The sequence below is a fragment of the Maylandia zebra genome, linkage group LG3 (genome assembly GCF_041146795.1).
Source record: "Maylandia zebra isolate NMK-2024a linkage group LG3, Mzebra_GT3a, whole genome shotgun sequence".
Taxonomy (NCBI): domain Eukaryota; kingdom Metazoa; phylum Chordata; class Actinopteri; order Cichliformes; family Cichlidae; genus Maylandia; species Maylandia zebra.
Genome location: NC_135169.1, coordinates 19,903,294 through 20,191,651, shown reverse-complemented (window position 1 = coordinate 20,191,651; position 288,358 = coordinate 19,903,294). Strand labels below are relative to the sequence as shown.

At 40.2% G+C, this 288,358-nt stretch overlaps 12 protein-coding genes, 4 long non-coding RNA genes and 1 pseudogene across 20 annotated transcripts; 8 read left to right on the top strand and 9 right to left on the bottom strand.

Annotated features, from left to right (window-relative positions):
* Positions 1–8,114: 8,114 nt before the first annotated feature.
* Positions 8,115–15,878, bottom strand: LOC101468569 (toll-like receptor 13; annotated as a pseudogene).
* A 3,828-nt stretch (positions 15,879–19,706) lies between these two features.
* On the top strand, positions 19,707–27,854 carry LOC143415380 (uncharacterized). Its single transcript, XM_076880819.1, has 3 exons — positions 19,707–19,839; positions 20,467–22,411; positions 24,747–27,854. The coding sequence occupies exons 2-3, from the start codon at positions 20,551–20,553 to the stop codon at positions 26,033–26,035; spliced, it is 3,150 nt and encodes a 1,049-aa protein (XP_076736934.1). The 5' UTR covers positions 19,707–19,839; positions 20,467–20,550; the 3' UTR covers positions 26,036–27,854.
* Positions 27,855–40,767: 12,913 nt separating this feature from the next.
* On the top strand, positions 40,768–51,617 carry ppm1ka (protein phosphatase, Mg2+/Mn2+ dependent 1Ka). Its single transcript, XM_004573927.3, has 8 exons — positions 40,768–40,904; positions 41,374–41,550; positions 42,052–42,224; positions 42,352–42,452; positions 48,335–48,500; positions 49,447–49,591; positions 50,608–50,742; positions 50,887–51,617. Exons 1-8 carry the CDS (start codon positions 40,794–40,796, stop codon positions 51,016–51,018), a joined length of 1,140 nt encoding a protein of 379 aa, XP_004573984.1. The 5' UTR covers positions 40,768–40,793; the 3' UTR covers positions 51,019–51,617.
* On the bottom strand, positions 40,818–41,898 carry LOC143415376 (uncharacterized). Its single transcript, XR_013096016.1, has 3 exons — positions 41,736–41,898; positions 41,349–41,617; positions 40,818–40,931 (listed from the first exon to the last, which is right to left on the bottom strand). It is a non-coding gene; the product is annotated as an uncharacterized LOC143415376 (long non-coding RNA).
* A 9,226-nt stretch (positions 51,618–60,843) lies between the features above and the next one.
* On the top strand, positions 60,844–80,218 carry abcg2a (ATP-binding cassette, sub-family G (WHITE), member 2a). Its single transcript, XM_024799572.2, has 18 exons — positions 60,844–61,010; positions 62,198–62,410; positions 68,587–68,646; positions 69,128–69,242; positions 69,524–69,676; positions 69,909–70,066; positions 70,968–71,070; positions 71,195–71,243; positions 71,332–71,430; positions 73,547–73,663; positions 74,038–74,183; positions 75,381–75,463; positions 75,563–75,652; positions 76,300–76,424; positions 76,759–76,913; positions 78,236–78,325; positions 79,128–79,198; positions 79,751–80,218. Exons 2-18 carry the CDS (start codon positions 62,229–62,231, stop codon positions 79,899–79,901), a joined length of 1,947 nt encoding a protein of 648 aa, XP_024655340.2. The 5' UTR covers positions 60,844–61,010; positions 62,198–62,228; the 3' UTR covers positions 79,902–80,218.
* Positions 80,219–83,879: 3,661 nt separating this feature from the next.
* Positions 83,880–85,841, top strand: LOC143415343 (uncharacterized). The gene is made up of 3 exons (XR_013095981.1): positions 83,880–84,054; positions 84,751–84,890; positions 84,996–85,841. It is a non-coding gene; the product is annotated as an uncharacterized LOC143415343 (long non-coding RNA).
* LOC101463725 (uncharacterized) lies at positions 85,812–92,346 on the bottom strand. Of its 2 annotated transcripts, none has more exons than XM_004573924.3 (11): positions 92,211–92,346; positions 90,811–90,984; positions 90,066–90,260; positions 89,673–89,857; positions 89,465–89,577; positions 89,248–89,387; positions 88,824–88,912; positions 86,958–88,670; positions 86,697–86,790; positions 86,520–86,625; positions 85,812–85,949 (listed from the first exon to the last, which is right to left on the bottom strand). In XM_004573924.3, exons 2-11 carry the CDS (start codon positions 90,976–90,978, stop codon positions 85,846–85,848), a joined length of 2,907 nt encoding a protein of 968 aa, XP_004573981.3. In that variant the 5' UTR covers positions 90,979–90,984; positions 92,211–92,346; the 3' UTR covers positions 85,812–85,845. The 2 variants fall into 2 exon arrangements, with proteins under 2 accessions (XP_004573981.3, XP_004573982.3); XM_004573925.3 differs by having other exon boundaries at positions 88,824–88,909.
* An 815-nt stretch (positions 92,347–93,161) lies between these two features.
* On the bottom strand, positions 93,162–109,017 carry txk (TXK tyrosine kinase). Of its 2 annotated transcripts, none has more exons than XM_004573923.3 (16): positions 108,531–109,017; positions 99,487–99,535; positions 98,928–99,009; positions 98,712–98,849; positions 98,568–98,632; positions 98,144–98,203; positions 97,976–98,030; positions 97,172–97,251; positions 96,916–97,040; positions 96,751–96,825; positions 95,312–95,483; positions 95,006–95,222; positions 94,270–94,334; positions 94,024–94,142; positions 93,475–93,632; positions 93,162–93,337 (listed from the first exon to the last, which is right to left on the bottom strand). In XM_004573923.3, the coding sequence occupies exons 1-16, from the start codon at positions 108,541–108,543 to the stop codon at positions 93,266–93,268; spliced, it is 1,545 nt and encodes a 514-aa protein (XP_004573980.1). In that variant the 5' UTR covers positions 108,544–109,017; the 3' UTR covers positions 93,162–93,265. The 2 variants fall into 2 exon arrangements, with proteins under 2 accessions (XP_004573980.1, XP_014267247.1); XM_014411761.3 differs by lacking the exon at positions 108,531–109,017 and adding an exon at positions 105,764–105,987.
* On the top strand, positions 108,293–144,402 carry tec (tec protein tyrosine kinase). Its single transcript, XM_014411760.4, has 20 exons — positions 108,293–108,501; positions 108,629–108,717; positions 116,253–116,638; positions 119,560–119,763; positions 122,687–122,791; positions 125,022–125,103; positions 127,856–127,984; positions 131,059–131,111; positions 131,245–131,444; positions 131,539–131,604; positions 133,088–133,142; positions 135,122–135,201; positions 135,291–135,424; positions 140,375–140,449; positions 140,670–140,841; positions 141,377–141,593; positions 141,719–141,783; positions 141,875–141,993; positions 142,086–142,243; positions 143,364–144,402. The coding sequence occupies exons 4-20, from the start codon at positions 119,626–119,628 to the stop codon at positions 143,445–143,447; spliced, it is 1,932 nt and encodes a 643-aa protein (XP_014267246.2). The 5' UTR covers positions 108,293–108,501; positions 108,629–108,717; positions 116,253–116,638; positions 119,560–119,625; the 3' UTR covers positions 143,448–144,402.
* Positions 144,403–145,650: 1,248 nt separating this feature from the next.
* LOC101487748 (endonuclease domain-containing 1 protein) lies at positions 145,651–155,611 on the top strand. Of its 3 annotated transcripts, XM_076880818.1 has the most exons (4): positions 145,651–146,037; positions 146,116–149,240; positions 150,567–150,917; positions 152,836–155,611. In XM_076880818.1, exons 3-4 carry the CDS (start codon positions 150,585–150,587, stop codon positions 153,559–153,561), a joined length of 1,059 nt encoding a protein of 352 aa, XP_076736933.1. In that variant the 5' UTR covers positions 145,651–146,037; positions 146,116–149,240; positions 150,567–150,584; the 3' UTR covers positions 153,562–155,611. The 3 variants fall into 3 exon arrangements, with proteins under 3 accessions (XP_076736933.1, XP_076736932.1, XP_024655339.2); XM_076880817.1 differs by lacking the exon at positions 146,116–149,240; XM_024799571.2 differs by having other exon boundaries at positions 145,651–146,290.
* Positions 155,612–163,699: 8,088 nt separating this feature from the next.
* LOC143416687 (protein-glutamine gamma-glutamyltransferase 5-like) lies at positions 163,700–165,717 on the top strand. The gene is made up of 4 exons (XM_076882153.1): positions 163,700–163,924; positions 164,150–164,304; positions 164,604–164,737; positions 165,693–165,717. The coding sequence occupies exons 1-4, from the start codon at positions 163,852–163,854 to the stop codon at positions 165,715–165,717; spliced, it is 387 nt and encodes a 128-aa protein (XP_076738268.1). The 5' UTR covers positions 163,700–163,851.
* A 976-nt stretch (positions 165,718–166,693) lies between these two features.
* Positions 166,694–183,627, bottom strand: LOC101487460 (protein-glutamine gamma-glutamyltransferase 2-like). The gene is made up of 15 exons (XM_076880816.1): positions 183,532–183,627; positions 181,273–181,440; positions 180,609–180,860; positions 180,291–180,409; positions 177,929–178,057; positions 177,580–177,757; positions 177,339–177,474; positions 177,004–177,113; positions 176,733–176,848; positions 173,678–173,804; positions 172,791–172,900; positions 169,303–169,477; positions 168,923–169,077; positions 168,490–168,623; positions 166,694–167,535 (listed from the first exon to the last, which is right to left on the bottom strand). The coding sequence occupies exons 1-15, from the start codon at positions 183,539–183,541 to the stop codon at positions 167,385–167,387; spliced, it is 2,070 nt and encodes a 689-aa protein (XP_076736931.1). The 5' UTR covers positions 183,542–183,627; the 3' UTR covers positions 166,694–167,384.
* Positions 183,628–193,977: 10,350 nt separating this feature from the next.
* LOC143415236 (uncharacterized) lies at positions 193,978–197,852 on the bottom strand. The gene is made up of 2 exons (XR_013095878.1): positions 197,548–197,852; positions 193,978–197,429 (listed from the first exon to the last, which is right to left on the bottom strand). It is a non-coding gene; the product is annotated as an uncharacterized LOC143415236 (long non-coding RNA).
* Positions 197,853–203,256: 5,404 nt separating this feature from the next.
* On the bottom strand, positions 203,257–212,662 carry LOC101486691 (acidic leucine-rich nuclear phosphoprotein 32 family member D). The gene is made up of 7 exons (XM_004573918.5): positions 212,237–212,662; positions 207,504–207,653; positions 206,941–207,063; positions 206,329–206,515; positions 206,156–206,250; positions 204,863–204,929; positions 203,257–204,701 (listed from the first exon to the last, which is right to left on the bottom strand). The coding sequence occupies exons 1-7, from the start codon at positions 212,288–212,290 to the stop codon at positions 204,622–204,624; spliced, it is 756 nt and encodes a 251-aa protein (XP_004573975.1). The 5' UTR covers positions 212,291–212,662; the 3' UTR covers positions 203,257–204,621.
* LOC143415226 (uncharacterized) lies at positions 211,386–213,406 on the top strand. Its single transcript, XR_013095868.1, has 2 exons — positions 211,386–211,479; positions 212,143–213,406. It is a non-coding gene; the product is annotated as an uncharacterized LOC143415226 (long non-coding RNA).
* A 223-nt stretch (positions 213,407–213,629) lies between these two features.
* Positions 213,630–276,422, bottom strand: LOC101486400 (endophilin-A1). Its single transcript, XM_014411758.4, has 9 exons — positions 276,116–276,422; positions 227,268–227,336; positions 226,126–226,198; positions 225,873–226,016; positions 225,571–225,704; positions 225,287–225,445; positions 224,727–224,830; positions 224,504–224,634; positions 213,630–223,033 (listed from the first exon to the last, which is right to left on the bottom strand). Exons 1-9 carry the CDS (start codon positions 276,158–276,160, stop codon positions 222,837–222,839), a joined length of 1,056 nt encoding a protein of 351 aa, XP_014267244.1. The 5' UTR covers positions 276,161–276,422; the 3' UTR covers positions 213,630–222,836.
* LOC143414079 (uncharacterized) lies at positions 230,881–243,706 on the bottom strand. The gene is made up of 3 exons (XM_076877730.1): positions 242,931–243,706; positions 241,666–242,585; positions 230,881–230,967 (listed from the first exon to the last, which is right to left on the bottom strand). The coding sequence occupies exons 1-3, from the start codon at positions 243,478–243,480 to the stop codon at positions 230,881–230,883; spliced, it is 1,557 nt and encodes a 518-aa protein (XP_076733845.1). The 5' UTR covers positions 243,481–243,706.
* Positions 276,423–288,358: the final 11,936 nt, after the last annotated feature.

The following is a 288,358-nucleotide window of genomic DNA, read 5'->3' as shown; positions in this document are numbered from 1 at the left end:
ACAAATATACATTTCTGACATTCAAAAACAAAACAAAAACAAATCAGCGACCAATATAGCCACCTTTCTTTGCAAGGACACTCAAAAGCCTGCCATCCATGGATTCTGTCAGTGTTTTGATCTGTTCACCATCAACATTGCGTGCAGCAGCAACCACAGCCTCCCAGACACTGTTCAGAGAGGTGTACTGTTGTCCCTCCTTGTAAATCTCACATTTGATGATGGACCACAGGTTCTCAATGGGGTTCAGATCAGGTGAACAAGGTGGCCATGTCATTAGTTTTTCTTCTTTTATACCCTTTCTTGCCAGCCACGCTGTGGAGTACTTGGACGCGTGTGATGGAGCATTGTCCTGCATGAAAATCATGTTTTTCTTGAAGGATACAGACTTCTTCCTGTACCACTGCTTGAAGAAGGTGTCTTCCAGAAACTGGCAGTAGGACTGGGAGTTGAGCTTGACTCCATCCTCAACCCGAAAAGGCCCCACAAGCTCATCTTTGATGATACCAGCCCAAACCAGTACTCCACCTCCACCTTGCTGGCGTCTGAGTCGGACTGGAGCTCTCTGCCCTTTACCAATCCAGCCACGGGCCCATCCATCTGGCCCATCAAGACTCACTCTCATTTCATCAGTCCATAAAACCTTAGAAAAACCAGTCTTGAGATATTTCTTGGCCCAGTCTTGACGTTTCAGCTTGTGTGTCTTGTTCAGTGGTGGTCGTCTTTCAGCCTCTCTTTCCTTGGCCATGTGTCTGAGTACTGCACACCTTGTGCTTTTGGGCACTCCAGTGATGTTGCAGCTCTGCAATATGGCCAAACTGGTGGCAAGTGGCATCTTGGCAGCTGCACGCTTGACTTTTCTCAGTTCATGGGCAGTTATTTTGCGCCTTGGTTTTTCCACACGCTTCTTGCGACCCTGTTGACTATTTTGAATGAAACGCTTGATTGTTCGATGATCACGCTTCAGAAGCTTTGCAATCTTGAGACTGCTGCATCCCTCTGCAAGATATCTCACTGTTTTTGACTTTTCTGAGCCTGTCAAGTCCTTCTTTTGACCCATTTTGCCAAAGGAAAGGACGTTGCCTAATAATTATTTTGCAGGTGCTGCTAATTTACTTCAAGAAGTGGCAGCTTTTAAAAGTTTTTGAAAACATTAAAACATAAAAACAGGAGGCAGGAGATGGAAAAGAAGGGGAGGAGAAGGAAAGGTAGGTGGCAGAACAGAAATGCAGTAAGTGACGTAAGATGTCAGAGACTTGAAGGAAAAAACAAAACAAAACTGAATAGTCACCTAGAATTAAACATTTATTTTTATACCAATCAATTAACAAATACCTAAATGATATGATAACACACTCAGCGTCAGCACATCCACTACTGACTCACAGCGCACAAAGACATATTGGACACAGGTGCACAACCCCCCCCCCCCCAGCATTAACTGTAATCAGTAGCGGTTTTTGATACGGGCGACACGGGCGGTTGCCCGGAGCGGCATCGTGGTGGGGGCGGCATAACGGGCATCGGCAAACAAAAATTGCTTGTACTCATGCTGCCATGACATCATGTCAGCGCATATTGAGAATGTCATAGGCACCGATCGGTTTTCTATCGCCCATTTGCTGGGAGTAAGGGCGCCCTCCGTTTGTGAGGTGCGCCTGCTGCTTGCGGCACAGGGAGGAGAGGGCGGAGCGGCGGGGGATTCTCTGGCTGGCTGAAGCAGCATCTAATAACCAACTCGCAAAATAAAATCAAAATAACAAACACAAAAACACCAGACATCATGATACAGACTTGTAATTTGCGCCGATGTTTTTTCGAAATTCTATACGCGAAAAGTGAGCGCGAGAGCCCTCGGTGCACCTGCTCGCTGCTGATGTCAAAGTAAAACTTTATTGTCAACTCCGCTACATACAGTCTAGTATATAGAGAGACGAGACGACGAGGCTCCAGTTACAGCAGTGCAAGTAAACAAAAAAAATATAAGAAAATATAAGAAGAGTAAGAAAATAAATATACACTTTAGGACTCGGGGTATATAATTTACAGTTTGATGATTTAAAGTCTCACACAACCCGTCGAAAGGGGAGGGGGGCCGGCTGCTTCCAAATAGAGCACATTTCATTCATAATGTTGTAAATCCAAGCCCATTATGTATTCATGATTTGAATCCTGGGTTGTGTGAAATCCCTGAAATAAACCCTAAAGTGAATCTGTGAACTAAGGTGTAGGTCTGTTAGGTTATGTTGTGGTGATCCTCGAGTTGGTGGATTTGTGTTCATACTGGAGTGCAAAATTAAAACCAATGGAAGATGGACAAGAAAAGTTCAAAGCCATCAGGTGCTCAGTTTAGAAAAAATAGAAAAGAAGAGGAGGAGAAACGAGCAAAAGATGCAGGTAAGCAGATGTGTGGTTGGATAATGGCAGGTCATCCTGAAACAATCAGAATACTTTATTAATCCCTAAGGAAATTATGTGCGTTACAGTTGCTCCAAGAAGAAATGGTAAAAACAGTAACAGTAACAGACTAAACTTCAAACAATACATTATGTTACAGATTTTAATATTAATTAGTCATTGTCAATTGTTATTCTTCCTGTTCTCATTGTATGATGAATTATGATGGCTGTTTCATAGCCGTTTGCATACAATGCATACTCTCTCTCTCTTCATATGTGTGTGTTTCTCTGGCGAAATTCAGTATGGTTCCGACAACAGTTTTATCTTAATGTATAATCCTTAATATGTTTTATGTGTGTGTGTGTGTGGGGGGGGGGGAGTGTTCGCCCGGGGCGCCAAACAGGCTAGGACCGCCACTGACTGTAATAACCACTCTCTCTGAGGTTATTACGGTAATTACTCCTTCCAGAATTCTTCTACTCCATTTCAATCTGGAAATATTAATGTTGTTCCTAGGCTTGCAGAATTAACTAAATAAAATCACATCCCACTTTTAAGGGAAGCTAAAGACAATTTGGCTATATGGAAGACTCTACCCATATCAGTCCTTGGAAAGGTTGTTTTAATAAAAATGATGGTTTTGCCAAGAATCAATTATTTATTCTTGATGATCCCAAGCAAACCATCACCAGACTGGTTTAGATTTCTGGAATTGTCTATTTGTTCATTCCTTTAGAATGAACCCCCTTGTATTAGCTTGAAAACACTACATAGGAACAAGGATAAAGGAGGACTACATCTGCCTAACTTTCAACACTTCTTCTTATTCAACAGGCAACAATTAATCTCAGATTGGTTAAAACACACCCTCTTAGTTGGGGCCTGGCTAGACATAGAACAGCAGGGGGAGGCAACCTTTCTGATGAGGAGTGCCATTTAAAATTTCCTCAGAAGTCAGTGTGCCATGTGATTGCATTAGCAATAAATTTAATAACGCTCTATATTAATGGTTACACACTATATAGAACAACTTTATAGAATTATATTTGTTCGCAGATGTTGGCAGCTATCAGCGAATAGTTATCAGCTATTTTGAAACAAAAAAAGACACTTTTTATCCATAACAAGTACTCCATAACAGCAATTGAACTGTACAACAGAAAATGCAAATGCTATTTATGGTCTCCTCACAACAATGATAAGAAAAATAAACTGGGCCAATATGGCATGTTTGTCAATACACTCTGATCTCTGGTCTCCCACTCAGAGACACAAGTGTCCAGCATTCAGACGGCTACCTGAGGACACTCATGTGAGAGAAAACCTGCTCACACAGATATGTAGAGCCAAATACTGTCAATAAGGCCTCTGCAATGTTCTGAAGACAGTTAAACTTGTCAGGTAGTGATGTCCAGCAGGTGAAAATGCAGCTCCATGAACACACACAGCTGTGGATTCCAGCTGCTTCTTTGTTATATGTATGATTTCTATACATTTTACGTCAGATAAAAACTTTGGTTGTAAGCTTCAGATAATTATTTAATAAAAGCTGGACATTTTAAAAGAGAATAAGAAAGTATTTCTTTGTGCCATTACCAGCTGTCAGCTACCTAAAAAAGGATCCTGGTGTTATTTGTCTCTCAGAAACAGTTCATAACTTCCCTTCAATTCATTCATGTCACCTAAAAGGTAATCCTGTTTCTCCATCACCTGTTCAGCTAATGATGATCCAGTAAGGACATCTCCTGGTTTCATCTTCATGTTTCCCTCTCACCAGATAACCAAATCATATCATGACCAGCAGCTTTACAGCTGTGGCTCCAGCCAACATCAGCTGATACTAGAAATTAATATTAAATACATTCTAACAACAGCTGATCAAGCTTAAACGTGCTGCTGTTGTCTAGCGTGACATCCGCCGGTTTCCTCTTTCTGGCGCAAAGTGGGCGATAAACAAGCAAGAGAGAAAAGCCGATCAGCTGATCATTGATCAGTTTCATGATTGAAGAAGAAACAGTAGAGGGAGGGGGAAGAATGAGAGAAGAAGCTGTGCAGCATAACGACAGAATAACTCCAGCTTTGTGTCTTTTTCCATCCTAGCTGAAGTACGGGACAAACTGTTCCTTTTCACCTCAATGCGAAACGCGTAATATTTTCCCTCAATGCGGGGCGATTCCATTGGCATTTCTACTTATGAATTAAGTAAAGTTCAACATCAGTAACAAGCACCGACCCAGCTGTATAGAAACTCCGTCATGCTAGCAGGTACCCAGTACGAGTTATTGTAACTGACTGTAAAAAGTCAGCACAACGAAAATAAACTCCACCTAAACTTGGTTTATATCTGACCCAGATAGACTGCAGGTCATAACTTCTTACCTGAAGTTCAGTTCACCTGACATTCGGACCGGCGGCTGCCTCAGGTCTCTCCTCCTGCCTCCCCTTTCTCTCATCCACCTGCTGGCCTCCAACACTTGCTAATTTTACTGAATCTGAGGAAGCTCCCATAGCCACCACCAAACAACTGCGTTATTTTTACACACCGACCAGCATCTGGCCAATCCACCACCTTTCATTGTTTATACCGTTATAAAGAAAAAAAGAGTCACCGGGCCACCGAGCAAATGCCCAGTATGCCGGATGACCAGTCCAGCTATGGTCGTGTGTTAGGGGTGAACAGTTATCAAACACTCAGGTGAAGAAATGACACTCAGACAGTTCAACAGTTAACGTGCACGGGTGAGCTCAGAGAGAGTCACACACCCCACACTTGTCTTGCATCTTTATATATACACTCAGTATAGTGATGTCACATGGCAAAGCAAAGATAAAACAGGAACTTAGCTGCACGCTCTTCACTCGTGGGGAGAGAACATGCAGTTTCTGGAACTTAATCTAACAATAACAGCTTGTTTTCACAACTCGTTGTGGTGTTGTGATGTGACTGTTCAGAGAGTTCATGATAGAAAGACGTTTCCATAAGCAGAAATATTAAACACTTATCAGTATATCACTCAGTTGCATTTCATGACAATAAAACTTAAAAATCCTCTAACATCGTGCCATCAGTTAACTCTTCAACCCAGTCAACCCTAGGCACGCGTGCCACAGTTGGCACGCATGCCTAGGTTGCCAACCCCTGCAATAGAGATTTCAAACCTACCATTCATTAGCTAAAACAAACAATGTGTATGCTTTAAAAGCATCAATATCAGCTCCTCTCTCACAGCATGGTGAGAGTTTCTAAAAAATTATGTAGTCTTCATTAATCCCATTCAAATGTACATCCATCTGGAATAAACCTGACATAATACAGAACAATAACATGATTAACTTCCTTGATTGGAGCTGTAAAGGAATTAGATTCTTGGAACATCTATTCAAAAGAACAGACTTTATTCTATTTGACAGATTTGCTAAAAAAAACATGGAATTAAAAAGAATAGATTTTTAGAATATCAACAAATTAAATCTATAGTAAAAAAGACATTTAAGCCTAATCAAGTCAAATTACAAACACCAACAAATGTGGTACAATTCCTTGGTCTCAAAATCCTAAAATTACTCTCTAAAATATACAGAACACTCTCCAAAATAGATGAATCAATATCCCTTCCTATTGCCAAATGTGAGACGGAGCTATCAGTCAGCTTGCACAACAACTCCTGCTCTAAGATATTTTTAAAAAATCTTGAAATTGATTAGAAATCCCAGTCTACAATTAATACAATACAAAATACTATACCGGGGACTGAGGTCCATACTGCTGCAGGACTGGGGGGTGGTCTGCTTGTCTCTACCCCAGAGTAAAGGGGACCATTTCCTGCATCTGGGGGCGATTATCAACCATATAAAACTGTAGTGAATTACTTTTTCTAAGTGTGATGCAAGGACTTTGCTTATAATTTTAATGTCTGTATTTACCAGAACAAGTGCTCCATAACTAATTGCCTGCGTGGGATCTTTATCTGGTTTTAACAACAGGTTAATCATTGCAGTTTTCATGGTAGGAGAAATTCTAGACCTAATCACAAATTCTTCAACCATTCTTATGAATAGCAAGGACAGGGTTGGCCATAAATGTTCGTAGAACTCAGCAGGGACGCCATCTGGGCTAGATGCCTTGTTACAGAGTATTTGATTAAGAATAGTTCTTCTAGAGCTATAGTTTATCCAACATCGTACCTTGATCTTGTGTTAAAATAGACAGATCTATAGCACTCAGAAATTTGTGAATGTTTTCCATATTTGGGTCATGGTCAGAAGTGTATAGATGCATGTAAAACGCCCTAACAACATTATTTATATCTGGAAGATAATGAAAAGGTTTCCCTGCTGAGTCTTTAATAACTGTACTTGTTTTTTTTATTTTGCTTAAGTAGGTTTGCCATATATTTATCTGATGTATTTATTATTGTATTTAGATTTCTCATGTGTCAACCGCTGTATAAGAAACTGTGATTTTGTGTTTAACAAAACATTTAAATCAAGTCTGTGTTTTCTTAAATCACACACTAGCTTTTCAGAAGGGTTGGTTGTCCAATTTCTTTTCAACATTTTAATTTTTTCTTCCAAATTGTGTCTTTTTCCTTTTTATAGGATGAGTATGAGATAATCCTGCCCCTTAAAACAGCTATGCCAGTTTCCTATAATAAAGTTAATAAATGTTGGGAGAATCATTTATATCCAAAAAGGATGTCCATTCTCTTTAAAATATTATTAAGTCCTACTTTTTTAGCAAAGATGTGTTCAAGCACCATCAGGTGGTCGATTTTTGTTGCCATTTTTTATTGAGTTTCAAAGAGACAGGTTTATGATCGCTTTGGATGACGGGAATTACTAGCTGGGGGAAAAATATATTCTCGATGATGAATGATGGACTTGGAAAAGTAAGTGAATTCTTGATCATCAGGGTGGTTTAAACTCCAGCTCTCACAAAGGCCATAATCTTCCATGTATGGTTTAAAAATGACAGTCGATTGATATGTTCCATTATTAGGACTTATTGATTAGTAGTTAAATATAACAATATAAAAAATATGTACAACCCTAACCCCATTTTTATATTTATATTTGCACCTCTAAACACAACTATGCTTGTTTTTTACATAAACTGTATATGAAAGATGGATGGAGCCACCACAGCATTATCCACCAGCTGGAGAAGTCCCATTATGAAGCCTCAAGTTGAGCATGTCTGCAATCTTCATTTTGGTATTTTGAACGTAAGGGGGTGAATCTGACATGGATACCAAAGGATATCCTCGGCCATCTGACCTCAGCAAATCACATGATAGGGTGGGGCTAGGTTTCACAATGAGCTCACCCAAAACCTTGGCTGATTGTGACCTACACCCATTTTCACACCTTGGCTTGTGTGATTAGGTAGAGGATCATTAGGGGGTCCATTGTCCCTCTCGGAGGGACACTCCCACAGGGCTTAAATCTGTGACTCTCCACCATTTGACCCTAGAACTTAAGAAGCTTCTCAGATGAGAGGTGAAACATCTTCAAGCAACTTGAAGTCCAGACGCTTTCTTTCCCAAGCTCCTTCGAATACAAAAGGATAAGAAGAGCAACTTGTCAGTCTCACTGTAAAGCATACCCTGATTTATTCTCATTTGCAATAACTATATATGCTTTTTACAAACAAACAATGATTTTTCCACCTCAGGTAAACTTCAGTTGATGACTATGGGCTGTCCAGTGCGGAGTCACGTGTGCTCAGCGGGGTTTTCTTCTCTCTCGAGAGCTTGTTGTATTTTCTGCCAGAAGACTCCAGTGTGTTGACCAGCCTGTGGCCAGCTCAAGTAAGAGCTCCTCTTCACCAGACTCCTTATTTGGTAGTACGGAGACAGCTGGTTGGCTGGTATGTCCTCCAGAGACACCATGATCAGCACATCCTTGTGCTCATCGAACAGACGGTAGCTAAAGACACCACACACAGATTAATCAGTGTAGAAGCTGGCGATGTCATTACATGTAAGGACAAAGAGTTGGTAACCATACCTGGCCATCTGGATTTCTTTGGAGCACCACTCACTCTGCAGGTAATTTGGGCTGATCACACAGATAGTCTTTCTGCTGCTATAGATGGCCTCTGTAATGTTTTCTACAATGGGCTTACCTGTAAAAACAGAAATCTGAGACATTAACCCTTTACAGCCGATCGGAGCGGGCACGCTCTGTTTTGCGTAACTATTTTTAAATCCCGGTAGCTCTGCAACCAAGTAAGCTAGCGCAATAATTTTTTTTGCATATGAAACCGGAGGAGTTGTACTTACATCTTATGCCATCAGCTTGTCCTAGGTCACAGTTTCCTTCCACATATAGCTTTGCAAAAACTGCATAAAAATCACTTGCAGCAACAAAAACATGATATTCCAGAAACACGCTTCGCCGATCCATCAGCTGTTTGTAACACTTCCTACGTCCATCAGCGCGAACTATCACATGACCGCATGACCTGCCCGAAACCGGAAGTGACGTCATTTTGCGGAAATGTAGTTTTTTTACGATCGGGGCCTTATGAGTTTGTGTTTTACTTGTTATGTGTTTTAAAAAGTTATGTTTGACTTTATGACTTTCTGTGTCGTTTCTGGGATGCTTAAGACTCATATTGCACTGCTGGAAATAGTTTATTTTGATGCATATGCTGTTATTTTGCAAATTTGCACTATAATATTTATTTTTGTTTTTCCTGCAGTATATAAAAATTGGTGTATTTCAAAAATAAAACTATGAAGACACTCAAAATAAATTTCCTGTGGTGGGAAACTAGTTTGTGTAACTTTTTTGTATTTACAGTTTTGAGGGATAAGCCTCTTAAATTTCTCTAACTAGAAATATATGTTAAAAAAACAAAAACGATTTTCAATTTTTTTGTAGTTTATTGCACTTTTTTGCAATTTATGTAATTACTATGCACCTAATGCAGACATATTATTAAAGTTTGGGCTATAATGGTTGTATTGATGTATAGCAACTTGAAATGCTCCCAAAAATGGCTCCACAGCATGTAAAAATATAATATAAGCTCTGGCGAACTTGGTTCTATGGTAGGTCTTAAAGGGTTAAACAAAAATCTCACACATCAAACATGTCAACATTTTTCAAGTTTTAACATTTTCTAGTTAAAACAGCTCTGGTGAATAACATAATGTGTAGCCTTTTCTATAAGTTAAAACATTCTCACTTTTGAGAATAGCAGGATCTACAGTAGTGTCTAAATTCCAGTCACAGCCTTTGGAGAACAAAGAACAATTCAATAAGCTTCTCGAGTAATAACTGGTGGTCTTAACTTTAATTTTTATAGTTTCTGGAATCCAAGGCTTACAAAAACATCGGGAGTACAAAAACAGCTGTCTTTCTATTTTCTTTTATGCAAAACACAACTTCATGATTTCCTTTTCCTACATGTAGGATGCTTTGACAGTTGAGCAGCACATCTAAAGTTTAATTTTAGAGGTTTAAAGATCAATTTGTAGCTCTTGTCCAGATAGTCAGTCTAGCATTCAAACTTTGTTTTGTGGGTCATGTGTGATTGGCATTCTTGTTTGACATCATATCAACCATTTGTGTTTGCGTAAACGTAGTGTAGTAAAATTTTGAACAAAACAAAACAAAAAACGGTGGTGTGAAACCCTGATCTTTGTCATTACAAGTTTAGAGTGGCAACAATAGTGTTTAAAGGAAAGATGAGACAGAGTTTGTGTGGTAGCTCCATTAAATATTGATCTAAAAATAGAAAAATAGAAAAAAAGAGGCTAATGATAATCATATATACCTGGTTCAAAGTCTCTGTGGTGCAGACAGAGTTTCCAGCCCTGTTGACCCTCCAGCTCTGGAAGCAACTCTCCACAGACCCAAGCTTCATCATGAACATTGTAGGAGACAAAGGCATCGTAGCTGTGAGGAATACCTTTCTTCCTCCTCTTATTATCATAGAGAAAGGCCAGGAAGAGGTAATAGGCATATGTGAGGTGTGACCTCAGGAAGTGATAGATGAAGGATGCGAGGAGAGTAAGCACAACTAGACTAGAGCTAAAAAGGAAGCAGAGCAATGCAGCATCTATCCGATAGGAGTCAAAACCAAAGTCAAGGAATTTTTTTCCCCGTTGGCTGACAGGAAACGCACAAGTGTACTGATGTGCATTAGCAACCTGTGTCTGTTTGCTGCCTTGAATCCACTGGATAAGACCGTAATTAGAACATTCACATGTTAAAAGGTTAGCAGATAGATCCAGATATGTCAAGCCTGGAAGGGATTGGATAACTGTTTCACTGATTACAAACAATTCATTGTCACTGACGTTTAGCCACCTGAGTGCCGACAGTTTGGCCTCTGCTAGAAAATCCAAAGACCTGAGTTTATTGTTGGAGAGGTCGAGTATTATCAGGTTTGGAATTGGCAAGAACACGTCAGATGTTAAAACTGAAAGCTCGCTGTAAGATATCCTCAGATGTTTCAGTTGCGGTGTGTATTTAAATGTGTCTGGGTACAAAGATCCCATGAAACATGCCTCTGTTATTAAGTACTCTAAAGAAGTCAAACCACTGAGAACATCTTTTGAAATATCGTAATATCCTCTATGAACTTTTATAACAAGTTCCTTCAATCTTTTTAAATTTGAGAAAGGCCTATCCCTTTGTTCAGAGCTGTTGTGGGTTCGGCTTTCAACAACATTTAAGATCAGAGTGCTTAAGTTTGACAGTCCACTGAAATGGTCGTAAAAATAATTATCACCTAACAGATAAAGAATCTGGAGGTTATCAAGTCCTTCGAACCCTCCTTCATCAACACTGTCACACTCGTCTAAGTCTATATACCAGAGGTGGGACCAAGTCATTGTTTTGCAAGTCTCAAGTAAGTCTCAAGTCTTTATCCTCAAGTCTCAAGTCAAGTCTCAAGTAATGTCAGGCAAGTCAGAGTCGAGTCTCAAGTCACTGGTGTAAAAGTCCGAGTAAAGTCACAAGTCTGAAACTTTGAATTTCAAGTCCTTTCGAGTCTTTAAAAAAAAAACGAAAAAAAGCATGTTGCAGTTATGCTAAATGTAAATATTAGACCATGTAATTTTTTAATCTGTGTTTTTCTCAACACATGACAAAATAGTGAACTTAGAAAATATACACAAATTGTGAAATTGCACCTCTTTAAAATGCAGCTCAATTAAACCTAGCTCCAAGAATAATTTTCACCGACAGTTCTGAGATAAGCTGCATGTTATTCTTGGATGCGGTTGTAGGACCGGCTTTGAAATCGCATGACAAAAATATCATACATAAATAAATGATATATTTTTTTTAAATATCATTTAAAAAAAAAACTGCATCACCAACGTAGCCTGGACAACATTTGCTAGTTAGATGAAGTCAGCTATCTCATCGTAGCATATTTATATGCATATTTATAATTATACGGTTCTTGGAGTGAGTGCATACACTCGTGAAGTTTAGTAACTTCCGGTCACTGCAACAAGCCCAGGTACAGTTTACCGACGGATGGGTGCAGGACCTTGAAATGCACCGTGTAGAACGAAAGACCATCGTACGTATCATAAGTTTAACAGTCTCACAAATCGTCGTCATAAATACACATTCGTTAACCGTTTATTAATAGGACCTTTGAGCTCAACGGTAATTAATTAGTAGTGGAAATAATTTCTGGTAGCATCACAGAAATGTAGCAGTGACAATAATACTGTATGCTGTAATCGTACTGGGCAATTAGTGATACAAAAAACCTGTTTTATCCTGTGAATAAAAGTATATGTTTTTGTCAATGTACCATAATAACAGAAGCGAAACGCAATATTGTGTCAGGACAATTCACTATTTATGCACAATAAACAAAGGAGCATAGCGCGACAATTTCTGTTCAGCGCCAGACTTGCTTGTAACCTATATCACCAATTATGTTATGAAAATGACGTATTAACTACAACAGCAGACTGACCTTCGTGTAAATGCTTGGAGCAGACTAACCTGTGAGCTGGAGGGTTCTGGGACATTATATTTGATCTTTGAATGGCTGCAATCCAGGCCACCCGTCGCGTCTTTGTCACTTCGGAAACATGGCTCGAACAATTTCTCTTCAACGACGTAATCCGATAACAACCGATCTCTTTACCCGTCGGCTTCCCGTGGCTGTCATGCGACCGGCTATTGCGGCTATTGCAGTTAATAATACAACAGCTTCTTGACATTTTTGTGTTTCTTTTTATCGCTGTGTGACTGATTTTAATTGAAAGCCTGCGTGCGCTAGTACCGCTTGCCACGAGTTCCCAGAATCCTTTGCGGTTCTACCCGTGAATGACGTCACATTTTCAATCTCTATATAATATGCATGTTAAATTTTATATTTGGGGTAAAATATCAAGTCTTTTCAAGTAAACCGGTTCAAGTCCAATTCAAGTCCCAAGTCATTGGTGTAAAAGTCCAAGTCAAGTCACAAGTCTTACAACATTTTTTCAAGTCAAGTCTAAAGTCATAAAATTAATGACTCGAGTCTGACTCGAGTCCACACCTCTGGTCAGCTGTGCTCCCCGTGTGCTCCCACTTCCCTCGTTAACCCTCTGTGTATTTATGTGCATGTCTCCCTCAGGTCAGTGTCGCGTTGTCAATGTCTCCTCCCTGAACCTGTGTGTCTTTCGGTGTTCCCTCGGTCTTCTGTTAGTATTCCCAGTTTAGTTCTGTTTCGTTTTTAGGCCTGCAATAAAGCAGTGATAAAATTAATGACTCGAGTCTGACTCGAGTCCAAGTCATGTGACTCGAGTCCACACCTCTGCTATATACAAGTATTGAAGGGAAGACAGACTATGAAAATCTCCATGAATGAAATTCATGATATCAATATTTCTCAAATTTAAAAACTACAGTGTCTGTAATTTATCTTTGAATGTATCTATAAATGACATAATCTTGTTGTTTTCAAGATTTAAGATTTTCAAATTGTTTAAATTTTGAAAAACACAGTCAAAGATATAGGATATTTGATTGTGGCTCAGATCGAGTATTGTTAGGCTTGTTAAATTCCAGAAGTAAGGACAGTAAAGTTCACTGATGTCATTGGAACTAAGGTCATAGACTTCCAATGTGGTGAGTCCTTGGACGGCCACTGACAGTTCGGACAGTTCATTATTTTGTAATATCAGGCTTCTGAGCTGTGTCATTGACGGGAGTGCATTATCAGCCATGCTTTTTATATTGTTAAATGATAAGTTGAGCTCAATAAGGTTAGAGCAAGACTGCAGCATGTGCTCTTTTATGGTGTGAATTTCACTATTTCTCACATCAACTGTTCTTAGAGAAGGAATTTGGCAGGCAACGTCAATGAGACCATCATCTATCCACTTTTGTATGTTATCCATCTGAAACTCTTGAAGAGAGTAAGCAGTCTGCAGAATCACTCTGTACACATCAAAGCTAAGAGAAGTTTCACTCATGTGCAGTCTCGTTAGGCTCCTCAAAAAGGTCTTGTTTGACACTTCCCACTCGATGTCCTTGGACCAGCCTCGCAAGTCCAGAGACTGCAGATGAGTACATCCTCTGCTGGGCTTTCTTGATGACGGAGGTGATGGTGGGCTCCCACTTCAGGTCCTGGGTGATGGTGGTACCCAGGAAGCGGAATGAGTCCACAGAGGTGATGGGGGTGTCAGTCAGGATGATGGGGGGGAGTGGGGCTGTGTGCTTCCTGAAGTCCACAATAATCTCCACTGTCTTCTGGGCATTCAGCACCAGGTTGTTGTGGCTGCACCAGGACACCAGACGTTCAACCTCCCTCCTGTAGGCAGACTCATCCCCGTCAGAGATGAGCCCAATAACGGTGGTGTCATCTGCAAACTTGATTAGCTTGACAGACTGGTGGGTGGAGGTGCAGCAGTTGGTGTACATGGAGAAGAGCAGAGGAGAAAGAACACAGCCCTGAGGGGAGCCGGTGCTGATGGTCCGGGAGTCCGAGACATTCTTTCCCAGCCTCACATGCTGCTTCCTGTCCGTCAGGAAGTCAGTGATCCACCGGCAGATGGGATCAGGCACATTCATCTGGGAAAGCTTGTCTCTGAGATGGTCTGGAAGGATGGTGTTGAAGGCAGAGCTGAAGTCCACAAACAGGATCCTGGCGTAGGTTCCTGGGGAGTCCAGATGCTGCAGGATGAAGTGTAGGGCCATGTTGATGGTGTCGTCTACAGACCTGTTGGCTCTATATGCAAACTGCAGGGGGTCCAGGAGGGGGGCCGTGAGGTTCCTGAGATGGGAGAGAACTAGGCGCTCAAAAGACTTCATGACCACAGATGTCAGAGCCACGGGTCTGTAGTCATTTAGTCCAGTGATCCTAGGTTTCTTGGGGACAGGGATTATGGTAGAGGACTTGAAGCAGGCAGGCACATGACATGCCTGCAGTGAGGAGTTGAAAATGCCAGAAAACACTGGGGCCAGCTCGTTTGCACAGTGTCTGAGGGTGGCAGGAGACACACCGTCTGGGCCGGGAGCTTTCCGAGCATTCAGGTTCTTAAACTGCTTCCTCACATCTGCTTCATGAATATGAAGAGTTGTGGTGGGAGGAGGTGGTGTGAAATCCTCTTTTGTGTGGGGTGAGGAGGGGGGTGTTGTAGGTGAACAGTTTGAAGGTGGTGATGGCTCTATGGAGGGGGGAGAGGTGGGGGAATTAGTGTCCAAAGTGCCTCTATTGTTGGGGTCGTTGGAGGTGTGAAGGCTGCCTGATGGCTCGTCAAAACGGCAGTAGAAGTCGTTAAGGGTGTTGGCTAAGAGCAAGTCATCAGTGGAGTGGGGGGTTTTAGGCTTGTAGTTTGTGATATTCCTAAAACCTTTCCACACAGAGGCCGAGTCATTCTCTGAGATCTGCTGCTGCATCTTCTCAGAGTGCTGATGTTTAACAATGTCCACTTCTTTAGTGAACCTGTACTTGGCCTCTCTGTAGCAGTCCCTGTCTCCGCTTCTGAACGCCTTTCTCTTTTCCAGCCACAGCTTTTTGAGTTTAGGAGTAAACCAGGGTTTGTCATTGTTATAACTCACCCTGGTGCGTGATGGCACAATGCTGTCCTCACAGAAGTGGATATAGGAGGTGACGGTGTCCGTAAACTCGTCCAAGCTGTTAGAAGCAGCCTTCATAGCGCTTTTCTAGTCCCTAAGGACCCCAAAGCGCTTTACACAACCAGTCATCCACCCATTCACACACTGGTGATGGCAAGCTACATTGTAGCCACAGCTGCCTTGGGGCGCACTGACAGAGGCGAGGCTGCCAGACACTGGCACCACTGGGCCCTCTGACCACCACCAGTAGGCAACAGGTGAAGTGTCTTGCCCAGTGACACAATGACCGAGACTGTCCAAGCCGGGGCTCAAACCGGCAACCTTTCGATTACAAGGCGAACTACCAACTCTTGAGCCACGATCGCCACATACACGTATCGTCCTTCACAACCAAAGATAAACAAGGCGTAATTTCTCTGAAACGACATCACTGCCTCATTATGTGACTCTAGTTGCTGAAAAGATGCAGGGATTTGTATGTATGTGTGTAGTTAATCTGATGTGATTTTCATGATCATCACAAGCTTGCAAGAAGAACATTATGGAACTACCAAAAAGGTGAAATATATCAGCAGTTGGGGAGCATTTTGACACGATATTTCCCAATAACAGCTTTCGTCTTCTCAAATCAATTAGAGAGGATGGTCAGTTAGAGGCGTGTGTATATGTGTGTGCATTTAATACAGGACCTCAAAACAGGAAGTATGAGATGGATCTATTGTTTGCCAACACAAAGCAGGCTTACAGTGCATCACCCCTCCCCCCGCTTGGCCACTCAGACCACAACCTGGTCCCTCTCCACCCCACCTACATTCCTATGGTGAAGAGGAACGTCCCCCCCCCCCCCCCCCCCCCCCCCCCCCCCACAAAGAAGGTGATAAGGGTGTGGTCTGAGGAATGCACTGAGGCCCTAAGAGACTGTTTTGAATGCACAGACTGGTAGGAACTCTACAAGCCTCACGGTGAGGACATCGACGCCCTCACCCACTGCATCACGGACTACATTAATTTCAGTGTTGAGAACACTGTGCCTACCCAGAAGATACAGTGTTTCTCAAACAATAAACCGTGGGTCACCCCAGAACTGAAGGCCCTGCTGAACAAGAAGAAGAGTGCTTTCTGGTCGGGACACAAGGAGGAACTTAAAGTCCAAAAGGATCTTAAATACAAGATCCGAGAAGGCAAGGAGTGCTTCAGGAGGAAGATGGAAAACCAACTCCAACAGAAAAACATCAGAGAAGTCTGGAGCAACATGGAAAAAATTTCTGGACACTTCCAGGACAATTGAGGAGCCACAGTGTCTGCCAGCTGGGGTTGGGCTAACGACTTGAATCTGTTTTTTAACAGATTTGACAATGGCCCACTTATCACCTCTCCCACCCCCCAGGTTCCATTAACCCCCCTCCAGTTGCCCCCCCCCCCCAGGTGCAATGCCATTGTCACCTGAGCTCTCCTCTCACCACAACCCTGCTTCACCCCTATCCACACATCTACCCGCAACAAAGCCAGGCCTACCCCCCACTCCAGCCCAGCCTCACATCTACTTCACAGCTGATCAGGTGAGAAATCAGCTAAAGAGGATGAAGGCAAGGAAGGCAGCAGGTCTGGATGGAATCTGCTCCAGACTGCTCAGGGACTGTGCAGACCAGCTCTGTCAGGTGGCCCTGTACATCTTCAACCTGAGCCTGAGCCTGCAGAGGGTTCCTGAACTGTGGAAGACTTCCTGTGTGGTTCCGGTGCCAAAAATTGCACACCCCAGGGAGCCCAACCACTTCAGGCCTGTTGCCTTGGCTTCTCATCTGATGAAGACCATGGAAAGGCTCATCCTGCACCACCTTCGGCCACTGGTGGACTCAGTGATGGACCCCCTGCTGTTCGCCTACCATTCTGGAATTGGGGTGGATGACGCTGTCATCTACCTGGTACACCGATCCCTCTCTCACTTAGAGCAGGCGGGGAGCACTGTGAGGATCATGTTTTTTGACTTCTCCAGTGCTTTCAACACCATCCAACGCGCACTACTGAGAGGGAAGCTGGAGGGAGCCGGAGTAGGCAAACAGCTGACTGCATGGACCATCGACTACCTTACCAACAGACCACAGTATGTGAGGCTCCATGACTGTGTGTCCGAGGTGGTAATCTGCAGCACGGGGGCAGCACGGGGCACGGTTCTCTCACCTTTCCTGTTCAGCCTTTACACTTCAGACTTCTGTTATAATTCGGACGATTGCCATCTACAGAAGTTCTCAGATGATACAGCCATCATTGGATGCGTATCAGACGGGAATGATCGGGAATACAGGGGGGTCATCAGTGACTTTGTTGGCTGGTGTGAGACCAACGTACTCCAAATCAACGCCGGAAAGACAAAGGAGATGATCATAGACTTCAGGAGGAAGTCACCCCCTACGACACCGGCGAACATCCAAGGGAAAGACATTGAGATAGTGGACTCTTATAAGTACCTGGGTGTTCACCTCAACAATAAACTGGACTGGACTACAAATACAGACGTCCTGTATAAGAAGGGCCAGAGTCGACTCCACCTGCTGAGGAGACTGAGGTCCTTCGGAGTCTGCAGGACTCTGTTAAGGACACTCTATGACACTGTGGTAGCATCTGCCCTTTTCTATGCAGTGGCCTGCTGGGGGAATGGATGCACGGACAGGGACAGGAGCAGGATTGACAAACTGGTGCGGAGGTCTAGCTCCGTGTTGGGATGTCCCCTGGAGTCTGTGGAGGTGGTTGGTGAGAGGAGGATGTTAGTAAAGCTGACATCCATCATGAACAACCCACATCACCCACTGCATGAGTATGTGAGTGGGCTGAGCAGCTCTTTTAGTCAGAGACTGAAACACCCTCGCTGCAGGAAGGAGCGCTTTCGCAGATCGTTCATCCCAACAGCAGTTAGACTCTATAACTCCTCAATCACGATGTCATAAGTCACTGGACACTGTGAACATCCACGGTCACCACTTCATGCATAATGGACCTTCCATGTGTATGGACATGTGCAGGTATATATGTATGTATATGTATACATATGTGTATCTTATCTTATCTTATCTTATCTTATCTTATCTTATCTTATCTTATCTTATCTTATCTTATCTGCTACTACTGCACATTCACCCAATGTATATACTACATATATATATATATATATATATATATATATATATATATATATATATATATATATATATATATGTTTTTCCTCTACACCCCCCCCCCCCCAATTTTTTTTTGCACATGTCGAGGAGCGTGTCAGGCTACATTTCACTGTGTGTTATACTGGTATAACTATGCATGTGACAAATAAAGAACCTTGAACCTTATCTTATCTTATCTTATCTTATCTTATCTTATCTTATCTTATCTTATCTTATTAGGGCAGGGATAGCTCAGTAGGTAGAGTGGTTGCCCCATGATCGGAAGGTCGGGGGTTCGATTCCCCTTAACAGCTACCCTGAGGTACCCCTGAGCAAGGTACCGTCCCTACACACTGCTCCCCGGGCGCCCAATGGCTGCCCACTGCTTCACTGAGTGAATGGGTTAAATGCAGAGAGCAATTTCCCCACGGGGCTCAATAAAGTACAATAATGTACACACTTTCTTCTTATCTTATCTTATCTTATCTTATCTTATCTTATCTTATCTTATCTTATCTTATCTTATCTTATATACAGAGAGCCAGACACCTAAAGACTAGATAACAAGACTAAGAACAGAAAATGCAAATACTGAGCATAGCAACATGACAACTATAAGAAACTATAAAAGCCTGAAACCCATACCTGACCTTAATATCATCACAAAAACCTTAATGACAGTGATACAAAATACAAAACTATAACATAAGGGTAACAAACAAGAAAACTCCTAAACATTCCCAAAACTCAAAAACCTGGGTCACAGACCCAGGACCATGACAAGTACAGGCTTAGACTTCCTTTTTTTGCCTTTAACACCGCATTACGTTTTCATGGCATAGATTGCGCTCAAAATATTGGGTGGTTGACAGGAAAAACAGACAAGGAAAACCTAAAATAAAAGAAGAGGGGATTACAAATTGAGGAGGAGGTCTTAACCATAGAATCAAATGGTGGAGTACATCTGAAGACAAATCCATGACAGAAGAAAAATGGGATAAGGGGAGTGTGATAATGTTTTTCTTTTTTTTCTCAGCCCCTGCGTTCTCCTCTCTACTTCCTCGCTCCCTCCTCTTGTAATTTATTCATTGGTGCCTCCTCTGGTAGAGCATTGAGGAGAAAGAAGCGGGGAACCAGATGAAGACTTTTTCTCCACTTTGGGAGTCTGCAGCGGTGGACCGTCGAACATTTACCATGCCTTTGTCAACCAACAGTGATGTATGTGGATCCTAAACAGGTATGAAGGAAATATATTACAAGCCTGCAGTAATATTCCAGTGACAGCTTTCTGTAATACCCGTGAGTGACTTTAAAATGCTTAAATTATTGCTTGCTCTTTTAATTATATTTCTATTTATATCAAGACTTGCCTGATATTTTTGTAATACATTAGTAGTTCTATTTATAACCAGGCTGTAAAATGTCAACTTAAGTGTAATTGTAATGTTATAAATATGTGACTCCTTTCAGTTTTGTCTCAGTTAGTTTCATTATATGTACAGAACTTTTTTTGAAACAGCAGGTCGCTTGTATTTCCTTTTTAAAATCTAGTCATGACTATGGATGCCTGTATCAAGCACAGTAGGGAAAATGCAAACGTGAGTGAAACTGGGTCTCGTGAGAATTCATGTGTTTGGCAGAAAATAGCTGCCAGACAGGGCTGAACTACCAATCTTAAGTCTTTACTCCTATGTGTGAGGGGGCATTTTTTCTTGTTGTGTGTCACTTTTTCATAATATTATGTCAATAACTTTTGAATACTTTTGCCTAGTGAGACCGCTATCTTTCAATCAAACATGCATCATCTATAGCCTCTGCTTGGCTTATTGTTTTTAATCATCTCTTTATCCATCTGTCTCGTCAGGTTCTCAGTATCAACTGAAAAATATCATAGAAATTGGTCCTTTTTTCTACTGGATACACAGTAACCATCATCATCATTATTATCATGGAAACCTCAAAAAATATTTTAAAACGACAGAGAGATATCATCCAATCAGAAGGTCCAGTTACAAGGGAGGATGGGCTTGAAGACAATCTCTGCAACATAGATGCTAATACAAAACTTGAACTGGAACCTAACTTTAACCTTAACCTCAATATTACCTCACCAAGCAATCCCCGCGCATTCATCGAGTCCTCAAAGCTGCATGGGGGACAGAAAAAGGATAATGTGACCAAAGGAGGTGAAAAACCTGGGGTGAAAGTAGCAGTAAGTATGTCAGCAAGCATCCTTACACCCACTGTGACATCACCAGGAGAGAGAGATGACCCATCACGGCAAAAAAGCAAAATCCCAGCTTTGTCTCGTTCACCAACAGCTAAGCCAACGGTTAGATGCAGAGATGAGCAACTGCTGAAATCAGCAAATATCAAACATGCCCCAGGACTTAGCACCAAGATGCACACAAGTCTAAAACCACAGCAGATGGAGCAAACAACAATGGCTAGCATCCCCAAAAGTACTGAAAGAATAAAAATACAGAGCCTGAACACTACAAAATCTCTGACAGGTGGACTAACCACAAAGACTACAAATAAAATAACAGTCAGTCTAAGTATGCAGTCAAACCAAAAAGAGGATGGGGGGAAAGTGATCAAGACACCTTCGCCACAAACTTTACACCTACCTGCAAGCCCCCAAATTCCTAACCAGAAAGCAGAGGCAAAGGCTATCATCTCAAAACTGGCAAATCAAATACCAGTAGTGGAAGTCAACCAAAATCCAGCAAGCATAACCAGCAAGTCAAATCCAAAAACTGGGCATGACTCAAGAACTCATAGTTCTGAAACATCCTCTACAGCTACAAAATCACCAAGTCAGAGGGGAGAATCAGCACTTCCGAGTAACAAGAGCACCCTATTGACGTCTGTAAGTCCCAAGCCATTCACACAGAGAACAGCCACCGGACCTATAAACAGTAATACAACGAAACCAAAGGAGAACCTTGAGAGTAAAGATTCAAGTGCTGGTTTTGGATGCAAAACCAGTTCTAAATTCATTTCAAACTCTAAGGGAACCACAGTGTCCAAGGACAGTCTGGTTTCTAAAACTGGCACTGATTCCAAAGCCAGTCACAATTCTAAAGCACAGATTGGGTCAAGAAACAGTTTAGATTCCAAAAGTGGTTCGGCTTCCAAAACAAGTTCAGACTCTAGGGATAGTTTAGATCTTAAAAATGACTTCACGTCCAAAGCCACTCCCAACTTTAAGTCAGGGATGAGCTCCAGAGATAGCATTGACTCTAGAAATATGTCAGATATTAAACCAAACAAAACTACTCAAGAGTCTAAGACAGCTGGGGCCTCTAGAACCAGCATGGCAAGGTCAAAAGATGACCAAGATCCCAAATCTCTGCCAAATTCAAAAATCAATCTTCAAACTAGCCCAACTGCTAAATGTGGGACTGCTTCTAGTTCTGATGCCTCTTCCAATTATAAAGCTGAGCCAACACGGTCAACTTCTATGTCTACTTTAACAAACTCTAGCTCTAAAATAGACCTTGTCAGATCTGTTTCCCCATCATCCATTAGAACCAGTCTGTCTGGGTCCAAAGATGACAGCCTCAAGACTTCAGCATCCAGTACCAAACAAGGTACGGACCCTAAAGCTGGATCAAACATTTCCAAGTCTGGACCAGTTCACTCTACTTCACAACTAGCTTTGAGGGATTTGCCCTCTTCCTTGACACTGTCTCCAAGACCAGGCTCAGCAAGTAGGAGACCTGGATCTTGTGCTGGGAAAACTCTTGATTCAAATCCTGTTGGACCACACAGAGATGCCCAGATAAGCCCTGGCTCTGCTCCAGGTAACTACTGCCACAATTTAATTTTATGTAGACATTTTGCAAAGCCGACATCTTATGATCATCAGTTTGTAATGTAAAAATCAGTTTGACAAAATAAGCTTCAGTCAGGGTTCAATGTGGTACAACCTCCACCTCCAATACTCTAGTGTGGTATTCTATAAAAACTTTCATGTCAGGTAGCTTTTAATACAGTAATCGAGATTTGGGTATTCATGATTGTAATAACAAAAATCCATTATTGTTTTTATTAAAACAAGTGGTACTAAGGAAAAACCTGACAAAAATCCAAAACAATGGACAATTAACCAAGCATCAAGCATCTTTTTTCTGTAAAAAAACAACAACATATGTATGCATTGTAGAAGGTTTTTCATTGGGAAGTTTCTTTTGTTTTTAGTTATATTAGTTTATATTTGACAGCAATGTTTCATTTCAGTGTAATGATCAAAGCAAAAGAAAAAGAGAAGAAACAATTAACCCTTTAAGACCTACCATAGAACCAAGTCCGCCAGAACTTATATTATATTTTTACATGCTGTGGAGCCATTTTTGGGAGAATTTCAAGTTGCTATACATCAGTGCAACCATGATAGCCCAAATTTTAATAATGTGTCTGCATTAAGTGCATAGCAATTACATAAATTGCAAAAAAGCGCAATAAACTACAGAAAATTTGAAAATCGTTTTTGTTTTTTTAACATATATTTCTAGTTACAGAAATTTAAGGGGCTTATCCCTCAAAACTGTAAATACAAAAAAGCAGCACAAAATAGTTTCCCACCACAGAAAATTTATTTAGTGTCTTCATAGTTTTATTTTTGAAATACACCAATTTTTATATACTGCAGGAAAAATCCCAGAAACGACACAGAAAGTCATAAAGTCAAAGATAACTTTTAAAAACACCAGTATAGGCTCATGAGGCCCTGATGGTAAAAAAAAAAAAAAACTACATTTCCGCGAAAATGACGTCACTTCCGGTCTCGAGCAGGTAATGGCGGACATGTGATAGTTCGCGCTGACGTCTATTCCAACGTAGGAAGTGTTACAAACAGCTGATCGGATCAGCAAGGCATGTTTCTGGAATATTATGTTTTTGTTGCTGCAAGCGCTTTTTATGCAGTTTTTTGCAAAGCTATATGTGGAAGGAAACCGTGACCTAGGACAAGCTGATGGTATAAGATGTAAGCGGACACGCTCCGTTTTGCGTAACTATTTTTAAATCCCAGTAGCACTGCAACCACGTAAGCTAGCGCAATAATTTTTTTTGCATATGAAACCGGAGGAGTTGTACTTACATCTTATGCCATCAGCTTGTCCTAGGTCACAGTTTCCTTCCACATAAAGCTTTGCAAAAACTGCATAAAAAGCACTTGCAGCAACAAAAACATAATACTCCAGAAACACGCTTTGTCGATCCGATCAGCTGTTTGTAACACTTCCTACGTCCATCAGCGTGAACTATCACATGACCGCATGACCTGCCCGAAACCGGAAGTGACGTCATTTTGCGGAAATGTAGTTTTTTACCATTGTGGCCTTATGAGCCTATACTTGTGTTTTTAAAAGTTATGTTTGACTTTATGACTTTCTGTGTCGTTTCTGGGATGCTGAGGACTCATATTACACTGCTGGAAATATTTTATTTTGATGCATATGCTGTTATTTTGCAAATTTGCACTATAATATATTTTTTCGTTTTTCCTGCAGTATATGAAAATTGGTGTATCTCAAAAATAAAACTATGAAGACACTTAAAATAAATTTCCTTTGGTGGGAAACTAGTTCGTGCAACTTTTTTGTATTTACAGTTTTGAGGGATAAGCCTCTTAAATTTCTCTAACTAGAAATATATGTTAAAAAGTCAAAAACGATTTTCAATTTTTTTGTAGTTTATTGCACTTTTTTGCAATTTATGTAATTACTATGCACTTAATGCAGACATATTATTAAAAATTGGGCTATAATGGTTTTATTGATGTATAGCAACTTGAAATGCTCCAAAAAATGGCTCCACAGCATGTAAAAATATATTACAAGCTCTGGCGGACTTGGTTCTATGGTAGGTCTTAAAGGGTTAAAGGGTTAAGTCACATCCCAAAACTACAATTACAACAATAATGCTGAAAGGTCACAAAATCAGCACTGAGATGAATTTACTTTTAAATATCCAAGTGGTTATTGGAAAAATATATAAGAAAAAATTGGGCATAATAATAATAATAATAATAATAATAATAATAATAATAATAATAATAATAATAATAATAATAATAATTTATGCTTTTTATGCAATTCACATTTAAATGAGCTAATATTTATTTCTTAATTTCAGGTGTTTCTGCGATTTCAGGCCCACTGGCTACTTCCAGCCCCAAAACCAGAACCACCACTCCCTTGACTACAATGGGAGGAACCATAAATGAACTTGCAGCGTGTGTAACTGTGGAAACAAATCCCAGCAGTGTATCTCATAATACCTTTCTGACTCGGGGTCTCACTTTTGACTCTATCACTAAGACACAAGCAAAAATGGGTGCTGACGTCAAAGAAAAGCATTTAAAAGTGCCTGAGAGAAAAGCAGCAGCTGTAGGAGGAACATCAGAATCCCAGGGGGCTGTGACTGACAATGCAGCACGGTCAACAGGAGGTGCTGCGAGAATACCAGAGGGTCTGCTGAGTAAAACTGGCCACCTGGGAGAGCCAAATGCCACAATTGCTGGTAGCAACACTTCTTCATCGAGGATAGAGAGTGTGGAGAGAAAAATCACAGAGAAAAAAAAACAAGAGAGGGGGAGACAGAGACTGGATCAGGGTAGTTCTTTTTATCCTGTTTCCACCATTACAGCAAACCACAAGAAGGTCAGAGATATGGCGACCATGACTAACCCAAGGGAGAGCCTTTATCCATTGGCAGGAGGGCAAAGAGAAGTTGCTGTCCAAGTGGAGGTGGAGGTTGTGGAACGGTCAGCATCCACCAGTCCCAGCTTCTACCAGGGAGGTATCACCTCCTCTCTCATTGGCTCACCTAGCTGTAAGTCAGGTAGTTTGATTTTGCCAACAGTTCCATCCCTTTGCTGTATCCCAGCTACTCAGAAACCTGTCCAGCATATCTGCAAGATTGACATTGAGTTGCGTAGCCAGTCATTACTTCCGTCAGCTGTGACAAACAAGGCAAACTCCCTGCCTGCCTGTTTGCGTACATACAGCTTTCAGAAAAGCCCTTCTCTCATGTCGGGGCAACAACTAGGACAAAACCAAGACAGAGATGTTAGCACTGATAGCATGTGGAAATATGGGGAGCAGGAGGAGACAAAGATGGTGCAGAAGGTGGTGGAAGAAAATGGGGATAAGGAGGAGACAGAAAAGCCACAGGACGTAGCATGGGATGAGCAAGGGATGACATGGGAGGTGTATGGCGCCTCTGTGGACTTGGAATCTCTGGGCACAGCAATCCAGTCCCACTTGGAGTCAAAGATTCAGGAGCAGGAAAAACACATCAGGAGTCTGAGGAAGTCCATCTGCTCTGACAGTAGCCTCAAAGGGTTAAAGATGAAGAAGCGGAAGAAGAGGACAGGAAGGATGCTGAGTTGCTGCAGAAAGGCATCCGCTGTGGCAGACTGAGAGCAGTCTAGAAACATCAAACCCCTCTGAGATATGACTCTAAAACAGAAATGCTCTTAAATGGAGAAGTCTGCAATGTATGCACAGCACATGTGTTTACTGCACTTTCCTATTCATGTCATCTTACACCTTGTGCAGCTATCACTCAGAATAACCCGATCAGATCTTCTGTTCTTCCCATCACAGTCATCTTCTTGTGCACCTCTGAATCACTTTGACAACAGCTACTGTATTTAGATTGTTCTACAGAAGTCCTACTCTGACCACTCTCCAAGGACAAATGTTGAAACTTCATCAGAGCTAGAAGAGCTCCAGAGATACACAAGGAGCTAACCTTGAAGCACCCAATGATTAAATGTATATCAAGTAAGGGTCTTGCTTTTTGTGAGTGTTAAAAATAGGGATCTTGTACCTGGAGCAAGACCAAAATGGAGAGTAAATGCACAGTTAATGGATACCTCAACTAAACGCGAATCTGTCATTCGATCATCATTTACAAAGCTGAAAGCTGACCAGCTTAGCATAATGATTAAAAACAGTAGGAAACTCCTGGAGGTGAAAGGTAACATTATATTAGCTACTAAAATCACTTGCATGTACACTAACATTGCTACATGTAATTCTTACTGCTGCTCACTCTCACCTCGTACTTCTACCGTTTTGCTATGACTTTTACCACTCCCACTGCTACTTTTCCAACAATATCAGTACAGGTTTAAAAATTTATTACAGTTTCATTAAACAGCAGTAAGAGCAGGAGTCAGTGGTGCTCCATTTTGTGTGCTTCTTCCAGTGTTTCATATTCAAACAGCCAGTGGTTATTGATGTGGAGCAGAGAGGACAGCAGCTCTGCTGCTGCTGAATATTTCATCCACTTTCTTTTTGACAAAGCACTCAGGCAGCCGGGATCCCAGACTGCCTCGAGTGAGCCACTAAATTGTTTCCGGCAGATTGTTGTATCTTTTCCTTACTCCTTTCCGTTTTAAATAATCCGGGCTTCCCCCTTTCCTTTCCTTTCCTTTCCTTTCCTTTCCTTTCCTTTCCTTTCCTTTCCTTTCCTTTCCTTTCCTTTCCTTTCCTTTCTGATTACATGCACTTTCTTTTCCCCTTGTTTCTCTTTTCTCATTTGCCTTCTATGGTTATAATTTTGGTTATGTCCTCTTTTTTTGCTTTCACGTCATCCTTTACCTTTCTTTTGCCGTTATTTTCTTTTTTCTTTTCTTTTCTGGATGTGCGTTCCTTTCCTCTCATTTTACCTTTTTATTTTATTTTATTTCTCTGTATTTGTGCTTTCTTGTTCTGTTTTTTATTTTCATTTTGCCTTCTGATCCTTTTCTACTTGTTTTTTGTTTTATTTATAATTTTACGTTCCTGCTTTCTTTTTCTTTTGTTACTTTCATTTCATTTCATTTCATTTCTTTTTATTTGTCTTTTTCTCTCTTTTCTTCTCTTCCTTGCCTTTCCTTCCTCTTTTTCCAGGTCGCTGCACTTTTGACAGTCCTTTTTTATTGCAGTAGCTGGTCTGTACTGATAGGGGGCGAAACAGCATGTGCTTGTTTAGTCTCCGTTATTAAAATAATATTTTGTTGTATTTCATGTTAATTCTCTTTTCCTTTTCTGTTCTGGCATCTCAGGGATGTTGTCCTTTTGGGAGCCAAATCTTTCTCATCCCTTTTTTCTTCTGTTACATTTCCATCTGCCTCTTTCATAACTCCTCCTCCTGCGATGGAGTAATGTTGTTGACAGAGCACTGGATTGCTTCTTTGAATTATTCAGAAACATTAAAGTCACCCTCATCTTAACAAGAGTGTCTCCACCATGATTTATTCAGCTGGTACGTAGGAAACACTGAGCAGACATGGTTTGTTAAAGTATCCTCAGAAATCTACAAAAATTTCAGGAATACAGACATAATATCATAAACATCGTGCTATTATGCTATTTATGATTTATTTCTAAATATTATATCGAGCAGTTACTAATAATATTAAATAACAGGTTTTGGTTCTGAAAGGTTAAAAAATTCATATTAATTATAAATCACCACTGTTTCACAGGTTTCTTAAGACCTCGTTTATATTTTTTTAGTATTATTGAGAATAAAAATTATTATTATAAATAATATAATTATCTCACTACATTAGTCAAACCATTAAAAAATGTGGTGTTCATTAATCTTCTGAGCATTAATAATTATAGAATAGAATAGAATTCAACTTTATTGTCATTGCGTATGTCACAGGTACAGGGCAACAAAAGTTTGCATCCATCCAGAAGTGCTTTAGCCATGATATAGATATATTACAATATAAATGTTAGCAATAATATAGATATGTGAGTATATTACAGAAATGGGTCTATTATGGTATGTAATATGTACACGGTATGAAGTATGTTATGAATATTCTATAAGTATGTACAGGCTGTAGTGAGTACAAGCTATGAACAGGATATAAATATGAAAAAGAAAAACTATACAGAAATCTGGGATATACAGCTATACAGAAATGGGAACTATGCAAGTTATAAACAGTTGTAGGATTAAAAATTATCGAATGTACAGAATGATTATTTACACAGAGCTATACAGTAGTGCAGTTAAGATAAGTGAGATATGTGGATAATTTCTACAGAGGCTATATAAAGTGCTAGTGGTTGTGAGTGGTGGTTCAGTCCATGTTATTATTGTGTGTCTGAGGGTACAGTTGTCCATTGTGTGTGTGTGTGTGTGTGTGTGTGTGTGTGTGTGTGTGTGTGTGTGTGTGTGTGTGTGTGTGTGTGTGTGTGTGTTAACGTGGGTCAACGTGGGTCAGATGTCAGGAGGCAGTGTTCAGGAGTCTGACAGCTGTGGGGAAGAAGCTGTTCCGGTACCTGGTCGTCTTAGCTCCTGTAGCGCCTCCCAGTGGGCAGGAGGGTGAAGAGTCCATGTGACTCTTCACCCTCCTGCCCAGGGTGACTGGGGTCTTTGATGATTTTCCCAGCCCTTTTCAGACACCGCTTCCTGTAGATGTCCTTTATGGCAGGAAGTGGTGCTCCGGCGATGCGCTGGGCAGTTTTCACGACCCTCTGCCACGCCTTCTGGTCCGAGGCAGAGCAGTTCCCGTACCAGACTGTTATACAGTTGGTCAGGATGCTCTCGATGGTGCAGTGATAGAAGTTCACCAGGATGTCTGAGGACAGTAGTGATGGGATTCTCTTTTTCGGGTGGCTGTAGCTCAGGTGGCAGAGCAGGTCAGCCACTAATCAGAAAGTCGGTGGTTCGATCCCAGGCTGCCTCCTGGCTGCATGCCAAATATCCTTGGGCAAGATACTAACCCCGTGTTTGCCTACTGGTGGTGGTCAGAGGGCCCGGTGGCGCCAGTGTCCGGCAGCCTCGCCTCTGTCAGTGCGCCCCAGGGCAGCTGTGGCTACAATGTAGCTTGCCATCGCCAGTGTGTGAATGTGTGTGTGAATGGGTGAAGGACTGAATGTAGTGTGAAGCGCTTTGGGGTCCTTAGGGACTAGAAAAGCGCTATACAAATGCAGGCCATTTATCATTTTTAGAGAGCCGGCTCTTTCGGATCCGAACCAGCTCTTCAGGTTGTTTTGTTGATTTAATTAATTTACTATTAAGAATAATATAAAATGATGCACAAAAGGAATTACTAATGTAAAAAAAAAGTGGTTTTATTTATATATGTTTATATATAAACATATATGGCCCCTAGAGACAAAGCACGTACAAATTCCAAAACACCTTTCTAGCGTTAACTGAACCTCTAAAACAGAGCTACCTAGATCAGTTAAATTACACAATTGAAAGCATATGTGTTTTGTTTGTGTATTTATACACAAGCACTCATATATATTCAAATTATTTAAAAAAAAAAAATTCATTTACCTGTTACTACCACACACCAAATCCGGTCGTTGGTACTTGCTGGCTTGTGTAGCCACTCGGTAACAAAAGCTCAACACTGGAGCACTTCTGTTGTGTTTTGTACGTGTTTTGAGTTTTTATGTGCTTAAGAGTTCGTACGTGTTTGTACGTCCTTTGTCTGTAGGGGCCACCGTAAATATACTTTTATTTATGCACTCCACATAAAATGCAATAAATAAATCATAATACAAAAACCAACTATATACATTTAAACTTTTAACCATTTAAATTTTCAGCTTTTTCCTTTTAAACAAATTTAAAGTGAAACAACACAAAACACTGCAAAGCACAACACAATTAAATATAAATTAAAATATGAAAACAAAAAGATGCATATATTCTGTCATATGGACCTGCATGAATAAACTTTCTGAATCCTTTATCATATGCAACTGAAAATAGTTGTGGATGATTACTATACCTTTATAATGTGACGTTGTTGTCCCTGGCTCTCTTTCTCTGTCTCTCCCTCCCGCTCTGTTCCTGTGCTACTGCGAGTGTAACTACCCCCCCCCCCCCCCCGCCCCCCTCTTCCCAGCGCAAAACACAAGGCTCGCGTGCAGAGTGAAGTGAAAAAAAAAGTACGAGAGAGAGGGAGAGAGAAAGAAAAAAACCCCCACGGCTTGCGATAAGGAGTCGGCTCGCGTCGTTCACGTCCGGCTCTAAGAGCCATTTCGTTCGTGACCGAAACATCACTAGAGGACAGGTGGTTCTTCCTCAGAGTCCTCAAGAAGAAGAGGCGCTGGTGAGCCTTCTTGACCAGCTTGGAGCAGTTGGTCGTCCAGGTGAGATCCTCGGAGATGTGGACTCCCAGGAACTTGAAGCTGCTCACACGCTCCACAGCCGTCCCCTTAATGTGGATGGGTGGATGTGGGCCAGCATTCCTCCTGTAGTCCACGATGAGCTCCTTGGTCTTCTCGGTGTTAAGCAGCAGGTTGTTTGTGTCGCACCACTCAGCCAGACGATCCACCTTCTCCCTGTAGGCGGCCTCATCGTTGTCACTGATGAGGCCAATCACCGTGGTGTCATCTGCAAACTTAATGATGGTGTTGGAACCATCAGCAGGTCTGCAGTTGTGGGTGAAGAGGGAGTAGAGGAAAGGGCTCATCACACAGCCTTGTGGTACACCGGTGTTCATTGTGATTGTAGATGAGCAGTGGTTATCCAGCCGGACATGTTGGGGGCGGTTGGTCAGGAAGTCCAGTAACCATTTGCAGATGAGGGAACTGATGCCCAGGTCTGTCAGTTTCCTGATGAGTTGTGAGGGGTGGATTGTATTGAATGCTGAACTGAAGTCTATAAACAGCATTCTGGCGTAGGTGTTGTTGTTGTCCAGATGTGAGAGGACAGAGTGCAGTGCGATGGAGACTGCATCCTCTGTGCTCCTGTTCTGGCGGTATGCAAATTGGTGGGGGTCCAGGGTGGGTGGGTGGGTGGGTGGGGGGGGGGGGGCAGGATTTGAAGTGTACTAGGACCAGCTGCTCTAAGCACTTAGTGATGATGGGGGTGAGTGCTACTGGGTGGTAGTCATTGAGGCAAGATGGGTTGGAGTTTTTGGGTATCGGGACGATGGAGGTGGATTTGAAGCAGGCCGGTACCACAGCGTGGGCCAAGGACAGATTGAATATGTCTGTGAGCACTCCTGCAAGCTCCCCAGAACATGCTCTGAGAACACGCCCGGGGATGCCATCAGGACCTGCAGCCTTGTGGACATTGATCCTGCTCAGCACCGCTCCTACATTGGTGGGGGAGAGAGTCAGAGTTTGGTGGTCTGGCGTCATGTCTGCTTTGGTTGTTATTGTGGGGTTCAAAACGAGCAAACGAGCGTTGTTGAGCTTGTTGAGGAAGGAGACATCAGAGGATGCGGGGGAGGCTTTGGTGGTCCTGTAGTCTGTAATGGTCTGGAGTCCTTGCCACATGCGTCGGGGGTTGGAGTTGGAGAAGTGTTCTTCTACCTTCTTTTTGTAATGGTGTTTGGCTTTTTTGATGCCCTTCTTTAGATTAGCCCTGGCTGTGCTGTAGGCGTGTGCATCTCCTGACCTAAAGGCGGTGTTGCGGGCCTTCAGGAGGAGACGAACATCCAGGTCTGTGTGAGTGAACATTCCAGTCTGTGTTTTTAAATCTGTCCTGGAGAACTGCGTCTGTCCCCTCTGGCCACACTTTAATTGTCCTCACAGCAGGTTTCACACATTGGATGAGTGGAGAATACCGAGGTGTGAGGAACAGGGAGAGATGGTCCGATTGTCCAATGTGGGGGAGGGGTGTGGCTTTGTAAGCTCCAGCCAAGTTGGGATAAACATGGTCTAAAGTCTTGTCTCCTCTGGTGTGGCAGGAGACATTATTGGAAAGTCAGTGAATATGAAGAGAAAATCAGAGGTTAGAAGCTGGCGACTGGACTGATTTATGATGCCATTATAGCACCATGGCTTTTTCCTTTCTTCTTGTTTTCAGATGGAGCTGTGAAGACATGAAGGTTAATAAAACTCAACTGCTGTTTTACTTCTTTCTCTCCTATGTGTTTTCTAATACCTTTAACAATAATACAAATTGGTCACTGCTTTCAGAGTAACAGTGCTTTTGATGGCAGGTTTAGATACACGTAGGGTTTGTGTACTTTTTCAAATCTCAGAAAACTTCAGAACATAAAGCTAAACTTTTATAACCCTTGTAGACCCTGGTGTCAAAGTTGGAGCTGGTTTCTTTGGCAGGCTGGTTTTTGGATAAGCAGCGACAAGGGCCAAAACACTTTACAGTGATAAACACATAGTGCAGTCTGCAATTATAAAGTTTCAGATTTACCCTTGAAATACTAAAACCTTAACACAAAAAATACTAAAACCAATTATGCCTTTTTGAACATCATTACAAAGATGTAACAAACATGCAGACTTCTGATCACATTTCTAGTAAATTACTTTCCATGTGTCCACATAAATTTGTATATAAATACAGTTTTGTACAACTAGAAATGGTGTGGAGAATATAAGTCATCTAAAGGTGTTTGTTATCGTAAGATAAAGATCCATTTGATTGGGACAATCTGTGGTGTGTCCTGTGTTCATGTCCAACCTGTCACCACAGAATGGAAGTGAAGCTGGACCTTGAGACTTTTCTTCTTTTTTCATTCAACTAAAGAGTTTACATGCTAGCTAAGCAAGCCACAGTACCAATTGTTTCCTCTGTTGTCTTTCTATGTATTTATTCATGGCCTGCTGCAACATAGCTACTTGATAGATTATGGTGACCTTAGCAGCCTCCTTATTTTCCACTGACTCTTGATTGCCAGACAGCTGGCAGCCAACAGTAACTATCTTTACATAGAACAAGCTGACCCTGAGCAAGTTTGTGGTCATTGTAGAGACAGGTCTCTGTGACCATAATGTGATGAATAAACAATTAAAGTCTTTAGTGTTTAACTTCCAAACAGTTGTGTCATGACATTTCTAAAATGTTTGAATATTTCCTAGAGTTCAGGAACACCAGAATATATTTACAAAAGCTATTATTTAAATGCAGCTCTTTATTTTACTGCTTTTATGTCTTCAGTGCCAATAAGCTTGCTCTTTATTGGAAAAATAAAAATACAGTTAATTTTACTAACAGACCAGTTTGGTCAATAAAACTGTGTTTTATGCGTTTCATACTTGGCACTCATTATGTTAATGTATTTGGTTAATGTATTTGGCTGCACTGGTTACTGGTTTACCAAGCTGGCTAGTGTTAGCTCCAAAAACACTCAGAAAACATGCAAATTATGCACTGACAACCAAATTGTTGACATGGCATTCAAGAAACACTCTTGGGTTGTTAATATCTTATGAATTGCAGTTGAAGTCTTCCGTTATCATTGAGATGTGATTGTCTTTAGTTCGTTGTGTGCATGAAAAGAAAATGTTAGTTTTACCTGTGTATGATTAAACAGTCTCAACTCAAATTCCCTTACAGTTTAGAAGTATTGAAGAGCACTGTCGCTTCATTACCCCCTGCTGGTGAAATATATGTTAATCACTTGTGAAGTGGATTTTTTAGTGTGTGCTCCCCACCCCCACTTAAAATTCTGCATTATTGGGATTTTTAGTGTTGGTCCCTTTAAAAAAATGCTCAAACTGATCCCACTGGTGCATTTTGCAATGAGTACTACATCCTCTCAGTAAAGAGGACATCAGTGCTTCTGTAATGTTGACTTTGGAGCTACTTATTGATGGAGTACTCCTGATTATCTCATCTATTGACTTATTGTTCAAAGTGTTGTAGTTTTAGCCTTGAAAGCCCCTTTAAAATGCTGACGTAAAAGAAATATTTAATATTTTGAAAAGTAAAATCCATCTAAAATGATTTTGCATTGTGCATTACATATGCTACCGGGTACATTTACACTATATATGTATGTATGATTGATTGATTGATAATTTATTTCAACATGTGAACAATATACAAGTACATTTAGAAAAGAAAATAAGAGAGAAAAAAATACTATACAAATTACATACAAAAAAAACATTCGGATTAATTTACACGTTGAAAGGGAGTGGGAAGAAGTATACACTTATTTAATCCCACCCCTTTGCCATTTTAAATAGAGACATTCACTTAATTTAAATATTTTCCTTTTCTTTATAGTTCAAGAAGATCATATTTTTATAACTCTTTTTGAACAGTTTTATGTTTGGACATTGCTTTAATTCCATATTCAGACTGTTCTAAAGTTCCACTCCATGAACAGAAACACAAAAGCCTTTTCTTGTAGTACGTACCTTCATTGTTTTGGAGATGGACTGGGTGTGACCTCAGGTTTTGATTCTCTGGGGAGGCAGCTGAATATTGAGAAGTGCCAGAACAGCAATGTTACCATATCCACTATTACATGTTTAAACCAGGTTAAGTTGTCTGGGAAAGTGAAATGTTTTCCTTTGGGGATTTGCTGCGAGGCAAATACCAGACATAAGAAATAAAGTAGAGTAAAAATTACTGTGCAGTTTGACTTTCCTACAAGGCAGGCGCATCAGCATAAGGGTCTCTCACACACTCACACACACACACAATATTTGTTGCCACTGCCCATCAGCAAGCAGTTGACTTGATGGCATCATGCTTTCATCACTCCCTTTAAGACTCATTTTCAGGTTGAGCTGTGAATTCTGCCGTGTCAGTGGGATTGCACCAGTGTGCTTTTCAGTACTTTTAACAGTAATCCAGAGGTCATTAGTCCGTCCTGCTATTGGGTGGTGGCACATGTAGAATCCTTGATCAGTCTTGGTCACAGCTTTCAGTGTCACGCTGCCCTCTGACTCAGAGCTTCCACTGGGATACACAAAAGGTGTTAATTTGCAGAAACCTCAGCACATTAAATAGCTTTGTAGAGCCCTTGTAGAAGCTGGTGTCAAAGTTGGAGGTATCTCTTTTTGGTTTCTATTGGTGTTGCTTTAGAGAAAGACAAGGCAGTCTGAAATCACATTTAGCATCAACATTTGGTCATTTTATTTAATCAGGTCTCATTCAGTGATGAAATATGTTAAGACTGCATCTTGTTCAGGCCAAAGTTTAAAAATTTAAAGTGAATTAGCTGGAATTTGAATGTTTCCAGAGGTTAGGGTTCACGAGTGGAGCATGAGTCCGATTACTGCAGCATCTCTAGTGACAAGTATGCTGTACTGGTCTGTCTGTGTGAAGAGAACAGAGTTAAAGTAAAGCTGACAGTTTTTCCACTGAATAACGTTCAAAAATGAAATGACACCATCCCCATTTCTTATATTGTAATTACACTGCAGAGGTGCACTGTTACATTGTAACGGCATATTATTTTGTAGGCTCATATGGTTAAGTGATTATTATGCTTGCAGGTGAAAGTGGAGCCTCAGCATGTCATGTCTTTCACATTAACTGCAAGGGAAGCAAATATTTGTTTCATAATGAATTGTAGCCCATTTGATTGTTCATTGTTCTTTAATGACAAATATCCTTAAGGTAATCATTACATTTCACATACTACATAATTTTTAAAGCTGTGGATTGCAAATAAATTGAGTATTATTATGAACTGCCGTTTTAAGTTATGAATTACTTTGTGAATGTTGTCAAATAAATCACAAGCTTTATTACGAAGGGCTACAATAGTAAATAAAATCATTGCTAACCAGTAACCCAGATGAAATGGTTCACAGCTGCAACATCAGCATTAGGCACGCTGCCACCTTCCATACAGCTATACTGCCATGTGCTCATGAGTAATGGGACCCAGTACATATGAAATGCCAAGACCTCTAAGAGGAAAGGCATGAGAACTGTGTGTCCTGAAGAAAATTTGTCTAATTGATGAGATGGATTTTATTTAGATTAATGCCAACAAACTCTTGACACTAGCTTCTTTTCCCCACTAGATAGAGCCATTTAGCCTTTAGTCATGTTGAAGCATACTTTAACTTTATCTTTGTCTCTTCCTTCCCTCACTGGCCCCAACATCTGCTTGAGTAAGAAACAAGTGTACCAAACAGTGGACATGCAAACATAAAATAACTTAATATATTAGTTTTAGATAATAGATTTGAGTGTTGCAGTTTAAAAATGATTATAAGATTCCTTCTTTATAATTATTTATAATAAATTATGTATTAAAAAGGGACAAACTGTGCCTGGGGTCTCAAACTCCAGTCCTTGAGGGCTGCCACTTCAGCATACAGTCAAGTTCCATAGAGAATCTTTGTTTCTGTAATGTGAAGAGCAAATGACATAAATTATGCAGACTTTTCTATTCAAAATACATTCATGGCAAAGAATTACAACTATTGTGTCATACTGAAATAGAAAAAGATTAAAAACAAAAAACAACTCTACTACTATAGCCTCAGAGAGACTAAGATTTAACATCTCAGGTTTTTATAGTTGAAACTGTAAAACCAATTTTGATGGATCACTATGTGATTGTGATCCATCGATGCTTACTGCGTTTCCAGGGTAAAAGTGGACAGACAGCACTATATTAAATAGAGTCTAAAAGAGACATTTAAGTTTCCACAGTCATCCGAACTCTTTTGAAAGAAGCAGAAAAACGCAACTTGCAGAGCAACACACAGATGATGTGCCTCATGTTGTCATCCTGAGGTGTAAATTTAAGCTCATCTCCACCAGCTTTATTTCCAAGGGACCCCCCAAAACAAAACAAAACAAAACAAAAACAGTCAAGAGCTCAGTAGCACTGGAGACTCCCGACTGGCTGGCTAGTTGAAACTGGTTGAGTTCAAGCTTTAGGGTTAAAATTGCATACTAACAGTTAAACAAATAGAGTCCAGAAACAACTGCCACAAAACATGACCACTTGTCAAATATTATGTTGATCCCCTTGCTGCCAGAACCGCCCTCACCTGTCAATTCACCTACTCCACTAGACCCCTGAAGGTGTGCTGTGGCATCTGGTATCAAGGTGGTAGCAACTGATCCTGCAAGTTGCGAATTGGAGCCTCCATGGATCAGACTCACTTGTCTAGTACATCCTACAGATAGATTCAGATCTGGGGAATTTGGAAACCTAGTCAAAACCTCAAACTTCTTGTTGTGCTCTAACCTGAGCCATTTCCGTTATGTGGCAGAGTGCATTATCCTGCTGTATGAGAGCCATCAGGGAATACCATTTCCATTAAGGGATGTACATGGTCTGCAACAATGCTTATTTTGCAGGCATACATGGATGGTAGGCCTCAAGGATTTGCAGACCAAAGTGCATCCTGGTGCCAGGTGTTCCCAGATCAGTATTATTCAGTTGACCTGCCATAGCATTATGCCTGATCAATGTACATTACCATATCTAGTCAATTTCACCATACCCTCTTCAACTGTCTTTAAGATGTTGATTACCAAACAGCAGCTGGAGTTGTCATTTTGCTCTCTGGGGCCCTGTATGGGCTTTTGTGGGAAACTTGCAGTGGTCTTTCCCACAAAAAGGCCATATAGGGCCATGAAAGCCATCCCATGTGGGCACTTTAAAAACTGATAAAGCAAAAAGCATATAACAATAAATATATCGTTGAAATGGCAAAGTTCAGCTTTATGGTTTTTTCCTAATGCAGTTGGCGATATTAATTTTTCACTATTTCTCCTTTAAAGCCACAAAATGCTATCAAGAGTTCCTACTGACGCAAAGGTCAGAATGGTCCAAGACAAATGAGAGCATCAGTTTCAGGGCAACAAGAAAACCCTTCTTGACCCACACTCACAACCCAGTCAAACCCATTACTCACCTGGTTTGCAACTGTGCAACAAAAAGAGAAGTCTTTAAAAGTTCTGTTGGTGAGCAGGTTTGCAGGAGGTAAGCATGAACCCAGGGAGAACAGCCACATCAGCGAAAACCCATTAACAGGCCTGACTGACACACCAACAGGTAAGCTGAAGCAGGAGGGGAAAAAAAGATATTAGGGTAAGTAGTAAGACAAAGTACTACAGTGCTAAAGTAGCACTTACATGCTTTATCACTAGGAAAATGAAATGTCAATTGGGTGAACAGACTGTCTTCTTATCATAGATGAATGACAAGTGAATGAGAAGCAGGTGTGTGAGTAAGGAGCCAGCAGGAGCTTAACCCTCTGGAGGACGTCCCACAGTTGGTGACAATCTGCCACATTCACACCAGAGTAGGATAAAAGGCAGAGCAAAAGAGGAAATAAAGGAGGAAAAGCTGACGTATGTGTGGCTCCAAGTGATTGTGTTTGTAGTTTTATTATATTATTTCTTACATCCATCCAAAAAATGTCTTTATTTAGCAACAAATTACAACAGCATATACTGTAAATGCAAAAAAGTTACAAATGCACCATTTTAAGCTGTTAATTGATAGATGCTAGGCAACATGATGATGTCACAATATCTAATATAGATGAGAACCTTCATAGCAACCCATCATGTACACATCTGCAGAGTTTGGTTCTTCTTCTTCTTGTTACTCATATTGTTGTTGTTGTTAGTGTTATTAATTTTACACCTGCTTTATTTTTTGTGTTCTCTAAATCATTTTGAATTGCTCTAACTTTTAGGACTGGAGCTGTAGTTGTTGTTGTTGTTGTTGTTTTTTAACTATTTGTAAAAACAAGCATACAAAGACCTGCCTAACACACAGTGTTTCAACTGGCTTGGCGCCCAAAATAGTCACAACCTCCACATGTGATTCAACTGTGACGTCAGGACATCTCACGTTTTCATTGGATGGGTGCGGCTCAGTTTAAATACCTTCCAGCCGAGCCCCTGAGCTTTGACAGCAACAGCGCAAGAGCGGCTGAAGGCTCCAGGCAGCTGCTGGGACTCTGGACACCTGCTGCTACAGAGGCGGCACAAGGTGGGAAGATCAATAACAGAAGTACAAGAAACAGGAAGAAGGTGGTTTTGTGCAGCTGCAGTTCAGTTTTTGCTTTACTTTTAAAGTTGCTAGTCCTGCATAGTTATGTCATATTCATTTAAACATGCTATACTCTTTTAGGTTATGTTCTGTGATATGTCAAGACGTGTGATGTATTTGCAAAAATATTTTTAGCATATAGAATAACTTAAAATTATATTTCTGTAATTTTTGTCTATTAAATTTTCCTCATTAAATTTTTTTATATGCTATTTTTTCATCTCATAAATAAAATGCTCGGTTTTGAATAAATTCAGGTCGAAATTCTAATAACTGACCTACAACTGTTACTTTTATGTGTGTCAGTGCATGTGACCTCTGAATTTACTCATCTGTGAAGCAGGCATCGCCGTGTTTTGTCAACAATATGTGTTTATTTGTGCCCACACTGTTTTGAAGTGCAGAGTTAAGGCAGCTTTACTTAAGCACGCCCCAGAGCTGCAGAGTGAAATTTAATCCAAAGATATTGACAGGTTCATACTGACTACTGGCAAGATGTAAATTATGTCAAAGGTAAATAGGGGAAAGGTTGCAACTTCAGTAGTCTACCTGTCTCTCCGATTATTTAAATTATAGCTAATATAGGCTACTTATCTTTAAAAAAGTGTCTCTTTGGAAGGAAACTCCTTTCCAAAGAAGTAACACTCTCTGTACTTTCAGAGCTCATGCCCATGCCATACTTGTAATAGATAGGGGATCATGTGCTAAGAAAACACAGCAGGAGGCGTGAGGCTATTTGTGGACATACTCATATATAGAGAGATGATGAGGGATGGAAAAGTAGAGAGAGAGAATGAGAAACATAATCCTTGTTAATGTCATTTACATACAATTGAAAGATTAAACTCCAACTGGAGCCAACATCTGACCACTTCTCAGTCTAATAAGGTCTCATCCTAGAAACTACCCCAACAAACTCAAAACTGATTCTCAGAAAGTATAATGTGCATTTATCTGATATGATTATACCTGATTTATGTTCTTCTTGTCACATTGTTGTGAATCACATCCTGCAAACTTATAGGAATATAGGTTTTATTAACATCTGGACAACTGGATGGAAAAACCAGTAATGTTATATATTTTTTTTTAAAAAGTATGCTATACTTTTTTCTGCACAACTTTTCTAATTACAAAAAGTTGTTACCATAAGAAAAATTAAGAAATCAAATCACAAAAAAAAAATTACAAGAATCCAAATCGTAACTCAACAAAACCACAAGCATGATCGTAACACTGGGTTTGAAGGTTAACATTAACAATTCCACAAGTTTCTAAGAAAGAAAATTGTGCATATACTGTTCACTTAGAAACATGAGGATGGAAGAATGTGAATTTATTTACTGCACCAAGTCTCAGCCTTGTTAACATGATTTTTCTTCTTTCTTTTTAGAAGTCCATCACCTGGCGAGGTCGTTCCTCCTTTGTAAAATCTCCACAGCTGTTAAAGGCAATCAGTCATGTCATCTGCAGTGCTGTTCAATATGCTGCGTTGTGGTCGCTCCACAATCTCCAGACAAACCTTCCTCTCCATACGATCCTCACCAGAAACCTCCACGGCCTCTGGACAGGTGAATCTGAGACTTACATGTGATGTTCTGTTTCAAAATTATAAAATCATGTAATCCTACTTTCAGAAAATTGGAACAGAATTTAATTATTTGTTCAGATTGGGTTTGTTTGTTTTTTGCATGATTACAAATCCAGAGTTTTCTATTTACTATTAACACTTCAATCTCATTTGAAGCACCAGGAATGTGATTTATTTATTTTAGACATAGTGTGACGTGAAAAGACAGATTGCTTAAATATTTTGTCAATAGTGTTAACAAAAAGATCATTTTTTTGTCATTAGACATAAATTTTATGACTATTTTGGAAAATGGATTAGTTGCTGGTGAGTAAAGTAACCATGTAACGTCTTCTTTGAAACAACACAATTCTCACGATCTTATGATAAGAAAAATAAATCCCTGATCAGATTTTACACAAACAAGCTACAACAGTAGTCTAACCTTGTCCTGGATGATCGTCCTGTAGGTGGGCGGGGCATTGTTTGGGATGGTGGGCGTGCGGCAGGGAAGTGGATCAGTCGGATTGGACGGTGACATCAGCGTCCGTCCAGTGACCTGGGACTCATTTGGTATTTGGGACAACAGGATAGAAGAACCAATACTACTGCCCTCCAGTATCAGATATGGAAGACCCATCCCACAGGTAGGAAAGAGCAGTGGATGGATAAAAGAATAATAAATACACTCACCTGCCACTTTATCAGGTACAGCTGCAAATGCAAGTATCTATCAGTCAGTCACATGGCAGCCTAAAGGCTTTAGGCTAAAGTTCAAACTGATGCTAACATGTCAGTATGAACCAAAATCTCTGAGAAATATTTCCAGCACCTTGTTTAATCTAAGCCATGAAGACCTGAAGTACTTCTGCAGGCGAACTTGAGTTTAGTTGGGTACTGGCACCGTGTACCTATTAAAGTAAAGTAAAGAGCATAGGTTGAATAGATATATTCAGAAATGCACAAATAGTTAAGTATTGAAGTATACAATGACTGTTTTCAGTGGCTATTTTAAGGGCATGGTCACAGGTTCAAAAAGATTTTAACCTAACATGTTACATATCCCCCCATGGTTGGGACACATGAATGAAATGGCTAATCAGTCAGTTCAGTTTATCAACCAAAGGTTGTCTTCCTCCACCTCTCAGGTCAGTCTGTCTCGGGTCGGCAGTACGTCTGTTCTCGGTCTTAGGAATCAGAACGAGGACCGTCTCCGCATCGGCCGTATTCATGACAACCTACTGTACTTCGCTGTGTTCGACGGCCATGGTGGCCCGCATGCTGCAGACTACTGCTACACCTTCATGGAGAAATTTATCAGGTTGAGCATACTGCCTTTAAATATGAGAACATAAACAACTGAATACTGGACAAGCTGTGTAGTCATTAATGACTGCACTTCACAAAAACAGACAAACAAAAAACCTAAACTCATTTTTTTGGTGCAGAGATGCTTTGGAACAGGATGATGATCTGGAGAAAGTTTTAAAGAAAGCCTTTTTAGATGCTGACAAGGCTCTACACACACATCTCAGCTACTTCAACAATGGTGAGACACAAGTCATTTCTCTGAAGCCGTAAAGATTAAAGTGCTGGAAGCCAACATGGTAAAAAGTGATTCACGTTTCGAGTTTGTCAGGTCTTATCAGCAGGCACAATGTGACTTGTTGTATTTGTGAAATCTTTAAGATACCTAAAGGAAGTTACACAATATGTTAACACCAACTATGTCTTGTAGTTTCTAAGACATAAAACAAAAAACTAAATAGAGAACTGTGACTTTGCTGATAAAGAGTGAATCAAAGTGATTTAAAAAAGGGTTAGTATTGGACAACTGAATTTTAATTGTGATGCTCTGAAAGTAAATAGTAATAAAGAGTTCATTATGGTTATTCAGTGAGAGTAATGGACTTTTCAATGAAAAGTTGAAGTTAGCATAGTGGATAAATCTGGAGGTGACATGGTGCAGCTGTAAAGTGACTTAGCCAACAAATAAACCTAAACCCATAACTGGTTTAAATTTGGATCCCACCTTCAAGGTCATCTTCTTCTCTGACCAGGAACATGTCCCTCATTTTTATATTTCCTGGCTTCTGTACTGTGAACTTGTGCACCTCCAAGGGTGAAGCCCAAACCACATATAAACAGATTTAGCGACTGATGGTTGGTCACTAGTGGACTTTCCAGGCTCCAGTTGCATAGGTAACCATATCTTTGCCATCTTCTCATATGCAGTGTTGGGAAGGTTACTTTTAAAATGTATTCCATTACAGAATACAGAATACGTGCCCCAAAATGTATTCTGTAACGTATTCCGTTACGTTACTCAATGACAGTAACGTATTCTGAATACTTTGGATTACTTAATATATTATCATGCTTTTTACAACAACGTGAATGTACTGTTGCTGTGTGATTTATTACTATTACTGAAGGTCCGCGACTCCGAACTGTAGTAAGGGGACCTCTGACTAATACGGCGGGGTCCCTGTCGGCTCGTAGCCGAAAAATAGCTTTACTTTGTTGTGTGGGTCAACTTTTCTTGTGAGAGACAGAGAGAGGCGTTGAAAGGCTGCTCCAACGGAACTTATTGTTTCGGAGGAAAACACGAACACGGTGTACAGTCGAGTCTTAATAGCTTACTTACAACTGGGCTCGTCAGGCACTCTTCTTGGCTGAAGTGGTTATTATATTTACATGCTTCCAGCTCCCGTTTTTGCTCGATGACAACTCGTACCTTTCCACTCCCCTTTTTCTCCCTCCTCTTGCTCACAGACACATAACGTGTATGGCAGTCCATTCTCCCTGCAACACGGACTACACTGCCCATGATGCTACATTCTTTAGAGCTATGCTTGTAGCATTCTGCCTGTTAGCTTAGCACAACAACAACAACAAGGAAAAGGCGCTCTCTCACCCAGGAAACACACAGTCGCAGAGAGAGAGAGCGTCGCCCTGTAACCATGGCAACTGTAACGCTGCCGCCTGGAACAACAGAACGTAGCTGTCAAACAAAACCAAACAGTCCTGACCCGCGACAATATGAAACAGGAAAGTACCGCAGTGTAATCCATTTATTTCAACAAAGTAACTGTATTCTGAATACCACCTTTTTAAACGGTAACTGTAACGGAATACAGTTACTCATATTTTGTATTTTAAATACGTAACGGCGGTACATGTATTCCGTTACTCCCCAACACTGCTCATATGTCATGTGTTTATCAGCAGCATCCATTACTCTCATTGGTAGCTGCTTTAATTGAATAACAATGTCTCGAGTTTTACACATTGTCGCTACAAATCCCTGACATGCTAGTCATGCTAGTCTTTGCCTGTGTGGAAACACTTAGGGAATGATATTCAGAGTAAAACATATGAAAGCTAGAGTGTGCTGGAATGCGTTGACTCACAGTGTACTAAATACACTTTTTGAGCCCCAACACAATGTTCACTCACCACTTACCTTATTTGCCAGTTTTGTCTCCATTTAGTTGTAAGATGCTGTGACACAGTCCACCATTGCAAGTAATCAGTAGCTGAAAACAGTCCAGAGGTGGACAAGAAGATAATCTAGAAGTGTATTTTTAATTTTTAATGTTTTGATCACAACTTTTATCTTAAATGAATAGAAAAGCATTTTAATCTTTATAGTTTTGACACTTGTGTAGATAATAACGCAATGCGTTGGTTTAAAATCACATCAAACTAACATATACAGTGGGGCAAAAAAGTATTTAGTCAGCCACCGATTGTGCAAGTTCCCCCACTTAAAATGATGACAGAGGTCAGTAATTTGCACCAGAGGTACACTTCAACTGTGAGAGACAGAATGTGAAAAAAAAAATCCATGAATCCACATGGTAGGATTTGTAAAGAATTTATTCGTAAATTAGGGTGGAAAATAAGTATTTGGTCACCTCAAACATGGAAAATCTCTGGCTCTCACAGACCTGTAACGTCTTCTGTAAGAAGCTTTTCTGTCCCCCACTCGTTACCTGTATGAATGGCACCTGTTTGAACTCATCATCTGTATAAAAGACACCTGTCCACAGCCTCAAACAGTCAGACTCCAAACGCCGCCATGGCCAAGACCAAAGAGCTTTCGAAGGACACCAGGAAAAGTATTGTAGACCTGCACCAGACTGGGAAGAGTGAATCTACAATAGGCAAGCAGCTTGGTGTGAAAAAATCAACTGTGGGAGCAATCATCAGAAAATGGAAGACATACAAGACCACTGATAATCTCCCTCAATCTGGGGCTCCACGCAAGATCTCATCCCGTGGGGTCAAAATGATCATGAGAACGGTGAGCAAAGATCCCAGAACCACACGGGGGGACCTGGTGAATGACCTGCAGACAGTGTTGGGGAGTAACGGAATACATGTACCGCCGTTACGTATTTAGAATACAAAATATGAGTAACTGTATTCCGTTACAGTTACCGTTTAAAAAGGTGGTATTCAGAATACAGTTACTTTGTTGAAATAAATGGAATACACTGGGGTACTTTCCTGTTTCATTTTGTCGCGGGTCAGGACTGTTTGGGTTTTGTTTGACAGCTACGCTCTTTTGTTCCAGGCGGCAGCGTTACGGTTGCCATGGTTACAGGGCGACGCTCTCTCTCTCTGCGACTGTGTGTCGCAGAGAGAGATTCGTTGTTATTTCGTTGTTGTTGTTGTTGTGCTAAGCTAACAGGCAGAATGCTACAAGCATAGCTCTAAAGAATGTAGCATCATGTTCAGTGTAGTCCGTGCTGCTGGGAGAATGGACTGCCATACACGTTATGTGTCTGTGAGCGCTAGGAGGGAGAAAAAGGGGAGTGGAAAGGTACGAGCAGTCATCGAGCAAAAACGGGAGCTGGAAGCATGTAAATATAATAATAACCACTGCAGCCAAGAAGAGTGCCTGACGAGCCCAGTTGTAAGTAAGCTATTAAGACTCGACTGTTCACTGTGTTCGTGTTTTCCTCCGAAAACAACAAGTTCCGTTGGAGCAGCTTTTCAACGCCTCTCTCTGTCTGTCGCAAGAAAAGTTGACCCACACAACAAAGTAGAGCTATTTTTCGGCTACCAGCCGACAGGGACCCCGCCGTATTATGCTGGGCTTACACTGTGTGATTTTTTTTCAGTCGCGCGATTCACTGTACGATTGACTCGCAGGGGTTAGAAGTTCATAGGTCACGATGCAGGGTCTCACACTATACTGCTGATGCTCTGATGCGACCTGAGTGCTCACACTGTGCGTCCATAAAAATGAAGGTTATAACAGAAATTCTGTCGCTCGCTCTCCCTCTCCGTCTTTCACTCACACAGACACACCACCACCATCAACTTTGCTAAATTGCTAATGAAAAACATTGGTCAGGCAGCTGTGATTGAGCAGCAGTGTCGATCCAACTATTTTCACGGTTGTTGTGGTCGTGATAATTTTGTGAGGCCACATCGAAAGGGCTCGGATGGTTCTACAGGTTGTGCCTCCATCGCTTGTGTCCAGATCACACGCTGCACTGCCGTGCTACGCCGTCTTTTTCGCTGACATTTGTGTTTGCGCGTGCGCAGTGTGGCAAACTGCGGTGACACCCTCACGACCAAGCGATTGATGATCGGGAGCTGGTCGTGAGGTGTCAATCGCTTCTCGTTACCCCACGTATACTACACGATGCACGACGCACGATGAAGGCCAAAATCGGGCCGATCGCCAAAACGATCGCACGACTCAAAAATCGGCTCAAAATGGGCCAAAAATCGCACAGTGTGAGCCCAGCATTAGTCAGAGGTCCCTTTACTACAGTTCGGAGTCGCGGACCTTCAGTAATAGTAATAAATCACACAGCAATAGTACATTCACGTTGTTGTAAAAAGCATGATAATATTGTAGTGGGTCAGGGCTGTTCGGGGTTCTGCTTGTACAGTTATGTTTTGTGTATGTTGCCATGGTGACGGGTGACGCCCTCTCGCTGCGACGGTGTGTCCTTCCGGGGCCAGAGGGCGCCCTATGTGTGTTGTGGTTGCCGCGCTGAGCAGTTAGCTAGTGGCAGTGTGTTCTTCTGCAAATGTAATAAACGGCTGTGCTCCCTGGCTAGCTCACGGGAAGCAAGACCAAACGATACCTCCGTCTCCTCCTTGTCTGAACTCGCCACAATATATTAAGTAATCCAAAGTATTCAGAATACGTTACTGTCATTGAGTAACATAACGGAATAGGTTACAGAATACATTTTGGGGCATGTATTCTGTATTCTGTATTCTGTAATGGAATACATTTTAAAAGTAACCTTCCCAACACTGCCTGCAGAGAGCTGGGACCAAAGTAACAAAGGTCACCATCAGTAACACACTACAACAGCAGGGAATCAAATCCCGCAGTGCCAGACGTGTTCCGCTGCTGAAGCCAGTGCATGTCCAGGCCCGTCTGAAGTTTGCCAGAGAGCACATGGATGATACAGCAGAGGATTGGGAGAATGTCATGTGGTCAGATGAAACTAAAGTAGAACTTTTTGGTATAAACTCAACTCGTCGTGTTTGGAGGACGAAGAATACTGAGTTGCATCCCAAGAACACCATACCTACTGTGAAGCATGGGGGTGGAAACATCATGCTATGGGGCTGTTTTTCTGCCAAGGGGACAGGACGACTGATCCGTGTTAAGGACAGAATGAATGGGGCCATGTATCGTGAGATTTTGAGCCAAAACCTCCTTCCATCAGTGAGAACTTTGAAGATGAAACGAGGCTGGGTCTTCCAACATGACAATGATCCAAAACACACCGCCCGGGCAACAAAGGAGTGGCTCCGTAAGAAGCATTTGAAAGTCCTGGAGTGGCCTAGCCAGTCTCCAGACCTCAACCCCATAGAAAATCTGTGGCGGGAGTTGAAAGTCCGTGTTGCTCGGCGACAGCCCCAAAACATCACTGCTCTCGAGAAGATCTGCATGGAGGAATGGGCCAAAATACCAGCTACTGTGTGTGCAAACCTGGTAAAGACCTATAGTAAACGTTTGACCTCTGTTATTGCCAACAAAGGTTATGTTACAAAGTATTGAGTTGTATTTTTGTTATTGACCAAATACTTATTTTCCACCCTGATTTACGAATAAATTCTTTACAAATCCTACCATGTGGATTCATGGATTTTTTTTTTCACATTCTGTCTCTCACAGTTGAAGTGTACCTCTGGTGCAAATTACTGACCTCTGTCATCATTTTAGGTGGGGGAACTTGCACAATCGGTGGCTGACTAAATACTTTTTTGCCCCACTGTACAGGGAATAAAGTTTGGAGTTATTGAAGGGCTATTGTACTGTCTATATATGTCTAAATAACCAATACAAAAAGTGCTTAAAGAAAAACTCAAGCTTAGAACTTTCTGTAAAGCATTTTGGACTTTATAATATAACAATCAAAAATTTCTGCATCTCGTCCTCTCCAGCCTCTTTCCTGACAGCTGGCACCACTGCAACGGTTGCTTTACTACGTGACGGCGTAGAGCTGGTGGTCGGTAGTGTTGGTGACAGTCGGGCAATGTTGTGCAGGAATGGAAAAGCCAACAAGCTCACCACAGACCACACACCTGACTGCGAGGACGAGAGACACCGGTACATGGTCCCCACTACCACAATAAATGTTAGCCCCTCTGGTTAATGAAACTTTCTCTACATCCACCAGTACAGTACTGCTATTACAATTACTATGGGCACTATTAGCGGCAATCAAATGACTGTGTTCTTGCTACCTTAAAATTATAGTATGAATCAACACAAAAAAGAAATTAATAATTAAAGTAATATTGACCTGTTGAATATTATAATTAGATTTTAATAAGATGCAGGAATATTTGAAGGGGATTCAGTCAAAACCACTTATAGTCCAAAGAGATTTGTACAGATAAAAGAGTTCAGAAGGGTTCAGGTTTCCCAAAAGCAGCTGGTCAAATCATTGTGTATAAATACACCCTGCAGCATGTTGGAGAGCCTACAGCTGGCACAGAGTTGGGGCTCCAGGACATCCCTGCAGAAATTAGATCTGGTTCATCCAGTACTCGAAATGAGATGTGCAGGGACGGACGTTTGGATTTACCTTTAGCTATAAGCTGCTAGAATTATGTAACAGCAGACCAAGTCTTGTTTCACTTGAACTTAATCCAAAGCTAGTTAACGCTTTGGTGTCTGGTTTCTCATTCTGCAGAATGCAAAAACATAAACTTATTAAAGACCTTAATTGTTCCAACTGTTACTACTTTGGAGCCACTTGGGTCAGTTCTTCATGGTTCCCAATTGACATAACTTAAATAAAGCAGGCTGAACCACAAAAATAGCTATCACTGTAAATGTTTACTATACACCTTGTGGCTAGTAGCTGTAAATAATATGTAAAAATAAAAATCTTGTGCAACTCAGTGTTTAACTAACTGTGAAACTAGTAATTACTAAAAACGTAGGAAAGAGCAACAGCCTTACAAAGTTGCACACAGCTGATCCTGGTCTTTGAGCGCCCAGACTTTCAGAATAGAGACGGTAATCCTGGGTGTGCATTTTTGTTCAGGATCCAGAGGTTTGGAGGTTACGTGACATGGAACAGCGTGGGTCAGGCTAATGTTAACGGGAGGCTGGCCATGACACGAAGCATTGGAGACTTCCACCTGAAAGCTAGCGGTGTCATCGCAGAGCCAGATACCCAACGACACACCGTAAGTTTTCCTACTGTTTCCTCAGTCCTCTGACTTTCAAGTGAGTTTAATATTTATTTAAAATTATATACTTTTACTTGCACTGGAGGAGTTATACCACACAATTAAAAAAGAAAAACATGGATGTGGCTTCAAGGTCTAAAAAGTGAGGTTAACACGGAAGTGTCTTTTTACCCAAATCCTTCCCAATGACTATGGCTGGGCCACATCGTATAGTTCACGGTAATATCGGTATAATGTTAGCCAATGATAAGAAAATAAAATATCGCGATAAAATATAGGTAAAACATGCATGCGCAGTGCCTTCATTTTCATATGCACATGACGGAAAAGCATGGCGGCAACGGAGAATGAGAAGGGCGAAAGCGGATTGTTGAATGAAACGGACGAACCAGAATTGCTGCAGCTTCAGTGGTGTGGAACTGGTTTGGCTTTCGTCCATCAGATACACACCAAATATAAACTCCTTTTAAGTTTGTGGATATTATTAAGTTTTGTGGTTATATTGAGGATATGTCAGCCCAAAATGCCTTTTGGTTAAACTGTCAGCAAGGAATTTGCATTTGCACTGTTAAATTTTTATATAACTTTAATGCACATAAAAAAAACAGCTGCTTGTTTAAGTGAAAATACATTGATGGGGTTTGTTTTTTTTTTTTTTGCACTAATATAGTTGTGGAGTTGTAAAGTATTTTGTCTCGCGTCAACCATATCGTCAGTTATAGCGCTATCCCAAATTTTCAATAATATATCATGATAAATATTGTTGGCCATATTGCCCTGCCCTACCAATGGCTACACAACTTCAGGTCATAAAGTCTGTGGGAAAACAGCCCTGAGTCTATGGTGACCTTGGCTTTAGAGTCACAGCCATGTCCATGTCAAGTTTACACTTCATAACGGGACTGGTGATGTCACATCCATATTTTACACGGTATTTCACATGGTTTATACACAAGTGTAACGGTACTTTCTACGGCTGAAATGTCAGAAAGCTCACCTGTCTTTTCCTGCAGGTCCAACATGCCAACGACTCGTTCCTGGCTTTGACCACAGACGGTATCAACTTCCTCCTTAGTGATCAGGAGATCTGTGACAGCATCAACCAATGCCAAGACCCCACTGAGGCTGCTGATGTCATCGCTCAGCAGGTTTTTCATTATTATTTCATCCACTTTTTATAAATTAGACAAAGAAAATGAGTAAAAATGTGTTTCATTGAATTGATATGGCTTTTCAGATTCAAATAGTCACCAAGTCTGCCGACATAAATAATGTGATTCATATTTTTCTAGGCGTTGCAGTACGGCTCAGAGGACAATGCTACAATCATCATCATCCCATTCGGAGCCTGGGGGAGACATCAGAGCTCCACCACAGTGTACAGCATGAGCAGGAACTTCATTTCAAGTGGGAGATGGGCATAGACGGCACAAAGACACAATAACTTCACAAAGCTCTGGAATTAAGTTGAAGATGACTTTAAGGATACAAAAATCTTTTTTTATACTAAAAATGATCCATAACCCCTATCAAATTTATTTGAAAACATTATGTTAGCATCAACTTTCCTTTGTTAGCGCTAACAAAAGAAAGTCCGTATTTATACAGTGTATAATGATAGATATATATATCTTGTACATACAGAGATTTGCTGTAGTGTTTGTATGTACATCATGTTTGTAAAAAGTTTGATTTGTGTTTGGAAAAGACGTTTTAAAATATAAGTGAGAAATCCAATACAAAATATCTCTAGCTGGGTCACATATCTCACTTCAGTGTTGATGAGACAAATCCTCACCCAGCTCCACATTCTCACCTCTGACCTTTGACCCACTGACACAGGGAAGAAGAAAGTTTGATATTTTAAACTGAAACATCATTTTGTTTCTGTTTTATTATCAGTGTCACTTTCTTACACAGACTTGTGTCAGTTTCGTTCACAGGTTAGTGCTCATAATTGAATTTGACTGTTGGCTAAATTGTTTATTACAATGAATTGGAAAATAAAGATATTTGAAAACAACTTCATGTTTTGTATTTATTTTACTTTGTTGTTTTTATACTTTCCCCCCTGAATTTTTATTTGCATTTTCTTTCCTTTTTAAATACATTTTTGTTTTATTATGAAAATGGGGGTTATTCAAAGTGTGTTATGAGGGCATCTATTAATGACTGAGGTCTGACTCGGGGGGGTTGAGTTTACAAGCTAAAGCAGTAAATCTCCTTGGTCTATGGGTCCTGCTTTGCCTTCCACACAGCTGGACTTCACAAAAAAACTGTCAAATGTCATATTTTATGGTTGCCTGCTGTTGTATGTATATTATTACAAAAAACAACGGAAGAAAAATTCCAAATTCAACTGAATGCATGCAGACAAACAGAAACCATAATATACACAATGAATTGAAATGCTTTTTTTTGTTGTACATTTTGTTTTCAGTGTCATGTAAGTAAGTAAGTAAAGTTTATTTGTTAAGCGCTACCATAGACAGGTAGTCACAAAGCGCTGCACACAGAGATTAAAATAAACAGTACAATAAATAGCAAAATGCACAGTATACACAATATAGAGTTCAAATGTAAATTAAAAATATAAAATGTAAAAAGCATTGGTCAACAGAAAGCTTGTTTAAACAGTAACGTTTTTAACTGTTTTTTAAAGGATTCCACAGAGTCAACCAAAGTAGTTGTAGAGGCAGACTGTTCCACAGCCTTGGTGCCACAGACTGAAAGGCTCTGTCCCCTTTCGTCTTCAGACGTGTTCTGGGAGCAACTAACAAACTCTGAGTCTGTGAGCGGAGACGGCGAGCATTCTCTAAATCTAAAATCTATTGGGAGCCAATGTAAAGAACATAAAATAGGAGTGATGTGAGCTCGCTTGCTAGAGCGAGTTATTAGTCTGGCTGCTGCGTTTTTTATAGCTTGGAGGCGAGAAAGAGATGATTTATCCAAGCTGGTAAACAGGGAATTACAATAATCTAAACGCGATGACACAAATGCATGTAGGATCAGTGCAGCTAATAACTGAAACTTAGCTGCTCTCTTGCCACAGTTTTTTAGGATAGTTTTTTTTCCAAAACATTTTTACAACTTTCCTGATTCTGCACATATTTTATTTTCTCAAGCAAACATAATCTATAACTACATATGTATAAGTAAACAATTCTGCGATTTTAAATTCTACTTTACAAGTAATTGAGATTTACAAGAAATACTTTAAAAAATAAGGAAAATAGTAGCTAAAAATAATTAAATAATTAAGAGGGCAAAGGTTTGGTCTGTTAGTGACATATATGATCTGATGGTGTGCTGGTTAATCTTGTTTGCATTTGTTTCTGTTAACACAAGCCTGAATACACACAGCTGGCCTTTCTGACTATATTCATGTAGCATTGTGATTTCCCAACACACAATGCTGTCATAGAAAGTTTCTCCGGGGTGGATTTTCCTCTCAGAATAGCAGCAGGAATCTCCTGCCACCTTGTGGGTAATGAGGTGTTCCGGTGCCAGTGTGTAAATATAGAAACCATTGAGATTCCTTAAATTTCTTCACATGGCCTCAACTTGACACTGACATTGCAACGGCACACTCACACACAGAGAGAGTATCTTAATGTATAATGTGTGTCAGTGACACTAAATACCCACAAAAAACAGTGACACACACACACACAAGAACTTGACCCAGAAAGCCTTGTGATGGACGGCGTGTTTGCTGACCTTCAGAAAATGTTGTAATGTTAGCACCTCTGTGAGGGAGTGCATGTGTGTGTTTATACTCATGTGAGAGGGCCAGTTAGAGATTTAGAAACCTGGCAGACCTTTAAAGTTTAAAGGTTGGTTTGAACTTTGATTTGACACTCGTGTTAGAATCAGAGACTTACAAATGTGGAGTTCAGAACCAACAGATAACAAATTGTAATGCACAATTATGTATATTTATGGCAGGAAATATCTATATATTCGCAACAAGAGCCACCTGGCACTTTGCTGTCTTCTGTCATGTGATTGGAAAAGGACGACTGAAAAGGAAGTAGGTGCATGTTTCCTTTGTGGGAAATTCTGGAGACCATTAGCACACTCTGGTCTGAGTGGGTATGATTTGGGGTAAGACATTTGTTTGGTTTTTAGCATTGTAGGTGGTCATTATTAGTGTGTGTTTTGGATTTTTTTTTTTTTTTGCTGTGGCCACAAGTTTTTATGGTCAAGTCCATCAAGACCTAGATGTACTCTGTAAACCAGTGTGACACAGCACTAATTCTAAACAGTGCTGAGACCCGACTTGTTTGCAGCACTTGGTAAATGGCCTGCAAATGGCCTGCATTTGTATAGCGCTTTTCTAGTCCCTAAGGACCCCAAAGCGCTTTACACTACATTCAGTCATTCACACACACATTCACACACTGGCGATAGCAGGCTACATTGTAGCCACAGCTGCCCTGGGGCGCACTGACAGAGGCGAGACTGCCGGACACTGGCGCCACCGGGCCCTCTGACCACCACCAGTAGGCAAACATGGGGTTAACAGGTGAATTGATTGCAGTGTTTCTCAAATAGGCTGTGGCAATTTGCAATGCAGTAACATTTGTTTTCACTTTTTGGTTTGATAGGTTGCAAGTTACAGCTTAGATATTTGTAGATTTTATGACTGAAGCTGTCTGGGAATTAATGGGGAATTTTACGTGATTTATGAAATAAATAAATATTACTTATTGATTTATTTTGGGTATTTCATCTTGGTGGTCTCTACTACATATTATTTACAATTTGTGGGACTCTCAATCCTAAAGCTCACCTAACCCTCCACCCTGTTACTTCCCCTACAATGTTAAAATTGAGGTGTGTTGCGTCCAGTAGGGGAAGCTGCTGTAGTGCAACGCAGAGGAAAAACACACACAGAAGAACTAAGCAGCTTAGAAAGAAAAGTGTCTGGACTTTAAGTTTCTTGAAGATGTTTCACCTCTCATCTGAGAAGCTTCTTCAGCTCTAAGACCAACTGGTCTTCAAGAAACTGAGAAGTCCACTCAGTTTTCTTTCCAAGCTCCTTGGATTACCATGACCTAGGTGACTGAGAACCTACACAGACAGGCACACAAGAGTTCAAATTTCCTTTAAAAGTTAGACTTTTAAAGAGAATTTACTCCAACATAATGCAGTTGTTACTATTAGTGTCACAGGAAATCAGAATATGTGATCAGAAATAAGTCCAGTGTGGAAAACACTGGGTATCAGTATTAGGCTCAAGTGCAGCCCTGCTCTCTTATACAGATGCTGTAATGATTATTTAGGTAAAACAGGTAAAACAAGTCTCTGTACTTTTTAGACTATTTAGAGTCAAATTCTATCCATTATCATAATACACGTATTCATGTATACATTAATGTTGCAACTAGTTTGTTTAGTAATAGAGATGGCACGATACCACTTTTTTATGTCCGATACCGATACCGATATCATAAATTTGGATATCTGCCGATACCGATATGAATCCGATATAGTGTTTTTTAATCAACAAAACTGTTTTTTAAATATCTTGCTGCATTTTGTATAAGTTCATACTCAAGTTTAAAACAACAACTACACTAAAGCTATTCTGTTATACCTGTATGCAAAAAAAAATATTTCATAGTTCAGCAATACTGATCAATCTAATAAACTTAAACCTACACCATCCTCCCTATTCTGGTATTTTAAAGAGTACTTAGCATAAATATTAAGCAACCTAACTAATAGGGTTCCAACTCCCAGCAACAACAAAAATAAATAAATAAAAAATAGGGAACCACCCCTCACGCTCCACCTCATGATGCTTAATCGACGTAATCAACCTTAATTTGATGCAGTGTGGAAAAAAAATGCACAGAAATCAATTATTTTTCAAGAAATATTAAATAGATTCAACATCTTTCTTCAACAGAATTGCAGACTGCACAGATGGTACCTTCCCAAAGGAAAAAGTACTATAGCTTACAAGGGTATATTAGACTTAACAGTTACTATATACAGTAATTGACTTCTATTCATTTTACATCAAATTAAAACTTTGGGTGTCAGATAATTATTTATTAAAAGCTAGACATTTTAAATGAGAATAAGAAAGAAAAGTATGTCTTTGTGCCCCCTTTTCCCTGTTAATGCCCTATCGCCCCCCCTGGCTAAACTTTGCTAGATCCGCCCCTGCACAGTTACCAGCGTCAGCTACGTAGAAAAAGATCCTGGTGTAGAAAGTAATTACATTTTTTTATTTTTCTCCGATATCCGATCCAGTAATTTAGGTCAGTATCGGACCGATACCGATACGTAATATCGGATCGGTCCATCTCTATTTAGTAATAGCCATAGTACCACTCAACAGTAAAATAAGTAAGAATTTAAAAGTTGCTGTAAAACAGTGTTGTTTTACAGCAACTTTGATGTTAAAAAAAAAAAAGCTTCAGAGTTTTCGCCTTTTCTCCCTCCATGTAATGTTGCTGTGTGGGCATATGTACACCTAAGCTCTATTTGTCAGTAACTTTCTGTTTAATTGTAGGTGTCTTTCATCCAATCTCACTTCTGCTCTGTAATTATCCTTATTGGTTTCACCTGGATCTTACTACACTCCTATTATACCAGTTCCTAAAAGACCGGACACCTCTGCCCTGAATGACTTCAGACCAGTGGCACTGAAACCAGTCGCTATGAAGTGTCCAGAAAAAATGGTTTTCACACACATCAATCACATGGTCCTGGACACCACAAACCCCCTCCAGTTTGCATACCGTCCCAATCGATCAGTGGATGATGCAACAGCAATAGCCCTGCACCACACTCTGCAACACCAGGAAAGCAGCAAAACATATGTCAGGACGCTTTTCCTGGACTACAGCTCTGCTTTCAACACCATCCGCCCGGGTAAGCTGATCGAGAAGCTGACAGACCTTAGCATCCTGACTCCCACTTGAAACTGGATACTGGACTTTTTGACAGACAGACCACAGGTGGTGAGAATGGGAGGATGTGTGTCTGCTGAGCTCACCGTCAGCACTCGATCTCCACAGGGCTGCTGCCTCTCACAGGACTCTAGTAGACAATGTTCTTGTCTATAGTGTGGAAAATATGTCTGTGAAGGTTCTTAGTCATCCAGGTCTTTGTAGTCAAAGGAGCTTGCAAAGAAAAGCGTCTGGACTTCTTTAAGTTGCTAGAAGACGTTTCACCTCTCATCCGAGAAGCTTCTTCAGTTCCTGAAGTTCCAGACGCTTTTCTTTGCAAGCTCCTTTGACTATAGTGAGGAAAACGACCTCATCCTCAACACAGACAAAACCAAGGAATTAATACTGGACTTCAGGAAGAAACCCCTCTCCCTGCAGCCTCTCATCGTCAAAGTGACAGAGGTGGAGAGGGCCAACAGGCACACATTCCTGGGACTGCAGGTTAAATCACACCTGAGCTGGACTCTCAACACCACAGCAACAGTGAAAAAAGCCCAGCAAAGGCTTTATATCATTCGGCTGCTCAAGAAGGCGGCATGAACCACTGCCCTCTCACCCAGGCCTGATAGGATTGATAGAGAGCATCCTCACTGCAGGCATCACTATCTGATATGGGAACACTACACAGACAGAGAGAAAAACTCTGCAAAGAGTCATAAAGTCTGCAGAGAGGATCACAGGAACAAAACTTCCTTCCATGGACTTTTTGTACACACAACGCTGCCCAAAAAGAGCAGAGAGAATTATTAGGGACTCACACCATCCAGCTCACTCTCTGCTCAGACACAAAAACTGTACATACAGTCTGAGACACACCAGAGCGGACAGCATCATCACACACACAACAAGGTTTTTCAACAGCTTCTTCCCTACAACTGTCAGACTGATGGCAAAACAAAAAACACTGAACACTTTAAATAACAGCACTACCTCACCTTACTTTAATACTAGGAAGTGTATTACAACCCTCTCTGTACAGTGTTTTTATATATAGTAAATACTATGATTGGGGCAGCACGGCAGTTAGCACTGTTGCTTCACAGCAAACACGTCCAGAGTTCAATTCCACCATCAGGTCGGGGTCTTTCTCTGTGGAGTGTGTATGTTCTCCCTGGGTACTCTGGCTTCCTCCCACAGTGCAATGACATGCAGTTGGTGGGGATAGGTTAATTGATTGATCTAAATTGCCCATAGGTGTGAATTCAGGAGTGAATGTGAGCACGAATGGTTGTCTGTCTCGGTGTGTTAGCCCTGCAACAGACTGGCAACCTGTCCAGGGTGTACCCCGCCTCTCGCCCTATCACAGCTGGGATAGGCTCCAGCGCCCCCTGCTGGATGGATAAATACTATGATTGCTCCATTCTTTACTTTATTTCCATTTTACTTTTTTATTTGTTTTGTCTTTATCTTGTAAAAAGTGTGACTTGACCTAGAGAGCTCTGCACAAGACTTCCAGTGTGCATGGACTGTTGGTCCTGTGCGCAAATAGCAAATGAAAATCTTGAATCTTGAATGTCGAATTCACCTGATTCACCTGTGCTATTGTGTCCTGTCTTTCACTCAGTATCTGTGCTTTTGCTTTTCTGTAGTTTTCAAGTAACATCAGAGCTGGGACACACCGACCTGGAGGCCAAAACTATATGTTCTCCCTTGCCCTCTGCCCATCCTTTGAATATCTTGGATTGTAACGTCGCCAAAATGTCAGATAGCTACTGTGCTTTATCAGATACACTAATCCACAGGTGTCCAACTCTAGGCCTTGAGGGACGGTGGTCCTGCAGGTTTTACATGTGTCCTTGATCCAACACGGCTGATTTAAATGGCCAAATTACCTCCTCAACATGTCTTGAAGTTCTCCAGAGGCCTGGTAATGAACCAGTCATTTTATTCAGGTGTGTTGACCCAGGGTGAGATCTAAAACCTGCAGCACACCAGCCCTCGAGGCCTGGAGTTCGACAGCCCTGCTTAATCAATGTTTGGTAGCACCGGGAGTGACCTTGAACTAAAAACGTGCCTTTTATTTATAGGCATATCAAACACTAACAAAAGCACAGGAAGATGGTGACTAAACTGACACAACCTAAACGCAGAGTGAAACCTGGTGAAAGAAGAAGAAGGGCTTAAAAGCTGGCTCCCAGCTGTGATTACTCCCACATCTGGGAGTGTTCACATCTGGGAGTAATCACACACATAACGAGACCGGGAGACCGAGAGACCGAGATGTGAAATACGGGGAGACATAGAAACAAAACCTAAATCCTTGAAACTACAAAAAATAACTAAGAAACAAGAAATACAAATACTATAACATGAATAACACTAAATAAAAGAATATAAATTAATCAACAAACACAAAACACTGTGTTTCAGACCCACTACTGTGACATGTGCATTTCTGGCTGCCAGAACGGCAGCGTATTTTAGCACACCTTTCTCAACCCTGCCTTACATGCCAACTCAAACAAATCCCTGCTTCTCTCAAGCTGTTAGTGGTGGGTAATTTAAAATGTAGGAAAGATTTACCTGACATCAGAAAAATAGGCAATCAACTTCATCATACCACATAAATATAACTAATACTACTGGAACTTTTCTTATGTTATGTTGTATAAGTCCGAGTCAGCAAAACGTAAGATTTACATGTGATCATTTATTTAACCTGTGTAGCATTTACCTTTGTTTAATGATAAACGATTTCTTGATCTTCACCTCTCACACAGTGGTTTTAATGGCCGGGATCAAATGGATCATAAATGCATAAAATTCTGGTTTTTGTTTATATCCTTGTTGGGAAAGTGTTTAGATACCAAGACATTGATGTTTTCCTTTGGACTTCTATACAGGTTTTGCGGACAAGTGATCACTAGCCGCGTGCCAGACATTTCAGACACGTGACAATCATGGCACAAGTGCAGGATCAAGTGAAAAAATCCTTAGTTGCACAGACCCAGAGACCAGTCCATGACAATCAGCCATTTGGTGAACATCGGTCATGAGGGAAAAATGTGTAATCCCCAACAGATTACAGATAGTAGACTTTGTCTACTATGTCAAGCAAAATATGGAAGCCAGTATAATTTAACTTTCATCTACTTGTATAGAGTCGGCATGATCCCTGACAGTTTTACCAGGTACTAAAAGAAAGTACCGGAATGGAAAGTGGCTTATGTTTGTGGTATTCTCCAACTGTCTTTTTTTTTTAAATTAACATTTCTGAAAAGGGTGAAACTTATTTTTCATAAATGGAGGGCCATTTATATGGATACACCGTAATAACATGGGAATGGTTGGTGATATTAAAGTCCTGTTTGTGGCACATTAGTATATGTGAGGGGGCAAACTCCCCAAGATGGGTGGTGACCATGGTGGCCATTTAGAAGTCGGCCATCTTGGATACAACTTTTGTTTTTTCAATAGGAAGAGGGCCATGTGACACATCAAACTTATTGGTAATGTCACAAGAAAAACAATGGTGTGCTTGGTTTCAACGTAACTTTATTCTTTGTTATGTTATTACGGTGTATCCATATAAATGGCCCACCCTGTACATCTTATTCCCCCTGAGGTTTTGGTAGGTTTTCTCCCGCTTCCTGTTTTTTCTGTCACCCTAAAGTGCTTACAGCTGTGGTGACATAACGGTGATTTCCAAATTCTAAACTCGTCGATGCTGAATCACTTTAAATGACATTAAAGTGACTCAGCAATAGACATTCAATAGGCATTTTATTTATTTCTATGTATATATTTTTTTTTTTACATAGCATGGCATTTGGAATTTTGCTTGGTTTGCTGCTTTTTAAGGTGTATTTTTTATTTCTTTACTTTATATAATTTTCACCCTATTGACCTACTTTGTTATGTCATTCTCTAGATCATTGAGACACTTTAGGCTATGATTTAATTTTTTTATAGCTTCTGTTTGATATTTCGGCTGCTGTAACACAAATGTATTACATTTGGGTTAAATAAAGTTATTTTATATTATTTAAATTGTCTTTTTTTCAGAAAATCTCTTCAAGTCACAAGTTTTATAATGAAAGTGCAGGTAAATGACCTTTGAAACAAACACACACCCGCCCCTCAGGGTCACCAATAAAGTTCAAAGCCCTGCCCTTGTCAAGTGAAAAATGATGTAAACAAAAATCTCAAGTGCAAATTTTAACAGCAGTGCTGCTTACCCAGGAACTCATATGTCACAATAAAGCAATAACAGGACCTCACCATTGTAGGACACAGAGAGAGAGACAGTAGTGCCCTCCTCCCTACTTCTCTTATCACGCCTTTCAGACATAAAACCGGGCTGAGCACATGTACTAAACAAACCTCTCTAGCTCTGCTAAGCACGCGTTTAGCTCTGCAGTCTGAGTCACTGCAGTTTCCTGGTAAGCCTGCTGCGGTTTGGATATCTGTCCGTAGCTGTTTTCATTGGCGCTTTCCGACTAAAGCAGGTGAGAGATAGTGTCTTTGTTTTGAGTTTTGGTTGCCACGTGTATCTTTTTCTCTATTTTTAAAATCTAAAATCAGCTCTCGCTGAGATGGAAGAGTCTAGAACATGTTTTTATTAACGTGGTATGAAGCAGACATTAAGATTAAACGGTGTTGCTTCTGAGTATATCAGATTAGACTAGAGATGCCCGATAATCAGCACTGCAGGAAGCGTCTACTGCAGAGGCCGGATGCCACAAGCAATTTACATATGAACTTTTGACCTTTACGGTATTTTCAACAAACCAAGCTTCAGTTTACACATCTTGTGAACTTGTACGGTTGGGTAATGAGTCTTAAAAAACCGAATCCAGTAACAATAATCTAAAAATGTAAATGGTTTTAGAAAAGTTGACATTCCAGATTCCAGAAATATTCCAAACATTAATTGGGAAAATGACAGGAAACCACCCGCTTCATTCATTTACAGTTCTAGATAATTGTAGATAGTTGTTCTCGGGACTTATTGATGTTGGCTTAAAAGTCAAACAGTGTTTAGGAAAGAGATTTGGGCAAACACAATTAAAAGCCGTATACAGTGTTTTTTCTTTTTCAGTGGGTCTGACTCACTTAAAGAAATATCCGAACTTGGTGCTGGGTTTAAGAGTAAGTGAACTGTGTTGCTGCATGTGTTTTAAATTTCTTCAGTTATCTAAACATCTGGTCTTTGTTTTAGCTCTAACATATAGTAATAGTTGAAATACATACTTGATTTTAACTACATAGACATTAAAGCATAGACATTGTTCATATGGCTTTGCTTTGTTGTAGATTCCCAAAATTTAACAGAATACATTCTGAGACAGCAGCACTGAGGAGACGAGAGTAAATGACCTGTCTGCAGCTTTCATTTCAAGTTCAACTTTAGCAGCAATGAACGTAATATCATAAAGTCACACAAAAGTGCAGCAACAGGATTGTAATATGATTTTTTAAAATCTACTATTGTTAATGTTGATGTAGAATAGGCATTTTATATGGAAATCCAAAAAATAAGGATTTGTAACAAACCAAATTGCTTCAAATTTGGTTTTAAAAAATGACAAGATATGGTGATATTTGTTATGTAAAAACAAAACCGTTGCCTCAAGAGATGTAAAAGATTAGATTTTTATTAAGAAATGGTATTTACAGCAAAAATGTTCTTCAGTGTTGGGTATACAGGTGGAGACAACTGAAGGATGTCAGACAACGAAGATACGATCGAAATGGGGATAAACGGAGCCCCTAAAGGGTCCCGTTCAAGACAACAGTTGCACGGCGCAACAGTCAGTTTCCACAATATTCACTACAAGGTGAAACAGGGAGGTGGATGTTTTTGCCGAAAGAAGGCCACGACCAAAGACATCCTCATCGACCTCAAGTGAGTAGACTGGTGCATTTAAACTTCGAGGACAACAGACGTTTTATTTTTAAGCTAACAAACAACAGGCTACTTGTCATTTTAAACACACTTCTAAAAAATGAGGGCAAAGCTTAGCTGCAATATCTCATCTTCATGCAGCCTAAAAGTACAACATTAGATTAAGCGGTCAAAAGTTTGGCTGTACTTCACAGCAAAATATGCAAACTCAGCAGCCTGCAACAAGTGCTTTAAGCTGATACTGTGCAAAGAAGGTAACTCCTCGAATCTGATGAAACACCCGGCGACACATAGCGGGGTATTTTTAAAGCCGAGAAATGCACCGTACCTACTGCGGGTGTGGTGCCTGTTATCGGACCCGGAGTTAGCAACATCCCCCAAGAACCCGAAGAGCAGAGTCCTGGCCCCTAGCCCTGCCAGTGTAGCAGAAATGATGAGGATGATGATGGCAGCAGCAGCCATTCTTCTCTGCGTGAGTAGCTTAATGTTGTTCGTGTGTAATTTACGTTGAGTAGGCTAACCACGTTATTACATTAATGCATGTAAGGTGAACTAGCAAACACCATCGTGGATACATTACATGCGGCTGTCTTCTTGTTTGATGGCAGATACTCCCTTCACCCTGGCCAAGAAGGCTAAAATGACCAAAGAAAAATTGGAAAACAGCTAAACATGAGAGGTTTTTGGACAAAGTTTGTGTTATCCATTGTTTAAGCACCGGTTCGAGCACCGGCACGGTTGCAAAAGTACCGGTTTGGCACTGGTATCAGATAAAACCTAAACGATACCCATCCCTAAATGTAACAAAGGCAAATGAAGTCTGGGATTTTGATTTTTCCATGTATATCCCACAAATGGCTAATTATCTATTGGTTTTCAGAACTTTAAGCTTAATTTTGAAAGTTGTGTGGCTGAGGAATGTTTTAATAAAAGGGACGTTGTTCACACATTCATCTTAAAAAAATATTCATCTTTTTTACTGAGGACCTTTGAACACTCACAGGTGTGTTTTTCCCAAATTTTGGTTAATGGTATAACTTGGTTATGAATTGTCCTTGTGTGATGCTCAGTGGGCTATGATGTTACAACATCAGTGAAAGGCTATTGTTTCATCACGGTAAAGGCAAACAAACAAAAATTCCTAGAATACAGACTTCTTTTTTTAGAAAGATTCCGAGGGACGTCCAGTGGATGTTCATAAAAGACACTGAGCAGGTGATGAGGACACATCATTAATGTTCGCAGAATTTTAGTTTCGGTGCAGGCAATGTGTTTTTTTTTTTTAAAAGCTGAACAAAGAAGCCCAAGTGAAAGATGCCGCTTACCTTCCTTTTTTCAAAATTGTGAGACAACAAATTTCGTAACTTTCCAATCCTGTGTAGTTATTCAGCCATCATAAAAAAAATTAACAATGTATTTTAATTAATTTCTAAGTTCACTGCAGTTTTCACACTTTGCAAACCAATCCATTGTGTTCAGTTAGACGATTTTGCAGGCCCATGTTGGACCACGTCTCTACTAAAAGAAACATGCAGTCAGGTATTTTAAAGATAAGATAAGATCAGCTTGGGTAATGCATTATTGTTAGAGCACATGTAACCTTGTCTTACATCACACGCTCTAACAATCAGCAGAGTAACATGCAGCATGAATAAAAATCGGCAAAATGAGCACGCCCTTTACCCAAGGATATACCACGCAGTCACGTGGTATATATGTGTAGAGGGTGGAAATGCTCAGGTTTTGTCAGGACTTGTGATAATGAAACAGCTTCAAGGAAAAACTGTGGATTTACAACTTGACTAACAGCCTTTTAAGTCATATCTTGTCACCTCACTGTTTCTGTAGTGATGCACTTTGCCTCTTAAAGTTTACCAACCAAACTGCAATAAGCTGGCTTGGATTTACTTTGTCTTACAAGAAATTCCTGTGATGCTACAATGCATGCTTTAGCCCTCAGGTGACTGTAAGCATGAGCCCATACTGTGGTAAACTGGTAATGCACAGTCTGCATGTGCAGCTACTGTGTGTTTATTTGTCTACGTGCTGCCAGGAGCCCACCTGGGATGCAAACGTGACACGATCAAGGTTTGCTTGGTTCAAACACTCCCACATGTTGGGAGGCAAAGGAAGGAAGTTTGCTTTGTCGGGAGACTCAGGTTCCTAAGTTTGCCTCTGTGAAACACATACACATACTGTACATACAAAAGCCTGTGAGAAGACAATGACTCTGGGCTTAAACCAACAAACAGGCACGGGTACAGGATGCTGTACTGCCTCAGTTTGTTTGAAACTTTACTTGGCAAGAACGTTGAGGGTGTAAAGGTTACTGAATCAAAGATGCTAAGTATTAACACTTTATAACAGCCAGGATTAATAAATTTAAACTGACAGTTACTTTAGCACTGAAGCAATGATTAGTAAGAAAGTTCTCCAGGTTGTTGACAGTTAAGCTTCTTCAGGTCCTTAAAACAATGCCAGATGAGCCGTGCAGATGATGTTGGAGTTAAAGCTAATAAATGCCAAATAATGTAATAATAATAATTATAATAGTCAAATAATAGTTTCATTAAACTTCTGAGGTCTGAGTCTTTGAGTTTTTGAGAACAACTGAACTTCAGCGGTGTAAGGCCCTATTCACAAAACCTAGAGACCAGTTGCCTATTCCCCTGGTAACCTTTGGTCACTAGAAAAAAATGTTTATTCTCTGACCAATTGGTGAGTGGTTCCTGTCAGTCACTAGGTGAAATCTATCACAAATAGGTGCAGGGTTCTGACAGAAAACCACATCATGATTTGTATTCTAACAAACATAAATGTAGAAGAACTCCAAAAATAAATGAAAGTTGAATCAACGTTGCTGATATTTTCTCAGTGTCTGTTCAACTTTCATTTTGAAACCATTTTTTAGTCATAACTAGACACTGTGAAAATCCTGGCCGCCAAAAGTTATTCAACATTGAAATGTTTGTTAGCTTCGGTCGCTAACCATGCCACAGTCTCATGTTGACGATCGACAAAGATGTCACCTTGTTTGCAAATTGCGATTTGCTTATAGTGAAACTGTGAAAAGTGCAACCTGGAAAGACCATAATTGCTATTCACATTTTTTTTTTACAAATAGTTGGTTTTTTATCTTTGTAGGGTCAGGGTAAATGTAGGGTAATGGTAGAGTTAAATCTACTACACCAACACGTATCTGCAGACAAAGCCATGGATTATACTCTGTTATAAAAAAGATCAATGTGTTATTATATATGTAAGTTATGAAAGCTTTAATGGGTCAAAGTGTAGCAGGTGTGTTTGTGTGCGTGTGTGCAGATTTTAATGACTTGTACCTGTGGGATTTTATTGGACATGTGTAATCATTGACAAAGTTGAAGGTCTGTGCTTTCGTTTAACCTGTTTGCATGAGAATAAGGGCTGTATCCTGCTGTGACAGCTCATACTGGAGCGCATTAAAACTGACTTTACCATCATTTATGATTGTGCATTTATAATCAGGCCAGAAACTGACCTGTCTGGGTGTAATGGAAGCTAAATCATCAGCAACGCCATTGTCACGCGGAGAATACACGCAAGGGATTCTGAATTGTGATAAGATGTGGAAAGGAAAACCTAATAAACAAAGGACGAGAGGAAGATATAGAAAGAAGGTAAAGTTAACAAAGCAGGATTTCATCCACCTTTTGTAGTGGAGTCACTTGGATGAGAGATAATAATATTTATAACATTTATAAAGCGCTTTTCGAGACCCTCAAAGCGCTTTTACAATTCCACTATTCATCCACTCTCACATTCACACACTGGTGAGGCAGCTACAGTTGTAGCCACAGCTGCCCTGGGGCAGACTGACAGAAGCAAGGCTGCCATATCACGCCATCGGCCCCTCTGGCCATCACCAGTAGGCGACGTGTCATTGGATTGATTAGCTAACAAGTCACCTTCTTCTTCAAGCTAATCCATCCATTCACTGTGTCCATTAGAGCAGCTCGGTAGAGCAGTGAACTTACTCTATCTGTGCATTTAATCTCAGACATACGTCAGTATGTGATAAAGAAGTGGAGTTTCAACAGTACGCCCTCAGTTTTCTTTTCATTACTAGAATGTTTTTTTTACCCTACACCTAGTGTGTAAAAAAATAAGTCATTTGCAAAGTAGATAGTGAAAGAAAAAAAAGCAAGAATTTTTTTTTGATCAATAAAAATTGATCAAATTACTCTGGTGTAGCATGAGATGCTGTGAGCGAGGTCCTTCACAATTTTGAAAAGACACCCATTGGGCCGTGAGTGAGGCAGAAAGTATGTTTGCATGGGAAAGGATACTAATGCTAAAAAGCAGTGAGACTTTTTGTAAGTTAAACAAATAGACACAAGAATGCAGATTACATGTGAAGGACAAATATACTGTATTTAATTTTTCCCTTTACATTGCATTACATTTTTTGTTTTTGTTTTAATGTTCTTATGTGTTTTGAGTTACTAATGCTACGTTCACACTGCAGGCGAAAGCGCATTTATTTTTTTGATCCTATGCGACCCATATCCGATCATGGTATGACAGTGTGAACAGCACAAATCCAATATTTTCAAATCCGACCTGGGGTGCGGGCCACTTTGAGGGCTCACACTATAGCGTGTTTGCTGTCACATTTTATTTCTAGTGTGAACAAGCAGACAAAAAAATTGGATTTGATCAAAAAATTGGAATTAAGAGTGGCAAGTTTCTCATTTGCAGGAATCTAAACAACGCTGCAGAGTCATGTTTTCTGCTGAATGAATGACAGGACAGATTCTGAGCAGGAGGAAGTCACCTCCCTGTGTTTCTCAGACTCACTTAAATGACTGAGTGACTAAAAATGAATTTTACTTTTCCAAAACAGTAAATTGCTGACTAATGCCCTGGCAGACACTTTACAGTGTGCCCATGTGGTTTTGGGTTTCAGATGCATGTGGTAAATTTCAATCCCCTTCACTATACTATAGCGATACCAGCAAGAGCAAAAAAAATAAACCTGCATTAGCCTGAAAGGCATGAAGGAGAGAAAGGCGACTATAAGACAGATACATATAAAACTGCTGTGTCATAGTTACAGTGTGAGATTTGCTTAGTGGCAGTTTAAAAAAAAAGAGGAAGTCTTCATCCCTGTACATGTCAGGGAAAATGCAGAATAAGAATCACAGTGTTACGAAACATCCTCAACCAAACGGCCACTAAACTTGTAACTTTGCTGGAAAAAGCCATTTCAGTTCCTCAGAAATACAGCAGCATGACTTCTGTAGTATCACAAAAGTCACTCTAGAGAAAAGCAGAACTCAAACTGCTTCATCATTTCAGAAAAAAAAACCCTGTGAAAACTTCCACGGAAAAGTAACCCTGGAAGTTACTTTTTAGAGCCTAACCTGTCACTGGGGTCAGACAGGTGTTTTGCAAACCTTTTGAACTGTTTGTTTCATTGAAGGAATTCCAGTGCTTTCCGAAAACAGCGACTCTGAGCCTTAAAGTGATATTGGGGTCATTACTGTAATCCTAGGCTAAGCAGCACTGCGAAGATGAAGGTTGGTAGAGAGAAGAGAGGGTGAGTGAGTGGGATGGAGGTCTACAGAAAGTAAATATTTTATTGGGCGATTGGGTTCTTTTTTTATTGTTTTGTTTTTGCTGTTTGCTGTGTTCTTTTTCCTCTTATTTCCCTGGGATTTAGCTGTGGCATACTGCCTGGGATGACTACAATGACCCTGATATCACTGAAGAGCACAGAGGTTTTGCTTTCAGGAGTTTTTGGTTGCCCCAATTCAGAAGAAGATTTTATTATTCCTACACAGTAAAAAATATGATCAACATTTAATCTTTATTAGTGATCCATTAAACTTTAGGAATGCAAATTTTCAAGAGCTGTATGCTTCATGCAAATGAAGCTTATTATTTTTATTGCTGATTAATTTCACAGTTACCACAGTGACTTCATTCAACCAAGAGTTCAAATTTAAAAAATAGCGAAAAATAAACAGAATAAAGAAAAAAACTGGAAATTTTAAAATTTAAGAAGCTGAAACCCTTGAATGTGTCCAAACGTTTCCCGGCTGCTGTTTATGAAATGAATTATTAAAACATTTTTCATGTGAAACTCACATCTACAGATTCACCGCTGATAATATTTTTGTCGCTCTCTCCCTCAGTGGGATCATGAAGCCAGGTCTCAACGCCATTATGGGAGCGACAGGAAGCGGGAAGTCATCGTGAGTGCTGCAAATGTGTTTGTGCAGGGAGAAATCGGGATGTTTTCCATTCATGTTTAGCAAAAATCTGAAGAAAACGTCTTTGTTTGTTAAGAGATGAACAACTGGTGGTCGACGCATCAGTGTAGAGGAAGTATTGTACACATTAACTGCTGGAAACCTAAATGTTTGTGTCTTTGCTGTACACAGAAAGATAAGGTCTTCTTCTATCCAGTACAGTTTGAATATATAAACAATTTTCCTGCCACATGGAAAAGACATTACAGGAAATAAAACAAGAACGTTTTGCTATTTTTCCGTTCAAACTTCCCGTCTATATTTGTGCCAGCTGATTAGCAAAGACTGCCTATTCTTGCCTTTGCTAATTCAGATGGTGTGTAACAGGAAAGCAACCATCCTTATAGATGGTGTGAGCTGATGTCTGCATAAAGCCTCCTGACTGGGACTCAATTTGTGATTGAATGTTGCCTTTTTGTTTTAGGTTTCTTGATGTTCTGGCAGCTAGAAAGGACCCTGCAGGTCTGTCAGGAGAGGTCCTGATTGACGGAGCCCCTCAGCCCCCAAACTTTAAGTGTCTGTCTGGCTATGTGGTTCAGGTGGGTGAAGCAGGCAGGAAGTTCTACAGGATTTAGCAGAGTTTCCTGGACAGGGCAGGAAGAGATTTCCTGCAACAATAAAACTGGCTTCTTAGGCCAAGTCTGTTTGAGTTGCATAAAGTTAATTGTTTTAGAAATACTGAGGTCATAAGTCACATCTGTGGAAATTAAACTGAGTTAAAAAGATGTCCTTGAAACAAAAACGCATCTGGCAGCAGTAAATGTTTGGTCACTTTTAATGTGTTAGATTTTTTTTCTAAACAGTAGCTTCCTGTCTGCAGGATGATGTGGTGATGGGGACTCTGACGGTCAGAGAAAACTTCACCTTCTCTGCAGCCCTGCGTCTCCCATCAAGCATCAGCCATAAGGAGAAGAAGCAGAAAGTTGACAGACTGATCAAGGAGCTTGGACTGGGCCGAGTGGCCGACTCCAAGGTGAGACGAAAGAAACTTCAATAAAAAAAATAAAACATTTAGTCAAGAAGTGGTACAAAAGAATAATAGAATACATAAAAAATGATTCTAAAATATAGGAAGGATGAAAGTATCCAAAAGATTAAATAGTGCAAAGAAATGAGAAAAAAAACAAAACAAAGAAGCATGAGAAGAACTGGAAGACAGATTGAAAGGAAAAAGCCTGAAGTCTGATTGTAGTGTGCTTGTGCAGGTGGGCACTCAGCTGATTCGTGGGATTTCTGGTGGCGAGAGGAAGAGGACAAACATTGGGATGGAGCTGATTATTGACCCGCCTGTCCTCTTCCTGGATGAACCCACCACAGGCCTCGACGCCAGCACGGCCAACTCTGTGCTGCTGCTGCTCAAGAGGTGAAAACGCACATATTTTTAGTGCTGATGCCATGAAGATGCCCATCTATATCATGCGGCCACACCTTGAACGTTAACACTGAGTCTGAAGTTATGTCCTTAAATCTATGAAGTCACTGGGCAAGCTAGCTCACAAACATCACTACTGTAAATAGTGATGATTTTGCAGGATACTGATTTTTAAAAATGGCCATTTTTCCAGATCTGCATCAGGAGTTTGGATGAACTGGGCGATGTTATCTATAACTGTATTTTCCAGTGTAAAATGTTTTATTAGGGATTAAGTAAGAAGCAAGAAGGACTGATGTAATCATTGCATAGCTGAATTCTGGTTCAATTAGACAACATTCGCTGGGTGAAACATGGAGTCTGTGTTTTTCTGGAGACTGCTAGCTAGCGCTGATTACTGTTTATTCTAGGAGCAGAGCAGAAGCAACTAGAAAAAGCATTTCCTAGCAAAAATGAAAACTGAAAATTTGAAGATTTTGCCTGAAATGCTTAAAAATGTTAAAAATCTTCAAACCTTAACTTGTTGAATGAGCTTAATTGCATTAGGTTTTCAATTAGGTTGCCAGGTTGCCATCCTAAGTGTAAAAAACAACAGTACCAAAACTGAAAATGCTCTAGATAAAACCAAAAGTACAGTGAAAGGTTAGGGTAACCCTAACCAAAAACATGAGTGAGAGGACCAAAGGCTGACCTAACATGGAAAGAAAGGCAGGCCAAAGGTAACTTCAGTTAGCAAATTGTCAATGTAGGGTGAAAGCCACAAGCTGCAGCCCTCTGCATCATATGGTAGTAGTAATAGTAGTATCACTAAATGAATAACTATAATAAATGAAAAAAAAAAAATCCATTGAATAAGTTTAACCTAAATAACAGTTTTTTACTGTTATTCCAGGATGGCAAACAATGGTCGTACCATAATCCTCTCCATCCACCAGCCTCGATACACCATCTACCGCCTCTTCGACAGCCTCACCCTGCTAGTCAACGGTCATCAGGTCCCCTTTAAATACTGCTTATTGAAAGACTTAAACATTTTCACTGAGCTAACTTCAAGCTACCTGTGGAGGAAACTGTGACTGACATGTTAATTCTTCTTCTCTCTGTTGTAAAACATGTCAGGTTTATCACGGCCCAGCACGGAGTGCACTGGAGTACTTCTCTGACATTGGTAAGCACGCCTGATTAACTTTAACCCAACAAGATGCAACACGACAGAAAGGCAATGTTTGTGACTATGCTTTAAAACTGTTTCCTAGGATACATCTGTGAGCCCCACAACAACCCTGCTGACTTCTTCCTGGATGTCATCAACGGAGACTCGACCGCCGTTGTCCTCAACAGTGGGAAAACAGAAGGTGTGTAAGTTTGTTCTGGACAAAAAGACAGCAGTGGGGAAAAAAAGATCCTCTGAGGTGTAAGCCATCGTGGTTATAACCTGACCTTGTTTGGAAAATCTCTTAATAATAATAATAATAATAATAATAATGATAATAACTAGAAACATTTGCATTTCCTGCAAAAATGCTGTGTGAATGCCTTGTAGTGGAATCGGAAAACAGCAGAAGAAGGAGAACAATCTTCTGAAAAGAGCTGAAGAAGCTAAAAATTGTGCTGAAAACAGCTAAAAAATCTGGAATTTGTGCTGAAAAGAGGTGAAAGACAAAAATTGTGCTAAAAAGGGGTGAAGAAGCTGAAATTTGTACTGAAAAGATGTGAAAAAGTTAAACTATCACCTGAAAGGAAATGTTGCTACAAGCTGGGCTTGAACCCAGGCCGCCTTGTCGCAAGGCAGTTAATCATCTTGCTGAGCCAAACCAGTTCTCAGTATACTGAGACGATATGGAGAAACTGAATAATCTGCTTAAATGAGCAGAAGAGGCTGTAATTTGTGATGAAAAGAGGTGAAAAAGCTTTTTCTGCTGAAAAGCTGCGAATCAGCAGAATTTCTGTTGAAAACAGCCAAAGAAACCGGAAACGTGGCTGAAAAGGGCTGAAACAACTCAAAATTCTGCTGAAAAGTGGTGAAGAAGTTGAAATTTGTGTTGAAAAAAATTAAAAATGTTTAACCATTAATCGAAAAAAATGTTGCCATAAGCGGGATTTGAACCCGGGCCTGCTGCTCTGAGAACGGCTGCTCATCTCACTGAGCTAAAACACAGCTACCCCGGCAAGCAAAATCAGTGACCACACTAATAATGTGGTCCCATTCAGCAAAATGGGCCTAAAATGGCATAAAAACCTTAATATCTCAAAAAGTATAGACGTTATGAGCACCGAAGCCGGCATTAGCAGAAACAGCAGAATAGTTTAAAATTTGAACAATGAAAATTGCACAAAAACTGTGGAAGTAGTTTCATGGCGAAGAACCACGGAGCAACTAGAATAAAGTATAAAGAATAAAAAGAAACAGGCATTCACACAATAATAACAACCATCACATGCAGTTTTTGCAGTTGAGTGTGGACAAATTGGGGGGAAAAAATTCAGAGAAAGAAGCTTTTAGAAGTTGTGTCAAGTCTTCCCTTTTCATCTCAACAAACACCATCCAGTATCAGTAAACAGCTGTTCTACACTAACGCTGATACCCAGTTGCTGCACCATCATTTTATGTTAAAACACCAAATGGACACATTTCTGTATCACTGTGTCCAGTGTCCAACTCTGCCACTATCAGCTCACAGTGGGAGCTATAACTTTGCCCTCTATAATATTCGTAGGGCTTTCCGCTGTTAGTTTTTTGAGAATTCATCCTGTGAAACTTTAGTTGGTTCAAACATAAAATCATTAAAGTCTGAACAATAACTTTTGTTCAGCAGACTGCGTTTAACTCACGATATCAGCTGCATCATAGTCATGATGATTAGGTTACAGAAGAGAAACAACAACATCCATAGAAGACAAATATTCCTGAAACTTTTTGAGCACTGAGAAATTTACACTTCTTTCATGTGGAAACCAAAACATACGTTTTAACCAGCTGTCCAGCATACAGTGGTTAGGTGAAAGTGGTTGACTTTATTCCCTTTTTTGTTCTCCAAAAAGGTATTACTAATGACTGAAAATACTTACAGAAATGTTTACTATAACTAAAAGTACATTGATTTTAAAAGGTTATGAACTCAAATTATGGACAAGCTGCTAGCAGGATGAAGGTGCCCTCTTCTGTCCTACATACATTTTTAGATTCACTGGTCAACCAGGTGTGAAAGTGCTGCAGAAAGATGTGCAAAATCAAAATTCCCTCAAGTGAACCTGTAACACATGCTGCATTCAGGCACTGTAGGACACATGACATTATTTAGACTTGATTTGACGTTAGTTTGAATTTGTTTGGGTTAAAATATTTAGTTCTAATTGTAATTGTAAAGCGATTTATCCTGATTCTGTGACATATGCCAGTGATTATATGATTAGAAGTAATAATATAAAACCCTATTTTTTGTAGACCTGACAAGACCTCTCTTTGTCCAGATCCAGATCAAGAGCTGGATTCAGAATCGATGTCGAAGTCCCGAAGAGGGATTGGGGAGAAACTGGTGGAGGAGTACAGAAACTGTCAACACTTCAAAGAGACCAAAGCAGAGCTGGGTGGGTACCAAAAGAAGGCTTCAGTATTTATTGATTTTTAATGTTTGTATCTGAAACTGTTACAAAAATATGTTGGGTGACGATAAACAAAGCTAGATGGCTACAAAAAAGGGGTATAGTGAGTACAAATTGGTCAAAAATTCTCCAAATAATTGAATCCCAATGTAAATGAACCACAAAGAGATAACGAATGACTACATTGTCTCAAATTGATGTTGTCTTTATTTTGGTTTTACTGTGAAACTTTGCTGTCCTGTCTTCACAGGACATGTTAATGACTTTAAATGTGAACAAAACACATTAGTTCATACAGACATGAGCATTTGTTTAAATGTAAATTAATTCAAACCGTTGCCACCTTCTGTCTGTCTCAGAGAGGATCGTCCAGGGAAAGAAGGTGGTCACTACTACTCCCTTCAGAACCATCACCTACACCACTGGCTTCTTCACGCAGTTCAGATGGGTTCTCAAGAGGACATTTCGCAACCTCATACTCAACCCGCAGACCTCCATCGCCCAGGTAAGTCTGTGTAATGTCCACTTTATTTATTCACTTATTTAAAACAAGAACTGTCCAGTTTGGAGAATGTGTATCTTTACTGTCTAAGAGGGAATTTATTCAGTTCATTGGATTTTGCAGGTATTTATTTACTTATAAGGTAACACAAGGGAGGACAACCAGTACTACTTGAACAAATACAAACATTAACTGAGGGATGCCAGGGAACACAACTGAACAAGACAAACAAGACAGGATGAAAAACTGAGCACAAGGCATGTGAGACAAAGACTATGACAAAAAAATTAAGTAAAACCAACAGAATGAAATATGACAAAACACGGGGAACACAGGGGAAGGCTGGTAACTGAAACCTGAAATTAGATATAAAAAACTCAAGATCAATCCCAGATAACCATGATATTAAGAACAAATGGTAAAATACATATTATCACTACAAGAGAAAGTCTTTATACTTGAGTATAAAATAAACAATTCAAAAAGTCCAAACATAAGACGCTTCCAGGGCGAGGCAAGATTTAGCTATAGGATAGATGGCCACACATTTGACACTACAGTACTTTGGTATGGCTGTCAGTCCTGTGGCTGTGAAGACAAAAAGCAGCCCTCAGTTGTCTTTTTCAATTCACTTTTACTTTTATAGTGTCAAATCACCTAGAATAATGCAGAGACATCAATTCATCACCCCTCTACCACCATCACTGCACAGTCTGGGACTGACACTGTTGTGAATACTGTGGCATTGTGTTAATGCATATCTGACGTCTCCAGAACAGACAACATATATAACAAGACTTCTGATCAAGTGCATTTGATTAGCAGCTTGTGGGTGATGTTTGTCCTCTTAGTCCTACGGAAGCAGTAAGGGGGCACTTAGTCTTTTACATGACTACATATTTATCTGAAAGTTTTCTTTTTTTCTCTTCACTGTTATTTTGCCTGCTGTTGAATTTACTGTGGGCTTTTCTGTGGTCACTGCATCACCGCTCATCTCTTCCTGTGTGCACGTGTCATCAGTCAGTGGGAGTTTAGCAGGAGCAGCACCTGGTGTCAATAACTGAAACTGCATCATCAGATCATTTTAAGGGGTTTGGGAAACACACTACCTCCCTGCCTCAAACTCAAGGAATAATGAACTTGCATTGATAACTGTGATAAGTGGTTATAAGTGTCTTTTTAAAAAAAAAATCTGTTTAGGTAGCAGTGACAATCTTCCTCGCTCTGGTTGTTGGAGCCCTTTTCTTCAATGTCCAGAATGATTCGAGTGGAATTCAGAACAGGTATTTACTGTAGTACTTTTGTCTTTGTCACATTTGAAAGACAAATGATAAAAATGAATCTGGGATGTGAGATTATTGATGGTGTGGTTGTGTGTCCAGGACTGGTGCGCTGTTCTTCATCATCGTGAATCAGTGTTTCAGCTCCATGTCGGCTGCTGAACTCTTCATCGCAGAGAGGAAAATCTTCATGTGGGTCTCACACTCAAGGAACTTTTTTAATTCACTTTGGGGTGAAAGGTTTTCATTATATGAGGGTAAAATTCACTCATTCATTCATGTTGAGGAGTTTGCATCTTTGCTTTCTTTAAAGATGTGTTCATGAAGTGAAATTGTTGGGACTTGCTTATCATCCAGGGACCCGAGTCGGTATTCTTTGCAGGAAATGCACATCTTTACTTTCTGTTTTAGTCAGATCAATATGTTCTCCTCTCATTGCCTTCTTCTTTCACAAAATGTATTATTTTAGGTTTAGCCAAAAAAAAGAGAAATCGTAATACACACATTCTTGCAGTGCCTTTTTATATCATAATGACAACTATCATCTACTTATTAAAAACACATTATATTTAATGTTTTTTTTTCAATTAATAAGGATCAGTAGGATTATTAAGAAGCATTTTAAAAATGGAAAGTTTATGCATTTCCAATCATTTTGTTTTTTTGACATTTTACATTTTTATGCTGATTTTCTTTCTTGCTAATTCAGATTAAATGCTTCTGACAGCTTTATTAGTTAAAGGTCTGCAGCAATGGCACTCACCTCTATTTATCATTATGTTTTCACAGATGCCGTTTTTAACACAACGTTTCCTGTATGTCTTCCTCTCTCTCTGCAGTCATGAGTATATCAGCGGTTACTACAGGGTATCGGTCTACTTCCTGTGTAAGATCCTGTCTGACATCATCACGCTGAGGACCATCCCCGCTATCGTCTTCACCTGTGTGGCATACTTCATGGTTGGTAGGTGGAAGACAAGCTGTGCTATCCTGGTGTTTATTCTTTAATTGTATGCAGAGTAGAGCAGATGTGATTGGTAAACCGATGTGTCAGTGTTTCTAATGGTCTGTGTTATGAATATTGATCTTGATCTGTTTATCCTTTGCATATGTGAAGGAAAAACTGTTAGACTCTGAGATTTTTATATCACAGAAATCAAGGCAAAAAAACATATAAAGACAAGGTTGTTTTACACATCAGAGGTTTGTTAGGATTTGTATCATGTGCCGTTTGTGCATCTTTGTTACTATTTATAACCCTGGCGCTCTGATTTGTGATTTCGTCTGTGTATGTACAGGTCTGAAGCCGACAGCTGGGGCTTTCTTCTTCTACATGCTCACCGTCGCTCTGTGTGCCTACACCGCCACCTCCATGGCTTTCGCCATCTCAGCTGACCAGACAGTGGTGGCCATCGCTAACATCTTTATGACGATCTCCTGCGTCTTCATGATGGTGATGCACACACATCAGCATACACCTGTGCAAACATTAGTGCATACACACCCAGAGCCTGCATATATGAAGATGGCTGCAGCTTCTGGCTCTGAAAAGATAAGCCAATGTGAAGGTCTCCTAGACCTGCATTTTTTTCTAATGGACAGCAGGGGGCGACGACTCTGTCTGATTGTACAGAAGGTTATGGAAAAGTGACCCTACTTTTGACTTAATTCATGACCCGATAGGTTTGTTTATTGTTTCATGTGAGTCACAAGTGTCCTTCGGCTTCACAGGCTGACTAGCAACATACTTGTTTATTTTTTATTTAAGCTTTATTTGACCCGAAAGTCCCTTTAAATAAAAAAACAAAACAAAAAACCCCAACTCTTTTTACAGCAGGCGAGGAAGAGCGGGCAAAGAAGGCACACTATTACAAAATTACAAATGTAACATAAAATCAAATACAAAATGAATACACACAACTCCATAAGACTCCAAAAGTAAAGAGGAAAGCATAAAAGTGGTCAGCTCAAGGCTTTACTAATCAGTTGAAGACATAATAAATGAATCACGTATTAAATAATAATGGCTTAGTCAATAAGTCCATCAAAAAGTGCAGAATGCAAACTGTGTTTATAACACAGGTAATGGTAATCTCCATCAAAATCCTGCAAACACTCACAAAACCATGATGGGACTGTGCTTGCAAGCATGCACCGGGGTATATTTTCCCTTTTCTGGTTCCACCTTAACATCAGGCTGCGATTCTGACACACGTTTACAGCAAACTGAATTAAAGCAAATCTCATAATGTTCAGTCATTTGATTATAAAAATATGAATTTACATCAATTTATGAGGAACTCGCTTAGAAAAAACTGACAGTGAGAAGTTAAATATCAGCTTTAGAGAAGTTATAACTAACACCTTTAATCTTCATGATGGTCAGACAGGTAATGCTAATGTTATTGAAGTTAGACAGAATTTCATAAAGGAATGTATTCCTGTGACATGTAAGACTGACTTAGTTTTATTTCTGGCAAAGGTAAAAGTCTGGGAGCAAGAAAAGAACAGCTATAAAAACACAAATCAATATTTCAACAAATTTTATGAAAGGTCAACAAGTTCAAGGCCTATGTGCTCTGTTTGATCTGTAAAAGGCTGAGAGATCAATACCATGGTTTTGAAATTGGTACTCATCAGGGAAGCGAAAAACCTCTGTAGATGTGGGATCTTCTATGCATACAGGCAGAAAGAAATGAAAACTCAAGGCTAAACCTGAAGTTACCACACAAAGCCTCGCCACTCGCCTCATCTGCTATGTTTCCTTTTCTCCAGATCTTTGCAGGACTGCTAGTGAACATCCCCTCCATCGCCAGCTGGCTCGCGTGGTTAAAGTACTTAAGTATACCCAGATATGGCCTCAGTGTAAGTACAAACACTGGCAATTACATCTATTTTTAACAGTTTTATTATATCTGCAGCAATTTTATAATCACTTAGAAATCTTCCCTTCCCTTAAGTTAGGCCTGTACCCGACTAAACTGTTAAACTTACTTTAGTTACTTACACCATATTTGAGCTCAGTTGGGCTACACCATGATGCACAACATTGCAACATTGTTTTATTAACTAATCATACTTTTTATTCTATTTTATAATGTTTCTCTCTTTTTAGGATCTTTTATCTGGCCGTCTTTATTTACATAAAGTTTTACTGCTTATTTATTTTTTTCCCTGTTGGTTCTTCTCCTGTGGTGCTTACAAGCTATTTTTTTTCTCTTTGACATTTTGTTATTACTTTCAAAATGCATCATTGCTTTTAGTTTGTATTGCATTTGGCTCTACCTTTCCTAAAACAACCCCAAAGAGGATTTGTGTCTCCAGCTGAAAGGGCGCTATATAGATAAAGTTTGATTGATTGATGTGCTGATTATCAGTTATAAGGTAAGATCAGCTTTTAGAAATAAACCATGATAGTATATGAAGGCATTTGCAAAGATTTAGAAAACCTTTTAACTTGCTGTAGATTTTCACTCCTGTGCAATAATGCTAGCATCACCTTACCTGGAAGAACATTTTGTTTTAAAAAAAGCAGTTCTTCAGTAGTTTTTACATTTTACACATGCATACTGTGAGCAGGGTTGGTACTCTGGGTTTAAAAGAACTTTTTCTTCAGATGAAACTCTTGTTGAGTGATGTTTGTTGATTTGTCTGTGAATCTCTCCAGGCTCTGCAGGCTAATGAGTTCACCGGGCTGACATTCTGTGATAAAATGAATACCACTCTCGACCAACAATAGTAAGCAGCACTGAGACACATGCAAGTTAACATGAAGTGATGAGGTTCACTGTGGGTTCCTAAATGAGATAGAAACAGGCTCATCTGTGAGCACAAAGCCCATAACTACCAAAATAATGCAAAATGTTTAAAAAACAAATTTGTGCTGCAATCAAAATTCAAAATATAAATTTAGAGATTAAAAAGGGATTAAAGTTATTAACACAATAGATACATCTAACATTAAGCCTTAACACAATTCAAGTCCCTTAAAGATGTTGTTTAAACAGCTTTTGTATCAGGCTGTAAACATGTTTATTTCTGCAATGAAGTTGGACATTTTTACATCAGTCTGTGGGGACTGACTCGTTTATAAAGCCAGTCTCAAGTGGTCATTAGAGGAACTGCAGTTCTGGTGTACCATGAGCAAATTTCTGCTGTAAAGTTGGGAGTCTCTGGGGAATGACTCACCTCTAGTGATATCAGAGCAACTGCAGCTTTTGGTATCTCAGCATATCTCACATATCTCAGCATTTATTTTGTTTTTGAGGAACTTTTGTGCTCTGTTTCCAGCTGTTACTCTGGGGAGAAGGTTCTGGAGGAGCAGGGCGTCGAATACTCCCTCTGGGGCATGTGGCAGAACCACTTGGCCTTGTTTATCATGACGATCTGCTTCCTCATCATAACTTACCTGAAACTGCGCTTCATCAGGAAGTTCACCTAAACACCGCTGACTCCTGGCTGTTGGTCGTGGATGTTTTTGTGTTATTTGTTCTTCTCAAGTTCAGGTCTAGTTTTCAAGTCATTTATTCAGGTTATTCAGTTTATAAATACAGATCTATAATATTGATTTTTTTTCCTTTCTTTTTTCTTTTTGTAAATTTTTTATAAAGATTGTTATAAAAACTGATTGTTTGATCACCCCTTACTAACAATGTCATTGCCTCATCAGCTGTATCATAATTTTTGCACTTTAAAGTTCAGCATCACAAATACAAGAATTTCATATTTATAAACTTTGAATTTACATTACGTGTCTGTTTTGCTCATTTTTAAATTTTCATGATCGTTTTAGGACATACAGTGTCAGCAGCAACATTTAGCTGTAAATGTTTGCCTGTAAAAAAAATCATACATGAGCTTTGAACCAATTCCTCCTACTGTACCTTCAAAGTTCTTATAATTCATTCTGATGGACTCATGAAACAAGTGATAAACCAGTCAGCTGTAGCAAAAACATTTCAGTCAAAACCCATTGATGGTGGTGCTGGGGGAATTAAGCAACAGGCAGGGACACGAGCCATTTTATTAGGTGCAGTCATACAGCTGCTCAGTTCAAGATTCTTCAAACTGAGCATCAGAATGGAAATAAATAGGATTTAAGTGACATTGAAAGTGGTGTAGTTGTTTATGCCAGACGGACTGGTCTGATTATTTTAGGAACTGCTGATCTGGGATTTCCCCACGCAAGTATTTACAAGTCTTACTACGAATCCCCGCAAGGGACATGGGAGAAAAAAAATTACGATGAACTTTTGCGAGATCAAGAAAACCAACTCGGGATCTTGCAAAAGTTGAATCCCAACAATGGCGGCAGCTACTTGTAATATTACTCTTTCTGGGTCACAAAATAAACTTTTAAGATATTTTGAGGCGTGAATGTAGTTGTGTAAACGTCAAATATCTGCTCGGTTTGCAAGACATCACATATTTGCAAAAGTGCTCTGATGTTGTTGGAGATCTGACACCCACCATCTCGAAGCTAACGGGAGGTCGAGACCTACTACAGCCATGGAACACCGCTCTCCCAGCACATCGTGCCTCGACCTCCCGGTCGGCTTCGAGCTGGCGGCCTCCGAAGAATGCGGCTAAAACTTTTGCGAGATCCCGAGTTTGTTTTGCGAGATCTCTCAAAAGTCCGTCTTAATTTTATTTTTCTCCCATGTCCCTTGCGGGGCTCCGTATCTTACAGAGAATTGTCCAAAAACAGAGAAAATATCCAGACATCTTCTGATGACTGCTTCCAGTCACGCCATGTCACAAAGTTTAAATCATCTTAAATTGGTTTCTTGAACATGACAGTGAGTTCACTGTTCTCTACAGTCAGCAGATCTCAATTCAATAGAGCTCTGGTGGCATGTGGTGGAATGAGAGATTCAAATCCTGGAGGTGCAGCCGACTAATCTGCGGCATCTGTGCAATGCTATCATTATAATGTGGACCAAACAGCCCTGAGGAATGTTTCCAACACTTTATTGGATCTCTGCCATGAAAAAAGCGTGACTCAAAAAGCAATCTGCCTTTTGTTTGCACGTGATGAGATAATGGGAGAGGATCATGAGGGTAGAGCACGTGTACACAAACCCAGAAACATCAAAGGGCTACAGTAGGTGTGTGCCGGTAAACAGACACTAGCTCCCATAGAAACCACTGCTATGTTTATGGTGTTGTGTGAAGTTGGGAAATCTCATTTAACATGAGTAACGGCAGTAATGACATATAGGTAGAGAACAGCTTTGTGTTGCTGTAGGAAAACCTCTGTGTGGTAAGTGGATGATTAACTGTTTCCATAAACCGTTTAATGAGCCCTTTAGCAAAACATCAAACCAACAGCTGAGATTATAAAGAGAAGCAAATTAGAGCAAATGATGGGGATTTTGTTCTCGAAGGAGTCTGATAGATTTGTGAATGTAAATAAGACAGGGGCATAGACAAACATTATCCTTCTTTATGGTGTGTGGAGATGTTTTATACGGAGCCCCGCAAGGGACATGGGAGAAAAATAAAATTAAGACGGATTTTTGCGAGATCTCGCAAAACAAACTCGGGATCTCGCAAAAGTTTTGCGAAAAGTTCATTGTAATGTTTTTTTCTCCCCTGTCCCTTGCGGGGCTCCGTAGTTTTGTTTGAAGTCCCAAGGTGACAAAAAGTATTGTGAAGCTATCTGTGCTGATGTACAAGTAAAAGTAACAAAGTGTTCCCTGCTAACAGAGTTTTTCTTTAAACCAAATGTATTTGTGGGTTTCTCGTGTTAGATCAGAAAAGTCAAGATTCATTTTTCTTTCTTACTCTATATCTCGCCCAAAGTATTTGCTCAACTGCCTTCACACATATGAACTCGAGTCACATCCCGTTCTGGATTCATAAGGTGTAATATGATGTCAGCCCACGCTTTACAGCTATAACAGCTTCAACTCTTTTATGAAGGCTTCCCACAAGGTTTAAAGGTGTTTATGGGAATTTTTGACCATTGTTCTAGAAGCACATTTGTGAGGTCAGACACTGATGTTGGATGAGAACGCCTGGCTCGCACCGCAGTCTCTACTCTAATTCTTCCCAAAGATGTTCTGTGCAGGCCAGTCAGGTTCTTCCACATCAAATTTGTTCATTCATGTCTTCATGGAACTTGTTTTGTGCACTGGTATTCAGCCATGTTGGAACAGGGAGGGGTTATCCCCAAAACTGAATTTTACAGTTGTAATTTGTGTGATACTTTTGTGGTACAATTGTAAAAACTAAGCAAAGTTTTTAAGGAAAATGTATCTCTTTTTGTGTGGAAGCAAGTTTAAATAGGTAATGACATTTCTTAAGATGTATGAATTACCTTGTGAAATCATCACTGGGAACTTGTTCCTATTTTTGATGTGACTGTGTAAACAGAAAATTTGCATTTTTGTTATTTTATTGGTATTTCATTGTTTTTAATGTTGTAATTTTAATGTTTATCAGAAACAGGTGTGAATGAGGCATTGAGTTCCAGTCGGACTACTTGTATAACTAAAGGATAAATTGAAAAAAAAAACTTAACCCATTAGTTTTTTTATATAGCTCTTGACTGCCCCCTGGTGTGCCCACAACGGAACTACAGCAAACTTCTGCGCAGTAGGACTGAAAGGAAGTCATCTCTGGTTTGAGTGAAAGCTCCTTGCACTAGGAGCTTGGTAGTTTCCTAATTGTAGCTTAGGTCGCAGGTTTATTCTGTCTAAGAAACAAAACAAACAACAACAACAACAACAACAAAAAAAAAAAAAACCAAAATGTGCAAAATGTTTATAAAAAAAAAAAAGCACCTAAATAAATATTTTTCTTGGTTTTGAAATATACTAAATCCTTCTTGCAGAATTAGTTTTGAATATTGAATGCTTGTTTCTTATCATCTGATGTAGCTCTAAAATATAAGGTGTAACGCATTCAAACAAATGCAATACAGTAGGCCAGCAGGTATCATCATGCTAATTTTAGCACAATATCTTTACAGTATTTCACCAAGCTTTGCCTTAATTTTGTAATCTCTGAATGATGAAGGTAGTCTGGGTGACTGTGCAGGTTCTTCAATCCCTAAATAACAGTCAGGCTAAAGTTATGGCAACATTTAACTTAAAAATCTTTTATATCCAGGCCTTACAGTTTGGATATAAAAGCGATTTGAGGAGGAGTTTTACTATATATAAATAATATGAAAACAGTTTTTATATGACCAGTTTAGAAAAGTCTAGAAAAGATGACAAAATCTGGGAAAAAGTTCCCAGTAATGGAGAACACATATTGACATTGCTCCATAAACCTTAAATGAATAAAGTTTAAAAAAGCAGCAAGGATTAGTGGCTTTTACTCTGTTGCAAAACAGAACCACAAATCTGTCAGTCCTGCTCTGACTAATATTTACAGTCTAGACATTGTACATGTCTTCCCTTTCTTTCTCCTCCCTCCTTTCAGCCTCTTTTATTCAACACCTTGCTCTCCTAAGTCACTCTGCTCTCTGTCTTCTTTCTGTCTACCTTCTTTTCTGTTCCTTGCATCGGTGGTCATGTCTTGGAGTTCACCCTTCATTTTCCTGCTCTTCCTCCTCAAAGTTCAGAGTGTGGACTTAATTAATGGTGAGTACAAGTAAACTAATTTTAATCTGAAGAACTTAAGCCATAGGATGCAAATGATTATGATTAAACAACATATACTATAAATACAAATTTGGTAAATGGATCTATTTTTAGTATGCTATCTTCATGGCGGCTTTGCAACAAACCAAAGACAAAAGAAAACACACCTCAGTCCTGTCATCATGAAATATGCAGCACACTGACAGATCAAATAGCGGCACACACACCTTGATACAAAACAGAGCTGTTGACCTTGGTGTAGATAAGATAGAGGTTCACCACTGACTACTGAATCTGGCCTTAAATTGTAAATATGTCTGCATTTGCAGGCTGAATGAGTTTGTGGAGCTGTAATTTAAAACTTAACCCTCTGAATTTCAACTCATAGTAATTATGTTACTCAAATCCTGAATCCTATGTTTTGGATAAAAGCAGACAAAGAATTTTTTCACAAAAGAAAGTGTAAATAGTGCTTTCCCAGGAAGAAGAAAAATGCATTTACCATGTATTCAGTATTTCTCCACCTGTGACGACTTAAGAGACTCTTGGAAACATGCAAAGTGCAATAAATGTACTTCCAGTTAAAATGTAATACTTTCAAAGTTGTGCTACATTATCATAGAAAAACAAATCAAAAAAGATGTTTCTGTTAACGTCAAAGTTAAGAAATTGACAAATAAGCCTCCCCTCTGTTAGATCGGTCCATCTCCTATCTGACGGGTTTTGCGGTTCCAGAGATCGACGGTTCAGCTGTGGATGCAACCTGCAGGATTTTCTTTGATTATACACCTGACACTCCCACTGAGATAACCACAACCTCCCCCATCACCAGGAAGGTGATGTATTAGATATATTAAGAAGTAGCACCTTGACAGATTAGCTGTAGCCTAGTTTAACCATTTTGTTACAGGCAAACTTAATCTCTTATCTTTGTATTACAGCAGCAGGTAGCCACTACAACTAAAAAGCCATCTGTCAAGCCGCCACTTAAGAAACCACAGACCAAAGATGCTGGAGTACCAGTCAGGATACAGCCAGCTGCTGTGATACCAATCCCTAACAGCCAATCCAACGCTGCCCTCAGAATCCTTTACTACTTACTGGCCAATAGACAAAGACAAATAGGACGTTCACAGATGGCATCACGCAGTGCCAAGTCATCAGCAACCTGGAAAGCAGGTTCATTCTCTTCTGAGGACTCAAGTGATGAATCTTAAAATCATACCATGACCATGTTTTGAACCTGATTTTCTGTTACAGATTTGTGAATGTTTTTCTTTTATTAGTGTATTTTAAACTCTACCACATCGAGCAGCTAGAACAGTAGTTGTTGTACCTGGCTGTTATAACAGGATTGTTTTGGGGATGTTTCAGTGACTGTATGATACTGTTCTTAGCTTAGGTTTAGTTAGCAAATCACAACCCATCCCTTATTTTATCCTTAAAGGCTCTTTTACTTTGATCTCATAAAAAATAAAACAACAACACTAATGTAATGAATTCGTTTAAGCGGTGATTGAAAATGTATTTACAAACTATTTATTTGCCACTTTAAAAGGTTTATCGTAATTAAACAGAAAAACAAGTTACAATGATTTACATTGTCAATCTCTTTGAAAAAATGTTCAAAGTTCACTGTTTTGATCCTGTGTTTTTAACAGTTTTTGGTTATTTGACAAATCACTCAATCTAAATCTGGTTACAGAAGCAAAATCCAGATAAATAAACCTTTATAATGGACAAAAGGATAAACATTTGTGTCCATAAATAAAAGTAAATTTCATGTTTGTTTTAGTGTGTTTCAGTGCTGTTGTGTCCACGCTGCTGTGGTTCTGATGGTAGATGGGATGGTTGTTTGACTTTTCGCTGGTTTGTGGCAGCTCCTTTTTGCTTTCCTGAGAACACAGGACATGACTCATTTGATTCTGACTCATTTGACAATAATGGCCAGAATAACATATACCACAATAAAATATATACCAACAAAATGGAATGTGCAGATGAGTGCGCAAGTGATTAGGTGAGAGTGCTGGGCATCCCTACATAGAGATCCCCAAAGTTGTTAGCTAAGTATCCAGTTGAGGTCGATAATCTCTGGAACTGGTTGAAAAATAAGTGATTATTGAAAATCTTGCTCTTTTTACCCCTACACATATTGTTTGGTGTCCACTGAAACTTTACAAAGGAGGTGGAGAGTGCAAGTTAGCATGTCCCATAGATGTACCACAGACTTACAAAGTGGTAAAACATCAGGTTGAAACAAAGCAAACTACTCTCTTTATGTGTTTTTCATGTCAAATCTCAAATGTAACTGGTCTTTTTAAACCCCAGTTAGTCCAAAAGGGGGCTATTGCTCACACTTATCATATAGCTTGGAAACTGGACTACTGGGTCAAATTGAGCTGCCATCATCACCATTAGCGCGCCAAAAACTGTTACCATGTGTGAATACCTTCTCTACATACCTAAATCTGGGAAATGTATGTGTGAATTATTTTTGGAAACATCGCTGCTATTCTGGAGACGGTCAGATACAAAGGAGTGTTCACAGATTAGACTCCTCTCTGGCTCCTGAAAGGACAAAGACGTTATTTTCAAATATTTTTTTAATCTTCTGATTATGCTGTAAAGAAAGCTGTTACCTGGAAGGTAAGTAATTCTTTAACATGACTTGATGGAAACTGTTGGGATTTTTGGGTATAAATGCCACCGTGATGTCTTAACTTATCTAAAGTCCTGTAAAAACAAAGATAAAAACCTTGTACCAAACCATGCAAGATAAGCAGGACTCAAAACACCTGACAGGCCTGACCAATTTAGGGGAAGCTCAGTCTAATAACGAAGACACTGACACATAACCATATCAGTATTTTACAAAACACAGTAGTATTTGGTTATGATACCTCAGGGTGGGGGTTCTTGGATGGGAACTTGCCCCTAGGATATAATGATCACTGATGGCTGGGCCATGGGTTTTGATGACTAAGGAGTTGACAAGAGTTGTGGAGGATGAAGGGATGAGGGCAGGAGTGGAGGATGGTGGATGAGGGGGTGGAGAAGAACAAGAGACACTCAGATCAAGCTCAGCAAAGTCTGCATTATCCTCGTTGTGAAGGACAGAGCTTCTGGTCAAAGCTTTGTGGTGTGGAGTTTCTGTAGATGTGACTGAAGTCACATCTGGGACACTGGATATACTGGCTTTGTCTTTTCTTTCTGGGTTGTCATTCATCTTTCTTGTGGATCTCATGTGGTCTCTGAAAGATCCAGACTTTGTTTTAGATTCTCCAACCAAATATTTGGAGTGAGGAACTTTCCAGCCTTTTATGTCAGATTCAAAGTCACTGCTGTTGTTCTGTTTGTCATTACCTGAAGACACATTTGAGGTTTGAGTTACTGATGAGTTGGCTGTTGCACTAATGGGCACAGTGAGAACTATATCTTCTTGGTTCTCTTTATTCAAGACATTCAGTGTTGTCCTAAGACCAGCCCCTATTATTGTGTTTTCATTTGAAATTGTTGTGACTTCTGTGGAGGTCTTAGGTTTGGTGCTCTGCTGATGTAGGCAGCAAGGTTCAGAAGATTCAGGATGTACCTTGTAGTCTCCATCAGAAGAATGAGATACGTGCATGCCCAGCTTGGTTTCTTTATCTTCTCTACAGTTAATGTGCTGTGGAAGCAGCTTTGAAGATGAGTTGTTCATTTTTGAGGTAGACACAGATGGCTTGAGGTTTAATGATAGTACTTCAGTACTTCTGGATGTCTTTCTTTCTTCTGAATCAGCTGTTTGGTCAGTATGACTATTGGTCTCACACTGTTTGGTGATACACAGTGTGGTATGGACCTCAATGTGATGATTGATTCCCAGTTTAGGGGATTTTATTGGCAAGTCTGTTTTGGACCAATGAGTGGCTGATTCCACAGAAGGTTTTGGAGACGAGCAGAAATTTAGATGGTCAGTAGTTGATTGTTTCAACAACTGGGAACCTTTTTTGATTGTTTTATGCATTTTTTGTTCAAAATCCTGGCTTGATTCAAACTGATACAGTCTTGAGCTCTCTGGGGTATTTTTTTCAGTCCTACCTGACACTGTATTGTCAGAGCTGTACATGTCTTTTATAATTCTCATAGGGTCTTCCCTTATATCTGAGGATAGCGCTCGCTCATGTTTTGGTTTTGCTACTGTGCTGTTTGCGACATCCAGGTTTGCTACAGTCTTGATGGTCTCTGATGAGTCAAAAGTAAGGGTTCTGGTTATCTTTGGAATCTCTGATTCTTTCTTCAAATCTACACCAGCAGCTTTGCCTGCTTTACTTTTCAAAGCCATAGGAGATTGAGCTGCATTGTGGATAACCTTGCTGCCTCCTTTGGATTGTTTAGTGGAGATTAAAGGTTCTGACTGACGAGGGGTTTTAGACAACTTCAAAGGCTGTTTCCCCTTTACTTTCTCCATCTTTTCCTTGTTGACTTTGTCATCCGTGTCCTCAGGTTGTTTCTTGTCCTTGCCATTACAGTTTTTCTCATCCCTTTCATCCTTTCTTGGGTTTTTGGTTATTTTGGGAAATGTAGAGTTTTCTCTGTGGTCTTTTTGGATCTTTGAATTTAGCTCGTCCAAAAATCTAAATGCACAGAGAAAGGCAGGATAGTAATTCTAATTTAGTGGCTACTCACCAGCCCAAATGTTAATTTTCAAATCACGCTATCGGTGCTGTTCTTGCTCACATGTATTTCAAGGTGTACCAGCATCAAGAGTATCTAAAACAAAGTGGTACCTGATGTGGAAGGAGTCTTGTGTAAAGAGTGGATGCTCTAACAGCTCTGAACACTGAGCCCGTCTTTCTGGATCTACGTGTAGACACTTCTGAGAAGAAGAGAAAAAAAAGAAACCAAACATATTACTGATATGTTCAACCCTGAAACTGACACAAAAATACATAAATACTTTCAGAACTCCAACAGTTATCAAGCAAGAAATAAAGATGCATGTGAAGGCCACAGATGCTGGCATTCACATGTCTCCAAGTTTTTCTAAATCTAAATATTTTTCTTTTCCTGTAAACCCACACACAGCCTTTTAGTTGTCACATTCCATTAACTGATACATCCACAATATGCTACAGCTACTGAAAAGACCACATGAACAAAATTTTAAAAAAGAAAGTATTTTTTATATACTGAGATTAAAATAAACTGTACCTGGGCCAGATCCAGGCTAATAGGTGTGATTGTAGGGAAACGCTGCTGGAGAGTGAGTCTGTCAGAACTTTCAGGCAGTGTAACTCCAGAAAATACAGGATTTCTGTAGAACAGCTCCTGGTGATGAGTTTTAAGGTTACCTATAGCAGAGAAAAGAGAGTGCAGTTAGCATGGGGAAGAGGAAAGACAATGTGCTAACGCTGTGTGAAGAGCTTACCAAAGCACCGGATGATCTGATATATTTGATCAAGGTCCGAGTCTCCAGGAAACAGAGGCTGACCTGTTAACATCTCTAATAATACACACCCCAAAGCCCACACATCTACAGGTCTACACACACAAACACACAAATATGTTAAAATTTCTAATCAACAAACACCCTATAGCACAGGTAATTTCAGCAAGGTTAGTACACAGATACTTACTTGCCATACTTAATGTCTCCCACCAGCAGTTCGGGGGCTCTGTACCATCGAGTGGCCACATAGTCAGTGAGGACGCTGCCCTCACTGATCGATGCAACAGTGCGGGCAAAGCCAAAATCACACAGCTTAACCACACTGTCCTGAGAGATGAGGATGTTCTCTGGTTTGATGTCACGGTGGATGATCTGGAAATGAAAAGAACGAACCAGCATCATGTGGTATATTGCTCATTGAAAGCCTGCTAGGAGTAACCCTTCAAGCTTTTTTGTGATTGTTTTTTCTCATGTTTCAGGACTGCTTATAGAACAAAATGGCTGGCTTGGCATCAGAAGTTAGTGTGGGTGTTCTCTTACTATACAGCTAACTTATGAATAATTAATCATACGTCCTCACATTTTGCTGATGGCAGAAGGCAGCAGCCCTTAGGATCTGGTACAGGTACTGTCGGCATGTGTTTATCTCCAGTCCGCTTGGGTTTTGCTCCAGATCATCCAGAAGTGTCCGTTCCACAAACTCAAATACCAGATACCAGCGGCGGCGGCGCTTCCACACTTCTAGGAGGTTCACCAGGTTTTCGTGTCGCAGTTGCTTGAAGTTTATAAAGATAAGGGTGGTTACTCTGTGAATGCATACAGTACTGAGTCTATCATTGATGGTATCAGTGCTTTTGGGTCACTGAAGCTGCACAGGCCCAGCAAATCAAGGACCTTGACTTTTTCATGATATTCAAATGTTTTGAGATACACTTGTTGACAAAAAAACTTTTAGAAATAAGGACTGATTCATTTCCTTTCACTGTGACTTGCTTAAAGTATACAACAACCCTCTTATCCACCATAGGTGTTGTATACTAATTTATATAACCTGTAAGTCCGATGTCAGATTACTGTAAAGTTATTGAACTATTCATGGTCAAGTCAACACTAATATTTAGTGGATAGATTCAAATTTTCCCTTTAGATTACAATAATCTGTTGGGTTCCTCTCACACATCATCTCATAGTGACTTTTAAACTTAAGGTAAGAAACTGATACAGTTATTTTAGCGTTGTTTGTCTCTTGTTATTGTAAATGTCTTCATTCAGGTTTTACTTAATGACTGAATGAGTGGTAGGCTGATGGATTAATTGACAGGTACCCTGAGTAGCTTGATCTCCCTGTGGGCGATCTTCTTCACAGTCTTGTCATCATCAGAGTCCATGAATTTCTTGATGGCGACAATGCGACCAGTATCACGATGACGGCACTTAAGCACGGTGCCGTAACTGCCCTCTCCGACTGGACCCAGAGATTCATAACGTTCCATCGAATTCTTGTTCCAGAGGGAAAGAGGAATAAGTTGGATTTTAAAACCGATTCCTGTTTGGTGTTCATCAGTGTAATTGAAAATGTATTTTAAAACACCATTAATGTTTTCAAATTCATATTTAAATGGCCTGCATTTGTATAGCACTTTACTTAGTCCATAAGGACCCCAAAGCACTTTACACTACATTCAGTAATTCACACATTGGTGATGGCATGCTATGTTGCAGCCACAGCCACCCTGGGGCGCACTGACAGAGGCGAGCCTGCCGGACACTGGCGCCACCGGGCCCTCTGACCACTACCAGGTAACGGGTGAAGTGTCTTGCTTAACACACAACGACCGAGACTGTCGGAGGCGAGGCTCGAACCGGCAACCTTCCGAGTACAAGGCAAACTACCAACTCTTGAGCCACGATCGCCCCCATTTGCTTACAATTACTACCCAAACAAGCAATGCCTGTAGAAAACAAAGCCATATCAAACTACAGAAAGGCCATTAAAATATGAAAGAAACAAAAAAAGAAAATATAAAATTTATCCTAAAATATTACTCAGAACAAAATAATTACATTACTTTAACATGAGAAAAAAAAATCAGCTGCCGTTTTGTTATATAAAAAAGTACCTGTCAAATAATGACAGAGTAGCCTACAGACAGTAGTAAAATATTATCGCAGTCAGAGTCGTGAATGTCTTCATTAAACCTGCACACTTTTGAACTTAATGGACGACTTCATAATTTTTAAGTTCTTTCAATTAAGCAAATTATCTATATAACCTATCCAAGTGAGAGTACCTCACGTCGGAAAAAGTCCACTCTTGTACTTTCATGCACAAGTACATGATTTATTATTATTATCACTCGTGTATTAACGTAATATATTTTCACTAGGGCTAAATGTCTCACCAGTTATTAACATGTTTTATTTGATGTTTTATTTGCTGTATATTTTTTTTTATCATTTCGTTCATACAAGTTTAGATATGATATTAAACCTGTGAAATAATATAAATTTAATGTAAAATATGGAATGGGTTTTGCTGACTTAATTGCGCCGTTAGATTATTAATATTCTGGATGCATAAAACAGCCTCATTATCACTGAACATCGTGAATAAATCGTGATTAAATAGACACATTAAAAAACAAAACAGAAGTACGACGAGCGCATGACACAGACAACAAACAGCGACAGTTATATTAGACACACACTCAAACCACAAGCTGACCTTATACGGATCTCCTTTGATCGCTTTGATATGCGCACTGAGCTCCTGCACTCACAGTAAACACCGTTTCTCTGATGTGCGTAACGTGTTGCGGTCACAAGAGAAGACAACTTGACTCCGTGTCCGTGTGTTTGTCACCATGGTAACGCCACCTGTCGCTTGTCAGTGCTGAAGTTTCCCCACCACCATGTAAATTAGCTTAATGTCTCTTTAAGCATGTATTTATTTCACATTTTAGGGATTTAAGTAAGCCGAATTCACCATTAAACTTTATTTGGGGTATGTATTGCTTCATGTTATGATAAGCGTCACTAAAGTCCTTGTAAACTGTAGAAACCTTAAAAACACATGAATTCTTGGGCAAGTTCTGTCTTTTTTCTATGATTTCTAACCTGTAGTGTATTTAGAGATATTAGTGATGAAGCTCTTGATACATTTATGTAATGCTTATACAGAGTTTCAAGAAGATTAGTCCACTCGTCTATGATGATGAACGAACTGTCAAATCTACAAATATAAACATGATTGTGGGATTTGTATAAAATATTTATAAAAGCCATAGGCCTGTGGAAGTTGACACAGTGTCCTCTGAAATAATTATGCCATGCTTTGTGAAGATTAGTCCACTGGTCTAGGGAGATAGGAAACATGTAAACATGTGCTAACATTTTTATGACACCAATTTGTTGTTGTTGTTGTTGTTCCGTTTCAAATTTTCAATGAATGATGCATTCTCTTATTCATTTGGTCACTCAATCCTAATGTACACAACTGCATACTCATACTATTAATATATTTGTGCTACTATCACTTTCATGTGTGTTTCATGTGCACAGTAAGTTCCTTCAAATTCAAAGCAAACAAGGAACAGCATTGATCACTTCATTGTTCGTATGTATCCACAGCTGATGTGCATTAAGTAAAATATATAACAAGAGCATTAAAGCAAGGCCTTATAAAAATATTTATTTACAAAGACAGAATAAAATATATTTACATTCATGACAACAATAAACAAACAGTTTGGAGTCCAGCGATATAGTAATATGTGTGTGCTAGTCTTGATTTTCTGCCAGTTTTCTGATTTCCTCCAGCAGTTCAGAGAAAGATGGCCGACCATCAGGCTTCTGCACCACCACCAAAGAAGAAAAGGAGACGTAATAGTAGATGAAAAGAAGAAGAGGAGAAAGATGTCATGCATTTCTTTATAGAAGGTGCAGAAACATGGTACAGTCAAAATATTAAAATACAAAATGTTTAATACCTCATGCCAGCAGCGGTACATGATGGCGTACAGTGGTTGTGAAGCACGTTGTGGTCGGTACAGCCGGATCCCCCTGGTGATGTCAGTAACTACGTCCACATTTGATCGGTTTTCAAATGGAGTCCGACCCTCAGAGAATATTTCCCACATTACCACACCTGGAGAAAAATAGCCACATATATGTAATACTAGACACATATTACACACACACACACACACACACACACACACACACATATATATATATATATACACATATATATGTATGTGTGTGTATATATATATATATATATATATATATATATATATATATATATATATATATATATATATATATATATATATATATATATATATATATATATATATATATATATAAACATATAAACACACACACACACACACACACACACACACACACACACACACACACACAAACACACACGTAGAGAGAGAGAGATTGGGAAGACAAAGAGAAGCTGCAATCTATTTTAAGCTACAACTACTCAGGAGCTATACACTTGGTATATTTGGCCTGTGTGTCCTCACCATAGGACCAGATGTCAGACTTGCTGCTGTATTTACTGTAGTGGAGAACTTCAGGAGGAGACCACTTCACTGGGAACTTGGCACCAATTGAACTGGTGTACTGATTGTCTAGAACGTATCTGGCAAACATAGTTGAAGAATTTAAATATAACCAGAGAACAGGTGGCAGGAGTAGTTATTCACCATGCTTTAGATTCTATAGGTAGTCTGCATAACAAATGTGGTTAAAATAAAAAAAGAACATACCTGGTCATTCCAAAGTCGCTGACTTTCACCACATTGTGCTCACTAACCAGACAATTCCTGGCTGCCTGGATATGGAAAAGAAACATTATAAACCAAATATTCAGCTAGAACAGATCTCATGTGTACACCACTTTGTGTTGGTCTTTCAAGTGGAATTCCAATAAAATTGATTCATGTTTGTGGCTGTAATGTGACAAAATGTGGAAAAGTTCAAGGGGGCCGAATACTTTTGCAAGCCACTGTATGTTTGAGCATTTTAGTTATTTTAATCTTTGGGTTGAGCAGCACAAGTTTTGAAATTTATTTTTTGAATCTTGTCCTTCTTCTGTTTTAAGATAAGATAAGATAGAACTTTATTAATCCCTCGGGTGGGTTCCTCTGGGAAATTCGGTTAGCCGACCAAATCACATATTTTAGTATTTTATATTTTATTTTACCTAAATGTAGTTATTATTTATTTATAATTTCTAGTTAATCTCTCTTGAAGATATATATATATATTTATATTCTTAAATATTATACTCTTATAAATGCACCATGGGATCTTGGGATATTTTGGTACACTGAATACTGTGTATATTGTTATATTGACAATAAAGACCTTGAATCTGAAGATGTCAAAGATGCATTATACAGGAGTCTGTACAAACTCTGTACAGGTTCAAACCTTACAAAAAATATACCATGATTTCATAGACTGTTACTCATGTTATACAGAATTACTGTGTTGGCTCACCAGGTCTCTGTGGATGAAACTATGTCCCTCCAGGTAATCCATCCCTTCACACACATCCTGGCACATAGACAAAAGCCACGACTCCGGTAGAGTTCTGCTCCTTTGCCGCAGGAAGTTCAGCAGGCAGCCATTCTCCATGAACTCAGCTACGATCAGCAGGGGGCGCTGCTGCAAACAAACGCCATACAGCTGTACAAGCTTCGGGTGGCACAACCTCCTAAAAGAGAGATCAGTCACAAAATGTTTTTAAGGAGCTCTTTAATTGCTCTTCCTTTTCCCACATCCGGATTATCCCGACATCCTTACATCATGACTTTGGCCTCCTCGATAAAGTCCTCTTCATACATGGCTCCCTCCCTGATGGCCTTGATGGCCACTCTTTGCTGTCCCCTCCACTTGCCAAACCTCACCACGCCAAACTGACCACTACCCAGCTCCTTCATGAAGGTCAGCTCACTGGGATTGATCTCCCACTTTTCTAGAAGAAAAAAACACAAGAACAAGATAAAGTGAGTAAAGACAAGAGTGAGGTCATCTCAAAACCTCTTGCTCTATGAGACCTAAAAACCAACCAGTATATAAGAAACAGAATAAATACAAGTTGGGAATTTCATGTGCTTTTCATGAAAACTGCTAATTCTTAAAAACAAAAAACAAAAAAAAACTTTAGTTATATTATTTAGTTAAATACTTAGATGCTTTTTAATTTTTCTAACTTTGGATTCACTTTCCTATTCCTTATAATGATTACACTTATTCAAAAATAATTCAAAAATAAAGAACACACCCACATTTAGTCTATGATAATAATATAATTGCAATATGCCACAGGAAATGTTAAGATGAGATAACCTTTATTAGTCGCATGCGTGGGAAATGAAAGAGGAACAAATTCTGATATAAAATAACACATCATCTACAAACAGACATTATATTCTAATCTGTATCTTTTTTTCAAATCAGGCTACAAAAATGAAAGATACTTTCAGCTATTTTCAAAATGAAAGATATTTTCATTTTTGTGTTCACTCATTTACTTTGCTATATATTAGATGTAGCTCTGGTCATATCTGCTTGCTTCTCATTCCTGTCCTTGTTAAGGATGCATTTGCATACATTTATACAACCAGTTTCTGAATGACCTAATTCTGTCCACATTTTAAAACTTGACTGCTAGCCAGTGAAGTAATTTGATAGAAAGAAGTTTGCGTTTAAGCTGCTAATTACAGCTGTTTTATATTTCCACTGTTATGTGGAAATATATTACTTTACAGAGGTTGAAGATCCAATTTCAGCAAGCTGTCAAAGTTCATCATATTCTTTTAGTAAGAAGAACAACTTTATTCATTGACTGATCATTCCACTTTAACCTTAGCTTTCATCAGGGCGATGAAGGCTACAGGCCAAGCACTAAAGGTTACAAGGGCAAAATGTGTTAAAGCCCCCAAAATTGTTGAAATTCTGTTGGCGCTTCAGTATCTTTAGACATTTGATCTTCTACATGACTAAAGAGCCAATATAGATAGAAACATAGATATAAATATAAGTATCTTAACTGCAAATCATGCAAAGCTACTCTAGCCCAGTCCCAGAATAAAAAATGTGTGAGTTAGGAAATGAGTATAACAGAAAACCGTTTCAATGGCTCAGTAAGAACTATAGCTGACGTGTTTCTCCATCTCTAAATTTAGCAGGTATTTTTGACTAATACTAGAGAGGATCTGTAAGTGTTTATATACACATACCTGAGCTGAATCCTGCCGTGGCAGGGACACACCTTCCCATTGGTCCGACTGGATATCGCAACCTGGCCACTAGACCTGCACAAAACATGCAAACAAACATATCAACTGCAGTAATGAATGGAAAACTGACAGTGTTGTTTTTACAAATACCATGTGCTTAATTACCTGCTGCATTGTGTTCATGGTAGTGTATGACCTCAGGTATGGAGCTGAAAATGTGTTTTTCAGCTAAGTAGTATTGCTCATTGTCAGTTATTTTAATCTGGTAATGCCTGACATCTCCGCTGGAACTAAAGACAAAGAAACAGAAGAATTGATCAGTTTGTAGGTTAAGATGTGCTTTGTTTGTGATTTTAATTCAGTGTATTTTTTGTCTTTGTCAGACAGGCTAAGATTTAACCCTTCAGGTTACATGAATCACCTTATTGTTTTGGTGTAAACAGAGACGGTGTAGACTCCCTTTCGACTAGACTCCCGGACCACAAATCCCCCCTCTTTGTCCTGGAAGAAAACAAGAAATAAACATTATTTATTTGAGTAATCGTTAATCATTTTTTTAAATAACATAATGTGTCTCAATTTGGATTCTTCTTTTAGTTCACTTTTTGTGCTGTGAAAAAACAACATTTGTAATGTTAAACTATTTAACATTGAATTATCCAGTAATTACTGCGGTACAGACAGCTCAGGATATTTTTGCCACAGTTTTAAAGAGCAACGTTTTAGTTTTGTTTTATCAGGCTGGTACTTGTCTTGCACAGGTTATCACATGTACGTATCTTCGAAGACAGTTTACTAACCAAACTTGCCATCATTAGCTGATAATCTTATGCTCCGCCCTCTTGACCAAATATGGTCATGGTTATCTCCAACACTCTAAAGATTACATTTCAAAACTTCGCTAATATAATACTGAGTGTGTCCATAAAAGCATCCACTTTGAGTCTGGTCTAAAATAATCAGTCAGATACAGCTTTTCACATTTGATAAGCTAAAAACAAAACAAACAAACAAAAAATTTTTTTCCAGGAAACAACAATTATCTAAGTAGTAGTATTTTTAAACACTGCTCAAAAACACTGACTAGAGAGGGGTAAAAACTTCAGTGCATGGTTGATGTACCTCATATTCATTGATTCGGGCCATGTCAGCATACATGAACGCTTTACTGCTAAACCATTGTTTTTGCTTGGCTTAGAGCACATTTAAATAGGTGCATAAATACCTCTTGTCTTAGCAGCTGCTCTGCTTCTGTCCTAGTGATGTTCTTGCAATACCACCTACAGGATGGACAATGAGAATTTAAAGGATTGTTTTTGTGATTCTAAAATGACTAAAAACAAAAGCAAAAAGAAAAAAAGAAGGCAAAAGTCAAAAATATGGTAAAACTTACGGGTTTGCCTCGATTTTGTTTTTCTCTGTCACATAGTTACTGGGGATGAAGCCTTTATTTCTGATAGAAACAGAGTAGGAAGAAAAAACACTGATAATCTAGAATCTTTAAGATGTTTAAGAATTAAATTTAAAAAATAGTTCTAGATTGAAAAATTTATTTACATTTCAAAATGAAAATTTGTAGGGTGTATTTCATACACTATGAAATATTTTTATCTATACTATATGTTATTAAAAATAAACAAACATATTTTTGTGTCTAGAAAACTTCACATTCCTATAACAAAGCAATATTTATTTGTTTTACTGATCAAGCACAATCCCACCAATAATTGCTCTATGATATCTTATATGAGCAGTAATATTGCTCAAAATACTCTTGCTGTAACAAACACAAACACTGAAATTTAAATTGAAAGTACCCATGCTTGTCCTGCGCCCGCCACCACAGCTGGTCTTGCTTGTGCAGTATGATGTACTCCTCCCCCTGTGGTCACAACACAAAAGATTAACAAATCTCTGCAGTTTATTTTTGTGTTTCTATTTGTTTGCATGTGTGTGTATACCTGTTTGAGTGTGAGGTCAGTGTCTTCCTTGGCGGTGAAGTCGTACATGGCCACGACACTCAAGAGGCCCTCACCTTCACCGTCCTCACCCTCAGGAGGGGGGAGGGGGAGCTTTCTCCTTGACCTCTCGACCTGTAACTGAGACAAAAAGTAAAGATTAATTCATAGAAATGAATGAAACATTGAAACACACAGAAGCAAACCCATTTGACCTACCCGGGTGGGTTGTCCTGAATACCGCCGGTTTGGGAAACAAAGGGAGGTTCTGCTCTCCAGCTCCACACGAGTGCTGAACTCCCTGGAATCAACCAATCAATCAGTGAGTCTATATGCCACATATGTTTTTTTGTTTTTACCCAAACTGATTCAGTTCACTTCGGTTTCATTTATATAGCATAAAATCAAAACAATAGTTGCCATGTGGTGCTTTATATTTTAAGGCAAGGACCCTGCAATAAAACCAGCAGATTCGCCTCCTGGTGACCATTTTAAAAATTCAGGTTTGAGGCAGCCTTTATTTCACATGCCTTGGTCTGTGTGTCAGTCTGTGCTAGCACTGTTTTATTTTGAAAGTCTTGAGTCTCATGTGCTTGGGTTTAATTCTACTTCCCCTGCCTTGTTATTCTGTTTTTGGTGCCAGCTGCACTCCCACCTCCTGTTCTTCCCATCATTTTTTTTTAAAATCAGTTTTAACTTAATGTTTTGATCAGTATCTATAAAATGAACGAGCTCCTTGTTTTTTTTAATGTTTGTTTTGGACTCTTTAAATGCCCACCTGGTCTGAACAGCACAGCAGCAGCAGATGATCGACCGGATAGAGTGATCTGAAGAAAGGAACAAACAAGAACAGAGTTGAATTAGTGAAAAAAGTTTCCCAGGGCTCTATTCTTGGCACACTTTTATGTTCAAATATACCTCTTCCTCTTTTAATCTAGATTAATCAAAGACATAACATTTTTTCACCACTGCAGGTTAATATGGCCACCTGCTATCAAACAGTTCCAGTAGCTTTGATCTGCCACGAAGCTTTCTAAACTAATGAATCTAACGGATTAGTTCATCTTCTTCTTTTGACTGCTCTCTTTAGGGAATGCAAATCCCCAGCATCGTCCAATGTCACACAACCCTCTGCATGTCCTTATTCGTCACTGTATATCCTTGTAGCTCCTCTGTGGTCTTCCTCTTTTCCTCCTACCTACTAGCTCCATCTTCACCATCCTTTCTCTAATATATCCACTATGCCTCAAATCATCTCAACTCTATCTCTCCAACTTAGCTTGACGTATTAGTTATTCCTCAAAATAAAAATCTATGGTCTTGGGCTACATTAAGCTAGGTTCACTGACTAGGCCTTTGATTAGCCTCTTAAGATCAGAATAATTTCCATAATTATATCACTCTTATCTGCTACAACACATTTATTCTTCCCGGCTTTGACTACTAGACTACTACCGGCTTTTACCTCTCACATCCAGAGTCAAGTTGGATTCACTTTTATGTATGAGACAACAACAGTTGACTTGACTTAGGAATCCTAAGTCAAAACAAAACCATATTCCTCTAAAAATAGTAGGGTGGAAAAAGAATGGGAAAAGCAGCCAAAGAAAATCTCTGAGAGACCTTCAGAAAGTCTAGAGAGCTATTGCCTGAGTCCACTTAAAAATAAAATGACAACACAGGTTTACATTCACATTTGCTGATTGACTTTCAATGTAATTTTCCATTTCTGTTCACTCACGACTAAGACACGCACAACGAGATTTAGAGATATCTCATATTTCATGCGGTTTAAAGACTGAGTCGCCAACGCTGACAGGCTTTTAGGGGTGTTTGGATGACGTTTGAGGCCCAGTTACATAAAATACACTGATCTCTGTGTTGATGAGGAGAGGTCTATGACATACTTATCAGTCTAAGTGATATTGGAGCACTTCAGACTGTCTGTCACAGATATGGTGTAGACATGCTAATTACATCAACTTTATTTTTGTTGCTTAAACTTGAGAGTTGAATGACTTTGAAAAGGTTTTATTGCTAGCAGAAGCTTTAGTCAAAAACACTGCTCATCTTAGCGTGTCGTCTGCATGCAGACATCCGTAAAAGCAGCGACGGAAATTGTGGCCAATGGCTTTCATTTGATGGCCGTGATGCTCTCAGTGCAATACGTTGCATGAAGGTGATTGTAAGAGTAAGTGCAGGATGTGATCACACTGTCAGTTCGCACGGTCAGACAATCAAAGAAGAGAGAGAGAAGATGTTATGGCAGGGCTCTCTTTACAAAGAAGAGTGCATTAGTGAGAGTGTTGCTAAAAACCACAGAGCCAGAGTTAGTGGAAAAAGAACAGTGTGGTCAGATGAGTCATCTTTCACCAAAATTTGCAGTAAGTGAACAAGCGCACATGAGGGGAACACATTAAAGGGCCGAATGCTGGACCCCTGGATTTTGCACCCCTATGTGTGGTGTCCACACATAGGGGTGCACATAGAGTTCAGATTATAACACAAGTTGATGCATCAATGTATGGTCTCAATGGTTTCTATTACTCTCTGCAGTTTAAAAGAACCAGAAACATTGATTGATGAATGGATGACTCTCCTTCCACCTCAACCTGAATTAAGTACAACACTGAAATGCTTCTTTATTTTATTTATTTTTAATTTGTGGTCATATACTAAATATACTGTTACAAATATATACTGCTACTCAGTTTCTGGCGGTCCACTCTGCGCTCTGTATGATGTCACACAGAGTAAATATCCCTAATATGGCTGTGGTGGTTGCAAGAGGCAACCAATCAGAATAAAGCTTTATTGAAGGGGAAGGAGCTAAAAAGCTTGTTTCACACACAGGGTGACCTGAGAGGAGTCACCAAGGCCCAGTTTAAGATAAATAAGGATAATTTAGAATTTTTAATGATGCAAAGTTACTGTAGTGCAGTGGTGTCAAACTCCATGCCTCAACGGCCGGTGTCCTGCAAGTTTTAGATGTGTGCTTGATCCAACACAGCTGATTTAAATGGTTAGATTACCTCTTCAACGTGTCTTAAGGTTCTCCAGAGACCTAATCACTTGATTCAGGTGTGTTTACCCAGGGTGATATCTAAAACCTGCAGGACACTGACACTTGATGCCTGGAGTTGGACACTCCTGCTCTAGTGGAATCCAGTATTGCAAATCCAGAGTTCAAAGCAACCACAATGGTCAATTTTTATAAATATACTAATACAATAAGAAACTTCGATGGGGCTCCTTCGGGATCAGGACTTTCGGACCTTTGGTTTTCCATTCCAGGTGAGTGTTTCATCTCTCGACCGCTGGTTCATTCGTGCTGCCAGATGCTCCTGATGTGCAGTCAGTTTCTTCAGCCAGTGGGTGTGAATCATGTCAGGGCCTGGTGCTGTCCAACTCTCTTTCCTGGGTGCCTGCCACGGTGATGGTTACTAGATCCTGTTCAGGAAGGTTGTTCTCATATTCTTCCCCTGCCACTGAGAGTACACCTCGGATGGTTCAGTGGAGAACTGCTGATTTATTGGCCTGCCTCTACCTTTACAATTAGGTGAATTCTTTGCTTGGAGGTTTCCAAAGCCTCAGGCACGGACAGGTTGCTGTACTTCTTAGGCGCCCCTTTCGTCATCAGACTTCTGCAGGTACAAAAACTGGCTTGATATTTTTGCTTCTAGTGTCCTTTAAGGTGGGTACTGCTCCTTGTGACTGTTTGTCGTATAGCCAAGCAGTGACGGTCACAGTAGAGAGTGTCCATAATGAGGCATTCACATCTTCTACTAGACTTTCATAGGGTATTTCACATAGTCTTTAGAGTTAACCACAGAGGGTCGACGTTCCCATCTCTCTCTCTCTCTCTCTCTCTCTCTCTCTCTCTCTATCTGTACTAAAATCAAATAAAACTAAAGGTTAATTAAATAATTAGAATTTTTATTTCAAACAGAACAGATTAGACTTTTGCCTCCAGACGCAGCTTCCTCTGTAGCTTTGGTCATCTCTTGATATTAAGTTCAAATACATGTTAATTTTCTCTCTGTGGTTTTGTGTAGGAGGTCTTTGTCAGGAAGTGCAGTTTCCTGTGAGCCTGTGTGCGCATGCCTGCATGTGTGTGTGTGTTTATGTGGGCCAGCAGACAGGTGTGTCTGTGTGTGATGGCTGCATTCCTTCCTGTGCAACTTTATGAGTTTGAGAGAACAAAAAAAACACTCAAAGGCAAAATGCTCAAAGTGTCACATGATTTTAACTGTAACTGCCAAATGCATCTATGGCATGTCCCATCATGCTTTGCATGTGCCCTCCCTGTTGTAGAAGTTAAGCCATGGGAATTATGAACTCTTCTGTTGGTTTTTGGTGAACCAACACCCTAATAACAACCAGTCTCCGAGGTTTCTATCAGCTGGGGCCCTAAAAACCTCAACTTTTGGATAAATAAAAGTTACATTTTATTAACTGATTTGTGTTTATATGTATTTATTCTGAAACTTTTTTTTACTTTAAATTTTTCCTCCCACAATGTCATAATTACAAAGTACAGTTTTAAATCCTAAATCCTGTTTACTTTTTTGTAGGTTGTTATGTTTTAAAGGATGATCAGGCTACTGGGAGTGGATGAAGGATCTGCCCAGCCCAGCAGCCACCGCCAGTCTAAATCTCATTGGACTGGCAGTCAAATCTAATTTAGGATGTGGTCCCAGCTGGTGAATATTTATTTAAAAGTTTACCTGTAAAGAAAAAGTAGGATGTGGGACAGCTTTAGACGAAGGCTGCAGTCAAATAGCCCAAAAAAATGACCTCTTCTATATCTGATCAGCCAATGGAAAATGTCACAAGGTCGAGGAAAGGTGTGAAGGAGAATCAGGAGTTAGGAAAAGAGAAGCTCGGTGATCAGAGAAACAGACAGCTTTTAAACGCAACTCCTCAACAGTGTGATCATTTATGTAGCTGACATATTTCTTCAGGATCATAAAATGCTTATCTCGGACTATTTATCGGTGAAATCATGTCACTTCCTTACCAACATTGTAATGATAGATAAACAGGAATAAATGGGCTGTAAGGTGAAAGGAAGTGTTTGCCTATCCTGTCATATTTTCACTTCCTACTGGAGAGGTGATCCAGTGTAACCTCTACCTATTCAGGCAATACAGCAGCTGTTAAACTGTGGACTCAGCTCAGAGGTCATCCAAATGACTGTGGCTGTGAACAATTAACGGATCCAAACAGTTCTCTGCTCCACTAACTGGACGTTCAGCTGAAAACCTTCTGTTTCAGGTTACAGAGAATCCACCTGCTGGTACCACAGGACCTGCATTCATTTTATATTTTTGCTTACTGCATCATAGTAGATACAGCTGTCAGACTCCTGAACTCTGCCTCCTGACATCTGACCCACGTTAAACTCATGGACTGAACATACACACACCCACAATGGACAACTGTACCCTCAAACACAATAATAACATGGACTGAACCACCACTCACAACCACTAGCACTTTATATAGCCTCTGTAGAAACTATCTACACCCTCACTTATCTTAACTGCACTACTGTATAGCTCTGTGTAAATAATCATTCTGTACATTCGATAATCTTTAATCCTACAACTGTTTACAACTTGCATAGTTCCCATTTCTGTATAGCTGTATATCCCAGATTCTGTAAAGTTATTTATTTCATATTCTGTAGTTTTTCATATTTATATCCTGTTCATATCCTGTACATAGCTTGTACTCACTACAGCCTGTACATACTTATAGTTATAGAATATTCACAACATACTTCATACCGTGTACATTATAACATACCATAATAGACCCATTTCTGTAATATACTCACATATCTATATTATTGCTAATATATATTGTAATATATCTATATCACTAAAGCACTTCTGGATGGATGCAAACTGCATTTCGTTGCCCTGTACCTGTGCATGTGCAATGACAATAAAGTTGAATTCTATTCTATTCTATTCTATTCTATTCTATATTAACCGAATGTTTTCTAATTGTTTATCATTATGACTCATGGGATGAAATCATCTCTTTTCTTTTCATAAGAAATGTTTCAGTGTTTCCTCTAAGCTATTCACCTTTCCTGAGTATTTAAAGAGATGAAACAGCTCTTAATATGGCCATCATGCAGATACTTCTGTTTCAAGTCGCTTAGTTAGGAAGTTCCCTAAAGCAAACTGACTCTTTGACTATAGCCTCTGTGTCAACCTGGTTAGTAAGTCATCCGTTGAGGTTATTAGCTTTCATTAGATGAAAGCAGTCATCAGATGCGTCCTTGTGTTTGCTTTGGCCGCTAGCAGATTGCTAAAGTCATCCATTGACTGCACAAAAAAGGCAACTTGTCAGCAAACACCTGCCAACCTCTTGCAAATCAGTAAAAGCAAAACTCTAAAAGGTTTACAAAGTGTTACAATATGAAACTCTGTTATGAGTTATCATTGCAATCAACACATTTCAAGTGTTTCTATGAAGGCAAACAATGTCCAGTTTGTCTCAGATTGTGTTGAGTTTCACTACTGCTTGGTAATTTGTTGAAGAGTGTTTCCAGACAAACTGGCATCTTACTTGCAAACTAAGGATGACCACAGCAACCTGCTAGCAACCACAATACATGTATGGACAGTGTTGGGAAGGTTACTTTTAAAATGTATTCCATTACAGAATACAGAATACATGCCCCAAAATGTATTCTGTAACGTATTCCGTTACGTTACTCAATGACAGTAACGTATTCTGAATACTTTGGATTACTTAATATATTATCATGCTTTTTACAACAACGTGAATGTACTATTGCTGTGTGATTTATTACTGTTACTGAAGGTCCGCGACTCCGAACTGTAGTAAAGGGACCTCTGACTAATACGGCGGGGTCCCTGTCGGCTCGTAGCCGAAAAATAGCTTTACTTTGTTGTGTGGGTCAATTTTTCTTGCGAGAGACAGAGAGAGGCGTTGAAAGACTGCTCCAACGGAACTTATTGTTTCGGAGGAAAACACGAACACGGTGTACAGTCGAGTCTTAATAGCTTACTTACAACTGGGCTCGTCAGGCACTCTTCTTGGCTGCAGTGGTTATTATTATATTTACATGCTTCCAGCTCCCGTTTTTCCTCGATGACTGCTCGTACCTTTCCACTCCCCTTTTTCTCCCTCCTCGCGCTCACAGACCCATAACGTGTATGGCAGTCCATTCTCCCTGCAACACGGACTACACTGCCCATGATGCTACATTCTTTAGAGCTATGCTTGTAGCATTCTGCCTATTAGCTTAGCACAACAACAACAGCAACGAAAAGGCGCTCTCTCACCCAGGAAACACACAGTCGCAGAGAGAGAGAGAGAGAGCGTCACCCTGTAACCATGGCAACCGTAACGCTGCCGCCTGGAACAACAGAACGTAGCTGTCAAACAAACCCAAACAGTCCTGACCCGCGACAATATGAAACAGGAAAGTACCGCAGTGTAATCCATTTATTTCAACAAAGTAACTGTATTCTGAATACCACCTTTTTAAACGGTAACTGTAACGGAATACAGTTACTCATATTTTGTATTTTAAATACGTAACGGCGGTACATGTATTCCGTTACTCCCCAACACTGTGTATGGATGACCTTGGTGTAGTAAACCTCTTTGCAGCCAGTTTCACCTAGAGACTTGCAGCAACTTCCCGTAGCTGGTCAGGGAACACACAGTTTTATTGAGGTATCTGTTATTGCCAGGGGGTCTAAGAGGGGTGTAATCGGCAGAAAAAAACACAGAAGCCATATCCGTGAATTCTCAGATTTCTAAGATTTGTATAACTGATGCTAAATGCATTGTGCATTGCCAGGATTATATTTTTAAATGGGCTGGCATGGGTCATACACTCAGGTACTGCATTCTTTTTCTTTCTTTACTGCTTTACCAAGTGGTAAAATAAGCACTTAGATTCTAAATAAAAGTCATAATTGTCCTTTAAAAGTAACAGTTAAAGGTTTCAGAGTGTATGTAGAGTACCTGAAGTGAAAGCTGTGGATTTTAGTTGACACTTTTTGGGCTTCTGATTCCTGTTTTCTGTGGTTAGCCTGAGGATATTAACTGTAATATTTCCTTTGGGGTGAAAAATGAAGCCAACACTGAAGTTGGCGTCATAAGGCTGGTTGCAGACTTCTATTTTAGAATGCTGAAAAGAAACACGTTCATGGCCTGCTACGAAGTAAGTCCCTCTTTTCATAACAGCTTTTCGTTTTTGTAACTCATCTTGGAGTTTTACTGGTAAGGCCCAAAATTATTCTTTAACAGAGATGCTGTTGGTTGCTTAGCATGCGGACACAGGCAGCTGTAGCTGCTAGCTCTCCGCTAGGCCTCTCCTCTGCTAAACTGGAATTGCAAACTTGTTCTGAAGTGAAAGTCTAATCAGTCTCAGCTGCAAAACAGTGCATAAAGCAAATATTAGCAAATAAATATGCTAACACAATTTATTAAGATGGTGAGCATGGTAAACGTTAATTGACAGCAAATTAGCATTACTTTTGTCAACATGAGACTAACATATAGGAGAAACCTGAACTAGCTCTACTTGGGTTCTGCTCAGATTTAAAGGCCAGTATGAGTGTACCTTCCTGTCTGGGTAACTGCACCTTTGTGCCATGTGAGAAACAGAACTGAAACTTTACATTAGCAAGCAAAACACTCCTTTCTGCTCAGCAAACCAGAGGTGTTAGTTTGCATACAGGTGTCTCTGCCTCTGCTTAGCTTTCGGTCGACATTTTCACATTGTCCTTAGCTCAAGGGTTTATGCATAATAAATGTGGAAAAAGTTTCAAGCCAAAAACATGGTTTAACGGTTTAACAGCAGATGCTTCAAGCTAAAAAATACACTTTTTCGGATGTGCATACAGATTTTCTCTTCTTTTATTTTTAAACACGTAAACTAAGCCACACTGTTTTCATGTTGTTGTGTTTGTTTGGTTTTTTGGGGGGGTCAAATCAGTGGCTCTCAGGTAAAAGTGCAGGTAAAAGCTAAACTAAGTTAAATTAATTTAAATTATGGAGGGAAATTACTTCATGTGGTTAAAACTCAAGCTTTACTGTTAAGGACTACAAAAAAACTGTCAGGTAGGCTGAAGAAGAGGGAAACCAGAAACAGTCAGAAAACTAAGACAACTAAGCAACAAATGAGAACAAGACCTGAAAATCATCCCAGCTCGGACTTTTTTGAGATTCTAATTTTTTAAAGAAGGAACATTCAAGTGAGTCACTTCAGACGGTACGAACGTGAGCTACATAACTGTGGCGTTGTGCCATTAGCAAGAATTAAAGTAAAACTCGTGTAAAGCTAGTCTAGTGCAGCCTAAGAAGAAAACTTTGGAGCGGACACCCCTGAACATGGCATTGAAAGATTATAAAGAGCCAAAGTTGAGTCTTTGTTGTGTTTTGTCATGTGATGAAGTGACATTTCAAGCCAAACTGCCATTTTGGTGTCCCCTTTAACTGCCTGACTGCCACAGCTTCAGAGATCAAGAAACATCAAAAACTTTCAGAAGACGTTCATAACCTTGAAGTTACTTCAGGTACAAAGTGACGGGAACCTATGGTGGTATTAAGCCCGGCCGTTTGTTAGATGACGTTTTAATGGTCTCGGGCTCATTTCACGCTGCATACTAACGCCGCACATTTTACTCACATTTTCTCCTTTAACGCTGAGTAACTCATTCTTATCAGTGCAAATGTTGGCTTTTTTGTTAGTTTGCTGCAACCTGCTCTAATGTCAAAAGAAGAAATAAGCAAGGTTTGTACGTATGTTCGTAAATTACTTACTTGAGTGAATCATGACTGTCTGTTTCTTTTGTCTTCCACCTCTGCTTTTTTGTCTCCCTCCTTCTCCTGCTTTGACTCTTCTTCTATCTCCTCATCAGCGCCACTTATTCTTCTTCAGTTCTTTTTAGGTCAGCTCGGTTCAATCTCTTTCTGCAACCATCGGTGGGGAGCTGATAGGACGCCACAGGTGGGAAACCATCGAATAATTGAGCGACAAGGGTGCAGAGACAGATTGAGGTAGAAAGAAAGACGGAGACACAGGCAGGCAGGTGGGTGGAGGAAGTAGAGTAGGTGAAGAAGAGAAGGCAAAAGAAAGCAGATATGGGCACAAAAAAGAAGAGGAGGATAGTTGCCTTGCTGCTGTTGACTATTTTTTGAGTCAGCTTTTAGACACATGAATCAAGATTTAAATGTCTGAATGCAGAGCATTTATATTTACAGTGTTTACAGAGAGAGAGCGGGCGAAAGAGAGTGGGAGAAAGATGAAGACAAAGATACAGAAAGGAAGTGAAAGAATGACGTGAATGAAACCACAAAGCATCCGTCTATGTGAATATCTCCATAGACACACACACACACACACACACACACACACACACACACACACACACACACACACACACACACACACTGAGGCTCATAATGCAAAAACAGGGCTCATATTTTATCCTCCGCTTAGCTGCTATGACCGTCAGAGCCAGTTCAAAATCTGGTCCTTTGACTCCAGCTGCTCTTTTTATTTTTGTTATTCATTTTTGTTATTTCTTTAGCAAAGGTTTTTTTAAAGGAATGTTTTAACAGAAATGTTTGACCATGTGTTACTCACACAGGTTTTCTATTTGCCCCTGATTGACCTCATTCAGGCTTCAGCTCAGCCACAGCTCCACCCTTTTTTCATAATTGTTGGCCACATCTGGTCCACAGAAGATTCACCTGTCCTGTAAATGAACTGTACCAGAGGTAGCGTAATTGTGAGCTATCCAAATGCTGTCTAGGGAGCTCAGAGTACAAGGTCACTGTATGTGATTAGAGGATCATAAAGTCATAAATTCTTTCTGTGACTTGAAAGTGTCCCATCCAGTCATTCCTTTAGTGTAAAATAAAAGCATATAAAAATATTTCATGGGGTACAGGTTGATCCAGTGTAAAGTAGTTAACTGTAAGAGTTTTGTTTCAGACTGAATAGTTTTAGCACCGGGGTAATATCGTCCAAAACTGTAATTTCCTCCTCAGAAAGGTCAGATGCCTTGTTAGAGTACTTTCACCTTTTCTTTTACCTGGTCTATAAAGGTTAGGGCCACATCCCGTATCTTCTTCATAATTCCTGTTTCTAGCCTCCGTGTGATTGGCTGAGTGAGATAGATCAAAGATATAGCAGAGCTGCTAAAATTAGTTCAGCAAACTCAGAACGATGAGGTACACACACAGCTGACCAACACCTACATATTGTGGTCACTCCTTAATCTTATTCACAACTGAGGATAGCTGCAGCAGGACTGTATGGGTCATGATAAAAGGAGTAGAGTGTCAAAGCAAAACTCTCAATTTACTGCTCGATCTACGTCTCTACCCTCACCTACAGTCACGAGCTCTCGTAATGACCAAAAGAAAGAGGCTGTGAATATGAGCAGCAGTGACTAGGAAGCCTCCTGGATTAAGTTTTTTGGGCACGTCATACATGAAGAAGGCCCTGGGGCAGATGGGAGACATTTTTTCTCAGTAATTCAGGACTTTAAGGTCTTGAGTGTGTTACGTCCCTCTGCAGCCCCTAATCTCCTCAATGTTTTCAGCCGGTGCTAATTGATAAAAGCATACCTGAGGCAAGCTTCCCGGAAGCTCACTAGTCTTTGCCTCGGTGGCACCAGCCATTTTAGCCAACCTGCTATGCCATTTTAAGATAAAACCTCTTCTCACTACCACTCTGGTATTCGTCTCCTTTTTTATGTTGCGGCTTTTGAGCTGGGCCGTAACAGGGTGTATGAAAAAAACTGAGCTAGACTGGTCTAGATTCATGAAAATATTTCCCCCCTCATCCAAGAGAATTAGTCACTTCTAAAACTCCAGGTATTTAAACCTCTACGTGGTGGTGCTGATGATCACTGACCTTTTATTAATGATGTGTTTCATCATATCAGCCAAAGTATAAACAAAACAAAACCAAAAAAAAGGTGTGATCATTGCCACTGTGCGTAAAACCACTGTGAGAACCATCGTGTGACCAGGTTAGGTCACCTGATGCTAAATGAAAGCAGAGGTTGAAACACCTGGTAAGACAACCCAAGACAGCTTTGTACTACAGATGGTTGATAGCTGGTGACATAATCCACCACCTCTGTTCAACGTTCATCTGAACGTAACATTTGCAGTGGGAGAAACATCTCGTCACTCATATAAGGGACTTCTTCTGTCTCAGCTGACTGTTTGTGTTCTTGGTCCAAAATGTGAAGACTGGCCTCGTCAAAGAGGAGAAAGGGCACTCTTGATTGCCACTCTCACCTTGCCTGGGGTGACCTGAAGAGTTTCACATGGGAACACAACGGTTTTCCTGAGGGCCCACAATTCATTAACAACAGGGAGCACCCCCAACACAGCCTGTCCATACCTTGTACTCAGGTAGGCGCTACAGGAGTCTGAAAGTCTGACATTTTTAAATAAAAGCAGGCTTTCATCTGCAGAAAGCAAACATTAGGAAGAGGTTCATTGAAATAACCAGATGGTGGCTCTTATTCTCCAGTCTACTACTGAAGCATGACAGAAGAAGAAGAAGATGATACGATTTAAAGAGTTCCAGTCAAGGCTCAAGTGATGGGAAACCCCCTGTTTTTTTCTCTTTCGTGAAGGCTTGAGTCATGTTTAAGTGACACGTTTCACGCATATCATCATTTTTCTGAAGTATGTTAGTTTATGTTGAACCCAGTCAAGTGTAAAACCTTATTTTTCATATTTCTGCTTTTATTCAACTGCAGTTTAAAAATATGTAATATAGTAGTTCACTGTTAGACTGATCATTAAATGGTTAAACAGTGGTAACTTGCACACTGACACGTTCCCATTACTTTTTTTTTTCTTTTTGCCTGTCCTGTTCGGTACTTTAGCATCAGAATTGTTGTCTGAAGGCCAGGAAAGATGCAAGTGGAGAAAATATGCCAATGCCAAATTTTTTCACTTGATAAATCTATATTATCATTGTTTATTTATTTTATTTTATTTTATTTTATTTTAAGAAATTAGAAGACACTGAGAAAAAAAAGGAGAAAACAAACGAGAGAACAACACAATATAGAGACAACAACCTAGATACGTGTAAGTAAAAGTAAATACTAAATATTGAATGTTATTGAGCAGCACACAGGTCCGACAGTGTACAATATGCTTTAATGTAGCAGCCAAGGAAGATATAGTTTGTGTCTGTAAGCACTCACGTGTACACCTGTGTGCGTGAGCGCTTAAGTTCAAAAGGTTTCTTATGCAACGATCTCCTTTGTTATTTTCTTTTTCAGCAAATCTGTGGTAGCAATCACTGTCCAGCTTTATCCAAGATTTAACAACTGGACAAATGGCCTCGTGTTCATCTTTGGAATATTTTGGGTATAAAGAGAAATTCATGGTCGACATCATGCCTGCAACCTGTCCATTCCTGTAAAACAAAGCCCAAATAGTCATTCTTCCACCATCATTTGATATGCTGTGTTTGGTTTTCTCCAACACACTGCTGTGCATTACAGCCAAACTTTTTAATAAGAAGCTTTCTCCCGGTAACCTTTCCTATCAGTGTACTTGGACTGTAGAGTCTTCAGTATATATATCTTACAATCAGAGATGGGCTTACTGTAATCCGATTACTTTTTTCAAGTAACGAGTAAAGTAAGGGATTACTATTGCAAAAACGGTAATTAGATTACCGTTACTTTCCCGTAGGAACGCTGCATTACTAAAACCGCGAATTTTTTTGCGAGAATGTCTCATGACAGTGACGTAAGCGAGTGCGACGTTCGTGACAACAGCTGTGTGCAGATCAACAATGGATCATATATCGAGTGCGGGAGAGAGTATGAGCGTGCAGCGTTTAAAGCGTGGAAGCACTGACCTTACTTTGAGTTTGAGTCCATAAAAAGTGACAAAAACATTAGTGTCCGTTGTGCGTGGGAAGAAAACTTCTTTTTACAGTGAAAACTCCCTAAACTTCCAAGCAAGCTCCGAGTGCGCTACCACGTAATGGGAAATTCACAGTAATTAGTTACTGATTACTTGACCAACACTGCTTACAATAACATCACCTTCAGTGCATCCTGTGTTGGACATGTGCCATTTTAGCTCTTTATGAGACTCTTGTGGTCACAGCAAACGCTGGTTTCCTGAGATGACCATATTAGGGAAATCACCTCCCTCTGATCTCAGACAGAGCAAAGAGCAGAAAAGAAACTATGTTTAATGGCATTTTACAGCATTTGGCATCATTTGGCAGCATTTGTTTAATATGAGCATCCGCAGTATGTGTAATAACAGAAAATGAGCAAAAGCGGAGAAAGTCAACTTGGCAATTTTCCAAAATATTTGCCCTTATAAATGCTTCCACCTTCAAAGGTGGTCTAACTTTTGAAAATGTCTTTTCAAAAGTGAGTTTTAGAAAATATATTCACAGAGAGCTGTTGTCACTCTTTACAGGATCCAAAGACTTTCCAAAACCAACCCTCCAACACAGCAGCACAAGCAGCATTAAATATTTTCCACTCAGCTATCAGTCGTGTGGTGTGACACCTCTCCCACAGTTTGAAAGGAAGTCACAGCCCACTCTAACTGATAACAGCAAAACATGTAAGGGTTATCCTTTTAATCACCTGAGCTTACATGGCACTGTGCAGATTTCTCTTTTCCTTTTAAACAAACAACCTTTATTTGTCACATACACAATCATACAGACTACAACATGTAGTGAAATGGTTGGTGTCCGAGCTGCAGACAGGCTGCAGACGTAGCCGTGCCATGGAGACGTTTCCTCTCCACCACAAGACATTTGTCATGTGTGGTCTTCCTCCTTGTCAAAAATGTTCAGTTTGAAGAAAGACCATATTTTAAAAAGAACAAAAAATTAAAAATACACAAGAATATCTAGTAAAATAATCCAGATTTTGTTTATCCATCTGTCCATCCCAAACTCCTCCAAGCTCTGCCTTTGAGACACTGTAGGTGACTTATATTCCTATTTTAAATTGACCTAGAGGACATTTCTGGGGCATTTGCTGAAACTGAAGGTCTTTTGGAAAACCTAACTTTGTTTTGCTGATTATGAGCAACACTTTTCACTTTTAACAGTTTTCCCAAATATGACTCCGATCTCTGGTACAATATGTTGACAGAGATTCAAATCTAAACAAGAAACAAAAAAGAACATTATGCGTCTGATGTTTGATTATCAATCATCAGGTGTTGAGTGGCACAACAACACTGAAAAGACCTGTGATCCATAGCAATCCTTTCTCTGTTCTCAGTCATTTGCTGCTGCTTCTACTTTTTTTTAGTAAAGATAACAATGGCTCAAAGTGCCTGCCATGAAGAGTATACCCACAGGAAGTGTTGTGCCTCCACAGTCTAATAAAAGAAATGAAACCAGCAGCATGAAAAAAGTAAAAGCGTGAAATGTGTTAGAAAGTTTACGTCAACAATGAAATAAAGTAAGACAGGTCATTAGTCTGAAAAAACTCAAGGCTCAATCCTGCACTCCTGCCAGCTGTTCATGAGCGAACTCGATTAAAGCTTAAAGTACTTATGAGAACCTGAGCCTTAAAAATTATGCATTAATCTTAAACACAGGCTTAAAAACTCTGCGATAGGCCCTGGGAAGATGATTTATGCGTGTGTGTGTGTCCTTATCACCGTGTTGGATGCAACACATAAGTATAAATCCCTTGTGAAGTTTGGCTAATTTACCTAGTGTATATCAAGCCAAATGTTATAGTTTAATATAAGATATCTATCCACTCTAGTCAGTTCATCATGGCAGGGTAAACCGTTCATATGTGCGTATAAAAAAAGTTTAATCTGATTCAATTTCCTCTATATACACACACACACCTACGCATATCTATTTTTGTGTTTTTATTTTGGACTTTACTGGGGTAGTTCAAAATCATTGTTATTTATCGTATACTCGACCTTGGTGCAGCCTGTCAAATTCACCCACATCTGCATCAAACATCTGTTTCAGTTCCTCTTTCCTTAAGATAATATCTTCATGATTGGCTGCCCTTTACAAACAGAAGGTTTGATAAGCAGGTGGGTGGAGCTCCTCTTACAGAGTTATCATGTTTCTCAAGAAGCACAAACCAATCAGCCAAGGAGCAGCCGTTGGCTTGCGATGTAAACTACATAAGAGGCTGATGCCATTGCTAGCATTCGTGACTGAGCATGGGTTTAATTGCATTGTGGTTGTGTCCTAGTGTTTCATGTGGTGCCAGTGACAATAGAAACAAGTACAATTATGAGACTTTTTCTCTTTATTCACTGCTCTGCTTATCTGGCAGCTGTGCGTCCTTATATTAAAGCTATGGCTGGCGATGTGTCACCATAGACGGTACTGATTGATGGTGCTGAGCAGGCTAGTTGCCGAGTGCAGCGTGAAATTTCCATGGAGATGCATCGCAGGTTAAGCTGCAGGTTTTGTCACAGCATTTCAAAAGGGGTGTGTGTTTAGGTATAGGGTTTGTGGAAGGTTTAACACAGAAGAATAAACCCCCTGTAAGTTTGTGCCCATCAAAGAGAAAGAGGTCAGCAATGTGTGAGAACATTTGACCAGTCAAATAAGTCTGACAACACACTAGGAAATATTTAATAGTTGATGGTGCTCGTTAATCTGAAAACTCCTCTCTGCCCACTGCTTTTATGGAAAGTTGCACACAAATTTTAAAACGTGTAATGTCTGATAGGACAGCCAAGCTAACACTAAATGACTTTGAAGGTAGGAAGGGTCCAGTGAAAATCATTTTTCAAGGTGCATTTTCTTTACATTTCACCTGACACTCAAAATTCTAGTGTTATAGTAACGTTACTATAACACTAGAATTTTGATTAAAACATGATTTAAATGATTAAATCATGATATGCCATATACATTTTCCTTATGAGATGAATTGTCAGTGCAAACTCTCCACTCACACTCCACTGACTAAAACAGTCACTTTATCAGAAATGTTTTGGTAGCAGAGGAGCATGCTGGGAAATGTATCACTTATACTTCCGCACCTTGTTCCTTGTCAATTTGTGCAAAATGTCTGCAACCCCACACACCTCAACTATGTTCCTCTTATGGAGAGGTTATCCGGTAGTGCTGCATTTTAATTGTGTTTAGCAAGCAAAGCAAAAATGTGCCTGTCAAAAGAGGAAGGAAAGAAGAGAGCAGGGTGAGGACAGCACCAGGACGTGAGATCTGAGCAGTGCTAGGCCTGAACGATGAAGCTCAGACGGCTGCATAGCAATGAACCATTGTTACCACTTACATGTTAAACACGTGCTCTCAAACTGCAACATGAGTGTGTGCATGTAGCAGCTGCTCCAGTGGAAACGATCACTGAGTAAGGAATTTTCTAAATGAGAGTACTTGTTGTATGCTGACTCATCATGTCAGTTTGTGTTTTATTATGACTATATGCTGCTAGTTTTTGATTTATAGAGTGTGTGTGTGTGTGTGTGTGTGTGTGTGTGTGTGTGTGTGTGTGTGTGTGAAAGATACGTTCAGGTGTAACAGGGCTCATCACAGATGGAAGTGAGAAAACAAACCCTGAGTAACCCAACAGGAATGGGACCCGTGATGGAAGAAAATCCCGGCATCTCATTTGCTTCTTCTGCATTAAACACGAGGTAACAGCACGTACATGCGTGAAAGCTGGAGACGGGGACGGTCACCCACTGGTGACGCAGCCACCCCAGAGGTCTAAATCAGTCGTAGCTCACTCAGCGATCACCGTGCAGCAGCGCAATACGAGGAAGTGCGCGTGCCCGTGAGCCGGTGCGTTTCTCTTCATTTCCTGAATCCCGCTCCCGAGATTCGCAACGACATGGGAGGCCCACGGACTCCAACCAAGTGAGGAGAAACTGGGAAATGAGGCGCGGAGGTAAGGGATCCTTTTTTCCACAGACACCCAGCGAAGTTCCTGTAAACTTTTTGCCTTTTGTGTTCTGCTGTCCGCAAACGAAACCGCGGACCTGCGAGTTTAGAAGTGCCGCTGCTAAACTCTGTGAGTTTAAAAACGCTGTGAGTTTAAAACAGAGGATACGATGCAAAAACGCTCAATAACGTTGAAACTTTCATTTTGTGGGGGTGATGCTGCAGCGTATAAACAACACCAGTGGACCTGCTTTCAGCTGCTGCTTTGTAAAATATCCATATTAGTATTTAATCGGACAGTATAGATTAAAAAAAATATAGTATACATATAGTATGGTATATGTAGTAGGACCGTGTAGTATCACCTGAGAACAGGTGTACAACCCGCGATACGCTTCAAATCACCGGCGTGCGCTACCTTCCCTCTGCTGCATTTAAGTGCGGTTGGAAAAACTTAACGGACACTACTGTGAAGAATCTCGGCCTTGTTTCACATCCAAACTGTACCCAAGCAGTAAAGGGTTTATGCTTTATGGGCGAATGTACTGATTATATGTATTCTGTGGGGACTATTCATAGTCAAAGGATGCTTTACCGCTTGCTGAAATGAAAATAAAGAAGGTAGAAGGTGAAGACGGGGAACAACTTGACCTTTGACTAAGGAGCCACAGTGCACCAGTAACAAATGTGCTTCATTGTGCAATGCCAGTAAGACAGGTGTTGCCTTTGTCACCCTTCGGGCATGAAAACTGTTAACATGTTTATCCCATACATACAGTTATATAAAGGAAACCGTTGACATGTCTCTGCAGACACATGCATGAAGGCAACCTGCCAGGATTTTGTATGTTTATATTTTGATAAGTTGGCACGGAGATCCAGACGACACTACTGTAACACTGTTGTATTGATGGCGTTATATCAAGTAATCTTATCAGATGTTATTCGCAGTGTTATTCTGCATGTGTTTAAGGTTTTAGATTAGCGTTATGCATTTTGACGCATTAAACAGTCACATGAGACCAAAATAAGTTACCTCTTCTGCTCTGCCTCAACCCAGCTTTGTTTTTTTTGACTCGTTTTTGGTTCGAGCAGCAGTAACACGTGTCTGACGCACATCGAATGCCACCAGGAAGTCACCAGCTGGTTTTTGGACTCTGGCAGTTTGAAGGGCTCTATGAATGCTTGCTCAGATGCATCACACAGACACATACCTGCTGGTTCATGCTAAGTGACAGACTCTGAAATCCTGAAGCATATTATTTGTCTGCTAATTCAATAAGGAGCCAATGTTGTGAACCCACTCAATGGGACGCTTGGCTAATGCAGCCTCACAAACAGGCCTCAGAAAAATTCAAACGAATGGCTTGGGTGAATTTTCACACCATGAACTTCTTAGAAACAGCTTTTTTTCCACCTTTTTTTTTTTTTTTTATTTAAGCAAAAATGTGACTTCCACAGCTGAATTTGAGAATCATAAAATTAGGAGTCCGTGGGTATTTATGCACTTTTGGTGACAGTTTAAGGTGGCCCCTGTGGGAAATGTGTTGGTACTTGAGCATTGGCATGTATTTTTAACCTCAGATGTTGCTGCTTGGTCACGCCCAACCCCATCTGCCTCCTGATGTTGAACGCTCACATTACTTGTTTCACACAGCAGAAACAAAAGGCTTCTGTGTAGTGCAGCTAACCATTTGCCTTGCGTCTGATAGATTTGCACGGAATTACTTATTACTTACCAACCAAATTTGTAAATCACCTGATAAGTTCAAACTGAGAGAAGAGCTTTGGCGGACACAGATAAGAGCACATCCTGCATCAGCTCGAGACAAAACACCTCTTTTACTTTGACATTATCGATTGACTCAGTGTTTTACTGGATGATTAACCACCACAAAAGATGTACTGACTATCGGATGTGGTTTGTAAGCTTAATATGCTACTCACCTACCCATAAATGCTAGTGACTATGGTCATTTCTAGTCGATGAATTACATGCCCACATGTTTTTATTAATCACACTCAGTAGTTTGTGCTGATTGAACTTGGGACATTGAATCAATCACAGCAAATGAACTGATAATCAGCAAGAGAGCTATGTGATCACTGCATAATGAGCTGACAGTGAATGAATAGCTTGTGAAGCCACTGAGTGCAAAGGTCATTAGAGTTCATTACTTTGTTAAAGCGACATATGTGGTGTTTTTATGGTGTTACACGGAGCAGCTTCAACTTAGAAAAAGAAGAAACCAAACTGAAATCATGTTATTCACTCTTAAAAGTAAAAAGAGATCTGTGAGCCCTTCTTAAATCTTATCCTGGATGAATCACATCTTTCTAGAAGAAAATAAACAACAAAGGCTGAGGTGTAATGAGTTGACACAAGTGAAACTAAACTGTGTTATTATAAAGATAACTGAGCGTTGCCGGTGAAATAAAGGAAATCAGTGTGCGTCGCATGTAAACAGAGACGCTGCTTATGAGCCTTGTGGCTCTAAAGACAAAAAAAAGCAGAATCAGACAGACAGAAATAAGTCATAATGAAAGCTCGGTATAGATGGCTGCACTTCCTCAGAGTACGGGTGGATGTAATGACCAAAAATAAATTCCTGCTAAATAAGGCTTCCACAGAAAGTGCAATAAAACCCCTCAGAGCTGCTCGCTGTGTCCAGCTTCCCAAAAAGCTCCGTACCACCAGAAATGTAGGAGACAGCATTTATTAAAGATAAAGTTCTACTGTGGTAGAAGAACAATGTGGTCACAGACAAAGGAGGACTTCCTGTTTGTGGCCATATTGATGATACAGACCTGGTTCTAATTTGTTTCATCTCAGGAAATGTATTAACTTTTTTGGAACAACAAATCTAAAGGTGTGTTTATCTGGAAGGAGGAATGAGTTATATCTGAGAATTTGGTCATCTCTCTTAGATCAGTTCCATACCTTTGCGGTCTGACGTCTTCCACCAATGGGCTGAGGCCGTCGGCGGGGCCAGGATGAGTGCGGACCTGCTGATGGAGGAGCTGCTAATCAAGCGTTCGCAGCAGAAGAAGAGGACGTCGCCGCTGAACTACAAGGAGAGGCTGTTCGTCCTCACCAAGAGCCGGCTGACATATTACGATGGAAGAGCTGAGGTCGCTTTCAGTTTCTGTTCATTTGTTGTATTTTTACATTTTATACAGGAGGAACAATGCGGTTTTTGTCCTGGTCGCGGAACACTGGACCAGCTCTTTATCCTCTCCAGGATACTTGAGGGTGCATGGGAGTTTGCCCAACCAGTCTACATGTGTTTTGTGGACTTGGAGAAGGCATTCGACCGTGTCCCTCGGGGTGTCCTGTGGGAGGTGTTGCGGGAATATGGGGTGTCTGGCCCATTGCTACGGGCCATTCGATCCCTATACAACCGTTGCAAGAGCTTGGTTCGCATTGCCGGCAATAAGTTGGACTCGTTCCAGGTGGGTGATGGGCTCCGCCAGGGCTGCCCTTTGTCTCCGGTTCTGTTCATAATTTTTATGGACGCAGCCAAGTGGCGGAGGGCTTTCGCTTTGGTGGCCTCAGAATCTCATCTCTGATTTTTGCAGATGATGTGGTTCTGTTGGCTTCATCGGGTGAGGGCCTCCAGCTCGCACTGGAACGGTTCGCAGCCGAGTGTGAAGCAGCGGGAATGAGGATCAGCACCTCCAAATCTGAGGCCATGGTTCTCAGCCGGAAAAGGGTGGAGTGCCCACTCCGGGTCAGGGATGAGTTCCTGCCCCAAGTGGAGGAGTTCAAGTATCTCGGGGTCTTGTTCGCGAGTGATGGGAGAAGGGAGCCGGAGATCGACAGACGGATTGGGGCTGCAGCTGCAGTAATGTGGACGCTGCACCGGTCCGTCGTGGTGAAGAGGGAGCTGAGTGTAAAAGCGAAGCTCTCAATTTACCGGTCGATCTACGTCCCTACCCTCACCTATGGCCACGAGCTGTGAGTAGTGACTGAAAGAACGAGATTGCGGATACAAGCGGCAGAAATGAGCTTCCTCCGAAGGGTGGCTGGCCTCTCCCTTAGAGATAGGGTGAGAAGTTCGGCCATCCGGGAGGGGCTCAGAGTAGAGCAGCTGCTGCTCCACATCGAAAGGAGCCAACTGAGGTGGTTCGGGCATCTGACAAGGATGCCCCCTGGGCGCCTCCTAGGTGAGGTGTTCCAGGCATGTCCCACCGGGAGGAGGCCCCGGGGCAGACCCAGGACATGCTGGAGAGATTATATCTCTCGGCTGGCCTGGGAACGCCTTGGTATTCCCCCGGATAAGCTGGAGGAGGTGGCTGGGGAGAGTGAGGTCTGGGCCTCTTTGCTTAGGCTGCTGCCCCCGCGACCCGGCCCCGGATAAAGCGGATGAAGATGGATGGATGGATGTTGTATTTTTATTTTTAGCTCCTTTAGTACTGATGAGATTATGTGATGGTGAAGCGTTCATCTTCCACTCCTACAGTACTGGTTAGACTTTAGTGAAACAACATTGATTTGTACATGATGTGACTGTAAGTCTCCCTGACATCTCAGTGGATTTTAGGGATTTTAGTTCTCAGACATTATAACAACCTGTGAATTGTGATGGATCATGAGGAAGACAAGCACTGACAATCTGATCATTTTTGCTTTTTCTTAAAGCCGACTTATTCTGCTCATGTCCAGCTCTGTAACTTTATTCTTGAACTTTATTGGAGTAATTTTGCATGATTAAAATACAAAAACAACTCTTATTTATTTTTTTACAGTCTCTCCTACAACCTGATTTAACCCCCTTCAGTTAAGGCCACCCTTACTTTAACAGAGCTTCTTCTGACTGGCTGCCTCTCATAGAAATAAACGATTGTGGGTTTTAATGACCATATTAGGGATATCCCCTCTCTATGACATCATACAGATCCAAAACCAAAATTGGGGGAAAAAAGGACAGAAAAGGAGAGCTCGCAACAGTCAACAACGTGAGTTTTGGCTCACATACATGTAGTGACTTCATTTTGAAACTTTGGCCATGTTTTATAGGAACAAGACACAAATAACAGACAATAAGGAGAAGCACTGGTTCAGAGTTCATGCTTACCTGGTTCTATACTATAATCCTATAGCATAGTCTGGGAATTAGATGTTTGAACTTGCCAGTGAAACATGTTTAGTATCCAGTCAGCTTACTTGAAGATGAAAACTGGAAACAGCAAGCTGGGCTCCTGTTCAGCAGTTATTTTAGAGACATTATTAAAGAGAGAGACGCGGTTTTCAAAGAATGCTGAAGTGAAAGCTTTCGGAGAATTCAACAACAGCAGAGATGATGCAGAAGTCTAACTTCCAGGGAAGAAAAGCATCTTTTCTTATACCAAGTTTTTTTGGCATTTGGTCATTTTATACCAGTTTTTCATGCATGATACTTTGGATCAAAATATTGCCTTTTAAAAAATGACTTTTCTTCTCTTTTTGGTACATATTGTAATTTTGCTTTTGTGGTACCTTTTTTTTCTCCTGACTTTTAACCTTTGTAATGGTGATTTTTAACCTTTTGTTTAAGTAAATAGCAGCTACATGTGGGTGTTTCATCAAAAAACATTAAAGTCATTTGAGTCAGCAGTAGCTCTGTAATGTTACACTGAGCCAGAATAGTCATTTATCTCTTTTTATATTAAGTTAAGCTAATGGTTCTGGTTCATTTGTACTGCACAGGTGTGAAAGTGTCATCAATCTACATTGTTTTAATATGATTTATGCCCTTCAACTGTGAAACTGAAAATGTCTGTTTAAACATCTCGTTGGTTCAGGTAGCAACACCCTGTTTTAAGCTGAGTGTTCACTTTCAGTTTTTCCAGGAATGCCCACACAGCTGCATACAGGGCTCTTATCCCAGTTTAAATCAAAAATTCTGCTGAAGGAAATGAGTTACATGTCAAATTAGTTCAACAATCATTTGAATACTGCTAATGTGCAAATATGCTATGTCAGCACAAAATGTCAAAGTGTCTAAGACTGCAAGTTGGATAATATTACAAAGACAGCAAACATTAAAAAATGACATGATGTTTGCATCAACAGAAGAAGTTCAAGAGGGGCTCCATCGAAGTGAGTCGCATCAGATGTGTGGAGATTGTCAAGAATGGAGGAGGGGTCATCCCCTGCCAGAACAAATACCCCTTTCAGGTACAAACACACTACCACACTCTCACCTGCAACCAGAGAGACCTCTTTCTTTATATGCATACTGTCGAGTTAATGAGTAGTAATGCAAATACAGGGAGTGCAGAATTATTAGGCAAATGAGTATTTTGTCCACATCATCCTCTTCATGCATGTTGTCTTACTCCAAGCTGTATAGGCTCGAAAGCCTACTACCAATTAAGCATATTAGGTGATGTGCATCTCTGTAATGAGAAGGGGTGTGGTCTAATGACATCAACACCCTATATCAGGTGTGCATAATTATTAGGCAACGTCCTTTCCTTTGGCAAAATGGGTCAAAAGAAGGACTGGACAGGCTCAGAAAAGTCAAAAATAGTGAGATATCTTGCAGAGGGATGCAGCAGTCTCAAAATTGCAAAGCTTCTGAAGTGTGATCATCGAACAATCAAGCGTTTCATTCAAAATAGTCAACAGGGTCGCAAGAAGCGTGTGGAAAAACCAAGGCGCAAAATAACTGCCCATGAACTGAGAAAAGTCAAGCGTGCAGCTGCCAAGATGCCACTTGCCACCAGTTTGGCCATATTTCAGAGCTGCAACATCACTGGAGTGCCCAAAAGCACAAGGTGTGCAATACTCAGAGACATGGCCAAGGTAAGAAAGGCTGAAAGACGACCATCACTGAACAAGACACACAAGCTGAAACGTCAAGACTGGGCCAAGAAATATCTCAAGACTGGTTTTTCTAAGGTTTTATGGACTGATGAAATGAGAGTGAGTCTTGATGGGCCAGATGGATGGGCCCGTGGCTGGATTGGTAAAGGCAGAGAGCTCCAGTCCGACTCAGACGCCAGCAAGGTGGAGGTGGAGTACTGGTTTGGGCTTGTATCATCAAAGATGAGCTTGTGGGGCCTTTTTGGGTTGAGGATGGAGTCAAGCTCAACTCCCAGTCCTACTGCCAGTTTCTGGAAGACACCTTCTTCAAGCAGTGGTACAGGAAGAAGTCTGCATCCTTCAAGAAAAACATGATTTTCATGCAGGACAATGCTCCATCACACGCGTCCAAGTACTCCACAGCGTGGCTGGCAAGAAAGGGTATAAAAGAAGAAAAACTAATGACATGGCCACCTTGTTCACCTGATCTGAACCCCATTGAGAACCTGTGGTCCATCATCAAATGTGAGATTTACAAGGAGGGAAAACAGTACACCTCTCTGAACAGTGTCTGGGAGGCTGTGGTTGCTGCTGCACGCAACGTTGATGGTGAACAGATCAAAACACTGACAGAATCCATGGATGGCAGGCTTTTGAGTGTCCTTGCAAAGAAAGGTGGCTATATTGGTCGCTGATTTGTTTTTGTTTTGTTTTTGAATGTCAGAAATGTATATTTGTGAATGTGGAGATGTTATATTGGTTTCACTGGTAAAAATAAATAATTGAAATGGGTATATATTTGTTTTTTGTTAAGTTGCCTAATAATTATGCACAGTAATAGTCACCTGCACACACACAGATATCCCCCTAAAATAGCTAAAACTAAAAACAAACTAAAAACTACTTCCAAAAACATTCAGCTTTGATATTAATGAGTTTTTTGGGTTCATTGAGAACATGGTTGTTGTTCAATAATAAAATTATTCCTCAAAAATACAACTTGCCTAATAATTCTGCACTCCCTGTAGACACAAATGCAGTACCATTCTTGAGTTGATCAATAGTGGGTCAACGTCCCTTTTATGGGACAACTCGGCCTTTCCACCATTTGGTTTGAGAACTGAAGAAGCTTCTCAGATGAGAGGTGAAACGTCTTCAAGAAACTTAAAGAAGTCCAGTCACTTTCTTGCTAAGCCCCTTATACAAATTAAAATATTACATCGTTTTGGACCTCTGACCTGTTCTTGAAGGCAGAATAAGCTCAAACTTGCTTAAATGCTTACATTTTACTCTGTTTGTATCAGGAACATTTAGGAAATGACACTGGTATATCTGGTTTATGGGGATTTTAAATATCACATTATAGTTTACATCCAATTATTATGCCAAATTTAACCTGTAACCACACTTTTACATTTCACATCTGCCTTTTTTTCAAGTTGAGTCTAAAGTGTATTATTCTTGTTGCATTATGAATCTCCTAAGTATGTTTAGGCTTTCAGACTGCTTCTTGTTTTGTTGTAAGATTAAACTATGCCTATGCAGCTTTGAAATCTACATAAAACTGTGTTAGCAGACAGATCTGTGTGTTTGTGTCCAGGTGGTGTACGATACCAACACCCTCTATGTATTTGCTCCAAGTCATGAAAGCAGAAGTCGATGGGTCCAGAGCCTCAAAGAAGGTCAGTCCCTGTTTTGTTCTGTGAAAAACTAGCAAATGCACATATATACAGGGGTAGGGTATGAAAGCTCACACTGGGAGTTTAGACATCTGAAGTACTGCAGAGATGTTTTTTCACACTTTGAACCACAAAGCACAAACTGGTTTTCACACATGCAAATACCTTCCAGCACCCCTGCACTGTTTCCATTGTTCTTGTTGTTCCTGTCATGAGAAATTTAGCATTTATTTTACTCAACAGAAGCGCTGTGTACTGCTTAGTAATTTGACCTGATTTCTCAAACCTCAGAAGTGCAATGGTTAGTTCACTTTTCTGTCTTATAGTTTGAACTGTGTATCATTACTGATGTTCTTCTAGAGGTCACAATGGTCTTTTTATTTTGTTGATCTTTTTATTCTAAATAATTTAATTCTCTTTATTTAAACAATGCAAGTATCAGTCATTAGGATTATAAATGGGTGCATCTCAAAGTCTTTCATAGGAAATAGATATCAATGAGTATAAATACAAACAGTATCATTATAGGTTAGGTGGCTGGTTGCAGTATAGATCAAAAACACGGGGATACTCTACATATTTCAGCTTCAACTGTGAATGACAACCCTCCTGTTGTCAAAGGAGCTTGCAAAGAAAAGCGTCTGGACTTCTTTAAGTTGCTTGAAGACATTTCACCTCTCATCCGAGAAGCTTCTTCAGTTCTAAGGTCAAATGGTGGAGAGTCCCAGATATAAACCTAGTGGGAGTAACCCCCCACAGAGGGACAAAAGGACCCCCTGATGATCCTCTAATCGCCTGAGCAAAGGTGTGAAACTGGGCGTGGGTCCCAATCAGCCAGAGTTTCGGGTGAGTTCATTGTGAAACCTGGCCCCACCTTATCATGCGAATTCCTGAGGTCAGATGGCCCAGGATGTGAGTGGGCGTTAAGGCGTCTGGGAAGGGATCTCAAAACTGGATTATAGATGGCAGACACCAACTCTCTGCCATCTATAATCCAGTCCAGGGGGTCCTGGATTATAGTCCAGGGGGTCCTGGATTATAGTCCTGGACCCCCTGATGATTAGAGGATCATCAGGGGGTCCTTTTGTCCCTCTGTGGTGGGATACTCCCACTAGGTTTATATCTGGGACTCTGCACCATTTGACCTTAGAACTGAAGAAGCTTCTCGGATGAGAGGTGAAACGTCTTCAAGCAACTTAAAGAAGTCCAGACGCTTTTCTTTGCAATGCAAGCTCCTTTGACTACGATGACCTGGATGACTGAGAACCTTCACAGACAACCCTCCTGTTGTGTTCACCCCCACCCTTACTTTAGAGCTCCGGTCACAATTGGCCAGTCTGTTTTAACAGCTCTTAAATTAACATAAGAAACATTTTTCACCACCAAATTCAGTTCAGTGGGTGGGTCAATGGGTCGTAAAGTGGGTCTTTCATTTTGCTTTATTCAGTTTGAAATTGAAATCGCTCAAACTTTCTTTAATTTGAGCATCTTCATGAACAAGTTGAATGAAATCTTTAATAATTACACGTTTTTAAATGTAGCCTCACTTTCGCATGGACTGGAAGCAAGTGGACAGTCGATAAAAAATTGTGTCATGGACTGGTGTTACTTTTCTTTCATTATTTATACTGAAATTATGGAAAAGGTAAAGGTCTGGAGTTGATTCAAAAAGATGTTTTTACATTTGAAAGCCACAGTCCAAATGAAACAGACAATCCTAAAGCTGCCAAAATAAATTAATCAGAGATCGGTAACCTTAGAAATGACCACATCAACATCAATCTGGTGCATATTGAGAATTTAAAAAAAAAAAAGATAACATAAAAACACCCAGACGGTCACACGAGACTACACTGGTAGAGGATCACAGGATCCTTAGCATGATAAAGACAAACTCTTAAGAACATTCAACCTAATAAAGAGCACCCTCCAAGTGGTAGATATTTTATTTTCCAGAGAAAACTTGGTAAGAGAAAATACTGAATGCAAGATTTATGAACCATGAATCATCCTTAAGAACGGAAATGCCAAATTAAAGTAGTAAAAAAAAATCTGGACCAGCCAAACCTGGACAGAATTGCTTTTTTTGAGCAGGTGACATTAAAATGAACTCGTACCAGAAATATGGGGGGGAAAAAAGTAAGAACAGGGCTTGGAATGATTTATGATCTGGAGTATACAACAGCACCTGAAAACATGTGGCTTACAGTGGCAATAGGTCACTTGCATTTAGTAACGATGTGGGGAAGGAGCTAGATGAAGGGATTCAGTCAACTGCTGCAAAGTTGACTTCATGCCGCTTGGAAGCACAGATAGACAACAACCCAAAACCTCCAGTTAAAGAAAACCAAATGTTTTTAAGGTAAAGGAGTGGAATATTCTGCACTGACTGAGGCAGGAAGGCCCACAAACGAACAACTGAAAACAGCTGCATTAAACGTCTGGCAAGGGATGACAAAAGAGGAAACCCATCCTTTTGTGACAGTCATGAGTTCCTCACTTCAAGCTGTCACTACAACTGTAGCTGCAGTTTAAACATTTCACAAAGTGCTTTTGTTCATCTCTAAATTAAAGCTAAAGTTCTGTACTTCAGCTGCAGCTTTAGTGATGGCGGATGCAGTTTATCAACCTAACTTTATATACAGCTTATCAAGGAAAACCAGTCTCAGATAATCTAGACATAAAAATTCAAAGAGAAGCAGCAGGAAAGACCTGGTTTTGTTGAACTTTTGTGTGTTTGTGTGTGTGTATCCAGAGATCAAAGACAACGCAGAGGTCTTGGTGAAGTTTCACCCTCAGTTCTGGCAGGATGGGTTGTGGCTCTGCTGCCGCCAGGCAGAAAAACAAGCACTGGGGTGCGAGCAGTACAACCCGTTAGAAGACAGTAAGTGCCTGACGCTCATGTTTGCTTTCTGTGCTCCATCTAGACTTCCTGTCTCTTGACTTTGTTATTAACTTTATGGTTAATAACAACCTGTGGAAAAATAATTATCCTTCAAATGGAGCTTGTAACGAAGGCGGGCTGTCCAGAATGTCTACAAAGAAGCTGCAAAGCACACACTGCTTCAACCAGCCCCCCTCCAATGAAAATGATGCCTTTTATCCATGTTTAACAGTCACGATTTCATAAAGAACAAACCAGTCTCATAAACCTGTGGGGTGACACTTTGACCCAGATCTGAAGCAAGGTTTAGCTTACATTAGCCACACATCTTAGCTGTTTGCTAAGCTGATGTCCTTGCGCTGCACTCATTTTATGTCAGCTCAGTGTGAGCTAGCACCAACCACATCACATCAGTTGCATAATACTGGAAACTAACTAACTCCAAAATTCTACCTCAGTGTGTTAACATTAAATGCTACAGACCTTTATAGTGTCTTTTTGGCTCACAGTTTTGGCCCCCGAGCTTCACATAGAATCCACAAAATGTGTGTAAATACCAGTTTTCATATTTGCTGAATAATTTGTGTATTAAAAATTCATTCTGTGCATTGTATGCTGGAATAGAATAAAACAGAAAGCCTTTTTTTGACATTGTATTTATGATACAATGAGCTTTCATGTCCCAGAGTAACAGTTGCATGTTACATTTTTAGATCATGATATCAGCTACACCACAAAGCCACGTGCACATAATGTGAACGAGGTAGCTGTGCTATAAAGTGTCCGAGTCCACATTGAATGCGCAAATCATTATTGTCATGTGACATAAAAATAAATAAATACGCTATTGCCAAACGTAATTGCTCATCTGCCTTGAGTAACATTATTGATCCAAAGGGTTCAATATGATGTCAGCCCACCCTTTGCAGCTATAAGAGCTTCCACATCATCCACACATAACTCATCCATGTCTTTATGGAGCTTGCTTTGTGCACTGGTGCACAGTCATATTTGAACAGGAGGGTGCCACAAACAAACTGTTCCCACACAGGTAGGAGCATGAAGTAAACGTCTGTGAAATGGGACGGTCTAGCCTTCAGATTAGCGTCACCGCTGTCTTGGTGGAGTTTAATAAACTCAGCCGTCTGCTCCTTGCTATCTAAAATATAACAGGACACTGGCGTAAATTCTCGACCGCCTCACACTTCTGTTTCATCAGTTTCCTGTTTGTTTTCACATTCAGCTATCTAATCTAATCTAATAACTTTTATCTCAGCCAAACCGATTTAGTCCTGAACAAATAAAACACTGAAAAAAACCAAACTAGGTTGTCTAAGTGACTTATATATTGCGTTTAACCTGAGTAGCGAAAGACCGTGGTGATCTGAAAATGATGTGTGCCGTTCTCTGCGGCTCTAGTGACCCTCGAGCTCCCGGCGAGCTCTCGAGCTAGTGAATAACAGACGTCTCTGAAAACGTCGGAGGACTTTTGCAATTATATGATATCTTAATTAGCCAAGCAGATATTTGAAGTTTACACAGCTACATTCTCACCTGAAAATTTGCTAAAAGTCATAAGAGTAGAAAGAGTAATAAGAGTAATATTAAAACTTAATAGTGGCAGTTTTATTAAAACTTAAAACTGGAATTGGCTGGGCCATGCTCTGAATTCTGGGATATGGTGGGCCACAAAGGATACACCTGACCCATCCTTCAAATTTGGGGAAAAGGAGGACACATTTGTTGGCTGCATTTGGAGGAGTCTACAAATTTGGACAGCCTTCATTGTGTCGCTGTGACGTAATCGGTCTACAAATGCGGCCTCAGGAGGATGCAGCCCATGAATTTGGACACCCCCAAAGTTTGGAGGTCAGCAGTGACTGACTCTGCAGAAAGTTGGCGACCTCTGTGTTCTGTCGTCTCTGATCGCTTCCACTTTGTGATAATACCACTAACAGCTGACTGTGGAATATTTAGTAGCGAGAAAATGTTATTACTGGACCCCTGAGAGCGACCCATTATTTCACAAATGTTTGTAACAGCAGCCTGCATGCCTATGTGCCTAGGAGACTACAATAATTTTGGCAATATATAAAAAAATAAACATAAAAACATATAGTGAGAATGTAATTCCAACAGTGTTTGAATGCAGCACACCTGCTTTTTGTAAGAGAGTGGTAATGGCCTTATAGAAGAAACCGTTCATGGTCTATTAGTCCTAGTTCTCAGTGTCTGAGCCAGTGACATGAGGACAGATGTTACAGGTCCCTGGTGGCCAGAGTGGCCGCAGTCTCAGGCAATGTTTTGGCCTCTGGCGAGGTAACAATATCTAGGAGAGAGAAGGATGACAGCCAATAATTTTGTGGCCTGTGCTAATGACCATTTGTAGCCTTTTTACACTCTTCGACAGCTGCTGGGCAACCAGCTTACCACACTGTGAGTCAGTATGTTAAAATACTCCCTCGTGGAGCGGTAAGAGGCCACCGGCAGCTGAGTTGTACTTGAATAGCATTTAAGTGCCCCAGATAAAGCCTAATAGTTTTGTATAGTCACACACACAGTTGAAGCTACAGTGCTTCAATAAACCAACTATTTCTTTAAATGTAAACCTTTGAGTTTGCAAAGTGACTCCAGTCATCAGTGAAATGTAGCGATAACTACATTAATACACTTTGGTAGAGTACCTCAAACTCGTTCGCACAGTAAGTAGAATACATTTGTAAAAGTCGGTGAACCTTTCACAGTAAAGGTTTTCAGATAAAACTGAGTTGCTCCGTTGTCATGGTTATTTTATTACATTTTGAAACCCTTGATTCACCAAGTGAGAAGACAAAAACAGGAAATTGCATTTATAGCTTAAAAGCTGAGGCGTTGACTAGTGCACTACGCCGCAGTGATGTGGCTGATCAACAGCTGTTGATCAGCCACATCACTGGTGACCAGAAGCAGAAGGGTCAAGAGGTCAGTGTGAACTGAAAGCAGAGATGATGGTGAAGATGAAACTGAATGCGAAAATGTAAAAACTTCATGCTTGACTCGCTGTTTCTGTTCCTTTTTTTTTTTTTTTTTTTTAGTTTCCAGAAAACCTCTACCCCCGATTCCTGGAGAGAAGTGTAAAAAAGAGAGGGTAACCACACGTACACACACACGTGCACACACACACACACATGTGCACACGCACACACGTACACACACGTACTACCAATATATCAGTATAAGCCAGGAGCTGCAAGCCTGTAGTCACTCCTACTCCTCCTCAGCGTCGGACTCCTCCTCCTGCCCCCCCGACCCCCGAAGATGATGAGGAAGACGATGAGGAGGCTGAGGAAGAGGAGGTGGTCGTGGCTATGTATGACTTCCCCGGCATGGAGCCTCATGATCTGAGTCTGGTGAAAGGGGAAGAGTATGTCATCGTGGATAAGTGTGACGTCAACTGGTACAGGGCACGCAACAAGTATAAGTGAGTTCACGCTGTATTTCTGTGTTTTACCACCTAGTTTCTCATGTCTTTGTGTGTTGTGGTGATGTGGTAGTTTGTTTGTGTTTTTTCACAGTGAGGAAGGATACATTCCAAGTAACTATGTAACTGAGAAAAAATCCGGAAACTTGGTCCAATATGTGTGAGTGTGTTAATCATTTCCCAGTTACAGTTTGAGTTTAATGGCTGGCTGAATCCTAATGTCTGGACCTTGTTAATACAGGGTTTTTGAAATTTGGCATTTACTGAGTCTACACAAGCACACTTTCTATGGACTGAAAGCATGGCCAACCACCAAGCAGTTAAACACATGTTGGGAAAAGTAGTCTTGGGCAACGCCACATTTGAATTGAGTTTGATATGTGGTTATTTGCTTAAGTTAACTGTGTTTACTTAATTACATCTTACAGGTTATACAGGTTTCCAAAGTTAAAGTGTAGATTTCTGATCAAAGCTGTGATAGTTATATATTTAATAGTTAGACCTTTATGATAAAACCAGCATCTGTATGAGTAGAGGTCACACACTTGCATTGTGTTGTATTATTGTCCTATAGACAACTTCTTAAATCTTACAATTTGATCTACAAAATTAACCCTTTAAAGCCGAACGGAGCAGCACGCTCCGTTTTGCGTAACAGTTTTTAAATTTTTTACCTTCAGGGCCTTATAAGCCTATACTGGTGTTTTTCAAATTCATGTTAGACTTTATGCTTTTCTGTGTCGTTTCTGGGATGCTTAGAACTCATATTGCACTGCTGGAAATAGTTTATTTTGATGCACATGCTGGGTTTTTTTTTTTTTTTTTTTGCAAATTTGCATCATAATATTTATTTTCGTTTTTCCTGCAGTATATACAAATTGGTGTATCTCAAAAATAAAATTATAAAGACACTCAAAATAAATTTCCTGTTGTTTGAAACAATTTTGTGCAACTTTTTTGTATTTACAGTTTTGAGGGATAAACCTCTTAAATTTCTCTAACTAGAAATATATGTATAAAAAACAGAAAAACAAAAACAATTTTCAATTGTTTTGCAGTTTTTTGCAATTTATGTAATTACTATGCACTTAATGCATACACATTATTAAAATTTTGGCTACAATGGTTGTATTGATGTATAGCAACTTGAAATGCTCCCAAAAATGGCACTACAGCATGTAAAAATGTAAAGATAAGCTCTGGCGAACTTGGTTCTATGGTAAGTTAGGTCTATGGTAGGTCCCAGGGTTAATTAAAATTAAACGAATCTTGAACATTTATTAACGAAAAATGCTAAAAACACTATAAATGAAGTCAAACTAAACCAAAATTGAAACTCTCATGGTTGACTTTCAGCTTTCCTGAGACACCATCACAATGTCATTGGTGAAATAGCAAATCTAGGTTTTGCCACTGTAAGTTGATCAAAAACTGTAGAAGAGATATTTCGATCATTTGGAGGCTGATGTTGTACTCTTGAAGTAAATGTATTTGCAGTTGAATCGTAAAGTTCACTGTGAGTCATGCTATCTTCCAGTAAACGCTTATTTCACTCTTGATGTTTGGATTCAGCCAGCTGATAGTGCTTCACAAAGCAGGCAGAGCACTAGAGTCTCATGTTGTGTTTTCTTTGTTTGTTCCAGCTGGTACAATAAAAATGTCAACAGGAATAAAGCTGAGGAGCTGCTGAGGAAGGAGGTTAGGCTCTCTTTCCTTCCTTTGGTTCTTTGTCTTTATTCCCTCCCTGTTTATACGTACTTCTATGATTTAGAGACGGTGATATTAGTGATAGCATGTTGCTGAACGAAATCTGTTCTTAAGAAAACACAAATTTAGATATTTTCAGCCCTTCCAGTTTTCTGGATTCTTTGACTAAGGTGACTGAGATAACAGAAATTACTGTTGTGTGGATTAGAAAAGTCTTGAATTTTAAACTTGTGGAATCCGTCAACCTCTTAATAGCCGCCAGGCAAACTGTTTAATGTTAAAATGGGTTCTACTTAGCTATATGGTGTCCACAAACTAGAAAATGTTAGATTTCAGTCTAGTCTCATGCATTTTGGCCTTTCAGTTTTTCTTTTCAAAGTATTTACATTTAAGAGTTCCACACAGGTTAGCATTTTATTGTAAAAGAGGTGGATGTTAATCAAATATAAGGCCTAATCATAGATGGTTTGTCAGTGACATGTTCTGGTAACTGTTTTACTGGTGAAACTACAAAGTTTAGTCTGCAAAGTTTCAGGCATGTTTGCTCTTTGCTTTCTATGATGTCAGAAAGAAGGGATATCTCTAATATGGTAATTACAGGCACACTTTCACAGCTGAGCAGCTGGTGTGTTTAATGAACGGACCCAAAAGCAGACACGGGAGAACTGAACTGAAGTTAAACAAAAAGCGAGCCTTTATTGGGGCTGATACACAATAAACAGAAAAACAAGCCGAGATTAAACTTGGGCGAAACTAAACTAAACCTAAACTGGGAAAACTAAATAACTCTGACAAATTGTGAAGAGGCTGAGGAACTATGAATCAACTATGACAGCAATGATAACTATGACAAGAGGTATATGAACACACCACCGAACAGAGGCAGCAATATAACATAGCTAACATTAACCGTGCAGTGAATCCTGCTTGTGCCGTGATATTCAGGACTGCAAACCGAGCAGCATCACTGACTTTCAGTTTGTTGTGTTTGTGGATATATGACTGACTGAATATAAAACGTAAAGGCTTTAAAACCAAGTTAACGCTGCAAGTACAAACCTCACTAATGTCACATAACTTTGCCGACATGTGGCCAACAGTAATGTTTTAATGTTCTTCTTTATTAAACATTCATACGGAGCCCCGCAGGGGACATGGGAGAAAAAAAAATTAAGACGGACTTTTGCGAGATCTCGCAAAACTAACTCGGGATCTCGCAAAACTTTTGCGAGATCTCGCAAAACTAACCCCATTTCAGCCATCTGCCGTTTTTTTCCAAAGAAAATATCCACACCCACCACCGCGCTATGAATTGTGGGATATATGGGACCACAAAGTCTACACCGGACTCACCCCTCAAATTGGAGAACACTTCGAATTGGGACAGCCGTCATCGTGTCGCTGTGGCGTAATCGGTCTCCAAATGCGCACTACGGAGCGTGCGGTCGCTGGATTGGGACACAGCCAGAGACACCACAGGGGAAGTAAAACAAAACGCATAGAACGTGAAGACACTTGACTCTTCAAAAGGGGAAACAGAGATGTAGACATGACAACACAGGCTTGACAGCATGAAACATGCAGACAAGAAATACATAAAACCTACTGTGAACAGCTGAACAGAAACCCACCTGCTCAGCTCTTCTATATACAAATCAGTAGAAGGTTGGCTTATAAGGGGCTGAGCTAAAATGAATTATATCAAACTAAGGTTGAATGGAGTGTTGTTTTTTTTTATCTTTTAACAAGCCCTATGTAGCCGAGCCATCTGGGGTTAGTTAGTTTTTGCCTGTTTGGAAGGCTCAAATGGAAAATCCTGAAAGAGGAAAAACTGCAAGGTCAAAACTTTATTTTGTGGCTGAAACAACCCTAGCCCAAAATCTAGTCTGTTGGTGCCCTGGTGTATGTTGAGAGGTTAAACAAAAATCTTATTTAGTTTTCAGCCTTTGTCTCTGTGCCATGCCCTCCAGGATAAAGAAGGAGCCTTCATTATTAGAAACTCCAGCACCCCAGGAACCTACACTGTTTCGCTCTACACCAAGTCTTCAGGGTAATTCTGCACATGTGTGGTAGTTATAAGTTTTATGTAATAAAAGCTGGTACAACTTGATTTACACTGTGGTTATGTTGTATTTGTAGGGATGGAGGTGCAGCTATTAAACATTACCACATCAAGGAGACACAAACCCTACCAAAACACTTCTACCTGGCTGAGAAACATCTCTTCAGCTCCATCCCAGACCTGATCGAATACCACAAACATAATGCAGCAGGTAACCAACACACAATTTGTGTAGACTATTAAACAGTGACTTAAGCTAAATGCATTACGGTGCTTTTCTGACCCTCTGAGGCCTAAAACATCAATGGTGACAGTGACGTGCCCCAGACCCACCCCCTAACACTAACCCTGTGTTACAGAGATGGGACGAAGTACTGTTCTGGTAAAAATATAAATGATATTTTATGCATATCAGCTGATTATTTATTTTGATCCCTGCTTTTCAAAACTCAGGAGACTTACTTTGGTCGCCCTGTCCGCATTGGGTGGCAAATCCCCGCCAGCGTACTCGATCAGCTGCGGCTGGCCTCATCCCATGCAATGTCTAAGGCACGTAAATCATCAATGAAAGTCCTCCACCTTTTTGTATGGGCGTGGCCTGGTTTGCGTCTTCCATGGGGAGGGTTCCACGTGATGGCAATCTTGGGCAGTCTTTGCGGGAATTGACATAGAATGTGACCTCCAAAGTGCACTGTCCGCTAAGTCACAATGCCATGGAGGGGACGTGTTGCAGTCCGATGGTTGCTCTCCGACACACAACATCATTCATGGTCAGCATCTCTGTTACTTGCAAGGATGCTGCCCAGGTAGGTGAATTGATTCACCTCCTCCAGCGGTTGCAGTGCTACCATAATGGGGTCCTGTGTTGTCATGTAACCAATCCTCATGGCCTTGGTCTTGTTCCCACTGATCCACAAGCCCACTTTGGCTCTTGCTCCAAGTTTGATGTCATGGTTTTCATGTTCTTCTGGATGTCAGCCATCAGCGATGTCATCCATGAAGCCGAGGTCCTTCAGACGTGTTGGTGGATGCCAAGGTATCCCAAAGCCATCCATGGCCATGGCAGTCCGCAAAACAAAGTTGATGTTGAGAAGGAAGAGTAGGGGAGAGAGAATGCACTGGTTCAGGGTCTCTTTGAAGTGTTCCAGAGGGCGTCTTCTTCCTGTTTGGGTCAGCAGCAGGTTGACATTTTTTTCTTTGACAGGTACTCGCTGCCCACTCTTTGCACCAGTGAGTTCATGGACAATGTGATTGAGGGTCTTCGTGTCAAACTCAGGAGAACAAAACCTCAGCAGGGAAAACATTGTTGGGGTTTTCTCTGTTGTAATCGCTGTAAATCAGCTGATTATACTTTGCACTTTTTCAGTGCAACATCTGCTGATGGCTTAGATGAGCCTTGTCCAAATGGCTATTTTCATGTAGTCAATGCTTTTCAAGCTAATTTAGTGAACTTACAATGTTTTTCCTGAATACTATCGTTATGTTTACTGCAGGAAGAAACTCTAAAACTTTGTAAGGAGTGACAGCGACGAGAGTGAGAGAAAGAGAGAAAGAGTTTTGAGACGTAAGAGATATGTGACTTTTAGCGTGTTTGGAGTCTAAAGTTAGTTTGTTGCGTTGTGTTGTGTAGTGTAATCGATAGTTTTGTTTTGTGTGTCAGAACAATAGTGCAACTGCTGAATATCACAGTTGCTGCCAAAACAGCCACCAAAGACAGATTGCAGTGTAAATGCTGTCTCCAGGTGGAAAACAGGAGGAGTGATACACCTCCTGCTGTCAGGCCTACAGGTATCAGACTTGTGATGTTCTTCTTTATCTTACAGTGGATAGAAATGATGTTTTGGACTTGCACAAATAATTTGAGTGCCATCTTATTTGATGCAGAACACCTGATTGTTTTGTAAATACTGAAGTGTTAAACCAAAGCTTTTTAAAGCTTTGGTTGCATTTTTAGGTAAATAGCTGCATGTAACCTTTGTTGTTTGCAAAACCTTCGTTTTTAAAATTTACAGTTTATATTTGCATTTCAAGTTATAAAAATCATTCAGTAAACATGTTTGTGTTTTTTACAGTGTAAAATATCACTTTTTTCTACTCAGATTTTAAGCCTTTAGTCTGATTTCAGATCAATTGTGTTAATACAATATGTCAAAATGAAAAAATAATTATAAATTCAGACACGTGAGGTTGTGCTGAAAAGAATGTTACTAAAGAAGGAAAGGTAAATATTTTTTAAAGGTAAAATGTAGAAGTAAAACGTAGTCGAAAACGGCCAATTGTACCCTGGACCTGGTTAAACTTTTTTTTTTTTTAAGTATCACAATAGTTACTTTTCTTAGTAATCAGTTACTTTTATAAAATTGGGACTCAGTTACATTTTGAAGAAGTAACTACTAACTATAACTTTTTTTTCTCCTTTTTTTTTTTTTTTTGCCTGTCCCGTTTGGCTCTTTTGCCATCAGAATTGTTGTCTAAAGGCAAAGAAAGATGCCCAACGGATTTACTTTACCAAACTGACCATCCCAGCCTTGCCGTAATGGTCCATTTGATTCACCTTTTATTGTTTATTTTATTTTCACTTGCTGAATACGGGACAGACTTGACTGGGGGAAAGAAGGGGAGAAAGAAAGAGGGAAAGAGAAACAGCTGAGAAGAGGGACGGGGGAGAAGGGCAAAAACCAAAAACCAACAGAACGGGCAGAAAAAAAAAAGAAAAAAAATGCATATATCGATCACCTGGATCACCTGCTGAGAAAGAAAAAAGAAAACAAGCAGAAGAGAACAAGAGTGATAGAATAAACAACATCACAATGATATATGGGAATATGACAGTAAATACTAAATATTAAACATTATTGTGCAGCACATAAGATCAACAGAACACAGTGTGCTTTGAGGTAGGAGCCAAAAAGGGTGTAGTTTGTGGGTGTGATCACCCGTGTGTACACCTGTGAGCATGGACGCGCTTGTTTTTTGTTTTGTTAAAAGGTTCCTTCATGTAATGATCTGCTAGAGGGTGTGGGGGGGCCACAGCCCCGTCCTCCAGGGCATGAAGCAGGTATGGAGGAGATCAAAACTCCAGACATCCAGAGGCCCCCAGAACACAAGAGACCATGGAAGACCAACAGAGGGGCAGCTGCGCCACTGTCCCAGAAAGAGCTGAGGAGAGTCCCAGATGAGGGCTCACTCAGCAGCCGCGGAGCAGAAGCCAGGGGGAGTTGCAGTGACGCGTCCGTGAGCTCCGCCGGCAGCCAGCCGTGCCTGAGTGACCGAGCCCCAGGCCGAGAGGCCGGGGGCACCCCACCTCCGAAGTGGCCCGAGCGAGCCCCAGGCTCCAGGCCCCGATAAGCGGCCGCCAAGGAGTGAGCCGGTGTGTAACTGGACGCCCATCCCCGGACACAAAGAACCACCAACGCACCGATGTCTGAGGGAGTCCGCCACTGGCAGGGAAGTGGTGGTAGGGGGAGATAGGTCTCCAAACCTTGGAGGGCCTGAGATGTCCCCAGAGAGGTGGCGTCTGATACCCAACCTGACATATAGACACAGACATACAGGCACACACAGACACAAACATCCATTCCCACCCTCATGCTCTCATATGCACTTACTCCACACTCAACCAACGTGGAGACAGACATAAAGAGACGCTGTACACACAATCACACTCCCCAAGCGTACTCTACGAACCGGGTCTAGGTACCCTTGCCCCTGGAGGGGGGAACTGCACCCAGACCCAGGTGGTGTTACCCTTTTCCCTGCGGTGGGGGGAGGCAGACCGCCCCGACTCCGCAGCAGCAGGGAGGCCCCACACTCCAGACCGCAGTCGGACGGCCAACTCCTCCTCCTAGCCCCCCTGCTCCAGCAGGTCGCAGAGAACGGGGGTGAGAGAAGACTCCAAACCTCCCTCCACCCGCTCATTGTAGTGTTGATGCATGTGTGTTCTAAGGTGCATTTAAAACCCAGGAGGGCATGGAGCTACCTGCCAGAGAGCAGCAGGTAAGCGCATGGTCCCTCCTGCTAGCCCTCAATGTCTACGTGTATTTAAAATTGAGAGGTGGGCAACGACGCCAGGGGTGAGGTATACACCCTGATGGTACTTTGGAATCCGTGTATCGTGCCCACCCCCGAGATCCTATATGTATGTGTTATGAGAGTGTGACTAATGTGAATGTCTAAGTTGTGAGATAAAATTGAGGCAGAGGCAGCCAGAAGGGGACAGAGGGGGGGGGGGTGGTAGCCTCCTCTGCACCCTGGTGACATACCCCTACTCCAAGGCCCTGCATGTGTGGGTGGTTGTGGTGGAGCGGGAAGAGGTTTCCTAACTATAACTAATTACTTTTTCAAAGTAATTTGCCCAACACTTTGCAATAAATACTATAATATGATATGATGTATAACGGTATTAATGTAGAAAGAAATTGTTTTCTGACAACATTAGATTTGGCTGGAATTGAGAATTATTCTTGCAACTTATTGAAAGTTGTGTCCATCCATCCATTCATCATCTTCCACTTATCCAGTCAAGGGTACTGTATCCCAACTGCAAATCTGTAACAGGGGTTAAATTGTGTACAGTTTAAAAAGAAGTTCTTTAGGTTCTTTGTACTTACCATTTTCAGTTTTAAAGAAAATTAATATTACACAGTACTTAGACTTAATTTGAGCAGTTTTATCTCACTACTGAAAGTAGTATGTATAGTAGTAGGATATTGCAGGGTCTTCACCTTACAACATAAAGTGCCTTGAGGCAACTGCTGTTGTCGCCCCAAGGCAGGTCTGCCATCGCGCTTGCTTTTTCTAGTCACAGGTCAAAAGAAGTTCAGTTCATAGAGTGATGCAATCGTGCATCTGAGAAACGGTAGAAAGTTCGAGCTCGTTTGCACAGTTTTCTGAAAAGAACAATTTGTGAACTTATGAATTTGTGCTTATTTGTGTCGACTGCTGCCATCATGATAACTGTTCAACTCTGACAGCTGAGAATAAAGGCAAAGCTTTGAAGTATCATTTAAGCCTCACCTATACCGACCTAGATAATGACTCAAAAATGTTGAATGTGGATAAATGTGACGGAAAGCTTCCTTTTCTGGGCTCCCCTCTTAGCCTATCATGAAGGGCTCTCTGGTAAAGTTTACATTTATATCTCTCTACATGTCTCTCTTAGGTCTTGTAGCCAGGTTGAGATATCCTGTTGGAAAACAAGACAAATCAGCTCCATCCACTGCTGGCTTCAGCTATGGTGAGTCTTTACGATGAACTGTGTATCTTTAAACAAATAATGCTCTTTCTTTTTTACCCTTTTTGCTCTTTATTGAACTAACATTAAAAATTAACCATTGCTTGATTGATGCTAGCTTGAGTACAGACTAGAGTTTACTCAAGAACGACAAATATCACGAACAATGTCTTGGTAGGAGTTATCGTGTGCTCTTGTAATGTTTGACATTTTTTCCTTTCAGAAAAGTGGGAGATTGACCCCAATGAACTAACCTTCATGAAGGAGCTGGGCTGCGGTCAGTTTGGAGTAGTGAGGCTCGGCAAGTGGAGAGCTCAACACAAAGTGGCCATCAAGGCGTTAAAGGAGGGAGCCATGTATGAGGAAGACTTCATTGAGGAGGCCAAGGTTATGATGTAAGTAAGGAAAAGGCCAAAGTCATACTGGATGAGGAAATGGTGTGAGAAAGAGGGATTTTTGCAGGTCTATTCAAAAACAGCACAGATGAAGTCGTCCTTCACCTGTTCTACCACCTGGTGGAGTTTAAAAAGTCCTACAGCAATATTTCACCTACACCTTATCTATGTGCCTCCATAGTTTATAGTGGTTTACAAATTCACCTCATAAGTGAAAGATTCCAGCTTTGTCCTGGGAGACGACACATCCTTTCACTGTGTGAAAATCTGCCACATCAAACATGTGGAGCTACCTAGTGTGGTGACCGCTTGCGAAAAAGGGAGCAGCCAAAAGGAGCTTTCCTTATCTTTTCTCTGTCAAGTAGAAGGTTGTCTCAGAACAAGTAGAGAAATGATGAAGCAATCAAATATGACAAAGGAGGAACTGAAATCTGTAACCGACTCTTCACATTTGAGCCTCTTTGACCAATAAATATTTGAAACTGCTGCTTGGAAAATGTCATTTCCATTTAACAAAACCAACTCCCCTCTCCAGGAAACTGTCCCACCCCAAACTGGTACAGTTGTATGGGGTGTGCAGCCAGCAGCGGCCAATCTACATTGTCACGGAGTTCATGGAGCAGGGCTGCCTGTTGAACTACCTCAGGCAGCGGCGGGGCAGCTTTAACCAGGGGTGCTTGCTGAGTATCTGTTTGGATGTCTGCGAGGGCATGGCACACCTGGAAGCCAACGGCTTCATCCACAGAGACTTGGTAACTTCAAGCTTGGCTTATCGTTGGGAAACTGTTAAATCCATCACTAAGTAAATTGAGCTGCTAAGTACTTTTAGTCATATGTTTTGATTCCATCCTCTTCTGTTGTTCTTCGTTTTCTAAAGGCAGCCAGAAACTGTCTGGTAAACGACTCTCTAGTGGTGAAAGTGTCTGACTTTGGCATGACCAGGTACAAGTTTCCCTCCAGTTATAAATGACTCGCATCAAGTCAGCAGATAGAAAATAAAAGCGTCTGATATCACTAAATGGTTTAAATGCAGATACGTGTTAGATGATCAGTACACCAGCTCATCGGGCGCCAAGTTTCCTGTGAAGTGGTCACCTCCTGAAGTCTTTAACTTTTGCAAATACAGCAGCAAGTCGGACGTCTGGTCATACGGTGAGCTGGAACATTTTTCCACTTAGTTTAACAGACAGAAATTTTCTCAGCGCTCATAAAAAAAAATCGCCTCTCTGTGTTTGGGTCTCCAGGTGTGTTGATGTGGGAGGTCTTCACAGAGGGTCGGATGCCATTTGAGCAAAGCCCCAACCATGAGGTGGTGACATTAGTTACACAGGGTCATCGCCTGTACAGGCCCAAAATGGCCAAGCCTGCCATCTATGACACCATGCAGATGTGTTGGTATGAGGTGAGTAAAAAATGGGAAGTAAATTCTTCATATGAGGCTCGTTTCTTATAATTTTTTATTTTTTAAATGTATTTTTTAGCTGTTATTTTTATATTGATAGGATTTTATATTATTTTACTTACTCAATCTGAAAAATGTTACAAAAGTATTCAAATTAATATGGTCTAGTACACCGTATGCCCCCCTTTAGACTCACCGCTGTTCACTTCCATGTAAAATAGGATGGCTGTCATCAGCCTTCAGCAAGCTGTATAATTTAAACATGATATCAGACCATGTTAAAGGTTCTTCTGCATATTTTTATACAACATCTGAAAGCTTACTGCAGATTTTTCTCTTCGTAAAACAAACGGCGGTGGATGGAGTAACGGCTCCGCCTTTTTGCACTTCCGGTGTGTAAACAGACTCCGGCTCCACGTTAAACTGTGGCAGTGTCATCATCGCTGCTGTTGTGTTATGAGTGTTAATGTTTAAAGCTGGAGGCTGTGTGGGCTTAATGTTGTCAAACTTTTTATTCACACATTGCTCTGAAATACGTTTGTATTGCAGGTCTGTTTTTAGTCACGAATGTGGGTGAAACACTCACGTTTCCATGGTGACAATGGCGTGCTACCAAGCCTTGCCCTAAACGAAGCATCAAAACAAAGATTTAGTGCTTAGAATTTTTTATAATCATCTTACTCTGTGAATAGTTGCAGTTCTAGATTACAATAACACTTTACCTTGGAACACATTGCATGAAACACAAAAATCATAATGCGATAATTTGTTTTGTTTTGCTTTTTGACCTCTATTGACCTCTTTAGCTCAGCTGATTCTAACAGTGGTTTACTAATGGAGAAGTGAGAGCGCCTCGTTGCCCTGGGATTATGTGTCAATCATTGTTATTAAAATATACAACAACACAAACATGAATGACTAGAACAAGAAAAACTCCCAAATTTTTTTTAATTGAGTTTTTTGGTACATGCACAAAAGCTGAACATTGACTCATTTAAAAATGCTTTTTCATATGGATAATTGGAAATGTCTCGTGATACGAGAACCCATCCTCTTACATGATATAAACATGTAAAAGTCCTGTATTCAAATATCTTTTGTCTTTTCTCTCTCTCTGCAGAGGACAGAGGACCGTCCCTCATTCGCCAATCTTTGCGTAATGATCTCCGAAGCTCTGGAGGACGACGAGGCAACTCCAAACTGACCAATCAGCTGCTCACACCCTCCATGGCTGCCATTCAGGAGCCACATCTAAAATGCCATGCAATGGTGCTTTATTGTGATTGGAATGGACCGATGAACTAAATGGGGAGGAAGGACCAATCGCACCAGTTCTAAACTCATTCTCCGCTCACTAAATCACATCAGCTCACAGCCATGAACACCTGCACCAGCAGTACTAAAGACAAAAGTTCACATCACATGTTGGTGGTATTTCAAGATGACTCACAGGGATGAACTGACAGCAACAATGAAGACACATAACAACAGGCTCTGCATGTACGATGCATTATTTGCTGACATGTTTCCTCCCACTCAGACACGAACAGGAAGCCGTTTGGTCAGAGACCTGTCAGCAAGAAAAAGCCACTGAAAGTATTTTTTTTTTTCAAGCTCAAGTTTCCATTAACTTTATACTCATTTGTGTTGCTCTGAAATCCATCAGGTCTACAGCAACCCATCTAGTGTCAATGTTGGGTTTATTCTGACCCATGCTAAATAAACAAACTTTTCAAATAGTGAATCTCATTATATTTGTTCTGGTAAAAGCTTTTCTATTGTTTCCTAAATAAAATAGTGGATTCTAATGAAACCCTGACCCTAACAGTAGAGGGGTCACCATTAAACTAACCTTTTAAAGTCAAAATATGGAACGTTTGCTTTATAAAAACTGCTCTCCCAAGTCTTTGAAATTCAAATCATAGGATTGTGTTTCGTGTTGGGGCTCAGGTTGAGGTCGTCACTGATGACCTAGACCTCACAGAGTTAAGGGAGTTACCCGTGTGTGCTCTTTATGTTGTGTACTTCCCCATCACCTCCCACACATAATATGTATAATGCAATGCATAATATTAGAGTACTGTAGAAAATAAATAAATAAATAAATAATTGTGTTACTTTTACAACTAAAAAATATAATAAAAGTTATACCATGTCAACATGCTGCAAGGCCAGTTTTCATTCTGTGATAACAAACATTGTATTTAGACATTTAGACTTTGACACAAGTTTGACATCAACGTCTTCAGAATAACATTGATGACAAATTGCTGACAGTGCATACTCTTCTCATAATAAAACTGCTGAACTACTCCATATTATTCGTATTTACACAACCGAGGAAGCGTTCCCAGTTTCCACAGCCATTTTCACGTGACAGGAGTTTCAGTGATAATCTTGAGAGTGGTAAGTTAAGTCTTCTTGCTGATTATTCAGTGTATTTGTCCTTTTTTAATATTGTGTGTGTATTACATTTAAAATGTAATCTTTAATCCTCTTGAATTTTCGCAGCTTTTTATATTTATGTGGACAAAGAATGAAATCATTCACCAATGCTAGAGAATTATATTTCAAAGCATTTACAAACTTTTGTGACGGCATTTTAGCTCATTGTCATGGTCGCCGAAGAATGAATGAGAAATGCAAAATCAGAACAAAGTATTTTATGGGTATAAATATTTAACTATTAAATATATAAAAATTTAACTTAAGGTAAATCATATACATGTAATGTTAAAATGCATATATACTTCAAATTATCATTCAAATGAAAATGTATTAAATTGAACACTGATGAAGTTGGTCTGAACAAAGAATTTACCTAATTAGAATATGTTGAACAGGAACAGATTATTAGTGTTTTGAAAACAACACATTCGGATGACAGATGAATATTTAATATTTATGAAGAAACATGAACTGACTTGAGGTGGTGTTTGTAGGCTGTATGCTCGCTATGTGACTTCCACCTAAATACTAAGAAAGTAACTGAGCATTGAGCGTCTCCATTAGTTACAGTTGCTATGCTTGTCAACATTTGAATCGTAGACTATTTATATATACTATTTATATAGTGCTTTTAAACACAGACATTCAACTTTCATGAAAAAGAAACTAGCCCATTTTGAAAGTGATGGCAGAAACACTTTGTAAAAATGTTGGGACAGGAGCAAAAATAAATCCTGGAAAAGTAAGTGGAAAATGAAACCGTAGCAGAAGCGTTTTGCAAATAATAAGATTAACTGGCAGCAAGTCAGTAACATGTTCGGGTATAAAAACATAAGCTTAGAGAGGCAGTGCTTCAGAGTAGTTCACCAATCTACAAAAAAGTAACTCTACAAAGTGCGGACAGTTTTCCTCATCTGAACATTGCCAAGACTTTAAATACCTCATCATGTATAGGGATGGGTATCGAAAACCGGTTCTTGTTGAGAACCGGTTCCCACTGTTTCAATTCCTTGGAATCGTTTGCCATTTTTGCAAACGATTCCCTTATCGATTCCAGTCGCCCCGAATGACGTCACCACGTTGCGGAGCGTCATTTACCTGGCAGGAAACATGGCGCCTAAGCGGCTCAAACGCTCAAAAGTTTGATTATACTTTATGAGAACCGATGACAACAGGGCAACTTGCAAAGTAGATATTTCATTTAAGGGAGGAAACACTACGAATATGCAAAAGCATTTGCTCACAAAACACGCGATGACACGCGTTTTTAATTCCGCTCCGGACTCGTGACTCTCAACCCAGCAGCAGCGCTAACGTTTGCACGTCCTCTCCCGTTAATGCGGCAGGTAAATAATCAACTAACAGTGCATATTATGTTAGCGCAATCTGCCTTATTACAAGACCTGCCATTACTGTACATGTAGGTGACCATGATGAGAGAGACAGACTGAGTCTGGCTGGCGCTCGCTGGTAGTTCTCGCTGCAGTCTACCGGTAGCGTCTCCTTTCAGGCCAGGATAGACGAATGTCACCGAGCAGTGTCTAAGTTTGTGGTCAAAGGCTTGCACCCATTTGCCACAGCAGATGCCCCCGATTTTTGGTAAGTGAATGTGTTTAATTGTGGGCAGGGACATTACTGGATATTCTTGTGTAATTGCCACAGAACAATTTATGTTATACTTTGTTATTGCTACAGAAGAATGTTGCAGCTTTAAGGCAGGGATGACTCCTGGAGTTGCTTTCTCACTGCATATGCTTTATTTCACAATCAGATCGATTCGATAACAAAAACATACAGCAGCTCCTCTCCTACTCCTAGCCCTTCGCTGCGGTGGAAAAAAGAACGACTTCAATCCCCTTCAAGGAACATACGTACAAAATAGTTTTCCTGATACACCAATGGGGCGTTCAATGCCATCTTGTAAATATGAGTACTCTGGCAGAGTAACAGTTCAAATGAAAAATACACCAGAACAAACAAGCAAACAAAAAAAGAAGTGTGGGGTACCTTTGAACCAATGAACAAAGTATAACAATTTATACTTTTTAACATAACCCGACCCCGTCAATATGTGATATGTCTCACAAGAATATTTATTTTATTATTTTACATTTACAATTTTTTTTCCTGGGGACCCTGTGACACCCCATTGAAGAGCCGTAGGCTGGATCTCTCAAGATCTCACTGTTGGGTTTGTAAGGCCATGTTACTCCTAAATTTCTATCTTGTTCAAAGAGAAGATATAAAACAAAGCTCTGAGCTAATCGACCTTAGTGTTCTCCTTTTTAAAAAAAAAAAAAAAAGAATCGATAAGAGAATCGATAGAGAATCGAATCGTTAAACAGAATCGAAAATGGAATCGGAATCGTTAAAATCTTATCAATACCCATCCCTAATCATGTATAGTGCAAAATATCAAAAGATTCAGAGAATCTGAAGAAATCTCTCTGCAGAAGGGAGAAGGCTGAAAATCAGTACTGGATGCCTGTGAGCATCGTGCCCTCAGGCGGCACCGCATTAAAGAACAGGCATGAATGTGGCATAGAAATAACATTTTCACAAATCATTTTCTGGTAACACAGGTCAGTGTGCCATCCATAAATGCAAGTCTCCTTCATTCAAATATAAACCATATATGAATTAAAAAAAAAAAAGCCACCATCTTCTCATCTAAAAGGGTCTGAAGCAAAGTGGAAAACTGTTCTGTGGGGACAATGAATTGAAACTCTATATATAATTTGAAAAACACTGACCCTGTAACCTCTAAAGAGCAGAGAGACCATTCGCCTTGCTATCAGACAGTTCCAAAGCCTACAGCTCTGATGGATACCAATTGGTATCCAGTGATGTATTAGTGCCTATGGAATTGGCAGCTTGCACATCTGGAAAGGCATCAACAATGGTGAAAGATATATACAGGTCAGATAAATATCCACTCCCATTCAGATGTCTTTTTTAGGGAAGGTCTTGCATATTTCAGCAAAAAGGCACAATACATCTATTACAACAGCATGGCTTCACAGTAGAAGAGTCTGGGTGCTGAATTGGCCTGCCTGCAGTCCAGACCAGTGGCGGCTGGCCCATAGGGGGCGCTCGGGCTCCACCCCCCCAAATGTGGAGGAGTAAAAATATATATTTTTAAAAAATTCATCAATGATAGTTTTACTATGTGTGTGCCCATATACAGCCAGGCGTATTTTAACATTTTCACCAGCTGACTCATTAAAGTTCAACCAACAAACGGTGTTTTTCTTCTTCTGGGGCGCTCGTCAAAGCGCCCTTGATATGCAGCGAAATAGCCTATCATTAAATGGTTGCCAGGGGAAAATAATAAATATTTGACCTATCAGCGTCGCTGAATTAAATGGTTTGGGGGCGCTTAAAATTGCGCCCCTGCAGAAAACGCGCGAAGATTTGCTGTTCTAGAATTTTACCTCAGTCAGTAGCCTAAGTGAGCTATAAGGTCAGAGAGAGACGATGGCAGCGGTATTGTTAACGGTTGAGGCACAGCCTCCCCCAAATTCGGTTAGATCGCTTCTAACCTACCCTTTTGCCAGAAGGACAATGGCAGAAAAACTGCAAGTTAAAGAGTTGGGACCTGACAAGCCCGAAATTCAACTAACCCAGGCAACGAAGGAGAAGTCAAAAGCATACAACAGGACTTTTTGTCGGAGTTGGTTCCAGCGCAAGTCGTGGCTGACAGGCTGTGGAACAGCTAATGCACTTTTTTGTTTCCCGTGCATACTGTTCAAAAGTGACAAGTGTGATTTGACGTGGACACAATCTGGACAAACCGACTTAAAGCACCTCTCCGAACGAATCAAGAAACATGAAAGCTCACGAGTTCATATGGACAACAGTGTAAAGCTAGCTGTGCTAGGGAAAACTAGCATAGCGGCGCAGCTAGATGATGGACATCGGATTGCTTTAAGAAGGCACAACGAAGAGGTAGATAAAAACCGTCATATTTTATCTAAAATCATCGATTGTATTAAGTTTTGTGGTGCTTTTGAGCTAGCAATGCGGGGACATGATGAAAGTGATTCCTCAGACAATCCAGGGATTTTTAGAGGTTTAGTCGACTTGATGGCATCAATTGATCACGACTTGAGGCCATATTTACTCTCTTTCTCCATCCCTCTCTCTTTCTCTCTTTAGCCCACCCCCCCAATCAGTTTACAGTTGTTGTTTTCAATAGTTATTTTTCATTCATTCAAAAAAAAAAAAAAAAAAAATCTGTTCATGTTCATTTTTACAAATCTATACAAATGGCCAGAATATGGTTGTTCATTTTTACAAATCTATACAAATGGCCAGAATATGGTTGTTCATTTTAAATTTAAATTAAAATTGTGTTGTTTGATGTACTCATTAAATGGGTCATTTTAGTCGATATCATAAAAATTGCCCCCCCTGAGATTTTTTTCAGGAGCCGCCACTGGTCCAGACCTTCTGGGAACTGAAAAGATTTGGAGTATCATAAAATGAAAAATGCGGCAAAGAAGACCCTGGACTGCTGAGCAGCTAAAATCCAACATCAGACAAGACAGTGAGATAACATTACTCTCCCCAAATTCCAATAATTGTTGTCCTCAGTTCGCAGAATTGACAGGGAAGTAAATAAAAGTTTTTTGAAACATGCTGCTGCCATCAAATTCAAAATGAGTTAATATTTTTTTAATTGTGATTTTCTTTCCCTCTTTAAACATTTGATATGTTTCTATGTTATATTTAGAATAAATACAAATTCAAATTTTATTTTATTTGTCACGTACACAGTCATACACAGTACGATATGTAGTGAAATGCTTGGACAACTGCTCGTGACCTAAAGAAAACAAAAAAGGAAAAGGCTATGAATAAGATAGGAAATAAATATGAAAAATTAAAAAGGGTAAATTTAACTAGGAAGGAATAAAATATAAATTAAGGTTAAAAATGAAATAACTGTACAACACAAATTAGAATGAAGGGTAAATTTAACTGGGAAGAATAAGATAAAGATAAATATATAAATTAAAGTTGAAAATAAAATAACTGTACAACAAAATACACAATACACAATATAGAACTATATAAGAATGTATGAAGAAATCTAAATATAAATAAATATATACACAATAACAGCAGCTGTACAAGTATTAACCGGAAATGAAGAATATAGTGACCAGTGTTGTGCAAAAAAAAAAAAAATCACCAAGTCACTTCGCCAGTTTAGGAATGAAATGAGGTAGGACCTTCAAACTGATACCACAGGTGTATCTATTAAAAATCTCGGACGAGTTTGAATCTCATTGACCTTGATGTCACAGTATCAGAGGTGAGAGTAAGTTTTCTGAAACTCTTGTGAAAGTGATAAGGTGACAAAAGATGTTGAAATTGTTACCACAGGTGTGTCTACTGGTGCTCTATAAGCCACCTGTAACCACATATTAAAACAGTACCTTATTCTATGCAAGTAAGCAGTATACTTTAGAATGTTTTCTGCCAGCAATGAATGACTTAATATCCGTCATCATAACTGTTTATTTCACTTGCTTACACCACCCTTCAACTTCTTTTTAAGCCAAAGCACACTCTCTGAGAAAGACCTACTTTGTACTTACAGGCCTTCCAAGAAAGGAAGGCCTGTAAGTACACAGTCTGCAAATGCAGAGAAGTAGAATCACAATGGCTCATTAAATGCAAGATCACTGCAGCTTGATGTTATCGTTTCCACTTATGCAACCCTGGTACATATCTGTTGTAGAATCGAGACCTCCTGTTGTCATTATGTGTAGGCTAGCATTACTCCTCTACACAGGTTGTTCAGTCTTGTCCAAAAATTTTAAGGTGTATTGCTGATGAGTTTTTTTGTTTTTTCATCTGACCACAGGACACATCTCAGTTGAGGATGTCATCAATACAAACCTGTTTCCTGTCCATCCCTGCCCTGCTCTTCCTAGTCCTTCCAATAGATCCCACTTTAGCTGAAGTGGTCACATCAGTATCAATCTGTAAACAATTTCTTCTTGAGGAAACTCCCCCTCAGGTCCCTGGTGTCTTGGAAAGTGGAAATATCCTGAACCAGAACCAGTACAAGCCTATATGCCAGACTTATAAGAACAAGAGAAGGTTTTTAACTCTCTATGACATCAAGAACAAGATTCCAGTATTTTCTGCATACAAGTACATTGGAGACGTAGAAATAAAGCGACCCCGCAGTCATTGGCAGATAGAGCCACAGGTAGGTCTCACAGACTGTAAATCAAACTTTTATTTATATCTTACAATGTGCTACTGTACAGGGTGGGCCATTTATATGGATACACCATAATAACATGGGAATGGTTGGTGATATTAAAGTCCTGTTTGTGGCACATTAGTATATGTGAGGGGGCAAACTCCTCAAGATGGGTGGTGACCATGGTGGCCATTTAGAAGTCGGCCATCTTGGATACAACTTCTGTTTTTTCAATAATAATAATAATAATGGATACTTTATTGATCCCCATGGGGAAATTACTTGTTTTTCTCTGCATTTGACCCATTCACTCAGTGAAGCAGTGGGCAGCCCACTAAGCAGGCGCCCGGGGAGCAGTGTGTAGGGACGGTACCTTGCTCAGGGGTACCTCAGGGTAGCCGTTAAGTGGATTCGAACCGCCGACCTTCCGATCATGGGGCGACCACTTTACCTACTGAGCTATCCCTGCCCCATAGGAATAGGAAATGTCACAAGAAAAACAATGGTGTGCTTGGTTTCAACGTAACTTTATTCTTTCATGAGTTATTTACAAGTTTCTGACCACTTATAAAATGTGTTCAATGTGCTGCCCATTGTGTTGGATTGTCAATGCAACCCTCTTCTCCCACTCTTCACACACTGATAGCCATCCAGTATCCGTAGTTTCAGGTGCTGCACATCTCGTATCTTCACACCATAGACAATTGCCTGTAGATGAACCCAAAGATAAAAGTCTAAGGGGGTCAGATCGGGAGACCTTGGGGGCCATTCAACTGGCCCACAATGACCAATCCACTTTCCAGGAAACTGTTCATCTAGGAATGCTCGGACCTGGCACCCATAATGTGGTGGTGCACCATCTTGCTGGAAAAACTCAGGGAACGTGCCAGCTTCAGTGCATAAAGAGGGAAACACATCATCATGTAGCAATTTCAAATATCCAGTGGCCTTGAGGTTTCCATTGATGAAGAATGGACCCACTATCATTGTATCCCATATACCACACCAAACCATCACTTTTGTTGGTCCAACAGTCTTGGAGGGATCCATCCAATGTGGGTTAGTGTCAGACTAATAGCCGTGGTTTTGTTTGTTAACTTCACCGTTCACATAAAAGTTTGCCTCATCACTGAACAAAATCTTCTGCGTGAACTGAGGGTCCTGTTCCAATTTTTGTTTTGCCCATTCTGCAAATTATGTGCGCCAATCTGGGTCATCCTCGTTGAGATGCTGCAGTAGCTGGAGTTTGAAAGGGTGCCATTTGTGAGTAGCTAATATCCGCTGAAGGGATGTTCGACTAATGCCACTCTCCAGTGACATGCGGCGAGTGCTACGCTGTGGGCTCTTGCTGAATGACGCTAGAACAGCCACTGATGTTTCTTCATTAGTGACAGTTTTCTTGCGTCCACATTTTGGCAAATCCAACACTGAACCAGTTTCACGAAACTTAGCAAGCAGTTTGCTAACTGTAGCATGGGAGATGGGTGGTCTTGCAGGGTGTCTTGCCTTGAAATCTGCTGCAATGACCCGGTTACTGCGTTCACCAGATATCAACACAATTTCGATCCGCTCCTCACGGACATGTCAATGGCTGTGAACAAAGAGAAACTTGTAAATAACTCATGAAATAATAAAGTTACGTTGAAACCAAGCACACCGTTGTTTTTCTTGTGACGTTACCAATAAGTTTGATGTGTCACATGGCCCTCTTCCTATTGAAAAAACAAAAGTTGTATCCAAGATGGCCGACTTCTAAATGTCCACCATGGTCACCACCCATCTTGAGGAGTTTGCCCCCTCACATATACTAATGTGCCACAAACAGGACTTTAATATCACCAACCATTCCCATTTTATTACGGTGTATCCATATAAATGGCCCACCCTGTATATTCATAACTAACTGTAAGCCTCTTTGCAGCTTGAGAATGAAAATGACAGCAATAACATGAGGAGAAAAGACAAAGAGAAGATCTACAATCACCAGGCTGTAGACACTGATTTCAAATCCAATGGAACATATGACAAAGGTCACATATTTCCAAGCTCTCATGCATTCACTAAAGATGACAAAATGGCTACTTTCACCCTGACCAACATTGTTCCACAAGCAAGAACTTTCAACCAGGGAAGCTGGAACAAAATGGAGAGGTGCATCAAATGTGTTATGGACAAATACTGCAAAAATAGCAGTGGTGTCACTGAAGTTTTTGTGGTAACTGGAGCACAACCCAGCTCTAACAACATCCTCAACAACAAGATTAACATTCCCTCCATGCTCTGGTCGGCATTCTGCTGCTACAGCTCCAACATGGACATGTGGATCGCTAGCGCACACTGGGGCGAAAATGTTCCAGATGAATCTAAACACAAATATCTACAGACCAAGACTCTGTCAGAACTGCACAACAAACTGAGGACAGCAGACTCTGAGTTTAACATGTTTCCTGGAACACAGTGTCCTCTACACAAGACTGTCTCACAGTTTTACCCAGATATCAAAAACTGCTTCTGCCCCTCATCCATATCAACCACTTCTGCCCCTAGCAATTTAACAACTCCCACTCCACCTTCTGGTTCAACCACATTACAACTGACCCCCACGCTTCAAATTCTACTCCTAACACATCTGTTTCTCTACTTTTAACACCTTCTATTAGCTCTATGTCAGATTGGTGACCTGACCTGGGTGTTCCCCACCTCTCGCCCTATGGTAGCTGGGATAGGCTCCAGTGCAACCATTGACCCTATTTAACATAAGAAGAAGAGAATGGATGGATAGATGGATGAATTCCCATGATGCACTTCATCGTGTTTCTTCTTCAGTCACCATTTTCACTTGCTATGGGATTATTCACCTCTCTCCCTTCACCCCCACTGCAGATGCCTCCATGCTGCTACATCGTCAAAAACCGGCTCTCCCATTTGAACATCTGCCTTGCTTACTATGATCTGGCTCTCCAGTTACTACATCTACTCCTCTTACTATGATGGGCTTTTATCTACAACATCATTCAACATCAGAATTTTAACTCAATATCTGACCTTGTGATTGTGACATTTGAAACATCAGGCTCAGTTTTCTCTCTGAACTTTGCCCCTAGAGGGACTAATACTGTGCAGACCAAGGATAGATAGAGCTGATTACAATAAACAATGCAAATATTTTCATTAATCTCTAGAACTGATTTCGGGAAACTTGAGATTCAGTATCTTGCCCAATGAAGAATGACAATAGCAATGCAAACAGAACTAGTAAATATGAACAATTAGTGATAAATTCAGACAGATTTATCAAGGTAACACAAGAACATTCACTGCCTGGACTAGCATATGGATGCTATGCACCACGGGGAATGCAAAGATACAGTTAGAAACAACTCCCCTCAACAAAAATGCACAGGTCTTGCAATAAACTGATAGCAACAAAGGTTGCGACAGCTAATAAACGTATTAATACTCTCAGCTGCTTCATAAACGCACAGAAGGAAATGCCCACTGCATGGTAAGCCTCACAATGACTAGTTAAATTGGTTACCCTTCTCGCTACAGCAGCCAGTCATGAGATGGTGATTAGGTTTTTCACCACAAGGTGTCACTGCTATTTAAAAATTATTCTGTGAAAAGTGATCATTGTTTTTCCAGCTAACTTCATTATTGGCCCATTTATTCACCTGATTCTTCCTGCTCTTGTTCAAACTTGTACAATGTTTTAAATCTGCACCACTGATTCATCCTCTTTAAAGACAGCTTGCTGTCTTTAACAGTCTCATTATTTACTTGACTTGTTTATATGCGGATTTCTCCAAAACATGTGTTGATCACAGTTATTGACAGAATGGTATGATAAGTATTGTTTTGACTTGTGCAGGACTCGTATGTGTCACTTTTTCACAGAACATCATCTTCAAGATCTGGCGATAAACCAAATTGGCCAGCAGGTGTCACACAAAGCACCGTGTGGATCTTTTCTTTGGTGTTAGATCAATAAAACCAACTGTCAAGAAAAATATAATTGCTTTTTCCTAATTATGATTACATTCACAGATTTTCATTTTTATATGTATTTATATTCTCTATGTTTTATACAAGTAGTTTTTGCCAGGCCTGCAGCGCCTGTTTTGATCTATTTGATCAAAACTATTTGATTATTGTGTGCATGCAGTTTGTTTCAGTTTCAGTTGCTTCTCTTTTTTTCCCTTATTTTAATCTTTTGTCTTTTACTTTTTTGTCTTTTACTTATTATTGTAGGTGGTTATTTGTTTTAGTTTTCTCTTTGATCATTGTCTCTAGGATTCTAAAAATGTGATATTTGAGTTTAACAAATTTATTACATGAAATTCCAGTCATGTCAACGCAAATGCTTCACTGACTATTCACAGAACAACACAACAATTTACGGTATATGTCACATGTCATATAATTTTATGTAAAGGTAAAGGTAACAGTGGTCGCCATGGTAATCAGAGTAAGCTGGGCGAGTGGCTCCAGCAGATGCCAGGACCAAGATCCAAGATCTCTGTCCAGAGGAGCGCAGTCCTAGGAACAGCAAAGGTACTCCACTGTTAGAGGACCCGACCTTAAAGGATAAAGACCATATTTTAAGTATTTCATTAATCATTTTCCTATTTGATTTATTTTCCCTTTAATTCAACTGGACATCACTTTAAATACTTCTAAATTTGAAATGTCCTATTAAAGAATCTCTGATAACAATGAATTAAAATTCCAGTTTTAGTGGCATTCGAAGGATGTCTCGCTGTTCTCACCTCACTGTACCCTCACCTGCTAAAACTTTATACAAGCTGCTATGAAATTAAACAACCTAGAAGATAACATAAAATAGCATGTGTTTTCTGACATAACTGAAATCTAATCTTTACGAAAAATCGGATAGTGTTACACACATAACTATGTGTTATCTGAAAATGCACAGGTGTGCACTTATGCAGAAACATTTCAGAGACACACCCAATGAGATAAAGAACAAAAAGGTTTGCAAAACAAAAAGTATCACCTGATGCAGAGTTAAGACGACCCAGCTCCAATAATAGATCATATTTAAGCAAAGCAGCAGCTTGTTGTGCATTTAAATATTATCAGCTGTGTTATAACCATTGTGACAAAATGGTAAATTGAGAGCTAATTTACCTTTGCCACATCAATAGCAATCATGAAAGTGGGGTTTTGTTATGGGAATTTTGGCATTACAGTTTTTCTGGTTTAAGATTTTTCATTGAGGTTATTTGTTGTTAACAATGAAAACTGTAATTAACAACTGCCAACTGTTAACACTAGATTGCTTTTAGAGTCAGCTGTGTACTGCTTGGTACAGAGACACCAGTTCCAATATTCTATTCTATTCTATTTTGGGGCCATGAAAGGCTTTAAAAGTATAATCCTAAAATCAGTTCTTAAACAAATGGGCAGTTGGTGCAGAGTCATTAAAACCGGTGTAATATCCCCACATTTCTTGGGCAATTACAGCGACTGAGAATAAAAGGATCATTAATCATATGAGTGTCAGCAAAACTCACAGTATTAGGCTAATAATAATAATAATAATAAAAAATAAAAATAATAATTTTAGTTATAGTTTTTGTAACATTTTAAAACACGTAAAACTCTTCTGAATCTGGATTTAAAAAACACAAAATAAATGTACTGTATGGATCCCAACAGGGGATCAAATAATTATTTAATAATAATAATTGTGGTTTGTAGTCTAAAGTGCTTTGGGTGATCGGTGATGCTAGAAAAGCTCAAGTTAAAAATTTGTTTGCTGTTTTTAACCCTGTTTGGTTTGGTGGTTTTGGTTTCCGGCAGATTGAAATGGTTGCCTGTATTTCATATGGAAAATGGCAGCTGAAGACTTGCTTGCAGCTTGCACAATTTCATAGTGATTGGTGGTTGCCAGAGGGTTACTGGTCTCTGGACCTGTCCGACTGGCTCATTTGCACAGTGAATGCTAGTTGTGCTCTTTACTCATCTATGAGTTTGATGGCATCTGCAGCAAAAAGAATTCATGTGATATAATCAGCTACATAATGCCAACTGTTGGAGACTAAAGCAGTCCCTTTCCCTTTTCTGAGCTGGTATCTAAAAAATGTTATCTAATTCTAATCAGTCTCACTTGGTTGGCAGTTTTAAATGATCTGCCTTTCAAAGAAATGTCCCAAAAACCTGTTTCAGCAGGAATTGTATCTCTTTAAGTATGCCAGGCTCTTTAAAAGGCAGGAACCTATAGTGTTTGCTACTCTGTTTTCAGAGCTGAGCTGTTGCTTTCCAAACCTGCGATCGTTGTGATCCCTCCAGTAACTGGCATGATGGCAAACAGTGAGTATAAATGGCCTGTATTTATATAGCGCTTTACTAGTCCCTAAGGACCCCAAAGCGCTTTACATATCCAGTCATCCACCCATTCACGCACACATTCACACACTGGTGATGGCAAGCTACATTGTAGCCACAGCCACCCTGGGGCGCACTGACAGAGGCGAGGCTGCCCGACACTGGCGCCACCGGGCCCTCTGACCACCACCAGTAGGGAACGGGTGAAGTGTCTTGCCCAAGGACACAACGACCGAGACTGTCCAAGCCGGGGCTCGAACCGGCAACCTTCCGATTACAAGGCGAACGCCCAACTCTTGAGCCACGATCACCCCATACATTTTATTTTTTTAATTATAAATATATATAAATGACCTGACAACTAGAAAAAGGTTGAACAAGAATCATTTGTCTGAAATTACAAAAAAAAAAAAAAAATTAAAAGAAATTAAAAATTTGAAAATTCTGGTTCAAATTTTTGACAATATATATAAAGGACCTCATGAGAGCCGTACAACAGTGAGTCTCTACAGCCATCTGTAAAACATGGTGAACGCTCTGACCTGATTCAGGGCTGCACTTTAGCCAGTGATGTTGGAGATCTTGCTAAAATTGATTGGAATTATGAGTTATGCTCAATCAGATTTTGATCCACCATGCAATATCTGTCTGTAAATTTCTGGAAAAGTTCCTTTTTTAGAATGACGATGATCCCTAACACACTACCAATGTAGTGTGTTGACAAGGAACAGAATAGAAGGCAGCCGACATTCAAAAAAGATGTTTGAATGACTGAAGAGAGCAGGCAGTTTTGAAGAATAAAGTTGGTCACACCAGCTACAACTTAGAGTTGTACAAACTCTGTTTTTGCCTTATATCCTATATTTCCATGTGCTTGTACACAATTTAATAAATTGCTACATTTATTTACCATTTTCCTAGTAAAATATTAAAAAAACAAAACAAGAGGTGGGTAGAGACTTTCACACTGTACTGTAATAATAGTCCAGCAACAGATAATAAATCCATTGCTGATATGTTTATTAACACCTGTTTATCTTCAGGACATCAATGTGTGGTGTCGAGTAACTTTGCACTTTTTTCAGATATTTTTCAGTTCTATTTCATTACATTCAGTTTGATTTATATATTTTATTTATTTGCACAGGGTAAAAATATTTCCACACAAATGCTTGTAAATAAGGCCCAATTATTCCAATCACATTACCGTACACTTCAATGCACATATTTCCCTTCTTCCTAGCTAAACATAAAGAAATCACAGGTAGCTCAATGCTTTCACACAGTACTACTGTTATTAGTCCACCAAGAGAAAAAAGATACATTGATAAGAAAAATTAAATTGAAGCCTTTTGTGCTTGGCTTTCATCATCATTTTCACTTTTTCAGAGAGTTTTCCCGACAGTTAAAGTTTGCAGTCAGACATGAATCCAGATGAGTTTGATATTCTGTGAATGAATACCAGACGACAAACAACCATATCACCAAACCAGCCGTACACCAACTAGTTCGACTTAAACAAATAAACTTTATTTTCAGTTATTATCAAACTGTCAGTGTGATGAGTTTATACAAATCAATTGAATTGAATTTTATTAAATTTTATTTCCATATTGCCAAATCACATTGATACTCATCTCAAGGCACTTTATTCTTTGCACACTTTATATTGAAAGGTAAAAAGCCTAAAAAAACACTGAGAGGAAAAACACCCCAATAAGCAGACAACCCCCTATGAGCAAGCACTAGTTGACAGTAGGAAGAAGAACTCCCTTTTAACAGAAAGTAGTAAGTAGGTCAGATCCTGTAATTACAAAAAAAAGGGATATAAAGGGAAACAAAATGCTATCACTTAGGGAAAGCACAGGGGACGTATCGACCAGTAAATCAACAGCTTTACACTGAGCTCTGTCTTCACCACAACAGACCGGTGCGACATCTGCATCACTGCAGCTGTGACCATGAAGCATTTGTCAACTGAAACATATTCCATGATCTCTTGTCTTATCTTGTCTCTCATTTCACCCCTTTCTTTGCTTCACCTGGAAATAAACGTGTTGCTATACAGAGAAATTGCTGTGGGGCAGTATACAGATTCAACAAGGCTGTTGGTTCCAAACAATTCAAATTTACTGACCTACGCACGGTGCTGAGAGCAAAATAGGTTTGTACACATTTCATAAATCTGACAGTATTTTTATATGGTGGCATATTTTTATTTTTTGCACAGGGTAAGAACGTTCCCACACAAATGTTAGTAAATGAGGCCCAATTTTTCCTAACACACCAGTGCTGTGCACAGACGTTTAAAGGGGCGGGTGTTCAAAGTTAAAAAGTGGCACAGAGAACCAGGCTGAATATGAAAGACCCACATTCATCAAGAATCTAATATGGAATTACATTATGCTATATCGCTGTCATTAGGTGGGGACAATGCAAAGCAAATGTAGCCTATGTGTTACCTGATGGGTACAATGTTGCTGCTGCTCCTGCTGCTGATAGTGCTGGAGGGCAGGGCTGTGCTGATCTGAGACTGTAGACATTAAAAAGTCCACAGGAGAAATGGTAGCTGATTAAACAAGTGTTATGAGATAATAATAAAATGCAAAGATTGGTGACAGTGCTTGGAACCATAAGGCAACAGATTTAAAAAACTGTGGGAAATGAACTGAAACTGGAATATTACTAGGGAAAAACAAATGGGTGGTCATGGTAGGGTAACAATGTAGCAAAAAAAATCTATACACATAAAACATGCACACATACACACGTGTGCATACAGTGACATTTTGGTGTCACTTTGATGGACAGAGCTACAGAGCCATGACACCCTTATCCAGTTAGCTAGCGGCTAATGACCACCACTACTTGTGCAGTTAATAAAAGTACGGCTAATGTTTTGTTGCACTGTTGCACACACAGTGTGCTCATTTGTTTCAATTCGTCAGTTGCCACAAGAAAACTTAACAACGTGTACACAAAAAATGTGCATACTCTTTGCGAGCTCGTTCCCGGCTCGTAACCAGCGCCCTCTGCCATCAAGGGTGAGCATTGGTTTATGGTCATCATGTGACTGATGCAAGCCAGATCCTTTTATTTAGTAAAATGTAAATGTTACTGTTGATGGGTACAGGCAGGGGAAGGTGCTCAAATCCCTGCTTCCCTTTTGATGCCTTATATCATCTATTTCATCGATTTGTACGTTTTCACACAATTCAATGCACATATTTCCCTTTTTCCTAGCTAAACATAAAGAAACTACAGGTAGCTCAATGCTTTTACACAGTACTACTGTATTATTAGTCCACCAAGAGAAAAAAATATATACATTGATAAAAAATAAAAAATGATTAAAGGCTTTTGTGCTTGTAAAATGGTCTGTATTTGTATAGCGCTTTACTTGGTCCTAAGGACCCCAAAGCGCTTTACACTATACACAATCATTCACACACTGGTGATGGCAAGCTACAGTGTAGCCACAGCACTATCAGAGGCAAGGCTGCCGGACACTGGTGCCACCGGGCCCTCTGGTGGCGCTGGTGGTGCCTACTCTGACCACCACCAGTAGGCAACGAGTGAAGTGTCTTGCCCAAGGACACAACGACCGAGACTGTCGGAGCCGGGGCTCGAACCGACAACCTTCCGATTACAAGACGAACGCCCAACTCTTGAGCCACGATCGCCCCATCAATTGGCTTTCATCAGCAGGTGTTTATCTGGAGGGCATCAGGCTTAAAGCCATAGGCGTGGTGTGTGGTACATTTTCACTTTTTCAGAGATTTTTCCTGATAGTTAAAATATGCAGTCAGAAATGAATCCAGATGAGTTTGATACTCTAAGAATGAATACCAGATGACAAACAACCATATCACCAAACCAGCTCAGCTACTTCTACTTAAACAGATAAACTTCAATTTTAATTACTGTCCAACTGTCAATGAAATGAATTAAAATTTAATAAAATTCAGTTCAACTGAATTTTATTAAATTTAATTCAGTTCTGTTTGTATTTATTTCTATATTGCCAAATCATAACAACTGTCATCTTAAGGTCAAACCACCAGTAGCACCAGGATCAGGGAGGGACAGCTATGTGCTCCGACCAGTTGGTGGTGACGGGAGAAATGAAAGTTCACCGGGGTTGATTTAAAAGTGGAATTTAGTAATTTGTGAATATTGATTGCTAATTGTTGATTCTCTAAAAAAAAAAAAAAAAAATCATCTTGTTCTCACAGATGTTTGAAAATAGTTGAAAATTATTAACTATTTTATATTTTTTCACAGTTTTCAAAAGCCCACAATATGTGAAAGTGGCACTAACAGGAAGTAAATAACAACTTAAAAAAAGGTCATTGCAGAGGAATTTATGATCAAAACTGAGATATTTTTGAGATAATTTGAATATTTTTGAATCCTAGAAGAGTTAAAAACAGTAAGATAAGAAACCTGTGACTCAAATGTCATCACTACCATTTCTGAATTATAACTTCCTGTAAAACTTCAAGCTTGCCAGTTAACAAAGGCTTTTCATGTCATACTTATAGTTGCTTTTGTGGCTCTCTAAGATAATTACATTTGTACTCATGTTGTGTTTTTTGTTGCAGGAATTAACAAGGTGAATTTTCACTGCGTGACTAACAACACTGCTCATCGCACCATTGAAATTACAAGAAAGCAGCTGATTGTTAGGCGTGGCCAGCCCTTCCTGCTGACCCTGGAAATGGTGCAGCCTTTCAGTGTCAGACAGTGTCCGTCAGCTCATCCAGATGCTGAGATGCAGCTTCGAAAACAGTCCAATCAGTGCAGTCAAAACAGTCCTACAGTTCCTGCTTTGCTGCGTTAGTCCACTTCTTCACAGTTTTTAATACAGGCTTGGCATGTTTGAGTTGTTGCCTTTAAACTGCAATAAGATGGACCAGGCAGTGATCAGAATATCCCAAGGCTGCCTGGGGGACAGAGCGAAATCTGCCGGGCTTACAACTTCATCGGGTGGACCGTGAAGCGGAGCTCTCAGGGAAAACAAAGGGTGGTGGAGTCTGCTTCTACATCAACGAAGGTTGGTGTACTGATGTCGCAGTGTTACAGAAATACTGCTGCTCAAACCTGGAAACTTTTTTCATCAACTGCAAACCATTTTATTCACTGCAGGAGTTTTGTTCCTTCATGCTGGTTGGAGTTTGCATCCCTCCTCAGGCCAATGCAAACAACGCACTGGCTGACCAGATTACCACCCTTGAAAGAAAATTCCTGGATTCCTTCACAATTGTCCTTGGGGATTCTAACAGAGCAAATCTAAACCATGAACTTTCTAAATATAGACAGCATATAGACTGCCCCACCAGGTACAACATTATATTGGAGCACTGTTACCCAGATACTGTCTTAAAGTAGTGACTCTAAGACAGTATCTGGGATTCGCTGGGAAGAGAGCGGAGAGCGGAGATTCAGGAGGTGAATGGAGGGGAGTGTTGTGCGGAATCTCGGCTGATGTTACACCCCTGAAAACAGGGGGAAAGAATCACAAGAGTGATTATGACTTGCGTCTCTCGTGCAGTCGTTTATTGCAGTGAAAATGAACAGAAATGTTTCACATTCTGTACTGCTAAATGTCACATGATGGAAGACAAACACTAAATAATAAACCAAAATACTAAAGTGCTTACTATATATGCCAGAACATGTTTCCTCAAAAATAGTTCACAATAGCGGCGGTTTTAGCTCCTGCCGTTATCTTAATTTCCATTATAAAGTACAAAACTGAGGCTCAAAACCGCCATGTATATGTGCACAAAACTGTAATATATGCTTCTAAAGCTTACAAAACAATGAAGGGTTACCTCTTAGATACCTTAACAGTGTACAAATTGAAAATATGTCAACCTTTAAGCACTTTTACCTGAAAACACGGGGAAAAGAATCACGAGAGTTATTATGACTTGCGTCTCTCATGCAGTGAGGAGAATGCTACAAAAGCCCCCTAGTGGAGATTAGAGACACTACAAATCGATCCCAGAAAAGGCTTACTAGCCGATCAGTGATGTATAGATTGCAGTTCTCTTAAGTAACATGAAAGCCATTAATATAACATGAAAAATAACCTCTTAACCATTTTCTTACCATATTTACATTATTTGTCCTTATATGAACTGATATGAATTAGTATTAACTGAACAGTTTTATATGCAGTAGTCCTTCAACCTGTCACACTGATGTACAGGGTGGGCCATTTATATGGATACACCGTGGGAATGGTTGGTGATATTAAAGTCCTGTTTGTGGCACATTAGTATATGTGAGGGGACAAACTCCTCAAGATGGGTGGTGACCATGGTGGCCAATTAGATGTCGGCCATCTTGGATACAACTTTTGTTTTTTTTCAATAGGAAGAGGGTCATGTGACACATCAAATTTATTGGTAATGTCACAAGAAAAACACTGGTGTGCTTGGTTTCAACATAACTTTCAATGTAACTTCAACACCAGGAGACCAAGGCGATAAATGGCCAGGACATTAAACTGAGGCTCAAGCTGAGCAGTAAGGATCACACCAATAAGGTGTTGTCTGTCCGTGTCAACGCTCAGGCCATGAGGTACAACGGCAATCCAGCGGACAACATCCTGAACAAAGTGCAGCACGTGACACTTCTGTCTGGACAAGGTCTGCAGTTCTTATCTTACAATTTTGGTCAGCATTGTAATTTATTTGAAAAGAAAAAAAAGAAATGATATAGATTTCTATGATTTGAGGCTGCTACTTCAAACTCCACCCCAAGTCTCAGAAATGAAAGAAATTAGAAAGAAACAAGAAATTAAAGTTTCCTGATGATACCATGAATCTCTGGATCAGTTCTCACATTCCTGCCTCTCACTGTATGTCCTACAGATGTGGCCATACCTATCCAGATCCCCTTTGCAGATTACAGTAAATATATGGTGAACTACGACAGCATAAAGGTTTCAGCAGTGGCCAGTGACAGTGATGAATACTACCAGACTGAGACCAACATCACCCTAGAGCAACCAGTCATCTCCATGAAGGTCATTAAAATCCAAATTTTGTGTGTAATATAAGGAAGTGCGTGATTTTATTACACAGGAAGTGAAAGCAGATTCAAACTAATGTCATTACTTGGTAACAAAGTATGTGTTCATGGTATACGGTAGACTGGCTGTGTGGCATGGCCTTACAACGATAACTGCTGATTGGTTATTTGACAGTCAAAAAAGCGTCACCTGAACTCAGTTGATGAACAGGTTCTATGAGATTCTGAAAATTCTGGACTTTGTTCTATAATTTGCTGCACATTAATGCTGTACTATATCTGTGCTTCTTTTAGGTTTTGTATCCAGTCCATGTGAACCATGAAATGACATTGGAGGTGGAATTTAAAAACCCGCTCAATGAGAGGCTGAGGAACTGCTCCCTGACAGTCATTGGATGTGGCCTTTTTAAATCAGACTATATACAAAGGTCAGTACTGAGACTTAACATACAATCTAACTCATTACAATCACAGGGTATAAGGAACAATGTGATTGTCTGGAGTTAATGATAATATTTCCCATCTTCAACCAGATGCTTTTTGTGAAACAGTAATTTGCTTTTTATGTGAGAGTTACAAAAACAAATATTGATTCTAGTCAGATTTCATTTCATCATCTCAGCGGTTCAATAATACTGGTTAAAAAAAACTCTTTATTTTCCTTGTACTCTGCCAGTTCACTCATTTTCATTTGGTTTAATATTGATGTTAATGCAGTAACCTCATTATGTAAAATATCTTTAAAACAACACTTTTAAACCATAAACTATTGATGCTTGTGTAAAGATGAAACAAATTCATGGAAATTTTCTTGTAACTTTAACTTATTTAATTCAAGCCATCGTTTGTCTGCCACGTGTCTGATATGTTGCCACAGAAAAAGAATTAAAAATCTTCAAAAAGGAAATAACGAGAGAAATAATCCATTAACTACTCATTTTTGTATACGTAGCCTTTTGTTTTGATTAAAGTTGTGTTTTTTCAAAGAATTGAAGTGGCCACAAAAGACTTTCAGATTTTGATTCATGCTGCATATTTTAGTGCTCCAAACAAATCTAAATTTTCTTTTTTTTCTCCAGTCTTCAAAAGAAAAGAAACATTTCTAACTTACAGTGCTATGTTGTTGGTAGTGCCACCAAGTGTTGTTCACCAATAAATAGTTCCAGCTCACAATTCCATTTTGCATAAAGATAAAAATAAAAAGAAACAGTATGCTAATCCTAATTACTGCTTACAGACTGCTTTTGTAAAGAGTTTAGCTAAAGCTAGGCAACCGTTTTCCTTTATTCCCCCCCCCAAGCTAAGTTGGCTTAACTAGCCTAGGTTCTCATCCAAACAGGGCTTGAAGTAAAATAAAAAATAATAATGTTTTTCTATTTACAGTGACCTGGGTGAGGTAGGTAGGTAGTTTATTGCCAACATTTGGCAATAAACCCCTTTCTGATTCTGATTCTAATGTCCATTCTTATATTTCAGTACATAACTGAAACCGATTTAGTCGGGGAGGGTAAGAACTGAAAATATGAAATAAACACACGTAAGCTAAGACTCTAAAAAAAATAGCATTTGTTCGGTTTTTCATTTCGCCATTTGTTGATTCACTTGAAGAGCAAGTAACGTAATATGGGTCAAGTGATCAGTTTGATATCAATCTTTTGTGATACACCGTCATATTTACATTATTTGTACAGTACGAATGATTTTCTTTGGTACCTGCTCAAACTTAAGCTCTCCTTAGTATGGCTGGCTCCGTTTCCCCAACAGCGCACTCACAGGCAGCAGCTGCCCCGCCCCCTCGCTCAGTCGCTTAGTGCCTGAGCTCGGATCATACCAATATCAGGGGGGATTCACGCACAGTCGCAAATTCCCACAGTGTGCACTATGTGCTACGAATATTGTGTGTACTTTTTGTTTTATACAGTTGTCAGCCAAGCATCTAACTATGAAAAAAATTACACTCCAAAAGACCCCGGGCTTCTGACAAAACAACCCGGGCTTAAGCCCAGTAAGCCACCCCCACGCTCCGCCCCTGGTTTACTCCCCGTTTATGAATCCTGCTTTTGGGTCCTACCTCCTGCCTGCCACTCTGCAAACCATGACAAAGACAAAAATATATTTTATTTTAATTGGTTACCAACAGATAAATTGTTGTACTAGCCTTAAAGAAAAAAAAACTTGCGTTTGAGTGAAACGTCATCACAGTTTGTTAATTTTTAATTAAACTATGGAAAAAGTGATGTTCCCAGAACAGGCCATGAATGTATCCTGGGAATTAGGAATGTATATAAGACAATAAAGAGAAACACTGTTTTTATTTGTTGTTACCTTTAATATATCCCATTACATTGTTTTTGAGTATTTGATTACACACAGAGGTCTTTGAATTTAAATATGCTTTTTTTTTTTTTTTTTTTTTTTAAATGGTAACTACAGATATGATATTTGCATTCAAAGGACAATAATTTGTTATTAGCACTGGACTGTCCATAAACAGCACTGGGATCAAATTGTTGCTCACCAGAATATTTCCATAATATTTTTTTATTCTGCTAATGTGGATCATTTCCCTCTCAAGCTTTTAGTTGTATAATCTGGAGTGAAATTTCCAGCCTAAAATGTTGTTTCGGTTCATCACCGTTATATTCAAATTTGTTACAGAGATGAGATAAATGTTTATAACATGTTACAAAATACAGCTTCATAATTTTCCCACAATCATTTAAACCCAATAATAATTAATGCACAAACAGAGAAAAGCTACAAAGCAATATCAGGAAATCGGTTTTCTCCCTCTTCTTTTATTAAAATGATTACATTACTCATTAATTATTAATTATGGTAACTGTTAGTCCCAAAGCATATCCCCGAAAATGTTGGGCAGTTTGCATCTTTGAAATAAAAAATCTACTTGATTATATCTCAGCCAGTGGGAAAAAAAACAAACAAAACCTTGACTATGGATAGTAACGTTACTGTGGATGATAGTTATAACAAGGTGTAGTAGATTAATCTATCCCAGTTTAAACTAAATAAAGAAACAGAAACACAGAGGGAGCTGTAAATGAAACCAGAGCTTCATGGTTTAACGTCAACGATGCAGGAGCTCTTTATGTCTCTGAAGCTGCTGCAGTCGAAGTCAGCAACCACGGTCTTCAGTCCAGCTCTGTAGGGAGTCGTGGTAATCTTGAGCTTCAGTGTGGCCTTTGGCTCTACCTCACCCAGGTCACTGTAAATAGAAAAACATTATTATTTTTTATTTTACTTCAAGCCCTGTTTGGATGAGAACCTAGGCTAGTTAAGCCAACTTAGCTTGGGGGGGGAATAAAGGAAAACGGTTGCCTAGCTTTAGCTAAACTCTTTACAAAAGCAGTCTGTAAGCAGTAATTAGGATTAGCATACTGTTTCTTTTTATTTTTATCTTTATGCAAAATGGAATTGTGAGCTGGAACTATTTATTGGTGAACAACACTTGGTGGCACTACCAACAACATAGCACTGTAAGTTAGAAATGTTTCTTTTCTTTTGAAGACTGGAGAAAAAAAAGAAAATTTAGATTTGTTTGGAGCACTAAAATATGCAGCATGAATCAAAATCTGAAAGTCTTTTGTGGCCACTTCAATTCTTTGAAAAAACACAACTTTAATCAAAACAAAAGGCTACGTATACAAAAATGAGTAGTTAATGGATTATTTCTCTCGTTATTTCCTTTTTGAAGATTTTTAATTCTTTTTCTGTGGCAACATATCAGACACGTGGCAGACAAACGATGGCTTGAATTAAATAAGTTAAAGTTACGAGAAAATTTCCATGAATTTGTTTCATCTTTACACAAGCATCAATAGTTTATGGTTTAAAAGTGTTGTTTTAAAGATATTTTACATAATGAGGTTACTGCATTAACATCAATATTAAACCAAATGAAAATGAGTGAACTGGCAGAGTACAAGGAAAATAAAGAGTTTTTTTTAACCAGTATTATTGAACCGCTGAGATGATGAAATGAAATCTGACTAGAATCAATATTTGTTTTTGTAACTCTCACATAAAAAGCAAATTACTGTTTCACAAAAAGCATCTGGTTGAAGATGGGAAATATTATCATTAACTCCAGACAATCACATTGTTCCTTATACCCTGTGATTGTAATGAGTTAGATTGTATGTTAAGTCTCAGTACTGACCTTTGTATATAGTCTGATTTAAAAAGGCCACATCCAATGACTGTCAGGGAGCAGTTCCTCAGCCTCTCATTGAGCGGGTTTTTAAATTCCACCTCCAATGTCATTTCATGGTTCACATGGACTGGATACAAAACCTAAAAGAAGCACAGATATAGTACAGCATTAATGTGCAGCAAATTATAGAACAAAGTCCAGAATTTTCAGAATCTCATAGAACCTGTTCATCAACTGAGTTCAGGTGACGCTTTTTTGACTGTCAAATAACCAATCAGCAGTTATCGTTGTAAGGCCATGCCACACAGCCAGTCTACCGTATACCATGAACACATACTTTGTTACCAAGTAATGACATTAGTTTGAATCTGCTTTCACTTCCTGTGTTATAAAATCACGCACTTCCTTATATTACACACAAAATTTGGATTTTAATGACCTTCATGGAGATGACTGGTTGCTCTAGGGTGATGTTGGTCTCAGTCTGGTAGTATTCATCACTGTCACTGGCCACTGCTGAAACCTTTATGCTGTCGCAGTTCACCATATATTTACTGTAATCTGCAAAGGGGATCTGGATAGGTATGGCCACATCTGTAGGACATACAGTGAGAGGCAGGAATGTGAGAACTGATCCAGAGATTCATGGTATCATCAGGAAACTTTAATTTCTTGTTTCTTTCTAATTTCTTTCATTTCTGAGACTTGGGGTGGAGTTTGAAGTAGCAGCCTCAAATCATAGAAATCTATATCATTTCTTTTTTTTCTTTTCAAATAAATTACAATGCTGACCAAAATTGTAAGATAAGAACTGCAGACCTTGTCCAGACAGAAGTGTCACGTGCTGCACTTTGTTCAGGATGTTGTCCGCTGGATTGCCGTTGTACCTCATGGCCTGAGCGTTGACACGGACAGACAACACCTTATTGGTGTGATCCTTACTGCTCAGCTTGAGCCTCAGTTTAATGTCCTGGCCATTTATCGCCTTGGTCTCCTGGTGTTGAAGTTACATTGAAAGTTATGTTGAAACCAAGCACACCAGTGTTTTTCTTGTGACATTACCAATAAGTTTGATGTGTCACATGACCCTCTTCCTATTGAAAAAAAACAAAAGTTGTATCCAAGATGGCCGACATCTAATTGGCCACCATGGTCACCACCCATCTTGAGGAGTTTGTCCCCTCACATATACTAATGTGCCACAAACAGGACTTTAATATCACCAACCATTCCCACGGTGTATCCATATAAATGGCCCACCCTGTACATCAGTGTGACAGGTTGAAGGACTACTGCATATAAAACTGTTCAGTTAATACTAATTCATATCAGTTCATATAAGGACAAATAATGTAAATATGGTAAGAAAATGGTTAAGAGGTTATTTTTCATGTTATATTAATGGCTTTCATGTTACTTAAGAGAACTGCAATCTATACATCACTGATCGGCTAGTAAGCCTTTTCTGGGATCGATTTGTAGTGTCTCTAATCTCCACTAGGGGGCTTTTGTAGCATTCTCCTCACTGCATGAGAGACGCAAGTCATAATAACTCTCGTGATTCTTTTCCCCGTGTTTTCAGGTAAAAGTGCTTAAAGGTTGACATATTTTCAATTTGTACACTGTTAAGGTATCTAAGAGGTAACCCTTCATTGTTTTGTAAGCTTTAGAAGCATATATTACAGTTTTGTGCACATATACATGGCGGTTTTGAGCCTCAGTTTTGTACTTTATAATGGAAATTAAGATAACGGCAGGAGCTAAAACCGCCGCTATTGTGAACTATTTTTGAGGAAACATGTTCTGGCATATATAGTAAGCACTTTAGTATTTTGGTTTATTATTTAGTGTTTGTCTTCCATCATGTGACATTTAGCAGTACAGAATGTGAAACATTTCTGTTCATTTTCACTGCAATAAACGACTGCACGAGAGACGCAAGTCATAATCACTCTTGTGATTCTTTCCCCCTGTTTTCAGGGGTGTAACATCAGCCGAGATTCCGCACAACACTCCCCTCCATTCACCTCCTGAATCTCCGCTCTCCGCTCTCTTCCCAGCGAATCCCAGATACTGTCTTAGAGTCACTACTTTAAGACAGTATCTGGGTAACAGTGCTCCAATATAATGTTGTACCTGGTGGGGCAGTCTATATGCTGTCTATATTTAGAAAGTTCATGGTTTAGATTTGCTCTGTTAGAATCCCCAAGGACAATTGTGAAGGAATCCAGGAATTTTCTTTCAAGGGTGGTAATCTGGTCAGCCAGTGCGTTGTTTGCATTGGCCTGAGGAGGGATGCAAACTCCAACCAGCATGAAGGAACAAAACTCCTGCAGTGAATAAAATGGTTTGCAGTTGATGAAAAAAGTTTCCAGGTTTGAGCAGCAGTATTTCTGTAACACTGCGACATCAGTACACCAACCTTCGTTGATGTAGAAGCAGACTCCACCACCCTTTGTTTTCCCTGAGAGCTCCGCTTCACGGTCCACCCGATGAAGTTGTAAGCCCGGCAGATTTCGCTCTGTCCCCCAGGCAGCCTTGGGATATTCTGATCACTGCCTGGTCCATCTTATTGCAGTTTAAAGGCAACAACTCAAACATGCCAAGCCTGTATTAAAAACTGTGAAGAAGTGGACTAACGCAGCAAAGCAGGAACTGTAGGACTGTTTTGACTGCACTGATTGGACTGTTTTCGAAGCTGCATCTCAGCATCTGGATGAGCTGACGGACACTGTGACATCATACATCAGTTTTTGTGAAGATGTGTGTGTGTGTGTGTGTGTGTGTGTGTGTGTGTGTGTGTGTGTGTGTGTGTGTGTGTGTGTGTGTGTGTGTGTGTGTGCCAACTAAGACCTTTTGCACATACAACAATAAACCATGGTTCACTCCTAAACTCCAACATCTTCGTAAGGCCAAGAAGGACTCCTACAGAAGTGGTGACAGGGCCCTGTACAAGCAGGCCAGGAACACACTGACCAGGGAGATCAAAGCAGCCAAAAGGATCTACTCCCAGAAGCTGAAAGAATGGCTCTCAGCCAACAACCCTGCGTCAGTGTAGAGGGGCCTGCAGGAAATCACCGACTACAGACACTCCCCACCCCCTGTGGAAGCAAACAAAGACCTGGCAGATGGGCTGATGGCCATCCGTCGGCTCTTTGTTACTTCGGAAACATGGCTTGAACAATTTCTCTTCAATGACGTAATCCGATATCAACTGATCTCTTTACCTGTCGGCTTCCCGTGGCTGACATGCGACCGGCTATTGCAGATAATAATACAACAGCTTCTTGCTATTTTTTGCTTCTTTTTATCGCTGTGTAACCGATTTCAATTGAAAACCTGCGTGCGCTAGTACCTCTTCCCACGACTTCCCACAATCCTTTGCGGTTTTACCCCAGAATGACGTCACATTTCCAATCTCTATAGAGATTGAAAATGTGACGTCATTCAGGGGTAAAACCGCAAAGGATTGTGGGTACGAGTGGCACACAGGCCGTTTCAATCCTTTGATTTTTTTTTCTCCTCATACTTTTTGTTGCCTTTTCGTCAAGTCTGTCTTTGTACAGAACTGTTTTTGGGGCAAATAAAATGCAAGTAGGGATTAAAACCGCAGAATTAATGATTACCGGTGCTGGAAATACTAGCGTTTGATGCAGTGTTTTGATTTTATTGCCACTGGTACCTGCAATGCGCGACACTGTTTCAGACATTGACCCCCAAGTCCATGAAAGCCCCTGTACCAGACGGAGTTTCACCCTCCTTGCCTCAAACATCCTGCAACATCTCGACCGCCCAGGAACTTATGCCAGGGTCCTGTTTGTTTACTTTAGTTCGGCTTTTAATACCATTGTGCTTGAATTTCTCTCCTCCAAACTCTCCCAGCTCAGCATGTCACCAGCTACCTGTCAGTGGATCACCAGCTTCCTGACAGACAGGAAGCAGCAAGTGAGGCTGGGGGAGATCACCTCTGAAACTCGGTCCTCTCACCACTATTGCTCCTGCTGTACATCAATGACTGCGCCTCCAAGAACTCGGCTGTTAAACTCCTAAAATTTGCAGATGATATCACCGTCATTGGCCTCATTCAGGATGGTGATGAGTCTGCAGCTTTCCAGGCTTCTAGTTGCTATTCTTAGATAATTCTTAGATAATTTCCTTAAAGGCCCCATCCCATTTCACACTGTTTCAACTGTTTGTTTGTTTTTACTTGTCGTGCATTATGAATTTTGACCAAATCAACACATTCTTGTATTTATATCATGTTGTAATGATACAAAGTTTTCCCAGTCTTGTATTTTGAGTTTTACCTCTTTGATTTTCATCTCAACATACTGGGGTGCCTCTTCTATGTCACCTTGACCTTCTTTTGAGTTCATTCTGACTGCACGTTTGAAGATGGCTCTCTCCTCTGCGCTGCCTGTAGGGAAATATGGCATGTGCTGTGTGAAGCGGGCATGATTGGGGGACCCAAAATGCAGACTCTTGGAGGCAAAACTAAACTCAAAAAGCAGCTTTACTGATTAACTATAGAATGTACAAAACTGAACTGGGAGTTACTGGAAACTAGACAAGCAGGCAGAACACACAGCTGAAGAATGAGGGAGATCACCGACGGGGGGATGGAGGGATTTGGGACAGAGAGAAGACACATGGTGAACACGACTGAACACAATCCACCAATGAGACAGGTAAAGCACAGCTGAACATTGAACACACATGATAAGAGAGTGACAAACTGAAACAGGAAGTAGGAGAAACATACACTCTGAGATGCAGACAGATGAAACCCAGGGAACAGAGGGAGGAGAGAGAGGGGCAGAGAGCCAGGGACAAGAGACAGAGTGCCACACAGAGACATGCCACAGAAGAAGAGACTGACCTAACTGGGGAAACAGGGAAGGACAGAGAGACACAAGACAAAATGGCATATATATGCCATAGAAACAAGACAAAAACATGAACAGGATCAAATAAAAACCAAGAAAACCTAAACTAGAAATACTGATAAACTCAAGATCGTAAGCAAACTGAGCTAGGAAACATAAGAAACTTGTTTGTGTTGTCTGGGATCATTTGAACTGAAACTGCCTTTAGCAGTTCTACTAGAATGTTACCAAACAGTTATCCAAATAATAAAGCTATTGATGTCCAGTTGACACGAGCAATGCAAATGAGCATTGTATGTTTGTTTTACCTTCCCTGTGCTTGTAGCTGTCAGTGATATCAACCCTTTTCCAGGAGTCAACAGCCTTGGTAGAGATGCTCTGACCCACTGACATGGAGTCAGTGTACATTTTCTTCTTTGAACCGTTAGTACTGATCTGAGAAAAGTAACATCAAAACAGAAAATTGTCAATACTTTGTGCAGGACTGCATAATTTAATAAGCTAAAGCCACTGGTAAATCTGCACTTATGTTTGTCAGTCAGAATAACTTTTGTGTTGAAGTTATCGCCATTAAATTGTAGACGATGTAAGTGTGATCTCTGTTTGCATTTGGGATGTTGAATGAGTTTGAAGTGGTAGCCAAGAGAAATATAGAGTGAACATTGGGCTCCTTAATGGTCTTACATCTTGTCAATTAACAACAACATCCATCCATTTTCGCAGGGGGCAGCAACCTAACCCGCTGCTTAACACTTGGCTGCGAACCACTCCAGTGTGAGCTGGAGGCAACCACCTGATGAAGCCAACAGAACCACATCATCCTCAAAAAACAGAGATTAAATTTTGAGTCTGCCCAAGTGGAAGCCTTCTGCCACTTCGCTAAGCCTAGAAATTCTGTGCATAAAAATTATGAACAGAATTGGTGACAAAGGGCAACACTGGCTGTCCAACACCCAATGGGAACGAGACAGGGTAAAGAGCTGCTCTAGTGTTCCGTGACAGGGATGAACCTTGTGAGATGCTTTGGGTGGCGCTGTCACTTGGTGTTCGCGCTCTCTGCAGTAGAGTATTGTGTTGTGTTCAAACACACAGTGGTGTTTTTGTGTAGTTTATCTGCGTAGCAATTTAATCAAAGAAATCTTATTTCATAGTGCAATCTTCACATGCTTCATTCGAAGCAATTTAGAGTCCAAGTATTCACTCGCTGTGTCTTTAGGGTTTCACTTGCTTAGCTTGTAGCCGAGTCGCTAGCAGCATGGCCTCTTCACCTGTTCCTCCTGCACTTTCCTGCTCATTGTGTCAGATGTTTAGTTACTGCTTGGCAGTAATGATACTTGTAACAAATGTAGCCAATTTGCAGGTCTGGAGGCCAGGATCACTGAACACCACCAAGCTGTTCATGTGTCTACCTGCTTTTCCCGATTCAGCGACACACCCACAGGTGGTCAAACTCTGGTAATTGGTGATTCTGTTCTGAGGCATGAAGCTAGAGACACCGGCAACCATAGTCATTTTTCTTCCAGGTGCCAGAGCAGGAGACATTGGAGGAAATTTAAAACTGCTGGCTAAGAGTAAACGTAAATTCAGTAAAATTATAATTCACGTCGGCAGTAATGACACCCGGTTACGCCAATCAGAGGTCACTAAAACCAATATTGAACCAATATTGTAGTTTTCTCTGGTCCCCTCCCCAATCAGACCAGGAGTGACATATTTAGCCGCATGTTCTCCTTAAATTGCTGGCTGTCTGAGTGGTGTCTCAGAAACGATGTGGGCTTCATAGATAATTGGCAAACCTTCCAGAGGAAACCTGGTCTTGTTAGTAGAGATGGCATCCATCCCACTTTGGATGGAGCAGCTCTCATTTCTAGAAATATGGACAAATTTATTAAACCCTTCAAAATATGACTATCCAGAGTTGGGACCAGGAAGCAGAGTTGCAGTCTTACACGCCTCTCTGCAGCTTCTCTCCTCCATCTCCATAGAGACTGTGTCAGCTCCCAAACAGACAAAAAACAAACTAAAAACCAGCAACAAACGACTTAAACATAAACAGTCACAAAGAAAGAACAATACAGTATCCACATCTGAACCAAAGAGTAAAACAGTGAAATGTGGATTATTAAATATTAGGTCTCTCTCCTCCAAGTCTCTGTTAGTACATGACTTAATAATTGAACTGAATAAATGAATTGAATAAATGAATCAACACCCCGAGTCATTCTAACTTCCGGATATCTCAAAGAACAGGCCGAGGGGGCGGTGTGGCAGCAATTTTTCACACCAGCCTATTAATCAACGAAAAACCAAGACAGACTTTTAATTCATTTGAAAGCCTGATGCTTAACATTGTCCACCCCAGCTGTAAAACTCAGAAACCAGTCTTACTTGTTATCATCTATCGTCCACCTGGGCCTTACACAGAGTTTCTCTCTGATTTCTCAGAGTTTTTATCTAAATTAGTTCTGAGCTCAGATAAAATAATTATTGTGGGTGATTTTAACATCCATGTAGATGCTAAAAATGACAGCCTCAACATGGCATTTAATCTGTTATTAGACTCAATTGGTTTCTCTCAAAATGTAAAAGAACCCACCCACCACTTTAATCACACTCTAGATCTTGTTTTAACATATGGCATAAAAACTGAACATTTAACAGTGTTTCCTGAACACTGTTTAAATTTACAATAATTGATTACACAGCAGTGGGGAGTAGACTTCATCACAGTAGATGTCTTTCTGAAAGTGCTGTAACTAAACTTGCTGTATAAATTGAATTGAATTGAATGAAAAACATATTTTTCCTTCTGTATCCGAGATTCAACTAACGGACAGACACTCCTTTCCAGCACCTTGGCATAGACTTTCTAGCAGAGGCTGAGGAGTGTGATCCTTCTACAGTTGTAGCACACCCTCTGCTCCCCTTCTTGATGATGGGAACCACCACACCAGTCTGTTAATCCAGAAGTACTCTGATCTCTATTGTTGAGGCGTGTTGACCAAAACAGCCCTACAACATCCAGAACCTTCGGGAACTCAGGGTGAACCTCATCCACCCCAGGGACCCTGCCACCAGGTTGTTGTTTAACTGCCTCAGTGACCTTACTCCCGGTGATGAACAGGTCATTTCCATCATCCCCTGATTCTGCTTCCTCTGTGGAAGACGTGTCAATAACAATAACATATAATAGGGAAACTTGATAAAAATGGTAGGTACCAGATCTTTTAAGGTTAGGATTAAGGTTAAAACTGAGTTTAAAAGAGCTGAAAGAGTTAATTCTTCAGATAAAAGGTAGAAATACAGATTGTATAGACAGACTGTATAGTATACAGCTGGTTATTTTATAACACTGGTACAGACCATCCATTTGACAATGTCAGCGTTGACCTCAGCGTAGACAAATGGTACATCATACTTGACGTCTGTGTCACCACGTAGGATAGCGTTGACTGGGGCTGGACCACAGCAGAATACACCTGGAGCAGCAAAAGCAAAGCTGGACTTTTACAAATTTAACAAAAACTTTTTTAAAGAACCAACAAAATAATTGTTTGTACTTCTCATTGGAATCATTCATTTGTGCATCTGTCTCAGTGCATTCATTTCTAAATAAAAACTAAATAGTTTTTACCTTCACTTTTTTCCTGTGGAGTGGGATCCAAGACCTGCCAGCCATCATAGATACCACCTTTCATGAGGTCTGGTCGTTTCATCCATCCTTCCACCCACACATGGAAGTTCCTGCACAAGAAAGGTGAGCTTTCCAGTTTATATCTCTGAGGTTTTTAAATTGCATAATATAATAGCTCTGTCTGTGTGAAAATATGTCATTAGTATTATCAATATGTAACTTTAACAGACGTTCGTGTTCCTTTTCAAGTCAGGCCTCAAAACTCAAACAGCAAGAAAACAATAATAAAGTTTTCATTTTACTTGCACATCTGACTGACTGTCTGAATGTCTTACCAGACACTTTCAGAGGCCTCCTTGCTACGGACTCCATAGTCATCATAATATTCATCAATAGTGAGGCTATTGTTTGAGTCATGAGCAGATTGAAAGTTGGTGACGACACGGCATGGAATACCAAAGAATCGCATCACTGAAATCACAGACAACAAAATGATCAAGTCAAATGACGTCTCGGTCTTGCTTAAAGTTCATGGCAATACTCTGCCACACAAAAACAACACAGTAACCACAGTACCTGTACACATTACAGCAGCGAACACCCAGCACTGTCCGTACTTGACAGGATAGCAGCGGTTTTGAAACCAGCGCTGAAGGATGCTAACACTACTAGTCCAGCAGGTGGGGCTGCATCCATCATTATAGTTTCCATCCCAGCGTCCCACTAGTACACCTTTATCATCATTGGAATTGACCTGCAAATCAGACAAATGCTCCATTCTTGCTCATCCATTGGTTGCACAAGAGTAAATTTGGTTTATATTATTATTATTATTGTTACAACAGGTAGCATTAAAAACTTAACTTGTAAGTTTTTAAATGAAGTGTTAAATGTAAATTGTAATGCACGTGAATTTAGGTCCTACCATGGCACTGATCACACGGCTAACATAGACGGGGTTACAACGAGCAGAGGTGTCACCAGCTGGGTCTTTTCTGTGTTTGAGGTTGGCATCCAATATCTTGAGACAAATGTCAACCATTTCCTCCTCGAACTGGGTAAGAAGCACAAGTTAGAGCTACAATACCAATTGCAGGAAAGAATGTATTATTAATCTGGCTGTAAGCTTAGGGATCTTTGTCATGAATTTGTGACCAGTCAAAAGCTCAAAGGCCACTTTTGTCATGACACGGTGTATCAAATATTCTTCAAATTAAACAGCACACTTTAACGTTCTTAATTCTCTTGTAGAAAAATAAAAGTAATGTGGATTTCTAACAGAATATGCTACTGGTGCGTATTGCTGTATAATTACTATTTTGGACCAACATCAATAATTTTAACTTTTACATCGAAAATTATTGACAATTGCCTTCCAGTGACTGCATCATGGAAACATCAATATTGTTAGTCTGATAAAAGAAGTCACCTGTAATCAGCAGAAAAGTCACAACATCATGTTAGAGTCAAATTATTAAATGTTGTCATTGTGTTATTTAAATTTGTAAGTCTTAGTTCAAACTGTATGATCAAAGACATTCCTTTGTCTCTGACCACCTCTCCAGCCTGTTAAATGGTGGGTGAGGCTGTAGTGTTTTATTATAGGGACATCTATGTGAGGGTTTTGTTTTCTTGGTTAGTAAGCTTCCTGCTTTTATTACCCTTTTGATAAGCAGGAGGTCACACAAACGCACCCCCAAACACAAACACACACACTCACATGCATACACACACATACACACACGTGCTTACACGTGCACACACATAGTGCCTTATCTTTTAGAACCATAGGGGGCTTTTACAATGGGTGGTGCTTGTGTGTACTGTAACTGTTTTCAATGAAAGGCAGCAAGGAAGGCTGTTTATTTGATGCTGGCTAGGAGACAGGTGAGGAGCGTTTAGCTCCAAGAGCCTGGTTCCAACAGCCTCCCTTGCTAGCATGTAAAACCCGGTTCCGTCATTGTCTTGCTTTCTTCATGAGGAATAAGTCTCTAAACCAGCGGGGGCCTGTGGAAGCGCAGACCAGGTTTTTTAGTGTATTTATGTCATATTCAAATTCAAATCAAGTCTTAAAAAATCTAGCGTCAAATCATAACAAAAACTGTCTCAAAGCCCTTTAAATAGGAAGATAAAGAGCCTAAAATGATTTTAAAAAGTGAAAAAACACAAAACAATCAAATTCAAATATTCTACTGATTGTGGCGATTGTGGCTCAAGAGTTGGGAGTTCGCCTTGTAATCGGAAGGTTGCCGGTTTGAGCCCCGGCTTGGACAGTCTCGGTCGTTGTGTCCTTGGGCAAGACACTTCACCCGTAGCCTACTGGTGGTGGTCAGAGGGCCCGGTGGCGCCAGTGTCCGGCAGCCTCGCCTCTGTCAGTGCGCCCCAGGGTGGCTGTGGCTACAATGTAGCTTGCCATCACCAGTGTGTGAATGTGTGTGTGAATGGGTGGATGACTGGATATGTAAAGCGCTTTGGGGTCCTTAGGGACTAGTAAAGCGCTATATAAATACAGGCCATTTACCATTTACTTTCTTCTGGTTTTAATGATTTTGGTTTCTCTAAATAATTATCTGGTTATATTCTTATAACTTTATGTTGCTGAAAATTCACCCTAAGATCAGACCATCCAATACTCAGGATACCTGGAAAAATCCCAGAGGTATTCTACAGGCCTCAGTTAGCATGTTACATCTTGATGTTCTCTACAGTACAATTAGAAAAAGAGTGAACAAGTCTGAGCTGCCAGGAGAAAGCCTCTTTTCTCTCAAAACAACATCGCAGTGCAGCTCAACAAATCACAAGACTTCTGGAAGAAGAAGACAGATGATACCAAAGTGCAAATGTTTGGCCAGAACGATCTTTGGAGAAAAACCAAACAGAACATATTAGCACAAAAACCTCATATCAACTGTCAGTACAGTGGGTTAAGAAAGTCATAAAGCCATGCAGAAAACAAAACTCTGTGTATTGCTGTTAAAGTAGGTTCTAGAAGCTGTCAAATCATTGGATTTACTTAAGTTTTTCATTATGCTGTATACAGTCCTTTGAAGTTTTCACATGACTATGTGCTTCAGCTAATTTCCAAATATATTTTCAGCTTTCTTGCTTCACTCATATTACTAATTGTTACAGGTTTAGGGAAAGTACAAAACTGACAGATAATTGACTAGCTAATCTTCCTGTTTCTCATATAAATCACTTTGTTGTAACTAACATTCAATTTTGCGTAACCTTCAGAATACTGGCCAAATATGGCAGCATAAGCATGGCAGCACTCTGGTGCTGACCTGTCCAAAGATCCAGGGCTGTGAACCTATGTAGTGTGATGTTCCTGTGTAGACGGTTCCCTCTTCATTCATCACATATTCTTGTCTTTCTCTGTCATCGGGAAGATACACCCAGTCATCTGCAGACACATGCAAATATAATGCAAGCAACCTTAGCAAATTTATTAGCAGAATGACTCAGCTTTTATGGTAAGTTCATATATCAAAAACACAACAAAAACCTCTATCTATAGATAATAACTTCTATTAGTTACAGATTGTCTGTCTTTTTTCTTTTTCTTTTGTTTTACTTATCAGGACTAAAACTTTGCTTCTTACCAGAGCACCAGGGGTTGAAGAGCACCACCAAAGTTCCCAGATTTCTTGTTTCACCATGTGTCATTGCAGACAGGGAGTATTTCCCCACAGGAGCGTCAGTTGGTGGGGTCACAGAGAGAGCCACAATGCCCCTCTCCAGGACAGCACTCCTGTCAATCTCATACTTCCATATTGCCTTGGCATCACTGGTATATTTGGCAGACGGGTTACCAAACTGAGAACGTGTTCCATGTCTTTCTGATGGAGCAGAACCTGAAGTAAGGAAGAAGTGGGGAAGAGCACTTGTTACATTTCAGGGATCAATCAGTTTTATTTTGTTGTTTTCTTCAAAAAACTCTACTTAACCTCTTTACTTCCACCAGGTCACTGAGGACTATGATTAGGCAATGGTTGTTAACCAGAGCCTAACCATAATAGACTGCCAATAAGCTGGAGGACATCAACAGGTGATTTTGTAGAGTTACAAATGTGTTATGTTAATTGTTGAGTTCAAATATAATGTTATTTAACTCCTGTATGGACACTTTACCATATTAAGAACTTTTAAACATTATATTGTAAATAGTTATTTATCAGTGGACTATTTTAATGTTTTGAAGCATGTGATGTGATGACAAACAGCGTGGCAGAAAAATTGGCTTTTAAAACCAGTTCAAGTGGCTACCTGTCTCCACAGTGAGCAGGAGTGTGTCTCTGACACTGAAAGGCTGCACCATTTCCAGGGTCAGCAGGAAGGGCTGGCCACGCCTAACAATCAGCTGCTTTCTTGTAATTTCAATGGTGCGATGAGCAGTGTTGTTAGTCACGCAGTGAAAATTCACCTTGTTAATTCCTGCAACAAAAAACACAACATGAGTACAAATGTAATTATCTTAGAGAGCCACAAAAGCAACTATAAGTATGACATGAAAAGCCTTTGTTAACTGGCAAGCTTGAAGTTTTACAGGAAGTTATAATTCAGAAATGGTAGTGATGACATTTGAGTCACAGGTTTCCTATCTTACTGTTTTTAACTCTTCTAGGATTCAAAAATATTCAAATTATCTCAAATATCTCAGTTTTGATCATAAATTCCTCTGCAATGACCTCTTTTTAAGTTGTTTTTTAGTTCCTGTTAGTGCCCCTTTCACATATTGTGGGCTTTTGAAAACTGTGAAAAAATGAAAGTTTATAAAAGAGTTAATAATTTTCAACTATTTTCAAACATCTGTGAGAACAAGATGTTTTTTTTTTTTTAGAGAATCAATGATTAGCAATCAATATTCACTAATTACTAAATTCCACTTTTAAATCAACCCCGGTGAACTTTCATTTCTCCCGTCACCACCAACTGGTCGGAGCACATAGCTGTCCCTCCCTGATCCTGGTGCTACTGGTGGTTTGACCTTAAGTAGTTGGTGTACGGCTGGTTTGGTGATATGGTTGTTTGTTGTCTGGTATTCATTCACAGAATATCAAACTCATCTGGATTCTTGTCTGACTGCAAACTTTAACTATCGGGAAAAATCTCTGAAAAAGTGAAAATGAAGCAGACACCACACCTATGGCTTTAAGCCTGATGCCCTCCAGATAAACACCTGCTGATGAAAACCAAGCACAAAAGGCTTCAATCAATTTTTTTTTTTTATCAATGCATCTTTTTCTCTTGGTGGACTAATAATACAGTAGTACTGTGTGAAAGCATTGAGCTACCTGTAGTTTCTTTATGTTTAGCTAGGAAAAAGGGAAATATGTGCATTGAATTGTGTGCAAACGTACATGGAAATAGACGATATACTGCAAAAAGAGTTTGCACAACTGTAATGACCTTGAACATCAACACAGCCTGCAATCTTTTTTATAATGTCTCCAAATAGTGTTCAGGAATATCTCTTCGAGCTTCTTGAAAGACAAGCTCATTTTTGTATGCTGGCTGCCTTTTGTCCTGTTCTTTGTCATCACACTGCATTGGTAGTGCATTATGAATAATTGGGCCTCATTTGCTAACATTCTTACCCTGTGCAAAAAATGAAAATAAATATAAAAAATCCCAGCACACAAAAATACTATCAGATTTATGAAACATGCGTACCCATATATTTTGTTCTCAGCACAGTGCATATGTCAGTAAATTTAAATTGCTTGGAACCAATAGCTTTGTTACATATGTACACTGCCCCACCCCAATTTCTAAACTAAAAATAGGCCACGACATAAAAATACTGTCAGATTTATGAAATTTTTGTTTTCACCCTCGTGTGTATGTCAATAAATCAGAATTGTTTGGAACCAACAGCCTTGTTGAGATAAGATAAGAGATCATGGAATATGTTTCAATTGACAAATGTTTCATGGTCATAGCTGCAGTGATGCAGATGTGACCATGTGACCATGTGCTGGTCTGTTGTGGTGAAGAGAGAGCTCAGTGTAAAAGTAAAGCTGTTGATTTACTGGTCGATCTGACCAGTGGTCACCAGCTTTGCGTAGCGGCTGAAATAAGTCCTCCAAAGGGTGGCTGTGCTTTCTCTAAGTGATAATATTTTGTTTTCTTTATGCTTTTTATTGTAATTCTGAGCATTTTATGGTTTATAGTGTTTTGGCAATAACAACAATAACTGTAGTTAATATTGTTATTATTATTAAAAATAGTAGTAGTACTTAATTTTAGAGACTCGTGTTTAAATTCCTGAGGCAGCCAGGCTGCCATTTGTTTGTTTTTCATAATTCCAAAAATGCTAACATCAGTGGCTAAAATGCAGCCTCAGACCATGACAGAACCCCCAAGATCTCTCCTCTGTACTGATGAACATTTTAACCAAAAATGTAAAATCTGGACTTTATGTCCACCTTTTATGTAATTTCAGACAAACTGTATCTGTTCTAAATGTACTGTCATTTATATATATTGATAATTCAAACATATAAATATATATTTTATACTCACTGTTCGCCATCGTCTCAGTTATTGGAGGAATCACAGCAGTTGCAGGTTTGGAAAGCAACAGCTCGGCTCTGAAAACAGAGTAGAGAATTCTGTAGCCTCCTGCCTTTTAAAGACCCAAAGATACAGACTCTGACCTACTTAATGAGAAAAAAATTCTGGTGAAACAGGTTTTTGAAAAGACATCCTTCTTTCAAAAATGTGGTCCAACAATCTGTTTCAGAAGGAATGTTTTCTACAGTTTGTTGGGCAAGTTTTTTTCAAAGAGAGACATTTTCCACTTTCTTTGCTTCACCTGGAGGTGTTGTTTTTTATTTTGCACAGGGTAGGAACATTTCCATGCAAATGTTAGCAAATGAGGCCCAATTATTCCTAAAGAACAAGACAAAAGGCAGCCAGCATACAAAAAACTGCTTTGAAAACTAGACATTATAAGAAAAATTGCAGGCTGCGTTTGCACACAATTCAATGCACATATTTCCCTTTTTCCTAGCTAAACATAAAGAAACTACAGGTAGCTCAATGCTTTCACATAGTACTACTGTATTATTAGTCCACCAAGAGGAAAAAAAGATACATTGATTTAAAAAAAACTGAATTGAAGCCTTTTGTGCTTGGCTTTCATCAGCAGGTGTTTATCTGGAGGGCATCAGGCTTAAAGCCATAGGTGTGGTGTCTGCTTCATTTTCACTTTTTCAGAGATTTTTCCCGATAGTTAAAGTATGCAGTCAGACATGAATCCAGATGATTTTGATACTCTAAGAATGAATACTAGACGACAAACAACCATATCACCAAACCAGCTCAGCTAGTTCTACTTAAACAGAAAAACTTTAGTTTTAGTTATTAACAAACTGTCAGTGTGATGAGTTGAGAGTTAATACAAATCAATTGAATTCAATTTTTAAAAATTTTATTTCATTTTATTTCCATATTGCCAAAAATAACCTTTTAAGGCACTTTATACTTTACACGCTTTATATTGAAAGGTAAAGAGCCTATAAAACAGAGTGGAGAAAAAACAACAACAAGCAGACAACCCCTATGAGCAAGCACTTGGTGACAGTAGTAAGTAGGTCAGATCCTGTAATTATATATTTTAAAAAGGCATATAAAGGAAAACAAAATACTATCACTTAGGGAAAGCACAGGGGATGTATCGACCAGTAAATCAACAGCTTTACTTTTACACTGAGCTCTGTCTTCACCACAACAGACCGGTGCGACATCTGCATCACTGCAGCTGTGACCATGAAGCATTTGTCAATTGAAACATATTCCATGATCTCTTGTCTTATCTTGTCTCTCATTTCACCCCTTTCTTTGCTTCACCTGGAAATAAACGTGTCGGTATACAGAGAAATTGCTGTGGGGCAGTATACAGATTCAACAAGGCTGTTGGTTCCAAACAATTCTGATTTATTGACATACGCACGAGGGTGAAAACAAAAATTTCATAAATCTGACAGTATTTTTATGTCGTGGCCTATTTTTAGTTTTACTCCTTGCACAGGATAAGAACGTTCCCACGCAATTGTTACCAAATGTGGCCCAATTATTCCTAACACACTACCAATGCAGTGTGATGACAAAGAACAGGACAAAAGGCAAAAAAAGAGATTTGAATGTCTTTCAAGAAGCTTGAAGAGATATTCCTGAACACTACTTGGAGACATTTATATTGCAGGCTGTGTTGATGTTCAAGAGCATTAGAGTTGTGCAAACTCTTTTTGCAGTATATCGTCTATTTCCATGTACGTTTGCACACAATTCAATGCACATATTTCCCTTTTTCCTAGCTAAACATAAAGAAACTACAGGTAGCTCAATGCTTTCACACAGTACTACTGTATTATTAGTCCACCAAGAGAAAAAGATGCATTGATAAAAAAAATTGATTGAAGCCTTTTGTGCTTGGCTTTCATCAGCAGGTGTTTATCTGGAGGGCATCAGGCTTAAAGCCATAGGTGTGGTGTCTGCTACATTTTCACTTTTTCAGAGATTTTTCCCGATAGTTAAAGTTTGCAGTCATACAAGAATCCAGGTGAGTTTGATATTCTGAGAATGAATACCAGACGACAAACAACCATATCACCAAACCAGCTCAGCTAGTTCTACTTAAACAGACAAACTTTAGTTTTAATTGCTGTCCAACTGTCAATGAAATGAACTGAGAATTAATACAAATTAAGTACAACTGAATTTTATTAAATTTAACAATTTTTAGTTCAGTTTGTATCTATTTCTATATTGCCAATCATAACAACTGTCATCTTAAGGTCAAACCACCAGTAGAACCAGGATCGGGGAGGGGCAGCTATGTGCTCCGACCAGTTGGTGGTGACGGGAGAAATGAAAGTTCACCGGGGTTGATTTAAAAGTGGAATTTAGTAATTTGTGAATATTGATTGCTCAGCAGTGATTGACTTTCCAGACACCTCATTTACCGCTTAGTCTCACTTGCAAGTATGAGATTATCCTCATCTAGAAAGAAAATAAAGCAGAAGTTGCTTTAAGGTGGGTCTAACTTGTGAAGTCACCATGACCGTACACCGTTTTTAGGTCTTGCATTCATTATGTTTCAAAAAGTAAGGCAATGACAGTCAAAATGCTCAGGGGCATAAAAGGGGTTAATGTGTGTTTGATAAGGGAGTGCTTTACACCACTATCACTTTCCCATGCTGTCAAACTCAGTACTGACATCATTACTCTAGTCCAGGGGTCAGCAACCTTTAACACCCAAAGAGCCACTTGGACCCGGTTTCCACGCAAAAGAAAACACTGGGAGCCGCAAATACTTTTTGACATTTAAAATGCAGATAACGCTGTATATATTGTTTTTTTTACCTTTATGCTTTGTATGAACAACTAAAGTAAGTAAAGTTTATTTATTAAGCGCTTTTCACAGACAGGCAGTCACAAAGCGCTGTACACAAATATTAAAATAAACAATACAATCAATAGACATTATACACAATGTAAAAGATCAAATGTAAAGAATGTAAAGAATATAAAATACGTAGATCAACAAAAGGCTTGTTTGAACAGAAAAGTTTTTAACTGCTTTTTAAAAGAATCCACAGAGCAACTAAGGTGTGTTGCTTATGAAATCCATGAAGTGCTACAGAGAAAATTACATTTTATTTATGTAATTAACACATTTTGAACTCTTAAAGAAATATAACAAAAGGAAAGACACCCAGCTGAACTAAAACTATGCTGCTAAAAAAGAAAAATAGATATTTGCAAAATTCTGCCTAAATATGTATTTTACCTGATAAATGTGTGTGGCGGGGCGTGGTCTGCAGCACCGCTGCAGGGGATGCGGACGCACCTGAGCGGCACCTGCAATCACGCCTCACCGGCTTAACGTCTGTGCTATCTGTGCTGTTGTGTTGGTGTGTGTCGAGCTGTGAGCTGCAAAGCTACAGCCGGCTGTATGCGTACAGCAACCATGTGTGAAAAGTGGTCAATAAAGAGATGTATATTTTTATATTTCAATATCACAATAATCTAACAATTTAGAACTACACGTTAAAAAAGAACTAACATAAATAAAATACACTTCAGCTAAATACTTCTAATTTATTTTCCCAAACCACGCCGAGCCGCACTATAAGGACTAAAGAGCCGCAGGTTGCCGACCCCTGCTCTAGTCCAATCATCTTCTCGCCCATCTGCTTTGAGAATCAGCCTTCACTTTGCATGCTTTAAATATCAATGCTCTTTGTCATGCTCCCTTTCAGATTCTTATTCATGCAACCCACCTCTAATTATCAAATAGATTAATTAATTTCTCTACCTCAAGAAATCATGTTGAATACTGATGTCTATCAAAAGCATCTGATGTGCACCATCCAGATGCTTTGTACTTTTGACCTCCTATGGATGGAAAAGCCCCCCCAACAATACTTGCTTTTTAAAGATGTATGCTGCACAATCATTCCTCCCTGGAAAAATAACATTTCAAATAAACCTTTAGTATCCCCAAATTCAGGCCCTTGATAAGTGGATGTAAATGGGCTCACCTGTCTGGCCTCCACTCTGTGCCCTTCCCACACACAACAGTCTTTCACCTACAAATACTCATACCCAGTAAATCAAAAAAGTTGAAACATGGAAATAAACAAACACCTATACAAACACACAGCCACATTTAGCTCTACTTTAAAATCAACAGACAAAAATGAGCATTGCCACACCTCCACTGGATATCATTAGTCTCCTTTATGTTTCCCCCCAATGAACGACAGCTCTTCCTGATTTTTGTGAAGCTCTAATTTAAGCTGGTGTTTTCTTTTTAATACTTGAAATGACTGCTTAATTATTTACTGATTAATAGCTATCCAAAAATACAAGAATATGGACAAGCAAACAACAAAGCCTTTAATATTTTTTGTCATTTCTACATTCCTTTGTTCTATCATAAAGAAATTAAAATTATCCTTTTCATCGATCAAAGACATAACTTCTTAGCCAGGCCTCTTTCTATAAATCTCTACTTAAATAGAAGGTTTGCTAATTTAGGTTATAGATGTTCTGGTCAACAGGGTAAGTGCTGATGTAATAATGTTATCAGGCTCTCAAAGCTTTGCTGTTGCAGAATGGAAAGATTTATAAGCAGAGATAAAAATCGTTCAGTAGTGCTTAATAAAATCACATACAATGTGATTAATGACAACATTTTTATACCATGTAATTACTCAGGAACTATTAATGGTTCATGATATCATTAAGAAAATAAGTAAATAAGTGACTAACAACATATTTAGATGCAAATTTATACATATAATTCATTGAGATATGAGATAATTTAATGTGGGCATGTTGTTTAAGGTTTTATAAATTTATATATATATATATATATATATATATATATATATATATATATATATATATATATATATATATATATATATATATATATATATATTATATACACACACACATAAAGGATTTTAAGATAATCTGAATGTTGGAAGCTACATCATGAGGTCACCATTACCATCACTTTCCAGTCGTCTTTGTGTCATCTCTTCTCTGTAAAAACACAAAAGAATAGAAGGAATACAGCTTTTAAACGGCATCAGCACACTTTAAATACTTCCCTGGGTGAGGGCCAATAGTGTCCTTGAGAGTTCACTGTAGAGGCAGGGCCAGATGTATAAAGCATCTCTGCCCTCGTCAATATCTTGTTTTGTAGTTAGCGTTCATTAACTTGAAACAATGTTTTTGTTTGTTTGTTTTTATTTTTATGCTAAAATAATCTTATGTAGTTGTTACAACTAGTTTTTGTCATAGTTAAAATGAAGTTACCTAATGTAAATAAGTAGTTCTTTTAGATTTAATTACTTATGTAGTTCTAAATTACATTTCAGAGATTTCACAGAGTTTTTATGAAACTGAAAAACAGATGGAACGCTCTAGTCTATAACCTATTGCTGCCTCCCTGTGGAGACTCTTTAGGAGATTATTCTCTTTTTCAGAATTAATAAAATTGGTCTGTGGCTGCTGTACAAAAAGAAAAACTTTTATCAGTATAATAGTTCATATTAATATGATATGAACTATTGAAGTGATAGATGAAACCAGGTGTCATTGTAGGAGAAGCAAATGTGGTAACTGAAGAGACAGATGTTGACTTGAGTCAGCCTGTTGCAGAAAGAGAACCTGATGTTAAACTAATGGATAAAGGTGTGGGAAAGCCAGATGGTTATTAAATTTTGGGAAATTCATGTTTATATTAAGTTGCTATGTGTTTTTAGCACAATGACTGAATGTTTGTTAATCCAGCATTAATAAAATAACTAAATACAATACCTTTTGAGCACCAAGCTAGAAAAATACACCATTGCTAAAATTAATGGCTGATTTGATCTGCTTTTTTTGCTGAAAGGATATTTGAAGTTATTGTTGCTGACCATGTCCATGTCTTTATGAAGTGTATCCATCTTCTGATGGTTGCTCCCACACACATCATAAAGCTCAAATAATCTCAAACTGATTTCATGAACATGAAAATGAGTTCCCTGTACTCAAATTACCTCCATATTTAATGTCTTCTTCATCCAATACAGCACCTATGGGATGTGGTGAAACAGGAGATGTTTACACTCAGCCTTGGAGACAGGAGAAGAAGGTCGCCGAGAAGGGGCTTGGAGTAGAGCCACTACTCCTCCACATCAAAATGAGCCAGTTGAGGTGGTTCATCTGACCATGATCCCTCCTGGATGCCTCCAAGAGGAGGTATTTGGGACATGTTCTACTGCAGAGGTTATATTTTTCAGCTGGCTTTGTAGTCCCTCCAGAAGAGTTAGAGGTCGTCACCAGGGACAGGGTCTTGATGTCTGCTGAGACAGCTGTACCCAAGACCTGGACTTGGATAAGTGGAAGGAGACTATGGATGGATGGATGTTGGATGTAGGGGTGATCTACCCCAGCATTTAACATAATGCAAATGACTACAAATTAGAACAGGAGTGTCTTAATCATAACTATAGTCATAAGAAATTCGAATGGTATTTGTTAGGCTCACCAAGTTCTAAGGTAAAATATATTTTTTACACCGTCCCAACTCTCCAGTAGATTTGAAATATGTTATTGTCTTAGCTCTTGGAGCTGCATTAGAATGTGAGTGCGTGCAACTACGCTGGTCGTATCGGATTGTAGAGGTGTGTTTGTGTGTGTGCAGCCGTGCATAAACAGCTTGGCTAATACGGGAGCAGAGGCTAGACGTCATGGATCAGGAGTGAACCCACACACGGAAACACACAGAGAGGTGGATGCAGATCAGCTCAGCTGTAGACACGGAGGGAGCAGGTTTAAAAAAACTTATTTGTATCACAGTTATAGTACCTCTAATAAAAGGTATTGCAGAAGAAGTGGAAGTCACAAAACTGGTAGCAGTGTTATTAATAATAACAGTTTATGTTTTTAGCAGAAAGAGATCCCAGTGATTCCTAAGTAACTGAATTCAAGGTAAGACCATATTCATTCATTCAAATGATATTTTTCAGGGAAGATTGTATGCCTTTCTTAAAAGATCATTCGTGAAAGGCTATCAAGCATTATTTGTTTTACCTTAATCTTATTTTTAGTCTAACCTTAAATGAACATTTTCGAAAACCTTAACTGAAACTGAATCTAATCTTTCCTAACCTCAGGATGAACCTAAACTTTACCTAACCTTATCTGAACAATCCATACGCTTAATCAAACCTAAACATAATCTTTCCTAATGTTAAGCTGAACCTAATTTTGACCTGTCTTCATTTTAGGATTAATTGAACCTCATCCCAGCCTTCATGGCCTTGATTAAACCCAAGCTCTCTCTCTCCTGTGATAAGAATAAACCAATTTTAGATTTATCTTACTCTTACTAGATTTAATTTACTCTTAATTTAAATTAAGCCACATTTTTGCATACCATTTATGCAAAACTTTTATTGGAATTATTAAAAGACATAAAATCTTGACTTTCATCCAGGATCCAGGGTCCCAGTCCCCTGTAGGACTGTTACTTTGGGACTTTTGTTTTGCTTTGTTTTGGGCTTTTCATTTTCAGTAGCTGTTGTATTTAGCCTTGCTCCAACATGAGGTGCCAGTTGAGTGGTTTCCAGCCTGAGAGTTGGGCATACCAAAGAGTCATCATTCTTCTGAAGTGTTGTTCGCTCAAACCAATAAAAACTACACAACCTCATAATTTTACAATTTTATACAAGGCTATAAAAGTTCTAACTAAGAAACCACTGTGATTTCATCATTGTTATATATTCTTTTTTAATATATGTATGAAAATCAGTGATCGTATGACAATCAGATTCCTGTTTCTAGCTGACAGGAGTGACACCTGGTGTGGTCTTCTATCGCTTTAGCCCATCTGCCTCATGGTTCAAAGTGTTGTGCATTCAGAGATGCTCTTCTGCATACCTTGGTTGTAGCAAGAGGTTGTTTTAGTTACTGCTGCCTTCCTATCAGCTCAAAACAGTCTAACCTCAACTGACCTTTGACATCAACAAGGTATTTTCACTCAGCGAACAGCCATCCAGTGGATATTTTCTCTTTGTCAGACCATTCTCTGTAAACACTGAAGATGGTTGTGTGGTAAAATCCCAGATCAGCCTACAGTGGGGCAAAAAAGTATTTAGTCAGCCACCGATTGTGCAAGTTCCCCCACTTAAAATGATGACAGAGGTCAGTAATTTGCACCAGAGGTACACTTCAACTGTGAGAGACAGAATGTGAAAAAAAAATCCATGAATCCACATGGTAGGATTTGTTAAGAATTTATTCGTAAATCAGGGTGGAAAATAAGTATTTGGTCAATAACAAAAATACAACTCAATACTTTGTAACATAACCTTTGTTGGCAATAACAGAGGTCAAACGTTTACTATAGGTCTTTACCAGGTTTGCACACACAGTAGCTGGTATTTTGGCCCATTCCTCCATGCAGATCTTCTCGAGAGCAGTGATGTTTTGGGGCTGTCGCCGAGCAACACGGACTTTCAACTCCCGCCACAGATTTTCTATGGGGTTGAGGTCTGGAGACTGGCTAGGCCACTCCAGGACTTTCAAATGCTTCTTACGGAGCCACTCCTTTGTTGCCCGGGCGGTGTGTTTTGGATCATTGTCATGTTGGAAGACCCAGCCTCGTTTCATCTTCAAAGTTCTCACTGATGGAAGGAGGTTTTGGCTCAAAATCTCACGATACATGGCCCCATTCATTCTGTCCTTAACACGGATCAGTCGTCCTGTCCCCTTGGCAGAAAAACAGCCCCATAGCATGATGTTTCCACCCCCATGCTTCACAGTAGGTATGGTGTTCTTGGGATGCAACTCAGTATTCTTCTTCCTCCAAACACGACGAGTTGAGTTTATACCAAAAAGTTCTACTTTGGTTTCATCTGACCACATGACATTCTCCCAATCCTCTGCTGTATCATCCATGTGCTCTCTGGCAAACTTCAGACGGGCCTGGACATGCACTGGCTTCAGCAGCGGAACACGTCTGGCACTGCGGGATTTGATTCCCTGCCGTTGTAGTGTGTTACTGATGGTGACCTTTGTTACTTTGGTCCCAGCTCTCTGCAGGTCATTCACCAGGTCCCCCCGTGTGGTTCTGGGATCTTTGCTCACCGTTCTCATGATCATTTTGACCCCACGGGATGAGATCTTGCGTGGAGCCCCAGATCGAGGGAGATTATCAGTGGTCTTGTATGTCTTCCATTTTCTGATGATTGCTCCCACAGTTGATTTTTTCACACCAAGCTGCTTGCCTATTGTAGATTCACTCTTCCCAGTCTGGTGCAGGTCTACAATACTTTTCCTGGTGTCCTTCGAAAGCTCTTTGGTCTTGGCCATGGCGGAGTTTGGAGTCTGACTGTTTGAGGCTGTGGACAGGTGTCTTTTATACAGATGATGAGTTCAAACAGGTGCCATTCATACAGGTAACGAGTGGGGGACAGAAAAGCTTCTTACAGAAGACGTTACAGGTCTGTGAGAGCCAGAGATTTTCCTTGTTTGAGGTGACCAAATACTTATTTTCCACCCAGATTTAAGAATAAATTCTTTACAAATCCTACCATGTGAATTCATGGATTTTTTTTTCACATTCTGTCTCTCACAGTTGAAGTGTACCTCTGGTGCAAATTACTGACCTCTGTCATCATTTTAAGTGGGGGAACTTGCACAATCGGTGGCTGACTAAATACTTTTTTGCCCCACTGTATCTGGCACCAACAAGTATGGCACGTAAAAAAAGTAGAGTTCAAATTAGTACAAGTAGATTTAAAGTATTTAAATCACATTCTGCCACTGATAATGTACAATGTTTATTACAGGTACACTTAGTCGAATTGAAATAAAAAAAACAAAACACTTAAACTGTGCTTTGATTTCATTTATTGTAAATTTTATTTTTTTTAAATTCCCCTTTGATTATCATCTTCTTTTTCCTTTACTATTTCTTTCCTTCTCCTCACTCGACAGTAAGGTGATCTGTCTCAGCCACAGTAAAGGTCAAAGGTCAGGTTAGGGGAGTTTGTAACAACAGGAAGTGTGTGTGTGTAGCCAATAAATATTTAATAGAGACAAATAAGCTGTCTTGGAGGATGGATATATCACTCTGTGTGTGTGTGTGTGTGTGTGTGTGTGTGTGTGTGTGTGTGTGTGTGTGTGTGTGTGTGAGTAAATGATTAGGATCATTTATTGAAGAAACTGATTTATTATTGATAAGATTATGAAAGCCATTAATAACAGCAAATTGCATTATTGATTAGAGCCAATAATGCAGCTGCTGAGGTTCTGAAGCTCTTTCCAAAACAAACACATGCAGTCGTTTCTCCATTGCTTCAGAAGACATTACAACTGTCTGAAAATGAACAATAGGCTGCTCAATGTTTTTTACCTGAAAGGCTTCATATTGTGAGGTTATTATCTTACACTCAGTTAGCTTATCTTCTTATTTATTAGTCCTTTATTTATCCAGGTAAAACATCTCATTGAGATTAAAAATATCATTTCCAAGAGAGACCTGGCATCATGGCAACAAAAGTCAAAATACACATACCGCATAAGTATATAACATTTAAAACAAATACAATATCCCATACCAACATGTGAAAAATATACAATAACATATCAAATTAAGAGTGACATTAAAAACAATCACACTGAGTAAAAGAGTTATTCTCTCGTTCCTTTAAGACAGACTTAAACTCTTCCAAACCAATTCTGATAATTTCAGTTCCTTCTGCAGATTATTCCAGGAAGCAGGGACAGCGTATTTAAAAGCATTTTTCCCCAATTCTGTTCTGAGTTTTGGGACAATCAATTGTATGATATTGTGAGAACGAAGGCTGTATTGGTTGTGGTTTTTACACATATAAACATATAAATAAGATGGAACCAGCCCAAGGAGAGATTTATAGATAAAGATCAATCAATGGGAGAGTCTGCGAATATGCAAAGAACAATGATGTACACGATTTCCACAGCCAGTAACAAAACGTAAAGCACAATGGTACACAGTATCCAACCTCTTTAGGTAGTGGGCAGGTGCATTCATAAAAAGCAGGTCACCATAATCCAATAAAGGTAAAAAAGTTGCATGAATCAAGTGTTTTCTCACTTGGAGGGAGAAACAGGATTGATTTCTAAAAAAGTAACCTAGTTTTAACTTCGACACAAGCCTTTGAATGTGAGTCTTAAATGACAAATTCTGATCTATAATGATCCCTAGATACTTGCAAGATGTGACCATTTCAATTTCAGTTCCTTGAATTGTTTTAATCTTAGGAGACGTAGCTAACAACTTTTTGCCATTTGATAATAACATGAACTTGGATTTCTCTGGATTTAACACCAACTTAAGTTGAGTTAAATGGGACTGAACATGATCAAAGGCAGACTGCAGAAATTGCAGGGTTTGTGCTACTTAAGGGGATGAACAATAAATAATTGTATCATCTGCATAAAGATGGAAGGCTGCATTTGACAAATTATCACAAAGGTTGTTTATGTAAAGAGAAAATAGCAATGGCTCTAATATGGAGCCCTGCGGAACTCCTTTGGATACTGAGAGAAAAGAGGAAGAAGACCCAGCAGCATGGACACACTGTTTTCTTGCTGACAAGTAATTTGAAAACCAGCTTAGAGCATTTACAGATAGACCAATATTGTTTAGTCTATTTAATAAAATAGCATGCTTAACTGTATCAAAAGCCTTTGACAAGTCAAGAAAAAGAGCAGCACAGTAATTTACACTTACTCTGATCTTCACATGGCCTAAAACTAATCTCACTCTAAGTTTTTTGTATCCAAACAATTCCTTCCTTTCAATCTGATTTTAACCTTAATTTATTAGGGTACATCTTTATCCTAATCTTAAATCAAAGCTTTGGTTAAAGCCAAGATTAATACGAACATTAAATTAAACCTAACTTGAACCACAACTTAGTGTCATGGCTACTGGACGGACTCACGCGCAGTCAGTTCTTTCTATGAGAACAAAAGGAGATTATTTATTTACAACAGGGATCACCTCAGTGCTATATATGTACAGTGAGTTGGGAGGGGGGGTCCAGGGCTCCAGGGAGAGAAGGGAGGGGGGGGGATCCACACACACACGCTTCCTCTTCAATGTTAGTTGAACGTTCTTCAACAGAATTCAACGTTAGTTCCACAACAAAATACACACAGTGGATTCTTTTGAAAATGGCGAGAGCACAAACTCAGGAGGTTCAACATTCCAGTGGTGAGCTGCTCTGTGCCACTGCCTTAAATAGCAGCTGGGGAAATCAGCCACATCAGCAGCAGGTGGAGACAATCACACAGGTGCGTGGGCCAATAGCGAGAGCCCGTAACGAGCTCCACCCAGGCAGAGAGGAAGAGGAGAGACAAAGAAAACAAAAACAAAAAAGAACAACAACAACAAAACCTGTAGCCAGTGTGAGCCAACCAGAGACACGGGGACCTTCGCTTAGGTTCATCTTAAGTATTCGCTTGACCCAAAATTAGCCTGTATTTATCCTAACCTTAAACATTATCCTAACTTCCCCTAACTTTAATCTAGTCAAGGATTAATCCTTCAATGATTAACATTAATCTAACATACCCCATTAGATTTCCCCCCATTTTCTGATTTCTTGATATAAATCTGCACCAAAACTTAAACTCCTCTAAGCTTGATGCTACTGTACTCTTGTCCACCAGATGTCATGGCGATCATCCTTTCGCTGCTCAAAGTTTCGTCACATTTTTGGAAAGTCTGCCACCAAGGAGCACAGCTACGACGGGGTGCCAATCACGCGTAGTGTCCACGATAACCACTACTGCTCAGCCAATCCCTGCTTCATCGCTGTGGTGACTGAGTGCGCGGGAGGCGGGTCCTTTTTAGTCCTGCCCATCCATCATGTACATAGGCCTTTTTAATTTAATTTCCTCTGAATTAACATAATAAAGGATAAAAAAAATGGGGAAACCTAAATTTTTAAAATTGTTTCATGTTCTCTCTCTCAGAAAGGCAGAGTAGATCCTCAGCATCCGAGGGTTTGTGGCCACAGCGGCAGAGTCCTGGACGTCAAGTGGAATCCATTCGATGATTACTGCATCGCCTCATGCTCAGAGGACTGCACTGTATGGCAGTTAGTTAACGACTAACTAGGATTAACTTTGGAATTCGATTTAGGATAAGGATGGGGTTAAATTATTGGGAATTATATAATGTTTAGTGTACAGCACATACACTTTGGTCCTGTGCATGTATTCAGGTGAAGATCTGGGATATCCCAGTCTGTGGAGTCCAACAGAACCTCACCAAGGCCAGGAAAACCCTGATTGGCCACTCCAGAAGAGTGGGGCTAATTGAGTGGCATCCAACTGCTGAGAACCTTCTGCTAAGTGCTGCCTATGACTACAAGGTCAGTGCCAATCATATAACATTCTGGCTTAAATGAGTACCGTATTTTTGTTAAAAGAAACCGTCTTTGCTTTTGTGTTGTATTCAACTTCCTTCAATATATCTTATGAACATAATGCACAGAAATCTTAGAGAAAAAGCCAATGGTTGGCATAAAACTTTTCTATAATAGACACCTTACAAGATTGAACCAGTAAAGAAAGTATCAACACAAGAGAACCAAATGTTAAAGAGCTACACTCTACAATCAGTAATTCCAGTGCATTTAGGCTTCAAAACAGACGTGAATTTGTCTCACTTACTGCTCCAGGTCCTTCTCTGGGATGTATCCCAGGCTGGTGCAGTTATCAGGTATCCAGTTCGGGTGGTGCTGATGCCCATCCACCACCGCTACCCATCTGAGGCACTGCTGCTTTCAGTCAGCTTCAACAGTGATGGCAGCAGGCTGGCAGTCACATCCAAAGACAGACACGTTCGAGTCCTGGACCCTCGGACAGGAAAGATTTTACAGGTATGATTATTGTATCTGAATGCGAGTCCTGACAGAAAATTGCCAGGAAGGTAACTGATACTTCTGCAGGTATCAAGCAGTAACTCACACAAGGCCAACAAAGTTTTATACATCGGGGGGTTGAAGTTGCTTCTGTCCACTGGCAGCTCATCTTGGAACCACCGGCAGATCGTCCTGTGGGACCCTGTAAGATAGTTTTTTTCCTTTCAACTGTAATCTGAAACTTAATCTAAGCTGTGCTTGTTCTTAAACCTGAATCCAATTACCAGCATTTTCTAGGAGTAAGAATACTTGGGTCGTAAGACATGATTAAAAAAGAGATTGCTGAAAATGAGGCACATAGACAAAAACAAATAAATATATAATAAACATATAAAATTAAACAGCTGATAATAAAAAACTGCTTTCTTGTGAAATGATTTAAGAGAATCTCACTGGAGAATTAATTATATAACTGTATATCTCAATTGAGCAACTTTTGCATATTTTAACTTGATTTTTTTTTCCCTTTACAATTTGCTCTACATTCATTCCCATATGTGTTTTCATGCAGGATGACTTATCTGAACCCTTATATGAAGAAGATCTGGATGGGTCAGCTGGAGTACTCTTCCCGTTTTATGACCCAGACACACACATGTTGTATCTGGCTGGAAAGGTCAAAAAACATAAACTGCTTGTGGCAAAATGTGCCGTTAAATTTGAGTAACCATCATCAAGGAGGTTTAGCACCACTGTATATGTTGTATTTATGCTTGTAGGGTGATGGAAACATCCGGTACTATGAGCTAAGTGCTGAAAAACCTTACATCAGCTACCTGACTGAGTACAGGTCCCTGCTGCCACAAAAAGGACTTGGTGAGACCAACACACACACACAAGTGTGTTAGCTAGTAAATGACATAATTTATACAGCTGCCAGTCCAGCTTTGTTCCAGCTCTCACCTACAGTCATGAAATCTGGGTAATGACCAAAAGAGGAAAGTCATAAAATGCCGTCCTACAGAGGAAAGTCATAAAATGTCACAAAATAAAAGAGTAGGTCGACTCTCCCTAAGAGCTAAGGTGAGGAGCTCAAACATAAAGAGTAGAACAGCTGCTCCTCCATGTTGAACTCTGGGCATGCCCAACTGGGTGGAGACCCCGGAGTAAGACCTGCTCATCAGGTAGAACCAGAACAAGATGGGGCCAGCGACCCCACTCAGATAAGTGGAAGAAAATCAGCGAATCGATAGATATTCCTCCTTTTCCAACTTATCATGAAGTCATGCAAATTCTGGCTTCATACTATGACAATTGGGAATCAGGTGAGCCTGGTATCAAAATGTAGGTAAATAAGAGAGTTTTGAGTTTCCATGACTTCTTCTGACCAGACATCTAATCACATGGTGACATGACCCTTTGGATTTTTACCCAAAATGCTGTTTGAGTCAAACTTGGGTAAATCATCAAAGCAGATCAAACATGCTTGTCTCTTTTACTCTCTCACAAACATTAAATTGGTTCCATGTTGTTATTATAACTATCAGATATTCAAGGATATTGGTTCTTTGATTGGATATGAAAAAAATCATAGAGCATTGTGATCCTCTTGAAGTGAATGTAACAGTGATTTGGTTGCAGTTTTTAACAAACCTAAAACTTTGTATCCAACTCATCATCTATACCTATACTCATTTCAAGGTACCGACACAATTTTAAGAAAGCTTGTCTAAGTTCATTCACAGGCACTTTGATGCTGATCTAACAAACTTGACTTAAATGTCGACTTTGATGGATAATTTCCTTCACTGTTTCAATGCTACATCCTGCGGTCATGTTAACAGATGGAAGACACCAAGAACCAAGCTTCTGCCCCAACAACTCAACAAATGTTGGTCAATCGTCGTCTTTTCATGCCTGTTGGTCATCCTACATTTCTGAAACTGTCTTATGTCTGGTTGCAAGACTGTTAAGGCATTCTATACAGGACCAGTCTTCTGCCTGAAAAACCCATGCCTTGCTCCACCACCCTCTCACCAACCTTTAAATATTGATGTTGTCGTTTTTTAAAGTCTAGACTTTCATGTTGTAATAATAGAAAAAGGCAAAGAGTTTAGTGTCACTTTTAGAATATCCACAATACTTTATGACACAGGACTAAAATGTGTTTTGACGTCTGACTCACTCCAGGGGTGATGCCAAAGCGTGGCCTAGATGTGACCGCCTGTGAGATTTTCCGGTTTTATCGCCTGATTGCCATCAAAGACCTGGTGGAACCACTGTCCATGATCATACCACGCAAAGAGGTTGGGATGATGTACTTATCTTGAGTATAATCAGAGTACAAGAAGTATTGGTCCAGTTTTTTTCTTGTTCCTTCCAGTCAGGAATTTTTCAAGAGGATCTGTACCCAATGACAGCTGGAAACCAGGCAGCCATGACCGCTCAGGAGTGGCTGTTGGGGGTCAACAGAGGTCTGTAACCTAGCTGGGCCATCAGGTACACTAAAGATATTTACTCTCTATAGATCATTCAGTTTATCACTGATCTCTTACATTTCCTCACCAGGCCCAGTGCTGATGTCCCTGAAGCCAGACCCTCGAGTACCCAACCCTTACCCAGAAACCCCAGCTGAGAAGGGGCTGGTGAGGCAGCTTAGCTCCCTCAGGTTTCAGAGCAGCCCGGCTGCAGTGACAGAGATAGGCCAAGACTTTATAGAGGAGGTAAAGTGTGATCTGGTTATTTTACCTGACATTGCAGGGTAAAATATACCAATCTGGGGTGCCTTTTCTTGATTTTAAAGTGGTACACAGTTGTGTGAAAAAGTGCTTGGTCCCTATCTTGTTTCCTGTTTTTTAGTATGTTTTTTCACACTTAAATTTGTAACAGTAAAAGGCTGTAAAAATATCTGTAAAGATCACCAGTTATTGTAAATACTTGATTGGTGTTGTTGCTGCTAAGTATGGCCCAACAGGTTATTAGGTTTAGGGGGCAATCACCTTTTCACACAGGGCCATGTAGGTTTGGATTTTTTCCCTTTAATAATAAACACCTTCATATAGAAACGGCATTTTGTGTTTACTTGTGTTATGTTTGCCTAATATTTAAATTTGTTTGATGATCTGAAACATTTAAATGTGACAAACCTACAAAAAACAGGAAACTGGGAAAGAGGGGAAATGCTTTTTCATGCCACCGTACTCTTTTTAGAAACTTCTGTTTCCTTTAGACAAACTAGGAAATATGTTTTGCTACAGTAACCGTCACATCCTTCGAAACTGACCTGAGACCTGAGCCTTTTTTGGAGAGTAGTTCTCTGATACTTTTGTTGCTGTTCTCTGTTGAGGTTTTTCTGGAGGAGCAGCTGTCCTATCAGGATGCCAAATATCCCAAAGATCTGAGTGATCTGTCGGGGTGGCAGCCAGACGAGACCCAGGTCCCACTGTGGACATACTGCTGCACCCCGCACTGCTGCGAGCCTGCTGAGAGACCGCCACCAATGACCGAGTGTGAGGTTGGATAAATAATAAAACACTTCAGAAGAGTGTCTCCTTCTCTTGCACACAAACTCAGTCCTAGTTTTTTCTGTTTCAGCTACTCCAGGCATTTTACAAGCAGCAGGATGAGATCAGAGGCATGAAGGAGGAGCTCCATCAGAAAGACGTGAGTTCACAAACAGTACGTTATCAGAATTTCTTGTCAGATACTTTTTTATATTTTTGTGTTTTTACGTTCTGCAGATGAAAATTGCTCAGCTGAAGCAGGATATCAAAAACACCAGAAAGAACATGAGAGCGACCTTCTGATTCAGACCCTGCTGTGTAGGAGGGGCTTACAGAGACAGCGTGACCCACAGACAGCGGAGTTATCCTCCACAGACTGGACTTTGTAGTTGAAGCCACAACTCTTGTTTTCCTAAAATTCCTGAATATGGTTTATTTGAGAGCAGAGACTATTTTCCTTCATACTTCACAAACTACCTGAAACACAATGGTCACCATCGAATATAAGAAACCCTGCGTCTGGGATGATGGGATGCAAAAATGCTAATTTCTTAAAACTCTTGAATTAAAGCTGTCCAAATACTTATGGAGCTAAGTGTAATTATGACCACATGCAAGGTGCAGTGATGTCAGGCAGCAGACACACACCACCTGCTCTAGTGACTTTTACTGGTGCAAGCAGGTTGGAAACAATGGAAGGGGCAGAAGGACACAGATCTTCTTGTTAGCAGTTTGCAAACTAATTTCAAGGGTAAGATACATGACCTTGCTGTTTTGGTAGGCCAAAAGAGCTAAAATGCATAAATCGCAAAACTCATGAAAAACACAGTGTGAGTGTGCAAAAAATGTTGAATGAAGTTTGGAACTGGACTGCATGAAAATGTTTGATGTAGTCACCCAGGGTTTCTGGACTCTTTGAAGCCTCAGTCCTGTGGTTTCATTGAATACTCATTAAAATGAATGTAAGACCAATAAAATATGAGTGTTTCCCTCAACAAAACTGAAGCACTATTTGTTTTGGGTGGTCTGCAACACACATAGAGCCATATCATTAGTCAGGTAATTACATTATGTAATATTATGTTCCAGATCAGCACACACACAGCTCCCGTGTGCCGGAAATTTAGCTATGAAGACCAAAAATGTGTTTCGCACCAGGCTGTAAATGTTCTTGTTTCTGCTTTAAAGTTTGTGATGAGTGACTCACTCCAGTGGCCATTAGAGGAACTGCAGTTTTCTGACTTAATCGTGTTTCATATTTAAAGTTGATTGATCTGTGACGTCACATCAGCTTGCGGAAATAAATGTTTTAAAATCCAGCACAGACCTGACACAGAACGTCAAAGATGAGAAAAGGCTGAGGGACAAAAATCAGAACTGGACTGAACAATCAGTGAAAACAGATCTGATGGAGTCATGAATCTGATCTATAGAAGAACATGGGGCAGCTCTGTTATGGTTTTGCTCTGCATTTCAGCCTGTGGGGTTCTTGTCACAGAACCATTTGGTCCACTGTGTATATGTCCGCACAACTGCAATTGTGCTAAAAAATTGGCCAAAAAATTCAGTCAGCTACATCAGTGTCTACTGTTTACTATCATAGCCAAGTGGCTAACAAACATAAACAGAAGTTTTCACTATCCGTACTAATTAATGTTATCTTGTTGTATCAGGTCAGTGCTATCCTCTATACTGTTGCATGCTGGCAGCAGGTTGAGGGTCACAGATGCCAACAGACTAAACTGACCCACAAGGCCAGTAATGTTGTGGGGATGGAGCTGGACTCCGTTAGGGTGGTGTCTGAGAGGCAGATGTTGTCCAAGATAAGGACAATTATGGATAATACCTCCCACCCACTCCATGACATGCTGGCTAGTCACAGGAGCACGTTCAGTGAGACTGAGATTCCCAACAAGCACCTAACCTCTGTTAATCCTTGATATGTATAATTGAGTGATCTGTATATATTAGTGCGGGTTGGTTATTAGATGCTGCTCCAACCAGCCAGTGAATAACCCGCTGCCCCGCCCTCTCCTCCCTGTGCCCCAAGCAGCAGGTGCACCTCGCATACAGAGGGCGCCCTTCCAGTAAGTGGCCGATAGAAAATAGAGCGGTGTCTATGCCATTCCCAATATGCGCTCATGATGTCGGGGCAGCATGAGAACGAGCAACTTTTTTTGCCGATGCCCGTGATGCCGCCCTGGGCAACTGCCCATGTCACCCATGTCAAAAACCGCTACTGACTGTGAGCAGCGCTGGCTTTAAAAGACTAAACGAGACGGGGGGAGACGAGGACACAAGAGAGCCAGGAGCAAAATGTTAAGATTTTATTTACAAAGTCCTTTTTGTATGTATTTTTTGTTTGCTTTCATTTAACTTACAGAAAGTAAAACACAAAAAAACCAAATCAAAAAGAAAACAACCTCGACTAGTCAGTGTAAGCTTGAAGGAACATCTGGAGCTCTCTACTGAGGAGACAGAAACTAAAGGAGGCAGAAAGAGGGAGAGGGGGGAGGAAAGAGGCAGAGCGTTTCCCCAGACAACCATACAAAAATTAAACAAAAACAAATTCCTCTGAAAAAATATTTCTTTTAAAAAGCTCTGTTGGCAAAAAAAGACAACACGGTTTGCCCTGAGCAGGTTTGGCCTTGGCAACAGGAAGAGGGAGGAGGGTGGGTAGCTTTTTTTGTTTTTTTAAGATTGGCTTTAACACAATGATGTCATCAGAGCGACGAGCTACATCACAGACCGATGACATCAGGGGAAGAATAAGGAAATGGAGTTGGGTTCAGATTTCATTAATTCATTTATTAACTCCTCATGTTTTTATTGTCTTGTAAAAAAATAAAAGAAACCACGCCCACATACAATGGAAAAAAAAGTTAAGGAGAGACATTTATTCTCAGGAGGAAGAGGAAAACTGACGTAAAGTCTGCAACGTTTTGTTTTTTTGAGCTTTTCCAGACTGGTGATGCATTTACTGCCCACAAACAAGAGTTGGAATTTAGAGTTCAGATGGTTTCTTTCCTGTTAGCACAAGTTTAGGTTGTTTCCCCCCCCATTTTAAATGTAAACTGTGATGAAACAAACAAATAAACAAATAAAAAACTGTCTAGCTGTATATTCTGATGGAAGATTTGCAGGTTTCCAAAGAAGGCGAAACATCCTCTGGTTCCAGCTTCTAAAAATGTGAGAATCTCTCTGCAGCTTCTTATTTTAATAGCTAAACAAACTCTTTTATACAGTTGATGGTGGGACGAGAAAACAGATACTTTTCTGTTAAAGTGTTTTCTTCTTTCCTGAGTTCACAAAAAATAAACGTGCTGCCATTAAACCAAAAGAATAACACTGCGGCAAAAACAGAGGACTAAATGGAGGCTGTAAGTTGTTGATGACAATGGGAAAAAAAATTTGGCTCAACTTGTGGAAATGAAAGTATTTAAAAAAAAAAAATAAAAAAAGCAAAAAAAATAATTAATGAGGCGTTTTAGACAATAACGGATGTCAATTTGGCAGGCGACAAGCGAGGAGACCAGAGTCAGAAATGGGACGTGGCCCAGAGTGAAAGTGGGAGGAGGCAGAGGGGGAAGAATTGGCAGCAGGGATGAGACATTTAGACTGAGTGGATAAGAGGTCAGCAGGGTTTGCGGGGGTCAGGGAGGGGTCTCTGCAGGCCCTCATTCATCATCGTCATCATCATCCTCGTCCTCGGGGTCCCTCTTCCTCTTTTCTCCTTTGGCTGGAGACGAGTCCTCATCTGCAGGAAGAACAATAGGAGTCTTTTATTTGGCTGATTAGTTACTACTTGGCTACACCTGACTGAACCAACTCAACAGACACCATCAGATATAAATGAGTGTTCGAGTGTTCCTCAAAACAAAGAGAAGTAATAGTGAGGAAAAATACAGGTTTACTCACCATCCTCCTCCTCATCTTCATCATCGTCTTCTTCCTCGCTGTCCACATCTCCGTTCACCTCTCCATCCTGCAGGGACAAAGACTGCTGATGCAAACTCACAGTGCCTCTTCCGAATCAGTCAGAAAGTCCGAGTTCCCAGTTGGAAATGTGTTGTGGAACGCTCCCTCAACTCGGGATTACCCCGCTCGGAAAGTCAGAGCAGACTAATGTACCACAAGCTACAATCAAAGTTTTACTACTGTTTACTGAACGTAAACTGTGAACATTTAAACTGTGCTGCAAAAGCTGTGTATTTTTGACCGACTCAGCCACGCGCAGAACACTGACCAGCCTCTACTCATGAACATGAGAAAAAGCATGATGATGTTTTACTAGTGACGCCTGAATGGTTTTACTTTGCTAAGAACCAAACAAATCCTGCCTTTCGTTGCTTTTACTGGAACCACCTATAGTGTGTGGGGTTGTTATAGCAAACTGTGCTTGGCATACAGCTTTTCGTCAGACTTTGTGTACGTGTTTTCTTGCCGTATTGTTTTTAAGTGTAGCCAGTTTCCTTTCTTGTTATCAAACATGACGATTTTTAATTTTCGTGAACAAGAATTAAGGAGACCCTCTCCTGACTCATCAAGGGCACCACAAGCTTCCCTGTTCCTTTCCAAGCAATCTGTGTTTAACCTACAGACGCCTGTCGGGTTTTGGAGGACTACATGAAAGCACATGTGTGTACCTATAAACAAACAGAGCTGTTGTATTATAAATTATCCATATGGGTGTTTAACTGCACGGGTCTCCTGGTGGGAGCCAACCTGCCTCCAACCAATCCCAGCGTGCCTGCAGTCACTTTGTCGAGGAGTTTAGAATTAATTATTTATATATGCAGACAGATTCCCAACATGCTGCAAATACTGAGCAACTCTTGTGTCCCTGAATGCAACCTGTCTGCAACACGTCTCTGTGCAGTATGGCACTTAACTGGTTGCATTCTGGTTACATTTCTGAGGTTCTGCCTGGACTTTTCAGAGATTCATCACGAACTGTAACATGTAAACGCCAACTTAACCTCATTAAATTGCAGACTGACTCCATCTTATTGTAGTCTTAATGCACCAAATTCACAGGACAGAGGGCATTTGACTGTGATGCTGTGATGAAAGTGGTTTTAGACAGCATGTGGAGGACAGACGAGCAAATACGTCACAGATAAACAGAAGACACTTCGCATCTCATTTCCCCTCCTTTCATCGTTCTTCAGCATTTCTATGTAAATGTTACTGATTTAACTCCAAACTCACCTCATCACCGCTGTCGTCGTCTTCGTCGTCCTCCTCAGCCACTACGTCTTCTTCATCCTCCTCTTCCTCTTCCTCAAAGTCCTCTGACTCGCCCTCTGCAAAATAAAAAAAAACTATCTTAATATTACTGTCGCTTTAATTTTCTCTCAGTTTTCTAGAAATCAAACCTTCACCTTCTTCGTCCTCATCGTCGACGCCGTCTCCCTCGCCCTCGGAGTCGGAGGCCTCGCAGTCGTCGATGTCGTAGCCGTCCAGGTAGGTGAGCTGGGGGAGCAGCTTGAAGATGGACTCCCTGTAGTCGGCCAGGTTTGTCACCTCGCAGTTAAACAGGTCGAGACTCTTCAGCTGGGGCAGCTTTTTCTGGAGGGACAAAGACGGACATCCGATCAGTTTTCTGAAAACATTTTCAAAGAACTAATGAAGAAGTACAAAGTGCTGCCCTCGTTTGGCTACAGCACACTGTGTGCAAGTTTGCTTTGGACATAATACTGACGACCCACAGCTCGTGCACTATTATGTCACTACAAGCTGAAACTGCATTATGGACACCTGAGACCAGCACATATATTGTATACCTACATGTCAGTATAAGGATAACAGAGCTGCTGACTGTCGTCCATGTTGGCTGTTACTATAGAAACTGTTTGTTTATATATACATATATAAATGTGTTTGTGTTTCATGCTGTTATATGATTTACTGATGGTTACAACCTATTCACATACAAAAGCACACAGCAGTGATCTGTCACTTCTTTTTTAAATAACGATGTAGACTCCACCCACCAGCGGCTCCAGGGTGCTGATGTCTTTGAACTTGTTCCCACTGAGGTTAAGGTGCGTTAGGTTCACCAGCCGCTCTGCCAGGACCTCCAGACCACCTGATATCCTGTTGTCACTGAGCTCCAACTGCAGAGACACAAAGAAAAGCTGTGAATCAAAAAAATCAAACAGAAATATATATATATATTTTTTAAAAACCTGGTGATATTGCAGCTTTATATTATCACATCATTAGTGTCTTTTACTTTTAGAGCGCTGACAGGACAAAAAGAAAGACACAAAAAGCCATCAAACTGTGTGACAGTTGAAGCCAAACACAAAGCTTCTCAACCCTCTGCTGCACCAAAAAGCAAGCAAAGTATACCAGAGGCAGCTGTCCACAGGCTACGTAACTGAGAAATTCACCAATAACAAACCAAACAATCAAATTTGAATCACCTTTCAGAAACTACAAAGAGAAAACATGCTGGAAAAGGAACTGAAAGCTCTGCAAAGCTGAACATCTGCACCTTCTTCAAACATTTACATGAACATCTGGTTTCCTGACGCTCTGCAGGCCCTCTCACCTTTTTGAGTTTGGCCAGCTTTGGGATGTCTGCGACGCTGGTCAGGCCGACGTTGATGAGGCTGAGCAGTTCCAGATTCGAGAACTCTTCTGTGATTCCCTCGATCTTTCCTTCGCTCGAGCGACAGTTATCCAGGACCAGCTCCTGGACCTGAGGGGAGAGAAGGGACAGCGCGCCGTTAATCCAGCATGGCTCAAAGTCGCCAACCGGGTGAAAGAGTGGATAACTGTAAACACTATTTCTATTTTAAGCAGCATGTGAGAAGAGTGACACATTAAACTGGTTACAGTTTGACTCTGTGACTCTTCGCCACTTTTAACCCTGAATGTTTCATGTTTAGCCTCCAGATTTCAACATATCATTTTCGATTTTTGCGTGATGGTTGATACAGTAACAGCATGTTGTAATAAAAAAATAATAAAACATCAACGTTTTTTTGAATACACTGTGTGCTCTTGTATGTTTAATCTAGTTGAGCTTTTCCTCTCTGCTTACTTTGTTTATGCAAAAATAAAAACTTCCTTATAATAATCTGCAGTTGTGCTTCCACACATACGCAGGTATTCATAGGGTTTATGTTAGGGGTGGGCGGTATAAACGGTATACGGTAGAAACTATATAAATTTGGCCAGTGTTAGAGATTTTGACTATTCCGCTCTACCGTGCATGTTGATGGTGTCATCAAGCTGCGCCTGTTTTGGTCGAAAGCATGGCAGTGGCTGCAAACAACATCATCTGCAAATTATGGCGGGCGACAGTAAAATCAAAGAGACGAAGCACTTTTGGAATATGGGCAAAAACTGTGCTTCCTCCACTTCCCTACCATCTATTCATTAATGCTGCATTCCATCACAGCTGCTCTATTCTCATGTTGTTGCAGTATATTAATGACTAACCTCGTATTGTTGATGAATAATCTCAGTTGTTCTCCTGACTGAAGTTTGGTCTGTTTACAGCATCCTGCCATGCGACTGCATTTGTCCCCAACCACTAGAAACCCTCATGTTAACTTTTATCGAGTGGAAAAGAAGTTGGCGTTCATCCTTCAGCTTTACTGTGCTAATCTTAAACTAACGTGGCTGTTTTGCTAGTGATCACGTAGCACATCATTATATACCAGCTAGCCCAACTTCAGTAACCCTACAAAAGTGACTGCTGTTTAGTTTTCTGTCTTCATTTATGTTGGAAGTGATAGCAGAGCTGTACTTTTTAAATTTGTTTAGAAATCTCTCAGTCAGAACATGCTATATCGTGTTTAGGTGGAAAACTAGCGAGCTAACTTCTGGATGCCTGGATGTTAAACTTAATTGTTACACCTGGTAGAGCAGAACGCTGATCATTTTATTACAGATGAAAGAATTTAGACAGTTTTTCAACTCTCAGTGATGCTGCAGTGATCGTTTGATTTTGGGACCTGAACCAGATGGAGTTTAGGACCCAGATTACTCCGCGAGGCTCCTGACTACAGCAGCCGTAATGCTCCAACAATCCATCAAGCGGTGCAGCTTCGTAGCTTACCAAAGTCGTACTAAAACATTTTTGACAGATTTCTGAGTGCCATGTACCACATAAAATCAGTTCGAGGTCAGTGAGCACAACCAGAATTCATACACAATCCACACTGTTGATTTTTGAGAAAATGAAAGGATTTTAAGCGTGCCTTATAGTGTGTAAAATACGTTATACAGAAGAAAAGAACATATTGCGATATATATCGTTACCGCACATGCTTTAAATCAGCTGTCTCCAACCGGAGCGGTTTATGCCCGACAATATTTTCACGGACCGGCCTTTAAGGTGTCGCGGATAAATACAACAAAATAAAACTAGCACCGTTACCGAAAAAAAAGAAAATTTATTTATAACACACGTGAAAAGACCCGGGAATACAGAGTTAACGATAAAAACAATAACAAAATAACGCTGAAAACCGATAAAAACCCTGAAAACCATACATTTCACACCGAGCCTCAACTCTTGCGGCCCGGTACCAAACGACTCACGGACCGGTCCGAGGCCCGGGGGTTGGAGACCGCTGCTTTAAATTATATCTTGATATGGATTTTAGGCCATATTGCCCAGCCCTAGTTTATGTTTTGTTTTTTTCCCCTGTGTGTTTTGATCCTTCGTTCACATGTAAACAACTTTTTAGATCACCGAAACTCTCCCAAGTTTAAGTTCTTCAGAAACTCCACTTCTGCGTTTACATGTGGATGAAGAATCTGCAAAAATCAGTCGAGCTGCCGCTGTAATCTCGTTGTCAGCTGGTGACATGAAACAAATCTGTAACCTCAAATGACTCACTTGATGGTTTGATTAAATAGCGAGGTCAATGTGACTAATTCATTTTCCTTGTACTGAGCACTGCCTAACGGGTAAGGTGACTTCAAATAGAAAGCGTGGTTACCCACAGAAGCAGCGCGAGAACACGGGAGTTTCCACGGCGTTTTCGTTGAAACATGTCAGTGTTTCATTGTATGATCACAGCGCCTCCCTTGTAATAAAACCCAATCATCCCCTACGTATAAACAGGAGGACTTTTGCAGAATGTTAAGCTGACACAAGTTACCCATTTACTGGCTTGCAGTACTTGGGGTCATGTGGAAAACAAGCAAAAAAACAAACAAACAAACAAAAAAAAAGACGTCCCTTCACCTCAAACTGATGATTCATTCAATCAGTTTTTCAGTCTATATGCACCTAAAACAGAGTTCGAAAAACACTGCATACCCACAGACACCATAAAAGATGGATGAAGTTCCGGTCTATAAGATGCAGTATTTTTAGTCACCACCAGAGGGCAATAACATACGGCAGCTTTTTAGTATTAAATAGTGGTCTGTATTAAAAATATGCAATGGCTTAATTAATTAATGTGCTAGTATTCCGGTCGTAGTAGTGACATTTATTTTCAGCCAGATTTAAAATGTACAAAAAGCATAATCAGTTAATAATTTTCACTCATTTGAATAATGTGGACAAAACTTCAACATTTTTTTTCCTTTCTCTGAGTGCTGCCTTTAGTGGGCACCACAGCAAAACCTTAAAGTGTCCACCTCATACCTGAATTTTGCTTCAGCTGGAAATCTGGAATAACTTGATAACTGATCACCCTATACTTTGCATCCTCCTCTGTGGTCTTCCTCCTTTCCTCCTGCCTGCCAGCTCCATGTTTATCACCCTTTGTCCAGTATATCCACCATTGCTCCTCCTCACATGACCAAACCATCTCAGCCTCCAACTGGCTTTCCAACTTTGTCTTCCAAACCGAACTGTCCCTCTTGTGTTCTCATTTCTAATTTTGTCCTAACCTGCTCACTCAAAACAGAAACCGTAACATCTTCAGCTCTGCCTACTGTCTTTTTGACCGTGCCACCATCTTTAAACCATACATTGCAGCAGTTCTCACGACAATCTAGTAAACATTCCCTTTCACTCTTGAACCTATCACTCCAACCACATTAGCCCAATTAAACATTACACCAACTCCAAGAGTAGCTTTCCATGATTTTTATTGGTTCAAAAACTTCTGAAATGGCCACAGTAGGGAGATTGGGGACAGCCACAAGGAGAGAAAAAAGTAAGAAAGAGAGAGAGACACTGCCTAATACCTGAGCATTGAGCTCAGAGATTACCTGTACATACATTGCCCTCAGTATTTAAACCTTTTGTAATGTTTGAAATACAACAGCATTACATACAATATGTTATTTTCAAAAACCACCAAAACACTTTAGGTGTATATCAGTTTATTTGTTGTAAATCTCGTCATTTTCAGTTGTTTTCAAAAGAAAAACAAACTAGGATCCTACAGAGGACGCCTGTGCGGTTTCATGTTGGAACGGGGCCCGACCGAGGCTCTGTTTGTAAACTCGTAGCAACACGTGACGCTGCTAGTTAGCTCTGTTGCTAGCTGCGTGTTATTACCAGCCCCTCCGCTCTGCGGAGCCCTCACTTATCGACCCAAAATGATAAGGTACTGCGGCGGAAAATGTCTCTCATTACGGTGGTTCTATGAGAAATGATATGAGTAAACGAGTGTCGTAAATTCGGGCCACAACGACTCAGCCACTTTATAAAAGTAGCGCTAGCACGCCGCTGGCTACGCGCCCTTAGCGCGTTTATGCTCGCTGGATCCGACTAATCTCTGGAAACGCGTTTTCGTAAACAGTTATTTTTAAAAAGTGACTCGGTGAGTTGCAGAAAAATATTTTTAACAAAATATTAACAAGTAAATAAAATGTTAATACGCAATGGGGGGTTTTAGAATTAAAATGCCATCTATCGACTTCGAAATAAATGAAATTCTAGAATTAGCCAGGCCCGAAAGACGTCGATTATATTTTTATTTCCCGATAAGCAGGCGGTTTTAAGTTAATTTTCATGCGTGGGGATTTTCATTTAAATTTTAATAACTTTCAAGAGCATCAGTAATATGAATAAAACGAGAAATGCGTGGGCATAAAATGAAAACAACGTGGTAAACAACTGCGTGACTGCGCTGTTTGCGAGCGGCGATAACAGCTACTTAGTTGAAGGGAAGCAGCTAATTCAAGAATTTCGCAGACTTTGTGTTAGCTTAGATCTAAACTTGCTTTTTTAAGATATGCTGTTTTTTAATCACTTTTTCCCCCTCAAGCTGCAGACACGCTGCCATGTGCTCGCCACCCCTCCTCCTGCCGGTCTACAGCAGATCAATTCCAATAAAGAAGCACACAACCCGAGAGACTCACCTCCGAGGGCGACCGGTGCCTCAACTCTAAGGAGACCCTCTTCTTCATGTCCATTTTCCTCCGGTTTTTCCTGGCTTTGGTTCTTTACGTTATGGAAAGCTTGTTTTCTCTCTCGTCCTCTGTTCAGCATCAACACGCGGAACCGGAGTGAAGCTAGCCACAATAGATACTCGTCATTTCCGGGAACGGCTTTCAAAATAAAGTTGTGGTTACGTGGTATAGCGGAAGTAGAAACATGGCTTATTCCGCCCAGAGGTTCGCACACTTTACCTTCAGGCCATGCACTCTATAATTCATCCACGTATATGCACTTATTTCGTCTTGAGATTATCCAGCGCGTGTGAGAGTTCTACGTTTCATCTCATTTTAGCGGGAACACACGAAACCTCCTTTAGGTTCTAGTGTACTCGCTTTAGCTTGACGCATGCTCGGAACGCTCCAGTGGCGCATGTGGAAAAGTGGGTCAAGCCGTATGGTGCATTGAATGCCTGAGTTATAAATCAGATATTTAGCCTTCGCACAGAAAATGACTAAAAATTAATACAAATAGGCCAAAACATTTAATTGCGGACAGTATTTTTAAACAGTGATAATAAAACTGATTCAAGACTGCTGGATTCCTTAAACCTTACTAGATGCTATATAAATTCACCAATTTTCCTGTGATATAGACAGTTTGAGTTTTTTCAGCTTGAGTATGTAAATTTCGAGTTTCTGAGGTGATCTTGAACATATCAGATATTGATTTGTAAATGGAGGGAAACGGCAGCAGTAGGGAAACAATACTCTACAGCGCCACTATACTGTCATTTGGAATCATTACACAGATATAAAAAGTCGACCACGTGCAGTAACTTAACTCTAAAAGAAAAATCATATCTCATTTATTTCCACATTAATATAAACGATAATGAAGAATTGCTTATCACTAGCAAAAAATGTCTGGCATGTGAGATAATTCACTTTCACTATGACTTTATGACATTTTCACTACACACTATAGCCTTCACTTATTTATATTTATTGTTATTATTATTGTTATTATTATTATTATTATTATTATCGTTGTTGTAGCTTAATGTATCATTGTGGTTATCATTTTTAACTTACAACATAATATATTAACAGTAATTTTGAGAAAATGTGATTAAAATGCAGATTAAAACTGTTTGCTCATGAATTCATTTTTTTCTTTGACCTGCAAATTATGTGCTATAGACTCAAACCGAAACATTTCCAATATGAAATTACAGGAAGGATTTTAAAACTAGCAATCATTGCTGGTTGTTGATGCAGTTCCACTTTTGTGCAGTCAGTGGTGCTGTAGCTCTTTGTCTGATCCCTCCGTTTATCGACTCATTGTGAAGAACAGATTGGAGCCTTGTTTGCGCCGTGTCATCATAGTGTTAATCTTTATTGTCATTACATTGTAGTTCATCTTCACGACAAGCAGTTATACATACAGTGGTCTTAGATTATATCATTGTCCAATACAAGGAGAGCAACAGTTAGAGTTAGTATCACAGCTAGATTTTTTCCATTGACCAACCCCACCCCCAACCCCCCCAAAATACCCCTTCATCCTCCCCCCAATCACTACCCCTCCCATACTCTACACCATACACCAATGTATTGACGACCGTCAAATATGTCACAGGTGCCTAACCATTAAATAGGACACAGGAATAAATAAATTAATAAATAACCAAATCAATACATACAATACGTATATAAATAAATAAATACCAACAAGGTGTGTATATATTAACATACACACAAGTAGCTCACCAGAGGACAGCAGGTTCCAAAGTCATAGGGCCATTTCATACAGCCACAAGGCATAAAGTATGATTATGTAACACAGCCACAGTTCAGACCCCGGCCACATTATTACACCCCAAAAATCATGGTGCAGAGATTAGATTTAGTTTTGCAAATGTTTCTTTGAAGCAGGTCAGCTCTCAGAGGCAGACCCGCTCCCTTGGGAGAAATCCTTCTGCTTGAGTTAAACCTCACAGGTGGAGCCTCAAAAAAGCAAAAAACAGCTTGAGTTAAAAATAAAACACCAATTTTTATTTAAATATACTGTCATCCTTGGTGCACAAAGGAAAGTAGCTTACATTATTTTATTTTTTTTGCAAGTGGACACTCTACACCTCAAATCCTAATCTGTTGATCAATCAAGTATAGATCAATCAAGCCCAGTTTATTGGTGTATGCTGCCGTCTTTGAGCCAAGCAAGACAATCAATTCTTTATTTCTCCGAGATAACTGGCTGTAGCTTCAGGGGTTTCACATCACTCCAACACTAATTCTGAAGCACAGAGAGTATATTTGCTCACTGGTCACTTTATTAAGTACACTTTGCTACTACCGTACTGGGTTGGACCCACCTTTGCCTTGAGAGCTGCATTAATTCTTCATGGCATAGATTCAACGAGGTTCTGTGAACATTCCTCATTTATTTGGGTGCATATAAAAAGAAAGCATTGCACAGTTGCTGCAGATTTGTCAGTTACGCCCCCATGATGTGACTCTCGTCTTCCACCCAAGATGCTCTATTAAATTGAGATCTGGTAACTGTGGGGAACCATTTGAATACAATGAACTCTGATCACCCATCAGAAGACAGTCAGCATCAATACTCAGGTAAGCAGTCACATTAAATGATGCTCACCTAGTAGAAAGAGCTCAAACTTTGCCAAAAAAATATCCCACACTATATCACTCTATCACCAGCCTAAACTGTTAATACAAGGCAAGATGCTTTGTTTATGTCAAATTCTGATCCTATTGTCTAAATATCACAGCAGATATTGAGACTGATCAGATCAGGAAATGTTTTTCCCTCTTCTATTGTCCAATTTTGGTGAGCTTATGTGAATTGCTATCTCGGTCTCCCACTCTTAGCTGAAAGGAATGGCACAGTGTTACTGTTACTGTTGCGTTCCTATCAGCTCCAACCTTTGACCTTAACGAGACATTTTCACTCAGGGAACTGCCACTGACTGGATATTTTGTCTTTTTTTGGACCATTTTTAAAAACCCTGGAGATCCCTGTGTGGCAACAATGCCACATTCAAAGCCATGTGAATATTGTTTCTTCCCTCAGCATTATCTAAGTATTCATAGTCATAGTGCATAAAGGCACTGATTTGCTGTCATGTGATTGGTTGATTTTATATATGGGTAACAAGAGGTTAAACAGATGTCCATAATGAAGTGGGAGGTGATATTAACTATTGTATCTTACTGTTAAATTATACAACATATTTTTTTAGTTCATTGTTGCTGTACACTGGTGGAAACCATCAGCTATGAGAAGCCCCTAAATCTTCTAAAGCTACTGTTAGCAAGAAAATAATTAAGCCTGTAATTTCTCCAACCAGTTATCACAAGACACCAATAATACTTATACAATTTTGCAAATGCTTTCTTTTAGGTTATTAACCTGCTTATTAATACATAATTAATGTAAAATGACTTTTTTTTAGCAGAAGTCCAAATGTAAAGTATATTAGAATCTGCCAGCTGGTGCTTCTCAAGTTTAGCCCCAGACAATGACGGTGTTTCTCCTTTCAGAACAGCTGTACCTCTGAGGAAAGACTGGAGACCTGCAGCTTTTGTTTGGAGTGTCATGACTGATCTCTCAACTGGAGAGGTGAAACTGACTTTAGGTAGGTAATGTGGCCTAGGTCTGACTCTTACCAAGGTGAACAGGGGAAATGGAGGGTAACACTGTACAAGTCCCTCATTGAGGTTAGAATACATGTCGCCATAGAGGGCAAATCGCAGTGGAAGTGAAACAAAAAAAGCAAAAATAAAAACATCATTCAAAGAAATACAAAAAGTCTTAAAGCACTTTGTAAGTTGAAGAAGAGTGCCATATGAATTTTCAACAGGTCAAAGAGTACAATAACTGAACAACAAAAAACAGAAGAGTAGCAGAGTTAACCTAGGTTCACTGCACTGCAAGACAAAAGCCAGCAGGACGAACATCTCCCCCTTCTCTTTTTCCCTTTTTGAATGTTTTGACTTTTAAAAAATCCATCTCAAAAAGCAGACGTGAAGCGGTCCAGTTGCATGCAGCTCACACACATTCGACAGGCAGACTCAGAAAAATCAGGTTTTCAGACACAGAACTTACCGACAGAATAAAGTAAAAAGAAAACACTGAACATATGTTTGCACCAACCAAACCTCCGTCTTTTACAAAAACCTGTAACATTTATGCAAAAGCAGGTATATGGCAGAAAAAAAATTGAAGACTGGAAAGAGATTATTATAAAGTTTTATTTGATGATTGTATTGTTGTTTTCACGCATGTGCTTTGGCAATGGAAGAGATGTCTTAGCTCTTTCACAGATAGATAGATAGACAGACAGATGGGTAGATACCTCTTCCTTTGATGAAACCTTAAATTTTATTGTTCCATCAGAACTTATTGCCTTTATATTCAGTATTATTGACAGTTTATAGAAGATACTGTTTAGTCTGAACCAGTACTTTTCCTTTTTTATTATTATTATTACTATTCAAAAGGATTGTATAGTAGCTTTAGGTTTTCCCGTCCTTCAATCAAACTTCTATCAAATATTTTATCTTGACAAATATCTCAACTAAAGCATTTTGTTTTTGTTGTTTTCTGTCTTGCCTCTGTCACACTTCTTAAGTATCTGTGCCATTTTAGGTGGCATAGACTTTCTCTGGTATGTGTTATGCACTGATTAATCATTAGACTTTAGCAAGAGAAGGCAATAAGATTGTAAATATAATTATAATGGTCATGATTTTTTATATCTGCTTTTTAAGCCTAACCTTATCAGCCATCTCCAGGTCCAAATGTTCTTTCTGAACACTATTCATTTTTGTTTTTGTTTTTTTAAGGTCCAGATTCCGATAAAATTATCAGTGTGGTGTTTTCCAGGTGTTATAATTTATTATCCAGGCACCCATTAAAACAGTGATCTCTGGGGTTTGGCAGAGTTAGCAGTAAGCTGACTTTAGTCACTGAGATAGTTGTCATTTAAAGACTGTATACCATGTTTTTACTGATGTCTTTCTGAAAAACTATAAACATACAGCACTTCTAGATGCAAATGAAGACTGCTATGGAAACTAGCAGTAACATATAGAGGGTCACTGAAGTTGGGTTAGTTGACATAATGATCTACTCCTTTGTAGCTGGCTACAGAGCAATAGGTAGGCTAATATCAACACATCAGCACAGGGATGAGGATGTAGGATGTGGCTTAAATTGTTCTCAATAAAAATGTAAGAGGATGCGCTGCTGGCAGATATAAACTTCATATGGAAGACAGAAAACACTGGACACAGATAAAACATCAGCCTAGAAGTCAGAGATGACACCATCCACTACACATGAATAATAATCAGTGTGTTACTGCATGTTTTGGATTGCTTAGTATGAAAAACTGTGGTCCTAAGTTCAATGTCTTGAGCTTTGATACCTGGAAACAGGGTTTAATACCTGATTACTTAACAAGCAGACAATCAAACCCGTCATTTTGCCTAAAGTTTGGTAGAAACCGTAAAGATTTTATATATTTTAATATGGTCCACGTTATACATGTAAACCATTAACCTGCTAATAGATCTTAGTATGTTGATTTTAGTAGTATAAAATGATCATATATGTTAATGGTCTGTAAGTAATAGGAAAAAAGATTGTAGTATAACCTGTTTAACATGAAAGCCGCTCTTCTGGCGGAGTATTCTAGAAAAATTCGGAATATGTTATATTTCTCTGTTGTTTTCCATAGCCTATATGTTACATTTAAGATGAGGTATTCAGTAATCAGGCACTAAATACTCTAACGTATTCTGCTCAACACTGCATCAACAAAGCAAGAGTACAGGAATGTTAAGCTAAAGGCTAGCTGGTTAGCCACTTCTGGCACATTAGCATCAGCTGTGCTAACACAGATTCCTGCTGGTTCATAAATAATGCTCAGATAGAAAACCCTAGAACCCTAAGATTATTTTTTTTAAATTATTCTTAAACTCTGTACAATAAGTATCAAACAGTCCGTTTTAAAAAATGTGTGACTGGTAAATTACAACTAGAATTCAAAGCAGAGATGACCAAGGTGTTGTCGTTTTCCTTTATCAGTTGATTTGACATAAACCCAGAACTATACTTAGATGCCTATTTCAACAAGTAACACATTTAATTATAGGTTTGTAGTTCTGTCCTCTATTTTGAAGAGAGCTCTTAATATTACTGGAATGTTTCAGTTATTTAAACTGAGTCATCTCTCTAATTGTGAGTCCAGATCTTTAAAAGTTGCTTTATCAGAGAACCTTTAACAGTAAATAATATCAACCTTTTTCATATGGTCGTTGTCAAAGTAGACTCCTTTACACTGCTTTTAACAATACTGCAGATCTGTCCAGAAACTGAGAATAATGAGAAGCATTTTGGCATTGTAGCCATCCTGCTAGATGCTACACATCGCGTTTGCAGCAGGGAGCTACCACCAACACAGAGTTCTTACTAACATTTAACTATTCCAGCAACTGTTTAAGAGAAAACTAGAATGAGATATCTGAAGCATTTGGCTAAAGAATGGTATAATTATGCCTGAGATTATGACAACAGGTTCAGAAGCAAAAAAGATGTCACGATCGTAGGGTTAAAATAAATAAATGAGTAAATCTTGAATTTAGTGAGATGTTTAAGGGCATTAACAACATTCTGATATAACAAAATGTATCATTCTATGAACAAGAAGGCAGACAAAATTCTAAAACTTGAGTGCAACCTAAAAAAAAGTTTGGTCATCAAACAGCAATTTTGGTCATCACGCATTACTTTGAAGCTGACAGCTGGTTGCTGGTGAGTGTTCCAGCCACTGGTTGCCTAGGTTACCTTCTATTGTTATTCACTATCAGGTCATATGACAATACAGATATTCTTCACTATTCATTGTCTGTTGGCTCTCAGTCATCCAGGTCACTGCAGTCTAAGGAGCTTGTAAAGAAAAGCGTCTGGACTTCTTTAAGTTTGTTGATGATGTTTCACCTCTCATCCAAGAAGCTCCTTCAGTTCTTAGAGTTGAAGAAGCTTCTTAGATGAAAGTCCAGAAGCTTTTCTTTCCAAACTCAATAGACTTCACTCTTCATTGTTATATACTTCAGTTGCTCACCTGGAAGATGAGAAAAGTTTATCTTGGATCCCATCCTTTTCCCTTTGCCAGTGGTTACTTTGGCCATAGTCGCTTGAAGTCACTGAATGTCACGGACTTCTTATGGCCTCTGGTTGCCACATTGCTATGAATCAATTCCATTGTGTGCAACTTTACATTATAGATATTATTCAATGCAGATGGTTTAGCTAATGACTTCCATTGTGAATATGGCACATCTGAGCTGCACTGACCTTTGTCGGCCCAGTTAGTTGCCATTAAACACAGCTATAACAGGAAACTGGTATCATGACCAGGCAAAAATATAGTATATTCTCCCTGGTAAGCTATCGGGATTTTGACATAAACAATGTGAATCTGGAATTTAGTATTAGCATTACAACAGGTTTCATGACAGCAAAATGTTTTGATCTTGCTTTACTGTTTCAACATAAAGCTTAGCAACTAGTGTTAGAGAGTTTTAGTGTTTGAGACCAAAATACTAGAAGTTTTTCATTGCCAAATAACAATAAAGTTGGAAAGATTCTGAAATATTCACCACGGAATTTCAGATACTTTGTTTAGTGGGAACTATGATCATGTAAAATAGTCGGGCCCCTAACAGCACTCTAAAGATTAAAGCGTAGATGTGGCGTTGCCTGCGGTGCCGTGCACGGAAGGCGGATACACCCGCCGACTTAAGCATAGCGCTGGATCATGCGATGGTTGGTTGCTGTGGTAATTTTGAGCTGGCAGCGGGAGAGCTGCAGCTCTGTGTGTTTGTGTGTAAATAAAGGGTGCAAAGCATGTTCATGTTACCTGGTCTGCTGTGGTCATTCACAGTGGTGCCGAAACCCAGGACGGGAGGCTCGGCAGACTCAGGACTGGGCAAGCAGAGAGAGGAGATGGTGCAAATGGTGGCTGAGCTGGCAGCCATGCAGAGGGAGCAGGCGGCGGTGTGTCGCCGGCAGCAGAAAGAGCTGAAGGACCAGACAGAGCAGAACCTGCAGAGAATGAAGGATCTGGCGGTGGTAATCCGGTCCTGCCCGACACCGCCGCCACCCCCACAGGTGCTCCCCGACACCTCTGGGGTGGCCGGTCCGCAGCCTGTCACCGCACCCTTCCCCACTCCTCGGGTGGGAGTAGCTTGTGCCCGGCAGGGGCCAGCTCCCATTCCTGCTCTCCGGAGGAGGGACAAGGAGCAACTGCTGAGCCCACCACTAGCTCACCCACCTGCCCAGCCCGAGCTGGAGGTCAGCGTGGGAGGAACTTGCTACACCATCGCTGGTGGTGGAGGAGGCATGCGAGGGTCCCCGCCAGCCGGAAGCGGGGGTGGTGACGGAGGGGCCGCGCGAGGAGATGGAGGTCCCTGTGCCAGGGGAGCATGCTCAATTGGACGTGCACGCCAGACCGGCCTCACCCCAACCAGTGGCCGGTGTACACCGAACATCTGCCCAGCCGCCTGTTAGCTGGGGCTCACGACCGTGCCAGCCGCGCCGTGTCCACCTGCCACGCGGCTGACCTCCGGACAAGCTTCGCCGGTGCCGCTGGGTTCGTGGGCGGCCACCTGAACTGACACCCCTTGGCCAGGGGCCAGGGGCACCGACGATCCGGGCTGATCCCCTCTCCCGCTCGTGGTGGTGGAGTAGGTTCAGCCGGATGTCTGCCCGGCCTCAGTCGGGCGATGGGGGTATGTGGCGGGGTGGGGCCTGCGGTGCCATGCAAGGAAGGCAGATGCACCTGCACAGCATCTGCAATCATGCCCCGCTGACGGGTCCTGTGATGGTTAGTTGTTGTGATATTGTTGAGCTGGCAGCAGGAGAGCTAAATCTCTATGTGTTTGTATGTAAATAAAGGATGCAAAGCACGTTCATGTCATCGGGTCTGCCATGGTCATTCACAGTAGACTTTACTGATACTTCTCAGACAGATTGTTGGGTAGATATTAATTGTTGTAACTAGTGCTCCCAGCGTTAATCTCGTTAAAATGGCATTAATGTCATTTTAATGAGATTAACGCTGGGAGCACTAGTTGTAACTGTTCATCAGCTACTACATGTCCTACTGACGTGCCTTTTGGCAAGGGAGTATCACCTCCCAAACTTAATTATGTTTCTGAGCATGAGTTATTGAAAATCTGAAGAAATCTAAAATTGCTGTTTTTTAAGCCATCTAGCCACACACAGTCATGCATGCAAAAGCCACATATTTAGACAAATCAGCAAGCTCCTACTCCACAGAGTACAAGGAAACCACAGTATATAGAAAGGAAAAAACAAACAAACTTCTTTCTCACTATGCATACTGGAATGCTCAAATGTGTATCAAATAAAAAACAAAAACAAACAAGGCTCCGTTCAATAACATTCATCTGTGGCTGTGATGGCAAATCAGTGCTGCTTGGTAAAAAGAGTAACCCAAACTTCTCCTTTTCATCACTTGAACTCCTGCTTAGTGATGTGTTGAATGAGTTTCTTGATCCTCAAGCCTCAAAACCCTCCTAAAAGTTCCATTTTACAAGATAAATGGGTTTAAAAACAAGTGGATAAATGTTCTCTTTTCCATTCTAGCAAGACCAAGCTTACTTCAACACAGTCAATCTTTTTTTGGCTGGATCATGCATTCAGCCACTGAATTGAAATGCTATGCAGTGTCAGCAAAGGCAGAGGGTGTTACAAAAAGAGGTTGAAATATACCTAAATCGTAAACTCTATGGATCTGTGGCTCTGGGTTGTTATTTTGATGGTCTACAATCTGGACTATGGAGCCTTTCTAAAAGGTAGTGCTACCCAATGAAAGAAAATAACAAGACAAGAGAAAGTAACAAAGATAGACAGCTGGTAAAACTGTGACAGTTTCTGAAAAATTTAGGTATGAAAAAGAGCACAAGAAGGCAAGTTAAGGTAGAAAGAACAGTTACTTTTAGAGAAATACAGCAAGAAAAGAAGAAAGAAGACAGTCTCACAAAAAAGCTGTCAGGCAGCTAAACCGACAAGCAGGAATTTGTGCTGGCTTGATCATAAATACAGTAAGAACAGGTCAAAACGCACATACAGACACATACATGCACGTACATATACACCGTGCCTTATTCGCAAGTCTCCATAACCTCACAGTATTCTGTGCTGCCCGGCCAAGCACTGCGCTATAAAAGAACATCATCTCTTTGTCTTTTCATCTCTTTCAGTCCCTTGCTTATGCAGCTCTCACGCTATAATCCTCCTCTCCCTTTCTTCTTCTACTCTAATCGCTGTTCTACTGCCGCATCTTATGTATCCCATCTCGGGCTTCTCTCTCGTTTCAGTCCATTTTGTGAAAGCAGAATCGCACAGAAGCACAGAAGAAGAAGAAGAAGAAGTAGAAGGAGGGCGTGGTTTGTTGTTTATGCAAATACAGGCTGTTTTCTGGGTGTCTGGATTGGTCGAGGGGAAGCGGAAGGTTGGTAACAGGACCTAATGAGGGAGCGGCACCAGAATATCCACATAATTGATGGGGAAGAAGCCCGACTGGCCGTTGATCATACCCTCGTACCAGTTGTCATCGATCTGATTGGTCAGGGTGATGACATCCCCCTCTTTGAAGCCCAGCTCACCTTCATTCTCTGGTTCAAAGTCGTAGAGCGCTCGACAACATGGCTGGTCCATAGGGGCTGTGAATGGACAGAAGCAAAACATAGCGAGTCAGTTTCACTCTCTATGCGGCATTTTTGGTTATCTGGTTTGTTTTGGTTTAGCTTAATGACACTGTTACATACGGGGCCTATTTTGTTTTACTTAAGAATTTCTTGCTGTGCATTGAACGGGGCTAATTTGCTGGATATCAACATAATGGTTTGACAAGGCTCACCTGTTAACTGAAAACCATTCTAACTAACTTTGAAATCCTGCACAACTAAAATCCAGAGAAAGTCAGGAATCTTTTAAATAACTTTGTATATTTCATAATTAAACTTAAAATAAAATCATGCAAGTCCATACAAGTAAATTGTCTCGAATATGAAACAAGTTTAACAGACTCTAATACTACTCTAGAAGGTAGAAAGAAACTTTCAGCTGCTAAATAATTTCCCAAGGGGATGCCACAGTGGATGGATGCGCATGCTAATTTGGAACTCATCTTTGCACCAGATGCCGAGCACTGGGAGTACACTAGCTTGCGACCCCCGAGGCTTGGTTTGTGTCTCCTTTCTGGCATGCTTTAATTAATTAAATTTTTTGGGGGGGGGGGCTGGCAGGCAGATAGAGCAATGAGCCACTGTGATGGCCTTTTTTTGATGGTGAAGACTCATTGTGAAACCTTGAGATAAGCATTTCTGATGTCGTTCCTGTGTTTTTCCAATTGGGGTGTTGAACATGGAGTCTGACTGAAAATTAGACATACAGATAGACAGATAGATAACGACTTATCAATCACAAGTTTGCAATGCCAATCAGTCCGATTTGCCTCACAGTTATGAATTTACAAGGCTTCACAACAGGACTTCACAAACCAGTGGGTATGTGGCCAATAAGTCTGTTTATAGGCCTTTCAGAAAAATTTTTTGACAATTTTGACCCAGATCAGGAATATATATTAAAAAATAAACACAAAACTCTCTTAAAGATGACTTGAAATAGCGACTAAGATTAAAAACATCAAGCAATTGAGAACTGGGGCAATTTTCTTATACGCTTAAATACAACCAGACTTATTTTAACCGGTGGAGTTATTCCCTGCTGATTGCTTAAAATAGGGTTAATGCACTGCTGGACTGGTTTCACTCCTCAAGGCTTTTATGTAGAGTCTGTAGTATCTACCGCTTTTACAGGATGCATCGTATGTTAAGGTTCAGTGCCTTGCACTTGGCAACATGGACAGGAAGGGCTAGGAATTGAACTGCCAACCCTGCAGTTAGTAGGCCAAACCGTTCTTCTAAATCTCATCTGAACTCCCACGGCTTCTTCTATCTGGTAGATGTGCTCGTCTTTTTGCTCAGACTACATGAGGCATCCCAGATCCTGACTTACCAAGACACTACTGCAGATACCTCATCTCTACTGGACATTATTTGACAGATACCACTGAGCTGGATACTGGTAGTCATCTAACTGCACATCGAAGATTGACATCCTCTCTCTACCTGGTGATCTTCCTGGGGATTTGGCAGAGTGTATCCCTCCATTGTGGCTTTCGCTGGGTGGCAGCAGCTCCAGTGTCATTCTGGGTTTTGGAGTGTACTCCTTCCTCGGTTTACTGGACACTTCTTTTATCCTGGAAGGAAGCCACACAGTTAAGTTCTATCTAACCACACAGTCTATTTTTATAGCTTTATTTCTATCCTGAGTAGGAGGCTGGATCGATACCTGTCCTCCATCTTCCTGGAGAGCTGTTGGAGGATTTCAGAGGCACGACTGTGGTATTCAAACTGAGCTTGGACCAATGCTGAGAGCTGGCTCACCTGCTCTATCTGCAACACACACATAAACGTGTTTTTTGTTGTTTTTATTCTTCCAAACCCATCCTCCATACCCACGCTGGGCTGGCACTGGTTTGGCACAGCAAGGCACAAGATTGCTTGTCTTTTCCATGTTTGTATATAGCATCAAATTTTTTACTTGGAACATGTCAGTAACAAGAATAGACCTTAATATTTGATTTCATATGTTCCCCCCTTTTTTTAAAAAAAAACAAAAAACATTGAACATGTTTTTGTGGCTGTAATATAAAATCTTCTTTTAATTTGCTGAGGGCACAATATGATTAGATTTTCTTCTTCTGATTGGTCTTCAAAACTCTGTTTTGGCATTAATGATCTGAGATTATTTAACGCTTTTCTCTGTAGAGCTAAGGAACATATTTACCTTCAACTCTGATAATAATAAGTTATGGTGGAATTGGAATACGTATATTACATTATCCTTACGTCGCTCTCCAGTAGGTTAAACATGCTCTGCTCTGCGATCTCTTTGCTCTCATCAAACTTCTCCAGTGCCTGTTTGATTTCGTCATCCTGGACTTTCCCCTGACGCTTCTTCTTGTAGTCGAAGTCCAGACGTCGGCCTTCCATCTTCTTCAAATGATGCTGGAATAGATGAGAAAGGAACATGTGATATAAACAATTTAAGATTCATGTTGAAGAAGAATTCAACAACATGTCACCATTATAAATTCAATTTCCCACATATCTAATGTTACTTGTTTACCGACCTGTATCTCTTTGAGGTCTTTATCATGAAGATTCTGCAGTGGATCAATAAAGTTCTGTTTAACCTCCATGTCCAGAGCATCTTTCACCTCCCCGAGTTCCTTCATCGCCTCACCAGCATCCATGAGGGCCAAGCCTGGAAGTAAAGTGAGAAATTAGCAAAAAGCCAATTTTTCTGAGCCGCCAAGGTTGCTACCTGCTTATGACCTATTTTCCTCTATTATCTAATCTTGAATTGGAAAAAATAATTAAAAATGGTTAACTTTCTGATACATCTTACGTCATTTAACAGGTATACATTTACCAAAGCTGGACTCCTCTCCTAACTCCCGTCCAAACTTCAACATGGCGTCTCCTAGGACGGTCTCAGCCTGCGGATAACCAGGTCCTTTTTCCTGCCCACGGATCTTTGACATGGTGTTGATCATACTCAGCTTGGCTCTTGATGCTTTAAAAAGCAGAAATAACATCAGTAACATCAGGAGTCACAATTTGAATTACAATATAATAGTTTTGCAATTTTTTTTAGCATTCTGCAACCTTTGTATATTTAATACCTGGGTTAGGCTGAAGGTACTCTGTAGTTTTGGTCATGATGTCCAACACTGCTCTGCTGGTGACGTCCACCTTCTGCAGGGGAAACACCAGATTATCAGCATGTCAACTGATACTCACTCGTATAAACAGAGTAGAAAGTCCAGGAACAACTTCAACTACTTCCAAACTGCATAGAGCAGCTCCAGCAACGTTTTCAGTATGCAGTATAACTATTTTTCTTCCTGTGTATTTAGGCTTGTGGCCTTCATTAAAGTAATTATGAAACATATAACATGTTTGGAAGGATATTTCATAAAGCAGAAAAAATAAATCAAAACAACAACATGGGACCAACACTCATACAGAGTGATTATCTCTGGCAATAGAAAACTTGGGTGGTACCTTATATAGCCATAACCTGGAAAGGTGCAACTTCACCCTCAGTGACATAGGCCTATAGATAGGTCTGCCATCCCCTCTACCAAATATTACTAGGGGAAAAATGTGTATTCCCCAACCCTACAAACTAGAAACTTAGAATGTTCACCTTCAAATTGGAAGCTGTACCTTAATGTCGAAACCAATGCATTTTAAAAAGTGCACTTTTACTTTGAAGGTGAACGCTCTGTTTCTGTTAATGACCACGATGAAGGCCAACAGCTCATCAGTTATTAATCAAGTAATAAAGTTACTCTAAATACTACAATGAATACAGCTTTGCAATATTTTCTAGATATATTTAGATATACATTAAAAAATCTGCTGGTGTAATACAGGTTTACAAGTTAGTCATATGTGGTCAAAGTGAAGCAACACATAGCAGCCAGTTAGGCTGTAGTTAGAGCACCAAACTTTACCTTTACGTATGTCTTGTTTAATTAAAAAAAACAAAAAACAAAACAAACAAAAGTATGCTAGTCTATCTCTGCTGTGCCCACTTACTTTGTGGATTAGATCCAAGAAGAATTCTGGCACCAAACCTTCTCTCAGAAAATTGTCATTGAAGCTTCCAGGTTGTTTTAGTGATTATAACAAGTATAACTTTTAAATTAGCTAACCTCTACCAGCAGAGGTAAGAGAGATCCAGTTTCTCTCTGCTTCTACGCTTAACACTAAGCTAAGATTAAATCTGGTATCAGATCACAGACAAACAGGTAATTACCTTCTCCATTTCTTTAAAGTCATCATCTAGCTTGGTTCCTTCCGCCCCTCCAACCTTCTCGCTGACTTTCTGTAATAAGAAATCAGGGGAAAGAGACAGAAAGGGGAAGAAATATGGTTAATACTTTCATATTTGAGTAGCTTTGATTACTCAAACCCACCCTCAGAGGAAGAAACACCAAATTGCGTTTAAAGTGGTAATGAAGAAAGTTAGAAAGTCTGGCTGTGTGATAAGAGCAAAGGCAGAAAAAAAAGTGTTGTACAAAATAATTTATGCAGGAAAAAAGAGACGAGAAGGAAAGTCGGTGCAGTGACAACAGCTTTCACTCAACCTTTGATTCCTCGATTTTTTTGTCTTCTACTTTAATACCATTAGAATACAGTGTTTCAGAGTGAGTCAATAACAGTTTATTTTCATCTGTGTCCTTGGCCTGTGCAGGCAGAAATTGAGCAGTTTAAATTCTCAGACAGTCTCTTCATTCTAAATAAAACCTCTTTCAGATGGCCAAGCATCTCTCGACTGATGAGCCGGCTTTCTGCTTTCACTGCAATGCTTCAATATTTTTCTCAGAAACACGTTCAAGCCAGTGGCACCACTGAGTTCATAGACAGCAGACAATCTGAATCTGCGTTCACCTGGTATTATGTTCACCCTCATTAGATGTCTCAATGAACCGTAACACTGAACCTCCAGCGCTAAAATGTATTTTATTAAGGCTTATTAACTGATGAATGTATCAAGAAAACATAATAATGTGATTTTTCTTTCCCGCGGTCTTCTTTTTAGACAGACATGGATATTTTCTGTAAGTCAGCTGCAGCGCACCACAAGAAAGCAATTCAGATGTTTTTACAATTGTTTTGAAACCTGCAGCTTTCTCGCTATTATTGCAGCTGAATTCATTTCTTTGTAAGAGCCCTGTCAGATACCAAAGGAACTCCAGCTGGGAATATTCAGCTGACTATATTACATTATTCAATAAAATAATAAAAGGTTAAAACTTGTAATCACTTGTTCTGAGAATAAATCACTTTTTTTGCTTACACCTGCAGTCTTGGTGTGGATATTATCAAAATGTGGACATTTAAAATGTTAAAATACGGGTTAGGACAACAGAAGATTGCTCAATTATGCCCTGGGGGACGGGGCTATGGCTCGCTACATCCTCTTGCAGACCATTACATGTGGAAACCATTTGAATACAAGCGCGCTGATCCACACAGGTGTGCACACGGGTGTTCACTGTTTGTAGACTTAAATTACACCTTTCTTGGCTGCTACTTCAAAGCACATTGTGCGCTGTCTGTCCTGCGTGCTGCACAACAACATTGAATATTTAGTATTTACTGCTGTTTACACTTAGCTAGATTAATGCGATGGTGTTGTGTTTAGTATGTTGCTTTGGGGTTTTTTTTGCTTGTTTTCTATTCTTCTTCTCTCAACAGGTGATCCAGGAGATTTTTTTTCTCCCACCCTTTCTCACTGTCCCTCTCCCCTTCTGTTTTTCTTTTCCTTCCTCTTTCTTTCTCCCTTTCCTATCCCTCACTCATGTCTGTCCCGTCTGCAACATCTGAAAATAAAATATAATAAATAATAAAAACTAAGATCGATCAAATGGACCAATACGGCAATGCCACGATGATCCATTTGGCAAAGTAAATCCACTGGGTATCCTTGTTGGTCTTCAGACAACAATTCTGACGACTAAAGAACCAAATGGGACAGGCAAAAAAAAAAAAAAAAAAAAAAAAAAGATTGCTCAATTATGAGTGGTACTCTTCACGAATGTGATGGATGATAATGGATTCATTTACAATCCCACCATCACAGTTCTGGGAGTTTGAACACCAAAAAGCCTCCTGGCTTCTCTATGAAGTCACTTCAGTATGTGATCTTCAAAATGAGAACCAGAGCTCAGTTAAACAGTGTAAAATAATAACAAAGAACCCAAATCACTACAAACTCACCAAAGAGACCCCAAATTACCAAATAGCTCCAATCTAACATAACAATAAACACCCACAGAATGACCTTAAAGATACACAAAAGACCCACAAACACCCAAAAATTAACTACAAAGAGACCCAAAAAATGAGCGAGAAAAACACCCTTAGTAATCTAAATGACACCAAAATGATGAGGAAACAATCATAAAGAGACAAAAAAGAACAACAGGCCACAAAAAGACAAAAGCTTACAGAGACCCAAAGCAGCCACAAAGTGACCACAAAGACACAAAATTACAGAAATAAACCAAACGAGAAGGAAAACAGCCACAAAGAGACACAAACTTAAAAAAAATAGGGGGGGGGGGGGAAACAGCCTCATAGAAACACAAAGTTACCAGAACGGCCCTAAAGACAAGCAAAATAATCAGAGACAAGAGATACAAACAACCAGAAACCAACCATTCAAAGACAACGCAAACCACTCAAAACGATCAAAAAGGATCAAAAGCCACCAGTAAATGGCCACAAAGACGACTGAAATTACCAAAATAATCCCCACCACAAGCAAAACAACCCTGAAGAGACACAGAAGAAAAAAGAAATGAGTAACAAGGAAAGGGAAATATCCATATATCAGACACCCCTGTGAAGTAAGGAAATTAAACACTTAAGAGACAAAACAAACACAAAGACACACTTAATTACTGAAATGATCCTAAAGACAAGCATAATTAACCACAAAGAGTCCACAGACCACCAACAAACGACACAAAGTAACCTCAAGTAATTCATCTCTTTCAAAACAAGCAGTACCAGTTTTTCTTCACTTAACCAAAATGTGATTATTTCCTCTAAAAATCTCCTCTTGTAGAGTTCAGACTGAACAAAAAAAGCAGGACTTAACGTTACACAACTACAGCCCTGTCTGTAATAACAAAGACACAGTGGAGCGAATGAAGTCTGCACAGCAAAGACAGCAGACTCATCACAAATGCTGTGACCTCCATCTGACTGTAATCACACTGATGCTCAGTGAGTTATAGATATTGCCTTGCTTATATATAGATCTTTGTTCTGCTCTGCTTGTCACTGTAGGAGAGGGACTTGCTGCAGAGTGACACTGCTTGCTTGCTAATCGCCTCAGGTTGCAGGGAAGGAGGAGAGAGGGATTTTCCACAATCGTGACTCATATCAGACACCCACAGCTTAGTGAACACATGTGCACCTTTCCACTTATCTATGCAGTAGATACCAGTAAACAAATGCATAAAAACAACATATGGCAACAACAGCAGACAGCTGCACTTATGTATGCTCATGCGTGACGGGTGAAAATGAATATCTGAACTGCTGTTGCCACTATTGCAGTACTATAAGAAACCGTAAAATGATCATCGGAAACAGTTGCCAAACATTTCTCTTAAGTTTCATACACGATTCAACCGATTCAAATGTGCTGCATGATTAAAGTATGATGTTAGAATGACAAAAAATAAAGTTCCATCAAATAAAGTAAAAACTAATTAAATATACATATTGTAAACATTAACAGTCTGCAATTTGGACTTTTGTTTTTTTTTTTACAAAACAGAATAATGTAATTTCATTGTTTATGTAATACAAATAAGACTAATTAAGAAAACTAAGCAACATACCCCATTGCTCTAGCTACCAAATTCAGCTAACATGAATCCTGTGTGAATGTTGTTTAGCATTATGGCACGAGCAACCCCGACTACCATCTCTTCTACCTAAAAAGGCAAAAGACATCCAGAAACAAAACACTCGAGCAAGGCCAGAGAAGAAAAAAACAAAAACCCAACAACAAATACAAACAGGCAGTATAGTGGTTCACTCAGTGAGGAAACTCCTACACCCATCAACCACCCAAATTAGAGCCCAAACACCAACACATAGATGTGACAGAACCCAGATATCCCTACCCACTGCAACCCACAGTGAAGATCGGGAGGCAAGAATGAATAAACATTTGGTTCTTCTGACTCCTTTTCCAACAGGAAATCATCAACATTTGTTTTTTTGTTCGTGTAAATATGCTTTCAGTGATTTATGTTTATTTATTTTTTGTTTTTGGTTTGGTTTTATGGTTACTAAGACCTGTTGCTTATATGTTCGAAATAAACATTTGATTGACTGATTGAATTTCATAACCTCTAAAAATGATCACTTGGATAGGAGCCAATGAACTGGATATGCAGTAGTCAAAAGTAACTCCACTTTAGCAGCAACAGTAACATATGTAGTCATACCAAAGGTAAAAATTAAAGTGGACTTTTCTGGTAAGACTTGTTTCTCCATTTCTGCACACATGGAGGCAAATTATGAAAACATGCAATTCGTGGAATGAGCAGCTAAATATGTGTCTGGTACAGCAGATGTCACACATCTTCATCAAAGCAACAAGCCATGCAAGCATAAAGATAAATATGTGCTTGTTTATGTAACGGCTTGTGCACCTGAGCACCTGTGTGTGCTTGTTATGACACAAGGCTGAGTGGGTCTCTCAGACAGGCAGAGAGAGCGAGGCGACATAATAATGAAAAAATAGAAATGATGAAAATGTAAAAATAATGAAAAACAATAGCGGGGAAAGAAAGTGAGCAGTACAGACAGATGAGGAGGAAGATGCAGTTACCATGGAGACAGGGAGCTGACTGCATCCTTTCATATTTCTGAGAACCAAACACACACATTGGCAGCCCTCCTGTCGTCTGCAAGGCGGCTGCGGAGCGGCGCGCTGACACGCTGTTATGTAACTGCTTCTCTCTCAGCAGTGTTGCTTTCTTGTAATATTTCCCTCTTACTGTCCTTCCATGCTGTATGTGACGACCCACGTTTACACCTCGCTGATGTTTATTTTTCCATCTTTTAGAGTGGAAACACTGCAAGCTGTACATCATCTAGAAAGGTGCAAAGTCAGGTTTTCTTCACAGAGTTTCACACCATGTTAGCAAAAAATGTAAGTTTGGTTTGAGGGAAAATTCACATTTCTGGAGCTCTCGAGGTCTCACTGTACCTCCATAATGTTTTTAACCTTTTTCCTATTTCAATACAGGGCTTTAGGCATCTGCTGATACTGGTTACTGATCTGACACCAGTGTTAATTTAATAAGCTGTATCCCTCAGCCTGAGGAAGAGGCTAATAAGGTAACATGAGGCTAAACTTCAGCGCTTTAAACCTACAGCTCGATGACTGGCTGTCCCATTGGTTGGCTTTGCAAAATGTGAAAACTCAAAGTCTTCAACACTCTGAGAAACTTCCATCAATTCACCACAGCTTATCCACTCCAGTGTCGCAGGAGCTCTAGGTCAATCTCAGTTGCTACTAGGTGGACAGGTCACCATTCTACCTAACCTTTAGCCAATAAAGAATCACTAGATAACCCAACATTCAGGTATATGGACTGTGCGAGGAAACTCCAGGAGGGAACCCACACAGGCACAGGGGAAACATGCAAACACCCCAGCTAGCTTACAGCCTCGAACCATCTTGCTGTGAGGCAACAGTGTTGCCAGCTCAGGGCCTAACTTCAGTGAACATCCTTCAAAAGTCCAAGATCACATGATTCTAGGGATTAGGGTTCTTAGATCTCCAACCTGTTGACACTGTTAGCTTTCGCCATCCATGCACGCAATGCTAGCTTTTCCTGTTACCCAGCAGCCCAACCTTTTTTTGTGCCACGGACCGGTTTATGTCCGACAATATTTTCAGGGACCGGCCTTTAAGGTGTCATGGATAAATACAACAAAATAAAACCAGTACCAGTACCAAAAAAAAAGAAGATTTATTCATAACACACATGTAATGTTTGTGCTATATGTGTAAGGTCGGGGGGATTCCCATTTCACTGCAGGGCAACCTGCATGTGACGAATAAAGCTTTGATTGATTGAAAAGATCCAGGGAAACCAAGTTAACGATAAAAACAATTAAAAAAATAATGCAAAAATTGATAAAAACCCTGAAAACCAAAAGATTTCACACCCAAGCCTCAACTCTCGCAGCCCGGTACCAAACGACTCCGGTCCATGGCACAGGGGTTGGGGACCGCTGCTGTTACCGACCCCTTTGGTATACTGAACACAGATCTGACCGACCCTTTGTTAGACTTGTATGAAGCGAAAACCAAATCACTACATTTTTGTTTAACCCAGAAAGGCCAAGCATATAAAAGGAAAAAAAACATAAACAAATATGGCTTTTGTCACAATCTATTATAAAAGAATTATACCTTTGTGTGTGGGTGCCTCTGCAATTCACAAGGCATCTCACTATAATTTCCACAGCAGTAAACACACCAATTAAACTTCATCACCAGACGATTAGGCTGTTTTTAAACACAGAAAACAACCTACACCTACAAGTGCTACTGGCACTAGAAAAATAATTTTTTGGGGGAGTGTTTCGTTGATTTGACAGCACACATTTAAAGCACCTTCCTACACTCCTTCATTACAGCATGGTAAAAACAGTGTGCAGCTGCAGTTGTTGAGGAGTGGCGACTTTCACAAACACACAGTGTTTTACTGTAAAATACCTCAACCAACTGTGGAAAACAGCACCGTGTACATCTCAATAACAGCATGATTTTGTTTAGATACAGTTTATTTTTGTACTTGATAATGCAAAGAGTGAATCACAGCACAGATAGAAGAGAGATTTGCTTAACACCACAATTACATATAACTGATGAGCTGATTTACTCTACCGGGAACACCGGAGCAACAGGCGCTAATCAAATTATCACTCCTTCACCGATTCCAGGCTGTCACATCTAATTTTAAAAACATGACATTAGTCTGTTTTTGAGTCAAAGCTGCCTTCACGGAGATACCAGATACTAAACAAAACCCTGATAAAGTGATGACAACACATTTAACCTCGAGCACAGTGTAAACATGACAGATTACAGCAGAAATACAATCTGATTAACACGAACAATATTTCTGTGCCATTCAGTCTTTGTCAGGTCACAAAAAGCATACGCACTACCGACGATCATGAACACATGAGCAGCTCTATGCTTTAGGCGTCAGATTTTGAAAAACAAAAACACATGCCTTCAAGAGGACCGATACTGCTTTTTCTTATTTCCTGTTGCATAAACATGAGTGTTTATGGTAAACTGACTGCACTGTTACTCATGTATTGCTTTCTGAGTACTTATAATGCTTTTAATTACAGGCTACACCCTCTTTATTTTAACATTTACGCACTTTCTGTATTTCACACATACAGACTTGCACTCTGATGAATGCATACAGGAGAATTCTGGGGGCTTTACCTAAAGAGACTGGGGATTGAACCACTGATCGTCTAATTGGTAGACAAGTCTACTGAGCTAGGTTTCGTTTAACAAGGTTTAATAATGCCGCTCCCTTATTTACAAGGGGTCACCACTAGGGTAGCTTGCTTCCTCCAATGAACTTTACAAGGAGCAGGCATCATAGGAAAGTTGTCTTAAAGAAGCAGGAGCTAAACTGCTGAACTGAAACTGCTTCTCAGTTTTCAGCCCAGGAGGTTACTGCTTAGCCTCCAAGGCTTCAGAGCTGAAAAATGAAGCCATTGCAGAAATCAGAATCAGAATCAGAATCAGAATACTTTATTGATCCCTGGGGGAAATTATTTTTTGTTACAGTGCTCCATTTTAAACCAACATTAAGACAAGACAGACAATACGCTAACTAAGAATAGTACAATATATACATATATATACATACATACATACATAAGTCACTTATAAATAAATATTTGGAAAAGAAACATGTGTAGCTGTAGCAGCAAACAGTGTGTTAAGTGGATGCGTTGTACAGGGAGATGGCCACAGGCAGGAATGATTTCCTGTGTCGTTCAGTGGTGCTTTTCGGTAATCTCAGTCTCTCACTGAACGAGCTCCTGTGACTGACCAACATGTCATGGAGTGGGTGGGAGGTGTTATCCAACATTGTCTTTATCTTGGACAGCATCCGCCTCTCCGACACCACCTTGAGGGAGTCCAGCTCCATCCCCACAACATTGCTGGTCTTACGGATCAGTTTATTAAGTCTGTTGGCATCTGCGACCCTCAGCCTGCTCCCCCAGCATGCAACAGCATAGAGGATCGCACTGGCCACCACAGACTCATAGAAAATCCTCAGCATTTTCTGGCAGATGTTGAAGGACCTCAGTCGCCTCAAAAAATAGAGACGACTCTGGCCCTTCCTGTAAAGTGTCATAAACTGCCGCTGACACTGACACTTGAGGCCTGGAGTTGGACACTGCTGCCATAGAGGTTCAAGGCCAACTTCAAATAAAAAATAAACATGTTAATGGTGCAAGGTTGGGGAGGTTTTCAGTCATCCAGGTCTTGGTAATCTAAGGAGCTTGGAAAGAAAAGCAACTGGACTGAACCTCTCATCCGAGAATCTTCTCCAGTTCTAAGAACAATGGCGGAGAGTCCTTTTCCTTCCAAGCTCCTTCCAAGTAAATAATGGTTTAGTCCTTATGGATACACTTTCCCCACTAGGTGATTTTTCTTTTTTAAAGGACCTCTTGTTTATGTTGTTGGTGCCTTTATGACTATTTTCCATGATATTATTTGTACTTGTACTAAAATACCATCCAACAAATCCTCCAGCTGTAGTTTTGGTGAGTGATATTCTAATTACTGTACGGATACAGCTTGCTAACCATGTTTGCTAGCAGTAGCTGACAACTTAGGACTCTACCTTCTCATGTGAATATGTCCACTTTTGACTTCAAGAAAGTCAAAGTGGCAGCAACCATTTGCTAATGTTAAGGCTTCAAAATTTAGACTCCAAAAAAGTTAGAAAAGTTGCCATCCTGGTAGTTGTGTCTATCCCTTATTTACCCTTGGAGGATTAGTGGATTTGGATTTTTTTTACTCGACAAATCACAGAAAAAGTAACTTTTTTGGCTTTAAACACATAAAAACTCAAAAATGGACCCAGTGGGTGCTTCTAGAGAAAGTCATTTCACACCCACAACCTCCCACACACAAACAGAAACACAGACAGTAAAAGCTAACCACCTTTTAGACCACTGAGGCATTAACAAACCCCATCTGTTCTACATCTCTCCACCTCCACAGTTGCTCGTTATCATTTTCTCTCCTTTCCATCCTCTCTCTGTCCTTGATTTCCCCCTCACCCCTCTCTTTTTTTTGCTGACTCACTCCAACTGATGCCACAAAAAAATAAACCTAATTACAAGACTGCCATAACAGGAACGACAGCGAAGAGGTCAAAGGTCAAAGGTTGTGGCACCTTGCCAGCAGAGAGAGAAGATAGCTTTTCCTCCAGCTGACATAAATCTTGTTTGGAAGGGAATTGGGCAATCAGGGAGAGTAAAGGTTGGCAGCCGGAGTCAGCTCATCTATCAGTCTGAACGGCTGCCAAAACACTCAAACGCCATCTTGAACTGTAGATGGATAAAAGGCTGGATTGATGGCAGGCTGTTATGCCAAAATGTAATAAGGTTGATTTATAGAAAAACAAACATTTATATCTCCATCAATATTTTGAAATTTCTGGTGATTCTGGCCTTTGAAATTTTTTATTTGGTAATAAAAGATAATTAAGCATTTTTAATGACCCTCAACCCAGCACGCTGTATCACTAGTTTTCATTTTACTGCATTTAGGAAAGAACAGCTGAACTTGTAGTTAGGGGTGGACGATATTAGATTAGATTAGATAGAACTTTATTAATCCCTCGGGTGGGTTCCTGTGGGAAATTTGATTTCCAAAAAAGCACAGCACCGACAGAAGTTACAGAGTTACAGAATATTATATATATTTATATATATATATATATATATATATATATATATATATATATATATAAATAAAAACACCCAGCACGCCCCTGCGGGCGGTTTATCCTTCAAGCTCGGGTCCTCTACCAGAGGCCTGGGAGCTTGAGGGTCCTGCGCAGTACCTTAGCTGTTCCCAGGACTGCGCTCTTCTGGACAGAGATCTCTGATGTTATTCCCGGGATCTGCTGGAGCCACTCGCCTAGCTTGGGAGTCACCGCACCTAGTGCTCCGATTACCACGGGGACCACCGTTACCTTCACCCTCCACATCCTCTCGAGCTCTTCTCTGAGCCCTTGGTATTTCTCCAGCTTCTCGTGTTCCTTCTTCCTGATATTGCTGTCATTCGGAACCGCTACATCGATCACTACGGCCGTCTTCTTCTGTTTGTCTACCACCACTATGTCCGGTTGGTTAGCCACCACCATTTTGTCCGTCTGTATCTGGAAGTCCCACAGGATCTTAGCTCGGTCATTCTCCACCACCCTTGGGGGCATCTCCCATTTTGACCTCGGGACTTCCAGGTTATACTCGGCACAGATATTCCTGTACACTATGCCGGCCACTTGGTTATGACGTTCCATGTATGCCTTGCCTGCTAGCATCTTGCACCCTGCTGTTATGTGCTGGATTGTCTCTGGGGCATCTTTACACAGCCTGCACCTGGGGTCTTGCCTGGTGTGATAGACCCCAGCCTCTATGGATCTTGTGCTCAGAGCTTGTTCTTGTGCTGCCACGATTAGTGCCTCTGTGCTGTCTTTCAGTCCAGCTTTGTCCCGCCACTGGTAGGATTTCTGGATATCAGCCACCTCCTCTATCTGCCGGTGGTACATACCGTGCAGGGGCCTGTGCTTCCATGATGGTTCCTCGTCTCCCTCCTCTTTCTTGGGTTTCTGCTGCCTGAGGTATTCACTGAGCACTCGGTCAGTTGGGGCCATCTTCCCAATGTATTCTTGGATGTTCGTTGTCTCAACCTGGACTGTGGTGCTGACACTCACCAGTCCCCGGCCCCCTTCCTTCCGCTTAGCGTACAGCCTCAGGGTGCTGGACTTGGGGTGAAACCCTCCATGCATGTGGCATATATATATATATATATATATATATATATATATATATATATATATATATTAGGGGTGCAACGATACACAAAATTCACGGTTCGGTTCGGTTCGATACTTTGGTGTCACGGTTCGATATTTTTTCGATACAAAAAAAATGTTCATGCCTTTTTAATTTGTCATTTATTAAAATTATAAATATATATTTTAACACAAAAGTACAGTTTTTAAATTTAACCCTAACCCTTGTGCGTGTTGTTTTTTAGCTCGTCATATTGCAGCCACAGAAATTCTTTTGTCCATGAAACCATAAAGCTGCACTTTCTTTTTGCCTTATAGTCTGATTTGTCATAACTTCTCCGTTTTGTGGTAAGCTTTTCTTTGGCTGTCACTTCTTCACCCTGACCTGTCTTATTTGGCTCAGCAGAACTAAAATATATATCTGTCTGTGAAGGTTCTCAGTCATCCAGGTCATCGTAGTGAAATATATATCCTGCCGCACTCACATAAGCTCAGCGATTCTCTGCGCGATCAACCTCTCACATGTTTAAGCTGCGGGAGATTTCACTTGTCATGTTTGCATAGTAAGCTAACAATTAATAAGACGATGTCAGAGGAATTGGTGCACAAATTATCATCACTCACAGATCAGTGCTGTCGCTCTCTATACACAGTTCGCGCGATTGCAAAGTGAAAGCAAAAAAAACAAGCGCAAATTCAAACACGATTTCAATATGTCACATATTCACAGTGGCTCACCGATGCCAATGACATAATTACCCAGCTACATTTCTGAAAGAATGCAAAAGCATTGACATATATTTTTCCTTCCTACAATAGCCCGACAGGCAGGGCAGAGATAGCCCCGGGACGTCGGGCTAGCGATATTGCGAGCCCTGTATCTGATTGAGGAATCACTCATCTTTGGAAAAGAGAGTTTATTACAGAGAAATGTCTCTTTCCAAAATAAAAGCTATACTATCCGCTTCTTCTGGGCTATATTCTCAGCAGCATATTAAACATATCAGGTCTCCATAAGGAGAATCCTGTGCTAACAGCTGTCTAAATGACTCGGCTAAAGTTTGTAGCATGCATGCTTGTTGTTTTTGTCTTTGCACTAGGATGATGTCGGTGTAAATGTGCAGTCATATTCGTTGTGTTCCCACTAGTGCTTTCAGGTTAATCTCGTTGAAATAACCTTAACGCCACAACACGGCAAATCTCCGTTAACGAGCTACCCTATACAGAGGGGCTAGACGGCCAACACGTTAACGAGCTAACTGCGCTAACACACTAGCTCCCACCCATGTAATTGAGCATTGCATGGCACATCCAACATACTGTTTTACTTTAGTCCATGACTCGCTTACCTTCAGGGTCATACGTCACATGAAAACCAAAATAATTCCAAACGCCAGATCTGAATGAGGGTGGGGAGGTCCACTTCTGTCTCGCTAGCTTGCCCTGCGCTCTTCCTTCTGACCATGCTGTCTGTGTTGAGTGCTCAGTGAATCTGCGTTCGACTACTCCGCCTAGGCTGCACTCTCGAGCCTAGGCGGAGTAGTCAAATGCAGATTCACTGAGCGCTCAACACAGACAGCATCGTCAGAAGGAAAGTTGATAAAATAAATTACAAATTTTGTATTGTTCTTTTTTTTTTTCTCCCCTTTGGTTTTCTTTCTTTCTCTCCCCCTCTTTCTTTCATTCTTTCCCCCTGTCCTATCCCACAGTCATGTCTGTCCCGTTTGCAACTGAAAATAAAATAAATTCATAATTATAATAAAGGTCAATCAAATGGACCAATATGATGATCCACTTAAAATAAATCCTCTTGGCATCTTTCTTGGCCTCAAGACAACAATTCTGATGGCTATAGATCCAAACGGGACACAAAAAAAAAAAAAAAAAAAAAAAAAAATTGAAAAAAATTGTATTGTTCGATACATATGCGTACCGAACCGAAAGCACTGTATCGAACGGTTCAATATCAATACGAATATCGTTGCACCCCTAATATATATATACACACACACACACATATATATATACACACACACATATATATATACACACACACACACACACACACACATATATATAATATATATATATAAATACAGAGACAATATAAATAAAATATACGAAGGGGATAAATAGGAATAAAAATAAAAATACAAGTGAATTGCACATTTCAAGTATTGAGTCTATTGCACCGTTGACTATTTACAAAAGTATTGCACAAAAGGTATTGCACAGTGAGGTGAAGAGGCACTACAGCTTAGTTGTTCCCCCCTCCTTTGTCCTCCTGTCTCCCCTCCCTCTCCCCTCCAGAGAGGAGTTAAACAGTCTGATGGCGTGTGGGACAAAGGAGTTTTTAAGTCTGTTAGTTCTTGTCTTGGGGAGAAGCAACCTGTCACTGAACAGACTCTTCTGGTTGTTAATGGCCGTGTGCAGAGGATGCCTGGCATTGTCCATAATGTCCATCAGTTTCTTTAATGTCCTTTTCTCTGCCACTGTCACCAGAGTGTCCAGCTTCATGCCGACCACAGAGCTAGCCCTCCTGATCAGTTTCTCCAGCCTGGATGAGTCCTTCTTTGCTGTGCTGCTCCCCCAGCACACCACAGCATAGAAAAGTACTCCAGCAACCACCGACTGGTAAAACATCCTCAGGAGCTTCCTGCAGATGTTAAAAGACCTCAGCCTCCTGAGGAAGTACAGTCGGCTTTGGGCTTTTTTATACAGGTGCTCTGTGTTGCATGACCAGTCCAGTTTATTGTCCACCCACAGCCCGAGGTACTTGTACTTGTTGACCACCTCCACCTCCTCCCCCTCTATCTGAACCGGCAGTGGACCTGCTCTAGACCTCCCGAAGTCCACAACCAGTTCCTTAGTCTTTGAGGTGTTGAGTTGCAGGTGGTTTGTGTGACTCCATGCGACAAAGTTCCTCACCAGACTTCTGTACTCCTCTTCCTGATCATCCCAGATACACCCCATGATGGCTGTGTCATCTGCAAACTTCTGAATGTGGCATAATTCAGAGTTGTAGCAGAAGTCAGAGGTGTACAGGGTGAAGAGAAGAGGGGACAGCACAGTTCCCTGTGGTGCTCCTGTGCTGCTGACCACTGTGTCAGACGTGATGTCCTTCAGCCTGACGTACTGTGGTCTGTTGGTGAGGTAGTCGGAGATCCAAGCCACCAGGCAGGGGTCCACCTCCATCCTGTTCAGTTTTTCTTGAAGCATACAGGGCCGGATGGTATTAAAGGCACTGGAAAAGTCAAGAAACAGGATCCTGACCGTGCCTTTTCCCCCATCCAGGTGTGAGTGGGCTCTGTGTAGGAGGTACAGGATGGCATCCTCCACTCCAACACCCGCCTTGTATGCAAACTGTAGTGGGTCCTGGGCATGTTGTACCTGTGGTCGGAGGAGGTTGAGGAAGAGCCGCTCTAGAGTCTTCATAAGATGTGATGTCAGTGCCACCGGTCGGAAGTCATTCAGCTCATTGGGCCGGTTCTTTTTGGGGACCGGGACGATGCAGGATGTCTTCCATAGTGCGGGCACTCTCCCCAGTCGCAGACTGAGGTTAAAGACTCGTTGTAGCGGCTCCCCAAGTTCAGCAGCACACGCCTTTAGCATCCTAGGACACACCTTGTCTGGGCCTGCTGCCTTTCTGGGGCGAAGCTTCCTCAGTTGTCTCCTGACCTGATCCACTGTGACACTGGGAGATGTTTGGGAAGAGGGGAGGGGGGGAGATGTCTTGCTGCTGAGAGAGGGATTGGAGGAGGGGGGTGTCATGGTGTCAGGAAGGGGGGGAAGCGAGGGAGGTAGGAGAGTGGGGATTGGACTCTGTAGTGAAGGTGAGGGTGGGGGGGTTGTGGGCTGGTCAAACCTGTTGAAGAAGTTGTTAAGTTCGTTTGCCTTCTCCACAGTCCCCCCCACTGTGCTTTTCTTGGTGTTGTGGCCTGTGATGGTTTTCACACCATTCCAGACCTCCCTCATATTGTTCCTCTCCAACTTCTGCTCCACCTTCCTCCTGTAGGTGTCCTTTGCTTCCCTCAGGCAGCGTTTCACCTCCCGCTGTGCTGCCTTCATCTCCTCCTTCACTTTGCTCCTGAAAGCCTTCTTCTTCATGTTGAGGACAGCTTTGACTTCCTGTGTTACCCACGGTTTGTTATTAGGATAACACCGTACCGTCTTAGCAGGGGCGACCGTGTCCACACAAAAGTTGAGGTAGTCTGTAAGACAGTGTGTCGCCCCCTCTATGTCCTCACCATGTGGGCTCAGGAGCACATCCCAGTCTGTGGTGTCATAACAGTCCCTCAGAGCATCCTCCTTTTCTGGGGTCCATCTCCGGATGGAGCGCGTTGTGACCGGCTGCCTTTGGACGAGGGGTGTGTATTGTGGCTGTAGGTAAACCAGGTTGTGGTCTGACTTCCCTAGTGGGGGGAGGGGGGTGGCTCTGTATGCATCTCTCACATTAGGTCTACGTTGGGGCGATCGTGGCTCAAGAGTTGGGCGTTCGCCTTGTAATCGGAATGTTGCCGGTTCGAGCCCCGGCTTGGACAGTCTTGGTCGTTGTGTCCTTGGGCAAGACACTTCACCCGTTGCCTACTGGTGGTGGTCAGAGGGCCCGGTGGCGCCAGTGTCCGGCAGCCTCGCCTCTGTCAGTGCGCCCCAGGGTGGCTGTGGCTACAATGTAGCTTGCCATCACCAGTGTGTGAATGTGTGTGTGAATGGGTGGATGACTGGATATGTAAAGCGCTTTGGGGTCCTTAGGGACTAGTAAAGCGCTATATAAATACAGGCCATTTACCATTTACCATTAGCATACAGTAGGTCAATTGTCCTGTTGCTCCTTGTGGGACAATTCACAAACTGGTGAAAAGCAGCCAGAGTAGAGTCCAGTGTGGCATGGTTAAAGTCTCCAGATATAATAATGAAAGCCTCGGGGTTTTGTGTCTGAAGTCTTGCTGTGACTGTGTGTATTTTCTCACAGGCAGCTGTTGCGTCGGCCCTCGGAGGGATGTAAACACACACACAGATCACATGACTGAACTCCCGAGGTAGATAATATGGCCGCAAGCTAACAGCTAGCAGCTCCAGGTCCGGACGGCATACCGAAACTTTAACGGAGACGTGTCCAGGGTTACAGTATCTGTTGTTAACGTAGACAATGAGTCTGCTTTTTCCGCTGGCCTGCGTGTCCCTATCGGCTCTCACGGATGTGAAACCGCATAGGTCTACGTTAGCCTGCGGCGTTAGCTCGGTTAGCCACGTCTCCGTGAAGATAAACAAGCTGCACTCACGGTATAGTCTGTGGTTGTTCAGAGCGCACAGTTCATCAATCTTATTCTGTAACGAGTTCACGTTGCCCATGATCACTGTCGGGATTGACAGTGAATCGCCTCCGGTGATCCGCTCTCCTCGCTCCAGCTTTGCAGCCTCTGTAGCTCCTCTTTAGCTCGGCCGGGATGTTGTGTCGCATGCCGGTCTGTCCCTTTGTTTTTAGTGCCAGCAGCTCCGCTCTCGAATAGATGAAGGAACTGGTTCCAGAAGTTTTAAAAAGTGCATTATCCATCTTGTATTGCTATATCTAAGAGGTATAAGTAGAGGAAGGTGAAAAAAAAGTTTGAAAAGCCTAGTCTAAAAAGTTAAAGTTAACAAAAAAGGTGCGGTGTTGCAGAGCTACTTGGAAAGGCTGCCGTCACTCCAGCGCCATCTTGATGTTTTTTTTTAATTTTATATAAACGATATACGACAGAAACTATATAAATTTGGCCAACGATAGAGATTTTGACTATACCGCTCTATCGCGATAGCGCATGTTGATGATGTCATCAAGCTGCGCCTGTATTGGTCGAAAGCATCGCAGCGGCTACAACAATTATCATCTGCAAATTATGGCGGGCAACAGTCATAGCAAAGAGATGCACTTTTGAAATATGGGGAAAGCCAAAAACTGTGCTTCCTCCACTTCCGTAACATTGATTCATTAATGTTGAATTCTCTCGCAGCTGTTCTATTCCCATGTTGTTGCAGTATATTAATAACTAACCTCGTATTGTGGATGAATAATCTCAGTTGTTCTCCTGACTGAAGTTTGGCCCGTGTATAGTATCCTGCTATGCGATTGCATTTGTCCCTGACCACCAGAATCCCTCACGTTAACTTTTATCGAGTGGAAAAAAAGTTGGCGTTCATCCTCCAGCTTCACTGTGCTAATGTTATGCTAACATATCTGTGTCGCTAGCATCATCATCATTATATACCAGGTAGTCCAACTTCAGTAACCCTGCAAACGCCACTGCTGTTTAGTTTTCTGTCTTCATTTATGTTGGAAGTGGTAGCAGAGCTGTATGTTTTAATTAGTTTCAAAAATCTCTCAGTCAGAACATGGTATGTCATGTTTAGGTGGAAACTAGCGAGCTAACTTCCTGTTAACTTCTAACTCCGTTAAATTTAATAACTTCTGTTTTCATGGATGCATGGATGTAAAACTTAATTGTTACACCTGCTAAAGCAGCAACGCTGATGATTTTATTAAAGATGAAAGAATTTAGACCGTTTTTAACTCTCAGTGTTCGTTTGACTTTGGGACCTAGAGTGGACGGAGTTTTGGACCCAGATTACTCCACAAAGCTCCTCACTACGGCAGCCGTAATGCTCTGACAATCCATCATGCAGTGCGGCTTACCAAAGTTGTACTAAAACATATTTTTTAACAGATTTCTGCACGCCAAAAATCGGTTCGAGGTCAGTAAGCACAACCAGAATTCATACATAAGGCACAATCTCGATTTTTCAAGTTCAAGTTCAAGTTCAACTTTATTGTCACTTCAACCATATACAGTTTAAAAATACACAGTGAGGCGAAACAACGTTCCTCCAGGAACCAAGGTGCTACAAGACAAGTTAGTGCAAAAAAAAAAAAAAAAAAAATAATAATAATAATAATATATAATATATCTAGTAATAATATTGTGCAAAAGAGCATTTACAGGTTGGTGTGTGCGATGGTTTGGTGGTGTAGGTCAGTGTGTTTGCGCTTGTGTTGGTTAGTCAGTCCAGTCTCAATGTTTTGAGAAAATTAAAGGATTTTAAGTGTGCCTTATAGTGTGGAAAATACGTTATACAGAAGAAAAGAATATATTGTGATATATATCGTTACCGCACGTGCTTCAAATTATATCGCGATATGAATTTTAGGCCATATCACCCAGCCCTACTTGTAGTCCATAATTATTATGGAAAAATAATTTACCATAATTATTAGTGTGATACATTCAAGTACACAAGGACAAAGCACCACTTTAAACCATTAAAGCTGCTTCATTTACTGCCACTGTAAAGGAGCTCTGCACTCACAAGTTAATGTTTTTTTCATCGGGGGGGTCAGGAGTATTTCACTGTAGGGCGTTTCATTTAAATGAAGTAATAATGCTTCAGAGTAAGCACGCCATCCTCAGCCATCTGCATACGAGGTTCATCTTTGTTTGATTCATCAGCTGCAGTTGGCCCATTCAGTACGTTTACAATTTAAGTGTGAATCTGGCAGGAAGCTGATGCTGCGACACAAATGTACAGATTCAAATGAGTGTGGAGCCACTGCAGTTTCAGGAGGCTTATGAAAGGACATCTGATGAGAAAGACCCCTTCAGCACGCAGAAATATCAATTCAAACCTATCCAGTTTCAGATGAATCATTGGTTTCTAGGACAGACAGGAATCTGAAACAAAGCCAAAAATAGCTAATAAATCTACATTAACCATTACCGTATTTTTCGGGCTATAAGGCGCACTTAAACTCCTTTAATTTTCTCAAAAATCGACAGTGTGCCTTATAATCCGGTGCACCTTATGTATGAATTCTGGTTGTGCTTACTGACCTCGAACCGATTTTATGTGGTACACGGCGCTCATGCCGCACCACTTGATGGATTGTCAGAGCATTACGGCTACTGTAGTCAGGAGCCTCGCAGAGTAATCTGGGTCCAAACTCCGCTTCAGGTCCCAAAGTCAAATGAACACTGCGGAAGTTGAGGAAGCAAGAAGAATTCTTTTCATTATATTCCTCTTTTAGATGTGCTATATAAATAAAGATGACTTGACTGGACTCAAAGATGACTTAACTTGAATTAGTTGAGTAAAGTTTGGCTTATCTGACTGTTTTGTTAAGCTTAATGCGCCTTATGCGCCTCCGAAAAATACAGTACTCAGTCACTGGTTATTAAAATGCTTTCTGGTTTTATTTGTTCAGTTACAAACCATGCCAAAAGCCAAGAAACTAAACTATGAAGTAGTCTGTTTACATGAAAAGATTTTAGTTTTGTGAGATGTAAACAGTTTAATCTCAATGTTAAGATTTACCCTTTTAATTGATTATAACAAATACTAATATAGTATTAAAATAAAACATTACAGAAATTTGACTTGTTTTGTAACTGTAAAAAGCAGGATTAGGGTTAGGACTCAAGGACAGCATTTGCAACACTAATCAAGGCTAACAGCTGACCTGATTAATTACCCCCTTGGATTTTTGGGGGGGCAATAATGCGCACTGAATATTGATTCTTTAATTTATTATTCATACCTTTTTTGCACTTTTTATCCACGTTAAAGTTTATTGTGTTGCGTTTAGTGTCAACGTGGGACAGTTTTCCAATTTGGTTGTACTATTGTGCTAAGTATGACTGTGCAATGACAATAAAGAGTTATGTTAACTTATTTGTAGGTCTGAGATTGGAAAGTTTGTATATTTTGGGGAATTTTTAAGGAAACTTAAAAAAACTTTGGAAATCCCTCATATTCAATATTCACGATGGTGAAACAGCTCAGGTGTCACTTTAATTACCTCCTGGTGTCATGTTGAATCCAGTTTGGACAAACATGATCATTAGTCAGCTACAGTTTCACTTAAAACAATGTCCAGTGCTGCTTTTATATGATTCATTAGGTGTTACGGTATAATCTCCTGTTCTGTGCACTGCTGCCAGGCAGAGGTGATTTTATTACACAAAGTGCCGAGAGCCTTTTGTCTCGGAGCCAGGTTCCTACACACGGTCCATTTATTTTACCAGCAGCAGCCATGGTTATATCATCTGATGTAGAAAGCTGGTGAATGTTCAGGAAAATTACGCAAGCTTTCGCCATCAGCTTCACAATGAGAAACCTAAACACCAACCGCTCCTTGCAGCTTTATTTAGCTGAGGAATTATGAGTCGTCTCCTCGCAATTTACTCCTCAGAGAGAAAATGTGAGGCGCAGCAGGCTTTCAATTACCACACTGAGGGAGAGGGAGGTGTAGTTACTAGACCTGCAGTAAATCAGGATGAAAGACTGAGAGAGGGGAGTGATAGCTTTTTGATATTTTATGACACGCAGGGCTGAAAATCAGTGTGAGGGGATAAAAGTACATCTACAGAGACAGAGGGGCAATGAGTGAGAAGGGAAGAGGTCAGAGAAGTAAGAAGGCTAGAGAAATAAAGAGAAATTACACAATCTCGGAAAACAAACCAAGAAAAGATGTGATTTACCCTTCTGTGTAAGAAATCTATATAACAGTTTCATCAGCATGGGATTTCTCAGTTATCCAATGAAAAATATTAATTCTAGGACAGTAAAAGCCATTGTCAGTTATGGGTTATGTGCTGTATTTAATAGTTTTTTTTAAATCCAAAAAAGTCTGTAAGTTTCTGCTGAGCAGGTGGAAATCGCAGGCAGTTCCTTTTGTGCAGTTTGGAGAGCTGCAGATGTAACACGTTACAATGTAAACATTATGTTTCTTTATTTCTTTAGCTTAATTACATATATTGCCAGCCTAAACTAAAACTTTGATGCTAAAGTAAACCCACCAGAGCCAGTTGTCTCTTTAAACCAAACGTTAAGCCTTTGAAAAATTACATTTTTGGCTTCTTGGGAGCAGAACAACATTGTCCTTCTTGATGAATATGTTACATTTGGGACAAACCAAGAAGAAATAGTCCAGCAAACCACCAATCACTGCACACAAATTTAACACGTCCCTGAGCATCAGGAATACAATAAAAAGACATCCACTGCCAGCCGTTCATTAATAAATGGAGTATTTTGGCTTTATGCTTTGAACGAGGATTTGAAAACTGACAAGTGAGTCTGAGTGGAAGTAAATGACCATAATTTATCATCTTAATCAATAAATAATAACATTTACAGTAAATTTCAACAAATATTTTGGCTGTAAAACTAAAGAAAAGTGCTGAAAGAAGCTAAAACACAGTGTCATAATTATCTATGGGTTTGCTCTTCAAAAACTTTTATTTTTGGCCTCTGAGCTCCTGTTCATTAAAAATATTGACTTTAGCACTTTTTTTGGATCAATTTAGCTTCTTACACGTGTCCAGGAGGAGACGAAAATCCCACTATAGTTGTGTCATGAAAGGCAACCCCTGGTGGCTACCCCTAGTGAATGAGCCAAAAGTAGCTTTATGTGTGAAAAACAGTATTCATGGGGTGAAATTAATATTTATATTTTGCAGGAAAGATCATATTTTTCATCCAGGTGTTTTAAACTGATTTTAAACAAGTTCTTTAACCTGATAATATTAACTAAGACACTGCAGTTCTCAGGATATGAAGCTTATTAATTTATTTGGTTCCTCTCAGAGGAATAACACTTTTTAAGAATCATATTTCCTTTATAGCTGTATTTTATCTCTTCTGATAGGCCTTCGACTTCAAGAAAATGAACATTATGGCTGATTTTTATTTTTTATTATTCTGTACTACTGACCCCACCCTCTCTACAGACCCCAAACAGGAAGGCAGAATGAGACACACATAGAATGCATGAAAAGGATGTTGGAAAAAACACCAGAAGCATGAATCACTCCGCTTTGAAAACCACAAAGCTTTGAAGAAGTGTGTGTTTTGGATGAATACCCCCTAAAAAAAATTCAACCCAAGGGCAGGAAAACCCTCGGAAAGACGGAGATCACACACCCTGCAAGGTCTTTGGAGGACTGTTTATTCCCGTTATCTGAATCTAAACTCTTCCTCAGAACCTCTCTAAATGATTCTAAAGAGATTGTAATCTAGACAGGACAGGAAAAGATCGGATCAGGGGCCTCATGGTGAATTAGAAGAGATAGAAAGAATAGGGAGATGAAAAAATTGAAGACTGGAGGACATGAAGGGGCAAAGAAAAACAAAGCAGGAGCAGAGGATCATTGCCTCACGTGTTGCATTATAATTCTTGCAGGTTGCACTGCTCTGCAGACACATATTTAATTCTCAAGAGGCGACATTCAGATTCCAGCAGAAAGCCCTTGACCAGCTGCACTGCAGCAGCTCACAGACAACACAAGCACCTCACCAACCAACACTCATGCATTATTAACAGCAGTGGTAGAGGGAAAAGGAGAAGAGCAAGGAAATGCAGCAGGGCCACAAATCACCTCATAAACTCAATCCTTTCATTAATAAAGATTTGATGATGTCAAACACAACCTAATTTATTAACACAGAAGAAAACATGCTGTTTGCCCTGTTAAGTTACTGCAAGCTCTTCATATAAGGGACAAACAGAGACTGCAGCGTGTTGTGCGCTCTGCTGAGAAGGTGATTGGCTGCAGACTCCCATCTCTGCAGGACCTGTACACCTCCAGGACACTGCGGCGTGCAGCTCGGATCTCAGCTGACCCTTCTCACCCTGGACACAGTCTGTTTGACCTGCTCCCCTCAGGCAGGAGGCTCCGGTCCATTCGCACCAGAACCTCTCGCCATAAGAACAGTTTCTTCCCCTCTGCTGTTGGACACATGAACAATAACCGTATGACTGTTCCCACCACTAACACATGACCCTACGCTGTGTTCACTGCATCATTCCATGTTTGGCACTGATCACCATCTGCACTCATGTATATATCATGTATATATCTATCCACTTAGCACTTTTAATTCTTATTCTTATTTTTATATTTTTATGACAGTATGTTTGCACTGAAGCACCGCAGCAATTTCCTAATGTTGTAAACCTGCTCAACATTTGGCAATAAAACCCTTTCTGATTCTGATTCTAAATGCAACACTTCATTTAAGAGTTTGGAAGCCCTTTTTTTTTTTTTTTAAAATCAGTAGGGCCGCTATTGTGAGATATTTGCAGCCATAAAGAGAGCAGCAGCAGTCAGGGCTGAAAGGTGAAGCCAACGCTCAAGTATTAAAAGCTGCAGTTCCAGGAGGATTGTGTTTTGCTTTTAGGTTTTGAGTTTTTAAAACCAAATATAGCTGTAATTTGTGAAGTGAGTCTAAGTGATGTGAGCTCCTGCTTAAAATTAACATTAGGGACTCTGCTGCTCTAGTTGACGTGTCCGAGTGCTGTTGGGTGGCTTCATTTACTCTAATGTACGTGGACCTCTGTGTTTGTGCTGTTGGTGCTTTGTGAACCATTTTGAATGGCGTTATCAGAGTAATAATATGCCTTGGTTTGAGTTACAGCCTGTTTTATTAATCTGCTGCAGAGCATCAAGTAAGATAAGATAAGATAACCAATATTAGTCTCACACATGAGAAATTTGTTTTGTCACAGCAGAAAGCGGACAGTGCAAAGTTACATAGCAAAAATGAGAAAAAACACTGGAATAGGATAAGAATAAGATACTGTACAAAATTGTACACAATAGAATAGAATAAAATAAAATACAAATGCTATATACAACTGAGTATAATACAACAATGTCAGAAAAGAGTATTGCACTTAGTGTTATTGCTTAGTGTTATTGCTGCTACACATGTGTGGATTTGTGTGTGTTTGGTCAGTTGAAGTCTTTGTTGTGGAGTCTGACAGCAGTGGGGAGGAAAGACCTGCGAAATCTCTCCGTCCCACATCATGGGTGCCACAGCCACTGAAATAGCTGCTCAGTGCTGTCAGAGTCTCCTGCATGGGGTGGGAGATGTTGTCCAACAGGGACGACAGCTTAGCCACCATTCTCCTCTCAATCTCCACCTCCACTGGGTCCAAATGGCATCCTAGAACAATGCTGGCCCTCCGGATCAGCCTGTTTAGTTTCTTTCTGTCCCCAGCAGAGATGCTGCCACCCCAGTAGACCACACTGTAAACAATGGCTGAGGCCACCACAGAGTCATAGAAGGTTTCAGGAGTGGGCCTTTCACTCCAAAAGACCTGAGTCTCCGCAGCAGGTACAGCCTGCTCTGTCCTTTTCTGTAGAGGGCGTCTGAATTATGAGCCCAGGTAGCAGGTGTGGCATCGGCATTATGGATGAGCTCCGGGGGTCGGTGACCCCTAAGCTGAGTTCTACTTACATATCACTATAAACCAAATATGATTTATACATTTGTTTTTTTGTTATTGTTTTTTTTTTTAAAGCTATCGTAGTAACAATCAAGCCCATGTAAATTTTTTAGCTAATAGTAGAGGTGTTACAAATAAGGACACTGATTTTAGAGACCATGGGTCTGTGCTCTTGGGTCATCAGCTACTCCTTATAGGCTACAATAGGTCTCTTTGGGACTACAAAAAGGTCATCATCAGCTCATGAGGCATTTTATTTTAAAAGAATGATCTCACCTTTAATTTCCAAAATAAATTATTCTGAGTGTACCGAGTGTTTATGGTTATTATGCATACTGTGGTTCCAGATAGGTTGTTTATGTTTGAATTTGTCGAGTAGGCTATAAAAGTGGCACCATTAATCTGTCCTCGTTTTGTTTATTTGCTTTTTTCCTGTGTGTGTTGCTCGTGTGCACTTTATAAATGCAGCTGATAATGCAGCACTGCATACATGTATGGTCACTACTGGCTCCAAAAACAAACACAATCGACCAGCCAAAATACAAATGCCGAAGCTCTGACGTGTTAGCCAACGTTTGATGTGATGGTGGCTGTATTCATTTTTTTATATAAAGCCTGCAGTCGGGACTTGATTATATTTACAGTAGAAGCAACCTTTTATTAACTGTTAAATAATGAAATGCAGATATCAACTTCTAGGAGGAGGTTGGGGTGGATGGTGGGTATATAAAGCACAAAAAATGGATTCCAGAAAACTGTTTCATAAAGTGCATAAAATAAAATGTTTGGATAAAGTCCACACCATGGAGATGAAGATGTTGAGGTGGCGCCTGGGTCTCGGGGCCACCTCAGCTTGACATCTTCGATCATCACTCTGTTACCTCTCGACCGATTTCTCAGGAAATGATGAAGAGTGGCGCAGATCACTGACAAGATACAAGAGTCGCGTGTCTGATGGTACAGCCATGTTGGCCGTTGTGATGAGAACTCTGTCTCGGACACAGCCCGACGATTAGACCCAGGTGGCAAAAGGCCATGAGGAAGACCACAAAAAGTGCTGGATGGACCAAATCAAAGATGATATGACTGTGACACTGTAAGATGCTCTGGATAGGAAGAAGTGGAGGAAGGCATGCAAAACAGTGGACCCTCTATTAAGCGGACATGAACCACTAGGAAAGAAGAATTGTTCTGCAATCTGGTTGTAAACATATGAAACAACTGCAAACAAGCATTTTATTCAATGTTTTTATTTTAGACTTTTCCAGTGATTACAAAGGCTGCTTGACAGCTGAAGAGCACATAAAATGAATGCGGTTAAAAATATATTTCCCCTACATTCACTCTAACGTTATGACTTTAGTCATATAGAAATATTAAAACAAGGGATCATTCATAGCTACTATAGAGCTCATAAAAATGATGTCACATTACACCCACAGCCTCAGTTGTGGTGGAAAGTGCGAAAGAAAAAAGGTGAGAAACCAGATGAAACAGCGAGAACTGAGACATTCAGGCGGACAAAGAGACATCAAAGATCCGCCAGACTTATTAAAAGAAATCGAATTTGAAAGAACAACCAGAGATAAACTTCAAGGAAAGACAAGTATCTTAGACCTACTGAACCCAATACCACATTCATTTATACTAACACCAGACAGCGGCTTCTTCATCCTGTCAGCATGCACGAGTCACGATTCACAGGCTGTACAATGAATACTAAATCCTTTCACACCAATCACACTAACAGATGTCTTCCAATAAGCAACACAGCCCTGGGCTAAATAAATACAGCAGGTTTTGGTCATCTGTGGTGTTTCAAAGCAAAGTATTTCATGATCCTAAAGTACTTCTTTTACACAATTTTATATTTTCTTCCAAATCTACAGCTACTTTAATGCCACTGTTGTACAAATATTTAGGTCAGACAGGTAGACGCACACAGTAAAACCTTCCATGAAACTTTCAATAAGCCACCAACCAAATTCTGTGCAAATTTCTGGGGACCTCCGATTGAGAAAGCCTTCATCAGTGGCAACAGATCAGTCGGGAGTAAGGGAAAGGGATGGCTTGCGAAGCAGCTTGCACCACACGGCAAATCCTAAACGTTATGTAATTGTTCAAAAGCTGTCATATTTTCCAAAATAATTACTCCTAAATTATGAGGACAGAGTGGAAACGGAGATTGACAGATGGATTGATGTAACAGTGGCAGTGCTGCGGATTCTGTATTGATCCTGTGGCAAAGAGATGGTTGAGTGTGAAAGGGAAGCTGTCCATTTACAGGTCGATCTACTTTCTGACCCTCACCTGTGTCAACAAACTGTGGGCAGTGACAGAAAGAATGAGAGTGTGGAAACCAGCAGCAGAAACGAGCTTCCTCTGAGGCGTGCCTGGACTCAGCCTTACAGATATGGCGAGGAGCTCGGCAGTAGTTCCAAGCCCCATCCCTTTTAAATTAAAAGGATGACTAAGACAAAATGCCCTCCATAATGTTGGAACAGATAAAACCATGGAAACAATTTCGTCATCATGCACTTGAGTTGTTTTTTGTTGAATTTAATAAGATGTTTTTTCAGCCCGATGACGTCCTGCTTCTCTTCCACTGATGCCTCTTTGGGCCTCATATTTAAAAATGACATTAAAATTACAGTGAAAAGCTGTTAAACACAAAAATTCAACAGTGAACCAACTTTGGATGTTATGTCTGCTTCATTTGTCATTAAACAACAAAGGAGCGAGCCTCACCTGACCGTGAAACTGCTTTCAGTTTATCGTCTGATTAAAAAAATGAAACGTGTATAAAATGGCTGGTTTATTCAAAATTTTAAATCCTTGGAATTAAAGAAATTATTAAATTTTTTGGGAAATACACTGAAGTCAGGAACGCTATAGCGAAAAGAAGGCTGTTATTTCTATATGCACTAATTTATATTTAAGTTGAAAATGGCATGAAAGGAGACGCTGGAGTGGAGTGGTGATATATACATACATATACATATATTCCAAAGGCCAGATCTGAATGAGGGTGGGGGAGGTTCAATTTGCCATGTTGCAACGAGCTTAGCTTCTGTCTTGCTAGCTTGTGCTGTGCTCAGTGGATCTGCGCTCGACAGTGCGGAGTAGTCGAACGCAGATCCACTGAGCTCTCAAGACAGACAGCATTGTCAGAAGAAAAGTTGATATAATAAATTAAAAATTTTGCATTGTTTGATACATATGCGTACCGAACCGAAAGCACTGTATCGAACAGTTCAATATCGATACGAATATTGTTGCAACCCTAATATATTTATATGTATGTATATATCACTGTTGTTGATTCTCTGCCATTCTATCCATTTCCATGTATTTCCCCTCTGACGTTTTGTGTTTACCAGAAATTATATTTCAGGAAATATCTGCACGGCTCAGCCTGCATTTGACCAGCCAGCCGTCCAGTACACGGCTCTGACTCGACTTTATTCAGAATATGAGAGGGCTTTTTGTGCTCGAGCCCTGCAGGGCTGCCCTGTTGTTGCTCTTCAGAGAGCTGCTCAGGATTGATGGGGCAATAACAAAGCCAAGCAAAAGGACCCATACTGCAACAGAGCATTACTCTGAACTGGGTTTTTGGGAGTTGGAAATATGAGAGAGAGAAAGCTTTCAAAAGAAAGAGAGGGAAGTAAAGCAGAGATTGATGGTGACACATTAGTATGCATGAGCGCTCAGGAGGACGCGGAGTATGACTTTGTAATGTGACAGCAAACAATAGGGATGAACAAGAAGCATCCAAAGGAAAAAGAATGTGCGATCGGATATAATCGGTTCATCCACTGCACTTAACTGCAAAACGGTGTCTTCAAACCTTTGATGTATATAAAATGGTCTTTGTCCAATTTTGAGTTTGACCAATCAAACTTTTTATAAGATGATGGATGATAATGACAGTTGGCAGTAACTTTAACCTTTTTCTGATGATGGCAGTGTTATCTATGTCACAGTGCTAAAACTCAAACACAGTGATAAAGAAACGTGTCGAACTGTCACAGCAATATGGCGGCGAAGCACCTGGGCAAAAGGTTTAGTGAAGTGCAGCATTTTCTTTGATAAGTGGACCTGTCCCCCTCAGCAAACCAGCTTTATACAGCAGGAGAGAGACGGGTGGGGTATGCTACAAAAATGAGCATTTGTAGGCCAAAAGCAAAAACCACAGAAGTAAAACACACAAGCCGGCAAAGACAAGAATGAAGACAGAGAGCTAACTTCACCTGTACATCTGTACCTCTTCAAAGCCAACTAACCTGTCAGCTGGACACAGCTAGAAGCAACTGCGAGACCCACAGAGATCGAGTGCACTCAGTTCAAAATGATTAATCTACAGAAACACGTCAGAATTTTTACCTTTTTTAAGGTGTCAAACATGTGGCCTGAAGGGTTAGGCCCAGCAGAGGGTTTGCAATGCGTGAAAAACCGCAGTGAAGTCAGTGAATTATTCCAGTTTTATATAAAATATAATGATGCCAGGAATGATGTCGTGCCTGTACAACAGGGGGGTGCAAATGGTTTGTTACAAGGACTCTGAAGGCTTCCCTTCCCATCTCTGCCCTTTCTCTCATTTTTATAGCAGAAAGACTTTGCAGAAACGTGAACCTGGACCTTTTGCTGTAAGCACAAGTGCAGTTTTCAAGCACTAAAGCAGAAAGATCTGATAAATCCGTTCTGGAAAATCAGCAACTGTGTCACAGCTTCCAAAAGGACAACTGGCCTCATGTATTTATTATTTATCACACTGGACTGTAACGAGCAGAGCAGTGGAGTATTGTGCAATAACCACAATCACAGGACTGTGGTTATTGATTACCGGGGACTGAACTTTTTAGCAGCAGTTTCCTGAAATGTGTTACTCAGGAAAATTTCCAACCCCTCTAAATGATTGTTAATGTTAGTGCTGCTCTCTGAAGAGGTTAAAAGCTGAAGCAGCCTTATATAAGTGGGAAAAAAATAAACTGGCAAGGTTGTAACTCTTCTGCTGAGCATCGATTTTCCTGCTTGAGAGGATGAATAGTCTGCAATCACTGCGACCAGTTGTTTTTGCAGCTGCACACAAACGCACACACAGAAGCACAGATGCACGCTTCGATCACTCTGATATATTTAGAGCCGAGCGCGCCGTCCCTGTCAGAATTGCTAGTGTGTCATCATGTCAGCGGGGCTGGCAAGCAGGGCGTTTATTTTGAAAGAGGGAACCTTGGGTCAGAGCACCGGGAGAAAAATAAAAAAATAAAAAAAATCAACATGCACACCTAACTTCTTGTTTTTTGTTTTTTTTTTAATTAGTTTGGTGGCAGAAGGCTGACCTTGAACAAAAGTTGGTAAACATTTCAAAATGCAGCACAAAAAATAAATATCTATGACATGAATTTAAAGGCTTTTAATTTGAGTAAACACGGCAGCTTGAACAAAATCCACCCATCCACTTAGTCAGTCATGTAACTGATGCTACTCAGTGGAAATTTAACACTGGATTATGGGACTGAACCATCTTCAGTCATGCTTGGTGAGACTGGTAGTGTTTGCACATTAGATTAAACGGACAGTTTAAGGCTATAATTTATAACAAATCAATGATTTTTACATTATATTTTACATTAAATGACAGTTTTTAAGAAAATACATTCACACTCCATTTGTATTATGTTTAAATGAGCAATTGAGCAGGCTCTAATGGTCCTCCTACTCTCAGTTATTAGGCTAATCCTGGCCCTAATTACCAGACTTCACCTCAGTGCTTAAAATAGAAACGCAAGTTTTTTGCTTCATCATAGCTAAGTAATTGCTACTTGTACAATGTGGTGGCCATACCACAATGCCAGTATTCCCCTGTAACCCACTGGGCACAAAAAAAGACTGTATAAAAAAGGTGGACACGACTTTAGCATCAAACCTGCATTCTTCCTAACAGTCAGCAGGAAGCAACTTCTCTGGTTGCAAAGGGGCGTTTGATTGTTTATAAAAACATAATATCGGTGGCCATTACTTTAAAAAGTTAATTCACAAATCCACCCCTTTTCATGGTCCTGATGAAGAGGAGTCTGCATATCATACAGCACATAGCTAACCTCCAACAATGATGAGGTGACTAGGGCACGTGAGGAGGTGATGCTAGCAGCTGGTAATGTGTCACCCAAACAAAAACAAATGGCTCAAATGAGCATCGCTGGAGCACAAAGGGTGGATGGAAACTATGATCTGCCGCCCCTCCCTGAGTCTGGTTCTGCCGAAGGTTTTTTCCTGTTAAAAGGGAGTTTTTCCTTCCCACTGTCGCCAAAGTGCTTGCTTGGGTTTTTCTCTGTGTGTTGTACAGTCTACATTACAATATAAAGTGCCTTGAGATGATCGTTGTTGCGATTTGGCGTGTATAAATAAAATTGAATTGAATTGATACATAATGGAACTATAAGCAGCTGGAAATACATAAAACAACACTGTAACACTTTTGTGCAGCACCTCATCAGTTCAAAGGTTAAGTTACTTCAGCTATTGTTAAAATATTACTCAGTAATTTTATACTTTAACATTTCCAGAGAAAAGCACCAGTGAGGTGACTTTTATGCTTAGGTTAGACTTATGCTGTGTCACTACTATTGCACTGTAATGGCGCTGCAGCCGGCGCCTTGTTTCAATTGATTCACAATTTTGTGAAAAAAAAACACTAACTTTGTCCAAAAACTTCTCATGTTTAACTGTTTTCCACTTTTTCTTTGGTCTTTTTAGCCTTTTTGGCCAGGGTGATGGGAGTATCTGCCATCAAACAAGAAGACAGCCGCATGTAACTACGACTGTGTTTGCTAGTTCACCTTACATGCATTAATGTAATAACGTGGTTAGCCTACTCAACGTAAATTACACACGAACAACATTAAGCTACTCACGCAGAGAAGAACGGCTGCTGCTGCCATCATCATCCGTCATCATTTCTGCTACACTGGCAGGACTAGGGGCCAGGACTCTACTCTTCGGGTTCTTGGGGGATGTTGCAAACTCCTGGTCCGATAACAGGCACCACACCCGGAGTAGATGTGCTCAGTGTGAGGTCTCACAGCAAGCTATCAAATACGGCGCATTTCTCGGCTTTTAAAAAAAACGCTATGCGTCGCCAGGTGTTTCATCAGATTCGAGGAGTTACCTCCTTTGCACAGTATCACCTTAAAGCACTTGTTGCAGGCTGCTGAGTTTGCATCTTTTGCTGTGAAGTACAACCAGACTTTGACCGCTTCACCTTGGGCATTTTTAATCTGTAGCTCTGCTCTAAAAGAACGTACGTACCTGGGCCCGCCTACTACGCTTGCAAAGGTAAAATGATTGGCTGGAATCCAAAGTGTATGACATCTCAGGAAAAAAAAAAAGCACAGAAATAAAGCACCGAAATGTGCGCTGCTTTCCGGTCTGGTTGCCATCATGGCACCGGATACCCATCCCTTGTCGTTAATAGCAGTGGCTCACTGAAAGAGGAGAATGGAAACTGTCCATTTTATTTGCACTAATAAATTCAGCTCAGTCGCAGCTGCGAGCATTGTTCATTGTTTTCTTCCACATCAATATCAGTGTTTCCTAGAAATATTGTGATATAATTTCAAGGCCAGATTGCCCACTCCTATTGTAGATAATGGACTTTATAGTGATACTTTTTCAAAATAAAACCCTCCAGTTCATCTTTGGATGTTTTAAGATTCTGTAAAGTGATTAGATTTTCAAAATAAGATGCCCCAAACCAAGTTGGTCCATTTTAAGTTACTCTGCAACTGTTATCGGCTATCTACCTTAGCCAACTGGCTACATATGTTTAAATTAATAAATATACTACATATACAGCATTTATATTGATACATATATAGAGATTGACAGACCACGTGACTTTCGCGCATTGCATGCGGTGAACTCGTGGCAAAACAATCCAAGTACCGCATCAAATGCAAGCATTTGCAGCACCGCAAAACGTTCATTCTTCGGTTCCAATAAATTCTTGCTTTTTCTTTTCCCCAAAAAAAGGTATGTACAAAACGAAGGAGAACAATGCCGGTCCGTACAAAGACAGACTTGATGAAAAGTCAAAGAAAAGATACGAGGAAAAAAATCAAACCAGTGAAAGGGTCAGACCCTTACGAGCACACAGAGGGACAAAATACGTTAGCGTGCTGCCCAACTTTCACCACGCTCATATTTATAATCATACGTTTCTTGGAGTGAGTGCATACACTCGTGAAGTTTAGTAACTTCCGGTCACTGCAACAAGCCCAGGTACAGTTTACCGACAGATGGGTGCAGGACCTTGAAATGCACCGTGTAGAACGAAAGACTATTGTACGTATCATAAGTTTACCTCACAAATTGTCGTCATAAATACACATTCTTTAACCGTTTATTAATAGGACCTTTGAGCTCAACGGTAATTAATTAGTAGTGGAAATAATTTCTGGTAGCATCACAGAAATGTAGCAGTGACAATAATATTGTATGCTGTAATCGCACTGGACAATTAGTGATACAAAAAAACTGTTTTATCCTGTGAATAAAAGTATATGTTTTTGTCAATGTACCATGGTAATAACAGAAGCGAAACGCAATATTGTGTCAGGACAATTTACTATTTATGCACAATAAATAAAGGAGCATAGCGCGACAATTTCTGTTCAGCGCCAGACTTGCTTGTAACCTATATCACCAATTATGTTATGAAAAATGACGCATTAACTACAACAGCAGACTGACCTCTGTGGAAATGCTTGGAGCAGACTAACCTGTGAGCTGGAGTGTTCTGGGACGTTATATTTTGTCTTTGAATGGCTGCAATCCAGGCCACCCGTTGCCTCTTTGTTGCTTCGGAAACATGGCTCGAACAATTTCTCTTCAACGACGTAATCCGATAACAACCGATCTCTTTACCCGTCGGCTTTCCGTGGCTGTCATGCGACCGGCTATTGCAGTTAATAATACAACAGCTTCTTGCCATTTTTTGTGTTTCTTTTTATCGCTGTGTGACTGATTTCAATTGAAAACCTGCGTGCGCTAGTACCTCTTGCCACGAGTTCCCAGAATTCTTTGCGGTTTTACCCCTGAGTGACGTCACATTTTCAATCTCTATCCGGTTGTTCAGTGATGACGTGACGAATCCTACTTCCGGGTCTAAAGTAGTCTGCGTTTAATATGGCTTTTGTGTTGTTAACATGTTTAATGTTATGTATTTTCTTCTATTTGATCTCAAAAAGCTCCTAAAACAGTCAGTGATCACTATTGACCTCCCTCGGCTTTTATTACCACTAATCATTTATTTAAGCTCAGTTTTTAAAACCTTAGGATGTAACGGCAGCCCAGCCCATGCAGCAGTATATGAATGACTAACCTTGTATTATGGATGGATTATCTCAGTTGTTCTCCTGGCTGAAGTTTGGTCCTTTTACAGCATCCTGCCATGCGATTACATTTGTTCCTGACCACCGAGAACACTCACGTTAACTTTTATCGAGTGGAAAAAAAGTTAGCTTGTTTATATTATGCTAACATAGCTGTGTCGCTAGCAATCACGTAGCACATCATTATATACCAGCTAGCCAAACTAAAGTAACCCTACAAACGTCACTGCTGTTTAGTTTTCTGTCTTCATTTATGCTGGAAGTGATAGCAGAGCTGTACGTTTTAATTTGTTTCCAAAACCCCGCAGTCAGGACATGCTATATTGTATTTAGATAGAAGCTAGCGAGCTAACTCCCTGCTAACTTCTAACTCCGTTAAATGTCATAAATTCTGTTTTCATGGATGCCTGGAAACTCAATTGTTACACCTGGTAGAGCAGAACGCTGATCATTTTATTAAAGATGAAAGACTTTAGATAGTTTTTCAACTCTCAGTAATGCCATAGTGATCGTTTGATATATGGACCTGCAGCGGAGTTTAGACCCAGACACGGCTAGTGACGTCAGACTGAACAACCGGATAGCAGGCCAGCAATGATCTCACCAGTTTCTGAAGAAAGAGTTAAAAGTGCGTTCCTTAAGCTGTTGTAGATAACTGTGAGGTGCATATTTAAAATGTGGACTGTGACCTGTTCAGCCTGCTCTTTTATTTCCTTATTTTAGTGTAGCTAAAGCAACATGTTAGTTCTACTTCTAGTAATTAGATTATTCAGATGTGTTAGTTTTTGTCCTATTTGTGCTTTTTAAAAATATGTCTTACTTTCCCAATCTGTAATTAAATGGTCAATGCTATTCTTAAAATGTATGCTAGGTGGAAAAAAACAACAACTATGAAATAGATAAATCAGAGTGATGGTATTTCAAATGAACTGTTATTTTTAATTCATTTAACCTATACTTGACCTGATGGTTAAATTGCAGGCATCAGATCAAGTAAATGTGTTGGTGAGAAAAAGTGGTGTGATTGCTGTCAGCTGGTAACAATAAAAATAATAAACAAAGAAAACCTCACGATTAGATACAAAAACGGATACAAAAACAAGGACGTGCTGATTTTTTGTGGATTCTGGAAGATTTTCACGTTTCAGTTTAGAAGTTTTTGTCATCATCTGTTAAACAGATGTTTAATCTGTAAGACTCTTAATCTGGATCTTAAATTGTTTTTTTTTGTCAAATCTGATGAGTAATTTTAAAAAATTAAATACAAATGAGCAATTTAAAATCATGGAGGTCAAAATGACAGCACTCGTCTGTTTTCCACACTGTAATATACAGCATATTGATTACACCCACACAGCCTAAGGTTCATCTCAGCCAATGGGATTCATTCTGCCCCCAGCTGGAGCTTTGCCTCGGGCAGCAGAGCTTCTGTCTTCGTCCAGCTTTCATTGATTTTAGGCTGAATTCCCTTACAGTGGCTGATGGCTGCAGCCACATCATCAGCACGCAGTGAGGAGGTCAAAGGTCAAATTGATGAAGTGACTTGAAAACAAAAGGAAAGGACACGGAGACACGCGGGTCCTCTGCTCACGTGTGAAGCCCTCAGGGACAATCAATTATTGAGCGAGCCAACCAGAGCTCAGCCTGGCCTGTGTGTGTATGTGTGTTTGCATCAAGCCTGCCTTCACTTCACACGTGTGTGGTTGCCAGGACAACACGTCCCTCGAAGGGAGAGAGAAGCATGTTTGATCAGGAAGCAACAGAGAAGCAGAGACAGACTGATTAACATCCTTTTTATCCTCAATCTTTGTTCAAATTCACATCTTTATGTCTTATTAAATCTGATTATTGACACATTATTTTCTATTTCCTCATTTTTTTGAGTGTCCTGTCACCATAATTTGAATTTAAGAGAGACAAACTGTGCTCCCATCTGCTCCCACTTAATAGCAGCTTCTTCAATCTGCTCCATCAATCCTCTTCACCTCTTTCTCTCTAATTATCTTCAGGGTGCTTCCTGTGTCTTTCTCTTCTTCTATCATTCATCGTCAAATACAAGTCTAGGGTCAACACAAACAGAGACTGCAAGCTGAAAGAAAAATGTGGAAAGAGAACTACCACACAGTGAAATACAAGATGAATTCACTATGTTTCCACAGAAAATAAATACCTCATTGTGAACTTTTATCAACATAACCGGGACGATCAGAGATCATTCTGAACCTCAGCCTTTAAGGAAACCGAAAATCCTCAAAGAAACTTGAAGCACCCATTCATTTCCTTTACTCTTGATGCAGAGCAGGGCTGTGGGTTCAGAATATAGTGAATATAAGTGTAATAGCCTGCAAACATAATCTCAGGACCATTATTTCTGAATTAGCTCATTGAGTGTTTCATTCATAACAATCTCACAAAAGACTTACTTTGCCACATTAACAGTTCAAATCTCTCAAATATTGCATTTAGATTTATGTAGAACAAGGAAAACGCAGAACTTACTCAATCTTTAGTATTACTACTACTAACAATAATAATATAGTAACATAACTGCAAGGTACACGCAGGCACACACACAAGAAATATTTCAATACTTCCTTAGGTAGAGCAAACTATGAAAGATGACTATTTTTAGGCTCTTTGAGGAAATGCTTTGCTTCTGGTGCTGATCAAATACGGTTGCTAAGGAAGGCAGCCACTGTTTCCAACTGCTGAGATACTTTCTCTGGTACAACCAGACAGACAAACTTGACACTTTGTAGGCACATTAAACTGTGTTATCTTGTTCATTTAACACTGTCTATTACTGTTACAGATGGGCAGGACTGATAACATTTACTACACCTGATATCTTTTGATATGAAAATTTGGAAAACAACACTGAGGGCAGCATATAGACATAATGACTCTAAACCGTAACACTTAGTTGGATACTCAGCAGTATTGATACTAGGAGTGCCGTATTCACCTCATTCAGCTGATGCACAACTGGCAGGTGCACAGCCCCTCACCTCACTAGCAGCTGAACACATTCAACATTTTCATTTTACACAGCTATCATCGACATTAACCTGACCCATGATCACATGTTAATGTTAGCCACTTAAAATGATCAGAAAACAGAATTTTATTTATGTAGCCCATTTAATTTCATGTAAACTCAGTGTGCTGAACATGAAAGATAAAAACAACTGATGTGGGTCTACAACATGTAAATTGACTGATTCTTGTATAGTGCTTTTCTACTCTCTTGGAGTACTCAAAGAGGTCTATACAACATGCCACATTCACCTTATCACACAAGCACTTTCTTTCTAGTTAGTGCTTCCTAACTACATACACACATTCATACTCATACACACATTCATACTCATACACACATTCATACTCATACACACATTCATACTCGGAGAGCAACTTGGCGTTAGTATTTCCAAGGATACTTGACATGCAGACTGGAGGAGCCAGGAATCAAACCACTAACCTTCCGATAAGTAGGGGACCTGCTCTACCCCCACATAGCTTATAACAGTAAAAAAAAAAAAAAAAAAAAATCCACAAATCAATGAAAAGCACATGTGCACACACACTGTTATTAAGTGTGCAACTGTGAGAATAAAAAATGTTCTGAGTCTGTCAGTGGGCAGCTTGTTCCCAAGAACAGGACCACAGTAATTGAAAGCACTTTGAACACACTTAGATCCAACTCTAATAAAACAGTTCACAGACCTGCACCTGATGACCTGCAAAATCTAATCAGGTTATAGAAACTGAAGAAGTCAGAAATGTACTGAGGGACCAAACCACAGAGCTTTAGAATACAATAGCATATAAAAGAATAACTTCACATAAATAGTTAGACAACAGGAATGAATAACAAAAAAGAGGAATATATACAAAATAAGAGGAAGACACACATTAAAAGGACAAGTTACAAAGTGCCTAAATGTAGTGCAAAGGACTTGGTCCAAGTATAGAGTCTGTGTGGTAGTGGTCTGAGTGACTGTGGGTGGGCAGGAGTGGGGTGTGGGGGGATAGTGTTTGTTTACAGTCCAAATGGCCCAGAGGAAGAAGCTGTTTGTGAGTCTGGAGGTGTGGGACCTGACTGACCTGAGGCACTGTCCGGAGGGCAGTGAGTCAAATATGCAGTGGGCAGGGGTCACCTGTGATGGTGCTGGTTTTCCTGAGACAGGAGGATCTGGTGATGGCCTCCAGGGTTGGTATAGGGCAGCCAGTGATTCTTTGGTGTTTATTACCCTCTGCACAGCCTTCCTTTTCTCAGCTGTGGCCCCTGCGTACCAAACACAAGGCAGTAGGAGAGCATGCTCTCCACTATGGAGTGGTAGAAGGCCAGCAGCAGCTTCCAGTCCAGGTTATTCTTCCTCAGGACATGAAGGAAGCGCTGCTGCTGGACCTTCTTTACCAGGACATTGGTGTTGTGGGTCCAGGTGAGATCAGTGAAGATGAGGCAGAGAATCTATTATGAAATACTAAATGGATTTAAAGGTAGTACTGAACTGAAGGTCAAACTGAAGGTCAAATTTCCATGTATGCGTAAGGACGACTGCATTCTGAATTACCTGTATGTAGCAATACTGCTGCTAATAAGGATGTAATATGATAGTAGTTTATTATCAAGCCTATGCGGAACATGTTTCAACTGAAGAGCTCAAGGAAAGAAACAGTGGCTAAACCAAAGAAACATGGCAGAAAACAAAAAGGGGAGATGAAAAGATTACCTTTGAAGAAGCAGGTGGATTCATTGCAAATGAGTCTACTGCCACAAAAGAGTGAGGGAGCCTTTCATTACGTTTGATTACCTTCGTATTTTCATTTATATAAATTCCTGCCAAATTAAAGTCAACAAAGCCTATAACATTCTGTGGTCATGTTTCATATCGAAGGTTTACCTGTTGTAATTTTCATTAATCATCAACTATCAATCCCCGTGTCCCTTCCCATTAAAAAGTCTTCCAGAAATGACATCTCGGCAAGATTAAAGGGAAATAAAGCTGTCGATTCACAGGTTGATCTATGTTCCATCACTTATGGTCACGAGCTCTGGCTAATCACTGAAAGGGTGAGAGTGCAGATGCAAGAGGCAGAAATGAGTTTCCTCTGAAGAGTGGCTGGGCTCTCCCTTTGATAAGATTGTAGTTTGGCTATCAGGAGGCCACTTGTTTTGCGAATCATTGTAACTAGCAAAGATAAACAAATGAAGATAAGTGCAAAATTTTTCTACAATTGGAGCTAATGCAATGAAATCTCAATCTTATGTGTACTGTAATGGGTAAATTTGAATAACAATTAAGTATGCTTGTATCTAAAACATGCAAAATTACAACTAAAATGGGAATTTGTGCATCACTGAGTGGCTTATAATGGCTATAACCATCAAAATCTGAAAAGTAGAAATAACTGGAGACACCTGTTAAATAAAACAACAAAATATTACTTTAAAATGCCACATTTCAAACAATTGGGAATACTAAATGAATGAAGGCAAATTCAGTGAAGGATAAGTTAAAAATCAGGGATGAAGATTTAAAACGTATGAAATTATTAAATGAAAGGCCTGTTTATGATCTACTTCCTCTTTGATCTTTTGTTTATTGTTCTTCCTCTTTCTTTGACGTTTGTACAGTTGGATATCGATCTCTGTCTTCTCTCCCTCTCTCATGTTTTATTCAACCGTTTAGACCGAGGTGTCCCATTTCCTGCTTGGCGGCCATCTTGGTTGGTGGCACTGCGACTTGGCAGTTGGCTTCACACTGCCACTGCTTGCTTAGCTCAGCTCTGATTGTTCTTTTCCCATCTGTTAAAGCACACACACACACACACATGCTGGGATGTGTCCCAGATTCACGTCTCAGCAGGCAAAAAGTTCAAATCAAGTTTTAATGTTCCCAATTCTCGCGTGTGATTGGCTCACACACCCCATGAGCAAGAAGTGGAAAACACGAAGGTTTTTTTTTATGCTCTCCATTTGAAAAATTTTCTGCTTGCAAGGTTTCTGTCACAGATAAGACGAGCCTGGTCAAATGAGGTGAACAGATTGTTGTTAAAGCTGTCGCAACATATGACTCATCTGTTGAGCTCTGCCTAATTCATTTTGCTCTACAATCTCACCTCAATTATAGCTAAAATTTATATGTTAACCTTTTAATCTAATTTTTGCCTGGAGCCTATCCCATCCATTGTAATCTGCTATACACAGATTTAAAATCACAAGCTAGCCTCACGTGCATGGACTGTGGTTGGAAGCTGGAGTATCAGACAAGAATCCATGCAGGCACAGGGAGAACCTAAAAACTCCATCCTGGATTTGAACCCTTGACCTACTTGTTGTGAGGCAACAAGATCCACAACACCAACGCTGGAGTACCAAAACCTGCAGTTTCTTCTAACAGCTTCTTGACAATGGCTCCAAAAGTGAGTCAATACCAGTTGACTCCTGTTAGAGCAGAAATAAATGTGTTTACAACTTCATACAGTTTTACTCTCTTAAGCTAGTTTTGCTCTCTGTCTGACATAAACCATGGCTGTGAACTAGATCATGGTTAATAACAAATGAATGGAGGACGTGGTTTTTTTTCGAAGGATTTTCACCACTATATCAACCCCTGCAGTTAATTATGCTAATCAGTTTCAGTGAGTTAAATTCTGGCATTTTATTAGTATTTTTTTTTTTTTAGATATCTGTGTCTATGGCGAATAACTAATATTTCTGGGTGTGCCTCTAGTGGCCAGTGGATGAATTTTGTCCTTTATTTTTCTTACACAACATTAACTTGACATTCCTGAAATGAGACAGAAGCTGAAAATAAACAAACACATAAGTCCTAATTTCATAATAATGTGCTATGTCTTTTAATTTTCTGAGTTCAGACTTTCCTCAATGTGTTATTTCTCCTATTGAATTAGATTTTTCCAACCTGCTATTACTTAGTAAAGCAGCACACTGTATTGCCGCGCTGCTGCATGTAATCACGGGTTATTATCTCTCACCTCTGCAGCTCAGCATCTACCCTGTCGCTCAGACTCGGTTCTCTCTGCTTTGTGCTTGTGTGTTTGCACTCTGCCTGGTACAGCCATGAATAAACCATGGCCGTGAACGACATCACAGCAGTCAGAGTGTCGATGGTTAATCAGCACCAGAGAGATGACAAATCGGGTTTATATTTCAGTTTACACACAGAGAGAAACTCATAGATACAGGCAGACAGACAGTCCCTCTTTTCTGGTTTCCAGAGTTACGGGTCTCTGACGTCTCGTGCTGCCTGCTGCCCCCTCACTTTCCAATAACGCCTACTGGTGATTCACAGATCTATTTCAGGCCTCGCTACCTGCCTGCTAGCCATCTCACCTCAAAGATCCGTCACCACCTCCAATCAAATGGGAAATTCATATGTGACAAGTCAAAGGTGTTTTTAAAGAAACACCTGTAGAACCTGGATTTATAACTGAGACAATACCTCATTCATACACTTAGCTTGTGATCCACCATACACAGCAACACAACATGACAAGTTCATTCATGATTTTAGTTTATTTTGACTCAGCCTGCTTCTGAAAATAGTCACTACGGCACCAAATGTCAATAATCTGCCACTGAAATAGTCCCGAACAAGGATAATACTCAGCTTTATTCCAGAAATAAAACTGTATATTTACAAGTCATTTTAAAAGATTTCCATGTTGAATAGAACAGAGAGTCCAATCTGAAATTACTGGGGGCTAAACTCAACACATACTGATGCTTCTGCTCTTTTTCTATGTAGCAACACCAGATTTATCTTTTAAGTTTCCCTTTAATCCTCTGCTTCCATTTTTAATTGTTTGCCTCCTTTAAAATGTTTTAGGTTCATAGAATTGTTCTCCATCCAGAGTTTCATCAGCATTGTTCTTATTTAGCAGTTACTATCTCTGAGTTGTAACATCTGTACACTACACTAATATTAAAGTACTAGCTTACACAGTCTCTTAATCTTGAATTTAGGTATTTTCCAGTCCCACTGCCACAAATGCCAGATGCCTTTCAACATTTATGAAAGAACAGGTTGTTCTTAAGCGCTCACCGAATTCAACTCTGGTACTGTAACAGGATGCCACAGTTGCAACCAGTCAGTCTGTGAAATTTCTTCCCTTAGATATACCACACTCAACTCTAAATGGTGTTACAGTGGTCCTTCGCTATAATACAATTCACATTTCGCAGCCTTGCTGTTTCGCATTTTTGGAAGTTTGTGTGTGTGTGTGTGTGTGTGTGTGTGTGTGTGTGTGTGTGTGTGTGTGTGTGTGTTTATAGCCCACTGTGTTCTGCATCCTAATTGGTTGTAGACCACTGTTAATCCATCTCGTGCCTTGTCTCCTGTACAGGACAGAATGCATTTAGCTTGTCAAATTTACAAATTTGACAAGCTAAATTACAAAATCTTTGATCACTATCAGTGTGACTTTGAAGTGCTGTACTGTATGTTTGTAAGTTTTCTCAAAAAGACACAACAATGTTGATGAAACATTTTGCACCATCAAAGACAACCGCCGGTGCCTTTGGGTTCATTCTATCTCTGGACTTATTTTTCTACGAAGGTTTGAACTTTGAGAGTGTTTAAACAAGAGTGAAAAGTGTGAAAATGTTCGTGCCTGTCGGAGAAAAGTGTATAAAGTGTGTAGTGAGGGGTTTTACAGCCTTGAAACATCTATAATAATTGTAAAAAATAAAGTTGGCTACTTCGCGGATTTTACCCATCGCGGGTTATAGAACGTAACTCCAGTGATAAACGAGGGACAACTGAACTGCAAAACAGAAGTGTTTAGGAGCCACAGCAGCTCATTCACAAAGTGGCAGGTCATGTAAAGTTATAGAGCACAGTTGCTGAGTGCTGAGGAGCATTATGTATAAAAGTCAACAACACTCTGCTGAGTCAGTGACTCTGGACTTCCAAACTTTCTTTGGCATTAAAATCAGCACAGAAGCTGTGCTCTGGGAGCTTCACTGTGCTGGTTTCTATGGCTGGAAGCCTGACATCGCCACATACAATGCCAAGCCCTGGATGGAGTTGTGGAAAGCATGTCACTGCTGTTCTCTGCAGCAGTGGAAATGAGGAGTCATGTTTCTTTATAGAGCAATCATCTGACGAGTCTGATGAATGTGTTTGGCGAATGCCAGGAGAACGTGCCTTAAGGTTTAGTTCCAGTCAAAGGAAATCTTAATTCTTTAGCGTACCAAGATAAGATGGCCAATTCTAAGCTTCCAACTTTGTGGGAACAGTTTGGGGAAAACCCCTTTTCTGTTTCAGAGTGACTGTGACCAAGTGACACAGCAAGGTCCATAAAAGCATGGTTGGATGAGTTTGACGTGGAAGAACTTAAATGGCCCTCACAGAGTCCTGACCTTAACCCCATTGAACACCTCGGGGGGGCTGTGGCTCAGGAGGTAGAGCAGCTCATTTAGTAATTGGAAGGTTGATGGTTTGCTGGCTGCACCATTCTGCTGGCCAGAGCATCCTTGGGCAAGATACTGAACCCAGACTCACTTCTGCTGTGTTCATTGGACTGTGAATGTTAGATAGTAAGCACTTTGACATAGAAAAAAGTGCTTGTATGAATGTGTATGTGAATTGAAGAATAAAGTATGTTGAATGCTCAAGTAGAGTAGAAAAGAACTATGCCAGAACCAGCCCTTTCAGTTTTGGATGAACTAGAACGAACAATGAATGCTTTGGGAGATTGAGATCCAGGCGCTCGTATCCAACATCAGTGTCTGACCTTACAAATGCTCTTCTGGATAAGTGGGCACACTCCAAAATATTGTGGAAAGCTTGATGGGATGCCATAAGAGCTACTGTAAGTGTAATGGGTAGAAAGGTTTTGTCCATACAGTGTATTTATACCCTCATATATGATGAGGGATATATGGTAGATGATCAGAGAATCATGTATAAGAAGATCACTTTTTACTTTGCACACATCTTTACAGCCTGCTTAGATATCTGAAAGGTGAAAAACAGCCTTCGATAAATGAGTATGACACGAGTACCAATCCAGAACCAGCCAAGCCAGCTGGTCGTCTCTTTTGGATAGACTGTGCTACAAAGAAACAGAGACTGCGTTTGGTGCACCAGTTTCAGAGTTAACGCTGTCCTCTGGAGCTGTCTGAACATGCAGGACGCCCTCCGTCTCTGTTGCTGTACTTTTTATTTTTGCTTTTTGCTCTGCTCTGCTGCAGTGACCCAGTTTCCCCCTCAGGGATCAATAAACATCATCTTCTCTCTTTATCAGCACCCGCAAACGCAGCGAATGTGTAGGAATTTGTCCCGATGACAGACGAGACGGAAAGCAAACATGGACAACATCGATCGGCTGTTTTTGTTCCTCTCTCTCTTCCTCCTATTTTATTTTTTACACTTTTTAATGACATTAGTGAAGCCCTCGGGGTCAGATTACTGCATGAAAATGTCATATTAATAACATTTTCATTGATTTCGACTCTCTTTAAGAACAGTGGGAGGCCCAGACAAGCACAGACACACATTAATTTACCAAAGAAGAGCAAAGATAAGAGTAATTTGTGTGTCACAATTTTATTTCCTCTTCTTTCCTCTCTGGTAATCGTCTGTGATGTCTCCAATTTATGAACCTTAACAGCGCGTGACTATCCAAGTGTTTATATCACCACTACCAGCTACAGCAGTAAAAGTGTCTTACAGTGACTCTCTGCAGACACTTAGCTGTTAATATTTCTTGCAAAATAATCGGAATAAGAGCTGTTTTAATAAGTATAGGAGCAGCAGGGGCATCAGCTGCATTAGTAAGAGCGGTAAAAGCAGCAGTAAGAGAGGAAGTCCTTTTAATTTATAGACAAGTTAGAAGTTGTTTGACCACTTTGAGTAAGACTAGAAATGCACTGTGCAACTGTGGTCTTTCCCCAATCACATATAAAAAAAAATACTAATTGGTACTATGCATAGAAATTCTGCAACATTTTTCACAAAGTCCATTTTTGTAGTGTGCAACACTGTCAGTGGAGGTTAAAGACTGGCCTCTGAAAGATACAAACCACAAGCATTCAATGAAAAGGGGAAGCGCTCCAGTGACAAGCACACGCTAAGCAATTTGTTGTTCAGCTTGTTTCCCGATGACACTTTGACTAGAGGAGCTGGGTTATTATAACTCCGACCTTCCAGCTTCACCTCCTGAGCCTCAATCGACCCGTACAACTGAAGGTACAACTGGATACTCGGGTTTGTTGACCTGCTCCTGCCGTCATCCTGCTGCGAGATCGCCAATAATCAATAACCAACCACTGTCCCTGAGGAGGGCTGTGGAGAAGGGTTAAGTGTACTTGTTAATTAAACTGTAATTTAAAGTCAAACCAGATTAAAAAACAAACCACACTTCCTTCTGTTTTCTCTAACTCTGGATCAATGAAGACACTCTACACAGATTCATTAATGTCAAAGAGGAAACAGTACGAGCCCAGGTCTGCAGGGATTGTTTAAATGGACAGGTGTTGACATGAATGGTATCAAGGCACATTGAATCTGGAATCTTGAACTAAAATAATTAATCTAACAATTCTGAGAACAGGAAATGAATGCATTCATAATAACAAGCTGAAACAAACCCCCACAGTTACTTGAGAGCTAATGGCAAATCAATCTGACCATCTTTGCTCCCCAAGATCTTTATCCCGCAACACAACCTTATAATTTGCTTTACTTTCACAGGGTCAAACACTTTATTGCAAGGATTCTACAATAATACCGAGAAAACAGAGAAAAACCCAAACAATCACATCGGCCCCTTTGACCAAATGATGTGGTGACAGTAGGGAAGAAAAACTCCCTTTTAACAGGAAGAACCCTCCAGCTGAACCAGGTGCAGGGAGGAACAGCGGTGACTAGTTGGAGGTGAAGGGAAGAAGATTGGGCCCCAACCTTAAAGCGTGGTGTAGTTATCAGCAAGCTTGGTGAGCTTATGAGCAAGCCCCACCAATAAATGAACACTAATAATAACTACAGATTAATAAAATACTAGAACTGATGGTGTGAACCACACAGTGGAGGAAATTTGTTATGTAATTCCATTAAAATGGCACCACAGATGTAGTGGAGAGGTCCACTTCCACGATTTAATTAGTTCAGGTGAGCTAGCTGTCAATTAAGAGCCCCGCCCTGTTCTTCAGTTTCCAAATGTAGGAGCTATGGAAGCACAGTTATTATGAAAGTGAAACCATCCACAGGGGCTAACACGGTTTTTGTAACCAGGCTCTAAACATAGACACAGCCTCAAGTGGAGGCTTGTTGCTTGGGCTCTAGGGCTGCAGCTATCGTTTATTTTAGCAATCGAGTAATCTATTGATTATTCCACCAATTAATCAAGTAATCAGATGAAAACTATTTTTTGTCTTATTAATGAGCAATAGTAAATATTCAAGAGAGAAAAAACTAGTCTTTCAAAATGAACTGCTTATTGGTTTCCATTTTAGAAATTGCAATTTTTAAACGTTTAACTGCAACCAACATCTCAAAAAACAAAATAACTAAACCCTTTGACTGTATAAACGCACCATATTAAAAATTTTTTTTTTTTAAAGAAAACATTTTCTTAAATGGAAAAATATATAAAAAAAATCTCAAGTACAGTCAAAGGTCAAATCAAATATAATAAGATAAATAAACAATCTGAACTAAGGCATAAATATTTACCTTTACTGTCTATTTTTAAGGTTTTCTGACATTAATTGAATTTTATTTCAGTTTTATTTAGCGGCAAATCACAACAACAGTCACCTTAAGGCGACTTATATTGTAAGGTAGACCCTACAATAATACATACAGAAAAAACAACAACAATCATATTAGCAAGCACTTTGGCGAAAGTGGGAAGGTAAAACTCCCTTTTAATGGGAGGCAACTTTTTTGTGCTGCTGAAAAAATGGTGTAGATGTTAATAATTAATAATAATTCAGTGTCCAACAGACAGTGTCCAATTTGATATTGTTTCACTTTCAATCTGAAAAATGTTACGAAAGCTTTGCAATACACCCTATGCCCTTCTTAGACTCAGCTCTGTTCGCTTCCATGTAAAACAGGACAGCTGCTGTCAGCCTTCAGGAAGCTGTCTAATTAAACCAGTGTGACTAAGTTAACAGTTTTGTATATTTTAATACAACTTCTGGAGGCTTACTGCTGATTTTTCTCAGCATAAAACAAACGGTGGTGGATGGAGGAGTAAAAAGTTTGCTTTTCTTCATGTTGGAGTTTGTTGATCAGGTGATTTAATGAAGGACTGAAAATGTAAAAGGTGAGTGCAGGAACACCGCTGATGTTTTGGATGTTTTCCTTCACTCGGCCTGAAATTTGGGGCACTGTGGCCTTGATGTTGTTCAACTTTTTAATCATACGCTACTCCTAAATACATATCTATTGCAGGTCTGTTTTTAGTCTCAAATGTAGGTGAAACACTCTAGTTTACATAGTTTATTACATCAGGGTGCAACAGAGCCATGCGTTAAACTAAGCACTGAAGCAAAGAATTTGGGTCAAGAATTTATTTAATCAAATTACTTGATGAATAATTGCAGCCCTAACAAACTTCAATATAAGGAACCCGAGTCCCCCCCTCCTCCTGTCCCTTACTATTTTTCACACACATGACCATTCAGCTCAAAGTCCTGCCACTTTTCCATCTGCAGCCTCACAGAGCTGCCAGCACGACCGACATCACTCCACAGCCGACATGATGAGCGAGGAACCCTGTGGGGAGGAGGCCGGACGGACAGACGCCGGGTCATACAGGTTCTGTCTGTCTGTCTGTTTGTGCTTCACTCTTTGTATTCATCTCACATTCAGATTCAACCACCAGAAAACAGGCTGAAAGGTTAAAGCGGTTCCCCCAAAAGCCTCCAAACAAAAACATGTCAGCAAGTGTTAAAAATAAATCCTAATCATTAATGAAACTGAAATCTGAGCCCGAGTTATGATTACGCTGTAATGATGGACAGATGATGGAGGGCGGTAGGAGGTGGATGTGAAGTGGAAAATGAAAAATGGAGGCATGATGATCAGAAAAAAAGAAAAAAAGATTAAACAGAAGGATCGATGGTGAAGAAATCTAGGAGCAGAGGATGAGTGTAGGAGGAAGAAAGAATAAAGGAAACATGGATTAAAATGATGATCAGAGGGTGGATGAGGGGATGTTAAAAGACAGAAAAATAGCACAAGGAGGGGGAGAAGTGAGAAGAGGTGGAGGAACGTCTCAAAGAACAGGAGGATGAGGAAGAGTGGAGGAAAAGATGAAGGGAGGACTGAAAAACAGATTTAAAAGTAAAAAGAGAAAGAAGAAAAAGAAGCAGAGGGGATGTTCAGGTGTCTAAAGCTAAAAGATGTTGGGTTGGTAATGGATGGATAAAAAGAAAAAGAAGCGTGTGGAGAAGGAGACAGGATGGGAAAGATGGAGTGATAGAGGGATTGGAGCAAGAAGAAAAAGATGGAGGGATAGGAAGGAAAACAGAATGTGGATGGAGGGATGGATAAGAAAGAAGCAGAGGATGGAAGGAAACAGAGGAGAGATCAGGAGAAGGAGGTGATGCAAGAGGCACAGAGAGAAAAGGAGGGATGGGTGAAAGATGGAAAAGATGATAGAAGGAGGACAAGAAGGAGAAAGATGAAGCAGCGTTATAGAGGAGGGATGAATAACAATAACACGAAGAGGCGAAGAAAGTGTGGAGGAAGAATGGAAGGATGAAGGAGAAGGAAGAGGATGATGAAGGAAGTTTGTATTTTAGAGGTATGTAGATTTTTTAAAAAGGATGAAGGAAGATGAAGAGGATGGAGAGATGGCGGAAGAAGAAGAAGATGGAGGGATGTGAAGGAGGAAGGAGGGAATTCCCTGTTGCGTGGATCAACAGCCAATCAGCTGCACACACACACTTTCAGCTCACACAGTGTTACATAACATTACATGCAAACCTCTCAGTGTGTGTGTGTGTGTTTGAGGGGGGCATACCCCGCTTTTAATTCACACAAAACATCGCGAGAAATCTGAATAGTTTACACACAAATCTCGTTTTTGTCTGAGGAAAATAATCAGACAGTTCTTTACACAAAAACAAATTTAAAAACATCTGAATGAGGTAAAATGTAGATTTTTAATACTAACTCGCTGCTTTTAACGGAATAAACGTGATTTCATTAAAGACTAAAAGTGTTTTTGTTGATATGAGTGGATTTATGTGCGTCCACAGGTTTGTTTGTTTTTTTCCGCAGAGAAATGAAGGGAAACAGGAAGGGAAAGGGAAACAGGAAGCGGGTCTCTCGCTTCTTCTTACCTGGGTGGCTTTATGGAACTGCTTCTTCAACCCCGCGACAGACATCACTTCAGCGGCGGAGGCAGCAACCACAGAGAAACGGTGTGTGAAATATTTATGTGAAAGCTGCACGGACAGCACGGAGCCTGGGACGGGAGCGAGGTGGAGCCCGAAGAGACGGCGGTAAATCCTCCGGTTCGCTTTAAAGTCGGTACTGTCCGCTTATTGTGGAGGAAAATGTGGTGGAAACGCGAGCCGCTGATCGCCAAACCAAACCCAGCTGGATCTATTTTCAGTCAGAGAGAGAGAGAGAGGAGGAGAGGAGGAAGAGGAAGGGCAAAGATCCTCTAATGAGAAAATGGATCACACCAGCCTCTTCATGCTGGCACTAAAAACTCATTTCATATTTATGATCTTATTCTTTTGCCCTTTTGTCCACCAGTGATGTGATGTGCTTATAAACCAGGATGTCCAGCTCTCAGTTTATGGCTCATGGAAAACTTTCTCTATTCAATCACATGCTTGATGAGACCAAAACTAAAAGCTGGACTTCAATGGGAAAACAAGCTTGTTTAGTCTCAACATAAAGTTCAGCCAGAGCCCAGCATACAGCTCATGTGTTTGATTTGGCAGATGTGCACAGATGTGTCAGTGTGACATCATGAAGAGGTTTAGCAGTGAAGCAGACTAACGGAAGCTGGAGTTTTACGTTCATTAAATCCCCGCAGCTTCACAGGACCCAGAGGTGCCTCTCCAAAGTGAGACATTTACATAAGTTCACACTGTGGCGCAGCAGCTGCAGCTACAGTTACTACTGCATTATTCAGAGAGGATCACTGTAAGTCAGTATATCTGTTTCTCTACACCTAAGACAGGTGAGCTGTCACTCACAGTCACAGTTTGAATAAGAAATTATTTCTTACACATCGACTGACTTGATGTTTTTTTATTTTAACAGTTTTTTCTTTTGTTTTGTTTTCTTTTGTTTTGGGTTTTTTTTTAGCATTCACAGTAGTGGTTATTATTAATATTGTGTGGATCTTAAATATTGTGACCTCTCTAGTCACTTAAATTTTGTGGTATTTATGTGAAACCTTCAACTTTTAGAGCTTTTTCTGGGCACGCCAAACCGCCAAGAAGATATGGGGATGCTTCTCAAGATCTCCCACAAGAACATCAGGAATAATTAAAATCATCAAAATCGGAATATTTTATTAATCCTTAAAGAAATTATTTCTCTATCTATCTATCTATCTATCTATCTATCTATCTATCTATCTATCTATCTATCTATCTATCTATCTATCTATCTATCTATCTATCTATCTATCTATCTATCTTATTCAGCAACTAATAAACATTTTTTCTGAGCCCCACAGGCAGCAGATTTTAAGATGATCTGAGGTGTTTTACTCTGTTTTGTTTTGTTTTTTCTCCTCTCCTCTGGATTATTTAAAGGGCCAGTTCACCCAAATGTTTACACTGTCTGACAGCCCTATCAATTTCTTATAAATTAACCTGACTTGGCTGTGGGCATGGTGGGTAATTAATGCAGCCTCTCTACTATATTTGAGCATTAGCACTGATGATTTAAGGTCCAGTGTGTCCTCTACCAAAGGAGGTAACAAAGGGAGTTTGTTTCCTGAGTATTTAGAGAATATACTGCCACAGAGGTGCTTTGGGGACAGTTTAATGGGTTAGTAACCTTTCTAAGAAGAAATGAGTGTTTGACTGCAGCCAGAAACAAAGAAACACAGAACACATGGGGAAGACATAAAGACCTAGCAATACAAGAAAGAAGAAATACCATCAAACAGCGACCAAAACTCAAATATCAGACAGGAAACAAAACCACAGAAGTAATATTTGCTCTGATGTTTTAATTATCTCTCCTGACAAACAACACTAATATCTGAGCAACAAAACAAAACAAAACAAAACACCATGGAGACCAAGCAGTTGTAAGAACTCAGAAAATGTTGCTGTGATCAAAAAGAGCTTTTGCAGATATTTGATGAAGTTTCTGGAATCCCTGCACAAGTTAATTTCGCGTTCATGGTTTTGATTTCTGTCCTCGGAGCCTCCATCTTTCATACGAAAACGATCTTCGGCGGGGAGGGGAGCCTCACGTTATTTGAGTGACGTCAGCACGTCGGCCCTCGCCACCTACGAGCGATCCCCGCGACGCCCCCCTGAGCACGAGACACCCGCGCGGGCTCGTGCTGCTTGTTGGAGACGAATAATAATGATGTCACGATGCTCGCGCGACCTCAGTGCGCTGGCAGGATACGAAACTACATCTGGATGAGAATAGAGAAGAGGAGGAGGAGAGTTTGGGGTGTTTGCGTTTCAGCACCAAGGACAGCGCTTTAGGGGGTCCAATGGCGCGTTCAAACACTACTGGGAAATATCAGATTTCATCAAAACAGGAGGGAAAAATGATTTGAAAGCTGAAAGCTTGTGTTAAATGAGCTTTTAGCAGATAAACGCAGATTAAGGACAGCAATATGAAAACTTTTCGTGTGAAAAAAACGGTGATGTCTCACACATCTTTTCTTTTTCATTTCTGAAGCGACAGTGCACATTAGAATAGAAGGCATTTATTGTCACTATGCAGATGTACGATGAGATACAGAGCATGTTGGAGAAGAAGGGGCTCGCACCTCTATGTGTGTGTGTTTGTGTACAGATATACAAATCTAGAAAAAAAAGAGGAAATAAATATGTGATGGATAAATAATGTTGTGTATTTACAGTTTGGGTTATTTCACAGTGGTGGTGGTATATAGAGGGAAGTCTTTGGAATGGGGGTGGAACCGTGTTATTGGTGCTTGTGTGAGTTCAGGGTGGTTATGGCTTTTGGGAAGAAACTGTTCCTGAGTTTGTCAGTCTTTGTGCTGATGCACCTGTAGCACTTCCCTGAGGGAAGCAGGTTGAACAACGCAGCATTAACACATCCATGTAAACATGTAAGATGTAACTTCCAAAATTTAGCACACATACAGCTAATATAAAGCCACAGTCCGTCAGAGAGTTACATTAAACCATAAAATATATAAAATACTTTCAGATATAAAAGAGAAAAATAAAAAATATAATACACCAGACTAAAATGATCACAGTGTTGGTTTGTTTGAGGTGTGCTTTCAAAATTCCGGTATGTACCTGCCTGTGGTGACCGCACAGTTTGTCTAAATGAGACACTCATGGTGCCCTCTAGTGGTGGCCGTGGCATATACATCACAGCCAGCCCATCAGTTAATAAATTCATTTAAAGCTCAAAAGATTCAGTTTTTCCAAAATGTTACACTGATGTCTAAGTTCTTCTTGAAAAGTGATTCACTTGAAGAAAGTGTTGTTCCACCAGCAATGGTAAATAAAAAAAACAAAACAAAACCAAAAAAAACCCCCAACAGGTTCACTTAAAATTATACAAAACAAATGTTACATTAATGGATACTATTTTAACACCTTTTAATGTGCAGTGTGAAACTAACCGAACAGGATCACATTAAAGTGAATCCCCTCGACTGACCATTCTTTAATTATCTCAAATTTAGTCTCCAGTTTTTAATAAAAACAGCAGCAAACCTATATAAACAGCAGTGAGAGAATCTGAGCATTTGTTTATATGTAAGAATAAAATGTGTGTAATTAAAATGTTCTATACTAAATATATGTCTACATACACTCACCAGCCACTTTATTCCTTAAAGATTTTGGTTTGCATGGCACCAACAACCATGACATGTTCAAAGTCACTTACATCACCTTTTGTCTCCATTCTGATACTCAGTTTGAACTTCAGCAGGTCATCTTGATCAATCTTTACATCCCCAAATGCACCGAGTTGCTGTCATGTGATTATCTGAATAGATATTTGCTCTATTGCGGGTTTAACACGTGTACCTAATGAAGTGGCTACTTCCTGCATATGTGTTTTCCTGTAATCATAGTTTTTCCCCTCTGCTTTTCACTGTGCACACTGAATTTACAGCTATAAAACAATTTCATCTTCAAATCTTGACTTCTGTGGGACATAAGATGCATATAACAAATACGGTTCTAAAAACAGCGCTTTGCTGCTTTAAAGCCGTTCCCCTCCTTTATTTGTTCTGACAGCGAGCGCTCTGAATCCACACACAATTTTAGTTCTTCTTCTGTTGTAAATGAAGGAAAAATGAGCTGATGAAACAAGCTCCGTCATTATAAACTTCCTGCTGACGTTTCCATGTGAAGCCGTCTTAGCCGTTCCTCCGATTTGAAACAAAATAAAGCTCGGATATTTTTCTCTACATGCCTCTACACTAGTTTATCTCATAACTTTGAATCCCCCCAAAGATACTGACAATGAAGCACATACATAATAATTCAACCTTTCAACTCTGATCTTATTTAGTTTTATTAATGTACTGAAATCTAATTTCTGTCATGAAGAAAGTCTTTAATCAAATATCAGAAACATTTCATATATGGAGTTAAACATGAATCATTGCTTCAGCTTCACAGCTTCAATTCACTGACAGGAAACAACATTAGAAATATAATCATCCTCAAGTCATCTGCTCCACTAACACTGTACTTTCAACAACAGCACATTGGCTTTATTGTTAAGTGTTAATATATGGAAACATATTGTGAGTGAAAGTGTGTGTGAAGGTGTGTATGTGTGTGTTAGTATCAGGATCAGAGAACAACAGCTGTCCTCTGTTCACTCTGATCCTCTGGAGCAGTGAGAGGAGCTGATGGTGAGCGTGCATAGTATTTACTTTCATAGAACCTTATTCTCGATAATCCAGACAGTATGATTCCCTTCCTCTGCACAGACTCTGCAAACACACCCAGTCCCCACCGTATACTGTCTCCAACCTCGACATCCCAGCTGTGATTCCCTGAGTTAAAGCCCTCAGAGCCCACGACAGAGCAGGAATCATTAAACCTCTCTGGATTATCAGGAAGCTGTTGTCTTTCTCCTCCTATCACACTGGTCAGATTTTCAGACATGATGAGGTTTGGATGAGCAGTGTTTGGGATCCAGAATGAGAGGAGTGTAGGAGACCACACTGAAAAAATGGGAATTGGGAGGCTTTTGAATTTGCACAAATGAATTTAGTTAATGCTACACAAGCCTTTCATGTTTCTCTTATTTACATGATTAAATAAAGTACTATTTACTTGATTATAAACAATACTGAGACTACTCATTTTTCTTGCATTGATTTAAAGTTACTAAATTAGAATACTAAAACCATTGTAATCATGTTTGACCACAACCGGAAATGATGCAATATATTCAAAGACAACAACTAAATATGATTGGATAATAAGACCTAGAGTCTTATCCAATAAGACAACAACATAATTTAAGGAGAGCGCAATTGACCGCCAGATTCTGGAAGACTGTTCAGCCACACACAACCTTTGGCACTGAGTCAGGCATACTGAGAAGGTAAGTAATTTAAATACATTTGTTTTAGTTGGGTACGTTTTCACAGAATTGTTGTAGTGCATGCTATATAAATAGTAGTCTGTAATGCATCTACATGTTGTTTTTACAGTGCTAGCTAAAGTTGGTATTAGCTTTGTGGCTAAAGCTGAAAAATATTAACAAATTGCACATAGTCGGGAGAAAGCAGCTGTTGTCGGTCAGATATGGAATTTATGCATGTGACAGAGAGCACTGACGTTTTTGATGGCTTAGCAAGTTAAAACGTCACTGAGAGAGCGCAATAGTGTTTGTGTTACTCGTGCTAGTTATGGCTACAGTGGGTAATTAGTCTGGCTGTAACCGTCAGAGTTTAAGAAGCTGGGAGCACAGTGCCATACCTTAATTCTTGCTGAGGACACACACTCAAGTTATAATAAGGATCCTGTCACCTTAGACGTGGGTTTAAGAACCTGTGCCCATAAATGCCAAATCATTTTTCCATTTAGTCATTGTTTTAGGTGAAGTGTCACTTACTTGACTATTCTATTGGTTAAGCCCAAATAATACAGCAGATATCTACAAGGAGATAAGTTTGTTCAACAGAGTATGTCTTATTAAGTGATGTATTGTGAATTTTCCAACATTGTCCTAACAAAAATTAGGACCCTTTCCCCCACTTTTTTTCTACTTTGTGTAGAACATATGTGAGCTGCTTCTCAAAACATTATGTATAAATGAGAGAAAGATTGGTACTTTAAAGAAACCATTGATGCTCTTCTGGACTGGAATATCTTTTTTCAATTAAAATTAATGTTTTTTGTGATGGTGGAATTTTTACCTTTATGATTACAGAAGTCAAAACATCAGATGATGATAGCTTACCATCTAAACTCCCCATCTCTTGGCAAGTCTGAATTAGAGGTCTCAGCTGTATCTGCCTTTCTAGTGGATTTGCTTAAAGAGGAGATAGCTTATTATTATTAGGTACATATTCCCTGACATTCTAGAGGTCAACCTTGCACAGTGTGTGACATTAAAGGGCATAACGTATAGAAATGGAATGGTACTGGCCCAAAGGGCAGCAGGTGGATTGCCAGAATACTGAAAAACCATATCTGCATTGTACCACAGCATATTCTACATTGTCAGAGAGCTTGGTGGCTGGTACAGAGAGCACCACAGAGCTTTTGAGCTCAGCCCAGTATCCACAAGAATATACACTCTGTGAACTCCTTGATACTTATCCATTGGTTGACTATGAGATTGGATCAGTCCACATTGTGACTTTAAAAAGGCATATAGAAATAAAAGGTGTTCATATAAGTGTAATAGCTTCAGTAGCATGTATTTCATTAAATAAATTCTTCTTTTTTTATGTCTGATCTTTATAACTTTGAGTATTGGGTATGGATAGCTTTATGAAAACTAAACTGAAAGGATTCTTTCTGAATGTCTGATATGTAATTCTTTTTTTCCTACAGAGTCCTATGGGGAGTCCTATGGTCCTAAAGACTGTTTTGGCTGACGGAACCTCTAATGGAGCGCCTGAATCAACTGAGGATCTCATCGTTGAAGTCAAGAGACAGTGTTGTCTTCAGGGCAGTTTCAGACTTCAGTTTATGGATTCCTTGCTTGGGAATGAGTTTCTTAACCTCACCTCAGTTTCAGAAGTAGCAGACAAAGGGACTCTTAAAGCTATTGACATGTCAAAGCCCACCACATGGACATAAAAAAAGAGTAACAGAGTTGGTGAAACTCAAGATGGAAAAGACTTTTTCATACAGAAGACATGAAGTTGTTCGTGATGCACCAATGGTGGAGGCTTTCATGGCAAGATGGCCTGCTCTAATTGATTTCCATGAGGTAAGGTTTGCCTCATACACGGTGTTCTTGTGGTATTAGCCTAAAATGGTTAAGGCACAGTTGTTATTTGACAGCCCATTTCTTCTGCATGAGTGATTGCGGCCTTCTTCCAGGTATTAAACCTTTGAAGCTCATTCCTCTGTGCTCATTTTTTTCAGATCAACGCTGAGTTTAAGAGAATTGCCACCATCCCCCCTCAGACAAAGTTCCTGGCTCAGCTGGCTCTCCACTTGGACAACCTGGTGAAGTTGGTCAACAGAAGAGGAGAGCTTGGACTAATACTGAAAAGAATTGTGGCATAAATGGATAATGTAAGTGATAAAGCCTCAACATTCACTTAACATGATCCTCTTTGGATGAAACTTTACAATTGTGGAAGATTTCAAATGTTTTCCTATGATAAATTCTCTCATTTTGTATTTTTACATCTGCTTGTTTTTTTAACCTTCACTTTGTCAACTTATTATTAATTGCCAGTAAACCTATTATTAATTTGTGTGCCTTTACTTTAAAAACATTCATGTAAAGTACACTAGTAAAACTTAAATGAAGGACAAGGGCTGAATGAAGATGCTAATTACATACATTTCATTTCAGTGTGAAGATGTTGATGCTGAGTGTGTATCTACATGGGTGAAGACCCTGGCATGCTTATCCAGGAGTATGTGGTATGTACTTGTCTTTTTTTTTCTTTTTTTTCAGACTTTCCACAGTGTGTCATATTACTTACTTGGCATGAAATGACTAACATGGCTTCTTTTTTACAGGGCATGGAAGAACGTGCCATCAGTGAGACTGTTGAAGACATCACTGTTTGAATTTATCTTCTTAAAGAGCAAGCTTCAGCAGATGAACAAGAGTTGTCCTTGCAGGCATCAGGGTGGCGAAGAATTTGGATAATGTAGCATTTGCTGTGATAATGCTATTTGGACTCATGTATGCATTAAACCTTGCCTACCCTGCGGACCTTCGCTACAACTTTGATGTTTTCCAGAAGGTTTTCATGGAACTGGATGGAGCTAAACTCTCTAAAGTTCTTGCTTTAAAAAACCCATCTGTTTCATTGAGAAGTCAAAGACTGCACTTCTGCAATTCTTTGCAGTTTTTCATTTTGTGTTCAGTAACGTTATACTGCTTATGTTTTTATTGCTTTCCCCTCATGTGACTGCAATGCAGGATGATTTTTCCTTTTGGTATCGTGTTGTAAGAAATTTTTACTGACGATTTTTAGCAATATGTTCTAAATCAACCTTAATGTCCTGCTTACATGTTTAAAATGAATATTAAAATTCATGTAGGTGTTTGGTATTAGTTATGTAACAATGTCATTTAAGGCTCAACTTAGTTGAAATCTTGTACAGGTAAATACTTGTACAGAAGCTGAAACTGTTGTCAAATAACACACAAGTTATATTTGGGTAAATCTGTTTATTCATAAAAGCGTGTTGCTTTTTTTCAGGTAGTCTTAATTTAGTTTACATTTTCAATTGTGTAATTAATACAAATGTTATATGTAAGAGATGACAGGATCATCTATAAGCACTTTCTTTTATTTGCTGCTAAGGTCAGTTTTTTGTGAAACATTTGCAAATATATTCTCAAACTAACTTTTTCTTTTAGTTAGTTCTGCGGGCTATCTTTAAAAATGTGTTAACAAGTTTATATGGATGCGATTTTGGACTTGTTCATGGCAGAATTGCTGCTTTCACTGCTGTTACAGTTTAATAAAGGTGTATTGTTCAGTAGCACTCAGTCTTTGCCTTTTTTGTCAATAATGATCAGTTAATATTTCAATTGAAAAAATTAAGTAGGATTTAAAGCCATAATTTGTCTTGCAAGAACATAATTGCAATGTGTTTACATTACATAATATCATTGCGTACCACTGGCAAATAAAAATAAGTTGGTGTTAAATATTAAAATATATTGACATTATGCAATACATTGATATTATGATAATAGATTAATATTAGTACATCAAACATGATTTTTTTAAAGTAATCTGATGTAAATAAAATACTTTGATGTGACAAGCATTAATTACTTGAGGGAAAGTGGAAAATTAAGTCACTCATACTTATTCATATTATGTGGGACCGATGTACACAATAAAATCAAGTAAATTGAAAGAACTTTTTTTTCAGTGCATGTCCTTCATATTGTTCCAGATGTTGAAGGTCAGATTGCCCAGGTGTTTGGCCTGGTCTATCAGAGCTCCTGAGGGCAGCTGTGGATCATCCAGCAGGGGGCAGTATTGTACTCTTTCCAATGCATTCTTGTAGTTGTGCAGAAATGAGACGTCTTCAGCTCTCAGCTCCTCCTCTGTGGCTCTGACTGTGTCTGAAAGAGTTGCTATCTCTCTGCTCAGAGCCTCCATCTTCTCCATCATCATCCCACTCTTCTGCTCCTCTTCCTCCCTCAGTTCAGCCAGCCTGGGCTCCTCTTCCTCTGCTAGAAACTGGTGAAGCACCGTAAACTGCTCCTTAATCTGCCTCTCTGTGTGTCGGGCCTGGACCTTAATGTGTTCTGCTGTTTGATCAAACTTCACTTGGACTTCTTCACAAACCTTCAACTTCTTCTTTAATATCTCCGAAATTTCCTGAAGTTCCTTCTTGTGTTGTTGTGCAGCTTCATCAATGGGTCTGAAACTGTGGTTGGTGTGTTTTTCTGAGTCTCTGCAAATGACACACACTGGCTGCTGATGATCCAGACAGAATAGTTTGAGTTTTCTCCGAGTGCAGACTGCAGAGAACCTCTGAAGCTCTCTGATCTCGCTCCTGTAAGAATGACTCACACGGGTTCTTTAAAGCTCGGTTTAAAGGTGGCTGATACTTCCTTTGAGGCGTGTTTTTGCTCAAACTCACATTCAGTGTGTGGAGCGTCAGCAGCTTGAAGCAGCAGTGTTGGGGTTTTTCACTTTTCTCTCCTGTAGCTTGACTCATTCAGGCCATCTTGCATTCCAATACTCAGACGTCAAACTATCATTGTGATGGATTGATTAGTAGTCAAAATATAGGACAAAGTGGTCACAAGTGAATCTATTCATTTGAAATATGGGATTAGATAAAGGTTAAAAAAGGTTGCTTTAAAACTGATGTAATGCAGAAGAGAGTGATAAAACTAAAAGAGTTAACCGTGGTCAGAAGGAGAACAGTACCAAAGAAACACCCCGGCTGTTCTGTCATTACCATCGAGCAGAGAACTCAAAATATCTGGCCAGATTGGTGAGATGGGCCAAAACCAGTGGTTAGCATCACAATGCCAGTGTCATGTCCCTGGATGGAGCATCAGCAAGAAAATGCATTGGCTAACAGCAAATTGGAACTGAATATTCCACCCATTACTATTAATCAGAATCAGAATCAGAATCAGAATACTTTATTGATCCCTGGGGGAAATTATTTTTTGTTACAGTGCTCCATTTTAAACCAACATTAAGACAAGACAGACAATACGCTAACTAAGAATAGTACAATATATACATATATATACATACATACATACATACATAAGTCACTTATAAATAAATATTTGGAAAAGAAACATGTGTAGTTGTAGCAGCAAACAGTGTGTTAAGTGGATGCGTTGTACAGGGAGATGGCCACAGGCAGGAATGATTTCCTGTGTCGTTCAGTGGTGCTTTTCGGTAATCTCAGTCTCTCACTGAACGTGCTCCTGTGACTGACCAACATGTCATGGAGTGGGTGGGAGGTGTTATCCAACATTGTCTTTATCTTGGACAGCATCCGCCTCTCCGACACCACCTTGAGGGAGTCCAGCTCCATCCCCACAACATTGCTGGCCTTACGGATCAGTTTATTAAGTCTGTTGGCATCTGCGACCCTCAGCCTGCTCCCCCAGCATGCAACAGCATAGAGGATCGCACTGGCCACCACAGACTCATAGAAAATCCTCAGCATTTTCTGGCAGATGTTGAAGGACCTCAGTCGCCTCAAAAAATAGAGACGACTCTGGCCCTTCCTGTAAAGTGCTGTGGTGTTTTTAGCCCAGTCCAGTTTATTGTCAATGTGTACTCCAAGGTATTTATAGTCCTCCACAATGTCAACACTGACCCCCTGGATTGAAACAGGGGTCAAGTGTTTCCTGGTCTTCCTGAAGTCCACGATCAGTTCCTTGGTCTTTGCCACGTTGAGCTGCAGATGATTCTGCTCACACCACGTGACAAAGGAGTCGACCACAGCCCGGTACTCTGTCTCATCATCCCTGCTGATGCATCCAACCACCGCAGAGTCATCAGAAAACTTCTGAAGATGGCAGGTCTCTGTGCAGTGGCTGAAGTCTGTGGTGTAGAGGGTGAAGAGGAAGGGGGAGAGGACAGTCCCCTGTGGTGCCCCTGTGTTGCTAATCACCTTGTCAGACACACACTGTGGGAGACGTACATATTGTGGTCTTCCTGTCAGGTAATCAACAATCCAGGACACCAGAGAAGCATCCACCTGCATCGCTGCTAACTTATCACCCAGGAGGGTCGGCCTGATGGTGTTGAAAGCACTGGAAAAGTCAAAAAACATGACCCTCACAGTGCTCGCCGGCTGGTCCAGATGGGTGTAGACACGATTGAGCAGGTAGATGATGGCGTCCTCTGTTCCGAGACGAGGCTGATAAGCGAACTGAAGGGGATCCAGATGTGGTCTTACTATGGGTCGCAGCTGGTCCAGGATGAGCCTTTCCAGGGTCTTCATGATGTGGGAGGTCAGTGCCACGGGCCTGTAATCCTGGGGGCCACTGGGACGAGGCGTCTTTGGTACAGGGACGAGGCATGATGTCTTCCACATCACCGGGACCCTCTGCAGACTCAGACTCAGCATAAACAGTTTATGAAAGACTCCACACAGCTGGGGGGCACAGGCCTTGAGGACAAGGGGACTCACTCCGTCTGGTCCAGCAGACTTGCCTGAGTGAAGTCTCCTCATTTGCATCTCAACCTGGTATTGAGTGAAGGTGATGGGTGG

What these genes read in the sequence shown, in the direction of transcription:
- LOC143415380 (XM_076880819.1), top strand. Translation starts at nt 20,551, where the DNA reads ATGGAAACCTCAAAAAATATTTTAAAACGACAGAGAGATATCATCCAA. An exon ending in AAGCCCTGGCTCTGCTCCAG is followed by an intron (nt 22,412 to 24,746) that starts GTAACTACTGCC and finishes TCTTAATTTCAG; the next exon opens with GTGTTTCTGCGATTTCAGGC.
- ppm1ka (XM_004573927.3), top strand. Translation starts at nt 40,794, where the DNA reads ATGTCATCTGCAGTGCTGTTCAATATGCTGCGTTGTGGTCGCTCCACA. An exon ending in CCTCCACGGCCTCTGGACAG is followed by an intron (nt 40,905 to 41,373) that starts GTGAATCTGAGA and finishes ATCGTCCTGTAG; the next exon opens with GTGGGCGGGGCATTGTTTGG. An exon ending in ATGGAAGACCCATCCCACAG is followed by an intron (nt 41,551 to 42,051) that starts GTAGGAAAGAGC and finishes TCCACCTCTCAG; the next exon opens with GTCAGTCTGTCTCGGGTCGG.
- abcg2a (XM_024799572.2), top strand. Translation starts at nt 62,229, where the DNA reads ATGTCAGACAACGAAGATACGATCGAAATGGGGATAAACGGAGCCCCT. An exon ending in GACATCCTCATCGACCTCAA is followed by an intron (nt 62,411 to 68,586) that starts GTGAGTAGACTG and finishes TCTCTCCCTCAG; the next exon opens with TGGGATCATGAAGCCAGGTC. An exon ending in GGAGTACTTCTCTGACATTG is followed by an intron (nt 71,244 to 71,331) that starts GTAAGCACGCCT and finishes ACTGTTTCCTAG; the next exon opens with GATACATCTGTGAGCCCCAC.
- LOC101463725 (XM_004573924.3), bottom strand. Translation starts at nt 90,978, where the DNA reads ATGGAACGTTATGAATCTCTGGGTCCAGTCGGAGAGGGCAGTTACGGC. An exon ending in GGAGACATTAAGTATGGCAA is followed by an intron (nt 89,578 to 89,672) that starts GTAAGTATCTGT and finishes TTGTGTGTGTAG; the next exon opens with ACCTGTAGATGTGTGGGCTT. An exon ending in TTAGCCTGGATCTGGCCCAG is followed by an intron (nt 88,913 to 89,247) that starts GTACAGTTTATT and finishes TCTTCTTCTCAG; the next exon opens with AAGTGTCTACACGTAGATCC.
- txk (XM_004573923.3), bottom strand. An exon ending in ATTCAGGACAACCCACCCGG is followed by an intron (nt 98,850 to 98,927) that starts GTAGGTCAAATG and finishes TTTTTGTCTCAG; the next exon opens with TTACAGGTCGAGAGGTCAAG. An exon ending in AACAAAATCGAGGCAAACCC is followed by an intron (nt 98,031 to 98,143) that starts GTAAGTTTTACC and finishes TCCATCCTGTAG; the next exon opens with GTGGTATTGCAAGAACATCA.
- tec (XM_014411760.4), top strand. Translation starts at nt 119,626, where the DNA reads ATGAGTGCGGACCTGCTGATGGAGGAGCTGCTAATCAAGCGTTCGCAG. An exon ending in AGAAGTGTAAAAAAGAGAGG is followed by an intron (nt 131,112 to 131,244) that starts GTAACCACACGT and finishes ACTCCTCCTCAG; the next exon opens with CGTCGGACTCCTCCTCCTGC. An exon ending in TCTGACTTTGGCATGACCAG is followed by an intron (nt 141,784 to 141,874) that starts GTACAAGTTTCC and finishes GTTTAAATGCAG; the next exon opens with ATACGTGTTAGATGATCAGT.
- LOC101487748 (XM_076880817.1), top strand. An exon ending in ATTGGCAGATAGAGCCACAG is followed by an intron (nt 150,918 to 152,835) that starts GTAGGTCTCACA and finishes GCCTCTTTGCAG; the next exon opens with CTTGAGAATGAAAATGACAG.
- LOC143416687 (XM_076882153.1), top strand. Translation starts at nt 163,852, where the DNA reads ATGAGGTACAACGGCAATCCAGCGGACAACATCCTGAACAAAGTGCAG. An exon ending in GACACTTCTGTCTGGACAAG is followed by an intron (nt 163,925 to 164,149) that starts GTCTGCAGTTCT and finishes TATGTCCTACAG; the next exon opens with ATGTGGCCATACCTATCCAG. An exon ending in AAATCAGACTATATACAAAG is followed by an intron (nt 164,738 to 165,692) that starts GTCAGTACTGAG and finishes TTCTATTTACAG; the next exon opens with TGACCTGGGTGAGGTAGGTA.
- LOC101487460 (XM_076880816.1), bottom strand. An exon ending in CGCTGCTGTAATGTGTACAG is followed by an intron (nt 177,475 to 177,579) that starts GTACTGTGGTTA and finishes CTGTGATTTCAG; the next exon opens with TGATGCGATTCTTTGGTATT. An exon ending in AACCAGTCATCTCCATGAAG is followed by an intron (nt 168,624 to 168,922) that starts GTCATTAAAATC and finishes TGCTTCTTTTAG; the next exon opens with GTTTTGTATCCAGTCCATGT.
- LOC101486691 (XM_004573918.5), bottom strand. Translation starts at nt 212,290, where the DNA reads ATGGACATGAAGAAGAGGGTCTCCTTAGAGTTGAGGCACCGGTCGCCC. An exon ending in TCAGCACCCTGGAGCCGCTG is followed by an intron (nt 206,516 to 206,940) that starts GTGGGTGGAGTC and finishes TTGTCCCTCCAG; the next exon opens with AAAAAGCTGCCCCAGCTGAA. An exon ending in TGAAGATGAGGAGGAGGATG is followed by an intron (nt 204,702 to 204,862) that starts GTGAGTAAACCT and finishes TTCTTCCTGCAG; the next exon opens with ATGAGGACTCGTCTCCAGCC.
- LOC143414079 (XM_076877730.1), bottom strand. Translation starts at nt 243,480, where the DNA reads ATGGGCAACGTGAACTCGTTACAGAATAAGATTGATGAACTGTGCGCT. An exon ending in GACAATTGACCTACTGTATG is followed by an intron (nt 242,586 to 242,930) that starts CTAATGGTAAAT and finishes CCCAACGTAGAC; the next exon opens with CTAATGTGAGAGATGCATAC. An exon ending in TCAGTCTGCGACTGGGGAGA is followed by an intron (nt 230,968 to 241,665) that starts GTGCCCGCACTA and finishes TTGCCTTTTTAG; the next exon opens with GTAGAAGAGATGGTAGTCGG.
- LOC101486400 (XM_014411758.4), bottom strand. Translation starts at nt 276,160, where the DNA reads ATGTCTGTCGCGGGGTTGAAGAAGCAGTTCCATAAAGCCACCCAG. An exon ending in GTACCTTCAGCCTAACCCAG is followed by an intron (nt 226,017 to 226,125) that starts GTATTAAATATA and finishes TGCTTTTTAAAG; the next exon opens with CATCAAGAGCCAAGCTGAGT. An exon ending in TCCAGGAAGATGGAGGACAG is followed by an intron (nt 224,635 to 224,726) that starts GTATCGATCCAG and finishes GCTTCCTTCCAG; the next exon opens with GATAAAAGAAGTGTCCAGTA.